Below are 288,358 nucleotides of genomic sequence, written 5' to 3'. Positions count from 1 at the left end.
TTCAAAACCAGGCGATTGCTTTATATCATCGCCCGTTACTTTATAGTGCACCAAGGCATCATAATACATCTACAGCTCGGGAATATCGCAATGCGAACAATTGACAAGTAGCAGGTGTGCATACAGTAAACGATGAGGAAAAATAACGTTAATCTCTTGTACAAGCTACACGAGAGCATCAAATGAGTGACAAAAATATCCCACAATTCGTGTTCCCCTGCATTAATATGCTAAACGACCTTTAAACAAAACTATAATAGGGAAAGAAACACAAATGTCATAAGAGGAAAAGGTTGTGCCAGTTAAAAAATGGAAATCTGCAGCATAACTTAGGTAGCCTACCACTCTTAATCTCTAAAAATAAGCAATCCGGTGGACACTGACAAAATGCAGACGGCAGAAAACAAACCCCTGTCATCCGTATGAGCATCATCTCTGCATTCGTATTGTGTAGACGGGTGTCATAGCCACTGATATGGCGCTCATACGATTAAAGACCGGGGTGTCTAATGACGTTGCTGATGTGCGGGGTTCATGGCGAGCCCTCGCGTGTTCCAAAGCGCGTGGGTCATACGAAGCCGTCCGCATCCCTCCCCCACAATACGCGTATGAGGAATTTCGCCGGTGTATTGACGGGAGAACGATACTTTGAAAAAAAAAATAGACACTTTAGGGTGTTTCTTTGGTATTCTCGCCTCCCACCGCTGTCATGTGGCACGGCGCTGTATCCAATCAGCGAGATGAGGAGAACGCCCCCACCCCAGAATATGAATGCGGATTATAAATGCCGCTTGTGATGCACCGGCAAGTCTTGGTCGTGAGGAAGCTCAGGGTTGCAGCAGCAAACCAGTCTTTTTCTTTCCATAACAAAGGAGACCATCATCCATTCTTTATTTCTTCCTCCCAATTCAAGTTCATTTCAGGCCAGTTGCATGCATTGTTCGTCTCCCAAAATGGTTTGCGAGACTAAAATTGTTGCCGACGAGCACGAGCCCATATCTGGGACCAAAAAAGATTCAATGATAATTTCCTCCTCGCAAATGTGGACGTCCGCGTCGCCTTCTCCCAGTGCGCACGAAAGAAAGGTTGAAAAACGGGACCGGGTTTTTATTCGCGATTTCCAACATTCGGACCACGAGGAAGTGCGCCGGATCTTCAACGAGGGAATCATGGAGCGGATACCAAATTCGGCATTTCGGGGTCTAAAACAGCAAACTCAAATCCAGTTTATCTATGCTCTCATCACAGGTAGGTGGCCAAACTAAGGGTGCACGATGAGCGTAAAGGTTTCTTTACTTTTCCATCTGCACCTCATATAAAGTCACTGCGCATTCAAGCTCAATCTGAACGGTTTGAGCAAACGTACAGCATTGAAAGTATCCATCAAATGAGCGTGCGGAAAACACCAATCCAACTGTTACATTTTACGCTCCACACCGATCATTTCATTTCTGCGTACGCTAACTGTTATCTTGAAACCCCTTGACGCATTTCGATGAAAAAAAAATCGCAGTATATATCATAAAAAGAAGGCACAAAGACAACCCAGCAGCAATTTAAAGCATGCAGCATGCGTGTTCATGCGCGCTGGCTGGCTGAATGAATGAATGAATCCCGCGCGCGAGCGCACCAATGGCACTGCGTTTCCCTTATACGCCTCATGTTAGTGCACGAAATCCTGTTTAATTCAGCTCGCATGTTGTGTTTGTTTGGACATATGTTTTAATATAACGATATCTATAAGATGTTTGTTTATTCTCATGTTTACTAATGGTGTTTTTAACTCCATGCAGTAGGCTATAACTGTTCTATGAACACCTTGGCGATCCTTCCAGACAGCAGCCCGTTAAAGTTACATTGAAAATGTATTTACTTAACAATTCACACGAATGAATGGTGTCACAGAGCACGCTGCATCACTGTTTACTACTAAGTACACAACGCTTGTTTGAAATCATATAGATGAGCCATACCACAAAGCATACTTTGACGTCTTTTGGCTCAAGTGTAGCGAAAAGTTTGGGAGCGCAGGTTTACTTATTGGAGTAAAGAAGAAGCACGCCTCTATGTTGACAGTAAGCAGTGGGCATCGTGGGGCAGGAGAATGGGTGGGCAATGCAAAGCGTGTGCATCAAGTAAGTGTGCTCACAAGGGCGCCCCCTAGTGACGATATTCACACTTAGATGTCACTGGGTTCAACTTCAACATCCAGGAGGTTTTAAATTGCATTATTTCTTTGTAAGTGTTATTTTACCGGATACACAGTTCAATGAATCAGTTTTCCATACTGCATCTCATTGCCCTGGTAGATCGGGGTCTTATTTCTCTGCACCCTGCTATTGTGAATACTTGTCTGTTTCTTTCTTCTCTGACAAAAATCAAACATTTGATTCTTTTTTCTGACAGGTGTCGTTTATTTTTCTTCCATTTCTCCATAGTAATGTGCTATGTTATGACCAAATCCTTCACACTTACCTTCTGCATGCCCTTTATTCTCATGGGCGCACGTTATTACTACAGCAGAAAAGTCATTCTCAACTACCTGGACTGCGCTCTGCACACTGACATGGCTGACATTGAGGAATATTACATGAAACCCACAGGTAAGGGGTTGGCAAAATTGCGCGCACACACACATGCTTTTAAGGGGTTAATCCGAAAAGTAAATTCTGTCATTTACTCGACATCATGTCATTCCAAACCTGTATGATTTTACAGAAAGAATTTAGGCAGAATGATAGGAACTGATGCTTTCGTTATTCACTTTCATTGCATCTTTATTATATAATACACTGAAAAAAATGATTTAAAATTTTTAAGGTTAGTGGTTGCAATCAATTTATTCAAGCTACATTTAAACAAAAAAGATTAGTAAAGTAAAATAAAGAACTTTTGTTTAAATGTACACTGTAAAAAAACTGTTAAATCAACTCAGATTTACAAGTCATGTCAGAGACGAGTTGTCACAACTTATAAAATTAAGTTGACTTTGCTCAACTATATTTTATAAGTTATAACAACTCACCTGTAGTTATAACAACTCATCTCTAGTCAAGATAAATAATAGTAAGTTGAAATGACTTGTAAATCCAAGTTGATTCAACAAAAAAATTTAAGGCAGCAAAGTATTTTTTTACAGTGTAGCTTAAATAAATTGATTGCAACCACTTACCTTAAACAATTGAGTAAATTGAATGAATAATTTTTTTTCAGTGTATAATAGTGACAGGTGACTGTTAGCTTCAGCCTAATATTTCCTTTTTTTCCCATATAAGAAAGTATTATGGGTAAGGAACAACATATGGGCAGGCGGGTGAGAATGGTCATTTTTGAGTGAACTGTCCTGTAAATGAAGAATTGGTGTTCAATGTTCAATAATATATGAAGAGTTTGGTTCCAAAACGCGATAAACGCCATTTTTGAAAAAAATGAGTTACTGCCAAAATCAGTATTATATCAGGTCAGTAGTTAAAAGTAAATAATAAATTTTACGCAAAATCCAATACCCGCCGTGATATTCTGTCATCTTTTCTCCCTTTTTTCCCAAAATGCGACAAACGCCACTCCTGCTTTTTTACAGAACGCAATAAATCCATTCCTGATATTACAGCCCACCAGTCACGCAATGTAAACAAACAATGGCGGCGCGCTGAGTACACGGAGTCCTAGTTTTCCTCATCTACTTTGTACTTTGTGATCAACAAACAAAACAAAATAATACTTTAATAGCATTGCCAAACCTGTGATGGTTTTCTGTGACGGGAAAGAAACGTAAGCCATCAACAGCCAATAATTTCCGCGAGAGGCACTCGGTTGCTTGTTCTCCCGAAAGCATCAAGCTTCTCATGCTAAAACATTGTGTTCTTACAAAGTAAGTGTTTTGGTTAATGCCATTAATGTTTATTTTTTAATCATTGCATACCACTAGTCAACTAAATAAATATAAAATGGTAAAGATGAATGCACATTTATACATTGATTTAATAGATTTATAGCATTTTGAAATAAAAAACTGTCATGGATCTATTGCATTTTGTGGAAAAAAGAATTAGTTTTTATAATAAATCTTTGAAAATCAAGTTATGGATTTGAATTTTTTATGTTTTTATAACCTAAAGATGCTATGTGAAAGTTTGTAACAGAAAATAGTGGTTTTCATCTCGTCACTTTCTTGGTATAGAAAACACGTTTTTACCGAAATTTGTCAAAATGGATTTATTGCGTTTTGGAACCAAACTCTTCATATATACTAAAGTATAGCATATAACATAAATATGTAGAAATACAAATATATATATAAATTTTGAATGAATTTGTCATCCAATGCCAAAAAACAGATTGAAGACGTGTATATAGAAACTATATGTAATCCTAAACATTTTTCGAGTCCAACAATACACTAGCCTCCATAGACATTATCCAACAAATGCAAGACTCCCAGGATCACTTAAATGCTGCACTTTCATAGTCCAGGATGAAGACTCATAAAATATGCAGAATGTCTTTCTCTAGGCTGCGCACGATAACTGTCCCAAGTCACATGGCCCTATTGATTTCATGCTATTAAAATGCTGACACAGCCTGTATTGCGGCAAACTCTGAATTACAACTATCATTTTTAACGCTTGTCACCTACACAACAATAAAAATAACTCTAAAAAAGAGCACATGCATTTCCAGTTTACTGATGACACAGCTTTGCTATTACACTGAGAAAAGTGAATTCAATCAAGTGCTTGCTAAAACAGGGTCTTTGATTGATTACTTTGGCCTGAGGCTCTTTGCCCCCTGATTAAAATATTTTATTGCCATCAAGACTTCCATTAGTCATGTCTGAATGGAAGACCATTAGAGCCACTTGATTGAAAGGATTTCAAGAAATGATTTCAGGCAGGTTAAACTAGTAAATAATGTTTGTATGCTTCTTTTAGTATATTTAAAAAAAAGTTATAATCACATGAGCATAGAGGAGCACAACAGAGCAATATGGGCATGTTTGCGCATTAGATATGGACACATAGCCACTGATATTACTGGAAAGTTATAGTGATATATACCAACACATACACACACAAATGTGTTTACCGTCTTGAACAGTCTAACTAATCAATACTTTAATCTACCCAGCTGTGTGTGTGTTTGATTGTGTGTCAGCATGTGTAAAAGAAATTCCCCCCTGTAATTACAGACCACTCGTGGTGCATCAAGCCTTTTATATATTACAATTTGTAAACCAAGTTATAGATCATAATGCAACCTGCAGAATCACAGTCACACACGCACACACACACACACACACACACGTTCGTGTGGCTGAAAATACAAATGAGGATGTCAGATTAATTGTATGATAAACTGATTAAAATCTGAACCAATGGTAACCCCGATTTACTTTTTTTTAAATAGACTTGGTTAAAAATATTCACAGCCTAAAATATGCGTGTTTATCAAAGGGTAATTTTAATCACAGCATTAGTCGTTCCTTTTAGTCATTAATAAACACTGGTTGTCAGAATCGCGCTGCACAGTTTCTGCATGTACAAGCTTCTTATTCAGTTAGGCTCCAAGTGAAAGAGAGGATTGAAGACTTGGGTAGGGGGAAATGGGGGAAGGTGTGAATCAAAGCCCTGCTGTGTGCATGTATGGTAGTTCTGTGTAGTGGCAGCATGCAGACAAAGGATTCCCCCAAGGGATTGCTATGCTAAAGCCTGAAGTATAGTTCAGTTTTAGGCACGGGGTGAGCATACAGTGCGCAAATTTTGTCATCAGAATAATTGCAATTTGTCGCATACGTAAAACGCCTGTGTCTGCATAAGAGTCAGATTAACTACGCATTGGAAGGCTGTGTGTTCGACTATGCACACTTTAAAAAAAATATAATCCAAGCTTAATGCAGCATCCAGCATCTCTAAGAAAAAAGTGGTAAATTAATGGGTTAGCGGTCAGGGTGAGTAGGATGCGTCTTTAAAGGATTTTATATATATATATATATATATATATATATATATATATATATATATATATATATATATATATATATATATATATATATATATATATATATATATATATATATATATACAGAGATCTGCCAAGCGAATAAATGTGAATTGAAATAAATTTGGGCATAAAGAAATTTATTTCAAATTTAAAACCATGTATAAGTAAAACAGCATTTGATTTTTTTTACAGTATAACATTTCTGAGTAATACCACATAGATTGAAAACAGCATGCCTGACACTTGGCTAATGTAGGGTTGAATTGAGATCAATCGGGAGCAGACTACAAAGAGAAAAATGTAAACAGTAACCCTTACTAATACAATATATGAACAGAAGTACTTATTAGACAGCAGAGGCTGGGGTTATGCAAATTTATGTGCACGCCTAATAGCAAATCTAATGGGTGTGAAGCGGAACATTCAGTCCAACAGTGATTTATAGTCCTCTTTAGCCAGTGAGGTCACGCAGTCATGACTTATTTTATTCACAAGTATAACAAAAATATTGTAACATTTAACAACAATATGTCTCTGTATATGTGAAATCAGCTAAAAATAAGTGCATTCATAGCATCTGATATAACAGTTTATGGCCTTATTTTATTTAATGTTTTTAATTTATATACACTTTACATTATAATAAATGCTATACATTTATAGTATTAAAATATATTTACAGAGATGTGAATTTGTACATTTTGCAAACAGGAAACCTTTGCCAAAGGTGGGAAAATGTGTCAGTTAAATTCAGGAAGTCATACCATATCACATAAATACATTTCAGTGCATCCATAATGGATTGAATAGGCTTTATGCCCAGCTGCACTACTTCCTGAACTTCAGCTAGCTCCTTGTTTCCTGTCTGCCATTATTGGACAAACTGATTAATCCAGGTGTGCCTGACCTCAGTAGTCACAACAATAATCAGACACACCTGGATTAATCAGTTTGTCCAAAAAAGGCAGACAGGAAACAAGGAGCAGGCTGAAGTTCAGGAAGTAGTGCAGCTGGGCATAAAGCCTATTGCTTAAAGTTCTAATGTTGAGAGGCTGAAATCTCTCCAGTTCATAATGTAACACTATACAAATTGCTAAATAAGCATCACATTGGAGAAAAGTTTTTTTTGCCCAATAGCCAAACTGAATCCTCTTTCTCTTTGATTCCTGCAGGTTCTTGTTTCTGGGTGGCAGTTCTGCAAGGCCAGGTGGTGGGCATCGTGGCAGCCCAAGGTCGAGAAGATGAGAACACCGTTGAACTGCGCCGCATGTCCGTGGACTCGCGCTTTCGTGGAAAAGGCATCGCCAAAGCTCTGGGTCGACGCGTTTTAGAATTTGCAATGTTAAACAACTACTCGGCCGTGGTTCTGGGAACGACCGCAGTCAAGATGGCCGCCCACAAGCTGTACGAGTCATTGGGTTTTCGTCGAGTGGGAGAAACAGATGACCACAAGCTGCCGGGGATGACCGGATCAACGCTGGAGAGGCTCTTCTTCCAGATTCGCTACAGCCGGTACCAATTACAGCTTCACGAAGAGTGAGGGACAGAAAGTAAACATAAACGTGAAAGAAAATAGAATACAGACAACGCCACCGGCAACAACCCTGAACCATCCACTGACCCGGTCCTCTTCTACCTATTTATTTATGTTTAGTTTTTTAAAGTCTGTTCCGACAATTCTCATTACATTCTTATTTTATGCTCATTTTTCGAGGTTTTAGAAGATGTTTATTTCGTTTCACTACACTAGAGATTTCCGCTTTTAGTTTTTCTTTGCAAGGTCATATTGACACCCTAAACCACCATAACCAAGTCATAAGCTCCAGTAATCTTGTTTGGATTGAAATTTAAATTTCTTCCCGTGAAAACCATAGAAGGTTATTTCTGCCTCTGACCCTTTTCCAAACCATCTTAGGAGCCGATCCATAAAGTAGCACAGACACTTCAAAACATTATAGTTAATAGAGTAGTAGATGATGTAGGGACTAAAGGGTTGGAGGTAGGAAAAATTTGATCTTTTTTATGATGTCACTGTCCTCTTTATGAAATACACAAGAACCTAAAAACAGCAGCAGTCTGGTGAAATCAAACAGTCCATCCAATTGTAACTTGTAGTCTGAAGCACAGCATTTCTAACCGTCTAACTGTGCTTTTATATTATTTGTGGAAAAGATTTTGTTCCTGTGTTGGTCGAGCACATTCGGGTGTTGAGCGACAGCATCAACATGAAAAAAATCAGAAACCACCAGAAAAATAAAACCTTCCAATAAAAAAAAATCTTCATTAGGTTGACGTTGAAGTTACATTTAGTGAAAGTTAAGTTTACAGATGCAAATGCGTTCGAAAATCGAAATTAATTCTTATAAATACGATTATAAGACCTATTTGTGAATTTAATGAAGCTTTAATAAGTACTTGACTAAACTTTGTTTCTTGTTTCAACATACAAATTACAATTTACGAAAAAATCTAATCTAAATTGTCGACATGCTTCCCAATTGATCTATCAACACAATATCTAAAATATGATCATCAAAAACTGAACACGGGTGGCATAATAGCAGCAATATGATGAAACATAAATTAAACTGAGCACAAATTTAAATTTGGATAAATATTAAATCGGTCTGTTTAAGAATACAATAATATAAAACTTTATATACTGCAACTATTTCATTATGTATATGTAAAATGTTTTAATACATAATCTCTCCATTCTCCCGTTATAGTACCAGCAGAGGGAGAGATACAAACAAAAACGAGCCTCATCTGTGACATACTGTTGTATAAAGTAAAAAAACGAAATGTGATAAAAAACACATAGAAGCAACATAGTAGTGCAAACCTCGCCAGTTTTCCTTGACTTGACTTTAACCCCACCTCCATTCAAAAATCTGACTGCAACCCTGGGCCTGACCCCCCTTACGTCCCCAAACCCCCATTTCTGCATGCCCCACTGAGCCTTTTTTCATTCTAGCTTGTCCTATCCCCTTACTTCCCTCGGTGATGTCACAGTAGCAGTGTGGAGATTATAGGGCGGGGTCAACCAAATAATAGGACTACCCACCAGCTTGCTGCTTCGATGACATCACAGCTGCCAATAAAGTAGAATGCAAGAGCAATGCAAGTGTGTGGCATGCCTTTGTACCTGGTTTGTGCGTACAGTGCCTGCCCTCAAAAAGAAGTAAACTATATTTAAAGACGTGTAAAACAAGCTTTTTTAACTGAACATATACCAAACGTGTGCGCTTAATCGTTCAAAGAAATTATAGTTGCATGAAATGTCTTTGAATGAAATATTTGCAAGAAACACCATTTTTACATGGCAAGTCTTAAAAGTGGAACCGTTTTGACTTTTATGTCATTTAAGTTCATTCTAAAATTTTTAGGGTGATCGTTATCTTATTTTACAATACTGTAAGATGTCATTTTTTATCGTAACTCCTTGGAAATGATCGAATGCACTGTTTTGATATCAGATTAGCTGAGGAAGGACATTCCTAATTTGAATAAGGCACCTAAACAGCAATTCTTATTTAAGACACAAATGTGCCAGCCAAATTAGACATAGCACTCACCAGTCTCCCTTAAAACAGACTATGTATTAAATGTCTAGTGAAACTGCATTGATAGCCTTGAGTGGAAAGGTTGGGATAATAAAATATGTAATGTGATAAAGCTGACGGGCTACAGATCCCACATATCTGGGATGTTTACTGAGTAAGGTGAAGGTTTTCTGAATCATTTGTGTGCTTATCTGTTCTAGATTTCCGATAAAACACTCTAAACTACATATATGGAGTATAGTATGAAAATATTAATACAGAAAATATTTTATACTGTATTGCCACTGCAGTGTCAGAAAAAAACAGTACACTTTAAAAATATTTGAATATGCATCTTAAAGGTACCAGTGTGCACGCTTTAGGTACAAAGGTGTGCTTTTCAAAAGGGTGACAACTTCTGTACATTTTTTCTGAGAGTGTTAAAGGGACACTTTTTTGAAAACAAGGCTCATTTTCCAGCTCCCCTGGAGTTGAACATTTGATTTTTGCCGTTTTGGAATCCATTCGGCTGATCTCTGGGTCTGGCGCTGGCACTTTTGGCATGGCTTGGCACGGTCCATTGAATCTGATTGGACCATTGGCATCGCACTCAGAAAATAACCAAAGAGTTTTAATATTTTTCTTGTTTAAAACTTGACTCTTCTGTGGTTACATCGTGTGCTAGGACCGATGGAGGATTGAAGGGTGTGATTTTCTGGGCAGATGTGGTTGGGAGCTGTGCTCTCATTCTGGCGTGGTGGTCGGGGACTTTGCTGCCGTGTCATGGCTGAGGGAGGCGCAGTGATGTTGCGCAGCAGCCGAAAATAGTCCCCTTAGTACCTTTCAATAGCAGGGGACTATTTTCGGGCACTGTGTGGTGTCTTTGCGCCTTCTGCAGCCATGTTGCGGCGGCGGGGTCCTTGATTGTTGCGCCGGAATGAGAGTATAGTTCCTGGCCATATCTGCTTGGAAAGTCACAGCTTTTATTTTTCTGTCGTCTTGGTGCACGATGTGGCTACAGAGGAGTCAAGTTTTAAATGGAAAAAATGTCTAACCTCTTTGGTTGTTTTTGGGCGCGATGCTGGTGGTCTAGTCGGATTCAATGGATTGTGCTAAGCTATGCTGGGAGTGGTAGCGCCGGACCCGGAGATCAGCTGGATGGATTGAGAGACGGTGAAGATGAAATGTTTGGCTCTGGGGGAGCTGGAAAATGAGCACATTTTCAAAAATAGTGGATTACAATATATTCTATCCGGCCTTTGGAATAAATTAATTCAAGATTCGTATTGACAGATAATCAACAGAAAAAACACACAAATGGTGTATCTCATTAATCTTAATGGTATAGATTACAGTCCTGGCAAATGTGAATGTACACGGCAATCAGTAATGTATTGCGTTTTTCCAGATTTGAACAGTGATGTATTTTTGGGGCCTTTTGCTATAAGTGTTATTCTTCTGTAGTGCAATCGCCTTGACTTTTAAGCGTATTACTCTGAATGCAGTTAGCATGGGATTGGGCATTTCAAGTATAAGGATGCATGTATTGTTGCCAGATGAAAAGAGCCTTACTGTAATGCTAAAAGTGCAAAGACACGAATCACAGCTCGTGTTAACGAATGCGTTAACCAGCCCCTGATCACGTCACTAGTTTTGCACATGCTAAAGGCTCGGTTAAATTGAAATACAGTATGTATACAGTTAGCATGATGTATGCTGGGTGAAGGGTTTACCCTACAGTCACATTAGCTACAAAAGTGAGCGACACGCACTCGTTTGATGGGCGTTCCTTGGCTAATATCTAAAAGCGGTATGAAAAGTCACTTCAGAGGTATTGTTAAGTTACAAAAACTATGTTTTTGGATTTTAAAGTATTTATTTCTCGATAAAAGTCACAAAATATATGAGATAAAATGCTTATTAGATATATACAGAAATATGCATTTTCCGCCATCTTGAATTATTTCTTCGACTCGGCCACAGATCTACGTCACGCTGCCTTTCACTCCGATTGGCAGTCGCTTTGTGGCATCGCTCAGCATTTGCATAAAATAGCCTTCTTGTCTACTTTGGCCCCACCTTGCTCGCGCAGCGGCGAGCTCGTCACTTGTCGATGGCAAACGGCCACTCCCATTGAAAATGAATGGTAGCCTGTCGCTCTGTCTCTTGTAGCTAATGTGACTGGGGGGGTTAGAGTTGTAACTCGGAAGCAGCTGAAACGGTCAAGGGTTACAATGGATAACAATTGGCTGATGAATGTTTCTGAAATAATTTTGGAAGTTATTAGGGAAGTATAATAATAAAACTGGGGTTTTACCCATGCAGAAATAAAGTGCATTTTTGTACATACATTTCAAGGGTTGAAAGTTATCGATGATGACATGGGGCATTCATTGACCTGGGACGGCTGCTACAAGAATGTTTCAATTTACAGAGGAGGGAGATGGAGAAAGGAATACACTTAACTATGTTTTGTTTTGTTATATCACAGTCCCTCTATATGTGATAAATGATATGTGTGTGTGGTGCATCTCTCTCCTCCCTCATGTTTTTGGTTGAAGGTGCCAAGGACATAAAGGCACTTACAAGCATATTTGTATGATTATTTTATTGGTTAATTTTGACTTAATCTATTTTCTTTTACTAAAATGTTTGTTTGTCATGCTTATGATCCACTATAATGTATTAATATTGTTTGAAAGGGTAAATTTGCCAAAGTTGAGATGTTTGCTGTATTTCATTCTTTTGCTGTTTGTCTTTGAAATGTACAGTTGTTGCAATGACTCCATATTTCTAAGATTGATTTTTTTTTAATCAAGCCCATGTGCCATTTAATTAAGCAATAATACAAAGTATCACAGTAAAAAACCTTAACATTATCCATGAGACACAGGACTTAGTGTTAAAATGCTGCAATGATGTTCAATCCCTCACACTTTACTGGTGACAGTCACTAAGATGTTATTAGTATTGGCACAGCAACATCAACACAGGCAAGCCAAGACCTGAACCTATGTGTGAATGTGAATTTCTTTTGTACTTTCCTATTATAATTTTTTTGTTTCTAATTACAACTAACATGTTTTCTTGTATCTTGAAGATGAATTTTTCAGTTTACTGTGACTTATTATTGTGTTGTACCCATAAAGTGAAACTTGAGCATGACCGAGTGAAAGTTCGGAAGCATGGGCCTCTGAAAGTTGCGTCAAGCTCAGACCCAATAAACGGTCAGTCCTGAATATCCACCAATTCACCGTCTCAAATAGTCTGCAACAGTGATCAAACCCAGAATCAACAACATCAATTTCACAAGTGACGAAACACGCACAGGTTCATATTAAGCAAAAACAGTTAACTTTTTTATTAACATTTTAATACGTGTAAAGTGTAATTTACTGTAAATAGCGTTTGACGACATTTTATGATCATTTTGTATCAGAAACTATATAAATATAATTATTTTAAGATGTTTACAAAAAACAAAAAAAACTACTTTTTGATTCCAATGTCAATAATCAGCTCACATTTGTGCCAATCGGAGCAAAAGCAACTTTCAGAGTCCCTGCAGTCCTTCTTTCAGCAATGAACTTGTAAAGGGGCTTTTCTTAAAAGCAAAACTATACCGGTAGTTATATCTTTGTTATGGGTAATCCCTGGGAAATGTATGGCACTTATGAGGTAATTTCACCAAAATGGCTCTTATACTTTTTTGTTTTAATACTCATGTTTACATTTTTTTGTGTAAGTTGGCATTATTTGTTCCAATCATGTCAGCATGCTGATATCAGTCATTGGCTGCCTGTAACTATTGAGTCAAGCTCACACAAAGCACAGCAGAGAAATGATATGCAGCCATACTAGGGGGCGGGGTCAGTTGTCACAAATGGGGAGTGCCCAACAAAGGGTCGGTGTGGTATTATAATAAGGGTTTAAGCCTGGTTGGTGGGAAGGAAGTATGGGGGAAAAGGGGTTTGAGGTTATGGCAAATCTGACCTTGCTTTACCTGTTTGGTTGCAGTGATCATCTGGTTCTTTGAGTTTGAAATCTTTGTACTACCTTGGTGTCTTAAATTTCAGTTTTTCTTTTTTTAAACTGCTGTTTACGCCGCCCCTTCTCTTTTATTTCTGTAATACACAGGAACTTTGTAAAGATGTAAAGAAAAGTTTTCCTGATTCATGGATGAAAAGGATGTTAATACTGTATCAATTAAAGCAACGATGCATAAAGCTTAGAAATATTTGTCTTGGTGGGTTTTGAGATACTACTGTAGATACAGACACATCACGTGTATAACTAAAAGTGGTTCACTGGCTTGTAATAAGGAAACCATTTTAAGTGCCATATAGCACCTGTGTAAAACCTTAAAGGAAAAAAAACTGTTTTTCAATATTTTATGTTCTTACCTCAACTGGGATGGGTTAGTGCATGCCTATCTTTTTTCGATGCGTGACTGTTGCTCTTTGTGCGGCGCTTCTTGAATGTGTTACCATTTGGCCTAGCCCCATTCATCCCTATGGATCCAAACAAAAGTTTTATTTTGTGCCATCACTTACTCGTGTAACTACTCATGTACTCATGTTCTTTAAATAGGGAAAACATGGAAGTGTTTGGTGGCTTCTAAATTCATCCCTGTTTGGAACCATAGGAATGAACGGGGCCAAGCCAAATGCCAACACACCCACGAGGCGCTACACAAAGATCAAAAGTGCACACATTGAAAAAAGATGGGTATGTGTTGGTTCATCTAAGTTGAGGTGGGAACATAGTAAAATATTGAAAAATGGTGGTGTATTCCATTAAGTTGTGCTACAGTGGTGCTATATCACAACTTCTGGTTCTTCATAGGTGCTATATAGCACTAAAATAGCTTTTTATATGATTACAAGCTTTTAGTGGTATTTAGCACCATTTTTTAGAGTATACATTAAAAAAACATTTACAAATTTTAGTTTGATGAGTGCAACATCATTTGCCTGCCATGATGTGATTCCCATTTATTACACGGCACACAGGAATACTTAAGTCTGATATAAACCGCCTAAACTGATAACCGCGCCTAATCTGGCTACTAAGTCATCGTGAAGGTAGAATTGATCATTTACAAATAAACAAAATATAAAGTTTACATCTACAAATGATTTAACCAAATTGCACACATCTCTTGTTTGAATTTCATGTCTTGGCTTAAATCTGTTATGAAACAGAAGGCAGAGGGTCTGCATTTCTTAGCAAATGTGACAAAGTCTGAAAACCCAGCTAAATCAGTTTTGTGATTTACTTGTTTTAACATAAAATCATCCTTCATAATGCAAAGAACATTCTGTAAAAATATTACAATGAGATCTCTGAAAATTGACTGAACAACCAAGTCAAAGTTTGAAATCAATGTAAATTCAATAAGTGAAATCAAACTTTGATGCTCCTAATATCATAATAATTACATTGAGACTTTAGTAGGGCTGCATAACAGCTAATCGCAACTTATCGTTTGCAGAATAAAAGTTTTTGTTTACATCATATATGTGTGTGTGTGAGTTTATTTTGTATAACAATTTTATATATGAAGAGATTTGTTGCAAAACAAGATAACTCCGTTTTTTGTAATTTTTCAGAAATCTCGTTTTTTAGTTGTGCATTACAATTAATATCAATTCAACTGCAGTCGGTTTTGTTTTGATTTAAACCTTCATAAGTTAAAAAATACAGCTCAGTAGCACCATAAAACAAAATAATAACATGATAACATAATAATAAACATGTTTTGACAAAAATGTTAAAAACGGAGTTATCTCGTTTTGCAACGAAACTCTTCATATATAAAATCGTTATACAAAATAAATAAATATATATATATATTTTTTTATTTTTTTTTTTAAGAAAAAAGTGTATATGAAGAGTTTGGTTCCAAAACGCAACAAACGCCATTTTTGAAAAAAATGAGTTACTGCCAAAATCAGTATTATATCAGGTCAGTAGTTAAAAGTAAATTCTTAATTTTACGCAAAATCCAATATCCGCCGTGTTATTCTGTCATCTTTTCTCCCTTTTTTCCCAAAATGCGACAAACGCCACTCCCACTTTTTTACAGAATGCAATAAATCCATTTCTGATATTACAGCCCACCGTTCACGCAATGTAAACAAACAATGGCGGACGCGCGTAGTACACGGAGTCCTGGTTTTCCTCATCTACTTTGTAGCCTACTACGTGATCAACAAACAAAACAAAATAATACTTTAATTGCAATGATAAACCTGTGATGGTTTTCTGTGATGGGAAAGAAACGTAAGCCATCAGCATCTAACAATTTCCCTGAGAGGCACTCGGGAGACGGGTGCTTGTTCTCCCGACAGCATCAAGCTTCTCATGCTAACACATTGACCCCAGAGGATCTTATGAAAAACTGTACATAATTTTACTCAAAGTCAACGAAAATCGAGCAGGACCAAAAACATTTTACAGTCGATCGCTGTGAAAGACGTTAAGCGAAGACGTCAAGTAACCGCAATGACAGTGATCTTAATATGACAAAGTAAGTGTTTTGATTAATAACATTAATGTTTATATTTTTAATTAGTGTGTACAACTAGTCAACTAAATGAATATAACATGGCAAAGATGAATGCACATTTATATAGGCTATTGATTCAATAGATTTATAGCATTTTGAATAAAAACTTGTCATGGATTTATTGCATTTTGTGGAAAAAATAATCCGTTTTTATAATAAATCTTTGAAAATCAACTTATGGATTTGAATTTTTTATGTTTTTATAACCTAAAGATGCTGTGTGAAAGTTTGTAACAGAAAATAGTTGTTTTCATCTTGTCACTTTCTTGGTATAGAAAACACGTTTTTACCAAAATTTGTCAAAATGGATTTATTGCGTTTTGGAACCAAACTCTTCATATATATTAAGTATTCATATTTATATATTAAATATAAAATTATGTGTGTGTGTGTGTGTGTGTATATATATATATATGTTAATATTTCTTTAATATACACATGCATGTTTTTTATTTATATATACACCTAATTATTATAGACAATATACACACACATTTGATGTAAACAAAAACTTTTATTCTGCAAACAATTAGTTGTTATGCAACCCTAGACTTTAGCCTAGATTTTACAGAGAGCCACATATATTAAATCAACGTTTTGTGTGCATATATTTGTTCATGTGGCAAGCAGCTGTGTAATAAGCGTGATAATGTAGATCCTGCCAGTTGTTACTGGAAATAACCCCTCCAGGGTGATACAAGTGATCACCCTGTCTGGGTTTATTCTGTGATAACAACCTGCTGGCTGTACATTATACCTTATGTAATATATAACAATTCTCTAATCATTCCCTCCGAACACATTCCAAATAATGCTCTTATAGGGATAGTTCATCCCTACTTCCATAGTAGGAAAAAAGAATACTATGGAAGTAAATGGGGCTCATGAACGATTTGTTACAAACATTTCTCAAAATATTTTCCTTTGTGTTCATCAAAACACATAAATTAATACAGGTTTGTAACAACATGAGAGTAATTAAATGATGAAAGAACTTTCATTTTTGGGTGAACGATTCTTTTAAACCAAATCTCAGTGATGGGATAATATCTCCACGCAAAGCATGAATTAATGAGTAAGTGAGAACAAACATCATAACCCAGCAGGGTACAATATGGCACGAGCCACATTTGTGCCAGACCTTTGAAAACAGCCTTGCAGGGTTATCATGACATTCAGAGGTGTTACAGCCACCCGTGGGGTAACAGCAAACAATATAATGTTTCTCAAGAGCGCCTGTATTGGTATTGATAATCGACATAATGAGTGGGCATAGATAACAAATCGTGTCTCTTTGTTTAGCACAGAGATGTGTGCTCGAAGGCAGTAAACTGCGGCTAAATGAGTAGTGGGTCTGCGAGGAATCAGAACAGATGAGATTAACGGTTTTAAAAATGCAGTGAGCGAGACTTACTAAATGAAGAGCGAGTTTATTAATATTCATCAAGACAAAGACGTTCCATCACAGTCCCTGAGAGACAGATAGCAGTGACACCGGCTCACAGTTCAGTAATACATCTGAAATTAAGCCCATCCCTTTAAAACACATCCCGAATCATAACTCATACTTATGGAAATAAATAGACATATAGACAAAATGTATATTGTATGGCAATATAAGGTCAATGAAGAGTGTAAAGAAAATCAATGTAGAGAAATTCTCAACAGAATCCAAAAACGCAACAGTAAAAGATAAAACGCAACAGTAAAAGATAAAAACAAATCAGTGAAAGATACAAAGCGCCCCCCATCCCAAAATGGAACTGGTACAAACCAGCCTGCTCCTACCGTTTCCCTCGGATACGTCATCGAGAAATAAGTAATAGGAGCTGCAGCTGCTCGGTTACCATAGTGATGGCGAGGAAAAATGAGAGACTCAGGGTGAAGACGCTGAGGTGGTGCATGAGGGGTTCATCTCACACATTGAGCCCCACGACTGTCCTGTAGACAGGGAGACTTTGAGGGGCACCTAAACGGAGAAAATAACTTGATCACCTACATCTATCATTCAGTCTTACAGTAACTTAAGGCAGGGCTACCAGGAAAGCCAATTAAGTTACCAGTAAAACATTGTGACAAATTGGCCTTTATGCACAATGGACAGTTTTGTTTGATAGCCTGTCTGATATGATTAGAGCTTGTATAAAGTGTGTATGAGGCAAGGCAGAATAGATACTGTATGCCAAGAAAGTAACTTGCTGAGATAAATGATCATGATTCAAATGAAGCTGTGTGGGTGCTCACTTACGGATAGACTCACTCCTAAACTTTCAATGTGCTGAAGAGATTCCATGGTCTTCTTCACCAATACTGTTCACAATATAATCTTACATAAGTGATATATATAGTAATTCAGTAGGTAACACTGAGAACATGTCTTTAATATTCACTCACCAGCAAACTCATGTACTTGTGAGCTCTCCACTTCAAATAGCAGTTCATCGTGGATTTGAGCCACCAGCCTGAAAACATAGACACCCAGGGGACTAGAACAGAACTATCAAATGCAGAAATAATAACCGGGTCATGACCGCCAATCCATGATGTGTTTAGTTTCTGTAGTGTGATGGCATTAGTGCATTAGATGTTTGACTAAAAAGCTCTCCATGCTTTACATCCCTGGAAGACAGATCTGGAAAACCATCAACTATAGAGATGTATCTCCTAATACTCACTGAAAGGAATAGAAGACGTGTAGCAAGGCCGAATGGGGAGGGGGCTTAGGGCTCTTAAGTAAGATGAATGAGTGTAATATAAACAGTTTAAGTGATTTACAGAGATGGGCTGAGGGAGATGAAGACAGAACAAAAGATGTCTGAACGCACCTGGCAGTGTGAGCAGTGAAAGACACTTGGGAGCAGATTTTGATCATGGCCATTTTGGCAAGGTCTGCAGCTGAGCCTTACGGTCACACAAATACAAAAACACAGGTTTATCATTATTATTACAGTCTATTTATGATTTTATTATAAATATTTAGCCCTCACAAATAAGTATTTGAACACCCTGGTATTTTGCAAGTTCTCCCACTTAGAAATCATGGAGGGGTCTGAAATTGTCATCATAGGTGCAGGTCCACTGTGAGAGACATAATAAAAAAAAATCCAGAAATGAATCACAATCCTCTCCTTAATACAGTGCAGTCGCCCTGTCCCATGTGCACAGAAACACCCCCAGAGCATGATGCTACCACCCCCATGCTTCACATTAGGGATGGTGTTCTTGGGATGGTACTCATCATTCTTCTTCCTCCAAACACGTTTAGTGGAATTATGACCAAAAGTTCTATTTTGGTCTCATCTGACCACATGTCTTTCTCCCATGACTCCTCTGGATCATCCAAATGGTCATTGACAAACTTAAGACAGGCCTGGACATGTGCTGGTTTAAGCAGGGGAACTTTCCGTGCCATGCATGATTTCAAACCATGACTTCTTAGTGTATTACCAGCAGTAACCTTGGAAACGGTGGTCCCAGCTCTTTTCAGGTCATTGACCAGTTCCTCCCGTGTAGTTCTGGGCTGATTTCTCACCTTTCTTGGGATCATTGAGACCCGACAAGGTGAGATCTTGCATGGAGCACCAGTCCAAGGGAGATTGACACTCATGTTTAGCTTTTTCCATTTTCTAATGATTGCTCCAACAGTGGACCTTTTTTCACCAAGGTACTTGGCAATTTCCCCGTAGCCCTTTCCAGCCTTGTGGAGGTGTACAATTTTGTCTCTAGTGTCTTTGGACAGCTCTTTGGTCTTGGCCATGTTAGTAGCTGAATTTTTACTGATTGTATGGGGTGGACAGGTGTCTTTATGCAGCTAACGACATCAAACAGGTGCATCTAATTTAGGATAATAAATGGAGTGGAGGTGGACATTTTAAAGGCAGATTAACAGGTCTTTAAGGGTCAAAATTTGAGCTGATAGACATGTGTTCAAATACTTATTTGCAGCTGTATCATAAAAATAAATAAATATATTGTGATTTCTGATTGTTTTTTAGATTATGTCTCTAACAGTGGACATGCACCTACGATGACAATTTCAGACCCCTCCATGATTTCTAAGTGGGAGAACTTGCAAAATAGCAGGATGTTCAAATACTTATTTTTCTCACTGTATATGCAGATCTTTCTTTTCTGTTATTCCCCTTATTGTGATGACTACAGATGCATCAAACATTACAAACAGAAGTAGACAGACACACAATACCCTGTAGCACAAAGTTGACAGCTTGTCTCTCTGCCTGATTTCGAAGGCTCCAGTCAGCAGAGCGAATGTGAGGGAGAGAACGCCGTCTTCCCATTATTGACTTCACAAAACCTAAGGCACCGACAAGAACAGATACACACTCAAATTACACTTAAAGACTTCATACTAATTTTGCTCAGTCACACATTTACACACAAACAAACGTATGAATCACCAATGCTAGTGCATTGCTGGGAAAGTCAGACAAAAGGATGAGCTTTGCACTTAAACCCCTTTTGCAAAAGAGTGAGGTCAGCTGTTGGTCACATCGAAAAATCTTTGTCCCAGAAGCACAGAGACACCAAGGCACAAAGAGAGACCACCGTTTGCACGTGTGTACCAGTGTTTAGGAATGTGTGTGGGCTTGTCATATGTGTGGATAATACTGATGGCATGCCATTGGAATGTGCTTCTGTGTGTTTTTCTGCTTTGTGACGGACCTGTGTGTGTTTATGTGCAGAAATGTGCTGTATCTGTATATTATCTTATGTAATCCTATGTGTTAGCAATAAAAATATCCCATAGTTATAACGTACCCTTACCAATTTCAATGCAAAACATAAAAAAGCTTGACCTTTTCTAGACCTGCTGTTTGTAATCAGTTTTGCTGGCCCCAAGGTGATTTTTAAAGGAATATTCCATTTTCTTAAAAGAAAAATTCAGATCATTTACTCACCACCATGTCATCCAAAATGTTGATGTCTTTCTTTGTTCAGTCGAGAAGAAATTATGTTTTTTTTTTTAGGAAAACATTGCAGGATTTTTCTCATTCAAATGGACTTTAATAGAGCCCAACATTTAATACATAACTCAACACTTAACAGTTTTTTTCAACGGAGTTTCAAAGGACTATAAACAATCCCAAACGAGGCATAAGGGTCTTATCTAGCAAAACGATTGTCATTTTTGACAAGAAAAATAACAAATATACACTTTCAAAGCACAACTTCTCGTCTTTTTTTCGCTGACGTCAGAGGTATTCAGGCCAATCAGGAAAATAATGTGTTTTTTGAACCATAAACCACACGAACACACTGTTGTTTTAGCAATGAAATAGCTGCCCTGTAATATCTGACTTTAAGTTGGCTTGGTGTATTAAAATGTTTGGAAGTACTGTAGTTGGTCACAGCATGGGCCAGCTGGAATGGTTGTTTTATCACCTCTGATAAAGATTTGATCAATATAACATTAGGCACAGCAAGTCTTGCTGAGAAAATCTCTCCACCATTGGGAAGGAGAAAATTGGACATTATCGAGGTACTGTTGGAACTCTCTGTTCTAGTACAATTACAGCTCAGCCTTACAGCTCTTCATTTCTTTTGCCTGAATTTCTGTCCTCTCTCAGATAACTTTCCCAGCAAAATGGCAGAAGACGTTTGTTGCTGGCAGCAATGGGGCCCTATCAATAGGTCCAGTATTGACTGAGTAATGAGCACACTGTCAGTAACTCTCCTGAATGGAACTTGTTTCAGATTCTGAGGCGCCTCTTTGATGAGCAACTCTCTGAACTTTTTTGCAAGTTTCACAGGATATGATTAGCTACTACTTTGTATAAACTATTTCTATTGCATCTAGTTGTGGATTCATCATTGGGCACCATTGCTATTTCTCACACAAATTTCACACATAATTTCAATCACACAAAGATAAATGTAGACAGAATATAGTGATTGACAGAAAGAGAAGTATATACAAATGAGTGTAAATAACTACTAAATTCACAGCCGGGTGTGAAAGACATGATGTCTTTGATGGTGGCCAAAACGTCACTGATTTTTAACCAATAAAGTTTAATTATTTTCTAGAAAGAGTGAGTGTTGCACCACTTCTCTGGTTACACATCCCCTATGGATGGTTAAGCATCTCTTTTAAAAACAAGACATGATTTGTGTAGTATCACTAAAAGTGCATATATATCAGTAGCTTAAAATGCACCTATTTCATTGCTAAATAACAACGTTATTTTGTGTATTTGGTATAATACAATGTGTTTGCGTGGTTTATGGTTAAAAAACAATATTTTTCACATAAAAATACGTTTTTGTAGCTCCAGATTTCCCTTTCTTCCTGAAATGCTCTGATTTTGTACAAAACTCATTGATTTGAAAAGCGCTGTGTTCCTGATTGGCCAGCTAATCTGTACTAGGAATGTTAACAATTAATCGATCTTCAATTAATTGTAAAATAAGAATTAAATCGATAAAACTAAACGATTGTTGAATAAGCAAGATTATGCACGTGTGTGCAGCGGCTGCGCAAAACACATACAGCCATGAAAAAAATGAAGCGAGCGCACAGAAGTTAAACTAGCCATGATCACGATGATGCCAAACACACACCTGGGCTTTTTAACGTCATGCGAGACAAGGCTGGCAGCCAGCGTAAAAAAAGGTATCCACAGTGGATCTGATGGGTTTCGATTACAGAATATGCAAATACGGTTAGGATACTGAAAGCAAAGACGCTCTCTAGGGAAGCCTGCAAGATTAGCATAGCAACGCTGCTAACGCTGCTATACACAAGGAAGGAGACCAGAAGCAGTTTTTAAGATAAAAATGTAATTTTACAGATTAAAATGTAATTTTAAGTTATGGCAAGAAACTGTAAAATGTAAACTGTAACTTGAGTGTTGGGTGTAACTAGTTACTAAGTAATTAGTTACTGTAATTTAATTACTTTTCCTTGAAGTAAAGTAAGGGATTACTCTTATTTTTATTGTAATCTAATTACAGTTACTTCTGATGTAACTAAATACTTTGTATGGAATGTGAAACAATTATGTATAATATATTGGATTTAACATGGTTTTAGTTTACAATTCTCACATGAACTGGTTGATTATTAGCATTAATATTAATGAGATGTTGGCTGTTTATTAATACTTATTCTACATCTTTAACCCTCCCTATTTCTACCAATACTTAAAATTAACAACTTCTTTAGTATTATTAAGCAGTAGTTGGAGTATATTAAGGAAAAAGTAGTTAAAAGTTAGAGAATTGGGGGCGTATTACAGAAACTTTCTATCTTAGGTCTTAACTTAAGATATGATGTGTTAAGTTAAGATTTTTCACAAATTCATATTACAGAAGCACATCTTAAATTGATTTAGGATTCTCATCTTATTTCACCAAATCTGATCTCATCTCTAGTTAGGAAATCCCAAATCGCTTAATCATGTTCGGCTATCAACTGTCATGCCTGTTACCAAGCAACCAGCAATGCGTGAGCTGCTGCTACAGTAAACAAAAGAATTGTCCTTTTAATTTCAATGGGCCAGAAAAATACATTTTATTAAAGTCATAGTAATCATAGTCTGTGTTTTTTGTATTAGTGTTTTAGCACATCAGCTATCAGTTACCATTCAATTTAAACATTTAGCAAATGTGACTTACAAAAATAAAAAAAAGTATTCTTCCTAAGTGCTAGGATTCTATTGTACATTTCAACATTTGATAGAGACATGACAAGAAATAGATGCTGAGTCAAGTGTGTACTGTATTCACTATAATCCCATCAAGTGTTCATGAATAAACTAACCTGTTTTTTAATAATGAGGGATGACAGAAATTGAAAGATTGCTCCAGTGAGAAACATTGTGATTATGTGAATGTGTGAAAGTAAAAAACATTCAAAGAGTAATCCAAAAACAAACATTGATGTTTTTCATCCTCCACTTTGTTAAAAATGTAATGTCATTCTCCCGCAGCTCTATCATAATGTGATTGTTTCAGCTGGCTATCATTAAAGTTTTAAGTTAGGACACCTGTGAGGTTACCCTAAAGTTAAGACCGTTTTTAGGATGTTTTGTCAAGTTAGGATGCTTCTGTAATTCCACTTTCCTATCTGCAGTTAAAGGATAATTCCGGTATTTAACACTTTGAGTCTCATTTCTGGTTTGTTTTGGATGAAGTACAGTGATGGACACAGAGATTTTGACAGTGGGTCGTGTCTTGACTTTTCGACTCGTTTGGAGGCGTCTCTTGACTGCTTCGGAGTGGAGGTCGATGGCCATGCACGGGCATGTCATTGGGACAGCACTTGACGTTCATTTTCGGAGCTGTGCTGCTCACCGAGTGGTTCATGGTGTTCGTTGATGATTAAAAACAAATATATTGGCGCAATGTATGATTTCAATACGTGTTATTTGCTATAGTGGAACTATTTTTTCAGATACCTCACAACCGCGTATATACTTCCGCTCTATATTTGAGTCTGAAGCATGAATGAACATAGTCCAACAAACTGTAATAAAACGGTAGCATACTTTCAAAATCAAGTTTATTTATAACACTTACACCATCCAATATGTTTTTTTCATCAGCAGAACAATAAAGAAGATATTTTGCAGAAACCCCAGTGCTCCGTCATGCAAGTCAACCGATCCGCACACTTTAAGAGCTAAAACATATATATCCAATACAACAGTAATCCCCTATAACTCCGTGTGACATATTGACGTCTTGTGAAGCAAATCAATCAGTTTTTGCAAGAAACTGAATGTTATTAACAACATTATTAGCGTGAATGTCAAAGCAGGAAGCGCGTTTTCCGTTTGAGGCGATCTCTTCCACTGGTGTGCGTTTGGTGGCTGTTGGCTATGGATGTTGGTCTCTCTGCGCCACCTATAGAGCGGGAGCGTGAAGGGCACTTCCTGCTTGGCAAAAGCTCTGCATTAACGCTGTAAAATATTTATATATATATATATATATTCGAATCCCAAAACTGAAATACGGAACGAATATTCGAATATTCTGGTCCAGCCCTACAAATATGGGAAAAATTTATTCTGAGAGAAACCGAGCGAAAAAACAACAACCACATGTAAACAGTCCCTTTTTCCTTTTCCGGCGGCGGAGTGATATATCAGCGAGCAATAGTCTTCCAGAGAAGTCAATGGAATTTTACAAAATGCCAAATAAAACACGACAGAAACTGTATTTCGCTACACAACTTGTTTTTAATCGTCAACGAACGCCACGGGCCACTCGGTGAGTGGCGCAGTTTTGGAGGTGAACGTTGAGTGTTGTTTTGATGACATGTTTGTGCATGGCCGTTGACTTCCATTCTGGAGCAGTCGGGAGACGCTTCTAAACGAGTCAAAGACTCGAGGCGCGGCCCATTGTCAGAATTTCTGTGTCCATCACTGTGGTTCGTCCAGGGCAGGCCAGAAATGAGACTCAAGGTGTTAAATACCGGAATTATCCTTTAAGATAAGATAATGCATTTAGGAACATCATTCTGTAATAGCTTTTGTCTTAAATGAGGTCCTAACTGAAATTACCATGGTTTCCAAATAGTTAAGATAAGATTTTAAAGTTAGGACTTTTCTGTAATACGCCCCCAGGATCCTAAAGTGGGATCAGAATAATTGATGTATTTTTATATATTTTTATTCGAGCCATTTCAAGCCTATCCTTGTATCATGTACTAAATAGGATTTAGAAAGTAATTAGTAACAAGTATTTGAAGAGTTTGGTTCCAAAACGCGATAAACGCCATTTTTGAAAAAAATTTACTGCCAAAATCAGTATTATATCAGCTCAGTAGTTAAAAGTAAATAATTAATTTTACGCAAATTCCAATACCCGCCGTGATATTCTGTCATCTTTTCTCCCTTTTTTCCCAAAATGCGACAAACGCCACTCCTGCTTTTTTACAGAACGCAATATATCCATTTCTGATATTACAGCGGACCATTCACGCAATGTAAACAAACATGGCGGCGCGCTGAGTACCCGGAGTCCTAGTTTTCCTCATCTACTTTGTACTTCGTGATCAACAAACAAAACAAAATAATACTTTAATAGCATTGCCAAACCTGTGATGGTTTTCTGTGACGGGAAAGAAACGTAAGCCATCAACAGCTAATAATTTCCGCGAGAGGCACTCGGTTGCTTGTTCTCCAGACAGCATCAAGCTTCTCATGCTAAAACATTGTGTTCTTACAAAGTAAGTGTTTTGGTTAATGCCATTAATGTTTATTTTTTAATCATTGTATACCACTAGTCAACTAAATAAATATAAAATGGTAAAGATGAATGCACATTTATACATTGATTTAATAGATTTATAGCATTTTGAAATAAAAAACTGTCATGGATTTATTGCATTTTGTGGAAAAAAGAATTAGTTTTTATAATAAATCTTTGAAAATCAAGTTATGGATTTGAATTTTTTATGTTTTTATAACCTAAAGATGCTGTGTGAAAGTTTGTAACAGAAAATAGTGGTTTTCATCTTGTCACTTTCTTGGTATAGAAAACACGTTTTTACCGAAATTTGTCAAAATGGATTTATTGCGTTTTGGAACCAAACTCTTCATTTAAAAACTTTTTGGAGAGAGTAATTTGTAAAGTAATCTAATTACATGATTGAAGATGTAATTACTAACTAGTAATTAATTACTTTTTTTGAGTAACTTACCCAACACTGGACTGTAACGACGAGAAAAGTGCCCTTTGTGTGCGTCTTAGATATAATTACTACAAACAGTCTATCAACAACTAGGAAAGCGAGGTGAACAACTAAAAAAATAACTTGATGATAATGAAACTTTTATTTTGACATGGCATGGACTTTCATGCAACTGTTGCAGAGTGCCCATGCGAGGCGGAGTTATACGCTGTGTCTATTAGTCATTATATTTTATCACCGGATAAGTTTAAATGGATGATTTTATCAAAACACCAACAACATGGACTCATTTTACAATCCCACTATCATGTTATTTAGACAAAATAAAATCTTTTAATTCGCATGAGGAAGCTGGCGTTTTTACGCACACTTTTATGTCATTGGCTATGCCACTGCAGTAAAGGCTTATTCCACTATTACAGTTAACGATTATTCGATTGGTTGATCATTAATTTAAACGATCATAAAATATGGGAAATTGTACAAATTGACATCCCTAATCTTTATGTTGTAATTGGCCTGAATACCTCTGACGTCAGCCGAAAATATGATGCTCCGAAAGATTCGCCCACAATGCAATGCCAACATGAGTTAACTTACAGGCTGAGAGTCAAAGTGGGAGGAATTATGATAATGTTGGTCTTGTCTACATCACCAATCCCAGGACGTAAACTGTTGCCTACAAACCGTGTGTTTGTTGTAGTCCCAGAAAAGAGATTTACGTTGGAAACGATAACGTGCCTCATTGTTTACCTTGGGTTTGTACCTTTTTGCATATCGTTAACATGCACTAATAGACCAAAGGAAATGTAAAATTGTGAAGCGGACCATAGGTGCTCTTAAATATAAGCCAATATATTTCACAAAGAGATGAGCTGCCATCTTGGGGTGACATGACCAGTTGAATACTAATCAGTAATCTTGGTAGCTTCAAAAATATTACAGCAGGTCTCTGTGCACCCACCGTTTTTGTGGCAGAACTGTATGGTGTGTTGGACGAAGGCCTGCACCTCTCTGTACGTCTGGATGAAAGTGTCCTGAAAACGACTGGCCTCTTCTGCGTTTACACCCAGAATACCAGACAGCCGTTCTTTTCCTATGCATGAGGGAGTAAACGAGAGAAAAAGAGAGTCAGTGGAAAACTGGGAGAAAAATTCCTAGCTCAAAAAAGTACAAGGTTAGATAAAAGAGCAAAATGGAGGTGATGACAACAACTACCACGATGACAAGTGGTCTGACATATAAACATGTTATTACTGGACAGCAGTCACTTTCATATCTATCAACTTTCAAAAAACTTGCTAAATGTAAGCAGCAAGAAAAAAACTATTTTTTAATTTGCTTAAGACAATGTCAGTGTTTCTCACTTATGCAAAACTTCATGACGCTAGGGTGGTTGTTTACCGATCTCTGAGTCTCTGTGACATTTACGTTTTTAGATATTCCTTTAGTATAAGTCTGTGTAAATGGTTTTTACCACACTTTATCATTCACTAGGCAACTGCAATTGTGCAAATATAATTAAAACTGTCTGAATAAGAAGAAAAGATAAAATCCATTTACAAATCAGAAGAAGGAAAAATAAGTAGAATAAAAAAATAAATATTTACCAATGATAAAATACATGTACAACCAACAGAAGAGGATAAGGCAGAGAAGTGGAGCAGACAGAGAATGTTTATGCGTTGTGCAGAAGATACCTTCAATGTTCTTTAGAAGATAACCAAACATTTTTATGTTCCCCAGAAGACAAAATAACTTACACCAATCATCCTGTTCAAAAGTATTCATCCCCTGGCTTAATGTATCTTGTTGCCTTCTTAAGCATCAGTAAATGTTTGTAACAGTAAAATGTATTTTTGTAACAGTTGTGTATGAGTTCAAATGTCCCCAGTGTGAAAAGATTCATTTCAACGTCAATGGTAAGGGGTCAAACATGCGGAAGATGACAGACATGCAAAGAATGTGCAGGACCTGAAGGATTTTCATACCTCAAAGGCATGTTAACTTTTGAATTTGGTTATTTTGGCAAATGTAGGTATATTTTATGCTGTGTTGTGATTTGTACCTGTATGTATCCGTTATGTGAAATAGCCATTTAATACGTCGGTCTAGAGCAGTGCTTCTCAAATAGTGGGGCGGGACCCCCAGGGGGGGCTCGAAGCGACACCAGGGGGGCGCGTGAGACCCCGGGGAAAATACTTTTTCAGGAAGTGATTTTTTTGCACCGTCACTTAAAGACATTACACCCCAAACACGCTGATAAGCCGCTTGAGTTCTTTATTATTATTTATTGATTATATTTAATTTAATTTTTCAGTATCAAATGGTCAAAAAATATACTGTATATAAGGATTGATTTTTTTATTTCAGGCAAATTGATGCATTTTAAGTCTTTTCTGTTACAGACTAAAAAACAATGTTAACAAAGTTATTCTTTGTTGTAAGTTGATTGATATTTCTTTTTGTGTTAATAAGGATACAATGCTTTGCAGATGTGTCATTTTATAGACAAATTATACTATTTACAGTCGCGGCGGAGAGTTGGGGGGGCGCGAAATGGTTACTTCTTCCTAGGGGGGGCGTGACAGAAAATAATTGAGAAGCACTGGGCTAGAGGTTTATTGAGCAATAATGAGCAACTCATGCATAAGAAATTGAGCAAAATTATACTTCAATGAAATTGTCTGTTGGATCACATTTATAAATTAAAGAGCTATTCGATTTGTGTGATAAAATGTAATAAAATAAGAAAAATCTATTCTGATTCAGATATGGGGGAAAATCTGTTTACATGTTTATCATAAATAAATAAATATATATTAAACAAAGCTTTCCATCACTATTGATGTTTAATTCTTTGAACTTAATTTGAAATTGAACACATTTGTGTGTCTACAAAGCATAAGCACCACTGAACAGATGCTGTTCATATCAGCCTACACAACACACAAGGAGCAGATTTTTACTGCAAGACGCATATGCATTTTTTGCACTTGATACATGTATGCTGTGCAGACCCAGGCTCATTTTCTCTGACCTTTTGTCTGTCTGTAATTGAGATTATTTCTAGACACAAAGTGAGAGTGAGTGAGAGAGAGAAAATATCAAGCATGTGAGTAAAGAGATGAAGATGGTAGCATGCAGGCAGAAGTGATGAAGATTCTGTGTCACCGTGCATTCTTATTGGCTGAGGTCATTTGCCCTATAGTGCTCCTAATTATCCCATGTCTGCTCTAAATCATCCCTCTCTCCAGGATACTCAATAGTTTGTCTTTTACATTCTGACCCAGTTGTGTGTCTGTGTGTGTGTGTGTGTGTGTGTGTGTGTGTGTGTCCACCCCTCCCCTTCCCATGTGTGTAAGTGTTTTTGATATTCTTCTATGTACCATTCCCTTTTAGCATTTGGTAACCATGGTAATCTGCCGCTTTCTACAAGATTATCAACATATGCTGACATTGTGACTCTCTCACCCACTTTCTAATTCTGCCAGTGCTCAAGCATTCATTATGTGCTCTCTCTCTCCCCCTCACTCATCTCAGAGATAATAATACGGTGGAAATTTAAATATTTATATAATATCATGCCTTATATTTAGACCACAATATATCTATTTTTCACTAACTTCATACTGACACACAATTTATTGGTTGGTGAAAATGGTGCTTGAGGTACCAGAAGAGAGTCCAGAAACATATAGATGAGAAAACACATTCCATGTTTCAAGCTGACCCATTTACAGCAAAGTAGAACAGTGATATCCACCTGCTGTCCCTTTATCTTCACTCCACACACCCAATAAAATCTTTTCTAGTGAAGTTGTATTCATGGAGGCTGCATTCTGTGAGATCTCTGTTATCTGCACTTGAGCCATACAGGCAAATCCCTCAGTTCGGGCCATAACTTACTTTTTCTTTATCCATTTTAATGTATTTCTCTTTCATTCTAAAGCTAAATTGATTTTTTTATCAAAGTAAATCAGAATAATGTTAAAGGTGCCAAAGAATGCATTGAAATAGTTTGTTTTATTGTTCTCTGATATATACATAGAAGTTATGTAGCTTTATTAAGGGGAAAAATTATCCAGACATGTTTTACATGTCCATTAACAACTCTAGGATTCTCCTTTATAATGAAATGGTCCATTATTATCTTAGTTAAAAGGGTCATGAATAATAATGTTGAGCTCTGCTCTGATTGGCTGTTTCACGAAGTAGCTCCTTCAGTAGCTCTGTATGTGTGTAAACCGAGGGGCAACATTCCAATCTCTTTGATGAAGCCAATACGGAAGTGATTTAAGTGATTTTTTTGTAACTCATCCCTTTAAATTATATTAAGGGCGTGGCCAGTTGAACAGCCACTGCTGTCACTAGAGTCAGGCTAGGGGGGCGTGGTTTCAACAACCAGCCACCTAAACTTCACCCAACTTTATCCAGGATGCAAGGTGATCCGCGGCAAAGATGGCGACAGCAGGCACCACCTACTTTAAGCTTCAAAAAAGATCTTCAGAAACCTATGGGTGACATCAGGTACTAGGGATGTCCCGATCAGGTTTTTTTGCCCTCTAGTCCGAGTCATTCGATTTTGAGTATCTGCCGATACCAAGTCCCGATCCGATACTTCTATAATACATAAAAAAAGAATAAAGAAGATCGAAAAAACTGATCCAGGATGTTCCTTATGTCATGCCGCACGCGTTGCTGTTACTGTGTGGAGTCAAAAGGGTCTAACTCTGTGCCAGCGCATTTAATACTGTGTTTCTAGACTTCTATTAAGTTTTTTCGATATGGGCACCATTCTTAACTCTCTCTCTCTCTCTCTCTCCGTCCGAAACTGCCTACTTCCATACTATATAGTAGGCCTAGTAGTGCTTTTCGCATACTATATAGTATAAAAAGTAGGCGGTTTCGGACGCAGCGTCTCTCTCTCATCTCTACAATGTGTAATGTCATGATCCTGCGCGAATGCGCGTTTTTGAGATTCTGAGTGAGACGCGGAGCTGTGTATCGATGTAGATTAACGAGCACATGGTGACAAAAATGATCGCCGTGTTGTTTAAATGTGTGGTAAAAAACGTTTTTGTCGTGGGTGCACCGCATGCACGAGTCTGAAGCCTATGAATGAAAACACGTCATTATTCGCTTCTCGTCAGTTCACACGCAGCAGAGCGAGATGGCCCTGGCCCAATTTAAACCCTGCATATGTATCCAATTCCTGATCGAGAGGTAACGTCCGATTCCGATCAAGTCTGAAACCACGTGATCAGAAATCAGACCCGATCACGTGGTTTCAGACTCGATCGGATCGGGACATCCCTATCACTGACACTACATACAGCCTATAATAGTAAAAATCCAAATCACTCCTTACAAAGCGACTTACATTGCATTAGATATACATTTATTTAGCATGCGTGTTCCCTGGGTTTGAATCCATGATCTTCTGCAGTGGTGACACATTGCTCTATCACTGAGTTATACAGGAGCACATATGTAACAATTGTGTAACAAAATATTGTTGCAATTTCTTTTAGTTTACCTTTTGTAATAGTATATTATGTTTCACTATCTCAATGAGTGTTTCTTTGCACGCTATGCTGTTTAATTTTTACATTTCCAAGAAAACTGGTGGCATTAAACAACAAAAAACTACAATATTTAATTGGAGAGCTCTTAAAAGCATAAAACTGACTGTGTCTTAAAAACGGATCTCTTTCTCTCTCTTAAGGCATTATAAACATCATTGGAATTTAAGATTTGTTAAGATGTATTTGTGGGGGGGGGGCTTTGAATTGAGAATGTCTATGTATTATGGATAACACAGTTCTCACCTGCTCCATATATCACAGAGTAGACAATACGCTTGGCCTGCTCCAGACTCACTCTGTCCTCACTCACACCCTTCCTAGAAAGACAAAAACAGAAAGATTTATCTAATAAAAGTGTCAGCTGTGCGGATAGGCTGCAGGCATCAGTGTTTATGAACTGTCAGGGAATCAAAAGCTGCCCTGCATTCTTTTTTTTTATACTCTTTCATTGATTTTGCAAACAATAGGGTTACAAAATGTTCAGTTTCCTTTACAGTACTCAGCACTTACACTGTATCATAACAAAATGTGAGATCATCCAGGTAAGCAAATTAATCATACAAGTATGAATATGTTACGAGAGCTGCTCAGGTCAGCAATCAAATCACACTTGGTTGGTCCTGACACCCCGTCAACCTGTGTTAATATAATCTTGGGGAAAAAATAAGCATCAGACTGATCTGCCCTCAACTCTTGCTCTCTTCTGTCTGGTTCACTGCAAACAGCCTCAGGCTGAAACACACAGACTGGTACTGCAGGTCACTTTGTCCTCCTGTCAGTCTGTTTGTAACTGTGGTTACCAAAGTATCTACATCCCATCAATGCCATTGGCTTACTGTGTGTACAGTAAATGCGAGTTTGTGATGGTGTATGTACCCACCACTGGGCTGCTAGCATGGTGAAGGCGTCTGCTTCAGGTTTCTGAAAGATGCTCAGTAGCTGAGGGTCAGATGACAGGTGAGCCAAGAGACGCAACTCCACCTGACAGAAATCTATAGACACATGTACACAATTAGTCATGATGACATCCTCGAAACTTCATCCACACCACATTTTTTTGTCCCTAATAGCGAGGTAAAGGTGTTGGCATCTCCCCCATCTGTGTCAGCAGGAACCATAATCCACCCAGGAGCTTCTCTGACACATAAAAGAGAATGTCTGAAAGAATAAACTCACATTGCAACACAGACTGTGTGTGTGTGTGTGTGTGTGTGTGTGTGTGTGTGTGTGTGTGTGTGTGTGTGTGTGTGTGTGTGTGTTGCTTTGACTGCCAGAATGCTGACTCACCCTAACACACACCACACATGCACGCCCACACACTCACAGTAATACTTACACATATACAAATATTGTTTGTGAATTATAATATAAAGACATGTTCTTGATATTTTAGTATATGAATTGATGTGTCAATTAATTTGTGTGTGTGCTTTAAACTGTATTTGTGTGTGACAGAGGCAGAGGAGGCAGCTGATGTGACTGGAGCACTAGCTGAAGTGTAAATGAATCTAATATAAAACACCAGCTTCGGCTGAGTGGTTGAACAGACAATTACGATGGCAATCTTGTTTGTATATATTGCATTTTCTAAATGGCAAATTGCTGAATTAATGTATACTGCTGAACACAACTTGTTATTCTGTGTAAAACACAAGGAAAGGAATTAAGATAAAGTGTGTAGATCTCAGTATGAGTGAGCAGCGTACTGGCAGTGGTGTCATTTAAAGAAAATCCTGTCAAGATTAAACGTGACAGCAAAATTAAAGAGCATTAAAATCAGCCGCATAACTAATACCACTGTCAGATCTTGGACACCTTGAGTATTTACTAATCTGGGTTGGGGCAGTGTGTATCAATCTCGTTTTAACATTTGCTTTGTGGTGCATAAACACTAAAGCACAGCGCTCAACAATAAAGATCAATAAATAACTACTCGTCTTAAATAGGAAAAACGTTGATGTGTTTGGTCACTTCTAACTTTATCTCTAAATGGTACCATTGAATGAATGGGGCTAAGCTAAATGCTATCGAAGCGTCGCAGCGCGCTCCAGCGCTTACGTGCACGCACACAGATGATAGAGGGATGTATCAACAATTCTTAGTTAAGGTAATAACATATTTTAATATTGAAAATGAGTAGACTATTCCTTTAAGTTTTGTGGTAACACAACAGAGATGTTGTGATTCTGCCAATTGACAAATGTTGCCATGATAAGACTATCTAGATGTCATGGATGAGTTTATTTATTACAAGAATAATTTGAGTGTCTTGGAAGCATCAGCTATAAAACAAAATACTATTGTTTTGCATCATATGTTAATCTGTTACAACAAACTAATGTTTTAATCCCTTTCTTCCAAGTAAAACGTAACATTGAGTAAAACTCTTAAGCCTCTATCTTACACCCGGCGCAATGCGCGACGCAAGTGTCTTTTGCTAGTTTTCACCCTGCGCAATTATCATTTTCACGTTTAGCGGCACGTTGTTTAAATAGCAAATGCATTTGCGCCCCCTTTTGCGCCCATGGGCGTTCTGGTCTGAAAACGAGGTGTATTCAGGCGCATTGTTGGCGCGTTGCTATTTTGAGGCTACTAAAATAGACTACGCCATTGACCAACAAAAACCTGGTCTAAAGTCTAAAGTCAATGGCGCATTATGTTTTTGTGATATATAAAGGAACAGTATGTAGGATTGTGGCTAAAACTGGTACTGCAATCACACAACTGGTGGCCAATACACAAAATGACAACATAAACATCAGTTGAGGGCTGCAACTTCACTTTTTAAATGACAATATCCTGGCCAGACCACTGTGGTCAGTGATATAAGTATTTGAAATGAACATGATTTCTTAATGTTTAGTGACATATCAGGGCCATTTTATGATTAATTTATATAAATTTCTTACATACTGTTCCTTTAAAGAGGGCATTAGTAATATGAGCCTATAAACGGGACGACAACGCGGGTTTGCTTATCACACACATGCGCAGCAGCACAAAAACGTTTTTAAATATGAAAGATTAAAGGATTGAATGTAAAAGATTATTATTGAGTCTGAGAAACATTTTTAAGTAATGCTTAAAGAAACTCGTGACGCTGTCCAAGTGCTGAAACGAGCGGAGAGCATTTTGTAAATTCTTTATCTCCTGTTTGTTACAAATAAAGTATTTTTAGAGTACAAACCTTTTCTTACATACTTATAAATTATTTTTTGATAATATTGGATAGCCATACATTTAAAGCAATTTAAAGCCTGCTTTTTTACTTCCATGACTAAAAGAAAATGGTTTTTAAAGGTTTTAATAAAAAATAACAATTTCAATACAAGTGAAAAACAACACAATTATTTAACATTAATCTTAAACTGGGGATCTTCTTCCTCCGCTTAGTTTTTCAGTTTACAAAGTCCGTCATCTAAATAGGGATTAGACATAGCGCCAGCGCAACCTGCTTTTAAAGGGGATGAGAGATGAGACTCTTATTGGTTTATTGCACATTACTCCCAAAATACTCCCATCACTCATTAAAAAAATAGGACCAACCCTTTTCGACCATGCGCTCGGCGCACAAACCATTTTTCCCATCGTTAAATTAGCAAAAGTGGATTCGGACACGCCCATTTAGACGTTGCACTGTGCGCCTTAGACAATGTGCTTAGATCATTAAAATAGTGCCCTTAATGTTATCTGACACACAAAAATATGACTGTAAAATTATACTTGATCATTTTTTGTGGTAGAGTCAAGTGTCATAATGGCCAATAACCCAATAAAACCAAATTAAGTAAACATTTCCAGCATATTGCTACCAGTTGCTAAAAGATTCTGGATGGTTAGTACCCAGCAAGCCAAAACCAAGACTTTAGAGCCAATATAGTCTGGCTATGAGTAACCCACTACTATCCTAAATAACCTTGAATTTGGTTACATGCCATTTTTGCCAAAATAGCTTGGAGATTCCATCATGTAAGCAAAGCCAACAGGTGTTCAAGGTGTTTGCTTTCATTTCTTTTACATGTTCTAAAACTATATGCATATTTACATAAAACACGGCCAAACCAGCTCCATATAAGGGTTTTCTCCAGCGCAGGTCCATTTTAGAACATTTTAGAGCAGTTTGTCACAAGAAAAAGAGCTTGAAAAGAAATCCATGATCATATTTACCATCTGTTCCGTTTTGCTTTGCATTTTTTATTTGGTAGGTTTTGCTGTTGCTGGAGGAAGCCAGTGCTCTCCACCGACCGGAGTAACATTAAAGAAGTATTGGATGCGTTAACAAATATGACATTTAATTAATATGATAGAGTCGCGCATCGGTATCTAAAATAAAACAGAAGATCAAGTGATTGACGTTTAGACTTCTCATTAAATTTACTGTACATGACGTTTACATTAGGCTTTAAACAGACACTTTCATATAGAAATTTAAAAAAATGAAGAAAGAAAGCGTGAAGATTTGTCATTACATGCATCTTCTTTATACGTGTAGAAAAAAAGTAGGCTATTAATGTATAATATAATGTATATAATAATAATAATCTAATAATAATAATAATAATAATAATATAGATCATGTATAATAATATATAATACAGAAAATATTATAATATCAAATATTATCACGTAAATGTTATTTATCAACATTATCATACACATTATAATTATTTCATTATAGTGTATGTGATTATTGCGTACAAGTGGTTTTAGGTTTTCTTGAATTTTTGCATATTTAGAAGACATTTTTGATACGAAAGTTTTTGTTAAATCAAGATTTGTTTGTGAAAACATCCGTACGCACATCTCACACACAAATTTGTGCGTACGCATGCTTAAGGGGGTCGCACATACTCATGCGTATACTCATCAAAAACAATGTGGTCGATTTTTTTAGAACTCTTAAAGGACAAGTTCGCTATTTTACACTTAAAGCCCTGTTTTCAGATTGTTTATGATGGAATAGAATGGTTTTGACTGAAATTTCGACATATGCGGCTGCCCCGAAATTTTCGGGTGTTTGTTGTTTCACCTCCCACCTCTACAATGGGTGTATAGGTGCACTTGAACAATCCTTCCTAAAATGCATTAAACTTTTGTTTACAAAGACGTGAAACTCACCGAGTGGTCAGGGGTGTTCACTGATGTGCTCACACAAAAATCGCGTTAAAAGATGCTTTCCAACAGGTGTTTTAGCATTCGTTGTTAACTTGTGGACCTATTTTTTCAAACGCCTCACACCCGTATATTCTTCCGTTGAGAGCTTGAATAATAGACACTCCAGCCCAGTTGGTGGCGATAATCCACCTTTGTCAATTGCAAGAATACAAAGTTCCCGGCCCGGAGTAATACTGTACCTCAATGGAGTTGGACAAAACTAAGATAAAACCTGTTGGAATGCGTCTTTTGCAGCGATTTTTGTGTGAGCATATCAGTGAACACCCCTGACCACTCGGTGAGTTTCAGGTCTTTGTAAATGAAAGTTTAATGCATTTTAGGAAGGATTGTTCCTATGCACCTATAGAGCCATTATAGAGGTGGAAGGTGATACAAGAAACACCCGAAAATTCTCGGGGCAGCATCATATGTCCAAATTTCAGTCAAAACCGTTCTAATTCATCATAAACAATCTGAAAACAGGGCTTTAAGTGTAAAATACCGAACTTGTCCTTCAAACCTGTATTTTGCAAAAAAAGGTCACGGTTTTAGTATTATAAATTATGTTTTGTATTAATATTATTTCTGCAGAACCGTGCATGTTGCATTTTATTTTTGTATATTTCTAAGGTTGGTTAATTTGATGACTAAGCACTGAATGGCAGTAGATCAATTAAATGTGTGTGATCTTTGTGCAAATATAGTCCCATATTGACTTATCATAAAAAAGAGGCTCTAAACATAGATGTACAAAATCAATATCTTATTCTCAGATACCAGAATGATTTGTTTCCCTTTTCACACACATGCACACAGGCTTCTAGCATGACTGATGACTACATATCCAATCCATATGTGACCAATACATTTTGAATTCATGACTAGATACCCATTTCATCAATTCACCATAATAAAGACACATAAAAGCCACAACCTGGTTTTATCTGACACAGACCCAAAAAAGGCACACTGAAAATCTCAGGGAGAAAATAAACTCATGCCTACTCAGAACCGTAGGCTAGCAGTTGTGGGTGATTTGAAGCCTGTGTTTTGTTGCCATTACCCTCTTCACCCCAGAATTGACTTTCTCTGCTCATTATAGCTTCCATAACAAAAGAAAGTGGCAAAAATATCTGCGTGCTTCTATCTAGTGCTCATGAAGAGGCAGAAGGGCTTCCAGGAAACTATATTTCCTCATAGCAGGTATTGACTGGTAGAGCTATTAAGAAAGAAGCTGCAAAGCCTTGTGGGAATGATGGTTTTAGTTACAAAACTGTTTCAGGCAGCAGTGTATAAACGCATGGATGGAGCGAAGCATTGTGAGGTTATGTGAGGAGAGATGAAAATAGGGGAACGTTTGCTTGTACTACAGAGGCCACTAGACAAGCAGTGAACGAACGATGACTTTGTCCTCATTCTAGCCTCTCTCTCTGTTCCCTTTCTGGAAACAGCAGGATGCAAGGCTTGATTGGATGTGACAAGGTCACCGCAGGGACGGGAACTCACACTGTTCCTCATATACACACAGACACCAAATGTGCATAAACCAGCAAACATAGAATGAAAAAGTACTCTAGAGGATTAACAAATATCAAATCAATTAAGTGAACGGTATTTACTCTCCACTAACTCATATACACACGTGCTGACTTTGCTGTCATGCCAGGGGATACGATTGTTGCCCAGGGTGCACCATCAATGCTGTGACACTATTATCTAACACACACATGTATATAAAAGGAGTGGTATGTATTTTAGAAACTCTCAAGCTGCTGACCCACCTGCAGATAGGAAAGTCCAGCCCTCTCGTGGAATGAACATGGCACGTGGGTGAACAGTCACTACTTCAGAGTCCTTTCCTATATACTCAAACAAATTACAATCAATATTCCCATACGTCTTACATATCACTTTTTTAATGTTTATATTATTAATCAATTAAAAGAAATGTAATGAGTCACTGATGAGTGTTGGGAGGGTCCGTATTATAAAAAACACCGAGAAACAGAGCGGATAAGAAAGATGACGGTGCCAAAAATTAGGATGGTGAAAGCAAAAAGATGAATAGGGTTCTTTTATAGAAGACGAAGAGCGTGCTAATTTTAACAAGCGGACTGAAAGACAGAAAATGAAGTAGGGGTAAATGAGGTGGTGTTAATGTGTTATGGGTTACAAGGATCATGTACAATACTCTGCTGTATTTAAAACATGAAAATTTTTGATGAATTTTCCAAATGTAGTTATGTATCTTACACATCTGAGCTTTATCACAATGTAAAATCCTTGAAGATGTACATTACCGTGGACATACTGCTTCTTCAAAATCTGCAGTGGCTGCTTGGGTAGAGCTTGAAAATTCTGCAGGAAGGGAAAACAGAGTTATTTTTATAACACCTGTAACCATCTGTTTCATTATCACTGAAAACCACGGTGTTTATTGTGTTTAAACACCAAGAGATTAACAAATATGCAGCCATAAAAAAACATTGATGATTGCCTAGAGCAGTAATTCTTAAAGTGTGGTCCGCCAAACTCCCCCAGTGGTCTGCCAAAAGATGATCTAACCTATGCAAGTGTTTATACAATCATCACTTATTTAAGTCGATTTTTAATGCACTTGCGAAACTGTGATATCAGTTCTTGCCATTCTGTTTTAATAATGTAAAAATGGATTGGTGGCTAAACCAAAGAGAACTCAAAAGAAAAGATCAAGCGTCAACTGAAAGCAGCTAAAATCCACAGATCTCTTAGTTTTGTAATGTACTAGTTTTTGTTTCATGTGTAAAATCCATGTAATTTCAGTGATTTTTTTTGTATTTTATTGTTACCATAGTTACAACCATAGACTTCATATACCCACCACCTCAGTTTTAAACTAGTGGCTCTTAAGTTGGACCTAGGCTGTTATAGTATGTTTAATTGCAGTTTTTTTCACATGTGCAGTTTGTTGTTCAAATTAAGCTGCAACTCATTTCACATTTACTTTTTCTAATGAAATAAAATTCATACTGTATAATAATTTCTGAACATAGCATTGCATTTGTGTTTAAAAAATTAGTTTTTTTCTTGAAACAGTTGCATATTAAACTTAAATTTAGCTTATCCTTCATATTTGGTTGTTTTTTGGGGGCGTGTTAGAGTGGGATTCTGTTAGGTGGTCCTCAGAAAAAAATTGGAAGATAAAGTGGTCCTTGGGCTGAAAAAGTTTAAGAAACACTGGCCTAGAGCAAAACGATCAACAGTCACATTTTTCTTCTGGGGGAAAAGCCTTTTCATATATCATATATGATCATATATAATTTTATCAGAAAAGTAAATGCAAAGTAAGAGTATCAAAATAAGAAGCATACAGTTACAAACATCTCTTCATGTACTATTTTGCACATGATTTCAAATGACATCATACAAACCAATTTTGTTGTTTTTTCCCCACATTTAAAGGAGCCATGGCACAAGACTTTTTTAAGATGTCAAATAAATCTTTGATGTCCCCAGAGAACATGTGTGAAGTTTTAGCTCAAAATACCCCACAGATAATTTATTATAGAATGTTAAAATTGCCACTTTGTAGGTGTGTGCCGTTTTGGGTGTGTCCTTTTAAATGCAAATGAGCAGTTTGTTGCAATTGAAACTCAATTGTGCTGTGAATTATTTTCTCTCTCTCCTTTTCTCTGCACTAAATGGCAGTGCTGTGATTGGATAGTGCAGATTAAGGGGCGGTATTATTATAATAAGAGCTCCTTATGACATCATAAGTAGAGCCAAATTTCAACAACCTATTTTCTCATGTGCTTGCAGAGAATGGTTCACCAAAACTAAGTTACTGGGTTGATCTTTTTCACATTTTCTAGGTTGATAGAAACACTGGGGAAGCACCCAATCATAGCACTTAAACATGGAAATAGTCAGATTTTCGTGCCATGGCCCCTTTTAAGGGGAACATTTTCATTACCGCAACGTGCCCATGACTGTATTTGGGTTCTTTGACATGGAAATATTTATAATTAAAAAATCTGAAAAATAAAAAGCTTCAGCGCATGTTATACTATATACATTTACAGTAAAGAAACATGTGGTATTATTTGGTGATCATTGGTAAATGTAGAAACAATAATAAGGAATATAAATGTGTCCAAGACCACTTTTCTCATCCTGCGCAAAAATTTTCAATCATCGTTTAAGCCCTCAAGGAACTAACATTTAAAATAATTGTTGGAAGGGACATAATTGACTTTGACACTCAAGATGGCTACCAGGTAAGCAGCTCTTATTTTTTCTCTCCAGATAAAAAAGTTGATATTTTGTTTGTCATAGTACCTAGACAACTTTTTAGTTATCATTACCGAAACATGAGTTTGTAAATGCATATATTTAATGTAATATCATGTTGCGGTAATGATAATTTTTGATAATCATAAACAAAACAATTTAAATAATTCTATAGGAAATATTTTTTAAATCCTCTAAAAATAATCGTTATAGTAAGTTCAGACCTTAATCTTATATGTGCAAAAAAATTGGCTTCAAGGGCTTTTTAAAAAGTCTAATGCTGGACACTTTCTCATATTTTGTGATATATATGTGTGTGGGTGTGTGTGTAAACATGTATGACTTCCTCTTAGTTTAAATGGGAAGTTATTTGTATTAGGAATTGAATGTATTTGCAGTGTTATGTGAAAAGGGAATGTTTAAAATGCTTCATCTATCATCTTGAAATATAATTGCTGGTTTTTACCTTTCAATGTTCTAACAACTGGTGCTACAGCGAGCGATCATAGGTCAGCTTTCTTACTCTCTGAGGATTAGTAAGCCCTTGTCTACATCTATATAAGTTAAAATTGTAACCTTTAAACTTTTTTAAGACCAGCATTATGTTGCCGTTTTACCATGCCTGTAGCTAATATCAACTGCTCTTAAGATTATTTTGTGTGGTAAATCAGTTGTCTGGATATGATAAGTGCTGCTATAGTCTGGGAGAGAGCAAGAGCTTTTAATAGCAACTGAGGCTCTCTGCTTTTGTTTAAGTAGCTCTATTGATTTTCAGCAATATAACACCAAGGGAGAGAGAGGAAAGAGAGTTACTGCAAAAGAAAGAGAGTCCTATATTATTATTATTACATGCCTCAGAATCTGTAGTGAAATAATTTTGTATAGCGCCAGCTAGTTTTATGTCTTTCTTCACAAATAATATTTTCACAAACTATTATTTCATGTATAATAGTGTAATGTAAAATAATTTAGATAATAAACACTCAGCCAATCATTATCGCAAAATAAACACCAGCAGATTCTATATTGCCCCTTACTTATAAAACATATTATTAGGGATGCACCGATATGGAAATTTGGGCCGATACCGATAACTCTTTATATTTGGGGGGCGATAACCGATATATATATATATAGGCCGATAAATATTCATATTATTTTCACAATGAAAAACTCCCAGACCGCGGACATATTGTCTTTGCGTTAGACTGGCATACTCTTCTTAAGCCCGCAACACGTGTCATCTTCGTGCTATGTCACAGAAAGCACCAATCAAAACTACACATGGCCAGCAATGAGCAAGTGAGGTGGTTCAATAAACCAAAATAATCCATAATTTATCGGCTTTCATTTATTGGCCTAATTTTGCTATCAGACCGATAATATTAAAAATAAGATGTTATCGGCTGATAACGATATGTCGGCTGATATATCGTGCATCCCTACATATTACTATATTTTTCTATTCTATATTTAACGCTTTTAGCTTCAGCCTAAATGTATTTTAGATAATTCAATTGAAGTAACTTACTTGCCCATAATGAAGCACATTGAACAATAATGAAATACTGAGGGGGCTGTATCAACTCAAAGTCAGGAGAAAAAGATTAAAGACAAGAAGAGAACAGAGACTGAGTAGAGGTGATAGAGATGGAAGAGAGCGAGAGATGGAGGAGTGGTGTAGTATTGATCGGAGAATCAGGGTGGACTCAGCGCTTCGCTCTGACACTAATCCAGCTTAATCTGGACAGAAAATACTGCTCACCACGCTTTTCTCACACAAACACACACAAGGGCACATTTACCCTTATACACACACACACAGCACTTTAATGTACGCACTTGTGAGAGCTGGGCTGGCCATGCACTCTCTACACACATTCTCATATCTGTGGCAGGTGATTTTACTAAACTAGTGGAATTCAGAGTAAAGCACACACCGCTGCCCATTCACGACTCAACAGATCAATAATTCAATATACAGAAAAACAGCCTAAAAAAAGAACACAGCAGGGAGAGGGGACACATAAAAAGTAAAAATGGAAAGGTCATAAATCAGCAACAATGTCTTGTGTATCTCAATATTTTCGAGCATTTTTATGTTTGCATCTCCTTCTTAGCTGGCTCATATGAAATCTGCAAAATACCCATTATTTTAAATAGCTTGGAATTGATTTACACATTGTATGATGTGTTGGACTGGAGGGAAAGTACTCTTACTGGTAGCCATAATCAAATTTAGCAAACCATTTAATTGAATAGTAGTTGAACACAAAGTTAAAATGAAAAAGCTGTCAATTACATGGGGAAGAGAAAAATGATGACGAAATTGACATTTTAGCAGATAAATTCTTGCATTAAAACAGGGTTATTATTACAGTTAACTAATGCTTTTAAAAACATGCCTGTTCATTGAAATTAGATAAAATATAGGCCAAAAAGTAGTTAAATAAATAAAACGACAACATTTTTACAGAAGCTCACAGCACAATTAAGAAAAATAGACTTAAATTAACATGATTAAAATTTAAAAATGAAAGTCCATAAAAAATATATAGGGCGGTCAAAAGATTAATCACGATTAATCGCATACAAAATAAAAGTTTGTGTTTGTATAATATGTGTGTGTACTGCGTGTAACTATTTTATATATATAAATACACACACATGGATGCATGTATTTTAGAAACATGTACATGTATATATATTTTGATATAATTGAGATGTATATGAATTGATATATATATGAATTTTCTTCTTAAATGTAAATAGGTGTGTGTGTGTGTGTGTGTGTGTGTGTGTGTGTGTGTGTGTGTGTGTGTGTATTCATATATACATAATAATTACACACACAAATATATTATGCAAACACAAACTTTTATTTTGTATGTGATTAATCGTGATTAATCTTTTGACAGTGCTAAAATTATAATAAAACTAAACTAACAACTATAATAATAACTCAAATGTACGTTTTTGATTATGTTAGCCTTAAACTAGTGCACTCCGTTAAATTGAGACAATTAGTATTTACACTGTAAAAAATACTTTGCTGCCTTAAACATTTTTGTTGAATCAACTCTGATCTACAAGTCATTTCAACTTACTTTTATTTATCTTGACTAGAGATGAGTTGTTATAACTACAGTTGACTTTTCTCAACTATATTTTATACGTTGTGACAACTCATCTCTGTTGACATGACTTCTAAATCTGAGTTGATTTAACAAAAAATTTTAAGGCAGCAAAGTATTTTTTACAGTGTAAGTATTTAAAGGAATATTCCATTTTCTTAAAAGAAAAATCCAGATAATTTACTCACCACCATGTCATCCAAAATGTTGATGTCTTTCTTTGTTCAGTCGAGAAGAAATTATGTTTTTTGAGAAAAACATTGCAGGATTTTTCTCATTTTAATGGACTTTAATAGAGCCCAACATTTAATACATAACTCAACACTTAACAGTTTTTTTCAATGGAGTTTCAAAGGACTATTAACAATCCCAAACGAGGCATAAGGGTCTTATCTAGCAAAACAATTGTCATTTTTGACAAGAAAAATAACAAATATACACTTTTAAAGCACAACTTCTCCTCTAGATCCGATCCAGCCCGACCCTATCTAAATGCGTAGTGACGTAGGGAGGTCACGTGTTACATATATAAAACACACATTTGTGGACCATTGTAAACAATAAACTGACACAAAAACATTAATTAGTATCAGTTGACATACAACAACGTAGGAACGGTCCTCTTTCAACACACTTGTAAACACTGGGGCGGAGTTTCGCGTTCGTCCTCTGTGACCTCTTGACGTCATGACGTATTGCGTGGGGTCACGCTGGTGCATCACGACCGGATCTACATGACGAGAAGTTGTGCTTTAAAAGTGTATATTTGTTATTTTTATTGTCAAAAATGACAATCATTTTGCTAGATAAGACCCTTATGCCTCGTTTGGGATTGTTTATAGGCCTTTGAAACTCCGTTGAAAAAAACTGTTAAGTGTTGAGTTAAGTATTAAATGTTGGGCTCTATTAAAGTCCATTAAAATTAGAAAAATGGTGCAATGTTTTCCTCAAAAAACATAATTTCTTCTCGACTGAACAAAGAAAGACATCAACATTTTGGATGACATGGTGGTGAGTAAATTATCTGGATTTTTCTTTTAAGAAAATTGACTATTTCTTTAATAAGTATTTAAAACAACAGTCTCTCACTTCCACCAATACGAACCAACGATTGCTATGACATCATTCTGCACTTAAGTTTCTCACCAGATTCCAGGCTGTAACATAAACTAAAGGTTATGGCTATTTTAAAAGATAAAGGGGCCACCCAATATGTCCTGGCCTAACTTCCTGATTCAAAAGAAATTGTGTTATTGCATCGAACAAAGCTGAGCATTTAAAGGTACTTCAGTGGATCTTTAATACACAAGAGATGTTTAGAAATTTGTGAATGACAGAGTTTTCTATTGCTTTGTTTATGGATGTGTGAATGTAGACTGGTTGATTCATGATGTCACATCTGCTTGCTTAGCTCTTCTAACAGGTATTACTAGGGGTGTGATGCTAAAAGTCGCAGCACCAGGGAGCAACATAACCAACATTAGATACAATACGCAATCTGAGCAACCAGCAGAGTATACCGCAATACACACAAAGCCTTAATAATGCAATAAACCCACCCACTGCTATTCCATGTTTGCATAGGACATCCCTTTATTTTTATTCTCAGTCTCTATCACATTATAAGTGTTGGCAATTCAGGAGAGTTGCCAGGGTGACAGAAGGCTGGTCTCCACCCTGCAGGCGTCTCCCCTCCCGAGCATATGCTGCACCAGTATCACACACACACATATATGGACACTTAGCAGGACATGTGCACTCTCTCTCTCTCTCTCTCTCGCCCGCATGCATACACACATTAAAAGTGGTAGTAAACGTCTATCACTCAACCCAAATGCTCAAAGCCACAACACCCAAACACGCATATACACCTAGGTGCGTGCATGCAAACACATTCTTATCTGGCATCTGTTTAGACAGTCTTCACATCCATCCTCAGTTTTTCATCTCTGTTGTTTTTCTGTGTCAATCATCTCTATAGCTTTGACATAGTACACTGCAACACACTGTGCAACAGTTCCAGTGTGGGCTTAGTAATGAAGTTGCTCATCTTGCCTATACAGATGACAGGGCAGAAAACCCAGCTTGGGTCAGATCCTTAGGTTACTGCTGACACACACACACACACACACACACACACACACACACACACACACGCACGTGCACACAATCAATACACATCACTCATGGACACTTCCCTTTAGTTTCCTGCAGCTGTTGACTCAGGTCCTTTTCAGGTAAGAGTAGGAAGTGTTTGTCCAAGTGTACTCTGCATAGGCAGCTCTACATTTTAATGCAAAGTGTTTAGTAACATTCTGTGAGTGTATTCTCACACAAACACATACTAATGCCCTGGTGACAATGATGCTTTTGTAAGTGTTTAAAAAGCTAAAAAGTTGACATATGTGATGGTTCCATTGTTCAAAGCTACTGCCATCTACTGAAACATTTGCATCACTACAGTTACTTCATCTTTACCGCAGTACACACCAACGCCCATACAGAAGATCATTATGACACACAGGGGTGTTGGACGTTCATTAACCGCTACAACAGGCGGTTTGCTGATAAAGAGAAATGTTATGTGCATGCATTTGCTTTATTGAAGTCTTGGGTGGGGTTTGGGCCAGCAAGGGTTGGAAAATCTGTTATATTGATTCAGAGGTTAAAGAGGTTTAGATGGATAATTAATTGAGAGAGATAAAGCCAGACCATCACCACCACTAGCACATTCAAGAAACTATATCCCTTACATCCTTTTACAAGGATACAAATGATTAAACTGCCTGTCTCATCACTTTAAAAGTGCTGTTTTTAACATTCAGATAATTATAATTATTGGAATCCAGCAATGTCTCCATTCGAGTAAACACAAGGGATTTGCTTTAAAGACAGATGCCGACAGAAAACACCGCTTTGATGTTTATGTCTAATCATAGTAGTGCTGTTTTCTGTCTATTACATTAAAATTACCCCTATTGTACACCTCTCCTGTGCAGTTGCCATAGCAACGCCCCCCCCCCCCAAATAAATCACCCAGGCGATGGGTAAGATCCATCGCCTTCCCACAGCGGCACCCTGTCGGCATGACAACACTGAAACATGCTGCCTCTGCTGTTTCTGAGGCTGAGTGAGGGATACAGTAGAGACCTCTGTTGATCAGCATATCATCACAAACACACACACAGATCCACAGTTTAAGATTCACACAGAAACTACTGCAAATATAACAGAATATAACTTTAAACTCCTAAAGCTTTGCAAAATACCATTTATTCTTTTACTGTATATGTATTTATTAATAATCTCCTGCTTATTATCATTTATGCTTTCCCTTATTTTATATCAGTCTTAATTTTTATCTAAAATGTATTTTCTGTAAAGCTGAAATGCAATAATGCTAAATAATATTACAAAACTAAATATAATAGCATCCAAAATTTAATTATTGAAAAGCAGACCCAGGAGGTGGTAATGTGGCCACAATACCATATTAAATTAAACGTAATACCAAACATTTATTCACAATTTGCTTGCCGTAGTCTTTAAATATGTGATCCAGTCTGCAAAAATCCAGTTAAATTCATTTTTTTGTGATTAAAGGGGCCATAGCACAAGACTTTTTTAAGATGTCAAATAAATCTTTAGTGTCCCCAGAGCACATATGTGAAATTTAAGCTCAAAATACCATATAAATAATTTATTATAGCATGTTAAAGGTGCAGTGTGTAAATTTTAGTGGCATCTAGTGGTGAGGTTGCAAGCTGCAACCAACAGCTCAGTTCACAGCTCACCCCTTGCTTTTGAAACGCTAAAGCCGAAAGTATACTAGGGACGTCCGCGTATGCGCGCCGTCCGCATGACGTCATTTTCGTCATCAAGAGGGTCCGCGGACGGCCGCGCAGACAGTGTGCGTACAGTCCGCGTACAACAGCGCATGCGCGTGAAAATATTTAGACAGGGCACTCCACTATAAACAATTATACAAAGGAAATAGACAGCATTTGCACACACACTATCGTTTTTCTTCTTTAACTTTTACTTCTTCCAAGAACAGAAAGCCCTGGAGCATGTTTGTTTGATTCCTGTTCTTTGTTGTCTTGTTGTTTGTTCTAAACTGTGTTTGCAATGGTGGATCAGTTGCTTTTCTTCACCTATCCCAATGTTTTAATGTACTGTAAATGTCGAGAAATCAGTGCTGCCCTGACAGCCTGTTAGACTAATAGTTTGAATAAGAGATAGGGCCCTATAAAATCCGTTTTATTTTTTCCCAAATTCCGTTTTATTTTTTCCCAAATTCCGTTTTCTCCGTTTTAATTTTTGCAAATTCCGTTTTATCCGTTTTAATTTTTGGCAATTGTATTTTTTACCCTTTACTTTTATTTTAGTCATAAAAAGACTGTGCCTTTTAATGTTAATGATTAAAATGTAAATGATTTGGGGGAAAAACTGGATAACAGAATTACTTAATGACTATAAAAGACGCATTTACACACGCACATACACACGCGCGCGCACGCGCACACACAACTCAATTCAATGCATTGGTTTTTTAGTGTTGTTGCAGGAGGCTACAACAAGGTGTCAACGCAGTGGTGCCTTCAGAAGTGCCTTAAACACATCAATCCAGCGGAACGCGATCCATATTTTATACACAATCGCTTGAAATGCATATAACTTTACAAACATACACAGGATAGTGATCTGACTTAGGACAGCATGAGCGCGCGGCTCTTTGCACGTGCGAGCGAAAGAGAGACAGAGAGCGGCGCCATGATGCAGATGATTATATTTTAAATGCGAGGGATAGTTAGTTTGCCTCAGCTCGCTTGAAATGCATAAAACTGAACAAATACATGAGGATTTGTGTTCGCACTTCGGACAGATGGGTGAGCGCGTGCATGTGAGAGAGGTACAGTGAGACAGACATGGATGAGAGAGTGCATGTATCTTTGCGCTCACCGTGAACAGAGTGTTGACTAAACTTCCAAACTAACAGTTCTCCGGTCACATAAAAGTCATGTGAGACCTGCTCGGAACTAAGTGCTTAGCGTCGAATTTCTTAATTTTTTCGCTGACGAAAGCTGAGTCGTGGAGAGCCGCTTCGCCATGGTTTCAGTGTTTTGGATGAGGTCTGAAACGTCGGGAGGGGGCGTGTCGCCCAGATTTACTTCCCCCGGTCTGCATTTCCCCCAGACATACGTTCGTCTCCCACACAAAAACATAATTTTATTCAAAATATGTAAAATTCCGCGAAATTCCGCGTTTATACTAGATTCCGTGTTAATTAGCCAATTCCGCGATTCCGTCCGCGATTCCGTGATCGCGGAAATTATAGGGCCCTAAAGAAATCATTTGTATTGTGTATAGTGTCGAACGCGGCCATCCGCGTGTAGCCGCTGGGAGTATACTCGAATAGCTGCGCGGACGCATGCGCACTCGAGCCGGACGCGGAAAAAAGGTATACCCCGGCCTTAAGAGAAGCTACAGTAGCCAACACAGGACAAACATGTCATTGTTGGAAACAACTTAATAAAAAAATTTGTCCGTTAAGGGCTTCTGTAGAAACATGGCGGCACAAAATGGCGACTTCCATGTAAGGGGACCCTCGGTGTATGTAGATAAAAACGTCTCATTCTAAGGTAATAAACACATAACGGTTCATTGTGAAAGGTATTTATACACCCCTGATAATATAGTTTTGTATATTATATTGAATTTCTGTTAAGAGATCCTTCTAAAAATTACACACTGCACCTTCAAAATTGCCACTTTGTAGGTGTGTACAAAAATGTGCCGTTTTGGGTGTCCTTTAAAATGCAAATGAGCAGATGAAATTCAAACACTGATCACAATGATGGTGGTTTGTTGCAATTAAAACTCAATTGTGCTTTTCTCTGCACTAAATGGCAATGCTGTGGTTGGATAGTGCAGATTAAGGGGTGGTATTATTATGATAAGAGCTCCTTATGACATCATAAGGAGAGCCAAATTTCAACGACCTATTTTTTCATGTGCTTGTAGAGAATGGTTTACCAAAACTAAGTTCCTGGATTGATCTTTTTTACATTTTCTAGGTTGATAGAAGCACTGGGGACCCAATCATAGCACTTAAACATGGAAAAAGTCAGATTTTCATGCCATGGCCCCTTTAAGCCTCACACAAACTCAGGTCATTGATGAGATGCTGATGATGCTTTCTAACATAAATGTTTATAAAGCTTGTGAATCAAAAGAAACCACTGTAACATTTCTCACTCTTTTTTATACTCTCTCTCTCTCTCTCTCTCTCTCTCTCTCTCTCTCTCTCTCTCTCTCTCTCTCTCTCTCTCTCTCTCTCCTCATTAGCACACTGTTGTCACATGCCCTGCTGCTGTTACTCATCTGCCATTGTTTTGTTGCACATTGCAGGAAAAAACGACAATGGTGGCTGTTGTTTGGAAGCTCATCAAACCAGCCGCTGTGCATGTATATTACCATAGATCCACATCTCATTGACTCTTAATGAGTTACTTTAGCTTGTAGAGTCTGTTTTGCTGTATGATGTCTTTGTTTCTGCTTGGTGGTCAGTGAATGTGCACTTGTATGTAGTGGATTAACACAATAACTGTTTTGTTTTGGTCGGGCACTCAGGCTTTGATGGGGATTAACTGTCGTGCACTCCCCGGAAAACATAATGGTAGATAAACAAACAAACAAACATTTGTCAAGCAGAACAGCATACAAACAGGCACTCATAAATTAACACTTATGATGTGTGACACATTTGTAAGCTGATTCATCATATATGGCTGCAGAGTGAGAATCAGTATCCACAGGGGACGCTCAGTTGGATCAAAGCCAAACAAAGCAAATGCTTTATAAGCAATAGATATTTAGTCATATAGCAATACTAATGAATGATTTATTATTTGGGAAGTTGGGAAACATTTTCATTCGTCCTTAGATCTCTACTTGATAAATCTTATGACTGTTAAAATGTTTTTTAGCAGAATCTAGAGTCGAGATTGCGAATTACAACCAACCTCAATTTCGAAACGTAAAGAGAAGCTACGGTAGCCGCCAATGGACAAACATGTGGTCGTCTGAGACAACGTAGGGACAAAACGTGCTCTGTAAAGCAGTTTGTCTGTTTATGGCTACCGTAGAAACATGACGATGGCTTCCATGTAAGGGGACCAGCGGTGTATGTAGGTAAAATGGCTTATTCTAAGGTAATAAAAACAATACAGTTCATTATGTAAGGTCTTAACACCACTGATAATACACTTATGTATATTAGATTGCATTTCTGTCAAGCAGGTGCAATTCGAGGATTTTAATTTTAGGCGGGCTAAGCCCCCCCCCCAATAAGGGTATAATAAAAAATATATAAGGTATAGACGGTTTCAGCATTAACAACATAAACAAGCGGCTGTCGTGGTCCGCACGTAACTTCCGGTAAACTCCGCTAATAATAAAAAACCACAAAGTACTTTAAACGTAGTTTATTTATATAACAAGCAAAAAAAGCACATAGATTACCTAGGAAACCAAAACATTTGTTATTTTCGACGAGGCATTTGCTCAAAAGATCAGTTTAGCAACTAGTCAGACCATTAAAAAAACAAAACCGGAAGTAAGGTTCAGATCCAGACGTGTATCACGTGCCGTCTATAAGGTTTGGTCTATATATGAACAGTGGCAGAGCTAGAATTAAACGGGGTGGCCAAGGCTACTTTAGAGGGTCCATAGTCCGTGAAAGAAAATTATGTGCAACCTGTATTAATAGTAAGTAGTATAGTGGGTAGGACAACAAGACCGAATGCCATAAAATGTTTACATTTGGTTAAGATAATCAATTGACCTATGGGTAAGCCACGCCCCCAAACGTGATGAGCCAATCACAGTGTGTATAGCAACCCAATACATTCTGACATTCTTTCCTTTCACGTCCATTGAAATGCATTGAAGTTAGTATGTTTTCATTTGTTTTTATATGTTTTTTGTATAGGTGTGCATGGGGTACATGCAACTCCGACACTAGGTATCCTGAGAGACTGGGCGACGTTGTGTATTTTTTACCCTTTCCCAAGCCACATCTCAACCGAGATAACGTTAAGCGTTAAGTTATGCGGTTGACCACGACACCAACTAAACTTGGATACATTAAACAAGGATGTCTACATCTGTTCCAAGCTAAGTCAACAACGTATTTGAACGTTATCTTTAACATCTCTAGCCTACCATTAGAAAACGTTAGCTTCTAGCTGCGTTGTACATCATGTCACATAGCTTCATTAACGTATCTGTAAATAACTGAGGAGATAAATGTTATTTGTAATAGCAATGTTGTGCTGAATGATTGATGTAAATACTGTATTAACAGAGAGGTAACTTGGTAAAGTCTTGGTAGTAGTTAAAAGGGTTGTCCTGGAAACGTATGCTGAAGCTTTTCATCGAACTTTTCACAATAAAATTATTAATATAACCCTCCAATGCATAGTTAAGGCTCTTTTGATGACTTTGAGATGATATATAGTCTTTCTGTATCCAAAAATCATTAATTGCCTTCTGTAAAATATCTCCTACTGTGACAGCTGCCATAGCGCCTGTCACCGAATGTTGATTGTTTGTCCGAGTGAGTGGAGGGGGCGTGGCTTAGCCATAGGTCAATTGTTTACTATGACAGCTATTTTGAAACATGTTTATGTGTATTTGTCCGTAAACCAAGAAGACTTGAACATGAATTATCTAGCTCTGTGCACACGTGCTGAAACCCAGCAAGCAATTTTGGCTAAAACAAGGCTAAATTTAGGCTGTCAGTGAAAGTCTAATAGACTTTCTAATAGACTAGAAGTCTAATAGACTCGAATAGACGTCTACCATAGCCCAAGAATAGACGATACGTATACGTTTAGAATAAATGAAAGCAAACACCTTGAACAGCTGTTGACTTTGCATACATATTGGAATATTATACATTTTCATGTTATTTTGGCAAAAATGGCATGTGACCAAATTCAAGGTTATTTAGTGTAGAAGTGGGTTACTCATAGCCGGACTATATTGGGTCTATAGTTAGCTGTCATTTCAACATCTCTGTTTTACTTGCTGGGAAGCACCGTGCCGTGAACATGATGCACACCGGGTTTTCAAGTTCAAAGCTGCAGTCGTGTCCAACACAGTTAATCGCAATCTCATCATCACACAGTAAAAAGATCACTTCAAAAATAAAAACATGGCATTAAGTTTTGTTGTAAAACATGCAATTAAATCATTGTGTAAAATCTGCAAAGTACGTTAATATTTTCTTAATATTTGTTTTTAACAATGTGTCAAAAAACATGTTGATTAACAGGAAATGGATTATTGGAGGGAGTGAAAGTAGCGCATTCAATTTTGACACAACGGATCATTGGAGCATTCCACTGTATTGCAAAGATCTGAACGCACTAAAAGCCTTAAAGAGGAAGAACAGCCAAAGTCTGCCCTGCTGCCATTTTCATATGAAATTTAAAGGGGACTAAAACAATCTCAAATTTGTGTACAGTTTATTGAGGGTTTTACCATAGCAACATTTTTAAGGAGGCTGAGAAGAATTTGGAGGGGTGGTCTATGGCCTAATGATGCCCCTGCTGTCAAGAAATCCTTCTAAAAGTCCCATATTGCACCTTTAAGTTAAACCTTATGCAAAGATTTTCATAAAAAAAAGTTACTTTGCCATGATTACATTTTTATAAATCTGGTTACCATTTTTTGAGCATGTTAAATCTCTGCAGCTGGATGCAGTCTCAACTGACTGTACACCCAATCCTGCACTTTCAGTGGTTTTGCAGTTTTTAATTGATATCATCGTTAGCAGCACACATTATTTGTTTTACTCTAAACCTGTTAATACTGTGAGGGATTTTGTGTTGGTGTTTTTTTTTTTATGTCTGTTTTTGTGCTTTTTATTATTCCTCATTCTTGTTTCTTATAATGATTGTTTACTTTTTGTTGTTGTGGAAAATTCAATAAATAATATAACATATAATTATTTTTTGTTACTGAAATTATGTTTATTTTGGGATTTATTAAGTTAAAGTATTTTTTTAAAATATTCTTAAATATTTAATATACACTGATGCATAAAAATGACAACAACAACCCCACATGATCACACATACAAACAAGTGCATTCTGGGTAAACTGCAGATGCAATTCACTGAAAAACTTACTAAACAATCTCAAACATGGACAGCTTGCATATTTTGACACAATCTCCCTTACAAACACAAAAAGAAATCCTTCCTACTCTCTGTGTCAGAGCAGAATCTAATCAGCTGGCAACAAAGTGAAACAATGACTCACACACCCTGCAGCAGTGTTATTATACAGGCAACTTCAAATGACAAAGGAAAAGCCATGCATCACTCGTCCAGCCCCCAGTAGGAAAATGACTCATCTGATGGAAGTGGAAAATTCATGACACATGAAAACAAAGTTTGTTTCATGTTTATTTGATTCTGTCTAATTGCACTATAAAAACTCCTACAGAAAGTGTTGAAGTGTCATTAATCAATGATTAATGCAAAGTTATACCGAACGCCGTGTGATCCTTGTGGCAATTCTTCCTAAAGATACACTATAGGAAGATAAGATCTTTGGTAGTATATAAAGCTACGGAATGTTATTGCTAAAGCCATCCAAAAAAAGAAGACTAAGACATCTGAGCTTATTCCCCTGTTCTTTGGTGCAATTGTCAAAAGTGTGTCTGTGCTGAAAGTCTCTGGATAGTTGAGAGATGTCTGGCCTTTTGCAAAAGAATACTTTGAATTCTGATCCAAAGACGCCTCGGTTTTTAAATTTCTAAAGGAAGCAAAAGGAAGCATTGCCTTAAATGTATTCAAAAGACAGAAAAGGAGAGAGATAAAAGAGAATGCAGAAGAGAAAGTCTGTTAGATATCAGCACAAGTCAGCTGAGAGATAAGTACAAACATGCAATATGGTTCAACCTATTCGAAAGTTCTACATTTCAGCCAACAATTGATCGGTGAGCTAACAAAAACCATGGAAACCTTTTCAGAAAGGTAAACACCTCCCCACCCCCAAAAATGTGAAAATGACCTATTCAATAGACTTACAATACATCTCATCTCTTAGAGCGTTGTATTTATTTGCATCAAATTAAATGTATGTAATCTAGCCTGCTAAGATCTATACTCAAACGCATGGCGATTAAAGCTGTCTTGGAAGTCAAATAAAATGTAAATATATATTTTTTCTATTTAAATAACATTTTGTGGTTAAAATTCTCACATAGAGCACGCCATAAAAACACACAAAAGACGCTAAATAATACAAATGTAAATGAATGCAGAAAAACCACAAACGTAATCCTACTTAAAGATGCAATGTCAAAAAGCATCTGGCTTTGGCTTGCTTAAAAAAGGATTTTGAACGAGAAAAAAAAGGATAATAACATGCAAAGCACAGTGGCATTCTTGCCGGAATGATGGTATAAAATAAAATTAAGCTCACCCACTGGAACAGAGGGAGACAGATGTATTAAAATGTTGAGCTGAACAGGGAATTTTAGGTGAATTTTAGCTTTTACTGTATATAAAAGTCATTCAGGGTGATTCAACATTAACAGGAGGCTTCTAGTCTCCCCCTAGACTGCAGTTCATGTACTGTGATCTTCCCAATTAGTTTATGTGCTACCTCATTAACACAAAAATGTTATGTGCACTGGTTACTGTCCAATAATCTCCACCAGTGACTTGACTAAATTTAGTGTGCAGGAGACACAGATCATTCATAAATATATGTGACCAGGGGGATATCAATGAGATTTGTTAAAAAACCAAAACAATAACAAACTTGACAGGAATGATGGATTGAAAGTTTGGCTAAAAGTAGCAGATATTATTAGAGCAGAAATTCTGTGTGTATAGTGTAAAGAATGCAGCCAGACCCTGACAAATATCATGAGATGAGCCATCAATCTCTTCCAATAATGTCACAAACACACCACACACATATAATATTAGATTGAAAATGAAGGAGAATATTTACAGTACCCAGTACTATCAGTTCATAAACAATCATCATTACATGGTATTATACTACAGGGTTAGAGACACCACAACATCATAGGGCATCAAAATAACTGAGCGTCGAGTGTTATTTGGGTGACAATATAATAGATTTGAATGAGCAAACAGTGGGCAAGTGTGTAAATACGTAAGAAAAGCAGAGCATGAGAAATACAAAAAAAGATGAGGAAAGAGAGTACTCACGGGATGTTTGGCAGACAGTCTGCCACTCACTGTACTGGTCTGATTCCATGTGGAAGAAATGAATGTCTAAGAAGCATACAGGCACAATGGATTACTATTAGCTGTGACTTTAACTTTCTTCATTTACAGTAGAAAAGCAATAAGCAGTATGAATTTAAGTTATTTAAAAACATCAGCATCACTAGCATACTTTCCATCAGCTCTTGAACTCTGTGACCTTATTGGAAAAGTAACATACTTGTACTGCCACCTAGTGTTTTTTCTTTTCATACATCACTTCTTGAAATGAGTTATTAACAAATAATGTTTTTTTAAGATTGTGTGATTGACTGGAATGTCTCACCTTGTTTGTACAAGACAAAATGCCATCCACAAATGCAGTCTTAATTTTATGGATCTGTCTGTATTCAAGTATGATCTTTGGCAGTGAATGCAGGTTTTGAAGTTGGAGCAGCTTTTAACAAAAAGAAAAAGAAGAAGAGAGAACTTTAAATTATGAGACAGCTCATTTGGATTCTGTATTTCTGGAAAATTAAGGGAATTTTGTGTCATAACAACGAGTAACATTAATTAAAGATGCACCAATATACAATTTTTCCACAGATACAGATTGTACAGAGTGATATCTGCCGATATCAATGCAGATACATATTCATTTATATAATGACCATTAATATTGAACATTAAACTAGACGTTTCTTTACAATTTTTATACACAGACTTTAAATTCATTGCATTTTCCTGTTCTTTTTTGATTAACAGAATATACACTCACTTATTAGGAACACCACTAACACTGTGTTTGATCCGCTTTCGCCTTAATTCTACATGGCATTGATTCAACAAGGTGCTGAAAGCATTCTTTAGAAATGTTGGCCCATATTGATAGGATAGCATCTTGCAGTTGATGGAGATTTGTGGGATGCACATCCAGGGCACGAAGCTCCCATTCCAAAAGATGCCCGATTGGGTTGAGATCTGGTGACTGTGGGGCCATTTTAGTACGATGAACAATTGTCATGTTCAAGAAACCAAATTTAAAATTATTTGAGCTTTGTGACATGGTGTTTTATCCTGCTGGAAGAAGCCATCAGAGGATGGGTACATGGTGGTCATAAAGGGATGGACATGGTCAGAAACAATGCTCAGGAAGGCCGTGGCATTTAAACGATGCCCAATTGGCACTAATGGGAGTAAAGTGTGCCAAGAAAACATCACCCACACCATTACACCACCAGCCTGCACAGTGGTAACAGGGCATGATGGATCCATGTTCTCATTCTGTTTACGCCAAATTCTGACTCTACCATCTGAATGTCTCAACAGAAATCGAGGCTCATCAGAGCAGGCAACATTTTTCCAGTTTTCAATTGTCCAATTTTGGTGAGCTCGTGCAAATTGTAGCCTCTTTTTCCTATTTGTAGTGGAGAATAGTGGTACCCGGCGGGGTCTTCTGCTGTTGTAGCCCATCCGCCTCAAGGTTGTGCGTGTTGTGGCTTCACAAATGCTTTGCTGCATACCTCGGTTGTAACGAGTGACTATTTCAGTCAAAGCTGCTCTTCTATTAGCTTGAATCAGTCGGCCCATTCTCCTCTGACCTCTAGCATCAACAAAGCATTTTCGCCCACAGGACTGATACATACTGGATGTTTTTCCCTTTTCACACCATTCTTTTTAAACCCTAGAAATGGTTGTGCGTGAAAATCCCAGTAACTGAGCAGATTGTAAAATACTCAGACTCAAAATTGCTTAAATCACCTTTCTTTCCCATTCTGACATTCAGTTTGGAGTTCAGGAGATTGTCTTGACCAAGACCACACCCCTAAATACATTGAAGCAACTGCCATGTGATTGGTGATTAGATAAATCCATTGAGAAATTGAACAGGTGTTCCTAATAATCCTTTAGGTGAGTGTATTGCCATGACTATCGGCTATTTTTAAACTATCGGTCAATAGCACCAACGATTTCTTTTATCGTCAGATACTGATTATTTGTCGATATATCGGTGCATCTCTAATGCATATCTGTAAATATGTATAAAACATTAAAGAGTGCTCACTGCTGTTTCAGATGTAGACTGCTGCTGTTTGACTGTTTTGGGAAGCTTCTTATTTTCACAACGTTCATGCAAACGCAGCTTCTCAAACAAGATCTGATGAGAGGAGAGGTTTTATACACAAACAAACACACAGTGGATGATGTCAATTTGAACATTTTCTGTGTGTCTAAATGCAACAATGACAAGTATTTCTACACTGCTTTTCACAATACACAATTTCAAAAAAGTTATTGTAAAAGTCTTCATGGTAATTTAAAGACAACTTCTAAATTATTTATTATAGAAATAAGAGAAGTTATAAATATATAAAAAAAATTATGTTTTGCAATGATTGTCTGAGATGCAATATTTTTATGCAATAATATGAAAATATAGATTTAAACTTGAAACCTTATAATTTTACTATTTACAGGTTTATAAACAAGGTTTTGAAAATAATACAAACTGACCAGTCTGAGCTGAGCACTGCTGGATACCAAAAACTGTTGACCTGCAGCCTGGTGAGCTTCCTGTTCTAACTGCTTTAGCTTAGACTGGGAGAGAAAATGAAATCACCTTTTATTCATTCTTACAGAAGAGATCTCATGCACATTCTCACAACTTTCAAACCCAGACGTACAGTGGCACAAACTGCAATAGCTAAATATCTAAATAGCTGTTTAATCCCTCTCTTCTTTTCATCTGAGTGCACTGAGGGAGGAAGATGCACCAAACAGAGGAATAATAAAAGATGAGGTAGGGTAAAGAGTGCAGAAGCTTATGAAATAAAGATAGAAAACCACTAGGGAATATATTGTAAAGTGATGAGAAACTTAATGTTATTTTATCAGCATGCCAGAAGTGCAGCAGAAGATCTAGCCATTAATATTAACTAGAGTTCCCCTTCAGCAGAACAGAGAGGCCTGAGAAAGTCATTATTTATAGAAATTTTAGTGCATATGTTTTCATGCATGCAAGCGATTTTCTCACTTGCCTGATTACTCATTTATTGAATCATACACACTTCTTACCCCTAGCATCTCTGAAGTCCTTTTCAGTGCTTCCTTGTCCACATGCATTTTATAACTTTCCATTGCTAAAATTAGAGGAAAGGGAATATTAAAATTGCAATAACATTCAAAAGGTCCACATTAATTTACTTTAATTGCATAAAGAAATCTAATTATTTTATCATGAAATGGATGGATTAAGCAATACCAATATTGTAAGAATCTGCATCTATGACATGGTTCTTAAATCATTCACTTGTTTATTTCAAACATCTATTTGCTTAGACCTGCCAGAACTGGAATCATCTTCTGTTCGATGCCAGAATATAGCTGCCACAGGCCCTGAGTCTGTAGAGAAATTGAGAAAGTGAAATGGGGAAGAGAAAGGACCAGTGTGCATCGTGTAATTTAGAAAGGTTTCTATAACTGTCACTGTCCCACAGGTGGGATGTTTGGCATTACATATTTAAAACAATAATTACATAGTCTAAACCTACACCAATCTTGACAAACTATATACCGTTGGAAAGCTCTAAGAATGTAGTTTTAATATATCAACACCATTTTGAAAAAAAAGTATGTAGTAAGAGTAATTTTCTAAAATGTCGCAGACCAACAGGTGGGCCCAAAATTTTATTACATATTTATTTGTAAATATCCCATTAACCTGAAATAACCTCGACAAACTATATATTGTTGGAAAGCTCAGAGAATGTAGTTTTCATATTTCAAAGCCATTTGATGATAGAATTTGTATAGGGACAGTTATTTTGTTAAATGTCACTCACCCCATAGGAATACATATAAATGATTATATATTTATAACACTAATACGCTATAAACTTGAAATAATCTTGACAAACTATATATTGTTGGAAAGCTCTAGGAATGTAGTTTTCATATTTCAAGGCCATTTGATGATGGAAATTTAGTAGCGACAGTCATTTTGTTATTTGTCACTGACCCTGTAGGAGTCCATATGAATTCCTATATATTCATAATTATAATATTCTTCAAAATGTGTCATGGGCTTGCCAGATCTTTTGTATTAGACTCAGGTCTGAGTGTATTTGGCAAGACCATGACAGTACTATGTTCTGTGTGGGGGACATGTGGAGTCATATTATATGTGTGGCTTCCACATGTTCCCAGTGTCTTGTCGCTACCAAGGTCTGGCAAGACCATGACAGCGACAAGACAAAAATCTTGACAAACTATATATCGTTGGAAAGCTCTAAGAATGTAGTTTTCATATTTCAAAACCTTTTTGCATTAAACACAATGCAGAGACAGTAATTTATTAACTTTTGACAAGATATTGCAACTAACCGTTGACACCTAGTGGCCTTGGTTGGTAAAACCACTAAAAGTGAGACAGAAACTTTTACCTAAAATTTGGTTCAGAACTAGTTGAGACTTGTGTCTTTATTGGTGTGGTGGTTTGAGAGTAAAACATTTTAATTTTTATATACATTTGATTAGAGAATATATACTTTATTGCATTATTTTTATTATTTAAAATAAATTTAAACAGGTATAACTTTTTTGTCATTTAATATTTACAACTTCAAACACCTCAGTGTAAAACTATAAATTGTCTTCTTAAAAAAAGAGACCAAGATTTTGCTTCTAAACCAAAGAATGCCAGAGTTATAGTAATTTTAACGTGCAGATCACCTTTTCACCCCCCCACTCAAAAGGGGCGGTGACAGTTATAGGGTTAAAGCAGAAAATACCTGAAGCTTGTTATGCAGTTCCAACATTAGATTATGTAGAAGAGACAAATTTGAGATCACTTGAGTCACCTAAATCAGCAGGGAATGTAAACATGATACATGTAAACTGGACACAAAACTGTAATATATAAAGCAGATATTAGTATTACAGTTTACTTCTTTTTTTAAGACTGTAAAGACAGTTGCACAGTTTAAAGGCACCCAAAACTATTTCCGAATCACCACACAGCTAAAAGTAAATAATTTTTCAGCCTGAAGTGGCATCAGTGAGTTTGCAGGTTGGTGTTTTAAATAGATGATGCAACAGCACACACCGAAAAATTAAAAAGAACAATGTTTATGCAATTTCTCTATACAGTAAGTAGCCTAGACTTTTTGTCAAACCACATATTAGAAACTCACTAGTAAGTATTTGTCTGTTCCCAATGCGTGTTCAAACCTAGGATGAAATTACTGCAATATGGTCTTTGATAACAATTTAGGACAACTATTTGAGTGGCACTGCAAAATTGTAAGCAGCCTCTCACGTTGAAGCCAAAGGTCAACCTTGCAGTCTCTCTCGTGAATCCAACACGCAAGTGACCTAAATGGCAATTCAGTGACTGGCCACTAGAGACATGCTCCAAAAGGGATTCAATCTGATAGACTCAGATGTTGAAATTTCAGATTTTACAAGAGAAAAAATATGTTTACAGCCTGGTACAAAAGGTGATTTTGGTGTATGTAGCTAATTTTGCCCCTCATGACTGTGCGTAGGGGGGTGTAATATTAAGCCTTATAGGGACAGTAAGTAGGGTTTTAAGTGTTTTATTAATCAAAATCAATGTCTTTATGTCCTCGTTGGTGTCAAATGACCTTTGCCAATGATCTGAATTTTCTTTGTAAGCTTAGAATTTCTTCTCTTTACTTACATTGAACCGGTAAGTCCAAGGAGGCTTTCATGTCGTTCCGCCGTATTGATAAACTATAATAGCAGAAAGGGACAAAAAACACTTGCCTACCAACACGTTTTCATTCAGAACACATGAACTACCTGAAACGGACAAGGAGATCAGTGATTATATAACGGCTACCATAGTTGCAACACACATTTGGAAAAGCTAGGCGGTAGAGAGCACTACTCGTTTGAATGCAAAATACAATTTCACCACTAGATGGGGTTAAATCCTACTTATTGTCCCTTTAATATTAAATGTTTAAATTATATTAAGAATTATATTAGGTTTTGCATTATTAAGCACGTGGCCACTTGAGTGACAGGTGGATTGCCGCTGCGGTCACCATCGTCGAGCTAGGCAGACGTGGTTTCAGCAGCCAGGCACATCAGCTCCACCCACGTTGCCCGTCTTTGCACATTTTTGGTTAACCACTTTTTTCAGTAACTTACGAGTGACCTCACGGACCCTACATTCATGTTTAATACAGGCCATGGTTGAAGCTGGTGTGTGATCCCTTACAAGTTTAAATCAAATAAATGTGTATCTGGATTCATGTGTATACCTTGGCATGTCCGAAAACAGGTTGCATTGATATGCGTGTAACTGGACATGTGTAGTGTTTGGAGAGCAGTGTCTGAAAGCATGATGCAGAGTCTGCAGGATCTAACAACCATGCAGCAATCTGAGGATCCATTACCTCACACACTAATACTGCACACAAAGATCACAAAAATATTACTTATTTTAAAACATTTATATAAGACATTTATAATCTTTTTAACAGTCAGGCATTTGTCATCTGCTTGTGCATGCGTCACCTTGCTCCCAGCTCAAGTCTCTGCTAAAATGTTTCAGCGCTGTGCGAAACAGGTCTTTGGCTTTAAAGCACACAAATGGCTTTGTGCCACATACCATCTGCAACACCATTTCTCTGTAAACACACATGCATAGACATACCCAAACAAGCACAGAACATCTGTAACAGCATCTCTTCATAGAAAAATAAAAGCCTCATACTGTGTCATGTGACAAGACAAAAGCAGTGACAAGATGGTTGTCAAAATAGAAATAGATAAACCACTAGATTAAGCACAAGATAAAGCGCGCACGCGCACACACACACCTGGTAAAGGCATCCTGCTTGTGTTTAAGGTCTTGTTGGGCCCAGGCTGGTTTCTGCTCTAGTCTGAGGTACAGCACTCTCTCTTGTGGTCTGTCCTCCAGCCCCTCAGAGTCCAAATCCATCTTAAGCAGAACCAGTAGGCCACACACGGCAGGACATGACCTCTTTATGAGAAGCGTATATGAGAGTACAAATTAAACTGCTTTACAATGTGTAATCTATTTACAATATTAAAATGTTTAAGTCTTGATCTGTATCTGAAATAGCATCATCACATATCACTTAAAGCAACACTATGTAGTTTTTTTAACCTTTAAATAATGTCTCTAAAATTATTTCAGTGATAGAACAACTTTTAACTGGACAAATTGTACTGTTGCTGCAACCTGAGCAGCCTCCTAGCTGCTACAAGCACACTCTGAAAGTGGCGGTGAAGGGTAAAGCACACAGCCCAGCCCCTCCACCTGCCTGCAGAAGAGTGTCTGATACCAGGCACTGTTGTGCTTTTCAACCACATGGGGGAGCTGTAAGTCATTTTTACATGGAAACTACATAGTGTTGCTTTAATATATTTGAAAAAATGTCATGCTCTGTAACTATGCTATGAAATGGAGGTACATTTTCTGTATGTATGTATGTGATACCTGAAGTGTCATTTATATACCAGAGTGTAATGGTTATAATGGTTACATTTGCCCATGTGCAATGCTATACTTCAATTTGAGCTCCTCCAGTATATTGGGACAGAAGATCAGAACAAAAACATATTGATAAGAAAAATCGAACTCTTTGAAACACACCTGCTCTGGGTCGAGTTGTATCGTGCCATCCTGGTACACCATAGTTACAACTAGTGCTTTAGCTCTTCCTGCCTCTTCTAACATCCATTTTTGCTCTTCCTGTGAGAGACGGCCTGTGTCACACACCCTGGGATCGGAGACGAAACTAAAGGTCCCTTTACAGGTTGATGTGGTCATCTCCTCTTTTTTGTCTGTTTTTGAAGGCAATGAAATGATGGATTCTGTGTGACTTGGTTCTGAAGGCTTGGAGGCTTCAGAATGGTTTGATTCATTCAATTCTTGACTTGATTCTATCTGGGGTCTGAAGGGATGTCTCGGTCTCTTGATGTCAAGTTGTGGAGCTTTTGGTTGTTTTAAGAGTCGCTTTGAGCCTTTTTTAACTGTAGCCTGCTGTACTTTAGAGCTAGTGGAGGTGGCAGTAAGAATCAAGTTCTCAGACGATGAAGTGATCTTAGGTGCTTCCTGTGAGGGTCTCCTGTGAGGAGGTTCGCATTTCAAAGAATGCTTTAAGCTTGGGTTCACCTTTCCAGACTGTATGTGTTAAGAAAACAAATGCAGACATTCCTTTAGCATATTCAGAAATGTGACATGTCTATTTTATTAGTCCCAACAACTTAAATCAGTGCTAATAACAGTTTAAGACATACTCAGTGTGACTGATGCATCAACATGAACTTTTAGTGCTGCAAGGACAAGTCTTCCTCTGCACTTCTCAAACTCTAAATGACCCCTGTGCTTCTTTATGTAAGACATCTCCAGCAAGTCATTTCAATTATTCATTAGTACTACCAGGTTTGCTAGCACTTTTGTAATTCAAAATACACCACAGACCAACCCTAGGTGGAGAAGTTCATTGTAGCTTGCAAACTTCACACATATATAGAGATCTACCATGCTTGACAATAAACATGACACAAAAGTATGGACCAAAGAGGTCAATGCTAAATCAAAATCAAAATGAGAATGAAAATTATCAACTCTCTGCTGACACAAAACAGTAAAATCTTCTTAGTTTCCCACTTAAGAGCCAGTGCATATACACTACCTGTAATAAGGATGGAGTGCAGTGCTGCATTCCTTCAGTGACAGTGGGCGATGCGGACTCCATCTCACTGATTCCATCTCCAACATTCATTTGGAATACACTCCCTTCAAGCTGGGGAAAATCTGCATATGCATAACATAAGCATGTGTGACAACAAATCTGACCAAGCCCGTTTGTTGTACTGAGACACAAAGTCTCATTTACTCAGGGCTTTGAACCAGATTTTTTCCCAATTGGTTCGTTCCGGTTTTCGGTTCAACCCTGAATTTGACGTTCCCGAACTGGTTAGAACAAAAAATAAAGTTCCCGAACCGGTTAATAACGTTACGTCAGCTGTGGGACATACAAATAAGTAGGCTGATCATTAGGACATTAAACTTAAATTATTAGTCTACATAGAGACTTAAGGAAAATTATCTTGTCATCAAACATTAAAAAAGGCTACATAAAGTAAGCGGCATAACTGTAATTCTGACATGCCTACATTTGTTGAGTGCACTTAAACACGCGCACACACACAGACGGAGGATGAATTCCAAACGGCGCTTCAGGAAGAAGATGCAGCATAAACAGTCGCTCCAAATAAAGTGAAAATTGTGTTGTTTTTCAGTGCTTTATTCGCCAAATGTATTTTAATGGACTACAGTATTAGACAGTAGCACAACTCTCTCTCAAGTTTATACATCAAGAGTTCTGATCTTTAAAGAGGAATAGGGATATTCACATTTGATTGGAGTTGGACCGGACACATTTAACGGCATGTGCGTCTGTGCGTACAGAAAATTGCTCACTTTAGCGCTTTTTGCAGTTAAATTGTTTAAAATCACTTAAGTGTTAACATTTGCAAGCCTTTGAAACACGTGCAAATTATCAACTTTTACCCTATTTAAATTTGCATATTAATCCGCGAAACGCAAGCGAGCCGAACTGTGGGACATGATCTGTAAGAATCACAGATCCGTTACACCACTAATTAGTATAAAAAAACAAACATCTTGACTTGGTAGCCTAAATATTTTTGAGCATTAGAGACTTGGGCTTGAGGAGGCTACTTGATGGTCGCAAGCTTCTCATTTCTCCGATGAGTCAACGACGACCAGAAGGGAACTTCACAGAGTATTGCACAGAAATCTTGTCGAAGATCGGAAAAAAATAACGGTATTAACCGGTTACCATTGTTTAAATAAACAATTCTGTTCTGTTTTTTTTTTAAGTTTCTGGTTTCTTTTCTGTTCCTTGCAAAACATCAAAAGTTTTGGTTTTCGTTCCGTGAACCAGTTCAATGCTTTGCATTTACTCCTATGATTATTTGATCAATAATGGATCCACAGAATGAGATATAAATGAAGTAGGAACACTACGTTTTGCACATTAAGCACTGCACTTACTAGTTGTACCCGTGGTAATCTCTCTCCTGTCAGATCCACAGTCTTCTTTCAGTCTCAATAAGTCAGAAACCGATTCATTCGACTTAACAAATGTGTCCTGGTCACATTCAAGGGCAGTGATGTTCCCACATCGTTGGACGTATGAAAAGCTTTCCAATGGAGCAGACAATTCACAGTTTGCATTATTTTGTAAGCAAAGGCTGGTCTCCAGACTGTGCAACTTGGATTTCTCTGCATTTGACAGAAGACTGGGCTGTGTTTGTACAAGCACAGCTTGGTGGTCACATTTGGCCTCTTTTGAGATGATCTCACAAAATGAATCAACGTTAGCCTTCTCAATCAAGCCCTCATTCACGAAATCATTCTCTTCTGAATATGACTGATTATTCCGAAAGAGCTCCCTCTTTTCATCCCTACCCTGCGTGTCTGCAGTTTTTACATTACATGTGCCCTTTTCTCTTGATGTTGTATTGATGTCGCAGATGTTTGTGGGTAATGTAGGCCATCCACAGCTAGACTTTTTTACAGGATGAGCTTCAAGTAGATTATAGCCTACTGGGATCTTTTCCGCCAGACTCTGTGGTTCAATCCATCCCTTACTGAAGGTCAGACTATTTGGTTCGGTCACAGGTGATTTAACCTGGGGGATTTCCTTACTAATCGATCCACATGCAGGTAAAATCTCTCCTTGTGCCACTGGCTCCACAGACTGGGTGCTGGGTTTAGTGATATCATCAGCAATCTTCTCATTACAGAGTACTCCTCTCAGCTCAATATGAGTGGATTTTCTCGGTGCCAATTCACTTAAATCTAATTCTCTAAATCCAAGACATGAAGACAACAAGAATGAGTCATCTCTGATGATTACAGAGGGACATTTTATCACACACCAAACAATGTGACCTAAAAACCAAAACTCACTTTGGCTCTTGGGAAGGGGTGCAAAAATCCTGGTTCTGTCTTTCAATTATAGGGTTAGGCTGAGAACTATCTGGTCTGTACGTTTGGGAGCAGGTATCGGTTGAACAAGACCTAGTTTAAAAAAAATGTTTAATAGAGAATAAACTCATAATTTTATTAAGCATTTGATAAAAATTGTGTACTTATCTAAAGAGTGTATTGTATATAGCAATCAGTTTTTAGTATTCATTTTATTGGTCTAATAGAAATGCAAATATTTGAAGAACTCAGGGTTCCCACACCTTAGTTAACTTCAAATTCAAGGACCTTTCAAGGACTTTCCAGGTCCAATACCCTCAAATTGAAAGACTAAATGTAGGGACACATTTCAAGTAGAGCAAGGTTACATTGTGTTACCTTTCAAGATACATTGTTACAACGAAGGAACTCGCTCTGCGTCACTGTGGTGACACTTTGGAGACACCTCCACGGGTAAGTGCGTCTGAATGTGTATATCAAAATCAACCAATGGTGAAGCTTAACGACAAAGACAGGGTGACGCAGGAGCCAGGAAGTATATTGCTATCTGAAATATTGCCAAAGATGGCGTTACAGGGACGCAGGACGTATGGCAAGGGAGATGCAGTGTCTCGTTCCCTTCTCAGGAAACAACAGTTACATACGTGTCCAGAAATGTTTTCATGTGTCAAACACATCTATGCAAAAAAGCATTTTGGTATAAATCAACATTCGCATACAGAAGATATAAGCATTTAAAGGGAACAGTTTAGCATGTGTGCTTAAAAAGTCTAGAATTTTTATGATATTATCCTACACTACACAGGGAATAATATGGATTGTTTTCCAGAAAACTTCTTGCATAAAATAGATTCAAGCACTTTTAAAGACCTGTATCTATGTATATTTTCAAAAACTTCCCATGGCCTTTAATTTTCCCCCCAGATTCACAAACTTTCAATGACTGGTGGGAACCCTGAGAACGGTGCATTCGAAAGTGATTCCAGATATTACTCACTTGTTTTCCCTTCTGAACAGCTCTTGATTCCTGTTATTTATGGCCTGAAACATTCTGAAGCCGATACCATATGCGACTGGAATTCAAAACAATACTCTCTTTCAGCTCTACAACAATCTACAACTACAAAAGCACATGCTAAATTAACATAATAAACAGTTATGTCAAACTGTCCTATTTACAGTCTCTTTTATCAATTCTACCTCAAAAGATGGAACCTCATATTTAAATTCCAAAATACATCTTGAACATTGTCCAAATCAAATTTCATCATAATGTCCTCTGTCTAACTCACTAGCTCTGCTTCTGTCACATCTTTGGGGATACTGGAGGTGAAGGGCTGCTAGGACGATCTGCCCAGCCGCAGAGAGAGGGGCTGCATTCAGACTGCTACGGAGGTAGCTATCCATCTAACCCTGTTCTCCTTGTCTGTCTTAAATCTGGGAACACATGCAAAGTAACAATATGATTTTAGAAGAGGCTCTGGATTAAACCAGCAAATGTGACTCGTTAATAAAAAAAAACCTATGAGCAAATAATGTGGAGATCAATCATTCCAGTCCTAAACCTATCAACACTATCAAGGAACAGCACATAAAAATCAGTCAGAGAACATCATAACAACTTGAGCAAAGAACCAAACAGCACTGAAACTTTACATTCAAAGTTACACAAAAATAAAAAACATGACATCAAAAAGAGATTAGAAATAATGTTTATTAACAATACAAGAACAAATTTATACACGATGTGACACTAATGCAAATAAATTGAAATTAGATGATGTTAAATATATTTAAACAGTATATTTAACACTTAAAATTACTTTAAGGTGACAGGAGAACCACAGCACAGAAGTAACATTAGGCCATATTTTAGTATGCAAAATATATTTTACATTATGCATATAATGTCAGCTTTTTTTACACCATGGACATGTAAACAGATAAATCCAGATCTGTTGAAGTTGCAATCCTACATAACTGCTGCTCGAGCTTCCATATCTTTTACTGCTTTGCTGAGCAGCTTAGGGTCCAAATGAAAGTAAACATACAGTTCCCTCTCTTTCCTTAAGGTGGCACTGCGATCCAGCTTAGCTCGTTTGGCCTTCAAGTCTCCAACTATTTCCTGAAGAAGTGTGTAAAGTGTCTTTTCTATATTGCATTTGTGCTCTAGTACCAGGCCTACCTTTCTGTGTCAAAATTTTCAGATTTATTCTGGATGCATTGATTTTATTTGATGAATAACAAGAAAAAAAATGATTTTTGCATTTCCCATTCATTTCAATTGGGGTCATTTTTACACCCCCAAAGGGCCTCTTTTGGTGAATTTTTTTACACCTCTTTAGAACGACCGAATCAAGCCCAGTTTTTTTTTATATGAATCTTGACAGATAATCTGGAAGTGTCACAAAATCTTATTCCACTGAGATGAAGCGAACCATAGTTTTTAACTAGATAAAAGTGGCTTGGGGGTAAGATTGACCCCAAGGGACTTATTAGGGTTAAAATACCCGGTTTCAGAAATTAAATGTAACCTTAGAAAACTTTACAAGAACCATCAAAAACCTGTGTCAGTGTAAGCAGTGAGGTTAACTTAGTTTCAAAAACGGCTCACTGACAAAATAACCCAGACAACTAACGTAAGAATTCGAGCCGTTAAAATAAAACGAATTTGATAAACGCTAAATTACCTTACTTGTGGGTTAGCTGAGACTGCTAATGTAATTTACAAGCTGCTTTTTTAATTCACAGATAATGTACTCATATTTTATTTGAGAAATATTCGTACCTTTAAAAACGATCGCTTTGATGTTATCAAATTCTTGTCACTTTCTTATCAGCGTTTACTCGCTCCTTCAGTCAATTTCGCTTTCCACAAATTCCACTTCCGAAATGCCCGCGCTTGACTACGTCACACGGCGGCGAGGCGTGGCTTCCTAAACGTGTTTTCAAAACATTTTTTTTGCAGATGTGGATGTGCATCGCAATATAACGTTTATTGTATACATCGTGAAAAATAAAATCCATGCGTTTTTTTTACTTTTGACGTGATTGAAAATGTATTCATCCAACCATTTTAAAGCAAATGTCACAAGACACATATGGGCAGAATCCCTCCGGTTAAGGCTAGAAGGTATACGGCCAAAATCTTGTGAAATCTCGCCGGATGAGCGCTGTTTTCATTTTAATCCTATCCCTAAAGCTAACCCCAACATTTCACGGGATTTAGGCCGTAGCTGTATTCTATCTAGACAGAACAGCTGTTTTCATCCTAATCCATCCTACGTACCCCCATAGATATCCCCTAAACGCAAAATATCGCGAGATTTGGCCGTAGCTGTATTCTCTCTAGCCAAAACCGATCCTCCCCGTACAGCGCGCATTTATTTTGCGCTGTGTGCAGCGGTAAGTTACAGCAGTAGCACAACAGCAGGTTTAACGAAAAGAAAATAAAACTAGGGCGCTTCGTGGACACAGCACTGACAGGTATATCTAGTCGTCTTATGTTAAAACTTTATAGTTGTCTTTATGGTTGCGTGTTAAACCGTTTGTTTTTGGATAGAGACGTAGAGAAAGTTGATCTGGTTGATTTTAGTTTCATGTTTCATTGATTACAGCATTATTTGTATTAACATATGCATGTGATGTTTAGGTTATTTTACAATTACTCCAAACAAATAAATAACAATGGTTCAAGCCAAAACATGGGTCCTGAAACAACACTTCGAGGGATTTCCAAAAGACACAGACTTTGAGCTGAAGATAGTGCAGCTCCCTGAGCTTAAAGACGGAGGTTTGTTCAGCTTTTTCTTCATTCCCGTTCTTTCCAGGACTTTAAAATAAAAGTATCATTTGCTGTTTTTCAGAGGTTCTTTTCGAGGCTGTGTTCCTAAGTGTGGACCCTTATATTCGGTGAGTGAAAAGGCTTAAATAAGAAATAATGAAATTATAATTTTTGTTTTATGCATAATTAGCCATTCTTTATAAGCTTTTTCACAAAATATGAAGAGCTTCGTTGCAAAACGAGATAACCACCATTTTTTTAATTGTTCAGAAATATCGTTTTTCGGTTGTGCATTCCAATTAATTTGAATGCAACTGCAGTTGGTTTGTTTTGCTTCATAACTTAAAAAATACAGCTAAGTAGCACCATAAACAAAATAATAACATGATAACATAATAATAAACATGTTTTGACAAAAATGTAAAAAAATGGATTTATCTCGTTTTGCAACGAAACTCTTCATATGCATTCTCTGCACTGTTGTCTTTTTCTCCCAGACCTTTTAGTCGTTTTCGAATGCAAGCTGGAGATGTGATGATTGGAACTCAAGTGGCTAAGTAAGAAAAGCCTCTTTTTTTTCCCAAAACATCATGAATGTCCAATTAGTGTGAAATGACAACCTGCCAACCAGACATGGGGACTTGGTGACTTGGACTCGAGTTGACTTGAGTCACTACTTTTGTGACTTGTGACCAGGGGCGCAATGAACAGTTTCAAGGGGGGTATGCAAGACAGAATTTTGGGCCCCTTCCCTTAGATGATTGTTTGATCTTCAAACCATAATGTGTAGCTATATAAAATTACTCAGTTGAGTGCGTTTATTTAATTTTACAGGTCGCATTTGCAACTAAAAGTAAATCCATGAAGCAAAAAATAAATACATTTATTAGAAAAACGAATAGCCTACCATTTTAATCTGGAAAGGCAGAAAACATCCACGTAACTGATTTTAAATAGATCACTAAAAAAATAATAGTGCATGGAAGATGCATTTCTGAACCTATGGAAATCTATGGAAGGCGCTTTGAAAGTCGCGGCAGTCGAGTTTTCTGCGCAGTTTTAGAAGCGGAATGTGTACAATTAGGTTTAGCCTAAAATAGTTCATTCTTCAGGGTTCATATTGATGATCTTATAGTCCATTTAAAAATTTTCTTAGGAAATGACTTTATTCGTCAGAAAAACACTATCTTTATGTCGCTGTTCTCTCTGTGTGTGGTATGTGTTCCGTCCTCCGCTCATGACAAAAAGGGCGGCCGGCAAAAGTATTAAAAAATTAATATTACGTTGATCTTTAGTGGGCGCTTCTCCCGCACACGCCCTTCACCCTTCACCAGTGACACAGAAATTGCAAAAAGCACAATCGGCTAAAGTTTTAAATATAACGTTGATTTTAAAAGTCAAAAGCATGCAGCAATCAAATGTGCTGCTGATGAACATGGACATGCAAATTTAATTTCTGTGCACTGAAGGCTGTTTTTTGAAAAGCGATTAAAGTGATATACTTCATAATATGATTTTGCACATCCAACAACAGCTATATCATTACAAAGATAATCCTGCATGTTTTGGCATTTGGTAGCATATTGCAGTAGTTTATATTTGTTAAGTAATGAGATGCACGGTGTTCTTTTTTAATGTTCTTTTTCTTTAATATTCACAACACTTATCAACAAAACATTGATTAAAATTAAGAGACAAATTATATTAAACGAAATTCATTTTAAGCAAACATTTGAAGCCAACAAAACTTAATTTAAACTCGAAAATTATGTCTTATGACTCACTCCATTTGTACCGTCATATTGTCATGACAGGGAAGGAGAGACTGGACGCAAACGCAGAGTTCAAACCAATAAATAACATTTAATAATAAAACTGGAAACAAAACACGAGGAGTAAAATAACAGGCAGGTAAGTGACACAGGAACATCCAACGTGAACAGGAACAGACATGGAAGTAATGACAATGACAATAATCCGGCAACCGGTGTGACAGAAACAAGGCATATAAATACAAAGACAATTAAACATAAGACAGGTGTGGTGTATTGGCTTAATGAGTCAATGAGAGTCCAGGTGAGACGGATTAGTGCAATACACAAAACATGACACGGACTAGCCGTGACATAACCCCTCCCTCTACGAGTGGCTACCAGACACTCACATGAAACACAACAAAAACAAAGTCTGGTAGCGAGAGTCCAAGGGAGGGGTGGAGGGCTTGGGGACCCTGGCGAAGCCGGCACCCGCCGGGATGAGACCAACAGGAACGGTTGGCCGGACTGCGCCAGGAGAACCGGAGCGATCGCTCCGAGAACCGAGGCAGACGAATTACCCCCCTCCTGGGAATCGTCGACGATCAGCTGCCCCCGGAAGTCATCTCCCATCCCCTCGCGGAAACGGAGACCCTCTCTCGGTAGCCACCCCGGGGAAATGATCGGGCGTGGTCCGTTCCGGATCCCCCTGCGAGCAGGATGGTGGTCCTCCGAGGGACCGTCGACGACGACTCAACCGTTGGGGGACCGCCTGGGCCGATCCTCCTCCCGCAGGAGCGAGCGATCGCTCACGGTGGTCCCCAAGAGACATCGGGGCTGATGGGGAATGAACCCCGATGTCACTACTCCCCCTCGATGAAACTCCTGGGGGAGCCGCCCTCCGTGAACTCGCTGCGTCCAATAATGGCCGGATTATTCTGTCATGACAGGGAAGGAGAGACTGGACGCAAACGCAGAGTTCAAACCAATAAATAACATTTAATAATAAAACTGGAAACAAAACACGAGGAGTAAAATAACAGGCAGGTAAGTGACACAGGAACATCCAACGTGAACAGGAACAGACATGGAAGTAATGACAATGACAATAATCCGGCAACCGGTGTGACAGAAACAAGGCATATAAATACAAAGACAATTAAACATAAGACAGGTGTGGTGTATTGGCTTAATGAGTCAATGAGAGTCCAGGTGAGACGGATTAGTGCAATACACAAAACATGACACGGACTAGCCGTGACACATATTAGCCTTCAATCCATTACAATATATGGCGTTTAAAATTACAGTCTAATCTAATTAAATTGAAACAATTAAGAACATTACAACAATATTTAAGCACAACAATACTCAAACATAAATATAAAACAGACATTCTCTATTAGGATACATGTTAAAAACAATCTGATATAGCGTTTATAATAGCTGCACTAAGTTTACTATTTTGAGCGAAACCTCCGTTGCAAACCTGAATAAAAATAAATCACTTTCACTTTGAAAATGATGCGCTGTCACATTAAATTCAGCTCTTACTGATTTAAAATTTAACGCAATGATGGCTTAGACAATTCTCCTATTTCATGTTTAGGGTTGTTTATTTAGAAAATAATATTTTTAACTACGCCTATTAAGTTATTGTCCGTCTTAGAAATGCAATAGTTGTTAGCGGTCGCTATGCTAATATTTCCTTAAATAAAGCCCTTGCTGTCCTTTTGTAATAACACAAATATTTTTCATTTTTCATAAAACATACAGTTTGAGGATCAGCATGAACGCTTTTTAGTGGCATGTGAGATCTTACCTTGAAATGGCAAACTGTAGGGCTGTCGATTATTTGTGGTAACTTTGCATAGCAAACCCACCAAACTGATCCCAAACAAAAATGTTGCCTACCCACCCAAATCCATACCCGCACAATCAAATTAAAAACCACCAGAACCGCCAAATATGTAATTGCATCTACTAGGTCATGTTTGCACGCTGTTTTTTAAAAGTGTCTCAATTGTACTTAACACAAAGTCATTTACAGTAGTTTTATATTAATTTACTTTACATTTTACTACAGTGTTAATAACTAAACATGTACAATTAAAAAAACGGAAAAGTGCTGACGGTGGGGCCCCCAGCGTACTCATGGGCCCATATGCCTGGCATACTCTGAACCCCCCCTAACGGCGCCCCTGCTTGTGACTTGACAAAAAATAAAATACTTGAGCCTTGACTCAGACTTGAAAGTTAAAGATTCGGGACTTGACATGACTTGAGACACGATGACTTGAATGACTTAATCACATCATGTTTTCAGTTTGAATGTCAAATATACAAAATATACATTTTAAAAAATAAAGTTGACCCAGCTGAAGTGCAGGCTGAGAATGGCGTTGTCATGACTGAATCACGACAATATCATCAGTCATGCCCTCTCGTACCTTACGCACACCACGCCCACTTAGAGCAGATATACGCACAACCGGGGCAACGTCATAGAATGTCTCTGAACAGGTTCACGCCCACTTTTGGGGGAATTCAGACTAGACCTTCCATTGACTTCCATTCAAAATAGCGGAACAAAGCAACGTTCTTACACAGCCGGCATGCGTAATTAACTTGTGAAATCACTCAGATTAAACATGTTGAGTAATTATCTGTCCATCCTGCCTGCCATAGAGCGCGAAAGATACATTAACATATTTAATTTGGTCATAATAAAAACATGTCCCTTTCATTCTCCCAGCGTCAAATTTGTGTAACAACGCTCCATATTGGCCAGAGGTGTCTTACCCGGACATTTACTCGTACCTCATCGAGTCAACAGGGAAGCAAGTGAATGATTTAATTTGAAAGTTACTTCGTATTCATATATTATGTCTTTATATTTAGAGTAATGAGTGCACTTTTCCGTCGAGTCATACAACTAACTGGCTTAGCGATATTTCCAGCAATCACTGGATGGCGTTGTTACACAAATTTGACGCTGTGAGAATGAAAGAGACATGTTTTTATATTGACCAAATTAAATGTGTTAATGTATCTTTCGGGCTCTATGGCAGGCAGGATGGACAGATAATTACTCAACGTGTTTAATCTGAGTGATTTCATAAGTTAATTATGCCTGCCGACTGTGCAAAAACGTTGCTTTGTTCCGCTATTTTGAATGGAAGTCAATGGAAGGTCTGTTTTTTTATCCCCCAAAAAGGGGCGGTGAAATTTACAGTCAAGTTCCCGGATGTGCCGGTAGTCCGTATCAACATGTCAGCCAGCCGGAGGGGTAGCGAGGGTCATCGCTTTCGACTTCAACAAGATGGCAAAAGACGAACGGTACGTTGCAAGACATGCAACATTAAAGAAGAGCCATTCAGTGCTTGTCAATTTGTTAATATTTGGTTAGTTGGTAGTTAGCTAATGTAATAATAGCTAAAGTAGCCATTAACCCTCGTCATTCTGTGTTGGGGACAAATGTGTGCAAAATAATTGTGATTTATTTTTAAAAAATACTTCCCTTGATCTGAGCGATATGATACTTGGCTACTTTTTCTAAGTTTGCCACCTGAACACACACACACACACAAAAAAATGACTGGATTCTATAGGGATTCTGTAGCGGCCGATCCTGTTCCCCTCAGAATGTCTGTTCCCTTTGTCACTTTTTGTACACCCAGCTGTTTTTTCTGAATATTTATTTTCTAGTTTTAATTGTTGTAAGCTTTATTATGTTGTAGAAACTCTGTAAATATGCTATACCATACTAAAACATTTAAATAAATAAAAAAACACACAGATATTTAGGTACCTGCGCCTGCGCTGTCGGCAGAAACGCTTTGTCGACTGGAAGGGGAACACAAATTCCGAGGGGAACAGGATCGGCTGCTACACCGGTTCACATACCGCGTCTTTTGCTCACTCAAGTTCGTTATTTCAAATGTAGGTGGGTGAACGGAAGAGATTACAATTTTGTTTGATTCGATGATGTATTTTACTGAACATGAGTATTTCTTTACATCTTTATATTCTATATATCTTTATTTAGATCAGATTCTGCAGGTAAAATTACAATAATAAGGTGACTTGACTTGGACTTGACCTACTACAGGACTTGACTTGACCTGACATAGCCTGTGACTCGACTTGACTTGCCCAAGAAAACAAATACTTGGGACTTACTTGAGACTTGAAGGTTCAGACTTGAGACTTACTTGAGACTTGCACATGTGTGACTTGGTCCCATCTCTGCTGCCAACAGTCTGGTTATGTTTAGAGAAACAAATCTGTGATCCATTGTACACTCACAGAACATTAGCTAAGTGTTTAGTAATTAACATCAAGGCAAAGATGTTCAAAGTAGTGTTTATATCATGCATACTTTAAAAGTACACAAGCCGGTTTTCAGTCATGTAATACAATGAGATTTTTTTTGTTTTGTGTTTCAGCTGCAGGATCATGTTTTTTTTAAAATAAAGATTGAGGTGTGTTATTTGATGTAGATTTCTTTACCTTACCAAAGTAATTAGGCTGTCAAAGCCTTTTTAACTTGTTGAAAAGATGGTGTGATTTACTTAATTCATTTGGTAAGTTGTTTACTTGGTAAATTTAAAATCTCCTTTTGTTTTGACTATAGGGTGATTCAGAGTAATAATCCTGCATTTCCTGTGGGCTGTCATGTGATTGGTCAATCCGGATGGAGAACACACAGTGTGTCAGATGGGAGTGATATCACTCAAATTTTGGCGGACTGGCCTAAGGACGTCTCCTTGTCACATGCCCTTGGAGCCATTGGCATGCCTGGGTATGAACCCAGTGCTGTGGGTGCTTCTTTCAAACCAGGCATGGATGTCTTAGAACAGAGCGGCTTTCCCCTTGTTTTTCTTTGCAAATGGCTTTAGAAGTTTAGGTCAAACATTTAAACACCATTCAGCAGCCTAATAAACGGCCATATCTGCCAACCCTCACGTTTTTCCCAGGATTCTCCCGTATTTTACCATTCTTTCCCGCTATCATCTTGTTTAAACAATTTCCCGTATTTCTCCCGTATTTTTAGTCTTTCTATAAAAAATCCCACTGGCCGTATTTAATGTTTGCTTTATTTACCTCCAGTAAAGCAGGCGGCAGTATATCTGTGTTACATATCACTCAAACGATACCTCTTAAAAATGTACTTTCTTAGTATTTAGGGATCAAGCCCAGAATGGGCGAAGACCCCTATTGTATCCGTTAGTTTTCATCTTCTTCCGATTCTTCTTCTTCTTCCGCCATTGCGGTCTATGGTAGCCCATAGCAGCGTACATAGGAAAGTTATGAAATTTGGCACGTTTATAAAGGAATGTCCAAAATGTCTCCACAGCAAACTTGGAGTCTCTATCTTTAACCCGCTAGCGCCACCAACAGTACAAAGTTGCACTTATGTTTTTGCATATAACTTTTGACCCATAAGTTTCCCTAACACGAAATTCTTGTTTCCTCTGATTCCTTGTCTCAAGACAATTCGATTGGACCCTATGACATCATTTTCCGTCATAAAAAAATTTCCGCCATTTTTAATTTTTTGTAAAACATACTTTTGCTAACTTGTCCTGAAGCTTTTGCCCGGTTGCCACGAAAATCGGTATGCAGCATCTAGAGACACTCAAGGCAAAAAGAATTTTAAAAAAAACCAATCCGTTGTCATATAGCACATCAACACATTTTACGTAGGGCGCGAAAAACAGGTTTTAGTCTGTATCTTCTGCAGTCTTATGCCTATTGACACGACACTTAGTAGTTGTGATGCCAGTCAGGAACTGAGTGTGCATGCACCGCTTCGTTGCAGCGCCACCTAGTGGTCAGACTTGTGCTTTACATGCCTATAACTTTGGCTCCAATCGACGTATTTTCACGGGACTTGTTTCCTTGGTGTTGTGACGATACCAAACATGCAATTTTTCGCCTTACAGTTAGCCCTGCGCAGCAAAATAGCATTTAAAAAACACATGCGAATATCTCCGCGAGCGTTATTCTGATCGACTCGAAAACACCATAGGAAGAAAAATGCATTACCTTCTGAACAAAAAACTCTATTGGCGTTATATAAAGATTTTGATCAGAAATGGCTGCAAATTGCAAAATAACGAAAAAGTACCTTTAAATTTTGTGTTTTTTTACACATAAATGGTTATAACTTCGCAACGAAAAGATATTTTTTCACCATATTTGATAACGCTGATGTACGACCACAGTCTGAGCATACACAAATAAAATTGTATGCTTGCAGCACTAGTTGGCGTTATTATTGAACAAAACCTGTGATATCAAGCCAGCCCTATGGTCATACAACTAAAATGTATAGTCATAAAACTAGCTCGATGTAAAGCAATCAGGACCTGAGGTTGCATGCACAATTGCACCACCTACTGGTTTTGAGAGAGAACATTTTTATTTTTGCCTAAAACTACTGCAACAACACATCTAAAACCTTGAGTCATCATGGATTATTCCTTTCATGGCTTGAAGTATAATCAATAGTGGATGTCAATTCACGCCCTAGCAACCAATGAGAATACCTTATCAACCGTTTTGTAAGAGCTTTTTATCTGCATCAGAACATCTTAGAGACATAGGGATGGTCTCTTTTGACTCGTTTAACTTGTTGTAACATGTTGTGACACATGTTTTGCCACTGCAAACATCACTCACATGTCCTTCAGTGCTCTTATGTTCCATGATTGTCAATAAGAGAAGGATAATTGCAGTAGACAAGAACATAGATTATCTTTGTTGATTACTTTTGCGTTTTTTGAAAAATTGAGAGGTGATAAGAAAACAAATGAAGGTAGGATGAAACTTTTTTTTTAAAGCGGAGCGTCTGTTCTTTCATTTGATATATTTTATGTTTATTTAAAGAAGATTATTTTCTGTAAGGCATTCAACTAAAACTGGATGGCAACTTAAAAAAAAAACGCTGACGGGGCATGCTTAGTTAAAGTTAAGCATGCTTCCACGCATATTTTATCATCACTTCAACAGTTGCACGACATAAATGTTAATGTATAAATTAGATGAATATTGATTTATAAAAATAAACCCCACAGTCTTAAATCATATTTCATTGTGTCTTTGCTGCGTCTTGGTTGGGAACTGCACTCTGTTGCAGCCACACTTAATTCTGAAGAACTACTTTGTTTGGCGGAAGAGTAATAATTGTACTAATATAATTAACACTTATTTGTGTTTTATTTTATGAAATCCTGCTAACGTTAGTAATGCATATAAAGTAACCGTTTTATAAAAGCAATAAACCCCGCAAAGCAGTGGGGTAACAGTGCATTTTATAACAGCTAAGGGGGTTTAACAACTAGATTAACTTTCTTATGTCATGTAAATCACAGATAAAAAGCCTAGGCCTATAATTTATTGTCTCCAGAAATAAAAAGGCAAAAAAAAGAATTTTACTAAACAGAATGTCAGACCTTTAAACAAACACAATTATGTATATGTGTACACATAGACACTCACCCTAATAATAATAATAATAAAAATATAGTGCACGAAGCTGGTTATTTTTGTACTTTGCTCTGTCTTCGCTATACTTTTATGGCAAGTTATATTCTTTCAATCATTTCAAAATGTTGATATATTAGTAACATTGCTTGTGCTCCACAGGCTGACTGCACTCTATGGTTTGGAGGAGGTCTGTGCCATTAAACCTGGAGAAACCTTACTGGTGAATGCAGCCGCAGGAGCAGTGGGCTCTGTCGCAGGTCAAATAGCCAAACTTAAAGGTTGCAAGGTTGTGGGTTCAGCAGGTAGTGATGACAAAGTGGCTTATCTAAAAGAGTTGGGCTTTGATGAGGTCTTTAACTATAAGACCGTCTCCTCACTGGAGGAAGCACTGAAGAACGCTTCACCTGAAGGATATGACTGCTTCTTTGAGAATGTAAGAATTGAAAGATAACCGTGTTTGCATTTTATTAAGTTAAACCTTAGATACTACTGTGGCTTCATGATCCTCATTGTTTGCTATATAAACTTGCTTTGTTTACAGGTGGGTGGTTATTTCTCCAGCGTTGCTATTCCGCAGATGAAGAAATTTGGCCGTATTGCTGTGTGTGGGGCAATATCCCTGTATAATGACACCAACCCTCAGACAGGTTTGCCTTTAATCTGTGTGATACCCCCAGTGCTGTTTTCTTTGATAATAAATTATCAAGAGATATGAATATTTATGTTGTTTTCCAGTTATAGCAGTGATTATGTGTTTATGTACTTGTAGGACCTTATCAACATCTAACCATGATTGTTAAGGAACTGAAGATGGAGGGTTTCGTGACAGGCAGGTGGGAGCATAAAAATGAGGAGTCACTGAGGCGAATGTTGACCTGGATGCAGGAGGCAAGTTACAGTTTTATTTTTTTGACCAATCTCGAGGCCTCTGTATACAACAGTGTTTCCCATACATTGATTTATTTGTGGTGGCCCACCACAGAATCAACATTGGCGCCCACAAATAGAATTTTCCTGATTCCCATTTACATTTTTATTTCACTATTTAAAACAGCTTAATTCGGCTTAAAATATAATTTGATATATAATACAGATCAAATACAGATAAAGATCAAAGAGTAGAATTGAAACATATTTCAGGTGCCAACACTAGATCAAACGCAAACACGACATGATGACGTCACATATATGCTAATTAGTAGGTGACGTCATCACCACCACATTCTCTCAAAATCCTGTGGAAAACACTGTACAATAAATGAATTCTAAATACAGATAACTTAAGTACCAAATAGGTTCACTTTTAAATTCTACCGGGTTATTTTTAACCCAATGCTGGGTAAATATTGGACCGAACACAAGTTATAAATAAACCTGCGGTCTTTGCACTTAACCACTTGAATATTACATGACGTATTTCCTGTATTTTGCCCAAGTGTTCTAGTGGGCGTGAAGATCCCAAGCGTGTATGTAAAAATTATTCACCTGATGGGACACACTTAGCAAGTGTTAAAATGTCAATCCAGGTAATGGTATTTTGCACCAAAACATATTCATTTTTTATTTAGGCTACTTAAAATATATATATATATATATATATATATATATATATATATATATATATATAAGGTTTTCTTTAAATAAAATGAAAACAAACAAATTAATAAATAAATGAACATTTTAAAAATATTATCTACACTTATCTGAAACTTTTTTTGCACCTGTAAGAAAACTCGTAATTTTGTGCATGTAGCTTTATTAAAGTTTATTGTTTATATAGTAGTCCCTCAATAAACAACACCATTAATGTTCTTTTATTGTTTTAAAAGTAGTTACATAACAATGTTTGCACAAATGAAATGTGGAACACTTTGCCAGTTTTAAGACATGGGCCAGTCTTGCCCACTTACTTCCTTTCACGTGCAGGCGCTCTCAAGTGCCCAAGACCGCAAGTGGGGGTATTTGGACGCAGCCTGTGTAATGTTTACCCAGCATTGGGTTAAAAATAACCCAGCAGAGTGTTTAATGTAAGTGATTTGGTTTCTTTTGTTTTGTTTATTTACAGGGAAAGTTGAAGTGTACGGAGTACGTCACTGCTGGGTTTGAAAATATGCCTGCTGCGTTTATGGGGATTCTGCGGGGAGAAAACATTGGGAAGGCTATTGTCAAAGTCTGATGGAAGGTCTCTCAGGTTTACTTGTCAACAATCAATGAGCGGATGAAGTGCAAAACACTGATCACAATGATGGTGGTTTGTTGCAATTGATACTCAGTTGTGCTGTGAATTATTTTCTCTCTCTCTTTCTCTTTGCACTAAAATGGCTGTGCTGTGGTTGGATAGTGCAGATTAATTATTATCCTATTCTGACATCACAATATGAGCCAAATTACAATGACCTATTTTTTACATGCTCGCAGAGAATGATTTACCAAAACTAAGTTACAGGGTTGATCTTTTTCACATTTTCTAGGTCGATAGAAGCACTGGGGACCCAACTATAGCACTTGGAAAAAGTCAGATTTTCATAATAGGTCCCCTTTAATGATTCTGGTGTTTGCAGTTTTGTCTAATGCTTTGTGGTATAATAAATAAACATTTCCTGTACACTTTTCAAGTTGCTGTCACATTAATCTTTCGGAGTCAGAGCTGCACACTGTAAATCAAGGATAAGGAGGATGCGTGTGTCGTAATGTAAAAACACAAATATTTATAAAATAAAATGCACATATTGGTTATTATAATAAAAGACTGTAGATGTCTGTAGGTACACAACATAAAAGAATGCGCTTTGGAATAACCATAAATGTCCAGACTTGTATTGTTTTGAGTACAGCAGCAGTGCTTCGACAAATTGACACCTTGTGGCTGATTTAAGCATTTTCGGTTTCTATGCATTCTGATTTTGTCTAAAGGAGATGTGCTTTAAATGTGTTGTGTGTAGATGTTTAGCGGCATCTAGCTGTAAGAGTGTGAACTGCAACCAGTTCAGAGTTTATTACTGTGGGCGAGAAGTGCAAAACAAAACAGCAAAGCCAAAGACAAATCCAGTGACAAAATAAGAATTAGAAAGCACAATGACAAATCTATGAATTTGACAAGCATCGCACTTAAAAATGACCAAAGAGTTTCATTATTTTTATATTTAAATTATTATTATTTAAAAAACTTGATGCTTCTGTAGTTCTGTAATGTTATTTTGCAGTGCCCGAAAATAGTCCCTTTGGTTACTTTCAATGGCAGGGGACTGTTTTCGGGCACTGCGTTATATCATCGCGCCCGCTGCAGCCATGTTACAGCAGCAAAGTCCTTGATAATTACCCAAGATGAGTGTATAGTTCCTAGTCATATCTACCTAGAAAATCACAAATTAAATAAAATTTTACGTCGGTCTTAGTACACAATGTAACTACAGAAGAGTCAAGTTTTAAATAAGAAAAATATCTCAACTCTTTGGTCGGTTTTGAGTGCAATGCTAATGGTCTAATCAGATTCAATGGATTATGCTAAGCTATGCTAAAAGTGGTACCGCCAGACCCGGAGATCGGCTGAATGGATTCCAAAACGGTAAAAATCAAATGTTTCACTCATTTTCAAAACTGTGTCTCTTTAAGGTTTACTTAAAATTTGTTAGATTTCTCTCAAATGTTGAAGAAAAAAAACTACTTCAATATCTGGGAGCTTTTGAAAAGTAATTTGTAGAGAGGTGCTATCATGCTGTCCCCGAAAAGTATAAGAATACAACTAATCTTGACATTTATATTGTAAGGTTTTGCAGTAGTCTTTGAGTTTGCACATTTAAAGCCAGGTACTTGTATTGCTGTCTGTGATGCAAAAGCGAATATAAAATGACACACCACCACAAATGTTTATTTAGTAAACACTAACATATTGTGGCTTTATTATTTAATTATTACATTTTTGTACGCATTCCAACTAAGTTATGATTACATCGTATTACACAAGTATTGTCAAATAAACTTATTCATATTAAAATATAGACCGTTTCATCGGGCGCACATGCGGTGACGCGACAAGTATCTGGTCCGAACTTTACTTCCGGTTTCTGTTTGTTTAATAGACTAGTTGCTGTAACTGAACTCTTAACAATACAAGAACAAATTTATACATGGTGTGACCCTAATGCAAATAAATTGAAATTAGTAGATGTTAAATTTATTTAAACAGTATATTAAACACTTGAAATGACTTTAAGGTGACATGAGAACCACAGCACAGATGCAACATAAGGCCATATACTACTCTACAAATATTTTGTTAATATATTGCATATAATGTCAACTTTTTTACACCATGGACATTTTAACAGATAAAGCAGTTCTGTTTAAGTTGCAATTCTACATAACTGCTGCTCGAGCTTCCATATCTTTTACTGCTTTGCTGAGCAGCTTAGGGTCCAAATGAAAGTAAACATACAGTTCCCTCTCTCTCCTTAAGGGGGCACTGCGATCCAGCTTAGCTCGTTTGGCCTTCAAGTCTCCAACTATTTCCTGAAGAAGTGTGTAAAGTGTCTTCTGCTTTACCTCCAACTCATCTAGAACTATTGTCAGCTCCTAAAACAAAGTGGGAGAGAGTAAAACAGTGAGGAGGTGACACAGATACAACGAGAAGTGTGACAGACATATAAGAGAGAGAGTGTGATTCATTGAGTGTGACAAGTATAAGCAATAATACAAATAAGGTGATAAAAAGCTTGACACAAAGAAATGTAGTATCCATCTGCTTGATAAAGTAACTGCTAAACTCTGCTAAATACATCTCAATCTGTATACTTTTAACTTTTGAAAAGAAGTTTGAGTGTTCTGTGTACATAATAATAGAGGTGTGAACAAAAATGAGGACAACTGATAAAATGAGACAGAAAAGATTTTTAATCAAACCAATTTGCATAAAATGAGGATAAAGCCAATATCAGAAACAGCAGATTAGTGAAGAACTAACTTCTGTATGCTTAATTTGAAACCTACCAAAAAAACAACAACAACATTTATACAGTACACAATAGAGTGCCGCAAGGATGATGTATTTTTGTAGGCAAAACCCGGAAGTTAGTTAACATTTTCGCACTTTCAGTTCTATCATCCTTAAGTCCATTTTTTTAATGGGTTTTTGTTTAAACTCCTTAAATAAGATCTTTTGTTAAACATAATATATATTTCACATTTTATTCTATGACATAAAACAAACTAGTAATACACTCGTGACTTTTTAAAGTGTCTTTAAGTATTGCTAACAAGTAAATGTAAAAAATAACGCATTTAAACTTCAAAATTCATGAATGTTGTATGAAAACATATCATAAACTTTTTGTTAAACACAAGAGCTTATTTTAGCAATATTCCAAAAGTGGGTTTTTTGGCGAGGGAACCAGTGTCCCGCTAACTTCCGGGTTGGCAAAAAATAATACCTCATCCCTGCGGCACTCTACTGTATAGCAGGACAAAAACACAGTGATTTTAAGGGAAAGCAGATAAAAAACAAAACACCTGTGAAGAAAACCACCTGTGGTTATTTGTGAAAAACCAATCAGTGCTCGGTTGCATGAAAGCTTACTGTGGGTTTACACCAAACGTTGCTCGCTCTAGATTACTCGCGGGATTTAACTTCGAGTCATGCGAATTTGTCGCTCAGGTTGAATATTTTCAACTTGGGCGTCAAAGACGCGTTTGAGGCGAATAGCGCGTTTTCACCGCTGCCCATATCGCGTCATTCGCATCACCCCACGTGAGGACGCCTCTAATTACTTGGTATGTAGTCTACTCGTGCAAATTGTTGCACTCGCATCTGGTGTAAACCCACAGATAGAAATCCCTAAAACAGTGGTTCTTAAACTTTTTTCGCGTGCGGCCCCCTTGTGTACGGTGCATTCCTTCGCGGCCCCCCAAAGAAAATTTATGACAAAAAAACTGTTCTAAAATCTAACATTTTAATTAAACAAAACATATTAACTTATACAAAGCAGTGCTGTTGGTTAGTAGCCTTATTTTTTTTAGGTTTCATTACACAGAATTCATGATAAATGAATGTATTTTATAAAATGTCATAAAACTGGGGCCCCCCTGGCACCATCTCGCGGCCCCCAGTTTAAGAACCACTGCCCTAAAATATAATGAAACATGAGCTGTGTCCCAATTTTAAGGCTGTTTAAATTCTAAGGACATATTCTAAGACTGACTGCTTCACAGCAGCGCGACAAGATCAGTTAGGTCGTCCCAATTTAATGGATGCTTAAAATTCATCCTTATTTCTCTGTGCTGTTAAGGATAGAACAAATGGATCCTTCACAGCTAGGCTATCCCAAGATTCATTGCGTGCATGTTACGTCTGAATACAACAGCTGGGTATTTTAAAACAAACAATTAAAACCTTCGTTAAAAAAGTGTAAAGAAAGTTTCTAGTCACTGTTTTCGCATTATAAAAGTTATGTTTCGTATTAATATTATTCTGTTTATGTTGTGTGTATTTCCAAGGTAGATTAATTTGATATACTGTTGGTTAGTTTAATCTACATCAACGTGTCATATTTTCTAAAATAAATTTATATTTTTCCGGTTCCATAATTATTGTAATAATTTAGAAACGTCTCTGCTGCTGTGTTTCATGCAACCAGGCACAGAGGTTTAAGAAAAACAAAGAAAAGTTTAATGACAATTTTGCTTACGTTTTTGGGATTCAAAGAGATGAAGAATACGGCGGTGAGGGTGAGAAAGAAAAAGACCAGACATACCTGTGCGTGAGGGCAGAGCTCCAGAGCAGGTGTGGCTATAGCACATACCTGCGGCCTTAGGAGAGGCTGCACAATGTCCGAGTATGCAACTTGGTCAAGCATATCTCGGTCACGTTCCAAACGAGCACCAGTGTAGGCCTGTTCACGTCTTGCACCATCCAAGGCCTCTTGTACAGTAGCAAGCTCTGCCTGTAGACTGGAGGCTGCGACTTCCAGTCTACCATAGGTTTGAAATGGATCCTCTTGCGTCATGGGTGCCTTTCCTAATTCAAGAATCTGCAGCAGCCTGAGGTTAAAAACAGGACATATGCTTATAAACTCTGATGTAAACCTTTTTTTTATGTTACAGCAACTTTCAGCCAAATTGATTGTCCTTAAAACATGCGTTACCTGCTAAAGGCTGTGTCCTTGGAGCTGATGACCTGTTGTTTGGCACTAGGACCAAGGTGTGGGGGCTGAGTCAAGTGGGGTTGTGTCAGAGCGTTTTCTCTCTGAGCCGCAGCTTCTGATGCATTTTCCAACCTCTTCACTATTTCTTCAAGCTGCTCCATCACTCCCTTCCCTCTAAGAAGCTCGGCATCCTGGGCCAGACGCACAAGTTCGAATGAGGCCCTCTGACAGAGAAGCTGGTCACGGACTTCAGTCTGTCTGGAGGTGTAGTAGTTTTGCCTGGCTAACTGAAGAGCGAGGTCACCACGCACCACAGGGATATTAAGGAGGCGGGCACAATCTCGTAATGCAAAGCGGACTGGGTCTGACATTAGAGACTGAATATCAGACTGAATTGAGAGGACTTCCGAGCGTAGATCAGTCTCAAGCCTACTCGCCTGTGAATAGGACAAAGGCTACAAAGAAGAAGAGAATAAATAATGTGAAACATTTTACAATACAGTTATAGGAATAATTAATCATCCAGGGGAGAGGATGTACCATTTCAATTTTCTTACTAAAAGCAGATTTATATACTTTCTTTAAAATTAATTAGGTTAATTTTGTATTGAACCAGATTGGTACCAGATCATTTAAACACAGATCTTGTGCTGATACTTAATGACTTTGCATTTTCTCTGTTATTTATTTTAATATTAAACAACTAAACAAAAGCACACATTTTAAATGGACAATAAAACAGTAACAAAATTGTATTTTATGGATTTCCTCTCTTTTACAAAGGCAGTCCATCTCGAAAACGCAGAGGTTTTTTCTGATTGTTGCGGGCATTTTTTCTTAAAAAATGCGATAGAATATGCAGGATTTGTATGCGATGAAATTGCTGGAACTTGCAAAAACTGTGTGCAGCTTTTCATTGATGTTCACATTGTGTAATTACGTCACTTCCTAACATTACCATGACAACAGGGGACATGGATACGCATGTGTGAAGTAAATGCAACATTTTTTAACTTTCTGCTAAGATATATATGACTTTTGCTACGAAATTGTGGGAATAAGGAAATCATGCAAGCCCTGCATATTAGCAGAAATCTGCAATTTATGCAGCGAAAATGCAGCACATTTAAAAAATGTGACCCCCGCATAAATATGCGGACTTTGGCTGATTATGCACACTGCAAAAATGGCTTTCTTACTTAGTATTTTTGTCTTGTTTTCAGTAGAAATATCAAAAAATTCTTAAATCAAGATTTATTTTCTTGATGAGCAAAAAAATAAGTCTAGTTTTTAGACAAAAAATAAACAATATAAAAGTAAATTTGTGCTTAAAACAAGCAAAAATATCTGCCAATGGGGTGAGAATTTTTTGCTTAAATTAAGTGTTTAAGAAAAATGAAAACTTGTTTTAAGATTTTTTTCCTCATCCCATTGGCAGATATTTTTTGCTTGTTTTAACCACAAATTCACTTAAATTGTATATTGTTTGTCTATAAACTAGACATATTTTCTTGGGTCATTTTGCTCATCAAGAAAAACATTAATTACATTTTTTTTTTTTGGATGTTTCTACTGAAAACAAGACGGGAATACTGTGTAGGAAAGTCATTTTTTTGCAATGCATTGAATCATGCGATCGCACAAACGCGTTGTTCTGGAGGGACTGACAAGGTATACGTTTCATCAGTCTGTACGTTCCTGGGATTGAATCTACAAGCTTTTGCACACAATGCTTGACCACAAACTGAAAATTTAAATAATCATCAAAACAAAGTGATTCACCTCTGTGATGTTGACCAGTTTCTGGGTGAGCCACTCTTTGGCTGTCTTGTCTCCATGCTCCTCTGCCCTCTCCTTCACCAGCTGGTACTGTGCCACTATGTATGCCCATTGCAGTTGTGCCATCTCCTTCTTCCTAAGCTCAATTAGCACAGCATCCTCTTCTTCCTCACTCTCACTGCAGCAGCTCAGATTGGTCAGCTGGCAGTGTTTTGATGTAGAAGTCTCCATCATGTCTGAGATTCCCTGAAAGAACTGTCGCTGGGTGTAGGAAGCCAACACTTTGGTGAACTGTTCCTGTTGATGAAGGAAGGGCTCTAAAGGCAACTGAGAGAGGAGCACTGGGGGCCCTTGCTGAGGGACTGAAACGGTGTGGAACAGGCCGGCCAGCTTAGTAGCTTCCTTTGAAAGGTTCTCTAAAGCTGAGTTTGTGCATGCGTTTTCGGCTGCCAAGGCAGAGCTGGCATCCTTTATCATATCCCCTCCTTCCTGCAGTAGTGTTTGGGATGCTGAGGAGTTTGCACCCCAGCTGGTAGCCAGCATCTGCAGCTTATTTAGTCTGCGTTGTTTTAGTTGCTTCTCCTTCTGGAGAGCCTGAAGTTCTGCCTCAAGATCTTCAACCAACACATCCTCCCCTCCACCCAACACAGAACCCGGTGATCCTAAATCTCCATCCGCAGATGAACAGGTCTTAAGCAATTCGGCCAGTGTCGCCTCATCAAAGATGGGTTTCCCGGACTCCTGGAGGGCCTTGTATGCCTGCAATTCTTCTGGAGTTAGAACATTGCTGCGGTTCAGTCGATTGCAGACGACGCGTAAAAGATGCAAGTTATCTGGTGCTGCATCAAATAGCCAGTCAAACTCTGAACCTTTCAATGTAACCGCCCGTGGGTAACCCAACCGAGACAACACCTCAACGAACTGAGCCCCATCCAGCATGGTTGATTACCAGGTCAGACTTTGGAGTTGTTCCTTTGTCTTAACGCGGATGGTCAAAGGACATGACAGCAAGCCCAATTTATTCTATGCATTCATAAAGAAGAAGGGTCAATCGAGGTGAGTAACAAATATGTTGTAGAAAGGTGAACACACACACGCGCACGCACACACACTTTGTCACTGTGAGCAGTAACATTAACTAGTTTCAAACACGGCTCACTGACAAAATAACACAGACTGTGTCACTGTGAGCAGTAACATTAACTAGTTTCAAACACGGCTCACTGACAAAATAACCCAGACAACTAACGTTAACGTAAGAATTCAAGAGCCGTTAAAATTGGCGAATTTGATAAACGCTAAATTAGCTTACTTGTGAGTTAGCTGAGACTGCTAATGCAATAAACACGCTGTTTTTTAACAGATAATGTACACATATTTTATTTGATAAATATTCGTACCTTTGAAAACGATCGCTTTGATGTTTTCGATGTTATCAAATTCTTGTCACTTTCTCACCAGCGTTTAGTCGCTCCTTCAGTCAGTTTCGCTTTCCACAAATTCCACTTCCGAAATGCCCGCGCTTGACTACGTCACACGGCGAGGCGTGGCTTCCTAAACGTGTTTTTAAAACGTTTAACATTTTTTTTTGCAGATGTGGATGTGCATCACAATATAACGTTTATTTGTGTATACATTGTGTACCGAAAAAAGAAAATCCATGCGGTTTTTTTTACTTTTGAACGTGATTGAAAAATGTATTCATCCAACTATTTTAAAGCAAAAGGTCACATGACACACATGGGCCGATCCCTCCGGTTGTGGCTAGAAGGGATACGGCCAAAATCTCGTGAAATCTCGCCGGATGAGCGCTGTTTTTATCCTAATTATATCCCTAAAGCTAACCCCAACATTTCACGGGATTTAGGCCGTAGCTGTAATCTATCTAGGCAGAACCTCTATTTTATATCCTAATAATCCATCATACCCATGCCTATCCCTAAACGCAACATCTCGCGAGATTTGGCGGTAGCTGTATCCCCTCTAGGATTTATTTTGCGCGGTGTGCTGTGCAGTAGTGTAAAGTTACAGCAGCACCGCAGGTTTAACGAAAAGAGGGCGCTTCGTGGATACAGCACCGACAGGTATATCTAGTCGTCTCCAGTTAAATAATTATGGTTGTGTTTATTTGCTTGCGTGTTAAACCGTTTGTTTTTGGATAAAGACGTGGAGAAAGTTGATCTGGTTGATTTTAGTGCCGCAAATGTTTGATTGATTTCAACATTCTTTGTATTAACACATGCATGTGATGTTTAGGTTATTTTACAATTACTCCAAACAAATAAATAACAATGGTTCAAGCCAAAACATGGGTCCTGAAACAACACTTCGAGGGATTTCCAAAAGACACAGACTTTGAGCTGAAGATAGTGCAGCTCCCTGAGCTTAAAGACGGAGGTTTGTTCAGGTTTTTCTTCATTCCCGTTCTTTCCAGCACTTTAAAATAAAAGTATCATTTGCTGGTTTTCAGAGGTTCTTTTCGAGGCTGTGTTCCTAAGTGTGGACCCTTATATGCGGTGAGTGAAAAGGCTTTAAAAAGAAATTATGAGATTAAAATTTTAGTTTTATGCATAATTAGCCATTCTTTATAAGCGTTTTCACATGGATTCTCTGGACTGTTGTCTTTTTCTCCCAGACCTTTTAGCCGTTTTCGAATGCAAGCTGGAGATGTGATGATTGGAACTCAAGTGGCTAAGTAAGAAAAGCCTCTTTTTTCCCAAAACAAATGACAACCTGCCAACAGTCTGGTTATGTTCAGAGAAACAAAGCATCTGTGATCCATTGTACAGTCACGGAACATTAGCGAAGTATTTAGTAATAAACATCAAGGCAAAGCTGTTCAAAGAAGTGTTTATATCAGACAAACTTTAAAAGTACACAAGCCGGTTTTCAGTCATGTAATACAATGCGATTTTTTTTTTCTCGTAAGGGAACTTTTATTTTGTGTTTCTGCTACAGGATCATGCTTTTTGAAAATAAAGAATGAGGGGTGATAATTGATGCAGATTTTTTTTATCTTACCAAAGTAATTAGGCTGTCAAAGCCTTTTTAACCTGTTGAAAAGATGGTGTGATTTACCTAATTCATTTGGTAAGTTGTTCACTTGGTAAATTCAAAATCTCATTTTGTTTTGACTATAGGGTGATTCAGAGTAAAAATCCTGCATTTCCTGTGGGCTGTCATGTGATTGGTCGATCCGGATGGAGAACACACAGTGTGTCAGATGGGAGTGATATCACTCGAATTTTGGCTGACTGGCCTGAGGACGTCTCCTTGTCACATGCTCTTGGAGCCATTGGCATGCCAGGGTATGAACCCAGTGCTGTGGGTGCTTCTTTCAAACCAGGCATGGATGTCTTAAAACCGAACGGCTTTCTTCTTTTCTTTGCAAAGGTCGTTTAAGTCAAACATTTAAACCCTATTCACACAGCTCTTTGATCCCAGAACATTTCCATAAATTTGGTAGAGAGCTTTCAGTGTGAACATAAACACTTCCTGTAAATGTTCTGGGATAGCTCCCGTAAAGGGTAACATTTACTGAACGTGTCACGTGTGAACAAAAAGCATAAACCATGCCGTAAGGGACGTGATGTATTAAGGACATGGGTGTCATCGAAACAAGAATATATCGTTCCGCTCTTTGACACGGGTTATTTAAATGCAGATTAATATTCACAACGAAAAATATCTGCAAACTAGACTGCAGCACAGATCAGGGAGTTCGTCACTATCTGCACTGAAGCTGATATCATTCAGCAGCCTAATAAACAACCACACCTGTCAACCCTCCCGTTTTTCCCAGGATTCTCACGTATTTTAGCATAATCCAGTTTAAACAATTTCCTGTATTTCTCCCGTATTTTTAGTCTTTCTATAAAAAAATCCCACTGGCTGTATTTGATGTTTGCTTTATTCACCTAAAGTAAAGCAGGCGGCAGTATATCGGTTACATATCACTCAAACGACACCCGCCAACAATAAAATGAAAAGATAAAACCTTTCAGAGGATGACGAGCCATGCGCAAAGCTACAACCGTCACGCGCATTAGCGTGCATGTCCTCACGCTAGCGTGCACATTTGGATGTGTGGACTGATGCGCGTGCCGGGGTGTGCATTTTTTGTAACTGCGTGTAGGGAAACACTGCTGTTTGTGCTTTACTGCTTAACTCGGAAGGTGTTAAGCAATGCAACATCTGCAACCTATGTGTTCAAGTCAGTGGTTTTCAAACTGGGGTCTGCAAGATGGTGCCAGGGGGGCCCCAGTGTTATGACATTTTATAAAATACATTAATTTATCATGAATTCTGTGTAATTAAACAAATAAGCCAAGTAACCAAAAGCACTACTAGGTATAATTTTATATGTTTTGTTTAATTAAAATATTACATTTTAAAACTGTTTTTGTCATAAATTTTCTTACGGGGGGCCGCAAAAAATGCACTGTACACAAGGGGGGCGGCATGCTGAAAAAGTTTGGGAACCACTGGTATAAGTCACTTGCAGATGCCAGGGAGCCATACAAACCATGATTAAAGGTATACACTGCAAAAAAGGATTTTTTTTTTTAGTACAAATATCTACAAATTCTTAAAATCAAGATGCATTTTCTTGATGAGCAAAATTACCCAAGAAAATAAGTTTAGCGTTTAGACAAAAATATCAAAGTTAAGTGAATTCTTGATTAAGACAAGCTTAAAAAAATCTGCCAATGGGTTATGAAAATGTTACATTTGTTTTTCTTAAATTAAGTGTTTAAGGAAAAAGTAAAAAATTGTTATTTTGTGTATTTGGTATAATACAGTGTGTTCACATGGTTTATGGTTAAAAACACATTATTTTTCACATACCGTACCTTTTTTATAGCTCCAGATTTCACTCTTTTCCTGAAATGCATGGATTTGAAAAGCTCTGTGTCCCTGATTGACCAGATAATCTGTACGTTTTTATTGGCCTGAATACCTCTGACTTCAGCGGAAATGTGACGCTCCTTACCCTGTTTGAAAGATTCGGTCACAATGCAATGCTAACAGGAGTGAATTTACAGGCTGAAAGTCCGAAGCAGAAGGAATTATGATAATGTTGGTCTTGTCTAGATCACCAATTCCAGGAAGTAAACTGTTGCCTACAATCCATGTGTTTGTTGTAGTCCAAGAAAAGAGATTTATGTTGAAAACGATAACTCGCGTCAACGTTTACTTTGGGTTTTTTTGTTCATTTTGCATATCGTTAAAATGTACTTATACACACTTACACACCAAAGGAAATGTGTAAATGTGAATCGGACAGTATTTGATTATTTTTTTTTTGTCTAAAAACTAGATTTATTTTCTTAGGTCATTTGCTCATCAGGAAAATACATATTGATTTAAAATTGCAATCTTATTAACAAAAATGCACACGTGTGGTTTTCCGTCAAGAAGCACAGCTGATGAGTAGATTTCTATAATCTATTGTATGTCTCCATATAAAAGGCAAACAAAAAGAATTCAACTAAACAGAATGTCAGACCTTTAAACAAACACAATTATGTATATGTGTACACAGACACCCTATTTTTGTGCTTTGTCTTCGCTATACTTTTTTGGACAAGTTATATTCTTTCAATCATTTTAAAATGTTGATATATTAGTAACATTGCTTGTGCTCCACAGGCTGACTGCACTTTATGGTTTGGAGGAAGTCTGTGCCATTAAACCTGGAGAAACCTTACTGGTGAATGCAGCCGCAGGAGCAGTGGGCTCTGTCGCAGGTCAAATAGCCAAACTTAAAGGTTGCAAGGTTGTGGGTTCAGCAGGTAGTGATGACAAAGTGGCTTATCTAAAAGAGTTGGGCTTTGATGAGGTCTTTAACTATAAGACAGTCTCCTCACTGGAGGAAGCACTGAAGAACGCTTCACCTGAAGGATATGACTGCTTCTTTGAGAATGTAAGAATCGACTGAAACTCGATTAAATCGAGTAAATCTAAAGATAACAGTGCTTGCATTTTATTAAGTTAAACCTTAGATACAAATGTGGCTTCATAATCCTCATTATTTCATTGTTTGCTATATAAACTTGCTTTGTTTACAGGTGGGTGGTTATTTCTCCAGCGTTGCTATTCCGCAGATGAAGAAATTTGGCCGTATTGCTGTGTGTGGGGCAATATCCCTGTATAATGACACCAACCCTCAGACAGGTTTGTCTTAATCTGTTTGATACCCACACACAGATTAATAAATTATCAAGAGATATGAATATTTATGTTGTTTTCCAGTTATAGCAGTGATTATGTGTTTATGTACTTGTAGGACCTTATCAACACCTAACCATGATTGTTAATGAACTGAAGATGGAGGGTTTCATGATGGGCAGGTGGGAGCATAAAAATGATGAGTCACTGAGGCGAATGTTGACCTGGATGCAGGAGGCAAGTTCCAGTTTTATTTTATTTTTTTGACTGATCCTGAGGCCTCTGTATGCAATAAATTAATTCTAAATACAGATAACTTATTAAGTACCAAGTAGGTTCACTCTAAATTTTGCTGGGTTATTCTTAACCCAATGCTGGGCAAATACTAGACAAAACACATGTTGGGTTACAAATAAACCCATGCTGGGTTGTTGTTAACCCAACCATGAGTTGGGTTAACAACCCAGCATAGGTTTATAGATTAACCCAACATGTGTTCTGTGTAATGTTTATCCAGCATTGGGTTAAAATAACCCAGGAGAGTGTTTTTTTTTGTTTTGTTTATTTACAGGGAAAGTTGAAGTGTACGGAGCACGTCACTGCTGGGTTTGAAAATATGCCTGCTGCGTTCATGGGATTGCTGCGGGGAGAAAACATTGGGAAGGCTATTGTCAAAGTCTGATGGAAGGTCTCTCATGTTTACTTGTTAAACAACAATCTAACAATCTTTTTTTATTATTGCTACTGCATTAGTAACTGCATTTCCATGTTGTGTTTTAATGATTCTGGTGTTTGCAGTTTTGTCTAATGCTTTGTGGTATAATAAATAAACATTTCCTGTACACTTTCAAGTTACTGTCACATTTGTCTTAAAGGAATAGTCTACTCATTTTCAATATTAAAATATGTTATTACCTTAACTAAGAATTGTTGATACATCCCTCTATCATCTGTGTGCGTGCACGTAAGCGCTGGAGCGCGCTGCGACGCTTCGATAGCATTTAGCTTAGCCCCATTCATTCAATGGTACCATTTAGAGATAAAGTTAGAAGTGACCAAACACATCAACGTTTTTCCTATTTAAGACGAGTAGTTATACGAGCAAGTTTGGTGGTACAAAATAAAACGTAGCGCTTTTCTAAGCGGATTTAAATATTGTATGGCGTAATAGCACTTTTGGGAGTACTTCGACTCGGCGCAACACCCTCCCTCTCCCATTATGAGAGTGAGAAGGGGAGCGGACTTTTCAGGCGAGTCGAAGTACTCCCAAAAGTGCTATTACGCCATAAAATATAGTTCCTCTTTTTAATACACAAATTTATATTTTTAAAATAAAACACACAGAACACATATTGGTTATTATATTAAAAGACTTTAGATGTCTGTAGGTACACAACATAAAAGAATACGCTTTTGAATAACCAGAAATGTCCAGACTTGTATTGTTTTGAGTACAGCAGCAGTGCTTGGATAAATTGACATCTTGTGGCTGATTTAAGCATTTTCGGTTTCTATGCATTCTGATTTTGTCTAAAGGAGATGTGTTTTAATGGTATTGTGTGTAGATGTTTAGCGGCATCTAGCGGTAAGACTGTGAACTGCAACCAGTTCACAGTTTATTACTGTGACTAAGTGCAAATCCAAAGACAAATCCAGTGACAAAATAAGAATCAGAAAACAACGACAAATCTATGAATTGGACAAGGGGGTACATTGCATAAACGGAATTGTTACTGCTGACTGGACAACACCAGAATGGACTAGTTGAGCTGAAAACAGATTGGATGGGTACATGTCATTCAAAATAATCAATCAGAAGCAGATTCATGAGGGCTTAATAATGTGCCATTGAAGGCATGGGGACACATATATGCTGATATAGATAAAAGAAGCTAATTACCATAAAGTACCTCATGAAAGTGTCTGAGTGGTATATAGATTTCAAACTGGTTTGAAATGGCATGTGTCTAAATGTGTATATGAGGTAGTACAACCGCAATCACATCATCCAGTGACTCCAGGTTACCTTTAAAGAGACACTTTTTGAAAATATGCTTGTTTTTCAACTCCCCTAAGGTGAAACATTAGATTTTTTTACTGTTTGGAATCCATTCAGCTGATCTCCGGGTCTGGCGGTACCACTTTTAGCATAGCTTAACATAATACATTGAATCTGATTAGACCATTAGCATCGCACTCAAAAGTGACCAAAGAGTTTTATTTTTACATTTATTATTTAAAAAACTTGATGCTTCTGTAGTTCTGTAATGTTATTTTGCAGCGCCTGAAAATTGTCCCCTTGGTAACTTTCAATAGCAGGGGACTACTTTCGGGCACTGCGTTATATCATCGCGCCTGCTGCAGCCATGTTACGGCAGCAAAGTCCTTGATTATTACGGTCTTAGTATATGATGTAACTACAGAAGAGTCAATAAGAAAAATATCAAAACTCTTTGGTCAGTTTTGAGTGCAATGCTAACGGTCTAATTAGATTCAATGTATTATGGACTATGCTGAAAGTGGTACTGCCAGACCCGGAGATCGGCTGAATGGATTCCAAAACAGAAAAAAAACTTTTCAAAAAAGTATCCCTTTAAGGTTTACTTAAAATTTGTTAGATTTCTCTCAAATATTGAAAAAAGTAACTACTTTAATATCTGGGAGCTTTTGAAAAGTAATTTGTAGAGAGTTGCTATCATTCTGTCCCCGAAAAGTATAAGAATACAACTAATCTTGACATTTATATTGTAAGGTTTTGCAGTAGTCTTTGAGTTTGCACATTTAAAGCCAGGTACTTGTATTGCTGTCTGTGATGCAATAGCAAATATACAACGACACACCACCACAAATGTTTATTTACTAAACACTAACATATTGTGGCTTTATTATTTAATTTATTTATTGCTTTTTTGTACGCATTCCAACTAATTTATGATTACATTGTATTACACAAGTATTGTCAAATAAACTTTCATATTAAAATATAGACCGTTTCATTGGGCGCACATGCGGTGACACGATAAGTGTCTGGTCTGAACTTTACTTCCGGTTTCTGTTTGTTTAATGGTGTGACTAGTTGCTGAAACTGAACTCTTAAACAAATACCTCATCGAAAATAACAAATGTTTTGGGTTCCTATGCAATCTACGTGTTTACACCAAAACCCTAAAGCCCTTATTGCAGAGGTCTCCAAAAAGGTCCACAGTCCTGCAGATTCAAGCGCCATCTCTAATCACACGCAGCTAATCAATAGGTTTGGGACTGCTGTCCCAACAGCGCCCGGGGAGCAATTGGGGGTTAAGGTGCCTTGCTTAAGGGCACCACAGTCACAACCTGACAGCCATGAGACAAACCAGCAACTCCCAGGTTACAAGGTCGACTTTCTAACCACTACGACTGCCTGATCGGAAAATCTACTCTATTGTGACCATGCGTGCCATTCTTCCTTGATGCTTCCTGGCCTGGATTTCGGGTGCGTCTTATCATATTAGTGGACCACATATGTCATCAAGGTTCTCACATTTCATACAGTTATAAACATAAGACATACAATCGTAGTTTAATTCTTACCTTTAAATGTAACAGTTGCTTTTCTGAAATAGAACCTGAAATAATAAACCAAAATCCTGGCCAGGACGCGTCCGGGAAGAATGGCACGTATGGTCACCCTACTGTTGAGTAACACCTTAGTTCAAGTCATTTATTTTATTAATGTATGCAATGTTGACTACAGACCCTTAAATTCTTGCCTGGTTGTCGGGTCCGCGGGGCGGTGATCCATGCTCACTGTCTCCCCTCGTCTTTAGGAGGCAGTGAGCGTGGACCGCCGCTGTGTGGATTTGACATCCAGGCAAGAATGTAGCTAACATTTGTGATGGAAATATTGTATGTACTGGTTTTAAAATGGGTCAAAAGGGTATACTTCAACATAAAAATGTACAGAAGATGCCTACTAAGGGTGATCAGGTCAAAGATCATGTAAATGTACTTAAAACAGTTGAACTAACAGTCACTTGATTAGCTCAGATCATTATAAACCAATCACCAGAACAAAGCACATTGAAAAGACTTTATGGACATAGATTTTTTACTCAACTGAAAGAGTTTACATGTGAATGTGTGTTTTGTTCAATGAGTCATTCGGTTGTCATAACCACGGATCTCCCGGTTGTAAAAAGTCATATGGTTGTTGTGACCGAAAAATCTTCCGGCTGTGTTTTCCCCGAAATGTAAAATAAACTTAATTACAAAGAGCAACTCGGAAGTCATGTCAGGTATATGCGCAGTTAAAAAATAGAAGATCATATGCTCAAAAGAAAACTAAAGCAACAACTAAGTGCTATTGTTTTAGTGATAGTAGCTTCTTGATGGAATGTCGTCAGTCGTCACCATACTTCAAGGAAGTATTGGATTGTTTTTTTAAGTATTTAGAAATGTGGGGGATTACCTCGAGATATTATATTAAGAACTAGAACTTCACCTGGTAAAATAAAGGGTAAATAAAAAAAATTGAGAATTTCTACGACACATTGTATACATTCATTTTACACAGTAATGTTAGCTCAATGGTTGATGCGCTTCAGCTATATGTAGGTAATTTACTGTTTATGTTTTGCTTGATATCTACTCTAGAGGGACTTTGTGGTTATCGATTCTATACGGAAGTCTACTGGAAGTTAAGTTTGGGCCACAGAAGCCATTTGTTTATGTTGTTACCGCTGAAACCATCTATAGAAGGCGTCCTCAAACTTTTATCATTTCAAGGCTCATTTATTATCCACAATATTTAAAGCACCCCCCCCCCACACACACACACACAATTTCCACCAAATAAAACATTCTAGAGCTTGGTATCACTAGAAAGATGCATATTTATTACAGAAATAACTGAACACTAAGACATATCTTGATTTTTACTTGCTTTATCTTATTTTAATGCTATTATTGTATATTATTCAAGTCATCTTGAGGCCCCATTGGAAGTTTTCTGAAGCCCTTTATGTTTGTAAATATATATATATATATATATATATAGGACACCACCACCACCAGACTTGTTGTTTTAGAAGTTTTAATGTGTAAAACAAATCTATTTATTCTTTTTTATTAAGACACAAACAGAAAATACAGGAAATATGTAAAAAAATAAGTAATAATAAATTTCAGGAGTAAATGTAGGCATCATCGGTTTTTAGTGTGACCTCTCTTGCACTAAGCACATCTTGAGCGTTTTTGAGCAGAATGAAGTAAACAGACTAATTTCTTTAATATTAGAAATTAGGATTTAATTTAATTTAGGTTCAAGAGATCCTGCAGTTTCTTGCTATTGCTCAAGTGGAAGGGGAGTTTACTTTAAAAACTTGACACATCAGTTTACATTTTTATACAGTTTTTAATACTACATACACATTTCCTGTATTTTCTGGACGTATTCTATTAAAGAGACTGAGAAATAATTATATATGATCACTATAACATTGCAAAAACAACAAATGTAATTGTGGCATGGTGGCTTAAGACTTGCACAGTATATTAATTTATATATTTTATATTATATATTTAGGGCTGTCGAAAGATTAATCGCGATTAATCGCATCCAAAATAAAAGTTTGTGTTTACATAACATATGTGTGTGTACTGTGTATAATTATTATTTATATATAAAAACACACCCAATCATGTATATATTTAAGAAAAAAATGTTATATTTATATATAAAATATTTATATTTATATATAATATGAATTATAGAAATGTATATACAGTATTTAAATGCAAATATTTCTTAAATATATACATGAATGTGTGTGTATTTATATATACATAATATTTATACACATAAATATTACATATGCTATGTAAACACAAACTTTTATGTTGGATGCGATTGATCGCGATTGATCTTTTGACAGCCCTATTATATATACATAGAAAGATATATAAATAACATTTCTCTTAAATGTATCAATGTATGTGTGTGTTTTATATTTATACATAATTACACATAGGGGACACACATATATATTATCCAAAAACAAACTTTTATTATGTATGCGATTAATCACGATTAATCATTTGCCAGCACTAAATTCAAAGCAAAGGAGTTTCCTCCACAGCTTCAGCTAAATTCTTTATTAAAAAAACAACAACTCGGGAAATAAACTGTGTACTGGCAAAATTTATTTTTAATATATTTAAAACATATTCAGTTGTAAAAATTAATGAGCTGCAAAACAAAAGTTATTTTTTCGCTTTTTTTAATTTGTTTATGTGTATGTTCTTCAACAACATTACAGACAAGTTTTGCAGAGTTTGACAGTAACAGACATAACAATTTTAAGCTTTTTTTTAGTCACAACTCCACTTGCTAGCATAAATGCTATGTGCATATTAATGAAAACATGGTTAAAATAGTTTGAAATCAATGATCAGTTCTGTTTTACTATAAAAAAAGGGTAACAATTTTAGTAAACAAATTTAACAATTAGTAAAAAAAACATGGTGTGTTTTAGAGTAAAAATTTTCCATAAAGAAAAGGCACATGACTTATCATGCTTCAGATCTTGTCCGTTAGAGAAAGTGAAATCATGTCAAGTAGTTGTGGGAATATGGTAAGGTCACGGACATTTATGGACACATCTTTTTAAGAGATAAACATTTTTGTTAATATCCTGCTGAAGAATTAGGAAAATTACTAAACCAACTCTCATGATGTGCTTTCATTATCTCATTTATTTGTTCATGGGTTAGGTCTGTGGTTGTTTTGGAATATCATGCAAGCTGCACTGATTTTGTGTGTGTCTGTATTAATGCTTTGACAAAAGTATACAAGCACAAACAATCAAAAAATAATATTGTCTATGAATATTTGTGTGCGTATTAAACAGTACCTTTAGAATTGTAGCACTGACTGGGCTGGTCGTTGTGTGACGTCACTGCACTTACAGTAATACAGGAATCTGTCGAGTCATTCTGACCTGGCCAAAGTTCTTTCCTTTTAGTTTCAATGTCTTGCAAGAAACATGAACAGTGTTCAGTCACTTTATGGTGATATATAGATATATTTCTCTGAAGCTGCGGAAAGTACGGAGAAAATACAGCGCCTGTGTTTAATGATTTCGGCTGATTAAACACGAGTTGTTTGTTGAGTAGGTGTGTCGCGTCTAGGCGGGGTTCTCGTATAAAGGCGGGTCTAAAGCAGCCTTTATATTCGGACACGGTGCTGGTGACGCGGCGGATCTGTGGTTGTAAACTTGTAGCTTGAACAGCAGTAATCCTTTTGAAGACGTCAAAATGATTATCGAAATCAAAGACAAGGTAAGAAAATAATATCTGTATATTGTAACGCCTCATAGAATGTGTATTAGTCATACTATTATATATCAAATATGGCTTTTTGTAATTTTCTTTAGCATTAGTTACTCAAAAGAGATATTTGATGCAACGTTATAGTGTATTAGCTACCTGTATTTGACAAATTAAAAGTGCGTTTGCGCCATAACAGTGAATGGCTTAATTTGAAACTTTTCAAGCATCGATTTTCCGGCAATTTTTTCATAAGTACACTTGAATTATCCAGTCGTTAGCAGTCATAAATTCATGTGCAAACACCTACTGCACGCGAGCGCGTTCTGTGCTGTTGACTCCTTTTGTTTTCAGACTTGCGAAATCTGGGTGTCAAACATTAATAGAAATCCTATTCAAACTTGATATACGTTAAATTGTTCTATAATGCTCCTTACAGATTTATAAACTACAGTAGTTATATATACAAATGGAGCTAATAAATTCGTATAACATGTTGCACCTCTATTATATTCAATATCTCTCAGCTTCGGATCCATATGGGAATATAAAGAAAATTATCTAGAATCTAAAATCATCTCCACTGTATTTAGAAAGAGTAAGTCATTGCAAAATAAATGTTTAATGTACTATTTGTAATCATTGGGGTATTTATTTTCTCCAAAAGCTTTACAGCCCATTGTCTTGCTTTAGTGGAGTTACAATGAAATATTGCGTAATAACCATTTCATCTATTCATAAATAATATACAAACTTCTTAAATGCTTAGTCATTCCTACTCTGTCTGCTTCCTAAAACCCCATAGGCCATGGATCATTGGTGAAAATACCACAGAAACATGACTCATTTTCTGTTCAAATGACACTTTCTTCATTTCACAGGCTGGCTTTGACCAAGCCCTGGAAAATGCTGGAAATAAGTTGGTGGTAGTGGACTTCACAGCCACATGGTGCGGGCCCTGCCAGATGATCAAACCAATTTTCGCAGTAAGTTTCCAGAGTGACATGTAAAGGTGTTAGATTGTATTGAAAGTTGGAAAACATTGGGAGGGTCTTTGTTGTTATGCTGTGTTGTCACGGCAAACTTTAAGGAAGCTTTCTTAAGAATTAAAGGGACACTGCACTTTAAAAAAAAATGCTCATTTTCCAGCTAGAGTTAAACATTTGATTTTTACCGTTTTGGAATCCATTCAGCTGATCTCCGGGTCTGGCGGTACCACTTTTAGCATAGCTTAGCACAATCCATTGCATCTGATTAGACCATTAGCATCACGCTAAAAAATAACCAAAGAGTTTCGATAATTTTCCTCTTCTGTAATTAAATCGTGTACTAAGACCGACAGAAAATTTATAGTCCCTAGCCATATCTGCCTAGAAAATCGCAACTTTTATTTTTCCGTCGGTCTTAGTAAACAATGTCACCATAGAAGTCAAGTTTTAAATAGAAAAAATATCGAAACGCTTTGATTATTTTTTAGCATGATGCTAATGGTCCAATCAGATTTAATTTATTATGCTAAGCTATGCTAAAAGTGGTACCGCCAGACCCGGAGATCGGCTGAATGGATTCGAAAACTTTAAAAATTAAATGTTTAACTCTATGGTAGCTGAAAAATGAGCATATTTCAAAAAAAAGTGTAGTGTCCCTTTAAGCCTAATACAACAATTCACAAGTGTACTCTGGGATGCATTATAAATAAAACCGAAGTATGTTAAATATTTAGCTAAGCAGGAAGTGCTTGTGGTCTGCTTTTTCTTACCGCCCTTCTTTTTCCCACAGGCGATGTCTGATGAGTATACATCTGTGGTGTTTTTAAAGGTGGATGTGGATGAGGCACAGGTTAGTGTCTTTAAACAATGACTGGACTGGCTATTAAAACAAATGAGCAAGAAGTCTCTTACTGTTTTACTTTATTTAAACTTAGCACAGAGACATAAGATGTACCTGTAAGTTATTCTTGTGGAGCAACCCAGATACACATTGCATACTTGTAGACCGATTTAGTATTTGTATCGACTCTTGCATGTTAGAACAGCGGACCCATTAGCTGGTTGCCGTTCTCCAGACTGTTTTGCTGATAGTGTGTTATTTGATACACAGGATAGCGCTCGGAAAGGATATTGGCCGCCTTTCAGTTTTATCAGAGTTAGATTGAGACGGTGCCAGAATTGTACTCTTCTGATTCTTGGCCATGTTGATATGGTTACAGACACTGGCTGTTATTACAACACCGTTGCAAATGAAAGATAAGGACGTGAGTGTGTGTGCGTTTGAAAACTGAATGGTATATATAAATAGCGAAAATGTCATGGATTTGCTTGCCATTTATATCGCATGGATGCAGAATGGATTTGTGGCGTATGAAGAATGACGAAGATCACGGTTTTGTGCAAAAAAAACTATTAAAGTGAACTGAAAGTGAAACATAAACATTTATAAGTCGTTGAATGTAGAGCCATCCAGTAGGGTGCACAGTGGTCCCCAGTTCCAGCCTCGGCTGTTTTGGGAGACATTTTTGGATATTCTCCATGTTAGTGTGGGGGTACTCTGGTTTCCTCCGGCAGTCCAAAGACATGCAGGTTAGGTGAATTTAAAATGCTAAACTGTACTTCCTCATGCTTGTGTGTAGATTAACCGGTTCTCGCCATTAGCTGTAGGAGATGGCATTTGAAAAAAACAAGCCATCAAGTAAATCTGTTGTTTTAGATCTCTTATCAAAATGTTTAGAGTGGCAAAACAAAATGAATAGAAAATGTTAATGATTTTTTATCATCAAACCCCAGACTGGATAATTTATTCAGACCACCTCCGCTCTTTCTCTCTTTCTAGGAAGTGGCCTCTAGCTGTGACATCAAATGTATGCCAACATTCCAGTTTTATAAAAATGGGAAAAAGGTAAATAATCTTTCTTAGATATTTAGAATTTTCTTTATTGCTCTTTAAATTTTTTTTTACATTTTGCTGGAAGAAAGTCCCCTGTACAATGTATAAGAATATTCAAAGATGAACAGTGTATCGTATTTGAGGAGGCAGTTCTTATGATTAATTGTGTGATTTTCCAACTGTTTTGCAGATTCATGAATTTTCTGGTGCAAACAAAGATACACTGCAGAACAAGATCTTACAGCTTCAATAAAAACGCAATAAAAGCAAACAAGCCCAAAAATCCATATATACAGTATCAGCCAATAGCTAAACATCAAGTACTTTATCCACATACTTTAAAGAATTCATCTCTTTAAAAGCTACATTTCTCTGTTGTTTTAGTTAATAAAAACAAAGACAATACATTCCTCCAAAACTTTAAATATGTTGGCCAAATTTATTTTATGTTGGCTTTATGTAAAGTTAAAATAAATCAAATGGTGACTTTTACAATCGTCTCTGCTTTGTGTTGTGCTGAGTATATTAAAACAATAGCCATTTCTCAATGTCAAGGAAGGATCCTCGGAAGCCAGAATTTCGAGGATGCTACGTCATCGACGTCCGTCGAAGGACTGTTCCAATGTCGAGGATCCTCGAAATATCAGCCAAGGACTGAGTCCTTCATTCGAGAAATATCCCATATACAGGAAAGGATGCATATTTGTATTCTTCGCGCTCTTCACGCGCTGAAATCACCCACAATCCTATGCGCGCAGCACCGAAAGCACACCTTTCAATCACGCAATGACGTAATGACGTGCACTTGCTAGCCTGTTCCATTTAATGTGTTCTCGAATGCTTAAAAGGAGCCTCGCCTAGCATCTGAAGGAAGTGACTTGTAAGGACTAGTCCTGCCAAGGAAGTATCCTTGACATTGAGAAACGGCTTCTTTCTTGGTACAAAAAATAACATTTGACTAAGTTATGAAAGAGGCAGGTTTAACAAACAAAGTTTAATTAATAATTTGTCATAATTAACTGAATGTGAGAATTACAGTTAGTTTCCATATAATTGTATTTTCTGTTTTTAATAAAAACATATAGAATAGTTTATATACACGTACATTAGAGAATCACATCAACATTTTTACACATCGTACAAGTTCATGTATATAGCAGCAGCATATATTTAATACTGTTTCATTTTCTACATGAAAAATACAGCTTTAATTTACAAAACCACTTTAGATGGAGTAAGAAAATGTTAAACAGTTCTCTGAAATGAAGCCTTCTCGTTCCATCGTGGTCAGACTCAAGCTCACGTACTGTGGCACGTTAAAAATTTAAGTATACAGATTTTCTTTTCCTGAAAGATTAAAAAACAGACAATTTTTTTTTTTAATATCATCGTTGAGCATGGTGGTCTGCAAAAATAGCATTTCAGTCTTTCATACTTCAGACAGATGTTTTTAAAAATGACTAAAATGCTCATTTTATTCTTAAGTTAACCAAACCTCCAGTACATCTTAAAAAGAGTCTTGAAACCAGTAATGATGACTGCAGTATCTAATTGGCTGAGTGGATTTGCGAGTAGCCAGCTGACTGACTGGAAACACTATAATACAGCAAAGCCAGCAAATCAATAACACTCAAGCAAGAGGTTCATGGTCAATTAAATCTGAATGTTGGCATGGAGTCAGACAAGCAAAGATACAGAAAGGTTGAGATCGAAATACAAAATGAATGAATTAAGTTATATTATTAACAATGAATCAGTTTTACTCAAATCGACTATATTTCTCTGAAAATGCATTGTTTAATACATGAGATCTTTGATTATTAATGCTTGTCAAAGACACAACTGGCACACAGAACCAGTTTTTTTTTTTTTTTTGGTGCTTTACAACTAACAGGAATTTCCAGTTACAGGCGTATGCTAAGCATATACATTATTTCTATGCACAAAGAGCATGCATGTTAAATGAGCTGTAAAGATGGATACATAATTTGGTAAGGGCTTACCTCGAGCAGTCAGATCCTGCCCAGCCTTGACGGCAATGGCACCTGTTAGGTCGGACACACCTGCCGTCATTCAAACAGGGCTTGGAACATACAGCTGGGAAAAAACCCCCCAAATACTTTCACTATTAACCATAAAATCATCACTAATCCAGTGTATTTATTTTATAAAAGTCAAATGCTAAAATATTTAAGTTATACACTTAATTTTTTTACGGACCTCAGTGTTGAGTCAATGTTATAATGTTAAAGGAACAGTATGTAAGAAATGTATATCAATTAATCATAAAATGGCCCTGATATGTCACTAGACATTAAGAAATCATTTTCATTTCAAATACTTATATCACTGACAACAGTGGTCTGGCCAGGATATTGTCATTTAAAAAGTGGAGTTGCAGCCCTCAACTGATGTTTATGTTGTCTTTTTGTGTATTGGCCACCAGTTGTGTGATTGCAGTACCAGTTTTAGCCACAAGTTGTGTGATTGCAATACCAGTTTTGGCCACAATCCTACATACTGTTCCTTTAATATTTACTATAACAACATTATACATCGTTTTAAAGAGGATAAGCCTTATTTTAAATACTGTATGAGCCTTTTCTGTATGAGTAGATTTGTTGCTCTAGAAATAGTTATCGTAATAGTTTAAAATGCCGAATACTGTATATAATGTAGAACACAAAAACCTGTACAATGACCAGGAGTGTCATGCACCAATTTTTTTAAGGGGGCACAGTTCACAGAAATTTGTGCATACACAGACATCAAACGAAATATTATAGAGCTTTCAGTCTTTTCCATGGCACCTACATTTCTAACAATCTGAGCGCCTTCATGCAAAAACCTCCAAAATAAAAGTGTAGACTAACTTTTATATCAAATACCATCCAATCGGAATAATGACATATTGGCATCATATTTAAACGGCATGTTTTGTTTATTTACGTTTTGTTTAATGACTTGTTTAAAGGAATAGTCTACTCATTTTCAATATTAAAATATGTTATTACCTTAACTAAGAATTGTTGATACATCCCTCTATCATCTGTGTGCGTGCACGTAAGCGCTGGAGCGCGCTGCGACGCTTCGATAGCATTTAGCTTAGCCCCATTCATTCTATACTACCATTTAGAGATAAAGTTAGAAGTGACCAAACACATCAACGTTTTTCCTATTTAAGACGAGTAGTTATACGAGCAAGTTTGGTGGTACAAAATAAAACGTAGCGCTTTTCTAAGCGGATTTAAAAGAGGAACTACATCCTATGGCGCAACAGCACCCTTGGGAGCACTTCGACTCGCCTGAAAAGTCCGCTTCCCTTCTCACTCTCATAATGGGAGAGGGAGGGTGTTACTGTGCCGAGTCGAAGTACTCCCAAAAGTGCTATTACGCCATAAAATATAATTCCTCTTTTAAATGCTTGCTTGCTTGTATAACTACTCGTCTTAAATAGGAAAAACGTTGATGTGTTTGGTCACTTCTAACTTTATCTCTGAATGGTACCATTGAATGAATGGGGCTAAGCTAAATGCTATCGAAGCGTCGCAGCGCGCTCCAGCGCTTACGTGCATGCACACAGATGATAGAGGGATGTATCAACAATTCTTAGTTAAGGTAATAACATATTTTAATATTGAAAATGAGTAGACTATTCCTTTAATTGTGTCGTTAATGCATTTTGCACTGACCTCTGTAATATTAGTATAAGGTAAGAAACTCAACCTTATTTTGTTCAACTCCAGAATGATAATATTAATTAATAATGATACATAAAATATGTATTTTAAGCCTAAATGCATACATTTAAGCATGATTTAACATTTTCAAGGTCCCGTTCTTTCTGTGTTTTTGAAGCTATGATTGTGTTTACAGTGCGCAAAATAACATGTGTTCATGTTTCCTGTGTGACAAAAACAAATTATTTTTGATACAATTTTCTTATCTGTATAGCCCTGTTTTCACTGTCCTAAAAACGGGCTGATGTCTTCCTTGTCCTATGAAGTCCCTCCTTCAGAAATACCTAACGAGTTCTGATTGTGTAGTTTGTTTAGTGTGTTGTGATTCGACAGCAGTTTAGCTTAGCAGAGCCATTTTAGCCAGAGTTTAGTCAAAAACCTTTTCTTGACGTCATTCAATCGGGAAGTAGAGGGCTGTAGTCCAAACCGGCCATTCGCTGTAGGCTTTGAAAGGGGACTTCTATTAAAGAAAATATATTGCCTGAACTTTGAGCTTTATCATTTTACAGGTATTATTTATGCTCTAACAGCAACATTATACACTAACTAAGGTTTAAAAATGGGATCAAGAAGAACGTGACCTTTAGTTTTGTTAATCCTGCAGTGTGATCAATTAAAAAAATGAAATTGCTAAAAAAAATTATGTATCCCTTTAAAAGTAATAAGGTAATAAAAAATGACAAAAATACAAGAAAAGCATTGACATGTCAAAGCATTTTATGTCACCACTACTAAAAGCATATTTTCCCCTTTAATTTACTTTAATATAGTTTTTTTTTTTTGGTTGGGGTAAAAAAATTAATGATTCTCCTGTATATTTTTGTAAAAGTTCAATAAACAGATAAAAAAAGCATATTCACTAATTGTGAACCCCTGGGACTTTTATCACTAATAGTGGACTGCTGTTGCTTGGCAACAACACCAACATGACATAATATGAGCTCAGGAGAATAAGCACCCCCCTCCCATCCCACCATGAGGTCCTTGTCTTTGTAATCACTTTACTCTCACCACCCTACTCTTTAACTCCTAGGGGCGGTTTTCCGGACAGGGATTAGAGTAGTCCTAGACTAAAAAAAATGTAAGAGCTGTCCAAACTTAAAACTACTTGGACTGACATGTCTTAAAATACATCAGTCACATTTCTTTTGCCTTAAACGGGAAACCGCCTCTTAAAGTTGAATTATTTCAACAGAATGTCTTTAGATGATAATAAGAGTTGTTTCCCTGACTAGCAATGTTAAACTAAGCTTTATGCAAAGATTGAGGGCACAGATGGCTTATGACAGACGATTAAATAATTCATAATCTAATAGTAATTAAATCCTGTGAGGTTATGGCTAATTATGATTTATAGGTCTCAGATTGTCAGACAAAGGAGGTGACGTTCACAGAAACACACTAAAGCCTTTTAATTTTATTTGCTGTTATCAATTATTATTACTTTATATGAACTCAATCAGATTTTAAAATTTTGTAACATTATAATAATGTAAGTACACTTGAAAAAACAAACAAACTGGCAGCTGTGGTTGCCAGAAGACTTCTATGAAAAATACAGGAAACATATAAACAACTTGGCAGTTAAAGGGTGTGAAAATGCGGGGGAATTTTTTCCATTACAGCAAAGTTTTGTATATTTCACAACTCTTAACTGTGTATTTCATTAACTGATATATAATTTATATATATATATATATATATATATATATTCACATTTAACTTCTGGACAAAATGCATACGTATACACACACTCTTACCAATATGGCAGCGTATGCCTGTCCATCCTGCCGGGCATTCACATTGGTATGGCGCTACACAGCGTCCTCCATTGAGACATGGGAGGATGCAGATCGCTGCAGTCCAAAAAAAAAAAAAAAATTGGTTAAATGTTTAGTTTGAATAGACACTGAAAAAGATAATGTTTTTTTTGCAGTATATCAATCTTTCATACACGTTACACACTTTGGCATGGGCTTGGGCTTTCTGTGGAAGAGTGAAGCCACAAAAATGTTTTGGTTCTCCAAAAAAAAACATGTGTCATTTTAGGGTGTGTATGAGCAGAACTCTGCTGTTCTGAAAACTGTAACTTGGTTTCCAAGAAAGCTTTACAAATCCCGCCCCCCATGTTTTCAATAAATAAATACTTTGGTTAATTAAGTTACTGTATTATTTTAAATGATGTAAATAACAGATTTTGCTTCAAAATGCACACTACATTTGGGCCTACAATGTGCAAATTGTTTTAGGAAAAAGCTGTTGTTGATAATTAAAGTCACCATGAAATAAAAATATATATTTTTATATATATATTTATATATGCTGTTCATAATCTTTAATAAAAAATGTTCTCGTCCTCTCCTCCGCAAAACAATAAACAGGGTTCCCACGGGTCCTTGAAATCCTTCAAACTTTGTGAATCTGGGGAAAAAAACTTCAAGGACCTGGGAAGTTTTTGAAAATATACATACATAGATACAGGTCATTGAAAGTGCTTGAATCTATTTTATGCAAGAAGTTTTCTGGGGAAAAAAATCCATATTATTCCCTGTGTAGTGTAGGATAATATCATAAAAATTCTAAACTTTTTAAGCACACGTGCTAAACTGTTTGCTTTCAATGCTTATATCTTCTGTATGCGGATGTTGATTCATACCAAAATGCTTTTTTGCATACTTGTGTTTGACACATGAAAACGTCTCGGGTTACGTATGTAACTGTTGTTTTCTGAGAAGGGAACGAGACGCTGCGTCTTCCTTGCCATACTTTCGGCAATATTTCAGATAGCGTTATACATCTTGGCTCCTGCGCCACACTGTCTTTGTCGTTAAGCCTCACTATTGGTTGAATTTGTTATACGAATTCTGACCCACTTACCCCTGGAGGCGTCCCCAAAGTGTCACTACAGTGACGCAGCGCGAGTTCCCTCGAAAGGGAACTGTAACAATGTATCTTAAAAGGTAACATGATGTAACCTTGCTCTCACTTGAAATGTGTCCCCAAATTTAGTCCTTGAATTTGAGGGTATTGGACCTGGAAAGTCCTTGAAAGCTCCTTGAATTTGAAGTTAACTAATGTGTGGGAACCCTGAATACAGTATCCTTTTCTCATTGATGAAGCCATGCACTCGGGTATACGTCATAAAAGGGAAGAAAACACAATCACTTTTTGCCGTTTCATAGTGACTTTAAACTTTGCCATAAGGAATGACTGTTATAGAAATCTGTAACACTTTAGGTATGTGCTGTTTCATTGATGTCCTTACAGTTTTTGCTACAGCGTGTACTTCTAGTCGAAAGTAAGCCATACTAGGTACTTAAAATGAGAACTCTGAAGGGTGCCAGGATTCAGTTGCTCATTTTCATATGGAACGACTCTTTACAGTAAGCGATGTCCCCAAAGGCACCCTTAGTGACTGTGTGTACAGTTAAAGGACTTACGCTCCTCGCAAAATCGACCCATCCATCCTTCTTGACAGTGGCACATGTTTGGTCTCAAGCACACACCTCCGTTTTGACATTGGGTCCAACATAAAGCTATAGAAACACAAACACACAACAGGATAAGAGATCAAACTGGAGCCATTTAAAAAACAGCATTAACCCTTAAAGTGACAGCATTAACCTTCTGTATTAAATCCCCAAACTGACATGCAGCATTCAAAGAAATCAAATGTTAGATAAATGTTTAAACCGTTGTTAATTTTACAATGTTCAAAGTTAGTTTCTGTAAGCGCACAACTAAAAAATCTTGTTCAGAACGAAAGAGAAGCAAAGATTTTTCTTACATGATGTAAAAGCATCAACATGCCAAAAAGTAATGCTAGTATGGTTTCATTCATTCATTGTATAGTATCATTCATGCCTTGCTAAAAAGATTGACATCAATACTGTGAGACAACCCTGTTATTCAATGGCTATTGTAAAAATGAACAATTGAGTCTTAAATGCTGATTGGTCAGTGCAGCAACCCAGCTGGGTAAACAATACACAATATAGCTATGGTGCTTTTGCATCATAAATTGCATCATAAACATGTGCCCAAAATGTAATGAAGTGAATATATGGGGTAACAGCACCCACCCTATGTTATACATGTATGGCCTCCTTAAAGGAACAGTATGTAGGATTGTGGCCAAAACTGGTATTGCAATAACAAAACTTGTGGCCAAAACTGGTATTGCAATCACACAACTGGTGGCCAATACACAAAATGACAACATAAACATCAGTTGAGGGCTGCAACTCCACTTTTTAAATGACAATATCCTGGCCAGACCACTGTTGTCAGTGATATAAGTATTTGAAATGAAAATGATTTCTTAATGTCTAGTGACATATCAGGGCCATTTTATGATTCATTGATATAAATTTCTTACATACTGTTCCTTTAAGTAATGATATAGGGCACGTCCTAAATGTTATATATTTGCAGTATTGTACAGTAATGGCATGGGACAAAAATAGGGCATGTAAATCTTAAGCCATTGACTAGCAGTGTTGCCTTATAGTCATTAGCTGTTAAAAAAAAAGTGATTGCTTAAAGTGCCCAGATTGCCAGTGTTTGTGGTTATACATGTACACGTGCCAGCCCAGTATAAAAGATTAAGATAAAAGATGAGGGAAAGGTCTTCAAAAGCAGAGCTTAATTTGGCACTGGCACCCAGTTTCTTGCGCTACCTTTGCAGGTAGGGGATAGGGTCCACGTGCCATTCTCCAAGCACACACTTCTGCTAGAACCCTCCATGGTGTAGCCTGGGTAACATGAGTACACCACCACATCTCCAAACTGGAACATCACCCCATGGACCACCCCATTTGCCACGTACAGAGGTGGACCGCAGGACACCCCTGTGTGTGATCAAAATCGACCGTACCAGTTGGTTAGCAAAGCAGATTCTCAGCGAGGCTGAGCAGTCCATTGACGAACTACTAGGGAGAGGTTTTAAAAAAACTGATATTCTGGCTCCCTTTCTGTTTTTTTATGTACAGTATCAGACGTGGAACAGTGCATGAGAGATATAACACTGATGTAAAAGAGACTGAGACATAAGGGGTGTTTGGTGTGAAATTCAACAGGTGTCTCACCAAGACAAAAGTGAAACTATCAATATAATGTGAAGACCACAGTTTAAAAGTTTGTATCAGAAGGAAAAACATAAACATGCGAGCAGTGATACATGCGCTAAGGAGGAGCACACATTTCCAGCATGCAAACCAGCCAAAAGGTAAAAAAAACAGAAATAATGCAACAAAGAAAAGAAACACAATAACCAACTGTGAGTAACCGCAGGCTTAAAATATAACTGATACATTTTAGGAAATAATAATGAAAGAGGAAACTATTGTTGTCCAACAAAACACAGTGCTCTGAAGATGCAATGCAATAGAAAGTCCACAATCCAACGTGACACAGTCAACAAACACAAAGTGTTATTTTTTGGTGGATTTTGCACCCATATACCTGCCTAAACAAATCTTTTGCAAGTAAAACATGGCAAATAAATCTGCACTGTGCGTCACCGAGCACTAAAAGAGGAACTAATGATATTGGTCAATTTATTTCATCATACAGCTGTGATTGCCTGTAAATGTTACTATGAAAAACACAGGCCAAAGCATCCAACTTCCCAAATCTTTTTGTGCTGCCCTGACCTGATCTTGCACTGACATATCTTATATATCAGAGCCATTGAGTCTCATTCACTAATAATTGCATACCTTTTTCGCCTAATTCACAGCACGTGCGTACGCACATGAATTTATTCTTATATTTGTTCTTACGTTAGTGAATTTGGATTGTTCTACATGAGCGGCCGCGTGCACAAGGTTGGTAATTCGCATAAAACAAGCCTAATCTAGTTCCATATAAGGGTTTTCCGGAGCGCTGGTCCACAGAAAATTTTAGAGCAGTTTTTCAAAGAACCAAAAGAGCTCGAAAAGAAATCCATGATCATATTTATTATCGGTAAAGTTACGTTTTGCTTTGCATTTTTTATTTGCGAGGTTTTGCTATTGCTGGATGAAGCCAGTGCTGTCCGCTGAGGATAGGCAGGAATTAACTAAAAAACTTTTTTACAAATTTGTTTAAACTGTCTTTATATACCAATACATAAGTAAAATGTAAGTACTCTGAAAAAGAGAGTATGATAATCGAGTGTCTGTAGACCTCTCAGCTCATTTTTCCATTCACTCCACCCCCTCCCTTCTGGGTTTCTTTTAAAGCCACGCCCCCAAAACACATGAACGTGCGACGCTGACCGGCTCTGCTGGGAGAAGCATTTACCTCAGACGAGCGGAGAGGAAGGAGCGCGGTGCTTGTAGTAACATCATGTTACAAACACATGTAATACTACACCTAACTTTATCACTATGAATATAAACAAATAGGATGGCTGTTAGTACTCACTATTAAGCTAGCATATCGATACAGGTAAAGTTTAAAATATATTTTGTTTAATTTGGTAACAAACAAGCTAGTTATATTTATAAGACAAAGCTAAAAACAGATTGCATTGATACAAGTTTTTTTATCACCATCAGTTACACTGTGATGAAGGTGAATTTTGTGGAAGATTCATAACATATAAGGTGTTTTGCATATAAGAGTTTCCGTGATGAAAGCATTGTTGACTCTGATGAGGACTACACTCCGGAGACAATACCGCTACCATCGTCGACTCGAGGAAAAGCCACGTGATATTTACTCTCGTTTGATTTCTTCGTTTATTCTTTTTTTGCCTCGTTTGCCTTCGCTGACTGGATATGCAGGTACTGTGAGTTCTGAATGCTCTTTCTCTGCCATACTTTTGCTCTTCCTAGAGTGCCTCGTGCACGTTCAAATCAATCGGGTGTGCGCATGTGTGGGCAGATCCCGTAGCAACAGGGGTGGTGCCATGGTCGCGAGAGAGAGTGATAATCGCGCAAGCTATTCATTTGTTTAGTCCCGAATGGAAATAATGAGCTGTCGTGAGAGATCTACAGACACTCGAGTTTTATACTCTCTTTTTCAGAGTACTTGCATTTTACTTGTGTATTGGTATATAGGGACAGTTTAAACAAATTTGTAAAAATGTTTTTTAGATAATTCCTGCCTATCCTGCCTTTAACCAATATGACATTTAATTAATATCACAGAGACGCACATCTGTATCTAAAACAAAATAGACAGGAGATCAAGTGATTAACGTTTGAACTTCTCATTACATTTAAATGACGTTTACATTGGGCATTAAGCAAACAATTTCATATAGAGATTTAGAAAGTGAGGAAGAAAAGCCTGAAGATTTGTCATTACGTGTATCTTCTTTATATGTGTGGAAAAAAATAAGTAGGCTATAATGACGTATAATATAATGTATATAATAATAATAATATAAATAATGTATAATTATATAATTATATATATATATATATATATATATATATATATATATATATATATATATATATATATATATATATATATATATATATATATATATATATATATATATATATATATATATATATAATCAAATACTAGGCTATAATTATAATGTTTATATTAATGTTGATATATAAAATGTACATGATTATATTAGAATATTTTCTGTATTATATATATATATATATATATATATAATACAGAAAATATTCTAATATAATCATGTACATTTTATATATCAACATTAATATAAACATTATAATTATAGCCTAGTATTTGATTATAGTGTACGTGATTATTGCGTACGAGTGGTTTTAGGTTTTCTTGAATTTTTTCGTTCATTTAGAAGACATTTTGATATGAAAGTTTTTGTTGAATCACGATTTGTTTGTGACAACATCTGTACGCACATCTTATGCACAAATTTGTGGGTACACATGCTTAATGAATGAGACCCATTGTTTTGTCTGAAGATGCAGTATTGTTTTTTGTAAAATGTATGTTTGTAAAATCTACCTAATATAACTAAAGCCTAGTCCTGGATTAATCTAAACCCTGTCCAGGAAACTGCCCTTATGTGATTTATTACAGAACTTATTGAGGCCTTTTGTTAAAATTTGATATATCATGAGAAACGAACAGGTGGACTAGAAAACAGTTACAGTACGAGGCATTAAAAATATTCCCAGAGGATCCTAGAAAAATAATTAATAGAGATGGCTCCATTGAAAAAGGTTCTGATAAAACTTAAATCTTTTTATTTTTGGAAAACTTAGAAACATAGAAACAATGAAGGTTTGTACTCACTCTCACACACTGCACTGATGGGAGTCCAGGTCTGATCGGTTCTGCAAGTTAAGGTGGTGGTAACTTTTCCTGGGTTACCTTTAACCCGCTGACCTTTAGGACAATTGATTTGAACCGAGTGGCCGACTGGGAAAGCCATGCGTGTAGTGTTGCTATTGACCCCAATCCAACCAGGAGGAGGGGGGCATGATTTGGCTGTGTTGGGAAGATAAGATTTAAGTGTATATCAAAAAGCTATATTAGCATATTATCTCATATTGTGAATTGCTTTGTTGGGTTAGGGTTAGGTTTACAGACCTATTATCCAGTGATATATTAACTCTTATAAATACATAATTATGTTAGATGTGTAATATGAAATGCAATATTTTCAGTGATAGAGGGCTTTTACTGGCTTTTGTCAAAGGACTGTACAAAAAAACATAAAATGAATAAAGTAATGAACAAAGAAATATGTCGGTGATAGTATTCGAGTGCTTGACATACGTATACAGACAGGGAAATGTGAACTCCACGAGCCGTTTCCCATACACATGACCAGAGACTCTCCCTGTAGTGTGTAGCCTTTCTCGCAGTGAAACTCAAGTGCACGCCCGCTGGTCAGATTGTGTTCCTGCACCTTTCCATTTGAAAAGTCTGTTACCTTTCCACAGCCCCATGGGACTGTTTGTGTATTTGTAAAAAGGAAAGAAAGTCAAAATAGTAAAAAAAAGAGAAGCAGAGTGTTCTTGAGTAAATAATTTCCCATTCTTACCTTCACATGCTGGTGTTGGTAAACTCCAAGTTCCATTGGCCTGACAAGTAATGTTTTGTGATCCCACCAAAACCCGCCCTGGGAGACACATATAGCTGACAGTGCTCTGGTATGTCTCACCACTGGACATAGAAATGGCATTGTCCACCACTGGGGGAGGACCACACGACACAGCTATAAACAAAAGATTTGTTTGATTAGATGCGCATGAGAGGAAGATTTCCACACACATCAAATTAAAATTAAAGCTTGATATATTCAGGCAACCATGGATAATGTCAATGGTGATAGAAAACAATTAATAGGTGATAATGTATTTTAAGTTTAATGTTTGTATAGTGTTTTGTATGGTTTGGTTTGGTCAGGTCAAAGCTTCTCTATTTTTCCCAACAGGTGTGTGAAGTTTGTTATACTGCACTTACCAACACACAATGGCTGAATTCCACTCCATGTCCCATCACCTGTACAGGTTTGAACAGAATCGCCCTAGGTGATGAGAAAAAAGAATACAGATTTCTTCAAAATGGCATTTATTAACAAACACTTATGTGCCTTCTCTGTGATAAAAATCATACATTCTGATGGCAACTAATTATTTACTTTTAATTAAATAGGCAACAATTTGTACCCAAAGCAGCTAAATACAATTGTCATTCCTTTTTCTAAGTGCTTCTTCTTGTTGGCCTGTTTAAAGGATATAATTTTTTTTATTATTTTCTACCCAAACGCAAGGTTAAAACACAGGGTAATTTAAGTGGGTTATTTTTTCAGTTTTTTGGGAAGTTTTGAATAACCCAACCCTGATGCCAGTATGCCAGTTAATCCCAGTATTTGTTAGAGCAGTGGTTCTCAAACTGGGTGCCGGGGCCCCCAGGGGGGCCACAAGATGGTGCCAGGGGGGCCCCAGTTTTATGACATTTTACAACCCCAAAACAGAAAAAGTTGGGACACAGTAGAAATTGTGAGTAAAAAAGGAATGGACTAATTTACAAATCTCATAAACTTATATTTTATTCACAGTAGAATATAGATAACATATCAAATGTTGAAAGTAAGATATTTTGAAATGTCATGCCAAATATTGGCTCATTTTGGATTTCATGAGAACTACACATTCCAAAAAAAGTTGGGACAGGTAGCAATAAGAGCCCAGAAAATTTAAATGTACATATAAGGAACAGTTGAAAGACCAATTTGCAACTTATCAGGTCAATTGGCAACATGATTGGGTATAAAAAGAGCCTCTCAGAGTGGCAGTGTCTCTCAGAGGTCAAGATGGGCAGAGAATCACCAATTCCCCCAATGCTGCAGTGAAAAATAGTTTTCTGAGTTTCTCCGAGAAAAATTGCAATGAGATTGAAGTTATCATCATCTGCAGTGCATAATATCATTCAAAGATTCAGAGAATCTGGAACAATCTCTGTGCGTAAGGGTCAAGACCGGAAAACCATACCGGATGCCCGTGATCTTCGGGCTCTTAGACGGCACTGCATCACATACAAGAATGCTACTGTAATGGAAATCACAACATGGACTCAGGAATACTTCCAGAAAACATTGTCAGTGAACACAATCCACCGTGTCATTCGCTGTTGCCAGCTAAAACTCTATAGGTCAAAAAAGAAGCCATATCTAAACATTACCCAGAAGCACAGGCGTTTTCTCTGGGCAAGGCTCATTTAAAATGGACTTTGGCAAAGTGGAAAACTGTTCTGTGGTCCAACGAATTAAAATTTGAAGTTCTTTTTGAAAAACTGGGATGCCATTTCATACGGACTAAAGAGGACAAGGACAACCCAAGTTGTTATTAGCGCTCAGTTCAGAAGCCTGCATCTCTGATGGTTTGGGGTTGCATGAGTACGTGTGTCATGGGCAGCTTACACATCTGGAAAGGCACCATCAATGCTGAAAGGTTTATCCAAGTTCTAGATACATATGATCCCATTCAGATGTCGTCTCTTTCAGGGAAGACCTTGCATTTTCCATCAAGACAATGCCAGACCACGTACTGCATCAATTACAACATCAAGACTGCGTAGAAGAAGGATCTGAGTACTGAAATGGCCAGCCTGCAGTCCAGATCTTTCACCCACAGAAAACATTTGGTGCATCATAAAGAGGAAGATGCGACAAAGAAGACCTAAGACAGTTGAGCAACTAGAAGCCTGTTTTAGACACGAATGGGACAACATTCCTATTCCTAAACATTGGTCCTCTTCCAGCTGGTCCTTGTATGTACATTTAACTTTTATGGCTTCTTATTGCTACCTGTCCCAACTTTTTTTGGAATGTGTAGCTCTCATCAAATCATAAATGAGCCAATATTTGGCATGACATTCCAAAATATCTCACTTTCAACATTTGATATGTTATCTATATACTACTGTGAATAAAATATAAGTTTATGAGATTTGTAAATTATTCCATTCATTTTTTACTCACAATTTCTACTGTGTCCCAACTTTTTCTGTTTTGGGGTTGTATAAAATAAATTAATTTATCATGAATTCTGTGCAATTAAACCTAAAAAAATACTACTAATCAACAGCACTACTTTGTATCATTTAATATGTTTTGTTTAATTAAAAGTTGAGTTTTAAAACAGTTTCTTGTCATACATTTTCTTTGGGGGGGCCGCGAAGGAATGCGCAGTACACAAGGGGGGCCGCACGCTGAAAAAGTTTGAGAACCACTGTGTTAGAGTGTGGATCCAAAAACAAAATGCACAGTAAAAATATTATATAAATGATATAAAAAATCATGAAAAATTTCATAAAAGTTTTTAACAAAATGACTTCCAGGAAAATATTCTTCTAAAAATGTATAAACATACAAATATATCAAATGAAAGAACAGACCCTCTGCTTTCAAACTAACAACAAACAAAGAAACAAACAAAATGGGAAAAACCGTTTCATCCTTTCTATTTTTTTTTCTCTGCTTATAAACTAAATATAGTTTTTTTCTTCAAAAATACATTTTTTTTGCAAAAAGCTAAAATAATTGCTTTTGTGAAGGAATTTTGTTAGAGATCATATTCAGAATGATTATCAAAACATACACAGAGTTTAAAAAATAGTAAATAATTTTTTGCTCCAGTTTTTTAATAAATTGGGTAAGTCACGGTATTACAGATTCACATTAAACCTCATCAGGAACATGTTTTTTAAGCGAATGTTTTCTCTTAATTGCCGAGATAACTCGTCAATGGCGGGGAAAGAGTTAAAAACCAAAAAGATGACTATTTGGATAGAAATCGTTAGGTCCCTAAAGTTTGTCAAAAAAGTACTTAAACTGACACAGTCGTTTCTTTGGTGGTAAAAGAAAAACAGACATGTCCATTTGGGCAGCAATAAAATCAGTGACATCATCTTTAAATGATAAAATGAAATCATGTCCCCATGTATAACAAATACAGCCAAACAGAGCTTTACAAGCACATTTACACTTTATTTTAAAGCATTAATTCATATGGAGGCATTTCTGTTCCTTTCCTGTTCCTTTGCTACAAACATCTAGCAAGCAATGTAAAACATATATAGTAGACCAGTGTTTTTCAACCCTGGTCCTCGAGTACCCCCTTCCAGAATGTTTTAGATGTCTCCTCAATTAACACACCTGATTTAACTCATTAGCTTGTTAGGGAAACAATCTGAAATAAGGCTGATGAGTTGGTTAAGGTGTTTTGAATACTTTCTGAGAGGGGGTCCTCGAGGACCAGGATTGAAAAACACTGCAGTAGACCTCTCAACACTGAACACTAGGCATGTTAATAGAGTAATGTACCTGCAGTTCAAATCCTTTCAGGCAAGTGTAACTTATAATATCTCCATAATCGTAGCTCTTGCCCTCAAGCAAGCCATTAAGAATGGGAAGAGGCTTTTCGCAAATTACAGGCACACAAGACTTCGAAGAGAAAGGTGGTGACCATTTGCCAGAGACCTGGATCAAAATAAAGGGACTATCATCACTATTTCATTAAAAAAGTATGGTGAAAATAATTATTTATAAACAATACACACAACATAATTTCAGCATAGTACATTACTCACCGCACATTCAGACAGTGCAGGTCCCTCAAGATGGTACCCCGGTTTGCAGGAGATTGTTACTGTGCCCCCTACAGGTGTGAGCTGGTTTCCTTTGACAACTACATGGGAGAGGTTGGCAGGCAGGCTGCAGGGTGAGGGTCGACACCTGACACCGTGTTTGGACCAGGTGCCATCACTTTGACAGATAACAAAATCTGTTTTTGTTGCTAACTCAAAGCCCTCTTTACACCTGCATTAAACAGAATCAATATCAGCCACACATCTCAAAAATTGTATATGTTGTTAAATTAAGCTTTAGATGAACCCTTGCATAATGGTACTTATAAAATATAATACCAAATCACCTGTACTGAGCTTTGCTTCCATATGTTAACACCACTCCAGCAGTCTCTGCATTTGGGATCAGTGGAGGCACGCCACATGAAACAGGTTCACAGTTCAGATTGGGCTCTCCCCAGCTGCCCAACCTTCCACAGGAGATATTGGGAGAACCTTTCAAATTATAGCCCGGCCTACAGCGGTAAGTGACTGTGTCAATGGGCTGGGCAGTACTACCTTGAATGACAGCATTAGGAACAGCTGGGGGAGGGCTGGAACATCTCCCACGGGTACAGATAGGTACTCCTGGACTCCATAAGCCACCCTTGTCGCATATGGCCTCTGTAGGGCCTACAGTTTTGTAACCTTCTTCACATCGGAACCAGACACTTGCTCCACAGGTGTGGTCTCGACCAAGAACAGCACCATTCCTCAGCACTGGGGGACTGCACACACATGACCGGCATTCTGGAACTTCCCCTAGCCACATTCCATCTGCAGAACACCGTAAAACTGGACTGCCAACAACCTCATAGCCTGGGAAGCAGATATATTCCACAACATCATCGAAATTAAAACTTGATCCATTCAGGTAACCATGGCTAATGTCCTCAGGTGGGTCACATGTGATTATGTCACATCGTGGAGGAGGATCATCCCATAGTCCATCGCCTCTGCATATTAGAGAAGGATTTCCTGTCAAGATGTAACCAGTATCACACTGATACCTAATCATACTGTTGTAACCATAATCCGTGCCAGTTACTCTGCCATTTTCAATTACTGGTGGTTGACCACAGTCGGCTTGAAGGCACTTCGGAGGAGTTTCACTCCAACTGCCATTGGCCAAACAAACACTTGTTGGTGCTCCCTGCAGGATGAAACCGAGGTTGCAGCTGAACAATAACCTCTTACCAAATGTGTAGTCATCTCCTCTCACTAGAACATCCTTTGACACAACAGGCCGCCCACAGGAAACTGCTTTACACCATGGAGCTTTGTTGTCCCATTTCCCGTCAACTTGGCAAGTCCTAGTTTCAACACCCTGTAGGGAAAAACCATCATGGCACTCATAGCGAATAATTGCCTTGAAGTGAAAAGAATTTCCAATCACTTCACCATTTGATATGCCTCCAGGATCACCACATGAGATCGGCATACAACGAGGAGCTTCATCACTCCACTGTTGCCCAGAAAGGCATTGTCGGACAGTCTGTCCATTGAGTTCGTATCCCTCCTCACAGCTATACTCTACAAGGCTGCCAAGGTCACTATGTGTTACCAAGACTGATCCATGTTCAGGGCTTGGTGGTGTTTCACATTGTGCAGGAGCACATATAGGGGCTGTTCCATTCCAAGTGCCATCCTCTTGGCACATCAAAACAATGTCACCACTTACTTCATAACCGGAATGGCAATGATATTGAGCCATGGATCCATGTAAAAAGCTATTGTCTGCTGGTAATTGTTGGCCTGTAAGTGTGCCGTCTTCTATTGGTAGATGTTGCACCTTTAGGTAGTCACCAAAATCAATATGTGGAGGTAGGCCACAGTCAGCAGGAGCACATAGGGGCTCAGAACTTGACCAGCCATGTTCTTCACAAGTGAGGTGAGTATTACCAACTATCAGGAAACCTGGAAAGCAGCTATAAAAGATGGTGACCCCAAACTTACTGTCCTGTCCTTCAACAAACCCATTGTCGATAGGTTTGGGGGGAGAACAGTATATCTGCACACAGGAAGGAGGATTCTGGTCCCACTGTCCATTCTCCAGACAGGTAAGTGTTTCTGGGCCTTGTAAACGATATCCTCTTTGGCAGGAATATATAACCGACTGGCTAAACTGGAGCCTTGAGTACCTAACAGAGCCATTGGGAATCTCTATTGGTGCAGCACACTTAACAGGGTGACATACAGGTAAACCTCCTATCCAAAATCCACTTTGACCACAAAGTACAGTGCTGTTGCCTACTAAGTCATATCCTGCCTTACAGCTATAAATGGCAGTACTAAGATACATAAGACCTTGAACATCCACAATGCCATTTGGTATCTCCTCAGGGTGTGGGCATTCAACAGGAATGCATTGAGGATAAGGTGTGCTCCAATTTCCATCTGCCTGGCAGCGAACAGAAGCTTCCTTCCATAAAGTAAATCCATTCATGCAGGAGTAAGTCACCACACTGCCAAAGTTGGACAATGTATTAGATGGGTCACCAAAGGAAACCTCAGGGGGAGGTCCACAGAACACTTCTTTGCAGATAGGGAAAGAGTCATTCCACTCCTGAGAAGGGGTACAACGAAGGGTTCGTGCACCATGAAGAATATACCCTTCCTCACAAGAAAGCTCCACAGTGCCTGAGTCAGAATCTAGTCCACGCAATACAAGATGGTTCTCCTCCAAAGGTGGTTCAGGACACTTAACTGGGGAACAACGTGGGATTATGCTCTTGTCCCACTTTCCAAACTTTAAACAAGTCCATGTAGAATCTCCAATAAGTTCATATCCCTCACTGCAGACAAATTCCACCTTACTGCCCACTTCAAAGGTAGAGCCAATATAGCGACCATTTCCGATATCAGGCGGGGTTGGACAGGTGAGGAGGACACAAACAGGAGGGTTGCTGTTTGACCACTGCTTGTTTGCCATGCAAATACGTTCAGGCTTTCCGGTAAGACGATAGCCATCATTGCAAGCATAAGTCACCCTACTGCTGTACACATAGTTGATCCTTCTTATTTGGCCCTATGGAGAAAAAGAACCAATCATACAATTTTCAAAATGTATCTTATTAAATTTAAATCACAAAAATGTGCTAAAATATGCAATAAACATGCATACCATTGTTCATTACACCATGAATACATAAGGAAAATAATACATTGCAATGTATTTACCTGGATAAAACCATTTGCCAAGCGAGGTGGGCTAGAGCAGGAAATAGGCTGGCATGTGGGCAAGACACCACCCCACTCACCGCTGGCTTTACAAATCCTCCTCTTCTCTCCTCGAATGAAATAGCCTTTATCACAACTGTATGCAATTACAGCCCCGAAACTATAATTGGTTCCGCTTACATAGCCCCTCTCAATACTCTCTGGCTTTGAGCATCTTACAGGCATACAGCCAATGTCCGAAGGTGATGGTGTCCACTCTCCTCCTATCAAGCACTTCAGTATTCCTGTTGTGTTGAGAACAAAACCCTCCTCACACTTGTAGTTAACCTCTGTGTTGCTTGCATACTTTGGCTTGTTGATTGAGTCCAGAATAGCATGTGGTAAATTAGGAGGACGCTGGCAGAAATTGGCAATACAGTGAGGAATACCAAAGCCATCTGGTGGTGCCCACACACCTTGTGCATTGCAGAACAGTTTTGTATTGTTGCCAGCGGTGTACCCATCATCGCAGAAGTAGATAGCCGTGTCACCAAATAGCTGATGTCCAGTATCAGGTAAAGCATGGTCAACTGGTGGTGGTGGTCCACAAGACCGAGGTACACACTGGGCAGAATTATGAGTCCAGTTGCCACTTGCGAGGCATTCCTGAGTTTCTTCTCCAAGCAGGGTGTAACTACAATAAGATATATTCAATAAGCACTACACAAATTTTGTCTACTGTTATAGAAATTACAGACAGGTCTAATCTCGATACATATATGAAGTAAGTTACCCCTCTTTGCAAATATAGTAGATCCGACTACCCATTGTAAAGTTGTCTCCCTTTATTACAGCGTCCCTCAAAGGAGGAGGGTTACCACAGTCCACTCTGGCACAGATAGGGGGAGGAGACGTCCACTCTCCTGATGCCTCACACTGCAACTCCACAGAACCCTGCAATCTTTACAAATACTTACATTTGCATTTATTCATTTAACAAGTAGGACTAGAGTTGAAGCTAGGAAAGCACAACATAGAACATGTTGACCAATCAAAATTCATAGATAGGTTTAGGGTAATGGTTTTGGTTAAGGCCATGGTTAGGGGTTTACATCATTTTCATCATTACCTTTTACTTTTAGGCGCAGGTTATGGCTAGGATTACAGTTAGGCAGTGGTTCCCAACCTTTTTTACTTCAAGGCCCCCTAGTTGACCACGACAATATTTGAAGGCCCCCCACTCACTCAATTTTCCCACATAAAATTAAACAGAACTTGGAATGACAAGACAGATGTATATTCGCTATACTAAAATGGGCAATAAAATAAGAAACATCTTGATTTTTGCTTGTTTTAGCTTATTTTAATGCTTGTTTTGTACATTTTTATAATAATTTTAAGTCATCTTGAGGTCCCCTTGGAAATCTGCTGAGGCCCCCCTGTGGGCCCCGATCCCCTGGTTGGGAAAGACTGCAGTAAGGGATAGGATTAGGACTGCTTATCTGACAGGAGTGTTGTTCCATGACCAATATCAAATTAAGCAACAAGGTTTACTTTGCAAAATTGCAGTGACTTAAACATTACCTGTATCCCTCGATGCAAGTGTAGGTTAGAGTGGTTAGGTAGACATTTCCGTTGAGGGTATACTCGGCATAATCCACCACTGGGGGCTCACCACAGGTTACAGGCTGACATATAGGGGCCTCTATGCTCCATTTCAAATTCGCCTGACATTGGCTTTCTGTCGGCTCCTGGGGGACATAACCCTTCTCACAACTGCAGCAGATCAGAAAATTATTCAGTTTTAAACAAATGCAGCATTTGTCATATTTAAACAGACGTCTTAAAGTGAGTTATGATACTTCTTGAAAGCAACTCTACATCTAACACTGACAGTGATACCTGAAAGTCACCTTGCTTCCGTATGTGAAGTTTGTCCCATGCAGAATTCCATACTTCGGGAGATTTGGATGAGCACAGGAAAGAGCTGTGGACGTGTATTGGAAAGTCATTATAACATGCTAGTAGATTATATACAGCATTTCCAGTAAACCACATCAACTAATCTTTCAAATCCAGACACACATTTTAACAATAAATTTTATGTAAAAAAAAGACATGTTAAAGGTATTGCGGAAAATTGTCTTTTTCCGGGTTCATTCTGGTGATATGTTGACGTAAGGCCGTCGTACGTGCTCGTCCCTAGGTTTGCTTTCTGCACATGCCCACTTTCTGGTGTATATGTGTGGTGGTCTACGGTTTCAGCCATTCATTGAAGGTCGCGTTCTCACCGTGTTTTTTTCAAAATGTCTGAGGGTTGCAAGAGAGAAAGTGTCAACAAATTGTATGACAAGAAGAGAAAGGCCTCTGGAGAAAGAAACAAGACCAGAGTGTTTTTGGGAGAATATTTCACATGCTGGCGTGCACTAAAAGCACAGGTTGGGCTTCCCGCGTGACAGGTAAAGATTGGCATGCTATTTGGAGAAATTCATTTCAAATTACTGCTAGTAAAAGCTGATGTAAGCTATGATTAGCGATGCTAGCCCTGGCACAAGTCACGAACCACGCAGACACAGTAAACATCTCAATGTATGAGCCATGCCGACAGCAACTTGTAAACAAAGCGAATAGAAGAACTAGGCTTGTGCATGCTCTCTCTCGTGCACACGTTTAATAGGCGTTCCCTCTCTGGAACAGGTAAAGTGTTGAACATGTGCATTTGTTTTTTTAAAGTGGAGGGGTTCTTTTCAAAAATTCGGGAAAATCTTCTTCTATACCTTTAACACATGATGTGTAATAATGTGGCACATGCTTAAAAGGTTGTTTAGAATAATGTTTACTGACTAAGCATAAATATTAAAGTGTTCCAGCAACAAGGACTTTACAAAGTTAAACAACTGTATAGGCTATTTATTTATCAGGTCAGATTTGTATGTGCTTATTATGTAGTCAAACATCAAATAGAGAGTAAGTTGACAATAATGATCTGCTGATACTACTGATATGAACAAGTATTTAACAAAAAAGCCTATTGAAAATATGACTGCAGCTGACATCATGACAACATCACTATCTTTAATGCTGTGTGAAAACTACGCTTACCTTGGCAGTATGGGACAGCTCCCTCCCAAATTCCTTCCTCAGAGCAGGAAAGATGGGACGAGCCAATCAGCTCATAGCCATCTATACAGGAAAAGACCACCTCACTGCCCATGATGAAGTTAACACCTTCACGGTGCCCAAACTCAGGAACACCTGGATCTTCACATTTTAATGGCTCTAGTAAGAAAATGGAAAATGTATTGTAGTTTAATAAACTGAAAAACCTGTTGAATAAAAAGTCCAAAATTCATCTATTTAAATGAGAAACAAGTTCTTATAGAATGTGGGTTTACAGTTTGGTTATCAAGAGGCTGGTAAAGTGTACCTGCCCTGGTGACCAATAAAGGTTAAATTACCTGTGCAGTTCCTTCCGTCTCCACTGTAAGGGGGAATGCAGGTGCATATATGAGATCCATCTGTGTTCTGACAGCTAGCATGTTCATCACATTCAGACCCAAGAGCACATTCATCCACATCTGTAATATGAGTGTAAACCAACACAAACACATCCGCCACATGCAAACACAAACAAAGGCAAGTAATGTGTGAATGAAAAAGATGTAGAGAACAAACAAAACAATGTAAAATTTCAATGTTTAAACTCGTGCTTAACTTTTGATTTACAGAAGGGTCCACAAGGGTGAGATTATGTTTATAATCTGAGATTCTGAACTTTAATCAAATAAGCCTATCAACTCTACTCTATATCTATTCAATGCCATCCTCAGGTCAATGTTTGTTGTATAACTCTTACCCAAACATGCAGGTGGGTTGCCAGTCCATTTGCCATTGCTGGCACACAACATCTTACTCTCCCCGAGCAGATAGAAACCTGGTTTACATTGATAAAGCACCGAACCTCCAGCATAGAAATCCTCTCCATAATACTGCCCGTGCTCCAGGTCAGGTGGAGGACCACACTCCACACCTACAAATTTAAATTATTAAACGAGGTTTGTTGATTGAATGATTTTAGAAGAAAGACGTCCTGTAGCTCTATTGGTAAAGCACTGCATTGGCAGTGCAAAGGTCATGGGTTTAACTACCAGGGAACCTACATACCGTATTTTCCGGACTACAAGTCACTTTTACATAGTTTGGCAGGTCTGGCAACTTATAGTCAGGTGCGACTTATATGTCAAAATTAATTCATATGAACCAAGAGAAACTATTACCGTCTACTATTACATGTTGCTCCTGTATTTATGTAATTCAATGGATTCAGTGATGTGGAATGACTTTGGGACCTTTTTGAACTTGATTTGGCTTGTTGTGTTATTTTAGCCTATTCAGCCTCCCAGGTATGTTCTGTATGATTTCTGTATCATGTAATTAACTGTTTATGTTACGTTAATATGTACGGACACCTATTCAGCCTGCTGTTCTGTGCTATTGTTTAGTTGAATAACTTGCCTTTCCAGATTAAATGTCTGTTCTTGAGCATTAAAAACAACAAACCTTAATTTTTTTATTATTTCGCTTAAATTGTCACTATGTAAACTTATGACCACAACTGTAAATGTAGCCTTATTGGATGTGTGCACCTGATGAACTGTACTAGTCGGTGCCATTTCTTATATTATTTTTTTATGCATGTCTTGTTGTGTATTGTCTTCTGTCTTCTGTCTTGCACAGCCTTTTGTCTGGCACTGTTTGCACAAATGCACTTTATGTGGCTAGGCTAAAATGTTATTTTTTAAAGTTTAGTGACTGTATGTAGCACCACGGTCCTGGAGAATCGGGGTCTCGTTTCACTCTGTACTGCACGGCTGTACATGTGTTTAAAATGACAAAAAAGCTTCTTAACTTGGTGTGCTTCATTTTAAAGAAGCCGTTTTAGAAAACGTTAACCATTTCAGTTAGCAAATAATATTTTTGTCTGTCCTCTCATATTTTAAGTATTTCTCCTATGTCATTTGGACCATTTTCATTATTAACCTTTATAGACAGTTTCAGCTGTAACAACATAAACAAGCGGCTTTTGTGGTCTTCACATAACTTCAGGTAAACTCCGCGAAGAATAAATAACAACAAAGTCCTTTTAAAGTAGTATATTTATATAACAAGCAAAGTAAACAACACATATATTACATAGGAACCCAAAACATTTGTTATTTTCTACGAGGTATTTGTTTAATAGTTCAGTTTCAGCATTGTTAACCCAGAAATTGTCTTTACTTAAACAATCAAGTAAACATCACTTAATATTTTCTGCTTTGAAGCCAAAGCATAAAAAGTTTAGTTGATTTAACTTTTAAACTTACAAAATCCATTAAAGTAAAACATTCAAGTAAAATGAACTTAAAATTATTGGTACATGTTGTGAGGAATACCCATAATCCTTTGCGGCTGAATATTTTGATTATTTTCTGCTTTTTCACAGAATAAAAACTGATAAGAACTTTCTCTACTCAAATATTTGTTAATAAAGTGTCATATAGGTTCAAATGTAGCGCTTTTCTAAGCGGATTTAAAAGAGGAACTATATTTTATGGCGTAATAGCACTTTTGGGAGTACTTCGACTCGGCGCAGTAACACCCTCCCTCTCCCATTATGAGAGTGAGAAGGGGAGCGGACTTTTCAGGCGAGTCGAACCACTCCCAAAAGCGCCACCACGCCACAAAACATAGTTCCTCCTTCAAATCCGCCCAGAAAAGCGCCACGCTTTATCTTGTACCACCAAACCTGCTCATATAACTACTCGTCTTAAATAGGAAAAACGTTGATGTGTTTGGTCACTTCTAACTTTATCTCTAAATGGTAGCATTGAATGAATGGGACTAAGCTAAATGCTATCGAAGCGTCGCAGCGCGCTCCAGCGCTTACGTGCACGCACACAGATGATAGAGGGATGTATCAACAATTCTTAGTTAAGGTAATAACATATTTTAATATTGAAAATGAGTAGACTATTCCTTTAATACCCTGCTAAAATAAAAAACAACAAAACAATTATAAGAGGTGTTCATCTGTTATCTAGTTTTTGCAGTGTGTTGTCTTTTTAATTTTACTAGTTGAAAAAAGCAAAACCGTTATATTGTGTTTTCCCAAAAAGGTGGTGCTTTAAATAAGTTACCTCAACAACAACAAATTTGACCTGCCTTAAAATGTTTAACACATTTGGTTTTGCATCATTTCTAATCAAATTTTAACATAAATGTAAGCAATTTGTTAACTTGATAAAACTTGAGAAAATAATGGAGAAAACATGTTTAATAACTGTAGTGCTTAAATGATTTCTAACAAGGTAGAAAAAAACACAGTTTTGTGTGTGTTTCTGTGGAGAATCACGTTTATTCAATGATTGACTTGAAGTCGGTCATTATTTTGTGTTATAATACCATTTATAACATCAAAAGTAATATAAAGTGATAAAAACTAAAGTTATATGCAAATTTAATGTCAACTAATCCGGGGTTAAGAGTGCAGAAATATTGGAAAAAATTAAAACATTAAGTACATTAAACTTAAAATTAATTGTTATTTCAACCAGGCAATATTAACTTTTATACGGAAGTAAAGTTCGGACCAGACGCTTATATCATCACCGCACGTGCGCCCGATGAAACGGTCTATAAATCTATATTTGTAACACTACTGTAATATGCACTATTTTGCACTTTTAGACATTGTGGAATGCCAATCAATGTGTGACACTTTGGCACCACCTGGCCAATCAAAGTGTGTATGCAGTAATATGTGTGTGCATGAATGTATCTCTGTGTTTTGGTGTGTTTTGATCCGTTTCTGAATAAAAGTTATGTAGGTGTGCAGTGCACGTGATTCACTTACGTTCACATGATGGCTCTGCGTGGCTCCACTGGCCTCTGTTTAAACATTGCTGTACAGGCTCCCCAACCAGATAGTAACCGGGACTGCAAGAGAACTGCACCTTTGAGCCTGGACTCACAGCAGCACTGGATGAGCGCAATTTCGGTACAAATGTCTCCAGTAGGGGGCAGTCTAACAAAGACCAAAACAGTGGGAAACACTACAGCGTTACTAAAACCATATTCATAAACTAACATACAAATGTTTTTGCTTGTGATGTTAATAATATCATACTCGTTTATAGTTTATGCAAAATGTTTTTTGTAATTATTTCTAATCTATATCTCTGATTAGGTGTTTAACCAAAAGATGAGAGTGTTCAAAAATCTGAATTTGTTTGGCACTGTCCCGTGAGCAGGACATCTGCATTTACTTCAATATTTTTCATGTAAATGTAAATCCATAACGACAAACTATATATATTGTTGGAAAGGTCTAAGAATGTAGATTTCATATTTAAAAACTTTTAAGCAGTAATAATAATGCAGTGACTCTAATAAATAAATTAATTAATTTGTGAACATCAATGTTTTTATAATTTTATGTATAAAAGAATACTATATATGCCTTATTTTTATTCATTACAATACATTTAAACTGCTTCTTATTTAATATTTTCACATCCAGACACTTTTGTAAAATACTTTCAAGTGTCTTCTTTAAAACAAGACCAAAATTAGACTTCTAGACCAAATCAATGCCAAAGTCATATTAATTTGAAGGGGTACCTAAAGGGCTGTGCCAGGTAAAGGGTTAAACAAATTCAGATTTTTTCCTATCAAAAACTTTAAACTGTTTATGTTTGTAATTTGTAATGATGATTACGCAAATTCCTAATGTTTCATATTGTTGCTCTACAGTGTTTAGTTGTTGAATCCTTTTATTATTATTTTCTTTTCTAAATGTATTTAGAAATGTATAAATTATTTCTGGAGACAGACTTTGTTTGCACACTTTAAAGTAAGTAAACAATTTCAATTCAGCCATCAACAGCCATTTTTATTTCATAATGTTATTTTAATGATTTACCAACCTATTATTTTCCATATTTCTATTATTATTTTTTATAAAATTCAAAACCATCTACAAATGCTTTTTAAATAACGCAAGCAAGGTGATCTCACCGGCACAGAAAATGCTTTTACTGCTGGTCTTTACCCTGCCTGTGACACCTCCCAAGAAGTCAGGCCAGGCAAAAATGTTCCCTTTCTGCAAATCATGTGGACAGCTGCTGGCGAGAGACCTGATCTGAGAACAGTGAAAATGGATTACCTATTACAAACATCACTTTTTAAATAAATAAATAAATAATAGAACTCAGATTATGTATAATGTAAGTGTACCTGTTGTGGTGTTAAAACATCGTTCCAAATATTGAGCTGGCTAAGAGTGCCCACAAAAGACTCCACTGGGTTAAATCCATCGCCCCTCTGGTCCTGATCCTGTCCCAGTACCAGAGCTCCCCCTCCTGTTCAATGTGTGTAGAGTTAACATGTCATCTGCTTTTGACATACATTATTACCACACTAAAGCAACACGAGTGTCCCTCTAAACATGAACGGGAAATAAAAACGAATCATGTGTATCTGACCTGGTATACTAGAGCCAGTAGATAGTCCTTTTCCTCCATCTGAAGGGCTTCCGTCAATATAAACTCTCCAGTCTCCATCCATGCTCCGCCATGATACACCAATATGGTGCCAGAGGCCATCATTTACTGCGGGGCAATCAGTGATCCGTTCTTTTCCATTCACATATAACACCCATCTTAAAGATAGATAGAAACAAGGCATACGTAAGTCAAAGAAATTTGTTAAACACGAGGAAGATATTTTTTTCCACTATCAAAGTCTATAGGGCTCATGATCGAAATCAAAATATCTTCCTTTGTGTTCATCAAAAGAAAGAAATTTATACAGGTTTGTTACAACATAAAAGTGAGTAAATGATGACAGAATTTTCATTTTTGGGTGAACTATCCCTTTAAGATCACAAATCTCTTACCCATTATAGTCTATGAGAAGAAAGGCGTTGTCACTTCCCTCAACGGCATAAGAGATGGGAGTTCCATAGTTAATAGTGTCGGATGACCTCATCCAAAACGTACACGTGATCTGTGTAAGTGATGGCATCTGACCGTCCATCATCACGTAACCATGGATACCAGACACTTCAAACTCCAGATCAAAAGAGGAGGGCATCTCTGTGAAAATTAATGTAAGAGAACAAAAAACCATAATGAGTGAGTTTTATAAGCTTTTTGCTCCCTCAAAAAAAGATCAGATTTGTGTTTTTCCTTTTCCTTGATCAATGCTTTCTAAGCATTTTCAATGCAAATGCTAGTACAGCCGAGGATTTTACAATCGTTTCTTACAAACGGCTTAGCGATGCTGATGATTTTCCAGGATGAAAAACCTTTCTCTCTGACTTTGCTGATATGCCATCTATACCTGTCTCACACCTGGTTCCGTTGAACCCAGGAGGGCATCTGCAGGTAAAAGTGGCCACCCCGTCCACGCAGGTCGCACCATTCAAACACAAATTGGGTTCGCAGTCATCTATGTCCAACTGGCACAGTCTGCCTCTGTATCCATTCACACACTCACACCTGATGGCATATGTGAGAGACTTTTATCTACATGTCTGTTCCCTATAACATCATATAAAAAAATACCTTTAAATACAATTAATGTTATTTCCCCACACTTACCTGAAATTATTGACGGCATCCACACATGTTCCTCCGTTCAGACAGGGGGCGCTGTAGCACTCATCCTCATCGACCTCACAACTATCACCTGTAAAGCCTTGAGCGCAGGAGCAGATGTACCCACCCTCCAGATCTGTACAGATACCATCGTTCTGACATGGGTTGGACGCACACTCATTTATTTCCAACTCGCAACGTGGACCTATTTATAAAATACAAACATTACGGTATGATCAAAAGCTCTCATGTACTCATGCAGTCCAGACATTTTTCCTGGATTTTTGATAAAACACTCAACTTACTCCAATCCCTATTTATTGGAATTGCATATAAGAAAGGCCAACATTAAAAGTTTTTGTTTAAAGGCGGGGTGCATGATCTCTGAAAGACAATGTTGACATTACCTAAACACTCGGCCCGAGTCCCTTTTCCAAAGTGTTTTTCAAAAATCATGCACCCCGCAGATATCTCTCAGATATTAATTTTGTTACATCATCTGAATAGAAGATCAGCATGTTTAGTGTATTACAAGGCATAATATAAGAAAGATGCGGTGCTGACCTGTGAATCCGTCTGCACAGCTACATGTAAAGTGATTGACTTTATCCACACAGACGCCTTCATTCAGACACGGAGATGAGCTGCACTCATTAACTTCAACCTCACACATCAAACCTTCCAGAGACAAACACATGAACATGCAGAGTCGGAAATGCAAAAACACTCCCAATATTTAGGGCAGCCACATGCTTCATCATGTCCACATTTCATTCAGGAAATACGATAGCATGAAGTGTTGTGAGGTTCTAAGGACGCAAGATTATAATTCAATTGTGGTTCGACATTGTCATTAGTTGACCTGAGATTATGTGAGTGGTCTTTCCCATACCTAAAAACCCAGGCTGACACTGACACTGGAAATCTCCCATGCCATCTCTGCACAAGCCACCATTTTGACAGGGAGTGGAATCACATTCATCAATGTCACTTTCACATTTGGCTCCTGTAAGGCAATGAATAAAGACCCCAATAAGTAAAGATTTATATAAACCACAGAAAACTCTTGTTTATGCAGTTGAAAGCCAGATATTAATACAAATTTTAGTTTTCTCAGCTGAGATGTCATAATACAGTCTGAAAACACAATAGATAGGATTAGAAAAAAATAAGCTGGCGAACGAATTGTTGGAGTTGTCTTTGCATAAATTGATTAAAAAAAATTATGCCATATTAGACGTATGCCCATTTTTTCCATTTAACACAAATGTGTTTTTATATTGAAATGCCATCATGTTATCTTCTTATATGGAACTTAAAATGACAAAGCTCCAAAAAGCAAATCCATCCATCATTAAAGCAATCCAAATCACTCTCCATTGGGTTAATGTCTTCTGTAGCTAGAAGACTAGCTTATTTAGCCAAAATGTAAAGGTAACAGACTGAGCCAAATGAAATACATGCCATACTTGAATGATAGCAGGCCCAGGGTGCCACAGGGGGCATTTCACATGACTGGTGCAAGACGAGAAGTTGTGGTTTAAAAGTGCACATTTTTTATTTTTCTTGCCAAAAATGACAATCATTTCCCTAGATAAGACCCTTATGCCTAATTTGGAATCATTTAGAGCCCTTTCAAACTGCATTGAAACTGTAATCTGTTGGTGTCCAAAAAAGTCTATTAAATTGAAAAAAATCTTGGAATGTTTTCCTCAAAAAAAAAATAATTTCTTCTAGACTGAACAAAGAAAGACATCAACATTTTGGATAACATAGGGGTTAGTAAATTATCTGGATTTTTATGGTTGGACCCCCTTTTGCCTTCAGAACTGCCTTAATCCTTCGTGGCATTGATTCAACAAGGTACTGGAAACATTCCCTTAGAGATTTTGGTCCATATTCACATGATAGCATCAAGCAGTTCCTGTAGATATGTCGACTCCACATCCATGAAGCGAATCTCCGGTTCCACCACATCCCAAAGATGCTCTATTGGGTTGAGATCTGGTGACTGTGAAGGCCATTTGAGTATAGTGAACTCACTGCCATGTTCAAGAAACCAGTCTGAGATGATTTGCGCTTTATGACATGGCGCGTTATCCTGCTGGAAGTAGCCATCAGAGGATGGGTACATGGTGGTCATAAAGGGGTGAACATGGTGAGAAACAATGCTTAGGTAGGCTGTGGTGTTGACACGATGCTCAATTGGTACTAATGGGCCCAAAGTGTGCCAAGAAAACATCACACCATTACAACACCACCAGCAGCTTGAACCATTGATACAAGGCAGGATGGATCCATGCTTTCATGTTGTGGACGCCAAATTCTGACCCTACCATCCGAATGTCGCAGCAGAAATCGAGACTCATCAGACAAGGCAACGTTTTTCCAATTCGTCTGTTGTCCAATTTTGGTGAGCCTGTGTGAATTGTAGCCTCAGTTTCATGTTCTTTGCTGTCAGGAGTGACACCCAGTGTGGTCTTCTGCTGTTGTAGCCCATCTGCCTCAAGGTTCGATGTGTTGTGCGTTCAGAGATGCTCTTCTGCGTACCTTGGTTGTAACGAGTGGTTATTTGAGTTACTGTAGCCTTTCTATCAGCTCGAACCAGTCTGGCCATTCTGCTCTGACCTCTGGCATCAACAAGGCACTTGCCCCCACAGAACTGCTGCTCACTGGATATTTTATCTTTTTTTGGACCATTCTCTGTGAACCCTAGAGATGGTTGTGCGTGAAAATTCCACTAGATCAGCAGTTTCTGAAATACTCAGACCAGCCCGAACGGCACCAACAACCCTGCCACGCTCAAAGTCACTTAAATCACCTTTCTTCCCCATTCTGATGCTCAGTATGAACTGCAACAGATCGTCTTGACCATGTCTACATGCCTAAAATTTGCGTTAACAAGCAGTTGGTGTACCTAATAAAGATGAGTGTATAAAGTGAGTGTAGGTATGCCTTTTTTTGTTCTTGTATATAGTAAGATTGTTCAGAGCTCTGTTCGTTGCTCGCTATAGCTGGAGTTTTTGTGGATGTACTACTGAGATGTTTGTTTATAATGCGTTAAAACTTAAGGAACGTACCAAAGCTATATTTTTTTTCTAGCTGGAAGAATTATATGCAATCATGTGATCGCCCCCCTCAGTATTTCAGACGCCCCCTCATCAGCGCTCAGCTGGCGCCGGCACTGAATTATAGATTTAGATTTGTTTTGTTTAAATTCTTTATATTTTTATTTTGCTAAAAAGGCAGATGGCATTTTAATAACTCAGGATACATTAAAAAATATTTGTTTGTCTGGGATGGCATGAGAGTAAACTTGAGAATGAAAGTTAGTTCAAAAGAAGAAAAAGCTTAACCTGTGAATCCTGGATGACAGGTGCATACATATCCAACCCCAACTTCCTCACAAGTGCCTTGATTTTGACATGGATTCAGGAGGCATTCGTGGAACTTCTGCAACAGAAACAAAACTTATTTAACCAAAACTATTGTGTATGGTAACAAAGTTTTATTTATCGACAAATGTCTATTTAAGGAGGAATTATGGTCCATTTTTTACGAGTACGCATGGATCCGTGTACAGTGCACGTGACGCAATTATCATCATAAGAAAAGTGTGTGCGTATTGTACGCGCAATGGTGGATTTTTGACCATACAGGAGAATGTAGTATGTAGCCCAGGAGATGCATTGCATTTTGTCGCAATGTGCATGCATCTGTGTACACGTACGAGTCAAATGAACGATGCAAGTACGTTCTCGTACACGTAAAAACAGACTATATTGTGCGCTTTAACAGGGCCCTTGCTCATGAGACTCCCATTCATTTTGACCAAATTATTGTACTGACTATTGGCAAGTGACCCGGCTAGTGTGCTGACATAGAGGATAAAACATAATGATCAGTTTTACAGAGACTAAAATATACAGAGGCCACAAAAAATCATTCAAGCCACTTTAATCCTAGACATGAAGGGACAGTTTCTTAGACAGGGCTTAACTTAGTCCCAGATTATAATGCATGCTTGAGCTGCCTTCATTTAAAAAACACCTTGTACTGACATATCTTAACATTTAGACCTTTTGCGAGTCGACGACACATGTGGTGGTAGAAAAACAGTAGAAGTGAATGAGACACGAGTGAAACGAACAATATAACTCACTAGAAAATGTCTTGTTGTGCTGTTGAGTGTCAGAATAGAAATGCCAAAATAGATGACATTCATTTTTATAGTATTCCGTCGTCGAAGACACCATTTGTAGATAAACGTAGCTGTTTATGATTGCAATAAGCCCTCAACCGGACAGACTGGAGTGATTAAATCATTTGGAAATCTTTTAATAATTTGAATAGAAAATAATTAGAGAAGATATTCGGTGTTCTGTCGAAGTCTGATCCCTCTGTGTGTTTCTTATAACGTTTTCATCATGTTACGTTTATAATTTATTTAGAAAGATTAAAGATTTGAATTAGTTCATAATATCAATAATATTACAATTTATTAAAGTTTTCATTTTTTTTTTGTTTTCTATTACTTCTTTTTACCTTCTATCTTAGCCTATGTCTTCTTCCTGTTTGTCCTAAATTATGATGTTTACTAATAAATATATAAACATAGCACACACGATGTAAAGTGTTAATAATATATAAACAGGCCTATACAAATTCATTATATGTAAACATAATCGTTTTAGAACAAACACGTAGGCTAAAAATATAAGGAAGAAATTGAAAACAGGAAAATGATGAAATATTTAATAAATGATATTATACAGAATACATGATAGTATTGCTCTTATAAGTACTTCAGCGATTCATACTGTAAAAATAATTAATCTATTAATAAAGAACAATACATATACATTACATACATGCACACATATCAGTAGCCAAGCCATTTAAACTTTTAATTTATTTAAAAAAAAAAACTTGGTGAAAACGTTATAAGAAACATAACACTTAAGAGAAACATAGGGGAAACAGACTTCTACACAACACTGAATCCATAAAAATCACAGTTTAACGCTAAAACACTTCACATCCCTCATGTGGAGGTGTCATTTTCTGCCACAAAAAACGTTATCTCTTTTTGCAAACACGCAAAAGGTCTATAGTACATATAGTACATCGGCTTTCATGGTTAACACGTAATTTCCGGTAAACTCTGATAAGAATAAATAACAACAAAGTACTTTAAAGTAGTTTTTTTATATAACAAGCAAAATAAACAACACCTAGATTACATAGGAAACCAAAACATTTGTTATTTTCGACTAGGTATTTGTTCAAGAGTTCAGTTTGGCAACTAGTCACACTTGCGTCCGATAAAACCGTCTATATCAGTGCCATTGCTTTCTCTGAAGATGCACAACAGTAATGTTTTTTGTAAGGTATGTTTGTAAAAACTACTTTAATGTCCTAATATAACTGAGGCCTAGTCCTGGATTAATCTAAATCCTGTTTGGGAAACTGCCCCTAACAGTATACTGTCATTTTTGCCTTTTTGCTTGAAGCGTGATATATATATATATTTTTTTAGGCGAATGATGGCCAATCTGCCAAATAGATTCTGTTGCCACTATATGAGCGCACTTCAACGATTCAAACCAGTGAAAAAAAGACTCACCTGGCTACTAGCTTGATATTCAATTTTCTCAAACTCTTCTGGCGCCGGTGTTGCACTTTCCTCTTTAGGCAAGAAACTAGAGCCAAAGGCTGAGTCAGACAGAAAAAGAAAGAGAGAGAGAGAGAGAGAGAGACAAAAATGAAAAAACGAAACAGACAGAATCAGCACAACACATAAAACACACACAAGCATTTAAAAAAAATGCGAAAGAGGAGAATTTCTGCTGTCAAAACTGGAAAACATTATCCAAAGGCATTCATCATCCTCATCTTTTCCAGACTGAGACACTTTTTTCCTGTGTGTACGGAGAATCGAATTCCATTATGTGAACTGCATTCTGACTGCAAAACATTCACACACCTACTGTAACCCCGAAGCACAAACCTGGGAATGACCCATACAGTATATTCCACCCAAAAAGGGTCAATGAATAAAATGTGTAACATTTATCACAATAAATAAATGAATGTCTGTCTAAAAATGTAAACACTGTGGTTTGTGGCGCTTTCAAATTGTCAACATGGCAACTTCTAACTCAGCCGATGGTTTGTATTTGTGGCTGTTATAAGCTATGCAGCAGCGAACTGATCAGATGCAGTGTTTCAGACTTCACACCAGATGGAAATAATAGAAAATAGGCAATATCAAAGAGAAATCAAATAACATCTATAAAAGAAAAGAACCGTACTGGAGCACTGTTGGATAGCCTTGGCTCCAGTTATCGTCGTGGTGCCGTAAAATGGGCAGGAGAGGCAATAGGATCGACCCTCCTCAGGCTGATAGTAATCTCTGGGGCATGGATAACACGAAGCCAAACCCGTACGAGAGAAGTGACCCGCAGAACATGGTACTGGGAGAGAAAGACACAGAGATGAGGACACATATAAAACAAGAGAACTATTTGTTTTTATAATTCAGTTGATTTTTCCATCTCACCACCGCACTCATTGACGTCCACAGCCCCTCTGTTGACAGTAGTGGTTGTAGGTGGGCAGGACAGACAGGCCCGAGACCCAAAACCTGGCTGGTACTCCCCCAACTGACAGGACTCACAGGTCTCCAGTCCACTTAATGATGAGCTGCCAGGCTGGCACTGCGCTGGAAACATGCACACACAAGCAAGTACACGCACACATGGACACAAACACACATTTAGAGATCTCATCTATTGGGAGGTTTCAACTGGAACTTACAAATTGATAATAAACGTATCGTGGTTTTGTACTTGGACCGAGGCGATTATTGACTGCTACATTGGTTCCCAAACTGGGGGGTGTGAGATGGTGCCAGGGGGACCAAGTTTGAAGACATTATATTTTGTTTTGTTTACTAACCAACAGCACTACATTGTATCATTTAATATGTTTTGATTAATTCAAATTTTAAGTTTAAGATTGTTTTCTGTCATGTATTTTCTTTGGGGGGGCACAAAGGGATGCACCTTACACAAATGGGGGGCACACTTCAAAAAGTGTGAGAACCACTGGACTACTGGTTGTATTGGACAAATTATCATTGAATCAAACTGATTACCTTTGCATTCCTCCAGGCTTCGTGAATGGAGGTATGGGGTGGAGAACCCATCCGGGCATGATTTACATTCCATCTGCCCTTCCTCATCCTGATATGAACCTCTCCAGCAACTCTCACACTCTGCATACTCCAGCGAGAAATACGTCCCTACTGGGCACTGAACTATGGGGGGAAATAGCAAAAAGGTAAAAAATTCTGTCTATTGACCTTCCACCTGGCTGGCACGATTGACTTCTGAATCTACACTACAATTCAAACGTTTAGAAACAGCAATGAAAAGTACAATATTGTGCATCGTGAATTAAAAGTAAAACACTTTGATAAAGTACAGATGCTTGAGTACTTTACACCTCTGCAGCCTACAGACCGTTTCATCGGAAACACGTGCGGCGACGTGATTACGCGTCTTGTCTGAACGTTACTTCCGGTTTCTGTTTGTTGGTCTGACTAGTTGCTGAAACTGAACTCTTAAACAAATACCTCATCGAAAATAACAAATGTTTTGGCTACCTAGGTCTAATCTGTGTGTTGTTTATTTTGCTTGTTATATAAATAAACTACTTTAAAACTACTTTTTGTTTTATTTATTCTTAGCAGAGTTTACTGGAAGTTACGTGTTGTCCACGAATGCCTCATGTTTATGTTGTTAGTGCTAAACCGTCTATATAGGACAGACGGCATGTGACCAATTCGGTTTACGCCACCATACTGGCAGCCAAGAACAGCCGGGAGCGAATATGAAATAAATGGCGCCAGCAGGAATTTCATGGGAACATAGTTCATTCAATGCGCACTTTAATTCAAAAGATATAGATAGGTATATTCAAAACTTAATAGATGAAATATAAAAAAAATCCCTATAATGCCTTTTAATGTGTATCAGCTCAGTTATTTTCCACATGTTAAACTCTTTCATGTCACTTCAGGGTTACTAGTAAACATAAAACCCTTATACAACTGTCTGGTTTACAATTATTGTTCAACCACTATCGATACCAATGCTACAGTGCTCAACGATTGCCTACCAAAGAGCAAATGCATGACATCAATTGCAAGAGCTCCATTGAAGGAATTCCCATCTATTCTGTGCTCTCATTGGTTGTGTTTTCTTCAAAAAAATTTCTACAAAATTGTAGCTTTCTAACGAACAAAAGAAATTAAAGCAACACTATGTAGTTTCCATGTAAAAATGACTTACAGCTCCCCCATGTGGTTGAAAAGCGCAACAGTGCCTGGTATCAGACACACTTCTGCAGGCAGGGGGAGGGGCGGGGCTGTGTGCTCTACCCTCCACCGCCACTTTCAGAGTGTGCTTGTAGCAGCTAGGAGGCTGCTCAGGTTGCAGCAACAGTACAATTTGTCCAGTTAAAAGTTGTTCTATCACTGAAATAATTTTAGAGACATTATTTAAAGGTAAAAAAACTACATAGTGTTGCTTTAATATGTTAGAACAATTATATTTTTGTCTACAAAAGTAATTTCAACATACACATTCAGAAAAAAGATCATTAAGATCATGAGAAACATTTCAGTCAAGAGTTTCCAAACTTTTAAAAGTGCAATGTGGGACTTTTAGCGGCATCTAGCCGTGAGATTGCAACCAACGGCTCAGTGCACAACTCACCCCTCCTTTTCGAAAAGCATAGTGAAGCTACGGTAGTCGCCGCAGGACAAACATTTCATCGTCTAAAGCCCGGAACACACTGCAGGATTTTGGAACCCCTATAAGATCATTACCTTATTACACTGTGCAACATGGATCGTTTAAACTTTGGTACGATGACACAGAGGCTTCAATGGTTACGTCACACGTTCGCAAAACGTCATCAGCACGCGCTAGTGGTAAACAAATACCAGTAAGCACACACTGAGCATTGATCATGCTGAATTTCTGACACTGTCAAAAATACTCTCGTAGGCTATCTTTGGATGCAAGACCAGGAAAACGGCCCTCTTTGAACCTCTCTCATTGTACAACATAGGACCACCAATTTTTCATCTGGGACAGCCAAAAATCGTGCAGTGATTCCCGGGCTTAAGACAATGTAGTGACAAAATGCGCTCTATGGAGCAGTTTGTCTGTTTAGGGCTACTGTAGAAACATGGAGGCAACTTCCATGTAAGGGGAACCACAGTGTATGTAGATAAAAATATCTCATTCTAAGGCAATAAAAACAATACAGTTCAGTATGTAAGGTCTTTATACACCACTGATAATATAGTTAGTGGTGCTTGCATTTATGCAAGGCATCACTATTATTATTGCTCATACTTATTATGTTGGCTTGAAAAAGCCAACATACTGTTATTCATCTTAATCTTATTATTATTCTTCTTCTGATCCCCACTTTTTCTGACTGTAACTCCTCCTAGAGCTTTCAAGCTACACCCACAAAACTTTACAAAACTTTTAAGACTGGTATGTAGATTTATGCTATGACTTTTCTAACTGATGGGACCTACCGAATTCCTAAACGGGGCGCTCAAACACCCCAAAATTTCCATTGACTTAACATTACGACCAACTTTGACGGGTCATAGCTGCGAACGAGAAATTTGTAGAAACTTGTGGCTTATCACAGTTGAAGAGGCTGGCAGGCTCTGTAAGAACATACATCACATTGGGGTGTAAGCTGTACCCCTGGGGTGTAAGAGGCCCCCAAAATTTCCCATTGACTTATAATGGGGCAGGAAGCACGCCCATATAAGGGAATAAAAACGTCCCAGAAGGAATATCTTCATTCTAGAGTGGCGTAGAGACATGGGGGTGGGCTCATTTTACTCAGGCATCCAATCAGTCTTCCAGTATCTCTCCAAAGCTATTAAGCCACGCCCCTAGCAACAATTTTGGGTACCCTAGCAACATCTCCCATAGACTGCCATTATAAAATGCACAGATGGATATCTTTGCATCACACTGTCATAGAGACATGGGGGTGGGATCATATTACTCAGGCATCCAATCAGACTCTCAGGATCCTTACAGTTATTAAGCCACGCCCCTAGCAACCAAATATGAGCACCCTAGCAACACAACAAACAAAGCCTTATATCTCGGCATCAGAACATCGTAGAGACACGGGGGTTGGACTGTTTTACTTGTGGCTTGAAGTGTTATCATTATGGGATGCCAATTTTCTGCCTAGCAACCAAACTTAGTACCCTAGCAACGGAATAAACAAAGCCTTATATCTCGGCATCAGAACATCGTAGAGACACGGGGGTTGGACCGTTTTACTTGTGGCTTGAAGTGTTATCATTATGGGATGCAAATTTTCTGCCTAGCAACCAAACTTAGTACCCTAGCAACGGAATAAACAAAGCCTCATATCTCTGTATCAGAACATCGTAGAGACACGGGGGTTGGACCGTTTTACTTGTGGCTTGAAGTGTTATCATTATGGGATGCCAATTTTCTCCCTAGCAACCAAAGTTAGTACCCTAGCAACGGAATAAACAAAGCCTTATATCTCCGCATCAGAACATCATAGAGACACTGGGGTTGGACCGTTTTACTTGTGGCTTGAAGTGTGATCATTATGGGATGCCAATTTTCTCCCTAGCAACCAAACTTAGTACACTAGCAACTGAACAAACAAAGCCTTAAATCTCCACAACAGAACATCATAGAGACACGGGGGTTGGACCGTTTTACTTGTGGCTTGAAGTGTGATCATTATAGGATGCCAATTTTCTCCCTAGCAACCAAACTTAGTACCCTAGCAACGGAATAAACAAAGCCTTATATCTTCGCTTCAGAACATCTTAGAGACACGGGGGTTGGACCGTTTTACTTGTGGCTTGAAGTGTGATCATTATGGGATGCCAATTTTCTCCCTAGCAACCAAACTTAGTACCCTAGCAACTGAACAAACAAAGCCTTATCTCCACAACAGAACATCATAGAGACACGGGGGTTGGACCGTTTTACTTGTGGCTTGAAGTGTGATCATTATGGGATGCCGATTCTCTCCCTAGCAACCAAACTTAATACCCTAGCAACGGAACAAACAAAGCCTTGTATCTCCGCATCAGAACATCATAGAGACACGGGGGTTGGACCGTTTTACTTGTGGCCTGAAGTGTAATCATTATGGGATGCCGATTTTCTCCCTAGCAACCAAACTTAGTACCCTAGCAACGGAATAAACAAAGCCTTATATCTTCGGTTCAGAACATCTTAGAAACACGGAGGTTGGACCGTTTTACTTATAGCTTGAAGTGTGATCATTATGGGATGCCAATTTTCTCCCTAGCAACCAAACTTAGTACCCTAGCAACTGAACAAACAAAGCCTTATATCTCCACAACAGAACATCATAGAGACACGGGGGTTGGACCGTTTTACTTGTGGCTTGAAGTGTGATCATTATGGGATGCCAATTTTCTCCCTAGCAACCAAACTTAGTACCCTAGCAACGGAACAAACAAAGCCTTGTATCTCCGCATCAGAACATCATAGAAACATGGGGGTTGGACCGTTTTACTTGTGGCTTGAAGTGTAATCATTATGGGATGCCGATTTTCTCCCTAGCAACCAAACTTAGTACCCTAGCAACAGAACAAACAAAGCCTTACATCTCCGCATCAGAACATCATAGAGACATGGGGGTTGGACCGTTTTACTTGTGGCTTGAAGTGTAATCATTATGGGATGCCAATTTTCTCCCTAGCAACCAAACTTAATACCCTAGCAACGGAACAAACAAAGCCTTGTATCTCCGCAACAGAACATCATAGAGACACGGGGGTTGGACCGTTTTACTTGTGGCCTGAAGTGTAATCATTATGGGATGCCGATTTTCTCCCTAGCAACCAAACTTAGTACCCTAGCAACGGAATAAACAAAGCCTTATATCTTCGGTTCAGAACATCTTAGAAACACGGAGGTTGGACCGTTTTACTTATAGCTTGAAGTGTGATCATTATGGGATGCCAATTTTCTCCCTAGCAACCAAACTTAGTACCCTAGCAACTGAACAAACAAAGCCTTATATCTCCACAACAGAACATCATAGAGACACGGGGGTTGGACCGTTTTACTTGTGGCTTGAAGTGTGATCATTATGGGATGCCAATTTTCTCCCTAGCAACCAAACTTAGTACCCTAGCAACGGAACAAACAAAGCCTTGTATCTCCGCATCAGAACATCATAGAAACATGGGGGTTGGACCGTTTTACTTGTGGCTTGAAGTGTAATCATTATGGGATGCCGATTTTCTCCCTAGCAACCAAACTTAGTACCCTAGCAACAGAACAAACAAAGCCTTACATCTCCGCATCAGAACATCATAGAGACATGGGGGTTGGACCGTTTTACTTGTGGCTTGAAGTGTAATCATTATGGGATGCCAATTTTCTGCCTAGCAACCAAACTTAGTACCCTAGCAACGGAATAAACAAAGCCTTATATCTCCGCATCAGAACATCATAGAGACATGGTGGTTGGGTCTTTAAACATGTTAGCTTTATGCTAACTTTATGTTAAATCATGTTAGCTTCATGCTAAATCAGGCTAGCTTTATGCTAAATTATGTTAGCTTTATTTTAAAAAGCTTCATACTTAAGCATACTAACAACTAGATAGCCTACTAAACCAAACTTCTGTCAAACTTCTGTCAAACTGTCTTAAACGTTCAGACCAGGTTTTGTCAAGCCAACATAAAGTTTGTCCTCAAACTTTAATATCTAGTTATTATTATATCTTATTCTTATGTCTGCACACTTTTTCGGCGCGTAACTCGTCCCGCACGCTTTGCCGTAGTCCCATGAAAGCGGGCTCAAATCGACCGGTTTATTGAGGAGAGGTGTGCTATGACTTTTATAAGCGATCGGGTGCAGGATTTCCGATAGGGGGGCGAAAAACCACCCGAAAAATCCCATTGACTTAACATTGCGCCCAACTTTGACGAGTCATAGCTCCGCTCGAGGATTTTGTAGAAACATGTGGGTTACAACATTTGAAGAGGGTGGTAGGCTCTGTAAGAACATCAGACATGGGGACTTGTGACTTGGTGACTTGGACTCGAGTCGACTCGAGTCGCTATTTTTGTGACTTGTGACTTGACTTGACAAAAAATAAAATACTTGAGACTTGACTCGGACTTGGAAGTTAAAGACTCGGGACTTGACTTGACTTGAGACACGATGACTTGAATGACTTGAGTGTTAATCACATCATGTTTTCAGTTTGAATATAAAATATATAAATAATTTTAAAAAATAAAGTTGACGCAGCTAGAGCGCAGGCTAAGAATGGCGTTGTCATGACTGAATCACGACACTATCAGCTCTCGTACCTTACGCACGCCACGCCCACTTAGATCAGATATCAACATGTCAGCCGGAGGGGTACCGAGGGTCATCGCTTTCGGCTTCAACAAGATGTCAAAAGATGAACAGTGCATTGCAAGACATGCAACATTAAAATCACGGGCAGCCACGTGACAACCTCCAATTTTGTCCGTCATTTGAAGAGCCATAGTAAGTGCTTGTCATTTTTTTAAATGTCTGGTTAGTTGGTAGATAGCTAATGTAATAATCGCTAAAGTAGCCATTAACCCTCATCAATGATGAGTCATTTTACCGTGTTGGGGACAAATGTGGGCAAAATAATTTAGATTTTTTTTTTTAAATACTTCCCTTGATCTGAGCGGTATGAGACTTGGCTACGTTTTCTAAGTTTGTAAGCGTCTTTTGCGCGCTCAATATCGTTATTTCAAATGTAGGCGCACGAACGGAAGAGACGCGCACGCGGTGCGACGCGCTCGTTTTTCTGGGCGCAGGCTTGAGCATTCAGAGCATTACACAAGTGTGTGTGTGTGTGTGTGTGTGTGTGTGTGTGTGTGTGTGTGTGTGTGTGTGTGTGTGTGTGAGAGAGAGAGAGAGAGAGAGAGAGAGAGAGAGTGTGTGTAAACTATGTTTGAGAGAGAGAGAGAGAGAGAGAGAGAGAGAGAGAGAGGGAGGTGTTCAGAGAGGAGTCTGTTGGATGTTAAGCTGTTATTTGTTTTATGGACTCAATGTTGAAAATTTCAAACATTTCAAACAAGGTTGGCAGAAGTGAAACATAAATAATTTATGAAGTTACAATTTTGTTTGATTCCATGATGTATTTTACTGAACATGAGTATTTACAATGCAAATCCAAATTATTGTAATTTACTGTTAGTTACTTACTGTATATCTTGTCTTTTCACTTTATTAAGATCAGATTCTGCAGGTAAAATTACAATAATAAGGTGACTTGACTTGGACTTGACTTGACCTACTACAGGACTTGACTTGACTTGACTTGATATAGCCTGTGACTTGACTTGACTTGACTTGCCCAAGACAAAAAATACTTGGGACTTACTTGAGACTTGAAGGTTCAGACTTGAGACTTACTTGAGACTTGCACATGTATGACTTGGTCCCATCTCTGAAGAACATACATCACATTGGGGTGTAAGTTGTACCCCTGGGGTGTAAGAGGCACCCAAAAGTGCCCCATTGACTTATAATGGGGCAGGAAACATGCCCATATAAGGAAATAAAAAAGTTCCAGCTGGGATATCTTCGCTTTACAATGTCCTACAGACAAGTGGGTGGGCTCATTTCACTCGGGCATCCAATCAGTCTCTCAGGATAATCTCAGAGCTATTAAGCCACGCCCCTAGCAACAATTTTGGGCACCCTAGCAACATCTCCCATAGACTGCCATTATAAAATGCCCAGATGGATATCTTTGCACCAGAGTGTCATAGAGACATGGGGGTGGGCTCATTTTACTCAGGCATCCAATCAGTTTCTCAGGATCCTAAAAGACTTACTAAGCCACGCCCCTAGCAACCACTTTTCAGCACCCTAGCAACATAAAATTCAAACAGTTATATCTCAGCATCCGAACATCGTAGAGACACGGGGGTTGGACCGTTTGACTCGTGACTCAGAGTGTAATCATTATGGGATGCCAATTTTTTCCCTAGCAACCAAATACAGTACCCTAGCAACAGAGTAAACAAAGCCTTATATCTCTGCATCAGAACATCGTAGAGACACGGGGGTTGGACCGTTTGACTCGTGACTCAGAGTGTAATCATTATGGGATGCCCATTTTTTCCCTAGCAACCAAATACAGTACCCTAGCAACAGAGTAAACAAAGCCTTATATCTCCGCATCAGAACATCGTAGAGACATGGGGGTTGGACCGTTTGACTCGTGACTCGGAGTGTAATCATTATGGGATGCCAATTTTTTCCCTAGCAACCAAATACAGTACCCTAGCAACAGAGTAAACAAAGCCTTATATCTCCGCATCAGAACATCGTAGAGACACGGGGGTTGGACCATTTGACTCGTGACTCAGAGTGTAATCATTATGGGATGCAAATTTTTTCCCTAGCAACCAAATACAGTACCCTAGCAACAGAGTAAACAAAGCCTTATATCTCAGCATCAGAACATCGTAAAGACACGGGGGTTGGACCGTTTGACTCGTGACTCAGAGTGTAATCATTATGGGATGCCAATTTTTTCCCTAGCAACCAAATACAGTACCCTAGCAACAGAGTAAACAAAGCCTTATATCTCCGCATCAGAACATCGTAGAGACACGGGGGTTGGACCGTTTGACTCGTGACTCGGCATGTAATCACTAGTGGATGCCATTTTTTTCCCTAGCAACCAAATACAGTACCCTAGCAACAGAGTAAACAAAGCCTTATATCTCAGCATCAGAACATCGTAGAGACACAGGGGTTGGACCCTTTGACTCGTGACTCAGTGTGTAATCACTATGGGATGCCAATTTTTTCCCTAGCAACCAAATACAGTACCCTAGCAACAGAGTAAACAAAGCCTTATATCTCAGCATCAGAACATCGTAGAGACACGGGAGTTGGATCGTTTTACTTTTGGCTTGGAGTATGATCATATATGTTCCCCAGAATTTTGCCACGGCAAGCACCACTCACATTTTCTTCAGGAAATGTACCTATCTAGTTATGTTTATTATATTGCATTTCTGTCAAGAGATCCTTCTAAAACTCCCACGTTGCACTTTTAAATGGTATTGTATATCACATGTACCCTGTAAAATGTGTAAAATAAAGTTAAACTCACCACACACCCTGCCTTTCAGAACAGACCCTGGTCGGCAGTACAGTGTTGCCTTTTTGCTTTCCAGAGATCTGGGCTCAGCTACAATCATCTCCGATGACACATGAAAGGTTGAGAACGGCTGCTTGCTCAGCGTCCGCTTAAGCCGATTGGTCATTTGCTCCAGGGCCCTTAGCAAGCGTTTCTGATTGACTGTCTCAGCCGAGTCGTTCCTCGACAGGGGCAGTGGGATGCTTGCTGGGAAAAACGAATGGTGTTGGGAGAACTTGCAAACCAGCTTGGGATGTTAAACTAGTTAGTGGATTGCCTTTCAAGTGTTACAGGTAGCTAACTGGTGTAATAACACAGCAGGCATATAGGGCTAAATAGTAAATATTTTTCTACCTGTGATGTTGAAATAGATTTGTATCTTCTGCTCTTTTGTTGCATCGATGTTTTTGCGATGACGTTTGCTCCTCATGGGGTAGCTATGCTGTGATGAACCATCTTGTTGTAAGTGGGGCTCTGGAGCAAAACCAGTGTCAAAATAGGCATAGTCCTGACCATTCCACCCGCCAACACCTGAGGAGAAGACAAATCTACATTTATGTGTGAAAAAATGATGAAATGCCTACTATTGAAAATGCACTATAATTCACTTTAGCTCAACTGCTCTTGAGAAATTACAAAAAGATCAGTAAGCGAAGCCAGTTTGAGAGGATAAAATCTGTCATAAGCATGCCATTGTTTACCAATAGCAAATCCATTTGGATAATCATAATTGTACTCCAGACACTGTCCAGGTGACATCATTTCCAATTTACAGGTGACATCATCTCCGCCACAGATGTTGGGAACCTGTGAGATTATGAGAAGAAAGGTTAATAAGAAATGATTTCCGTCATGTGGCCATTTACCGTATGTGCAGATTTGTAGTACGTACTTAACGTGCGCATGTCAGATCTTACCGTTTCTTTAAGAACAGTGGTGAACTCCCCAGTGAAGGACTTTAGCAGGTTGAGATCATCACAGCGGGACGCTTTGAACAACATCTCAAAGGGCTTAAAGCCATTGTTTGCAATCCTGTTCACTAAACACAGAAGACACATACAGCAATAATACTTAACCATACACTCACTGACAACATAAGGTATTAGATCTGTATTGGATGCATGAGTAATGAACGGAAATGAAAGACAAATGTTGAGTTACAGTAAATCAATACTCACAGGAGCAATCAGGTCTGTCTGGTGAGCGGGGCGGCTCCCAAATTCCATTATTGGCACAAAAGTAGCTCTGCACAGCATGCTGGGCAAGACTGTAACCCTGTCTGCAGGTCAGACTGCAGTTCACACCCTCCTTCGTCTTGACACAAGAGAAATCTGCATTCACTGGGACAAACGGCTTTGCACAGGTTGAACCTGAAGTTATAAACATCGGTTGTAAGCATTTGTGCAATATGAAAATTGTGTCTCTTCTGTCTGTAGTTGGATCAGTGACAAAAACGGTTTGGCAAGATGAGAAATTCAAAAATCTTTTTAAAAAGCATGCATCAGCTATATTTTAATGCATATACAGCATTTGGTTGATATTATTACATACTAACCATTTTTATGAAAGTTAAGACTGAATGGACCTGAAAATGCAAATGGTGTAACCGCCAATTGCGCCAAAGAATGAGAAATATTAAATATTTTATCAACCTTGATGGCATGTAAGCTTAATCTTAAGAAAACATTTTAAAATATCACACGAAAATACATTTTATTAGTTAATAGTTAATGTACATTTTTTGCGTTTTTTGTAATATTTGTTTGGACATATGCTGAAAACAGCTCTGTTTTCTAAATAATCTTCGACAAATTATGTAAAAAAAAATCATATTACACTAAACTAGATGATTATATTTTATTCCATTTTTTATGAATATATTTATATTTTCATTAAAAAAAAAATACTAGTTACACCAATTGACAAAGACCGGTTACACCACATTGACATTTTTACAATTTTCCCCCAAATATTCGTTCAAAATTAAATAAAACCAGAAATTTTAGACTTGGTCCAAAAAAGAAAATGTATGCAGATAATCAGCAAATTTATTTTGAAATTTTAACCCTTTTACATTTAATTGAACCATACGGACACAAAATAATTGACGTCACGTCAGTTACATGAAACGTGGGAACAATGAACTTAGGTATGTTTAATGGAAAAGGCACTTCTTACGCTTTAGGAATAGTCCACTATCATTACAAAATATCCTACCCCCATGTCATCCAAGATATTTATGTATTTCTTTGTTCAGTCGAGACGAAATTAAGTTTTTTGAGGAAAACATATTTTTCAGAAAAAGATTTTTCTCATTTTAATAGACTTTATTGGACAGTTCACAGCAAGCGTGCAGCACAAGCCCTGAAAAGTGAAGCCAAAACGTCTCGAACGCCCCCCTAGTGACTGGTCCCAGTATATGTCATAAACCCCACCTCCCCATGTTATTCAATGGGACTTGAGACCAACTAAACAATTTAATTACACTTCAATTATCTTTTTTCCCGAAGCTGTTTTTTGTCATTTACTGTAGCTGATGTAAATTCAAATGTTTGTTTTTAAAATAAGTTTGTGTTTAGTTAGTTATTTAATGCTATAAAAACTGTGGTGTCACGTCATGATTGACAGCTGTGATATGCGCATTCTGTGAGAGCGAGGGCGGGGCTTGATTTCGCGGCTTTACTTCCTGCTCACTACTGTGCGAACGGGCGTCGTCCATCTTTTTTTACAGTCTATGGTTCACAGTTTTAATGCAGCTTAAAATTGCAGTTTTAACGCAGCTTCAAAGGGCTCTAAACAATCCCAAACGAGGCATAAGGGTCTTATCTAGCGAAACAATCAGCATTCTCTCAGAGAAAAAAAAGTACTTTTAAACCACAACTTCTCATCTTGCACTAGCCGTGTGACGCGCCAGTGTGACTTTACATGTTATGTAATCACGTCGAAAGGTCACGTATGACATATGCGAAACTCCCGCTCTAGTGTGGAAAAAGAGGACCGTTTCCAAATGTTGTTGTTGCATGTGGAATGGTACTAATTAATGCCTTTGTGTCAGTTTATTGTTTAAAATGTGCCGCAAGTGTGCATTTCACATACAGTACTGTGCAAAAGTCTTGATTTGTTGTTTTTCAATGGTATAGTGATCATATATAATTATTTCTCAGTCTCTTTAATAGATCCTTAAAATAAAGGAAAATGTGTTTATAGTATAAAAACTCTATAAAAATGTAAACAAATGTGTCAAGTTTTTAGGGTAAACTCCCCTTCCACTTGAGCAATAGCAAGAAACTGCAGGATCTCTCAAACCTAAATAAAATTAAATCCTAATTTCAAATTTTAAAGAAATTAGTCTTTACTTCATTCTGCTCAAAAACGCTCAAGATGTGTTTAGTGCCAAGAGAGGTCACACTAAACACAGACGATGCCTTAAGAACACATTTAGTCCTGAAAATGTATTTATTTATTTATTTTTAACATATTTTCTGTATTTTCTGTTTGTATCGTAATAAAATAAAATCTGGTGGTGATGGCCTAATGCTGCATTTACACCAACCGCGTTTGAGGCGTCACAATCGAGTGTACCGCTCCTAGTTTGCCACTAGAACAGTTTGAATGCATTCGTGCGCCTAGAGCGAAGTAGACACGCGGAAAAAGCGAGCATTTGACGAGCGTCAGAGGCGAAATCTGCGTCTTGTGGGAGGGGCAAGTGCTATGCGGTTGTCTGTTTGCAAGATGGCTGATGTTGATGGTGCATTTATCGAGACGGGAGTTACCAGTTTGTATTTGGTCTATAGGGGGAAAATAAACAGCGCGGGTCGATAAACGTCACGTGACTCAAAAGTGAAACTTACAACTTACCAGGATGTCCTCACTGACACTCTTCCAAGCGAGATCCTTTTTATTCCTGTCTCTTTAGAAATAAGATCTAAGATCTGATTGGTTAACGCAGTGCAAAAATTCGCCAAAGTTGTAATTTTTCAACTCGGGCATCAGCCGCAAATTTGCGTCAAACGCAAAATGCACATAAAGCACCATTCGCGCGTACCGCGCCAGACGCTCGATTCGCTGCTTTTGCGCATACTAGATGCGCGAATGAAGCGGAATTGTGTCTACCACGCCACGCTACACGCCTCATTTGCGCCGCGAGACCTCCAGACACGCGTCAGCGGGTCTTCACATTGACTTAAAATTTATATCACTCGCGCTTTACGCCTCTACCGCTGCTGGTGTAAACACAGCATAAGACTTTTGCACAGTACTACATATAACGCGTGACTTATGCGTTGATGTGCTTACGTTGGTCACGATGGTTTAAAAGTGTTTTTTATTGCCAAAAATGACTTGACAATTGTTATTGCAAATAAATCGTTTCGCTAGAGAAGACAATTATGCCTTGGTTGGGATCGTTTAGAGCCCTTTGACGCTGCGTTGAAACTGCAATTTTAAACTGCATTGAAACTGTGAACTGTTGAGGTCCAATAAAGTCTATTAAATTGAGAAAAATCCTGGGAATCCTTTCTTCTCGACTGAACAAAGAAAGACATAAACGTCTTGGATTAAATTGTGGTGAGTAAATTATCAAGATTTTTTTAACAAAAGTGGCGCATTCCTTTAACAATGACACTGGTTGACTGCTCTTTCATTACCTTGTACAGTAATGATGAGCTCGCATGTACGATTGTTGCCAGAAGGGTCTGTGGCTGTGTAGTACACTGAAGTTTCTCCAACAGGAAAAGCATCACCAGACGAGTGAGTACTTGAGATATTCAGATAAGCTCCTAAAAAGACAAAAATAATGTAAGGGGCACACAAGGTACCTGCACAACATTAAAAGCACTGCATAGGGGGACATCTCAATACAGTTTTGTTAAAACAAGGATGCTGTGAATTTCTCCCATTTAAACAAAATAGCAACAGTCAGTCAGCCACTGATTTTGGGCTCAGACAGCATTTTTATTTACATTTATTCATGTAGCAGACATTTTTATCCAAAGCGACTTACAAATGCGAAAGCACTAAAGAGCAAACAATAAGCCTAGTCTACAAAGGTAATGCGGGACATATTAAAGAGATTTCATCTGTGACTTTTCATAACCACAGCCAGATCTGTCTTCATTGAAATTGCCGGAATAGCTGTTTATTGAAAGGGAGCATCCACATAATACTAGTCACGTAGCATATGTGCCTGCATCTGTTTGCAATATTGTGTTTGCATCATTGCAGTCGTGCAATCTGGCATTATCCAATGATATAGCAGGTACTTTCACAGACATTACCACAGGGAGCAATGTGGAGCTCCACAAGGACTCACTCTGGTCAACCACAAAGCCATCTGAAAGGGTGATACACTACTGTACTACTCTTCATAAAGCCTGGGAATAATAGGTCTTGGTGCCAGAGGAAAGTAATTGGTAGATTGTTAAGGGTGCTACACTGCGGTCAGACAAAAGTCGTCTTTCAAGCATCTTACATACTGCACATTCATTCAAACACCCACACATGCATGCACTCTTGCACATGCGTTCAGAACCCACAACGGTTATAAAACCCTCATGCATATATCCACCAAAATAACATTTTGTGACCACGCTAAGGTTGCTTGTCGACGTCATACCACGCCGCCTCAACGTAAGCATGTTTTGATTTTTCCATGCCCACACCCATGCAGTTATATTTAGTGCAGACACAACTCCCTCCAAAAGACGCCAGACTCAGACATTTGTCAGACAGTTTGGAATAGCCCTGGAACTTCTTTCTGGAAAATTATCTTGTGTGTGTACGTGTGTTTTGTACTGGTTAAAAACTAAATGGACTATCTTGCAATGCATCATTTGCAGAAATGCATTTCTGTTTATTCTTGTATTTTGCTCAATGAATTAGGTCCAAAATTATCAATCATCTCCGACCATATCAATGCTATTCCAACCCATAGCGTAATTTATGAAGAAATATTCTTTGTCGGAAAACATCTTAATTTCCTGGTGGCTACAATGTCTATAAATCAAATTCTTTTTGTAAAAGTTTTACCATATGTCAATCTCTACAGATTCATTTTGTCATGCACACACACACACATTAAGAAACTAGGTCTTTCCCAAAAGGACTAAACTTTTTCCTGGACCTGTTTAAAGTTTCCTGAACACTAAAGGAAAGTATAAACATGACACTTCACATTGTTCCTCTTTTTTCTATCTGTCTACACACAATGTCTCGATCCTTTAGTTTATTACTATTATGTCTCCACTCACTCCATCTTTATTTCTCATTTATAAACTTTGTTTACTGTTGAATAATCTACATTTTTGTATTTACCCGAGTTGTCTGAAAACTGAGGCTCGTCCCAGTACACGGCAGTCTTTCTCCCTGTGGCCTTAACGGTAGGCGGAGACCGACACCTGTCAATCAAAGGGGGTTCCGTATCTAAGGAAACAGAGAGAAATTAGGCTAAAAAAATAAAATAAAGAATTTAAATTGTTGCTTTGACATTATTTTAATGTTTAAGAATCTGTAATATATATATTTTATAGTGCTTGACATGGAGTTGTCACTTTTGTCCTTAAAAGAAAGACAAGGAGATATAAATAAGTACAGAGCTATAAAATGCAAAAAGATGAGAAATGCTTCAGATCATTTAAATGTCAATTGCCGTATATGATTTCAACTGCTTTATCCGCTTGACGTCAACCTCTGGGTCCAAATGCTCCATCAGATGCATAAAGCACACAACAAACTTTACTAATAAACACTTACAGTACAGTGCAGTGTAAAACTAACAAAAATGGCAATCCTAACCTTTGTCTCCATACTAAAATGAAAGTAATTTTTTATGATTGTTATGTATTGTTGGCTGGGACGTTCTGAGCTTGGAGAATGTAGTGTATACTGCAAGTTTATAAAATATAGCTAAAATGTGTGATATAGTATGAATAAATACTGCTCGTAGAGATTGTAGTCTCATATGAAGCAAATGGAGGCTTGGACCCATAAATGTTATTTCTACATCACGACCTAACAAGTGAAATGGCAAATCGGAGACAAATTTTGTGGCAAAAGGTTCTCAGGCAGCAGGAGGCAAACATTTCAACTTGAACTCAGTGTCTTAAACAATGAGATATTTTTTGTACAGTACGTAGAAATAAAGATGTATTACAACATTACATTCCAACATGTTAGATAATGTAAAGGTCCAACTGGTAATGTTTAATAATAATAATAATAATAATGTGTATAGACTGACAAAACACCTTTATAATCATGACATGACACGTGTCATGAACATGAAATAGATTTTATGCACATTTATGTGTCATTTGGTGTCATTTGTTCAATTATGTCATTTTTGATGCAGGGATGACATTGTTTGAGATGTCTTTGTTATGACAACATGACATACACCAATACATCATAACTTGTCATAAACATGACATAACTTAAGAAACTACCTAGCTTTATGGGTTAACATTACAATTATATTAAGTGTTAATACTCTGTCATATAGTTTTATAACAGCATCATGAATATTTTTCTTGACCTCAACTAAAGTGGTACAAATTTGTCATTAAAATGTCAATAAGTGTTAACACTATGTTAAATAATTTTCAAATACCATAAAAAAATGCAACAGACACGTCAAAAATTATACTTTACTTTTTGTATGTGCACAATGCATAAAAAAACTGACAACTTGAACTTATTCTTCCTCACACAGAGGGTTCTGAAATTTTCTGATATAAAAAACGAAGAAAATTTTTAATTAATAAAATTAATGTAATTAACTGTTTTTGCAGTGATATGGACCCAGCGCTACATGGCTTAACTCACTATTGTACCGTTTATAAAATAAAAATAATACAAATATAATTTTATACATTTTAATTATTATTGTTATTATTATTATTATTATTGGATGACTAATTTTATTTATATTACCTTAAAACTTAAAAAAGCATTATAAACTGAAGAATAATTATGAGGCTGTTATAAAATTATTTGACATTGAGTACACTGTAAAAAAATTCTGTAGAAATTGCAGCTGGGTTGCCGGTAATTTACCGTAGATTTACATTTATGTTTTTTACTGGCAACATTTTGCTCAAAGTCAAACGAGCATCAAACACCTACAAGTCTTTATCCTTACAGAGAAACAGCATCAAGCAAAACATTCTGGGAAACTGTTACGGGTAAATCCAGGTAAGACAGGATGCGGATCCAAATGCAGTGAGTTTTATTAAAAATAACAACAAACAAACAAAACATATCAGGAAGTCCAACAAGGACCCAAGAACACGGAACACGAAAACACCATAACATCAAATAACGATCGACCTCAGACACTGGAAACACTAGGCTTAAATACACAGAGTAATCAGGGAAAACAAGACACACCTGGGGAACAATCATCACACAGACCAATGAACAAAAGAACTACAAAGAACTACAGACATGGATGACACAGACATGACTTCAAAATAATAGTACAAGACAGGGTACACAGACAGAGTTCATAACATAGCCCCCCCTCAAAGGGCGGCTTCCAGACGCCCCCCAGAAAACCCCAAAGTACAACAGTCTAGGAGGGCGGTGGCATGGAGGTGGACCCGGGGGAGGGATGGTGGGCCAAGGCCACAACAGTCCAAGGGCCAGGGCGGAGCCACGGGCGGAGGCTGGAGCCAGGGCGGAGCCGCGGGCGGAGGCTGGAGCCAGGGCGGAGCCGCGGGCGGAGGCTGGAGCCAGGGCGGAGCCGCGGGCGGAGGCTGGAGCCAGGGCGGAGCCGCGGGCGGAGGCTGGAGCCAGGGCGGAGCCGCGGGCGGAGGCTGGAGCCAGGGCGGAGCCGCGGGCGGAGGCTGGAGCCAGGGCGGAGCCGCGGGCGGAGGCTGGAGCCAGGGCGGCGCCGCGGGCGGGGACAGGGACCAAGGCGGAGCAGCGGGCGGCGACAGGGACCAAGGCGGAGCCGCAGGCGGAGACAGGGACCAAGGAGGAGCCGCAGGCGGAGACAGGGACCAAGGAGGAGCCGCAGGCGGAGACAGGGACCAAGGAGGAGCCGCAGGCGGAGACAGGGACCAAGGAGGAGCCGCAGGCGGAGACAGCCACCAAGGAGGAGCCGCAGGCGGAGACAGGGACCAAGGAGGAGCCGGCAGAACTGGCAACCACGGCGGAGCCGGCAGAACTGGCAACCCGGGCGGAGCCGGCAGGGCGGGAAGCCAGGGCGGAGCCGGCAGGGCGGGAAGCCAGGGCGGAGCCGGCAGGGCGGGAAGCCAGGGCGGAGCCGGCAGGGCGGGAAGCCAGGGCGGAGCCGGAGACCAGAGAGGGACTGGATACCAGGGTGGTGCTGGTGGTATTATGAACCTGGGTACAGGAGAACAGAGAGAGGCCCTCTGGGCCTGATTAGACAGGGCAGTAAGTTCAAATATAGACATCTCAGACCTGACAGTGAGGGCAAAGAGCTTGGGGACAGTCATCTTGGGACATGCAGAGAGTTCAGCACTGGCCATAGTCTTGGTGACGACAAAGAGTCTCTGGGGCATCGCGGTGACCACACTAGCTGACCAATGGGGCTCAGATGACTCACTCGGCTCAGATGACTCACCCGGCTCAGATGACTCACCCGGCTCAGATGACTCACCCGGCTCAGCTGACTCACTCGGCTCAGGGGAATCAGAAGACTCACTCGGCTCAGGGGAATCAGAAGACTCACTCGGCTCAGGGGAATCAGAAGACTCACTCGGCTCAGGGGAATCAGAAGACTCACTCGGCTCAGGGGAATCAGAAGACTCACTCGGCTCAGGGGAATCGGGAGATTCACTCGGCTCAGAGGACTCAATGGGCTCAGATGACTCAATGGATACCTGGAAAGCATCATAGGAGACAGAAGAGCAGTACGCGGACCACACACTCCACAAAGCCATGCCAAATATGGAAATTACTGAGTGCAGAGAACATACCTCAGACTTATTATGCACCACGGAGCTGGAAACCACAGGACGGGGCACCCCGGCCACCCGTACGGATACCAATGGTACATCCATCAGACTGGTGATTAACTGTCGGATTTTTGGCAGTGCTGGAGAGTTCATCAAAGCAGTTTGGTGAAGTGGAGTGGGTGTTGCAGTCATTCTATGAGTTGGTTCGGGTATGGGAGCCATCTCGAGAATGGGTGCGGGTGTTCCTACTGCACCTTTAACTACTGGAACGGTGATGATGGTGGCTTTCTGACAAGTCGGGGCTGGTATAGTTGTGGCAAACTCGAATACTGGGGCAGGATGAACATCAGCGAACTGAGGCATGGAGTGGGATGACGTGGCGGCCATCTTCAGCACGGGCGGTGACACAGGGGAAACAGGACTCGGGAAACTAGCGTCCGTGCTAACAGTAGCTCGCTCAGCCTTGGGTCTCTTCCTCCGCCGCCGATGACGTGAGCAATGCGTTGGTTTCATGATGACTGGCTCGAGTGATGTTACAGTCTCTGCGGGTCTTTCGGCGGGGAACTCCCACAAATTCCATCGGCCACGGTTGTGCATGTAACCGACGAAGCCCCAGAAATCGAGTGTTTGCAACCCGTCCACCTCTTGCTGCGGCACGGGTTCATCGAGACATTCATTGAAATAATTTTTAAGTTCCGAGTCACAGAGGTCCAGGCCCAGCGAAAAAGACCAGAAAGTCTGGGCAAAACAGCGCACAGGTCTCCCCTGTTGCCGGAGGGAAGTCAGGTCGGCGAGTGCGTTCCACCATTCTTCATCCGTGGTGGGGGGTGAAACTTGCACTCGGATATCGCCGACACGGAGCATGAGGACACAGGGAACACACCAGGAAACTTGGAAAAACACGGGAACGAGGACTTGCTGCTGGATCCTGAGTGGTCGATCGTTCTGTTACGGGTAAATCCAGGTAAGACAGGATGCGGATCCAAATGCAGTGAGTTTTATTAAAAATAACAACAAACAAACAAAACATATCAGGAAGTCCAACAAGGACCCAAGAACACGGAACACGAAAACACCATAACATCAAATAACGATCGACATCAGACACTGGAAACACTAGGCTTAAATACACAGAGTAATCAGGGAAAACAAGACACACCTGGGGAACAATCATCACACAGACCAATGAACAAAAGAACTACAAAGAACTACAGACATGGATGACACAGACATGACTTCAAAATAAGAGTACAAGACAGGGTACACAGACAGAGTTCATAACAGAAACAAAATCTGGAGCAAAAAACAGAAAAATGTTGATGATGATTTCTGGTTCCCAGAATGCTTTGCATGAGGCTGTTATTGTATAGTTTTATTCTGTAAAGACAAAGACCCGCCAATATTCAAAATTTATTCAACTTCGAACAAACTCTTGCCAGCAAACAACACAAATTGAAATCCACGGCAAATTACCGGCAACCCAGCTGCAATAACATTGTAATTTCTACGGAATCTTTTTATAGTGTATTAACACTTAATGACATTTTAATGACAAATTATATTTGTACCACTGTAGTTGAGGTCAAGAAAAATATTCATGATGCTGTTATAAAACTATATGAGTATTAATGACATCTTAAAGGAATAGTCTACCCTTCTGCCACATCAAACTATGTTATTACCTCAACTTGGACGAATTAGTACATATCTATCCCTTCTCAACGCGTGCACTGCACAGCGCATCGTGAATGTGCCAGCATCCAGCCCAGACCCATTCATTCCTATGGTACCAAACAGGGAAGCCACCAAACACTTCCGTGTTTTCCCTATTTAAAGACTGTTACATGAGGAGTTATACCAGTAAGTATGGTGCCATTTTTGGTACCATAGGAATGAATGGGGCTAGGCTAAATGCTAACACACTCACAACGCGCCGCACAGCGCACGCATTAAAAAAAGATAGGTATGTATTAATTCGTCCAGGCCGAGGCAACAACATAGCTTAACATGGCAAAAGGGTAGACTGTTCCTTTAATGACAAATTCAATTTGTATCACTGGTAAAAAGTGGTCAGTTATGTTGTCTTGGTGATGTCAAGTTGTCATGACATTAACCAATACATCATAACTTGTCAAGTTGTCATATCAAGGAAATCAAAAAAACAAATTTAATATTTGCATTAGAAATAACATAATTGAACAAAGTGTCATAAACGTGCATAAAATCTCTTTTATGTTCTTGACACTTGTGTCTCATGTAATGATTACGAAGGTGTCATGTCAGTCTTATCAACTCCCCTTAGTAAAGTGTTACCAATAATACTACATGTAATTATGACCATAGTTTACAAATGTTGTACATTTACAAGTAATACAACCTCACCAACTACAGTAACAGTGAAGGAGCAGTTTGCCTTGTTCCCAGTGCGATCAGTCGCTGTGTATGTGATGAACTCAGTCCCTATTGGGAAAGGCTGCATAGGGTTCAGGACAGGCGTTACCTGCACAACAACCTGAGAAACAAAGAAGATGTAACAATAAAATCAGCGCACGATTCGATACAATACACGATACTGAGTGCAAAAAAGAATAGTTTTACTTTATTTAAACTTAAAACTGAAATATAAATAACACTATTTCCAAAACAAAAACTTTTATTGTGCATACAATTTCTTATTAAACTGACAACATTCAAGGCTTATTTTAGATCAACTTTTTGCAAACAATGAAGCACTTTTAGGAGTGAAGTCAGTGGAGTCACGTCATCCATCTCTTGTCAGCTACTGTAGTGGGTGGAAGATTAAGTTACTTATTTGATTTGAGTAATTTCCTGTCACTGATTATGTACAGAGATGATATAATAAATGATGCATGGAAAAACCAATGAACCCGAATCCCCTTTTTTTGTTCTAGGCTAAGATATATGCATGCAAAAACACGCATTGATACTCATTTATACAGTATTTGATATGGCACTAGTGTTATTTATATAAAACATTTTAAGTGCATTAAAAATGATACAGTTTTAACATATGAACACAAGAAACGACATTCACCAGCAATGATGTTCATAACTGTTACTTTCACTACAAGAATCAGGAATACCTCCTAATAACAACAGAAAGTAGCTGGCATTGTCAACGCTGCTTTAGAGCCATTCACTATAACTATAAAAATATAGTAAAAAAAAATTATATTAAAGAGAATTGTGGAGTTTACACCACAACTATAACGATAAAGATCCAATAAACTATATCGTTGGGATCACTTTCTGGGCAATTTTTCCCCACCTGATGAATGATAAACCATTGACAGCCAATCAAATCTATTTGAACTTCAAGTGCACGCACGCTTAAAATGACAGTGGAGAAGCTCATTGCTGAGATCCATAACACAAAATGACCTCAGGTATCCAGTGCTGATGCAGTTGCTGTGAAATTCACTACGTAATCCTTTTTTCCAACCACATTAACTACGCCAAAAGGTAAGATAGTAGATTAAACAAACTACTAGATTCACTGTTTAGAGTTAATGCAGCAAGTTGAGGACATCTGTTGGTTATACCCGCTGTGTAAATGCAACATTAACAGCATATTTACATATTCAGCGACATGTAAACTATTGCAAAAGTTTTTATTACAAGAAATATTCAACATTAGTTAAAGGCAAGTGATTTGCGCGAGTGCTGCACGTGTGAGCAAATAGCCATAAAGTATCGTTATCAGTGATGTGGACGCTAATATAGTTATCCTTATAGTTCACGACGTTATCGTTATAATGTGAACGGCCCTTAAGAGAGAACTTATCATGCTACAATATACCATTACACCCCTAAAGAGGACATGTTAGGGTGTTTTCACACATGTTGGTGCGCATCGTCGTGCAGGCTTGTATAATTTTTCCGTTGTTTTTACAGTACTTAAAACGCCGCACGGGTACACCATGTGACAATTGTCAGCGCTGTTATTGGTCTCTGACAGCTCTGACACCCATGACCACCCCCCCACATGTTTCCATGACAACCAGCCTGTCACGGAGAGCGAAGCTAGCAAGATATGGAGATAAACGATGCACGTCTTTGCGAAGTTTTTTGCTTTAACACGAAATTGCGCAACTGTTCTATTAAAGGGACACTCCACTTTTTTTGAAAATGTGCTCATTTTCCAGCCCCCCTTTAAGTTAAACATGTGATTTTTACCGTTTTGGAATCCATTCAGCCGATCTTCGGGTCTGGCGGTACCACTTTTAGCATAGCTTAGCATAATCCATCGAATCTGATTAGACCATTAGCATCACGCTCAAAAATAACCAGAGTTTCAATATTTTTCCTGTTTAAAACTTGGCTTTTCTGTAGTTGCATCGTGTACTAAGACCAATGGAAAATGAAAATTGTAGTGTCCCTTTAAAGCCCTTCTCACAGAGCCTTTTGGTAAAAATCCCGTAAATGTCACTATTTTTGTGTGTGGATGACAGCTGTGCATTTATGAAATCATCAGCTCATACGTCCAGAAGACAGCAAATCTCTGCAACGGACCAAGATTGCCCTGTTTTTTGTTTACCCACAATATAATACCCAGCTCACGTCATGACCGAATCCCAGGGGCTCAAACATGTGGCAACTTCCTGTAATTGATTCGGCCTGAGGCCGAGCAGCTTTCACACCACAGATGGACCGCACCAGAGTTCGGCGACAGCCGCTCCCGGAGCGGCAGTTTAGTGCGCACCAGAGTGAGGCTGTTGTGTTCACACTGACCCAAACGAACTGTACTCAGTCCAAAAGCTCATTTGGGCTGACCTAAACAGTATCAGTGTGAAAACACCCTTAGTGACCTCTCATTAAAAATGCAATAAATAAAGAAAAAAAGTACCTCATCTCCAGAGTTGTCCCCCAGCATGGGTGCACTCAGACTGATGTTAGCTGACCTCTGATGTTTATCTGTCTCTGTGATGATATCAACAGGGCACTGAATCCATGGGGGCTCCATATCTACAAGAATAAAATGAGCAAATCCTTAAAACAAATGAACAGAATGACAATTGAACCCTGTTTCCAATTACTGACAAAACCTCTGGCTATCACTGGTTGTTTTATCTTATATAAAAACCGAATGTGCAGTACACTGCATTCATTGTTTTTCTGTTAATGTAGTGTATTAATGTAGAGTTTAAATGGTCTAACCACTCCAGGCTTAATTGATCAATACAACAAAGTTATAAAATCAAATCTGTCCTTATTTGCTCACACTTTTACCCTAACATAGTCTTTACGTCCATTAAACACAGCACCAGTGACTATTAAGCTCTTAAACGGATCATAAAGCATCTCTAACAGCAAGATAGCTACATTTGAAGCGATCCAATGATCTTTCATGTACCACATCACTCAAATTTTCATGGTGCATTTTCAAAAGTTAAAGAGATGTTTTAGTAGGTGCTTTAGAAGGCTGCATGGGTTTTTATAGTGCTGGAGTATGGAGGTTTTTTTTGTATGGTAAATATAAACAATGCAGTCCTATTTAAAAACCAAACAGCATTAATTTTTCCCCAATGATCTCAATTTTTTGTCTTTGATCATTCATATTAAACACAACATACCCTGAATGACCAAATATGACATAATGTAGTTTTTTGAGCAAACTGATTCTTTTTAATACGACTCTAGATTCACGTTGAGAAGTTGTTGATGTTCCTTTGTTACAAGCTATTTACCGAGCTGTCCATCATAATCAAATCCAGCTCCGAGGTGAACAGCCTGTGCCCGGTCTCTCCAAGCCAAACAAATACTTTATAGTTAGAGTAACAGCCCCCCCCCCAAAAAAAAAACATGGATCAGATGAAAGTACTTTGCCTTTTTTTCTCTAGTAGCTCACCCAAAAATGAAAATCCTGTGATCGTTTACTCACTCTAATGTTGTTCCAAGCCTGTACGACTGACTTAAAACAAAAAGGAAATGTCACGCAAAATCACCATCTTGTCACCATTCATGGAAATAAAAAGCAGCACCAAATTACTTAAACACTTCTCATCTTGTACGTAAGAAAGTCAAACAGATTTGGCATGACATGAAGGAGAGTAAATCATGACAACGAATCACTTAAAGAGAAGTAAATCACTTCTCTCTTAAGTAAATCATAGACATAAATGGGCAAAAGGCAAACTCACTTTATCTTTGTTCAGTTCAAGCCTGGAGGTGCAGCTTTGTAAAAAAAAAATTACGAGTTTGGCATCCATTAGTTCTACACACGGTTTGATGATCTTCCACTCAATCTGTTTTCATTTCACTGCAATAAATCTAAAGCACCTGTTGTACTGGCAGAACATCTGTCCCACTACAGCGCACAATTTTATAAAATCAAAATAGCCACAAATATACACATATGGACATGCAAAATCACCTGCGCAAGTTGCTTTATGTGAATTTTCACTCCAGTTTCCCGAGGGTAGGCATCTGACTTCGGGGTCTCCGAGGAGGCGGTAACCATTGGGGCAGTTTAACTGACATGACACACCGGTCCTGACCTCATCTTCCCCGCAGCCAGGAGGCGACAGATGGATGTGCTTCAGAGTAACAAGTGGAGGACAGCGCACCTCTTAGATAGAGAGTGGAAAAAGAATAAAAGAACAACACATCTTCCATGAACATATATAAATCAAAAGAACGAGAGAGAGAGAGACAAGAGTACAAAATTATCCCCCGAAAAGGAAAACTACAACAGTTGTTGACCATGCAAGCTCTAAATTCTTGGAAACAGCCTTAAAGCACAAGTATACACACAAGTTAATGATTTTCCCTGTACTGCCAAAGCTCTTGTAGAGACAGAAAGATATGCGATGAGTGAAAGAACTGTAGTTAAAACACAAGACAAAGTTAAGACAAATCACAGAACTCACACGGGCTAAACCATCACTTAAAATCTGTCCAAAGGATCCTCACACAGAAGATAAAGCAAATAGAGCAACACAATGCTGCCTAATGGTCCTTAGAGGGACAGACAGACAGAAATTCAAACACAATGTCTATTTGATAGTGAGCTCACAGATGCTCACAGTGACATGGAGACACAGTTACGTTCAGCAGATGACTGTCTTTCTGTTACTTTCTCACACGCAAATGTGATTTAACATGGTGGAGACACACAGTAGGGCAGACTGGGGGCGAAAGTACAATTTTTTAGAAAAAATTTTATTTTAATTTTTTGCTGTGGACAATAATTCACATGCGTGGTGTATCTATACCACACTGTAAAAAAACTTTGCTGCCTTAACATTTTTTGTTAAATCAACTCAGATTTATAAGTCATGTCAACAGATATGAGTTGTCACAACTTATAAAATACTTAGTCAACTTAATTTTATAAGTTATAACAACTCACCTGTAGTTATAACTCATCTCTAGTCAAGATAAATAATAGGAAGTTGAAATGACTTGTAAATCCAAGTAGATTCAACAAAACTTTTAAGGCAGCAAAGTATTTTTTACATTGCAGGTGGTATTTTGTACAAATGTAGAACGACTTTAGTATAATTTCACTTTGAAAATTAGTTGAACACCGACCCACTTTCAACCCCAAAAATAATTAATTGCTGTTTTTTTGGCAAAAAATTATTAAATTACATTTTACATTTTAGTTTCATAAAAGCAGTTCCAAAAGCAACCTTGCGGACCCAACCGTGGTAGATGATGGCCAAATCACAAGATATTTTGCAGCCATATCAAGGGTCTGGCGATGAACATGTTGTCATAGCTTTGAATGCAAATGTAAATTTCATCCCACGTTACTTTCAATCCAGATCCAGGGGGCGGGGCTGGATCCAGTTCCACTCCAGAGATCTCTTTCCACTGCAATTTGATTGGTTGGCAGTTTTACCATAAGACACGTCATACACTTGTTGTTGCGTTACCATTTCCGCATTGAATCGTATCTAAATTAAGTTATTCTTTTGACGGAAAAACTAAATTTACTTATGACTACAATAAAAGTAGTGCCTTTAAGGAGAAATGTAAGGTTTTTGCTATAATGTTTTGGAGTAAAACATTTTGGGTACTACGAGTAATCTTATCACATGCAGTTTAATACATATGAATTTATACAGTATAAATATGCATAATTATTAAAGGAATATTCAATTTTCTTAAAAGAAAAATCCAGATATTTACTCACCACCATGTCATCCAAAATGTTGATGTCTTTCTTTGTTCAGTTGAGAAGAAATTATGTTTTTTGAGGAAAACATTGCAGGATTTTTCTCATTTTAATGTACTTTAATAGACACCAACAATTAACACTTAACTCAACACGTAACAGTTTTTTTCAACTGAGTTACAAAGGACTATAACCAATCCCAAACGAGGCACAAGGGTCTGATTTAGCGAAATGATTGTCATTTTTGACAAGAAAAATAAAAAATATGCACTTTTAAACCACAACTTTTCGTCTAGGTCCGGTCCAGCGCGTCCTAACGTAAATGCGTAGTGACGTAGGGAGGTCACGTGTTACATATATAAAACTCAAATTTGTGGACCATTGTAAACAATAAACTGACACAAAGACATTAATTAGTATCAGTTGACATACAACAACGTCGGAACGGTCCTCTTTCAAGACACTTGTAAACACTGGGGCGGAGTTTCGCGTTCGTCTTCTGTGACCTCTTGACGTCATGACGTATTGTGTGGGGTCCGCTGGCGCATCACGACCAGATCTAGACGAGAAGTTGTGCTTTAAAAGTGTATATTTGTTATTTTTCTTGTCAAAAATGACACTCGTTTTGCTAGATAAGACACTTATGCCTCGTTTGGGATTGTTTATAGTCCTTTGTAACTCAGTTGAAAAAAACTGTTACGTGTTGAGTTAAGTGTTAATTGTTGGTGTCTATTAAAGTCCATTAAAATGAGAAAAATCCTGCAATGTTTTCCTCAAAAAACATAATTTCTTCTCAACTGAACAAAGAAAGACATCAACATTTTGGATGACATGGTGGTGAGTAAATTATCTGGATTTTTCTTTTAAGAAAATTGACAATTCCTTTAACATACATATGGCAAGTTATTTAGACATTAATAAATTGAATGTTTATCTTGTATGGACTTTGAACTTTTTTAACGCACTTTGCTTACAGCCATTAGGAAGCAGATTTCCCTCGCAGAAGGTTTACTTTTCTTACAAATGTGCTAATAAAAGATATCAAATAAAATTGTGTTTTTATATTTACTCGTATAGTAATAGCCATGTAATAAGTGGGATAATGTACAGCCAACCGAGTCGCAAATAAATCCCTTCAGTGATATCACCCTGTCGGGAATGTCGCCCTTACCTCCCTTAAACCTAAGTGAGATCATTACTTACTAAATTATGAATCTTTCTCGACTATAGACCCCTTCAAGGTTTGTAAACATTGAATGACTATCGGGTGCGCGTGCAGCATGGGGTCAAACTGTTCATACAATCGAGGCTTAAAAATTAATCTAACAGGGCTGAAAAATTATGACTTACCTCAAATGAAGTGAGCACTACAAACACATCTTTGATATTTGCATTGTCTCAGTCTGCACGTTAATTGCTTGCAGCCGCAGATGTTGTATTTTTTTGTTTTTGAGATTCTGCATGAATCACGAAAACTTAACGGAAGACCTGGTGAGATTTTCAGAGCCCACGACGTAAGTAGGCATTTTTTACGATACCGAATAACACGCAACTCAATCTGCTGTAATGACTTTTCTGACCCTGACATGCGCAGTGGGAACCGACTGTGACGTGAACGGTGAAGGGGTCTATATTATTAATCAAATGTACACTTAAATTAATAAGAGCAAACATTGGCGACCACAGGTTGCAACTAATTGCAGGCTGCAAAGTCGTGTTCTGCAGTGAGGACCATCTCCAGCTCTGCCCTACCTTTGACTTTTTCCTTAATTAAGTTAATTTATTAACTCTTTAATTGATAAAGTGAAGCAGGGATGACATATTTTTAAGGCCAACCCAGGAAGTAAGTGGGACACTGGTTCCCTTGTTAAAAAGCCCATTAACTCTTTCCCTGCCATTGACGAGTTATCTCGTCAATTAAGACAAGAATTTCCGGCTTTCCGCAACCCGGAAGTAAAGCCTCACGTGAAAGAGAAAGAACTCTGTATGTTTTAAAGATCGCTCTGCATCTTATCTCTATCAAAAGTCCATCACAAAAATGAAATTATCTCAGCGTTTTGCTCAAAATGTGGTGTTTTTGAAGAAACCTACCCATATTTGAGAGGTGATAAAAAGAGAACTCATGAAGGTAGGATGAAATGTTCTTTCATTTGATATATTGTATGTTTATATATTTAAAGAAGAACATTTTCTGGAAGGCATTAAACTTTTGTGAAATTCATGAAAAATGCTGGCGCTGGCTGGCAAATTTTAAAAAAATGCTGGCGGGAAAATAATTAATTTTTCCTAAAGACTTTTGGATTGTCGGAAAAAATAAGTTCTGTGTTTAACAAAAGTTTATGACACTTGCACGTTTTATCCAACAAGTTTATCTTCACAGATGAACACAACTTTTATGAATGTTAGGGGCGTTTTTCTGGACAGGGCTTATCCCCAGACCAAGATGCATGTTTGAGCTGCTTTAATTAAACACCTTGTCCTGTTTAATTTGAACATATTTCGTTGACATTGTTTTGTCTTATGATGCACACCTGTAGTGTTTTTTGTAAGGTATGTTTGTAAAAACTTGTGACCTAATATTAATAAGTCCTGGATTAACCCAAACCCTATTCGGGAAAATGGCTCTTAAAATCTAAATGCGTTTACAAGAAATAAAAAAACAAACACATTTAAACTTTAAAATTCATAAAGGTTGTGTTCAAAACGTGTGTCATAAACTTTTGTTAAACAAAGAGCTTATTTTTTGGGATAATCCAAAAGTCTATGGGATAAATGAATGGGCTTTTGAGCGAGGGAACCAGTATCCCGCTAACTTCTGGGGTTGGCCTCCAAAAATACTTCATCCCTGCGGCATTCAATTCCGCCATACGTCCTATATAGGCTACCTCGCAGAATTAAACTTATAATGTCATGGGGGCCCAAAATCAGCATAGTCCAACCTTTTTTGTCTCATTTGTCCTGCAAGAAAATCCTGTTTCAATTCCAAAACTACAGCAAGGTTAACAAAACAAAACTAAAATCATTCTCTGTACTCTCTAAGTAACCTGCTTAAGTACCCACTGGGGCACACCTAACCTTGATTGAGAATCATTGCCCTAAATGGTAATTTGTCCCTACTCCCAACGTTCTGCCTTAAACCTATAACTTTTTGGCAGTAGACAATGTATGGGTTGAAACACTACAAATCCAATCACACACACTTTCTAGAATTTTATAAGTACAAAAAAACTATACTAAATTGTTATATTGTTTTTACAAATGAGGAAGTTCCAAGAAGGAGGTTATTTATGTACACATATACACATACGAACAACAGTTATATTACCGACACATCTGGGTTGTGGTCCACTCCAGTTGGAGCTGGCCAGGCAGGTAAGTTTGGCTCTTCCCTGCAGTCTGTATCCCTGCTCACAGCGCACTGAACACTCCGGCCTGTAGGGGGCGCCCGGTTCGCTGCAGTTCATCTCCCCATGATGTGGAGGAGAGAGAGCTGGACAAGAGCGAACTACGGGAAAATACCACACACAACAGACAGAGGTTAGGACACTGCAGAAAACTACAGTTCTGTGTTATTACTTTGCTGTATAGGACAAACTTTGAAAGACTCAATGGAACAAAACCGAGCTAAAAAGAAAAGCCAGGGAGAAACACAAATGGAAAAGATGGAGAGACTAGAGTAAACGAGAAATTTCAAGAGCAAATGAGGAAAAAGCATGAGAGAGAAGAGGGTGGCTGGTAGCAAACTCTGCGGTTAAGACTTTGAGACCTGTAATTTATTTCCAAACAAAAAAAATCTAAATATTGTTATTTCAGGGCTGAGAGGGAACACATAACAGGTCAGCTTTTACGCATGCATTTGTACATGTGAGTGTTACATGTGATACAAGTAAAAAAATCATAGGGGAACCATTTCAAGTACCATTATGGTTCTTCATAGGTGTGTTATAGCACTTAAAATGGTTCTCCTTACCCTATAGTTTGTGTGCTTGAGTATAAACATATTCATCTTGTATATAACTTAAATGCACTCTTAATTCGCATTAGATTAGAGCATTTGCAAAACAAAAAAATGTATGTAAATGTTTGTAAGACTGTGAAAATGTTTACTTCACTATCTAAACACAAATGAACTCAGTGTGTGTTTCAGCAGGGCTGTCGACTGACAAGCAGAGAAATGGCATCATGAGCACTGAATAACACACATACACACTCACAGGCTGCAGTATATTAGCATTTCTGAGGGTGATGAAACATATGGGGTGACTAAAGGCTGTTTGAGCTACCAATTGTGTAACATAAACTGAAAATAAAACCAATATGTTTTCTGCTTAGATGGAATTAGAAGAAAAAAATCTAGAAAGAAATAAAGAAAAATAGACAAGAAAGATTATGGCACAACTTTCTGTAATATTTAAATCTGTTCATCTGCAGTACAAATATTTTTACAAAACAGTTTTCCATGGTTAAATGCTGGCGCTACTTTTGAATTTGTGCCATTTTATGATTCTACTGTAGTAAAAAGTGCTATTTTAACGTAATTTTTTTGAAGAGCATAACACATTTATACTAAGGAAACTAACATGCTTACATGATGCTGAGCTACCGAATCATCTCACACTAATGTGACCCACCCATAATAGTTCAACCTCTTATCTCTCTTTCTTACCTCTGCAGCTTGGCTCAATTCCTGACCAGGTCCCGTCTGGCTGACAAAGTCTGATTTTATCTCCGTGCAGGTCAAAGCCTGGCAGACAGCGAACCCCACAAGCAGAATTAAACTGATTATTACACACATTCTGGATGAAGAAACCATTCTCTGGGGGAGTGAGAACAGGACAAACCACCACTACAAAGAGAGCGAGTGAGAGAGAAACACAAAATTTGAAGAGTTAATTTATCATATTCAGTATTTGGAAAATGCACATATACACCCATAAACATGAGCAGACATATGTTTATAGATTTTAAACAGACAGATCAGTACCTTGGCATGTGTTGTTGTGTGGTCTGTAGCCCTGTGTGCACACACAGTCTGATACGTCTGTACTTCCAGGTCTGGATGTGTGATGAAGGTCTGGGCATGGCAGGCAGGTACCCATTCCTCCAGAAACTGCTTCGGGTTTAAATGTACCAGATGGACAAGCTAAGAAAAGCAGGATGGGGAAAGAGATTTAGGTGGTGCCGTTTTTATTACTTTCTTTATTAACTGTAGTTGTTTTTAGACTGCCTAGTGAATTTTATTATTGGGCTCTAGGATAAATGAGAGAAAGGAAATGTCATATCATTCTCTAGTAGTAAATGTACAGTGGTGTGAAAAAGTGTTGCCACCCTTCCTGATTTCTTGCATATTTGTTACACTTTAATATTTCAGATCATCATACAAATTTAAAAATTAATCAAAGATAACACAAGTAGAACATAACTTAAAGGTATAGCGGAGGATTTTCTCGAATTTTAGAAAAGAACCGCCTTCTCCACTTTTCAAAAAATGCAATTGCACAACACTCGTGATTGACAACTAGGAGGACCAATAGTCTTGATGATCCACCCGGAAAAAGAAAATCCTCCGCAATACCTTTAACTGTGGTTTATCACACCTGAGTTGAGTTTCCCTAGCCACACCTAGCCTGACCCAGGCCATACTTGTTCGGAATCAAGAAATCACTTAAATAGGACCTGCCTGATAAAGTGAAGTAGACCAAAAGATCCTCAAAAGCTACACGTCATGTTTAGATCCAAAGAAATTCAGGAACAAATGAGAAAGAAAGTAATTGAGATCTATCAGTCTGGAAAAGGCTATGAAGCCATTTCTAAAGTGAACCACAGTGAAAGCCATTAACCACAAATGGCAAAAACATGGAACAGTGGTTAACCTTCCCAGGAGTGGCCGGCTGACCAAAATTCCCCCAAGAGCGCAGCGACGCTCCAAGAGGTCACAAAAGACCCTCACAACAACATTCTAAGAACTGCAAGCCTCACTTGCCTCAGTTAAGGTCAGTGTTCATGACTCCACATAAGACAGAGACTGGGCAAAAATGGCCTGCATGGCGGAGTTCAAGACGAAAAACGTTGCTGAGCAAAAAGAACATAAAGGCTCGTCTCAGTTTTGCCTTGACGATCCCCAAGATTTTGGGTAAATACTCTGTGGACTGACGAGACAAAAGTGAAACTTTTTGGAAGGCGTGTGTCAACCGAAAAATCCTGAAGGACAATGTTCGGCCATCTGTTTGTGACTTCAAGCTGAAGCCAACTTGGGTTCTGCAGCAGGACAATGATCCAAAACACACCAGCAAGTTCACCTCTCAATGGCTAAAGAAAAACAAAATGAAAACTTTGGAGTGGCCTAGTCAAATTCCTGACCTCAATCCTGTGGCATGACCTTAAAACCCTCCAATGTGGCTGAATTACAACAATTCTGCAAAGATGAGTTGACCAAAATTCCTCCACAGCGCTGTCTGTTCATTGCAAGTTATCGCAAACCCTGCTAAAGTAATGCTGCGTTTACACCAACCGCGGTAGAGGCGTGAAACACGAGTGATTTCAATGTTAAGTCAAAGTGAAGACATGTTGACGCGCATCTGGAGGTCTCGCGGCACAGATGAGGCATTTCCGCCCTATTCGCGTGTCTAGTTCGTGCAAATTGAGGGCCTGGCGCGGTATGCGCGAATGGTGCTTTTTGTGCATTTTGTGTTTGACGCGAATTGGCAACTGACGCCCGAGTTGAAAAATTTGAACTTTAACAGAATTTCGCGCCGCGTTATTGTCCGTGAGCACTCACCCGGAGCTATACGACACACGTTCTTATTTCTATAGAGACAGGAATAAAAAGGACCTGGCTTGGAAGAGTGTCAGTGAGGACATTGGGCAACCTGGTAAGTTGTAAATACACATTTCACTTTTGAGTCACGTGACGTTTATCGGCCCGTACCATTTATTTTCCCCCTATAGCAGAGGTTCTCAACTCTGGCCCTCGAGATCCACTTTCCTGCAGAGTTTAGCTCCAGCCCTGATCAAACACACCTGAGCGAGGTAATCAAGTTCTTCAGAAATACCAGAAAATTGCAAGCAGGTGAGTTTGATCAGGGTTAGAGCTAAACTCTGCAGGAAAGTGGATCTCGAGGGCCAGAGTTGAGAACCTCTGCCCTATAGACCCTTTTACAGTTGGTAAACATTGTGACGTATTTGTGTGGGCGGGGCTTAGCTGGAGGCAAAAAGAGCCGCAGAGGCAATGTTGACAAGCTTAAGATAGCACGTTTTAGGAGGGATTTATTAAACATGGATGCAGAAGCAGTTTTGGAAGTGTCCGAATATGTACAGTCACTGATTCTGCGGGACCGTGACAGGTATTTTTGTAAATTAACTTCTGCGATTTTAACCACGTTTTAGATATTTCCTAGACAACATATGAATTACTTTCAGGTGGTTTGGGTAATTTTGTCTAGGCTTACTGTCTTATGTAACCTATCTCTGGGATAACTATGATTAGCAATGTGGATTATTTTAAGAGACTATTCAAACGATGGCATACACATCTATCGCTGTGTGTTTGTTTAACATTTAAGCTAAACAATAGCGCTCAAGGTTGACCACTTTTCACCTATAAAACAGAAACTTGATGATTTGTACTAGATAAAACCAACACACCAGTACATATGCATAGATTATTTTACCTGATATGAAGTGTGCACCGCAAACACGAGCATTATTTATGATCGTCTCCGTCTAGTCTGTACGCCGTATTGCATTCAACCACAATTGTCGTCTTGATTTCTGTGAAGGAATGTCTGCCGGGATGCGGTAAAACTTTAGTTTTGAACCAAAAGTGTTGTTCCTTCTTTTCTGGCAGCCAAAAACACAACAAGATGACATTTTAAAGTCAAAAACTCAAACTTTTAGCGCGCCGGCTATGAGTTCCTACTTATTTTTTGCCTCCAGCTAGAGCGGTGACGTAACAGTGACGTGAGCGATTAAGGGGTCTATAGTAAGGTTACCAAATACAAACTGGTAACTCTCTTGATAAATGCACAATCAACATCAGTCATCATGCTAACAGACAATCGCTCTGAGGGGCGTCAAATGCTTGCTTTTTCCGCGCGTCTACTTCGCTCTACACGCGCGAATGCAGACGCGAAACTGAAACGCGTCAAAATTTTAAAAAATTGTATTCCTCAAATCCTGTTTGAGGTACCAACTGTAATAATTAATAATTTCAAGTGTTTGTTCAATAGATGTGTTGTTTATGCATGTGATACGACAGTAAACACCCTTTGTAAATGTAATTCCTTGGTAAAGGGAGTTAGCCCAATGGACATGACAAACACTAGACAGAAACACTTGCGATAAGATTCTGCATCAGATAACACTGCTAACTCTCCATTGCACACAGTACATTTTGGAGGTTTACACACAATTCATAACATTCCAAAAGTATTTATCAGGCTTATTTAAGGTTTATTTAGAAGACTTGACTGCTGTGTTTTTACTGGCTAAAATACAGAGAACCTCCCTACATAAGCTCATGTAAAATATCAAAGACATTCACTTGGGGAGGGAGAACCTTTATCAATGTTTACTTTATCAACAGCTTCTCCAGACAGTCAGCAAGACGTCTTAATTTAGTCAAAGTGGAGGGAAACTTTGTTTGGACCATAATGTCTCAGAATACAAGGGCAGTTTGAGATTGAATTAAGATAACATAATTCCTATGGGGCCTGCAATATGTTTGAAAGTCCAAAGTGTTACTACTTACATCATTTCAAAACCAGCCACACTCTATTCATCTCTTACTTACTCAACTTGACCAAGTCCCACCACGTTACAGTTACCTGCCCTTAACAGAAGATGTTAGAGGATTGGCTTCTGTCCTTCATTAGGCTGATGAGCTCAAGTCAGACAACCACTGTTTTGTACACAGCTTACGTAAAGTTTAATACGTGAGAGTACTGTGAATTATGTTTCATTGTACAGTAGCCTTTCATGCTGATTCCTTGGCGTCATTTGTAATATTTAATTTTGGTTGTCAACAGGAAGGCCAGTCTTTATGTAAATAACACCCAGCTGCTTCTGAAACAGTGACAGCACTGTTCTGATGGGATTTCAAATCTGCTACTGATGGGTGACCACTGTTTCTGAAACACTGGGCCAAAAGACGGGCAGAGAGCAAAAATACAGACTGAAAGAGAAGCGAACAAACATGCATGTGAAAAGAACACCCAAAGAAAGCCTGACAGCGAAACTGAGACAGGAAGAGAGACGTAAACAGACAGATGGAGGAAAAGAATGCAAGACAGGAAGACAACCAAAGAGACAGACAATTTAAAAAAAATGTGCATCTGTGCTCAAGTGAGAGAAACAGACGTACAGATGGAGGGATGGAATAAGTTAGTAAGAGGGAGGACCTGGCGAACGGGAGGGATGATTGGTTTCCTTTCACAAAATACAGTAATAAAAAAAAAAACGCTGGGAAAAATGTCAAACAACTGGTTATTAAATTTCCGTACCTTAACACAAATGTACTGATGTTTTTACTGTGTCTACTGAAGACGTTTTGCTATTCGTCCAATTTGTCTGATGGCTGGAATTCCCCGGCATCCAATAGCTGATGAAGTCATTGAGATGGGTGGCTTCAATGGAAAGTTGAATTGCTTGCAAATAAATTCTTTCAGACGTTGCTGATTATAAATTAATATTATGCAAAATAAATTGGTTGAATGAAAACCAATAGATAGTAAGGGTGTCACGATTTCGATTTTCAATCGAAATCGATCGAAATTAAATCACAACCTCGAACTTCGAATTAAAAAATGGGATCGTCGATGCTGCCACGCCCCCATTTCACGTCCGGTCGGCTTGCCAAGCGGGGGAAAATAAACTCTCAGAAGTGCCTTTAAAAACATCCATCCAGCGGAACGCGATTAATATTTTAAACACCAGGGATGTATTGCTATTCCTTGAAATGCATATCATAAACAGGATTACTACGTAGTGATCTGCCTTCGGAGTTCGGACAGAGCGCAGCTCTCTGCACGTGCACGAGAGAGAGCCGCCAAGATGCAGCGGGTTATATTTTAAACAAAAGGTATAGTTTGCCTCAGCTCGCATGAAACGCATGAAACTGCACAAATACGTAAGGATTATTACTTTAGTTTATGTTTAGACTTTGGACAGATGCGAGAGCGCGTGCACCTGAGACAGAGAGAAGCGCAGCTGCTTATGACGCACCGGTTTTATTTCAGATAATAGGAGTCCAAGACGCGCGCACTAAGTCTATCTGCGTGCAAGAAGGAATTCTCTCTCTACAAGCTCTCTCGCGTAGAGTAAAGCCCACAAACCCCCATGCGAGGAAAAGCACGCAATGTGCATGTTAATGTGAAACTATAATAATTATAATAATAATAATAAAGGCATATAATTTTTTGTCTTAAAAATCGAGAATCGAATTGAATCGTGACATCAGAATCGAAAATGTAACCGAATCGAGGATTTGGAGAATCGTGACACCCCTAATAGATAGATAACTTATGTTGCCAAATTCAACATAATTGCATTATTTGTTAAATAGGCAAGGCAAGGCAAATAGAAGTTACAAAGTTACAAAAAAAAGGAAAATTACGTTTAGTTACTTTACTTTATTAGTTACTTATTATGTCATTTCAAACCTGTATGTCTTTAGGGCTGTATGGCTGGTGGCAAGTGACTGTATAGAAAAAATCAGAATCTACAATTCTTCTAAACTTTTACTCGCATTCTATGGAAGAAAGTAATTTTGGTTCGGAATAACAAGAAGCATTAAGTTACCAGTCCATTTTATAACAGCTATGGGGCGTTGTTAGGCACGACGCGAAGTGCCTAAAACCCCCTTAGTTGTTATAAAATGCACTGTAACACCACTGCTTTGCGGGGCTTATTGCTTTTATAAGACGGTTACTTCATATGCATAACGTTAGCAGGATTTCATCAAATAAAACACAAATAAGTTGTAATTATATTAGTACAAATATTACTCTTCCGCCAAACAAAGTAGTTCCTCAGAATCAAGTGCAACAAAGCGCAACTGTTGAAGTGATGATCAAATATGCTTGGAAGCATGCTTAACTCTTTCCCAGTCAGAGTTTGCCACCCAATTTTAGTTTAATGCCTTCAAGAAAAATTTTCTTCTTTAAATAAACATAAAATATATCAAATGAAAGAACAGACCCTCTGCTTTCAAACAACAACAAAAAAAACTGTTTCATCCTACCTTCATTTGTTCTCTTATCACCTCTCAAATTTTTTGCCAAATGCTAAGATAATTGAATTTTTGTGAAGAACTTTTGTAAGAGATCAGATTCAGAGCCATGATCAAAACTTGACGGTGTTTTTAGTGTTAAGTGAATGCGTCAGTGTTTAAGTTGGGTGAAATCGCCATCTAGTGGATAATAGCGGAAATACGGATGTGATGTTACGGTACATTCACACGGGCATAAGCGTTAACGCTCACGGTGAATTCACACGGGGCGTAAGCGTTAAAGCTTATCATTCACTTTTAATGGGTGACGTCAGTGCCGTGAAGTTGAACATTTCTCAACTTTTCAAGGGGCAATGCGTCCGTCAGCCAATCAGATCGCCTTACGCAAATAACCTAGGCAGAGCCAGCCAATTACATTTATGGAAGACCGGAGCATGTGTAGTGGCCACTGTGATTGGCTGTTGGCCACGTAATGCGGTCAGAACCATGGGGTTACTGGGGTATTTGATCACGGCTTAGAAAGCGTTTCAACCAATCAGAATGAAGAACCGGAACGGGCCGTTTTATAAAATTATTTTTGAATGACCTGTCACTTAAAACTACACTAATCAAAGCAAATTACATAACACTTAAAACTATCGAAGGCTTTGTGTGAAAGTGTCTTGTAGCAAAGCAACTTTTCTCACACAGAAGTTAAAGCTGTAACAAGCCCATGCAACTATACAATTACCCAGACAAGCAATGATAAACCAGTTTAGTGCTTCATATCAGTGTGTGAAATATGAGAATGTTATTCTGTAATGACTATGACAGACTCTTCTTTAAATATTCCAAAGTCAACAGTCAATATGAGAACATTACTGCAGTTGTGATTAATGGTAAATGTTTTGCTGGTGAGTTCTGTTAAATATCAGGTTATACACGTGTCAGGATAAGCAAGCCTTTCATGAGCTGTCTTTCGTTGCTGTTAGCCTGATGCATGTCTTAAAACCCTGAGGTAATAAGTTAAAAAGCTCCTTCTTGACAGAAAGCCACAATAAAAGAAGAGAAAGAGAGATGAAGTAGCTGCACAAGACAAAACATGTGACACATTATAGTCCACAGTAAAAGACACATGGAAGCCAAAAGACAGCGTGTACTAAGAAGGGTTTTATAGGGGTGTGTATTTAGCATGTCAGACAGTTGAGTGTCCATGTGAAATGATGAGCTTATTTTGAGTGTCTAGTATAGTTGTATAAGCCAAACCCAACTGAAGCAACGTGCATTTCCCGACAGTTGCAACCTTTTGTAGCAAGTGTCTCCTTCACAGCAGCCTTACCCAAATTTGTCTGTCTCTTCCAGGAAAACTTGATTACCCATGACATGGATATACAAGCTTTTTGTCCTACACTGTAAAAATCTTTTGTTGCTGCTTTAAATTGGTAAGTATAATCAACCTGGTTTTACAAGTCAGTGATGAGTAACTCTAAAGCTTAAGGCCAAGTTCATAATACTTTAATATATTAAAGGGAGTGTATAAATGACAGTGTATAAAACGCTTACTAGAATGAAAATGTCCCCCTAAACTTGCAATTGGGTTTGACAGTGGCTTGTTAAAAAAAGTGTCAACTCTTTTTTATATACTGTAAAGAAAAGATTTGTTGTTTCAACTTAAAAATTTTAGTGTTGGTGCTGCCTTAAAATTTGTGTACATTGTTTTTATTAATTAACTTAAAAATATTAGTTAACAATATTAGTTAACTCAAAAAATTACTTGGTTATACAAGTCAATTCAACCTACTATTTAAGTTTTGACTTGTGTCAGGGATTTGCAGGAGAGAACCCAAATGCAGACAATGTCAGAGGTGAACTGAAAACACTTTATTAACAGACACAAAACAAAGGCCCACGTGGGGGCAAACAGTATAGACACACACAAAACACTAGACTTTAAAAACTCTACTAGATACTTGACTGGAATACATACAACTAGATCACACGGACAATACAAAATGAACCTGCACAGAACTAAGGACACGGTCACGTTAAGGGGCTGTCCACACGGAGACGCGTATCACTGTATATGCATAAATTTGTTATCGTATTGGCGTTTCATCCACACAGATCCGGCGTTTTGGGAGACTGAATCCGCTATTTTTTGAAACCGGGTCCTAAAGTGGATAAATCTGAAACCGACACCCTTGCGGTTTCGTCTGTACAGCCAATCCGTATATTTTGTGAAGCGAAAACGTCATCACATCACATGTTGGAAGCGTCACACGTAACAGCAACAACAATAACGGCGGACTACGTGCGGCCTACTAGCTTTATTACAGCAAAATCTATTGCTTCGATGCAATTGTGGTGACCAACAAGCGATAATGGAAAACACCATACGTTGGTTATGCGCATGCTCAAAGTCTTCTTCTCCGTGTATAGTGTATATCTGTGGCAGAAGTACAGCACCCCATACTGGTCCGGCATATATACTACACTGCTTTCAGTCGGTTTCAGTGGTTTCGTGTTTGTGTGGACATAGCCTAAATAATTAATCCAAACAAGATACAGAGGAGGGAACAGCTGATGGGAATAAGTAATAATTAACAATTAGCAGGAACACGAGGGGGCGGGGACAAGAGACAAGACACCGGAGGCACATGACACAATAAACAAGACATGAGCCTCCACATAAAGCCTGGGACTGCCAGAACCCTGCCACCACGATCAAATACAACACAAGACTCCTAGGCAGGACCCTGACAACTTGTGATAAGTTTAAATAACTTAACTCTGTCACCGCCATTGACGAGTTAACATGTCAATTAAGAGAAAACGCTATTTCCGGCATTCCGCAATACCGCTATTTTCCACCAGGTCTGCAACTTCTAAAACCTGGAAGTATCGCCCTAGAGCAAACAGCTATATGTCCGTGTAAGTATTGAGGATTGCTTTGAATCTGATCTCTATTAAAAGTCCTTCACAAAAATGCAAATATTTCAGCTTTTTGCTCAAAATTTTGTGTTTTTAAAAGAAACCTACCCATATTTGAGAGGTGATAAAAAGAGAAGTTAGGATGAAACTTTTTTTTGTTTGAAAGCAGAGGGTCTGTTTTTTTATTTGATATATTGTATGTTTATAACTTTTGTGAAAATCATGAAAAATGCAGGTGCTGGCTGGCAACTTTTTAAAAAACGCTGGCGGGAAATTAATAAAAACAAGTTAAGTAACATAAAGATATATGTTATATACGTTATTTGATATCCTTTTACAGTGCACATTTTTACGTTTTTAAAGAGCAACTATGGTGCGATTCGCGATTTTACAACGTTTTTGTTTTGTTTGGTGTGTAAGTGTGTATCAGTACATGTTAATGATATGCAAAATTACAAACCCCAAATTAAACAATGCGATCATACGTGAATCGTTTCCAACATAAATCTCTTTTCTGGGACAACAACAAACACACGGATTGTAGGCAACAGTTTACTTCCTGGGCCTGTTGACGAAGACAAGACCGACATTATCGTAATTTCTCCCGCTTTGACTCACAGCCTGTAAGTTAACTCCTGTTAGCATTGCATTGTGACCGAATCTTTCAAACGTGGTAAGGAGCGTTACATTTCCACATCAGAGATGTTCAGGCCAATCACAACGTACAGTTTAGTTGGCCAATCAGGGACACAGTGCTTTTCAAATCATTGAGTTTTGTACAAAATCAGTGCATTTCAGGAAAAGAGGGAAATCTGGAGCTAAAAAGATTTACGTTATTTGCAAAATAATGTGTTTTTGAACCATAAACCACACAAACACATTGCATTATACCAAATACACAAAATAATGTTGTTTATTAGCAAAGAAATAGGTGCACTTTAACAATTAATCTTTTGTTACAATGTACAAAATGCCCATTTTAATAGGAAACAGGAAATAAATCTGTGCTTGTAAATAATTGTATAACATTAATTGATAACTAGGCTAAGTTTTTCCAGAATGAAAGTGAATGAGGACACAACTTGAATAATACAGAACGATTTCAATCCTCAAGTCTTGTTTTAGTTGCACAGAGAACAAAAATTTCATCACGCAATGTTGAGATTTGTGTAAAAGAATCTTCAGAACATTGCAAAAGAGGAATTGCATGTCAGAAAATGGAATGTAGATACGATTCAGATGTTAAGAAAAACACAAACAAACGCTTGCAATCAGAAACACAATAAAACTTTTGTACAGTACACTACAGTACAGTACAGATATCGACTGTGCCTTTACCTACAGTAATTGTGTTGTATTAAGATTATGGCAAGAAGGCATAATTCAAATCAAGCTGGAAACCACAGCGTCTAACAGATGAGCCTTATAAACTATTTTCTAAATGACACCACTGTCCTGAAATGAGAGCATCCATTTATGCTACCATCAGTTTACCACAATCTCCTGTTTTTTGCCACAAAAATGTTCTCTGGATGTTTATATGGATGTCAACCTTTTCCTGTTGTTCTGAATTTGAAAATGTGGTCAACTTAAATGCATTGTGAAAAGGAAAACCTCTTCAAATATGATGTCGTGCAGTTGGTAAGCTTTGTAGCATTGTGGCAAAAGATTGCCTGCGAAGCTGAAACCCACTAAAAGTTACACAGTTAAAGAAAGCCCTCTTCCTCCGTGAGACAAACATCAAATGACCCACCAAATTCAAAAACACCAAATGAGTGTCTGTCTTAAGTTTGGAGTCATCGGATGTTTAGGTCAGAGCTAGGGATTCTGCCAAGAAACAATCTTTATAATGCACTTGCTGACATACAGTAAATCAAGTCTAGACCGCTGTGATTGAAAAGAACTATTTCATTTGTCACATCCTGGTACTAGATGTTGTAAATGATCCCTTAAAAACCCAAACCCACTATACTGTCTAGCCAAATCCTAAAGGAAGAATTTACCCAAACACCAAATTTTTTTCATTTACACTAACAGAAAAAATGGTTCTTATCTGTCACAGGGGTGATACCCACGTTTGCACCTAAAGGCCCTCATTATTTCTGCGTAGGACCTAAGGCGTAGCCTCGATGCCGTCAGTTTTCATTCATACTTCTGCGTCATTGCTCGCGTCAAGGTGCACTTACACATGCGAATCGCTAGTAGGCAATGTCTACACCGGGCATGTCATGGTGTTTACACCGTATCAAGGCAAAGCCAAAGAAGCATCAGCAGTGATGGAGAGAAATACACTCACCTAAAGGATTATTAGGAACACCATACTAATACTGTGTTTGACCCCCTTTTGCCTTCAGAACTGCCTTAATTCTACGTGGCATTGATTCAACAAGGTGCTGAAAGCATTCTTTAGAAATGTTGGCCCATACTGATAGGATAGCATCTTGAAGTTGATGGAGATTTGTGGGATGCACATCCAGGACACGAAGCTCCTGTTCCACCACATCCCAAAGATGCTCTATTGGGTTGAGATCTGGTGACTGTGGGAGCCATTTTAGTACAGTGAACTCATTGTCATGTTCAAGAAACCAATTTGAAATGATTCAAGCTTTGTGACATGGTGCATTATCCTGCTGGAAGTAGCCATCAGAGGATGAATACATGGTGGCCATAAAGGGATGGACATGGTCAGAAACAATGCTCAGGTAGGCCGTGGCATTTAAACGTGTGCTAAAAGGCATGAAGTGTGCTAAGAAAACATCTCCCACACTAATACACCACCACCACCAGCCTGCACAGTGGTAACAAGGCATGATGAATCCATGTTACCATTCTGTTTACGCCAAATTCTGCCTCTACTATCTGAATGTCTCAACAGAAATCGAGACTCATCAGACCAGGCAACATTTTTCCAGTCTTCAAATGTTTTGGTGAGCTTGTGCAAATTGTAGCCTCTTTTTCCTATTTGTAGTGGAGATGAGTGGTGCCCGGTGGGGTCTTTTGCTGTTGTAGCCCATCCGCCTCAAGGTTGTGCGTGTTGTGGCTTCACAAATGCTTTGCTGCATATCTCGGTTGTAACGAGTGGTTATTTCAGTGAAAGTTGCTCGTCTATCAGCTTGAATCAGTCGGCCCATTCTCCTCTGACCTCTAGCATCAACAAGGCATTTTCGCCCACAGGACTGCCGTATACTGTATGTTTTTCTTCTTTCTTTCACACCATTCTTTGTAAACTCTAGAAATGGTTGTTCGTGAAAATCCCAGTAACTGAGCAGCTTGTGAAATACTCAGACCGGCCCGTCTGGCATCAACAACCATGCCACGCTCAAAATTGCTTAAATCACCTTTCTTTCCCATTCTGACATTCTGTTTGGAGTTCAGGAGATTGTCTTGACCAGGACCACACCCCTAAACGCATTGAAGATACTGCCATGTGATTGATTGATTAGATAATTGCATTAATGAGAAATTGAACAGGTGTTCCCAATAATCCTTTAGGTGGGTGTAGACTTTTGTTGCAGCTTGGGTTAAATATCACTCATCAACTTAGCTCATCTTTGTTTTTACTGTCGCAAGCGGAAATGCCTTTGAAGAAATGAGCCAAAGATGTTTTTGACCTGACACGAGGGGTTTAAGCGACCAATCAAAAGTTTACATGCAGCCCTTGTTCATATCCAGCATTAGGGAGGAACAATATATGTCTATATCAAGATGTAGATAATATCCAAAGATTCACACAGACTTTAAAACTGGCTATCTTTCTCTCTCTCTCTCTCTCTCACACACACACACACACACACGGCAAAGGCAATAAGTTCACACTTAAAGACACAGGCAGGGAAAATGAACTGCTGTTAGAGGTGACAGAAAAAGAACCATAAAGCAGTTCTTATGAGATTTTTAAGTGTAGAAGTCGACTTTCATGTGTGAAAGAAATAAAAATGAGGGGGAAATAGAGGACAGAATAACCACTGCAATCCTCTGATCCAGTGTGACTCTCATAGGTCATTCACTAGACGGGAATCAGAATGAAAGAGGGCTGTTCAGCATGCGGTAACCATTTTACACAGCACACTTACTATAAATCTGCATTTATAACCAGGTACGTCGTCAACATAGTGAGATGTAATATAATTGGCAGGGGATTGGGTAAAAAGAGAAGTATAAAAGCAGAGAGATGGGAAAAGTTCATGGAGTTCATGTACAGACTTCCATCTGTCAACCCCACCTGCTGGTGGCAGCCAGTTTACAGTCAACACACGCAAACACGATTCCTAACAAGCCGACTTATGGTCACGCACACGCCAATTGAATGCACGAGTGTCTATTTATGACAGTTACTTTACCAGATCACACAATTTCTACCACTTATAAACTTGCCTTCTTTCTTCAGGCATGAATTAACACAATTTACCAGCGAGGAATTCTTAATACATGCATCATTAGAGCTCTCCATTCTTCGCACTGATCTCAAACCCAATACCTTGACATGTCATCACTGTACTTACTTTCCACATAAAGTGCAAAACCAATGTGAGGTCAGTGTAAAAATGCAAAGTTTAAAAAAACATTTAGGAAACTTCACATTGGCTCTCCTCCTATTAAAACAACACAGGAAAAACACAAATCTTCACTTTAAGGCAATCTAGTTTCAAAATAAGGTTAACCCCTGTTGACCCTGAACATTTTTGTCCCTTGAGATCCAGAGGCATCTGCTTTTTTGGCCGAGACGTCCTGGAGCAGAAAGCTCCAGCAGTTAAGTACCTATTTTCCATTATCTTGAAAAGGAAACCTAAAGAAAGTGACTGGCTTCAAATGACTCTTCAAGAAGGATCTGGTATTTATGCAAGGGCAGACTCATCATTGGACATTTTTGCAAAGCATTTAACAAATGTAATGTGAAACGTGCTATCTTCATAAACACTAGTAGACCTCTAATTAGTGTTGCCTGCCAAAGCTGTGCGTGAACCCAAAACCTCGAAGCATTAAAATGAACTCGTCCCACACCATTCGTACTTTTAACGTAATGATGTATGATTTGATTTTACTTTTCTCAGTCAAAAGAAATATGGGTTTGCAATGAAATGTTAGGTAAATGATAACCAATTTTTTATATATTGAGTGAACTGCTCTTTTAGGATGAATTAAAGCAACACCAAAGAGTTTTTTTTACCTTAAAATAACGTTTCCAAAAAAGTTTCAGTGGTTCATCTACACAAAACAGGGTGAATGGCACTTTCACATTAGCTTTGCAGCCCTCTATCGGCCAAAACCGCACTAAAGAAGTTTCCAAACGTCGGGTAACGGTCCTGTAGTTCGAGTGAAAACTACAAAAACTTTTACGGCAGACCTACAATCCAATCAGAGCCAGCTATGCTGCAGTATTTACGACAGTGGTAATGAACAATTACGCTTCTAACCTGTAGGGGGAGCAAAGAGCCAGAGTTCTTTAGTGTTGCTTTAAACTAGCAAAAATAGATATGGCTGACCAACATACCTTACTTAATAAGCCCAAAGAATAAACACCCAAGAGTATTTAATTGTTTAAGGTTTAATAGTCTACATTGTCATTACTTTCGCATTTAGTGCATTTCACACTGTATTGAACATTGACTACTTGGAATGATAAAACTACATTAAAGCTTTTTTCCAAATTGTTTTGAAGTCCAGGTTGGCTCTACATTGCAGCAGAAACAAAAAAGGTCCCTGTAGCCAAACACACATTACAGTATCTCTGACTTCATTCCTGGCTTTCAAGGTAGGTAAGAAACCACCACAGGGAGTTTAATTGTTAAAGAAAGGTGGAAAATATAAAGAAAAACGGCCAGGGGTAAAGAGATAAGATGAAATAGAGCAAAAATAAGAGAAGGAGCCATGTGGCATGAAGATCTGGAAATGAAAGACTGAGGCATGAAAAATGAGCAAAAAAAAAAAGATATAACCGAGGCCTGGGAAAGCGTTGAAACTTTCACCCTGGTCTCGTATGAGTGGATGTTCAGCATTTATCTGATGTGTGTGTGTGTTCACAAGTACAACGTCGACCAATTAATAATTTTTAAAAGACATCTAGGATAGATTAGACCTTGTTGTGTCCGTATAAACAATAAGGACAGTTTTATGAGGTTGGATTTTTAGGATAATTCTCACGTCTAGGACAACTCGGAGGTATTGTAAACCGGAAGTGCACATTAAATAGCGCAAGCTTACTCAGATAGCGTCTACTTCAAAATGCAAAATATACGTTAGCCGCCAATGTTAATCGTTAATGATTTGGAAGAAATATGATGTTATTTAATGTTAAACTATTTGAGTGGCGCTCGGTGGCGCAACAGGGATTTGAGCAACTTCCTGAGTCGTACCTGGGCGCCGCGGACAGGCGCCACCTGTCGGCGCCGGTGTGCGTATACTCATAGAAAACAATGTGTACGATTTTTTTAGAACGGCGCAGCTGGTGTGCGACCCCCTTAAGGGATACAGCCCGATATTAATAAAAATAAAAACGGATAATGTAAAGAGATTAACAGCAGTTTCACACTGCGCTTGTGAGCAACGCATGTTTTTTCGGCACCCATGTTAAGAATGCACACCGCACATGTCACCAGTGTGAGAGTGCATTGTTTATGGTTTAAATGCTCATGGATTGATGCGAAAATGTGTTATTTTACCATAAAATCATAAATGTACTTTTCAAAAACAACACTTTTGTACCTCAAAGATACACATTGGTACCTTAAAGGCACATACTGGTACCTCAAAGGTACATTTTTGTACCTAAATGGTACAAATTACACTGTAAAAAGTGAAAGCTGCTCTACTTAAAAAAAAAAACTTACTTCAATTGGTAAAACCTGAAAAATTAAGTTTTATAAACTTTTTTTTCTTGCTTTTAAGTGAAACAATTTACAGTGTAGGACCTTTTTTAAAAGGTACCTTCCCAGTGACAACTTTTTCCTTATTTTCGAGACTGTGTCTTAAACCTTCATACAAGAAATAATTTAGAAACAGGTATTGTATTGTTAAACTCTACAATATAAGTCTGGATGTCACCAAATCTTAAAATGTATTTTCAGTAAATGTCTTTTAATTTAATATATGACAGATCTATTAAAGTTGACATATCATGAAAATCTGACTTTTTCCATGTTTAAGTGCTATAATTGGGTCCCCAATGCTACTATCAACATAGACTATGTGAAAAATCTAGTAACTTAGTTTTGGTAAACCATTCCTGCAACCATGTGAAAAAATAGGTCATTGAAATTTGGCTCCTCTTGTGATGTCAGAAGGGGATAATACAACCCCTTAATCTGCACTATCCAACAACAGCACTGCCATTTAGTGCAGAGATCAGCTCATTTGCATTTTTGCTCACACCTACAAAGTGGCAATTTTAACATGTTATAATAAATTATTTATATGATATTTTGAGCTAAAATTTCACTTATGCACTCTGTGGACACCAACGTTTTATTTGACATATTACAGTCTTGTGAAATGTCCCCTTTAATGAATGTTCATTTAGCATCAAGTGCTTGTTATTGCATGCAAAAACTCAGCCATCATACGTTCACAAACCCATACACAATTATGCAAGTGTATGTACATTCTGAAACTAAATGTACCGTGAGGACATTTCCTATTGAGGTTAGAGAACATACTGTATAGGGGTTGTTTTTGGTTAGGCTAAGGGTTTTAGGGGAGGTGAAAAGGAGGGAGAGAGAGACAGATACAGGGAGCAAATGGAGGTCAAACACATAAAAACACGATTGCAACACTTCCTTACACGATCCTTTGCCAACATTTCACAGATTTTTACTTTACTATTTTCTGGATTTTTTCCTTTATAGATTTACACTTGTCTAGGGGCCTGCGTTTGGATTCTGTGGCGTTGGGCTGAAGGCAAATATTTACGATTCGTGATTTAAGGAAATCTTATCCTCAGTTATCCCTGACCTCTGACAACCAGACCCTGTCACACACGAGCAGAGATGCATTACGGCATTCAAATTTGAAGTGTTCTGTCACTTTAGCTAGTTTGGGGGGGTAAGATATTTCATGCATTTTGACTAACACTGCTTAAAGGGACAGTAAGTAGGGTTTTAAGTGTTTTATTAATCAAAATCAATGTCTTTATTCATAAATATGTCCTCGTTGGTGTCAAATGACCTCTGCCAGTGATCTGACTTTTCTTTGTAAGCTTAGAATTTCTTCTCTTTACTTACATTGAACGGGTAAGTCCAAGGAGGCTTCCATGTCGTTCCGCCGTATTGATAAACTATAATAGCAGAGAGGGACAAAAAGCACTAGCCTACCAACGCGTTTCCACAACGCGTTTTTATTCAGAACACGTGAACCAGCTGAAACGGACAAGGAGATCAGTGAGTACATAACGGCTACCGTAGTTGCAATACGCATTTGGAAAAGCGAGGCACTAGAGAGCACTATTCGTTTGAATGCAAAATACAATTTCACCACTAGATGGGGGTAAATCCTACTAATTGTCCCTTTAAGGATTCTTCATGCTAAACATAAGCAAAGTGTATGAAAAGCTGTAGGACGTATGACTGTGCATAAAGCACTTTGCCAGGGTTCTCACAAGTTTCGGAAAGTTTTTTTTCGAACATGAAAGATGTGTGCGTAACAATCTTGCTTTATTTCTCTTTTGGGAAATTTCAGTGCAAGAAGTAGAGTAGAAGTCCTCAAATTGGCATTTTAACTGGAATAGCGCATCAACCAAGAGCTGACACGAAATCAAGTGTCACCAAAAAGCATGTTTGTTAAACTGGTGCTGTCCCAACCAAGTCATGAGTCACTTGCGGTAAGTAAAACTGCATCAAATGTCTGTGTTTTGTTCAGTGTTGTTTTCGTCAACGATGACGATAACGAAATGATATCGTTGACACACCTTTTTTTAATGACGCTAACGCGACAATGACTAGCTAAAAATGCCTCTAAGTTGACGAAAACATGACGAGACGCTTTCAAGTTTTCGTTGACGAGACGAGACGGAACGAAAATTATTATAAGTCTGACGTTCACAATGCATGTCATTTCTGCCTATTTTGCATGAAATCTGTCTGTTTTTAGCTAAAAAGTATCAGCAATGCTGCCCCTTCCTATCCTTGTTTTGGGTCAACACAGTCTCATTTATGCTCACGCCCACCACCCGGCTGCCGCCATGCCGCGCACGCGCACCAGATTTCAAACAACAACAACACACCTGCAGCTGTGGCGAGTTCGAAGGGCCGTAGCGGTGACGCCAATAAACGGAACCGACAAGATGATTTATGGACATACTTTCAGTATAATCCATCAGACAGAAAAACGGAATGCATATTGGAAGACAACGGCAAATGTGGCCACAAACTAGGTGGGAAGAATACCACCAACCTCAAGCGGCACCTGAATCCTCATCACGCTAATATTTTTTAAAGGTAACTAACAAGTCACGCTGTTAACATATCATATACATTTAATTTTACTCGACATTCGGCTTCTGACACATTTCATGGTAAGCTTAAGGTTTTACATGTATCTACTTGTCAAACCTAAGCCCATTTCCAATACTTTTTGTGGTGTATTTAAATAAGGTAAGGCACGCGTTTCTCAACTTTATAAGCGAGGTCTCAGCGTAACACACAAACTTAACATGAGGGTATATCAGGCTCAACTTTTTTCTTCATAACTTTTTGTTATGACATGCGCAGAAGGCACACCGACTAAAACAACGACAAGCCCTCAGGGACAACCTTAATGCACATTTTAATTGTATTAAATACACCACACTTTTTAACCTAAATTCATTGGTTAAAAAATACTTTTTTTACTAAAATTGACTTAAACTTGACTAAAACCTTTTTGCGTTTTCGTCGACTAAAACTTGACTAAAACCTTTTTGTGTTTTCGTCGACTAAAACTTGACTAAAACTATAAATTTTATAAGTGACTAAAATGTGACTAAAACTAAAAGCATTTTCGTCCAAAAGACTAAGACTAAAACTAAAACTAAAAGGGCTGCCAAAAACAACACTGGTTTTGTTGGCAATTGGCGTATAACAAACACAAACATGTAGTGAATCATAAGTTATCTAGAGATCATGACTCGCTCCGCCTGGGGTACACTTCCAGGAGCTTGGGCTTCTTCTGAATTAGTACAGCTGATCTGTCTTTTATAAATCTAAAGACTAAAGACTCTTTGGATATATGAAGGATGTAATACTACTCTATAGGTACTCAAGATTAACATGAGATAAGCCGAAAACAGCGCGTGCTATGTGAGCTTTAACCCAGAATGTCACAATGAATGATTATGTTAGGTCATTACAGTTCCTCCGGAATGCTGAAGTCAAACAAAACACAACACACAACTTTGCACATGGAGTCATTCATCCTTTCTCTGTTTCTGTTCATTTGAATCATCAATGTTTTTCTTTGAAGAAATAGTTAGAAAAGGTCAGTTCAGATGTCCTTGTTAGGTTTGTCACTGTTTAGACATTCGGACATTGCACGCTTTCAGGCTTTCCTTTAAGTTTTAACGACATTAAGGTAGCTTTAGTTTATAAAATCCCTAGAAAGATTTAAACTTGACTTGTGGGAGCAAACTTGATCCTGGCTATCCTCTGCACAGAAGCAAAACAGCTTGTCCGGATATTATTACAAATACCTGCGACTCAAAACCAATATCAGCTCCCGGAAGATCCTGACCAGGACTATCTTTTCCCTATCGGCTTGGCATTCATTATTAAAACTGCGCCCAGATGAGACAAAAGGAACCCTGGCCTTTATTTCGTTTTTTCGGCAACTTCCATTCAGTAAGCCAATCTCCCTCTGGCCTGCTACGTGTCTGTACTCTGTCATTAATTAAAGCATTCTGCTCCTCATTTACAGTTAAGCCAAAATAAACTGTGGGGATTGATGCTGCTCTATCAACATCTGATTGTCATTTCCAATTGTTTATCGCCTTTCTTATCTCATCCAATATCTGCCGGACAAACAAGAAACAATTAAAAGGCAGAGAAAATAACAAAATCTACTAAATCTTTGAACTTTTAATCCTGAACAACTAACAACAAATCAAACATTGATCTCTAAATTATAACCATTATGCATCACCATGGCGACTATGCCAATCATTGATCTAATCAAGTCTAGTCAACTCAGATTAAAGGCTTATCAGCATTAAAGTAACACTTTGTAGTTTTTCAACCTTCATAATATATTTTCAAGACCCTTGTGATGGTACATCGACTTAAAATAGGTTAAATGACATGTCTACCATAGCCTGACGGGGTCTGTATCACTTTTACTCGTACTTTTAAACATGGTGTTTCGGGTAGTAACCCGAGCACAAAACAAAAAACTACAATAATCTGCTTTACGGCATACGTCACTTCCTCAAATTCGGACGTGAGAGCGCAACTATTTCTTTTCCTGATGTTTTTGTCATGGTGGAAGCAGCAACTAATAAAAAGAAACCCAAAGTTTTGTCGGAGGAGACCAGAAAGAGAAAGTGGGAGAGTGACAGAATAAAAAGAAGGACGAGGATCAATTATATTGGGCCAGCGTTCGCTCGCTGGCGTGAACTAAAGAAGGAGGCGGGGTTTCTGACCGATGCTGACTTGGCCCTCATGCTTTTGTACTAGTAAGTAATGTTATATTGCTTGCATATATAAGTCCTGTCTGGTGCCCAAACACTATTTTTTACGTGAATTTTACTGGAGGCTACTTGGAGAGTTTAGAGAGAGACTTATATCATGTGACATTGTGGCACCGTGGTGGCGTCATGGACCTAGGACACAGGCGATCCGGGTTCGATTCCCCTTTAGGGCAATATTTTTTTATATAAACTTTAACCAAACGACCACCGTTACAACTGGCTTGAAAACGTGAGCTACGCGATCTTTTGGCGTTTGAAATAAAATAAAACCCATGAAATTATATTCATATGACATGCTGGAAGGCACACTTTGTGACCTAAAGAGTTGTCTTCTTTTCCTTTGCGACAGTACTGCGGCGCTTGTGGCCTCTAGGGGCGCTAGACGTGAAAAATACATGTCTAGCACTAGCCTGGTCCAACCAGACTCTCGTACATTCATTTCATTTGTACAGAGAGTCTGGCCACGCTCCATTGCAAAGCGTTACTTCCGTTAAGGAGGGTCCTCTGTTGAAATTTAAAACTATTGGATCTGCCCAGAGTCACTCAGGATCTGCCATAGGCGATCGCAAACGTGTGGTCGTGACGTATATCATGCACCGAAACCGGCTGGAAACAACAAGTACGAATAATCAGACCAACAAAACCTGGTTCTTGCTCCGGCTTTAACTTCTGTATATTCGACAGTTTTGCAACAACGGACCGAATAGATTTTCTAACGTCTTTCTCTGCTGCCATTACTACTAAACTACAACTCAAACTGACACACGACCTCAACGTCATCGTTCTTAGCCACCCCCCTCTGTTCGCTGATTGGACCCGCAGATTTTTGCAGAAGAAAACGAAACTCTACAAAGCAGTCCCAGATGTAGTACTGAAGCGAAATGAAAATTAAGCGGAAGCACATAGGAGGGCGGAGCCAGGCTAGTCTAGCACCCCCTAGTGGCCAAAAAGTTCCATGGTGTGCCTTTAAACCCCACAATCAGGCAAGCTATTATTCTTGTTCTTTTTTGTCATAAATATATGCCATTAAAGTAGAGAGAAACACTTTAAGTAAAAAACATTTAGCATTCTAGCTAAATGAGACTTATAATCGACTTCATAGTGTTAAAAATGAAGTGTCATGTGTGTTTGTGCTAAAAAAGAGAAACAAATCCACTTCAAAGCGAGAAAGTGTAAAAGCCAGTGAGAAAAAATAACATCTGTCTGAAGGTTGGCTCTCCATCTCTAAATCCAAAAGAAGAACTCTGCTATGTGCATCTACAGTTCACCCAGTTTCTTCATATAACACTTTCCCACCACATCATTACTCAGTTTAATAAGACAGTCTGATTATTTTAGTACTGTCTCAATATGAGCCAGCATGAAAGATATCTTTAATGGTACTGGACCTCACAAATGTAAACGTAAATATATCTTAATTCAAATAAAACATTGCTCTTTCTCATCAAGGAGTGTCATGGATTAGGATCAAGTTAAGTAAACTGCAAAAACTTTTCATATAGCATATTATGTGGTATAGTACACAAACAGATGATGATAAAAAAGTTACTGTTTTAAATCATGATTATTATAAGGGTTCGTTACGAGAGATTATGCACCACTCTGACATTATTAATCATTATTCCATCTATTTATATGATGTGCTCACTATAGATATTTGGTGGAAGTGTTCCTTCGACTTAATAAAAAAAAAAAATCTGGCGCTCAGTGCACATCTCAGCTTTTCACATCATGAGCCACTACTGACCTATGAACTCCATCCATCTTTTTAAATGTTTTGACCTTAAAAATGAAAAGGCCCAAGGGTCATCTAGAGGGTTCTGCTTAAGACCGTGGTGTTGCTATCCTTACCTGTGCACTCATGTCGAAGGCCTTTTCCATAGTATCCTTTCTCACAAACACAGTCATACTGCCCCGTGTGTGTACCACATTTACAGCTGGCCATTATGTCACAACAGTCCTTTCCCTCTTCACACAGTAATGAACACTGGGACTGATCCTCCTGAATATAACTTCCAGTAGGCAGATCTGTAAGATGAGAGAGAGAGAGAGAGAGAGAGAGAGAGAGAGAGAGAGAGAGAGAGAGAGAAAGAGAGAGAGAGAGAGAGAGAGAGAGAGAGAGAGAGAGAGAGAGAGAGAGAGAGAGAGAGCAAGGTAATTTAACAAGGTGTTGGCAGTGTGTGAACATAACCCTACAATAATTTTTAGACATGCTGTTTTGATTCACTTGTTATTGTGACATCACAAAAACAAAGCCCGGCCCAATACTGACTGACTGGTTAATTTTACCCAAAAAGTAGCTAACATGTTGTAGCGCACCTGCAGCTAAAGATACTATTGTCTGAGATTGTATTCACAGGAATCAGATCTATTTTTTACCCAAAACTGCTGTTGTGTAAGGGAGGCCAGTAGCTCATTTGCATTTACAGATCCACACATGAAAACCGCACTTTTCCACCCAAATAGGGACATTTTGGACATACTATTATAATAAATGATCTGTGGGGTATTTGCTGAAACTTCTCAGACACATTCTAGGCACATCTGAGACTTACATTACATCTGCATAAAACTGTGCATAATAGTTCCCCTTTAAAAATATTACATTTTGCATTTTCCTTGTTGCACTTATTAGCATAAAACAGCTTTTGGACCGCTTAAATCCATCCACTTCTGTTAGTTCAGTTACATAGGGAAAGTGTGTGTGTGTTTTAGTTCTGGCATCTATTACATTACTAACTATAAAGGCTTTCACTTTGGCAGAAGTTTATTTTGTATCCCTAAATAAAAAGTGCATTGCTCCAGATGCAAACACAAGCCAAACAGCTGGAGGTGCCTGCGACAAAGCTTGATCAAAACCACATGATACCCCAACAGGAGGTGAGAACAAATCATGCCACAGATTTAGGGCTCCCTCATACAAAGCTGAGTGATCTGGTTGAATCTGTAGAGATACTGGTATTGTAGCCTACTTCTGGGTTTGATGTAGTTGAAGTCATTTGAGTTCACAAGGTTGACCGAGTTGACGGCTCTGATAAGAACAATCTGTTACAAACAGACAGCCAAAGGAAATCGTAACACTGATTTATTTTTGTACTAGTTTTATTTTACGGTCATATTTTATGGTCAAAATAATATTAAAATCTACTTTGCGTTATCTATAAATAAAAAAATGGGGACAAAACATTTTCTGCAAAAATGACTTTCTTACTTAGTATTTTTGTCTTGTTTTCAGTACAAATATAAAAAAAATTCTTAAATCAAGATGCATTTTCTTCATAAGCAAAATCCCCTAAGAAAAAAAATCTAGCTTTAAGACAAAAAAATTAAACTGAAGTGAATTTGTGCTAGTTTGCTTGTTTTTGCGAATTTAATATTTTTTGGTCTAAAACTAGACTTATTTTCTTAGATCATTTTGCTTATCAAGGAAATGAATCCTGTTTAAAGAATTTTTTAATATTTGTTCTAAAAACAAGAGAAAAATAAGTAAGAAAGTAAGTGTTTCTAATTCAATTAATTGAAAAATTTCTGTAGCCTAAATCTATTTTTATTCAGTGCACAGATATGACATATGTCATCAAAAATTACTTCTAAGGCACTACTTAATTAATAGCATTGTAAACGTTAAAACAGAAGAAATATTTAGCCTACACAAAACAAATGCTGATCAGTTCACTTCATTGGTTTATTTTTAATTAAACATGAGTAGTTAGTACCTTAACCCCCGATAACTTTGACTGAATTCATATCTTATGATAACTTGACTGATGATAACTTGATGACGCTTTCTCATGTGTCTCGTAGTAAATTCTTCTTCGTTAAATCAGTGGCGCGCAACTAAGACATCAGTGTAGCTCGCGACCCCCTCTGCTGGTGAAAATAATCATTACATGATTGCTCCGGTCTGGTACTACAAAGTCATGCTGATCGGGTTTTTTAGTGTATTTGCTGGTTGTTTTGGACGTGCTGTAAAACGGGGACAGCTCCAGTCGGGGACAGCTCCAGTCGGGGACAAAACACCGGAAAACGGGGACGTCTGGTCATCTTATATCCTGACATCAACTGTACCGTGTATTATGCTCAACTGGTCTTTTTACAGCTACTGCGCATGCGCAAAACCTCTACCCGTTTTAATACAGTATTACAAGTGTGTGCGACATCTTTTTCATATTTGCAGTCTTTAATATCATGTCAACCTCTGAACGTTGAACAAACATACAGCATGGCAATTCCCACATTATATCATACTTTAAGGCAAATGTTATTGATACGCACCTTCATGGAGGGCACGTCGAGCCAGCGCTTCAAACTCAGCAAAGTTGTGCACAAAGTAACAGTGCTGGTCTTTGGGGTGTGATGCCATGTCGTGCAGCTCGCGGATGTTCCCCTGCCAGATGCCCAGCGTGAAGATCTCCACTCCTCTCTCGCGCAGCGCAGCCGCCACCGGCCGCGGGTCTCCGCCATTCGAGTAGCCGTCCGTGATGAGGAAGATCACCTTTGTTGCGTTCTCCCGTGAGTACCGCAAGATTTGCTGTCAGATATCAACAGAAAATAACACATTAACTGATTTGCAACGCAAAATGAGGATTCAAGTTAAAAAAACTTGCATTTTTTTGTGTCGTTTGTTCTGACTGGACACCTAGCTGCCACATTTTTTTCGCGCGCCTCGCGTTAATGCTCAGAACGAGTCGCGTGCAATGCAGTGCATAACTTCTAATAAAACATCATCAAAGCCGCCAATGAACAATAAAAACTTTAATGCTTAAATGAGCAAGTTAGCTACCATAAATGGTCACTCTAACACGGGTAAACACGTGTGCACACATTTACCTTCACAAAACCACAACCAAAATACCAGAACATGACTGTCACTTTGGCAAGCACAGCTATGTTTTACACTCACACACAGTTTGTTTACAAGACTTTTTAGGACTAAATACATGTAATTAGGAGGCTTGTTTGAAGAATAGAGGGCATTTTTCTTTTTTTCTCCAAGGGTGCTCTTAGAGGAATACAATTTGTTTATTACTTTGAGAGAGAGAGAGAGAGAGAGAAAGTAAATGGACATGGCCAAGTAAAGGATTGGATTGGAAAAGAAAGCAGCTTTAGTCTTTATTGTCTAATTGGCTGCAATTCAAGCATCTCAGAGAGGAACAATAACTACAAAGCCAGGAGCCTGACCTACACACATCCAAAAACATGCACGGATAGGGACGCCAGCACCTCAGTTTAATTCCCCGAGCCACCATCAATGCTGTTCGCTGTCTAACACAGACCCAGACACAAATATACAGATACTGCTGGTTGTCACCACAGTGATGTCACTGTGGTTGGGCCCCATGGGAGTTGGCTTATGGTCTAAAAAAGGGGTGTGATTGTGGGCATTTATTGGGCAGCAGCTTAAAGACACTGAGGGCGAAAGGGAGTTTAGATATGAGTCAGAGGTGGTAATGGGGTTGAAATATGTCTGCACATCATTAGAGGAGGCGGGTAGACACAACTCTTGGAGATTACAGAAATAGTTAAAAGAAAACAGCTACTGACGCACCATGTGTAATATAACACACTTATTAACAACCACAGATGTTGTGTTTGTAGCCACAGAATTGCACACCACTTCAGTCACTCCTTTTATCCACAAACACGCACACATCTAAACAACAGTGGTTAATCTATCGCATTAGTGGCCTATCTAATTAGTTAAGTTGAAATGAAGTTTATGTCGACAAATTTTCCAGTCTCCTCAATCCTTATAAATCACACCCTTTATCAGGAGAGACGCCATATCTAATTTGAAGAGAAGAAAAAACAAGGCTGTAAGTCAGTGTGTACAATCTATCACTCACAGCTATGTTTTCATTTATTGGTCAATACCATATGCCGTCTATAACACTAGTGAAACATTATCAACCGTAAATCCTTTTTAGCTATGTATGTCTGTGTGGTTGTTTTTATGAAAGTATGATTACAATCCAGTATTCAATTCCTGTTTATCCAGCAGGCGTCTTTGGACATGCCACACTGTAAAATGTATCACCTGTGTGTTTATGCTGAGACAGAGGCTTGAAACAGACAGAAAATTGACCGGCTTTTGCCTCTCTATGGAGAAACTGCTGCTTTCTTGCTCTCCTCCACCAGGTAGGTCACCTGACTGAACACTATCAATACAACCATTGACTCTATTAGAAGTAATATACAGTCTTTAAATACTATATCATAATTTTATAATCAATTTTGAGAGAGGACACTGGGCAACATACACTGTCACTTATGAATGCACACAACCATTTGATCCAAAACAAGTTGTTACAGCCGCTATGGATCTTGTACTACTGTCGCGTTGTGTTTTGAATTGATGATTGTCAATCATCATCATCATCTCACCTCAGGAACCAGCTCACAGCTCACATTGTCGGTATAAAGACTCAGAAATCGCATGAGGACGACAGCGAATGCTCGGAGTGCATGCTCCTAAAACATTTAAAGGGGACATTCCACAAGACGTTTTTAAGATATTAAAATAAATCTTTGATGTCCCCAGAGTACATATGTGAAGTTTTAACTAAAAATACCATATAGGTAATTTATTGTGGCATGTTAAAATAGGCACTTTATGGGTCCAAGCAAAAATCATTTTTGTGTGCATCCCTTTAAATCCAAATGAGCTGCTCATGTGGGCGGAGTCTCAAGCGCTCGCGCTGTAGACAAGACAGAGCATCAAGAGGGAGATTCTCTCACGAAAGAAGTTAGTAAGCAATGTTCAGCATTATATATTTGAAAAAGTTTAAAAAGTCAATCATCTGTTTTATGCATACTAAATACATGTTTATCAGCAGATGGGGAACATTGTGGAATAAAAATAAAGACTTTTAGGTCTCATGCTGCCAGTGTTTTAAACATGCACAATGATTTTCAGCATGTTACAATAAAATACACTTTCACAAACACTCAGAAGTTTACTTTTTGTCCAAACCACACGAGCACATTTAAATTATCTGTAATAAAACAACATGTTTAATGCTTAAACTTTACAGAAACAGATCAAATGACATGCTTAAGTTTATTGTGTATGATTGAACACATTCGTGTTTCTGTCAGTCTTTCACTCTCTATCTTGTAACTCCTCGTATTCATTTGAAACTTCAGAGAAACATTAAACAACATATTTATGCTTATTGTGTATGATAGTGAATACGCGTTGTTCTCTCACTCTGTCTCGTGCAGTGCATTAATCCTCGTGTTCATTCATATAAACTTCAGAGAAACATATTAAACAACATACTTGTATTGATGAAAGTGAACCGTCGTGTTGCTCTCTCTCCTTGTTCACACTGTCAGTCCAAATCTGATTTTGGTGCATATTCGATTTGACAGACTCACTGTCCACATTGTGTATCACAACTGTTCAGATCCGATCTGTGCGTCCTGTAGCGTTCTGACGTTTTACGGATTATCTACACTTTTTCTATGGAAATGACGTCGCGCTGGCACGACAATCTGCCTCGACGTCTGACGTGTTTACGTTTTTCGTGACGCGACAGCATGACGTAAACGAAAAGCTACACAAATGCGTTTAGAGCGGTCTGAGTGACATGTTTTCCGAAAAAGCGATTTGAAACGGATTAGAAAAAAAACAGATTTCATGTGGTTTGTGGCCGTTTACACGTTCTAAAATTTTATTTGATTCCAATCAAATATGCACCAAAATCGGATTTGAAATAAGAGTGTGAACAAGGTATAAATAGCTTCAGTTAATGATTTAAGGAGTGTTTGCACACATGCATCCATGTACAAACAAAGGTACAAGCACACATATCCAGACTAAATCCAGCAAGCAAGCAAAATCCCTGACAAGAGTAAATGTAGGAGATTTGTCAACGAGTATATCAAAGCAGTATATTTAGTTTTAGCAACAGGGCCTCATTCATCTTTACATGGTAGACACATGCTTATGCAACACTGTGCCAACACTTTGTCACTGTCAGCAGAGCTATAAATCACAAGCAACATCAGTGTCTGCTCAACATCTCGCTTTCTTTGATCACTGAAGCCTTCACAGCAGTTATTGTAGACATAATCCTCTATTCGCCTACCTGCTACGTGTATGGGGTCACTGGCCATGCTCGGTGAACCCTGGCCTGATCATCACACCAGGGTATTCTGTTTCACCACCATCTCAGACACCCCTTCATTAACAGTGTTGTCCACCCAAATAGTCGGTTAAACTGTCAAAAAATATCATAAAGCTCAACTGACTTCTGACTTGCCCACAGTAGACCTACTCTTGACTAAAGATTTTATGTTTCTCTCAGCTGTGAGATGTATTACAAATTGCTGAGGTCAGTGGAATGCATCATAGGGAACAGTCTTCATATTTCTCTCATAAATTCAATTTAGTTTCCAATGGAATTGGTATACCACCTCTTGAAGCATTCTGGGACTAAGTAAGTATGTGACCTAAGCACATTCATTTGCTTGGTTGGAGGTCTGTGCTGTTTTGACATGTTATGGTTCCAAAGGCAAAGAACAGCAATCTTACACAGCATGTTAGCTGGACCAGACTGTTTTATGCCATTTTCCTTAGCAGTGGTTTACTTTTTATTCAACATCGTCCCCAATGAATTTTAAATAGGAAAATGTTCATTCTGCAAGCTTGAGCTGTTGATCTGGCACATGGGAGTCACCCCCTTGAACGCAGATTTATACGACTGTACACTTCTATGTTTTTCTTGAGTGACTACAATTTGTTTAATTTTCCCAACATGCCAGACACACTTGGCCAGCTACACCTCATTTAGACAGAGACGCGAAGACTGATAGATTGTGCATCTATCGACCAATGAAAGTCCCAAGATCTTTATTATTGTACTTCTTTTCTGTAAAATGAATTGAAGAGCACATTTGTGTGGATGGATGGAGTTTGTATAAAAAGGGTGTAATTGGTCTGGATAAAACATCGGTGCAGAAGGTTTGCGGAGCATGGTTAGTTAGTTCTTGTCAAAACACCATTTATCAGACTGAGAGGAGAGTGATACATTTTTAAAAAAGGGAAACGGCCCTAACTTTTCATGTACACAAGGGCGATTTTGGTCTTTCAGGTCCTCTGGTGTTGCCGGCTTTTCACTAGGATCTCAGAAAAGAAGTTATGTAAGAATAAAATCTGGATTTGCTCTGTTAAATTATATCTCTGTCATTCTGGATACACATGCCAAAGCAGAAAGTAAAAAATCCTGGAATGCTTTTTATGAAATGTATTGTGACACTCCCTGTAATTGAAAGCAAATATGAATGATAGCAGTAGAAACAAGTTAAACCAAACAAGCCTCATCAATGTAACCAGATTCTTGGCCTGTTGCAAAAGAAAAACTCAATCTACCAAAAATATGTTTTTTAAGGAGAGCAAAGAGAAGGCAAAATCAATCAAGAATTGTTTTTGCAACATAGGAGCTGTGGACTAAATAATGTGGTCAAGTTGACCTAAACAATTTGTTTAGCCTTGTTTACTTTTATTAAGTAAATTCATAATCAGACCACAGTGTGATAAAATGGATTGTAAGTACTGAAATTATACGAATGAAAAACAAGCCATGACTTAATTGACATCGTTAGGCCTCTATTATAATGCATTGGGAATTTGTGTTACTTTATCATGCAGAGCCATCTGGATTCGGTTTTAAATATCTGGTTATGAACCTTAAGATTGACAGTCACAAACATTCACACTAGCACTCAACTCCCAAAAACTTCACATTTCAAAAACCATAGGAGATTTATGAGGAAGATGAGATTCAGACCCACATGTGCAAATCACAGTGAATTAAGAGTCTGTCTACTGGAACCACTTGTCACAGTTCTAGCCTCAGAGGTTTCTTGGTAAAAAAACCCACCAGATCTTCCCTCAAATCACACTTTCCACCAGCAAGAAGCAGCTGCTAGTGCTTTTGCTAGTTCGGGGTTGGTTTAACTAGCGTGCCTTCTAATGCTGAGTTTACACCAAACGCGTTTTGGGCGTCAAAATCGCGTCTACCGCGCCTAGTTTGCCGCTTGAACACTTTGAATGCATTCGCGCGTGTAGAGCGGAGTAGACGCGCGTCCGAGGCAAAATCCGCTTCTTGTGGGAGGGGCAACTGCTGTGCGAGTGTCTGTTTGCAAGATGACTGATGTTGATTGTGCATTTATCAAGAGAGTTACCAGTTTGTATTGGGTAACCTTACTATAGGGGAAAAACAAACGGCGCGGGTCGATAAACGTCGTGTGTATTACAACTTACCAGGTTGCCCAAAGTCCTTACTGACACTCTTCCAAGCGAGGTCCTTTTTATTCCTGTCTCCTCTATAGAAATAACAACTTGTGTCATATAGCTCCGAGTGACTGCTTGAGTGAGTGACTCCGGGCGGGGCTGCCACCACAGCAGCAGGCAGGCTCCTGATTGGTTAACGCGGCGCGAAATTCCGCCAAAGTTCAAATAGTTTGGTTCGGTTTGGCTTACTTCTGGGGGCTTTACCATTGTGTACAGTACGTAGTAGCCAATACTTTTTTTAGTACCATCTCGATTGGGGTTCCAAGCGAGCTGAGCTGATACCAAATAGTGACGTGAAAACACTGTAGATCACTGATTGGCCTGAGAGAATCGTGACGAGCGTTATGCTAAACGCACGATTAGCGGGAGAATCAGGAAATCCATACCAGTGTTTTCCAGACTTGCGGTTTGTGGCTGCACATTCGCGAAGCTAACGTCCGCATGTACAGCATTTTGCAATGTAAATGAGGCTCAGCGGAGCGTGTTGACTGACGCCATGGGTGTTTGTACAAAAAGTGTCATGTGAGACAGAGGTTGTGATAAACGCGATGTGCAACCATTTATTTGTGGTGGTCAATTTTGATTTGTGTCAGACTGAGAAATAAATGTAAGGGAACGTTATTTGTCGCAAATATAACAACATGCCTATAATCCCTTCCACTCTGAAGTGTTACTAAACTCGATGGAAAAGCTAACCAAGCCAAAGTGAACTGAGCTGACATGACCTGACCTGTGGGGTACCATGCAATTGAAAAAGGCCATAAGTCTTTAAGACTTAACATTGTATATATCTCATCTTTCCCAGCAACGTTAGCGTAGCAGCGACAAACAAACACACTATCAACAATGTTGGATGTTGCATTATTATTTATGGTCATGGCTTTGCGTACCTACATTGGCATCCAAAGACTGCAAATCCAATGTGTACATGCAGCTCGATGTAATTTATATAAACACTATTAATGGTCATGGCTTTGCGTACCTACATTGGCATCCAACTACTGCAAATTCAACGTGTACGTGCAGATCGGCATAATTTATATAAACCAAGGTTGGAATTGAGAATAACGGTAAGTACATAACACATTTTATCATTTACACAGAACAATATTAGCCTTAGCATGTAGCTACACTCCTGTGCCAGCCCCAGACGCAATCAGTTCTTAATGCTAGAGCAGCAATGTTTTGGTGCTACATCAGAGCCACTTTTTCTGGTTCAGAGCTGGTGCTTAGGGTGTCGAAAAAGAAAACGGATTTGAAATTAGGTTCTGGCTCTGAACCAGCACTCAAACGGCCTTGGGGCATAGAACCTAGTTCTGATTCTCTCTTTACTGCGGCAGGTCTTGCCCCATCCCTCTTCCTAACAGAGCTGTGGTTTGGACCACACCAATACTCTGATCAAATGTCTTCTCTGACAGTTAACCTTTCATCTGTCAGTCCAATTATAGTGATCATGTCTCTGTTCTGGGCTTCCCTCACCTTTGGTTTAGATAAAAGAATGAGCCTCCAGGGTTTAAAGCAGGATAGTGCCAGCGTACCTCAGTCCACCCTAGCTAGAGCTGATTAAAAACACCTGGTTGAGTAGAAGTAATGTAGACGTTTTCATCGGATACACGTGTTGCCGCGGTTATGCGTCTGACCCGAAGTTAACTTCCAGTCTGTACTTGTTTATTGGTTTGGCTAGTGATTAACTGACCTCTGAAACAAATACCTTGTGGAAAATTTAAATGTTTTGGTTTCCAAAAGACGAGGAGAGACAATGAGTATGGATCACCGTTGTGTGGGTTTGGCAGCCTGGCAAGAATTTAAGGTTTTGTAGATAACATTGTATGCATTAAGATACATTAGATCGCGAGCCGCACAATGAGTAACACTAACTTAGCTTAGTGCAGTGTTACTCATTGCACGGCTCGCTTTAATTTGTGGCTTGCATGGCAGTAAATAATACGGTGATATGATAATGCAGGGATGCGCTTTTTCTGTCTTTTATGCTTCGGACGCTAACTTTGTTAGAACCATACCCATAATATCAAGACACACGTCGATAAGCGTGCTAAATAATATTCAGCGCTTGCATAGAGGAATTGTCATAAGACATCAAAGTACCGTGAGATCAGACTGCTTGTTATGTTGTCGAATTGCTCTCGGCACAGTAATGTCACTCGCCAATCGATCTGTGCAGCACCGCATAAAATTAAGAGAAAGGTGGCCCCCTAGTGGTTTGGGGGGCACTGCATACGCACATTATAAGAATGCTTAGTAATAAAATCCTGTTTTTGTCATTAAAGATGCAATTTTTAAAATCCGCGCCGCTAGAGGGTGCCAGATCAAAACAATAACAATTACGTAGATTAATGATGCTCTGAGCGTGGAATTATGGGATTTGTTGTTTTTAACTCAGCCGCTGATGGCCATCAATCAGACGGGAACGAGAAATCATGTTACCGGATGAGATGAAGTAATCAAGTTTTATAAATGTTGTATTTGATGACATTGTATTATTTCATTATGTAAGGTTTCATGTAATGTTCAAAACGCAATTGTTAGTCATAGATGTTACAATATTAGTCCAATAAGATGGTGTGTTAACACAGCACAGAATTAAGTGTTCAGATTAACAAACTTACAATAAACAAGCGAGGGGCCCGACAGACGCTATTACATCCGCATTTGTCCACGACACTGTTGTCATGTGTTTTTTACGTCAGTAAAGCCAGTAACATATTAACGTCATTTACAGGCGACTGCACTGCCCCGTGTCACTGTTTAGAATGGCAATTTTCTCATAATTTACAAGTAGTTGAAAACATTAAAGATATTGTTAGTATTCAGCTGGGCAAAATATATAACACTGGGCTCGTGGGTTTTGGATATTTTACTGCAAATATCTTACAAATTGCACCTTTAAAGCCCGGAATACACTGCACGATTTTTGTCATCTTATAAGATCATTACCTTATCACACTGTGCGACATGTATCGTTTAAACTCGGGTACGAGAGGCATGTAGACTGTGCGATGATGACACGGAAGCTTCGGCGGCTGCATCACACGTTGCGCAACGTCACCAGCATGCGCTCGTGGTAAACAAATACCGGCGCGCAGGTCGTAGCAGCAAACACACTGTGCGGTGATCATGCCAAATTTCTGACACTGCCAGAAAACTATCGTAGGCTATCTTTGGACGCAAGACCGGGAAAACGGCCGTCTTTGAACCTCTCTCACTGTACGACATAGGACCACCGATGGAGAGCCACGATCACAGAAATCGCGACAATAGTTTCACGATGCCAATCTTTCGTCTGGGACAGCCAATTATCGTGCAGTGTATCCCGGGCTTAAGGGACATTAGCGTGTCTCAGACAGTTACAAATTTGACTGGTAAATGATAAAGAATGATTCACCCTCATATTTATTGCATTGCAACAGATTGATAAGCAGACATGACTGGATGTAACTTTTGATACTTTGTGGTAAAGGCGGCTCCCCTACTGACTCAGTGTGTCTCTCTTGAAAAAAAAAATAGTGAAGACCCACTGGCTTAGTGTAATGGTTGTTACGCTTTAGCTATGATTTGAACTAAGTTAATTTACTGGTTAGTTATTTTGCATGTTATCATAAATAATCTAGGGGCGGAGTGGGACCAAAAAATCTACCGGGAAATTTCGTATACCACCGGCCCTCCGTGGTAAAAAAAATGTCTCGTAGCCTATTTGTAGTAAAACTAGGGTAATACAAATCGTAATCAATTTGCCCCAAAAAAAACATTTTCATAATAATAATAAAATCATTAAATCATGGCTAATTTTCCTAAATGAGTAACTATACAAAATGATACCTGGTTGAAAGACGGAGATGCGCACCTCAATCCGCTATTACATAACAGAGCGAGACCAGAGATGAATGTGCTCATAAACGGAGTAATATGGAATAATTTGTGCATCTTTAAATAGCTGTAAGAATATTTCCTTTTGTCATATAAAGTTTTGAGAGATAATAATGTTTTTTCCACGGTTATTGCTTATTTGTTTTAACGTGTTTGTCGCATTACCTCAGAGTTTATTTCAGTAATATTGCTTATTTTCCCGCTAATAATAATACAATTTACATGCCAATCCTGCTTCCTTGTCTTTTTATTAATTTCATTATGCTGTAATGTTAATTTATATGTGGATATTTATTGGCATATGAGACGTTCATTGCCGTTATATTATCTCGTCTAATATTCAAATCATATCCGGACCGGAATAATGTGTGCATCTTTGAATAACTGTAAGAATACAGTTCATTTGAAAATAATTTTTGTCAAAGTTTTGAGAAATAATAATGTTGTGAGGATATTTATATAAAGTTGAATACTCTCGTCTATTAATATGGAAATCTAATAGAAATCTAATAGTAGGAAATATAAAATGTGATACTGCAAAGTTACCCTTCTAAATTTTATTTATGATATGTAGCCATATGGAGATAAACCTTTGCAAATGTGCTGATTTTATCCATTCAAGTACTGATCACCAGGCTAGAGATTTTAAACATCCGTAATCCACACTTTCTATCAAATTGATGGATCAATCCGACCGCATATGTACTGAAATAGCAGGTATTCGGCGACGCGGCTTTTCACATCAAAGGCCGACAGGCTATGCAATTTGGAGAGGGGCCGTTCAATAATCCCCCTATATTTTTTTAAAATCCTAACATGGTTGGGCCTGCCGTTGAGCAAAGAGGCTGCACAGTTTGACCAGCGGGAAGCGGCCGCACATCAGGCCGCCAGACGGGGTTGCTATATAACTTGCCAACCCTTGCAATGTATAACTATTATCAGACTGGCCCTCGCAGCCTCAAAACACTACCGGCCCACCGGGAAATGTCCCGACTCTCCCGATGGCCACTCCGCTACTCTAGAAGGACTCTGTGGTTACTGATTCTTTGCGTAATTCTACCAAAAGTTAAGTTTGGTCCACAAAAGCCGTTTGTTTTTTGTTGTTACCGCTGAAATCACCTATATCTAAGCTAAATAGATGATGTACACTGGCATATGAAACAATTTAGTTAATTTATTTTATGTAATTTACTTATTTAAATACTAGGCTTTAAGGCCCATAACATTGAGCCTGTGTGTAATTGATGGCTGAGGAAACCAAACAACAGTGAAACTCATCCATCAATTACAATTCTGTAAGGTCTTGCTAGAGAGTGCAGGTTAAAAATGCCCAAATTATAATTTAGGACATCCAAAACTACATGGCGGGCTGTAAATAACAACAGTACTTTTGACATTATATAACTCCACTGTCTGTAATTGTGAAACATATGTTTTTCTTTATAAAAATAGTTTTTCCTTTATGATGATTGATTATTGCACTTGACGAAGATCATTCTGAACCTACAATTTCACAGAGAGCTTACTTTATAGTTTCATTTATTTTACGGTAATTGTTTTCATTTTTTTATTTAATGCATTTTAGCTATTGAGAGCAAACCAGGAAAGTGTCAAACATATTGCGCTTCTGAGACTTCAGAGTGAATGAATTAAAACGCAATATTAAAAAAACATACATAAAACACTTCTGAGCCAAATCTAATTGCACATAGTCATAACAAATGCCAAATACAACACAAGTCAGTATAAGTAATGTATTCTAAGACATTAGCTCTGGATCTTATCTTCAGATGAGAGCAGTCACTGAAATATCTGAAATATCTAGAAACTCACAGCTGCATCTAGGTAAGAAAACAATGACTCATATATGAGCTTAGATCTTTTCCAAACTGCTGTCTATGAAGCACACAGGTTTCTCGACCTGTGTAATATCACAGTAATAGCACAGAGATGACAGTGAGGAAGCTATTTTCAGTAAGTTGCTGTTGACAGTCACTTACGGGGCTTCTCCTCCTGTGGTATGCTTTACCCTTCCCCCTTAACACACATGAACACATCAGTCACACACAACATGTGCATATTCAGAACATACAGCACCTCGAAACACACACAAATACATATCATTTAATACAAGTATCACTTAAAATATTGTGGGTAAAACTGGCCAGTTTTTTCTTTGAATGGTAAATTGTGGATTTGTGGCCTCAACTGTGAGGTATTTTAAGTAAGACTCTTGGGAAGCTTGTACAGGGCTGCCAATTTCTAGCCTTATTATCATAGTTCACAGGCACATATTAGGCATCTTTACATAACATTTATACAGACGTTCATTCTCTTGTACTTAACAATGCTTTCAAATAAACAGAACTTACAGCCTGATCTCACAAGAAATCTTACATATTTTACAAGTTGGCTAATTCGTATCTATTCATACGAATAAGTGAGATAGCGAACAAGTCATGAAGAAGAACAACAACGAAACCTAACCCCGCACCAAACCCCAACATCACAGGGGTCAAGGCAAAACATACCAGAATGTACAAATGTGGTCGTATGAATTAATACGAATTAGCCAACTCGTAAAACATAGATAGCGTAGGAACTTTACAGTCTTTTAGAAATGTGTAAATACATAATTTGATTTCTTTATTGTCTGAAACTGCAATACAAGCATCGATGCAATTGCCTGGCTTCGGCCAATTTAGATTTTTACAAAAAAAAAATTGTCAGTATTTTTGTTCTTTTTAAAGTAAGGACCAAATCAATTATAGCCTTGGAATGTGGTGATTTTCCTGAGAGGATTTAAAGGTGCAATGTGGGACTTTTATTATCTAGCGGTGAGACAGTGAATTGCAACCAACTGTTCAGCCAACCCTATATCACGAAATTACGTACCTATAGGCACGTATGGACCAAAGTGAAAATGTCAAGTTTTGCCGCGTTTGAGCGTGAGCATATCACGCTTCTCTGTTTGTGTCACTGTCACGTTTGGTTACTCAACTTTTTTGTCCTATTTTCAAACCACTGTCGCTTCGGTTTAGGGTTAGATTTGGTGCTTGCGTTATATGTCACTTTAAGTATTGGTTTATAATAAAAAAAAGATACAAGACTTATTCTTTTATATTTTCTAAACTTTAACCAATTGTCGCCTTACATTGGGGTTAGAGTTGGGTTTGGGTAGGGATGTCATTTTATGTAAATCTAACCCTAAACCGAAGCGACAATGGTAAGAAATTAGGACAAAAAAGTTGAATAACCAATACGTGAAAGTGACACTAAACAGAAAAGCGTAACATGCTCACGCACAAACGCGGCAAAACGTGACATTTTCACGTTGGTCCATACGTGCCTATAGGTACGTAATTTCGTGATATTGGGTTGGTTCAGCTCACGCCTCCTTTTTCGAAACACATAGCAAAGCTATGGTAGCCAACACAGGACAAACAGGTAATCGTCTGAGACACGGTAGTGACAAAGCGTGATCTATAAAGCAGTTTGTTCATTTAGGGATACTGTAGAAACATGACAGTGCGAAAAAGTGACTTCCATGCAAGGGGACCCGCTGCTTATTCTAAGGTAATAAAAACAATACAGTTCATTTTGTAAGGTCTTTATACACCACTGATAATATGTTTATGTATATTAGGAGCCGTTTACATATCACATCTTTTGCGCGCTTAAGTCTTTATTTCAAATGTAGCCACGCGGTATGCATGCTCATAACGGAGTGGTTGCAACACGCTCGTATTCCAGGCGTTTTTCCAGGCGCGCACCACATCAAGTTAAAAACATTTCAACTTTTTAGAATGCCCCAAGCGCAACGCAGGTCATGTGACAAGAACCAACCAACTGTCGCGTTTTCCGTGCCAAATGTGAACCGCCCCTTATATTGCATTTCTGTAAAGAGATCCTTATAAAAGTGCCCCATTTTACATTTAATGGACACAGATTCAATAATAATATATGAAGAGTTTGGTTCCAAAACAAGATTTAACATTTTAGTCAAAACATGTTTATTATTATGTTATCATGTTTTTATTGTGTTTTATTGTTCTGCTTAGCTGTATTTTTTAGTTATGAAGGCTCAAATCAAAACAAACCAACTGCAGTTTAATTAATATTTATTGTAATCACTGATCTATATAAATGACTGGATTGCGCCTAGACTGCACAGTGTTCGGGTGGCCATCTTGGTACAGTATTCCCGACCGGCGTCATTGACTTACATTCAAAATCATGATCTAAATTCACCTGGTTTACAGCGTATCAGTCACACAAGGTTAATTTTTAGGATATGTGTACGTAAATTAATTGTTAATTCTGGTATTATTTGCAATGTTTGTCTTAATCGGGCAGCATTCTGCTGCATTCTGTTGCATTCTGTTAATGGCAAGGGTATAAATAAAGTTTTTTTGACATTCAGCTGCACGGCCAGCATTATTTCTCTGAACGAGTTTAGGTAACTTGTTGTAAGTTTAGATAACATAATTACAAAACCAGCAAATTATTGCATGCACATACGGTACAAAGCATGAATATTTATAGATTTCAGAATGAGCACGTTTGTCATTAATACTAAATATGCTGCTGTCTGTCTGCTGATCTGATACTGTAATGAAGTATATGTATAATTTGAATGCATAATAACTGTTTAAAAAGCAAATTGTACAACTTTCAGTAAATAACTATGTACATGCTTAGGACGTTTGCTTTGTAATAATGGGAGACTTTAGATATAAAAATGGAGACTAGTAAAGTGATGTTTTATCATTGAAATCTGATAACGTCCATTGATTTGATAGAATGTTTGTGCATACGAACAGGGCAGCGCGGTGGCTTCACAATTGTGACGTCATGCGCAATCCAGTCATTTATATAGATCAATCAAAAAAATTTGTTTTGGAATCAAAGTCTTCACATACTGTAGAGACTTCAGTGCTTATTTTATAGTCTATTTTAACCATTCTGTGCACTATCATATGAACTCTCTTTTTTATAGAGAATAAAAGCAAAATTCCTAAAACCACACCCTTAATTTGAAACATCGCCTGTTGCCATTTATGAATCCCACAGCAGGCATATGGTTTCTCAAAACAAAAATAACATCTGTGAGTTCCAGGTAATTCTTAGGATGATAAATTGGGCCTCCACATATGTTATGCTCCCTCAGTGGCACATGTATGAAGCATGCATATATGTGGTGGTAAAAAAAGCATTGCTTTTCATTTCACATACTTGAGGTGAGAAACATGTATGGCCACGACTTTGCATTGTTGCAGAAGTAAACTTAAGTTATTAGTGCTGAAATAAACGGCAACTTTTTTAAAATGTACTCTTTCTCTTCTTAAATATTATTGTAGATTTGTTGGCAGTACAGAACATTGAACTGGTGTTGCTGGTGGTGCAGTCGAGATGAGAACACCCCCACTGCTCTAAATTTGACTCATACTCTATGCGCCGTCCATTTACCACTAATCACTGTGTTGAAACATTCTGCTGTGTATAAATGTCCAAAGTGAGTAATTTTCTGTGCGTAGATTTTAGAGGGTGTGTGACAGGGCTCTCCTGGAGATGAATGTTGCAGTATACCAGGAAAAATCTCTAAGGTTTGTTTTTAGGTAAAAACTAGAAGACAACAGGGGAGACAGAACATTTTGTAGTAATGCAACCTATATGTGACCCTGAACCACAAAACCAGTCATAAGTCGCACATATATTTGTACCAATAGCCTACAATACATTGTAGGGGTCAAAGTTATCAAATTTCTATGCCAAAAATCATCAGGATATTAAGTAAAGATCAAGTTCCATAAAAATATTTTGTTAATTTTCTACCGCAGATATATAAATATGTATATCATGTATATGTGTTGCTAAGGACTTCATTTGGACAACTTTAAAGGCAATTTTCTCAATATTTAGATTTGGATCTCGGCCAAATATTGTCCTATCCTAACAAACATACATCAATGGAAGCTTATTCATTCAACTTTCATATGATGTATGTATTAATCTTTATTTTTAAAAATTCACCCTTAATAGTTTTGTGCATAGCAACGATGTTCATTGATTACATTTATGCATTTGGCAGTCATTATCATTATGTGCATTCTTTGTAAATCAAACCCATGGCCCTTGTGTTGCTAACACAATGATCTACCAATAGAGCAAACAGAAACGCTGTCTCTGTACACAACATTTTTTTCAGTGGATACTGTTAGAGTCGCTTTATTGATGACATGGTTTATGTCACTTTAGCAACTGTAGAATAGGAAGCAATAAAACCATCAGATGGCTTTTAACATAACTATATTGTACTGGTGTTCCTGATAAGAAATCCTAAAAGTTGGATCAAAAACAGATGATTTTCCTTACCATCATGTCACATTTATTGTATTTTGCCCTGCACATGTGTGTCCCAGTTCACCAAAAGGAAATCTTGAGAAAAATTTTAATGAACTTGAATGACCTTAAATGTTCCACTGAAGATGCAACAGATGTTTTCTTCAGTAGATGGTTTGTATGTCTTTGATTTGAATCACTTACATAACTTTCTGGGTCGACTATGTAATAATGTCAAAGACGTATTATTTAATCTGTGAATTATTGTTGCCTTAAGGGTCAACTAATAAAGCTATTGGCCATTTACTTAAGCCAGATTTTGCTTGCATTTGGCGCTGACGTAGTGTTAAAGAGCACCTATTACGTTGATAAAAACAGTGTGTTCGCATGGTTTATGGTGCAAAAAACACATTGTTGCTCCTCTAAGCTCTGCCTCCCTGAAACGCATGGATTTTGTAAAAAGCTCATCGTTTTGAAAAGCACTGTGCCTCCGATTGGCCAGCTAACCAGTACGTTGTGATTGGCCTGAATACCTCTGACATCAGCCGGAAATGTGACGCTCCTTGGTATTTGGAAGATCAGCTCACAATGCAATACTAACAGGACTTAAAGAGCACCTACTGGCATATTCACGATTTCAAAATTTCCTTTGGTGTGTAATTTTGTATTGGTACATGTTAACGATATGCAAAAGGTACAAACCCAAAAGTAAACGTTAACGCGTTAAATCTTTTTTTGGTCCTACAACAAACACACGAGCCTAATCTGATAAACAAAATGCAGATGTCGTTGATCGATCAACTTTGTTAGCAAGGGTTAAGCAGGACGTAACGAATTGGGTAAAAATTACTAAAACATTAAAACCATATCTTCATATCTGATCGTAGAAACGACAAACAACAAACGCTAATCTGCGCTTTTCAAAACTTGCGTTTGAATCATGGTTTAGTCAGTCGTAAATCTTTAACTCTTTCCCCGCCATTGACGAGATATCTCGTCAATTAAGAGAAAACGCTTCCCCGCCAATGACGAGATTTTCCGTCTTTCCGCAATACCGCTATTATCCACCAAGTTCCGCAACTTTTTAAACCCGGAAGTATTGCCCTATGGCAAGCTGCTGCATGTCCGTTTCAGTTTAAAGATCGCTCTGAATGGGATCTCTATGAAAAGTCCGTCACAAAAATGGAATTATCTTTTGCAGAAACCTACTCATATTCAAAAGCTGATTACAAAAGAACTACTCAAGGTAGGATAAAACGGTTTTTTTTGTTTGAAAGCAGAGGGTCTGTTCTTTCATTTGGTATATCGTATGTTTATATATCTGAAGAAGAACATTTTCTGGAGGGCATTAAACTTTGGTGAAAATCATGAAAAACGCTGGCGCTGGCTGGCAACTTTTTAAAAAAATGCTGGCGGTGAAAGAGTTAAAAATGAAAACATATACTACTTACAGGAGTAAGTGGGCGAAATTATAATAATGACCATCGTGTCTATGTCAACCGGCCCAGGAAGTAAACTGTTGCCTACAACCTGTGTGTTTGTTGTAGTCCAAGAAAAGACTTTATTTTGGGATTTGTACCTTTTCATATTGTTAAGATGTACTAACACACACTTACACACCAAAGGAAATGTAAAATGGTGAATCGGATAATCTGTGATTTTTAAAGCAACACCAAAGAGTTTTTTTTGTACCTTTAAATAACGTTTCCAAAAAAGTTTCATTCATTCATCCACTTGAAACAGGGTGAACGGCACTTTCACATTTGCTTTGCAGCCCTCTATCGGCCAAAACCGCACTAGAGAAGTTTCCAACCGTTGGGTCGTGGTCCTGTAGTTCGAGTGAAAACTACAAAAACTTGCTTTACGGCAGACCTACAATCCAATCAGAGCCATATGCTGCAGTAGGCTAAATTATTTACGACAGTGGTAATGGACAATTCCGCTTCTAACCTGTAGGGGGAGCAAAGAGCAAAAACTATCTAGTGTTGCTTTAATTTGGACCTTGGTTTTATCTCTTTTCTCCAGGCATACTGTGCCTCTACCACTTTACTGCTCTTCTGTCCCTTGTGTAGCCGATGGTTTGATTTAATCAGTATTATAAACTAATTTCTGGTTAGCTGTAAGACAACACAACACTATTACAAGCAATCTTTTCCTCCAACACAACTTATTGTTATGCAACAGGCATGTCATAAATGCCATTAAGTCTTTAAGCAGAATTGGTTGGTTTATTATAAATCATGTTGCCTCTTCAGACCAACCGGCTCTTATCTGCCTGTCTGCAGACATATCTGTGGCTTCCAGGCTGGTTTAAAGGCATTCCTGGCTGTCTTATCATGGTTTGTGCAGTACAGTCTGTCTCTAATAAGGATCTCCCTCATCATTCTTAATTAATAACACAAATGCAGCCTTAGGAAGAGCCAGAGTTACAGTGTAGAAACTGAATTTTTCTTTTTGAGTCCAGACAAGACCAAAGAAATGTAGCCCCGTAATGCCATTTCTATCACAGACAAGGTAACAGTTCAAGCGTATAAATACAAGCATATTTGTGTAAAAAATCATCTGTGTTACATCTGTCTCAGGTTTTTATGTATTTGTCTCAGGTTTGTGTTTATTTCTCAGCTTTAATGTGTCGTTGTTTTTGCACAGCACATTTTAAGGGGGGCCTGCATGCAGACAGATGTTTTTTAAAGAGACACTATGAAATATTTGGACACATTGATCTGTCTAGACTCGACGACGGTCAGGTTCCTGCAGTCTGTGGTTCAAAAGCCCTGTTGAGTGGTCATGTAGGAGGAAGTGGGGGTCGTGTGGAGAAATAAAACAGGAGGGAGAGAGAGAATGTGAGCAATTAAAAATCTCTTTTCTTTCCCATTTAATAATACCCACATAAGACAAATAGTCTGCTTTCAAATGTATGAGAAGCCCAGCTGGGAAACTAAATCCTACTTGCGACAAGCTTTCACTGGAAATAGGAAATTTCTAATCCATATCACATTCATTTGGTCAAGGCCTTAGATGCAATGACTCCCTATGGAGGTTAATCAGAAACGCAGAAGCAGAGAAAGAGAAGAATATTTTATGGAGAGCAAGCTGTTCTCTGGTTTGGCAAATAGACAGAAAGCAGGGTGAGGGATCTGGCAACACAGGATACCCACTTAGTCTTACCAAACACTGAGGTTGGAGGGAGAAGAACCTGACTGTTTTAGAGATATTACATGACAACAGAAAGGCTGCACAAACAATTCCACGTGTCCAACGAAGGGAATAAAGAACCACTGGTGTTTATTAAAATCATAGGTTTGTTGGAATTGGAAAAACAACATATTTTAGGTAAAGGAAAGCAGATTGCAGTTAAAGCCATAAAATACATGAAAAAGAGAGAGTCTCAGATATATTGGATTTGGATTGGATTCGGCGTAACTGAAGTCTGTTTCTCAATCGGTGCACTTTGTGGATGTGCTTTTGACCACTGTAGTTTTGAAAGACTGAAAATGTGTCTACTAAAAGCTTCCAGACCTGAATGTCACGAAATATTACAGTTTGACTGGGATGCCAATTAATTGCATATGAACAAAAGGAATTTCCTACTGTGCTTCCATAACAACTTAATACATTTGCAGATCCTGGTTAGTGAAGCCATTTGTCAAACCACAGCTGTCATTCAAGACAAGAAAATGTCAGAAAAAGAACCTTCATAAATATTTGAAACGAAAAGGGACCTGATGATGCAAGAGGGAATAAATAATTTTTCACTAACACCTTGCGTTGATTATGAGACTGTAAAAAGTCTGTAAACACAGCGGCGTCTCAAGAAATATGTGCTTTCACACGAAACCAATTTAAATCAATGTAGTATACATGCCAGACCAGTATGTGGTGCTGTCGTTTTGCCACAGAGATACTAAAAATGTGTTTGAGTAGACAACTTGGAGCTTTTGCTTTAGTAAAGCTGATAGGCTCAGTACATAAACACAAGCATTGTTGCTTTTACGCTACGTGGGTCGAGACGCGTAGTGATGACATCATCGTAACACAAAATATACAGTTTGTATGTACACACAAAATCGCAAGGGTGGCGTGTTCAAATTCATCCAGTAACAGACCTGATTTAAAAAAATAGCAGCACCCAAAATGCCAGATCCCTCTGGACGAAGTGGCAATCCTATACAAAATTTTTATGTATACCGCTCATAGATATGTACACTAGCTACCAGTCCTTCCAGAAAAACGCAGAGGTTTTTTTGTGATTGTTGCGGGCAAAAATCCTCGATTTTGCAGCACGTTTTCTTAAAAAATGCGATGGAATATGCAGGATATTTATGCAATTTATGTGATGGAATTGCAGGAATTTGCGAAAATTGCAAAAACTGTGGAAACTTGCAAAAGCTGCAGTGATGTTCACTTCACATAATCACGTCACTTCATAACGTTCCCATGGCAACAGAGGACACGGCTGCGCTTGTGTGAAGTAAATGCAACATTTTTCAACTTTCTACTAATATATATGTGACTTTTTGCAATGAAAATGCGGGGATTATGAAATCATGCAAGCCCCGCATATTTTGTGCGCGGAAATCTGTAATTAATACGGCAAAAGTGCGTCGTATTTGAAAAAAATGCAGCCCCGCATAAATATGCGGACTTTGGCTGATTATGCAATAAATCGTGCGATCGCACAATCGTGCTTTTCTGGAGGGACTGAGCTACGGCAGTTCATTGGACGAATGCGTCAAATAGAGCCGCCATCTTGAAACAGGGGAACCCCGCATCAGCGTCATTATAGGCAATGGTGTAACGGAAATAAAATCACCATAAATCGTCATGAATGCGATTTTCTTGGTTTTCTTTTGCTTTGTTTCAACAGTCAGACATGTATTTAGCATTGAGTATGAGTATTGAATAAAAGTTTTGATATTTTAAAAATCTACTTTTTCTTACTATAATGCATAGTGCTAGTTGCCCTAACATCCATATGCAGCACAAAAGTCCGGCATCGTCCATGAATTCGAAGTACAGGCATAAAAACATAAGACATACAATCGTAGTTTCATTCTTACCTTAAAATGTAACGGTTGCTTTTCTGTAATAATAATAATAATAATCCTCTATGACGTATACGGTCGACAAATACGACTTCTGGAAGATGCACCGAAATCCTGGACAGGACGCCTCCAGGAAGAATGGCACGTAGGGTCACCCTAGCTAAACACTTCTCTGTGTGGACAGGCTCTGAGTCGAAAAAAGTTAATTTGCGAGATATGACTCTAATACAGGGGTGTCCACTCCTGCTCCTGGAGGGCCGGTGTGTCTGCAGAGTTTTATTCCAACCCTAATCAAACACACCTGATCCAGCTAATCAATGTCTTATAGGCAGACTAGATACTTTGAGGCAGGTGTGTTGAGGGAAGTTTTAGCTAAACTCTGCAGGACACAGGCCCTCCAGGACCGACTTTGGACACCCCTGCTCTAATATCTATTCCTTTTGTCTGGATCCTAAAGTTCTCAAACCTACCAGCATCAAACCTATCCCTATCTAAAATATCAAGGAAAAGTTTTCATCTTAGCGGAAAGTTTACAGCTCCTTACATCAATGCACATTATAACTACAGTAAATGGTTGTAGGTGCATTTGTATATTTGTATATGCATCCCTCTTAAAAAGTTTAGCCTACCTTTCTATCTTGCTGAAAATACCAGCACTGCTGGTCACCACTATACAGTACAGACTGGTGTCCTCATCAAGCTTCTTAATTAACGTACCCCAAACATTTTTTTCGTCAAGCAGTTTTTCTATTACATTTACGCTTTTGCCAGATACTTTTATCCAAAACCACTCACAAGTGCATTTAAGGTATAGATTTTATCAGTATGCATGTTTCCTGGGCTCGAACCAACAATCTTTTGTGTTGCTAATGCAGTGCTCTACAAACTAAGCCACAGTTTGTGCCAAGCTTGTTAGTGCAAGCTTGGACCAACAAAAGAATTTATGCTGTCCTTGTCATCAGGGTAGCCCCACATCCTTTATACCTTATGCATCCATCATCATTTTGACTTTCCGGTTCCGTTTAGTCCTGTCTCAGCAGCTGATAATTTGCACAGGATATAAACAAGCAGTGAAGAAAATGTAATACATTGAGCATTAATCAAAGTCTAAATATTCATTAACTGACACTAGATGGTAGTTAGGACTGTTAATATCAGTCAACACAGGAGAGTCACTATTCTTCTCCTGCTCAGTTATCTCCTTGTATCTCCATCCATCATCTTTCCCATTTCCTAAGTCCTCATTCCTAAGTCCTCAAATTCTTTCTCGCACGCTCGCACTTGAACACACAAACATGATTACACAGCTGCCCTTACCGCTGCACGCTGAAAGGCCCCCCTGGTGTAGGTGCCACCTCCTCTGTAGGTGATGGCGGGGATCTCTTTGTTGAAAAGAGAGCACTTGTGCTGGTGGGCTTTGGGTGCGGACACGTAGTCCACTCTCGTGACCACATGGTTCCTGGAACTAAATGTCACAAGCGCCACACGTGTTGCCTCTGGAGCCACCGGAAAATCTGACAGCATCTTCCGTACGAAGCGCAGCTCGCTCCCAAAGTTAGAAGCTCCTACGCTCGAAGACTCGTCCACCAGAAAGACCAGATCCAGGCGACCACCCCGCTCCCGAAGAAGACGCACGCTACGTCTGAAGACCTGGCCCAGGCGTGCCACTTTGCTCTCTGCGCTCTCAGACAGGTTTCCCCGGGTTTGGGCTGTTTGACGCAGTGCCTGGAGGGATAGCTGCTGAGCCCGGGCTGACCGGCTGGTACAACCAGACCAGAACAGGAGCCAGAATGTAAAAGTCAGTTTTAGTAGCACCATTATTACACCACTGACAAATAAGTCCAATAAGTTTGATGCAATATCAGTAGAAGTTTGATGCAGAAGTCCTCCTGTTTCTCTTCTCCGTTACTTTTCCAGACGTGGTGAGGATTTTATCTTTCCGCTGGCTCATCTGGGAAGCTCCTGCATCTCAACCGCTCTCCAAATGCGTCTCCCCTTGCTCTCAAAATCATTTAAAGCCAAGACTGAGACTGAGTGACGAAAAGTTCATGAGAGCGAGAGACAGAGAGGTTGTGCGTGCTGGTGCGAGACTAAGAGAGGGAATGAGAAGGAAGAGCGAGCGAGAGCAGCGGCGGAGGAAAAAGGGGGTAGTCAGAGGCGTGAGTGTCTCTCTCTTTTCCCTTTTCTTCTCATCATGCTCTCTTCGTTTTCCCCATGTGTTCTCGACCCCCACTCTTACTTTTCCTCTGGAGTCCTCGAGTAAAATTGTGTGTCATTGAAACGCTCTAGACTGCATGTCGGCCAATGCCTTTGTGAGAAAGCGAGTCTGTGTGTGTGAGAGAGAGACGTTTGTCTCTCAGCCTGTCAACATGCCCAAAGAAAACATCAGCACGGGCCTGTTGATCAAGTCCATATGTCTGGCACTCGTCAGCTCTCGGACGAGCACTCTCATCACACCACCGAGCAGATACAGAGAGAGCCATCTGCTATTCGGGGGTTATAGGTGTAGACAAAACAAGCATGAAATGGACACCAAAAATGGAGCTCACTGGACAAGCGGAGTTGTTAACAAGTTTAAATGAGCTTAGCTGTTATATTAAGGGGAGACTTATCACAGAAGTGTTTTGTAAGATCAGCGTTGTCTGCAGGCTTTATTACTTCCTCTTGTTTTCTCTCGGGGGTCTTGTGGAAAGAGAAATCTGATGGAGGATCTGACCCCCCTCTACATTTCTACTCTCTCTCTTTAATTCTTTCCCCACTTTCTTTAGTGATTTTATCAGTAACCAAAACAAGGTCTCGATGCTTTTAAGAAGTTTTTGGTGGTCTTGCAGAGAGTATTTTTGACTCAGACTAGAGCAATTATTATTATTATTATTATTGAGATGATTATTATTTCTAATATTGTGAGATTAAAGTACAGGCAGCTACTGACTCCTAACTGAAATAGCACAGCCTATAAATCTAACTTTAAAGTTTACAATGTGGGAAATATTGCATTTGAGAGCAGTGTTAAGTTCTCCAGTGCTTGGCCTTCTATTCATTTTAAAGAGACCCACATTGTTTTATATTATTTTATTCTTTTTAAATCACTTATTCATATGCATTCGAACAGTTAGAAATGTTGCAGTATTTTCCATTTTTATTATTACTTTTTTACACTGACTCCCTTCTTGAAATAAGCATTAAATGAGCCTGCTCTTGTCATTTAGGAGTTTGGGAAATTTTAACTTCTTGCACAGATACACACCATTGAACATTGCATGCAATATATTTACCCTCTGATCTGTAAACAATGTCATGTATGTCTATTAATATGCATGACCGAACAAACGGATAAGCAATATAATAATTAATATGCATTATTATAATATAATGTTCTGATTATTATTATATTTATTATTATATGATGTCTTAAAGGGACACTCCACTCTTATATAGAAATATAAAAAATACACATTTTCCAGCTCCCCGTGAGTTAAACATTTGATTTTTAACGTTTTGGAATCCATTCAGCTGATTTCCGGGTCTGGCGCTGGCACTTTTGGCATGGCTTGGCACAGTCCATTGAGTCTGATTGGACCATTGGCATCGCGCTACAGGATAGCCAGGGAGTTTTGATGTTTTTCCTATTTGAGGCTTGACTCTTCTGTAGTTACATTGTGTACTAAGACTGACAGAAAATTAAGACTGACAAAAAGGTTGCATTTTTCTAGGCAGATATGGCTGGGAAGGAACTGTACTCCCATTCTGGCGTAATAATCAAGGACTTTGCTGCCGTAACATGACTGGAAAAATATCAAAACTCTTTGGTTATTTTTAAGCGATGCTAATGGTCTAATCAGATTCAATGGATTATGCTAAGCTATGCTAAAAGTGGTACAGCCAGACCCCGAGATCGACTGAATGGATTTCAAAACTTTCAAAACATTTAAAAATCTACTGTTTAACTCTAGGGGAGCTGGAAAAAGAGCATATTTTCAAAAAAGTTCTTTTATTTGGGATAGCAATGTAAAAAAACCTTTATCTCTTTATATCCTATTTTGCATTTATCTTATGTGTCTTATGTAAAATGTAAAAACTGTACAACAGTGCCCTCAACAGGAAGGTTTCTCTCATTTAAGTGTTTACCTGATAGATGTACTTGTAGATGGGCATGTGTTCATCCTAACCTCTACCCCTGCAGAAACACTGAACAGGGCAAATCATCACAAGTGAATTGCTTGATAATTATTACATATCAATTATAAGGGAAAATTATCTGTTAAAAACAGAGGAAAGCAGGTTGTGGTCTTTAAAAACCTCAATACTTTGTGCAAATAAAACATAGCACCTTCTGTGTGATGCTGGTGAAATATTGTCAACATTTGAAGTGGATTAAAATAGTTCATCAAAGTTTTCCTAAGACATGAACAGGTATTGGGTATTGGTTTTAGGAAAAGTTAGCAAAGTTTTGATCCACTTTAAATGCTGACTACTGTATTTTGCTGTCCATTCTGTGTTAAACATGAGAGATTCAAAGTTTATCTTTTATTTTGTTGCAGTCATTATTTTTCACTCATTCTAGTCAGTGAAGCACCAGTCAATATGTATATGCGCTCTTTGGCGCCCTCTGCAGCTGGTGGCGCCCTAGACAACCATCTAGTTCACCTATGCCTAGAAACGGCCCTGGCTTGAGTAATGAGAGGTCCCAACTATTACACTTTATAAGCTTTTTCTAATGTATCTCTGAACAAACAGATAAGCAAATGTGTGTATATTTTTTATGCTTAATTGTTAAAAACATAGTATTTTTGCAGCACCTGTCAGGGCTGAACTGGGACAAAATATTGGCCCTGGCCCAGACCAGTCCACTACATAGGATCACAAATACCACCCATCTCTGTGCAACCTTGAGTATGTATACCAACTCAAAGCCATATTGAATGATTAAGTATAAAAGTATAAGAGCTGACACGTGACATTAGAATAATATAATGCAAACACTGTAAAAGGATTTGCGTTTTTTTTTTTAATTCTGCTTGTTTTAACCAATCTACACAATGTGTAAGCTAACCATTCTGACCACCTTATGATAACACTGAGACCTGATAAATGTTACAATGTAACAGAGCCACGAGGGTTTTCAATTCCAAACCACAGCAATCTTAATAACTACCATTATTTTGGTTTATATCTTTTCCTTTCATCCTATTTTTTGAGACCCTGCTGCCCCAATCAGGATTTCTTGCCTGGTCACACCTCAATTTTGCAATTTCTGTAGCATGACGTCTTTCTCATGGACATTTAATAAAGACATTTATATCCTTTGTGTGTATTGGAACAACACCAAAAAAAACCCTGAGGAATAAAGCAAATTTGACATAATTTGACACAAAACTCCAAAAATGGGCCGGACAAAATTATTGGCACCCTTTTGAATTATGGGTGGGATGCTCCGTTAAACTCACCTGGGGCAATATAAAAATCACACCTGAAAGCAGATCAAAAGTAGAGAAGTTGACTCAGTCCTTGCATTGCCACACTAAGCATTGAGAACAAAAAGAGGAGAAGATAACAGTCTGAGGACTTGAGAACCAAAATTGTGGAAAAATATCATCAATCTCAAGGTTACAAGTCCATCTCCAGAGATATAGATGTTCCTTTGTCCACAGTGTGCGACATGGCTCGAACTGATTTTGGCAAGTGTTTGATGTCCTCAGGGCAACATATTGTGTTGACCCAAGGACAACATTTTTCTAAATAAAACCTAAACCCACCCCAACCCTAACCATAACCAAACCCTAAAATCAGAGGGACATGATAACTGAAAAACAATGGTCTAGAAACAGCTAATCCTGATTGTAAGCTTAAACTTAAAACAAACTGTAAACTTATTTCTTAAATCTGATTGGTTGATTGAAATGTTGTCCCAGGGTCAACACAATGTTGCCCTGAGGACATCAACCACTTGGCAAAATCAGGAGAGCCGTGCAGCATGATCAAGAAGTTTGCAAACCATGGCACCGTAGGTAATCTCCCTGGACTTGGACACAGAAATTTTGCTGATATGTTATGCAGTTAGCTGACACTTAGCTGAATTATGTTGTGATTTAGACATTGGTTCATTGATTTGGAGAGGCGGATGAGTGGTGAACTTTAATAGGAACACATTATTAATTTACATTACAGAAGTCTATTTATGTTTGTATGATGACCTATAATCGTTTAGTTAATAAAGCTTAAATATATTGATGTGGAAAAGATTCCTTAGTACTTAAAGGTGCAGTGTGTAAATTTTAGTGGCATCTAGTGGTGAGGTTACGAATTGCAACCAATGCTTCAGTTAACTGCTCACCCATCGCTTTTAAAACGGATAGAGAAGCTACGGTAGCCACCACCAGACAAACATGTCATCTTCGGAGACAGCTTTGTAAAAAAAGTTTGTCTGTTAAGGGCTTCTGTAGAAATATGGCGGAACAAAATGGCGGCTTCCATGTAAGGGGACCCTCGGTATGTAGATAAAAACGTCTCATTCTAAGGTAATAAAAACCTAAAGGTTCAGTATGAAAGGTCTTTATAATACACCCCTGATTATATAGTTTTGTATATTATTTTGCATTTCTGTCAAAAGATCCTTCTAAAAATTACAAACTGCACCTTTAAATGTTATAGTTTTAAGTGTCCATAATGGCTTTGGCTATATAATGTTAAAGCAAGATATAGATAGTTTAACATGCCTCTTATCTTAAAGGGATAGTTCACCCAAAAATCGTCTACTTATCCTCATGTTGTTCTAAACAAGTATAAATGTCTTTTTTATGATGAACACGAATGAAGATATTTTAATAAATGATCAGCACACAACTGAATGTAACCATTGACTTCTATAGTAGGATAGAAAAATGTGATGGAATTCAATGGGTATCGTCAACTGTGTGCTCACCATCATTTATCAAAATATCTTCTTGATCATTTATCACAATACTTCAATTGTATTTATTTTTCTACTATGGAAGTCAATGGTTACCATTAACTGTGTGCTTACCATCATATATCAAAATATCTTCTTTTGTGTTCATTGGAAAAAAGAAACTCATACAGATTTAGAACAACGTGAAGATGAGTAATGATGACAGAATTTTCATTTTTGGGTGAAATATCCCTTTAAAATTATTTTTGGGGCAGTTACCAAATCTAACATTTAAAAAAGACACGCTTATTTAAAGTGTCCTAAAATTAAAATAATACAAGCAAAAATAATTAATGTAAGAGACAGCGCAATTTTTACTTCCTCACCAAATTTTTACACGGGCGTAGGGGAGCAGAAGTGTAAGTGCTGAATAAGCTATTTTGTAGGTGGAAAACAAATAGTAACTCATCAGTATTGAAAACCAAATATAAAATGACTTAAAATTCAGCATGTCCTAAAACTTGTACTGGATCTAGCATATTAAATAAATCCTATCCTGTTTGCCATGACCTATAAAGTAACAAGATGTCATAGATCTTTATGAAACAGTTCACATTTAGCATATTGGCGCCATCTGCTGCTGAAAATGTTCATTGGCATTATTTGTTGAGTCCTGATAGGTTTTAGTTAATTGCAATTTGCAAGTGTTTTAGTGAGGGTTCAAGGGTTAAAGTGGACATTTTACAATACTTTAAGATGTAAAATAAATCTTTGGTGTCTCCAGAGTACGTATGTAAAGTTTTAGCTCAAAATACTATACAGATAATTTATTACAACATGTTAAAATTGACACTTTGTAGGTGTAATAAAAAATGTGCCATTTTGGGTGTGTCCTTTAAAATGCAAATGAGCTAATCTCTGCACTAAATGGCAGTGTCTTGGTTGGATAGTGCAGATTAAGGGGCAGTATTAAACCCCTTCTGACATCACAGGGGGAGACACATTTCAAAGACCTATCTTTTTCCAACCCATTCTCACCAAAAAGCATACAAATGACATGCAGTGTGATTATCGTGCAATAGATATATAAAATTCCTATTTTGCGTGCATATGATACGCCAGTCCTTCCCATTCACTTATATGGCGAATCGTTTCGTGTCATTTTATTTATTGTTTTCTCATTTGTTTTCTGTTTTTTTACCATTGTCGCTTGGGTTTAAGGTTAGAACAACTTTTTGTTATATAAAAATGACATCCTAACCCAAACCCCATCTCTAACCCCAACTCCAAGCGACCATGGCTTAAATATAGACAAAAACATAGAGAAACTTTTATATTAAATAACCTGCTTGAACAAATCTAAAATCTAACCCTAAACCCAAGCGAAAATGGTTTAAAAAACAGAAAATTGAGAAAACAATAAATAAAACGACACGAAACGATTCGCCATATAAGTGAATGGGAAGGACTGGCGTATCATATGCACGCAAAATCGGAATTTGGCGTATGTATTGCACGATAATCACACTGCATGTCATTTTCATGATATGTTCCCTTTAAGAACAACTGCATAAGCCCACACTGTTGTCAGTAGTTCATTGTTGCGGTAAAACAAAAATTGTATCTACTATCTTGTGTATAGACGGTTTCATCGGACGCACGTGATACACGTCTGGATCCGAACCTTACTTCTGGTTTCGTTTTTTTAATGGTCTGACTAGTTGCTAAACTGATCTCTTGAACAAATGCCTCGTCAAAAATAACAAATGTTTTGGTTTCCTTGGTAATCTATGTGTTGTTTTTTTGCTTGTTATATAAATAAACTACGTTTAAAGAACTTTGTTGTTATTTATTCTTAGCGGAGTTTACCGGAAGTTACGTGCGGAACTCCACAGCCGCTTGTTTATGTTGTTACTGCTGAAACGGTCTATACACCACAGATATCTGGATTAAATATGCCCTAACCATACATTTAAAAACACATCACCATACGCGGGTGATTCTCACGAAAACTTGGTTTTAAAAATGTCAAGCATGAAAATGTAAAAATTGCTTAAATTTACTTTTTTCCCACCAGACATTGAAAAACAAAGCCTGGAGTAAATGGGAACATTAATTTAAAAACTTTTACTTAGCATTTAACACTTTTTGTAACATAATTAAAAAAATTTGTCCTAAAAAATCTCATTACCGCAACAGTCAGAAAACATCAACTCTGACATATTTTCAAAATTACATGACAAACCTGAAAGAACATAATTTGGAGATTCTGCACATGCATTTAAAATCAAAGTATTATGCTTCTATTAATTAAATTAACATTTAATAAGCATCTGTTGCGGTAATGATAATCAAAATGTCGTGTAAGCATTCTGACAAGACAATATTTCAAATTAACTGTAAAAAAATGATCTTACCTGGTAGCCATCTTGAAGTAACTGGTCCATGTGCTTGGTCACTCAAAATCAAACTTTATTAAAATTCTGTATGTGTGCTTAAACTGCTCTCAAAAAGTGTTGCGGAGGATGAGAACATCAGGCATGGACACATCATTTTCCTAATTTTTCTTCATTATTATTATACATGAATATTCAGTAAATATTTTTTTCTGTCATCTAAAGTAGTCTAGCAAAACATCCATTTATTTTTTTTCTTAATATTTTTGTGTTAATTTGATCAAATTACAACATAACGCATGTTCAAACACAGCCGGACACATTGCGGTAATGAGAATTTCAGCAGAAAATGAGATAAAATTTCCAATTATAAATTCTTATGTTGAAATCACACATTGTGCAAGGTAGAACACAGTATTGTGTAAATTCTGATGCTTTTTAATGTTATTATATTACACATTTTAAAGCTAAAATCATTAGTGCCTTGGTGTTTCAATGGTTTCGTGAGAATCACCCACGTACAATATACAATAGTTATGTATTGTAACACAGTGTTTACACATCTGGTTTAAAGCCGGTACTGCTCCTAGTATCATTGCAGTAGTATTTTTAGCACAATCGATGCCGTGTGCATACATAATCATAAGAACCGTGACTGGTTACTGCTGTGACATCATAATTTACGTCAACTGAGATGACGTCAGTTGCTCTCTCTCTCTACCTCTACCTCTCTCTCTCTCTCTCTCTCTCTCTCTCTCTCTCTTTCTCTCTCTCTCTCTCTATATATATATATATATATATATGTGTGTGTGTGTGTGTGTGTGTGTGTGTGTGTGTGTGTGTGTGTGTGTGTGTGTGTGTGTGTGTGTTATTTATATATATATATATATATATATATATATATATATATATATATATATATATATATATATATATATAAACTGCAAACAGTGGTTGCCTCAGGACAACAGAGCTTGAGGGAATGAAAAGAGCAAAATGTATAGATACAGGAGGGGAGTAGAATAAGAGGGAAGAATAAACAGGGGTTATAAACACATGATCCCGATGAGCTAAGCATGATGAGATGAGTGAAAACAGAAAACACAGAGGGGGAGAGAGAGAGAAGTATTTCAGTACAGCAAACAATCCCATGATTTAGGCTAAACTATGTTTCTGCCTAAATTTAATGTTACCCAAATGAAACCATGTGGAGCAAAGTACAGTTGTATTCAAATGTGAGAGGCGATATTTCATGAAGCTTTGTTATTATCACGTGATGAAAGAGGATGATCAGTTTGCTCCTGATGATTATAAGTAATTAACACTTTGCTATTGTGTTAATGATGAAAACAATTATCCTCAAAACACTTCGATTGATCACTGAAATTACCACCTTTGATTAGAAAACAAAAGAAAGCCTATCACTCCATGATATATGTAAATACACTGTTATAATGTTATCACATAGAATATACGAACGTAAGCAAAGCCACACATACATACATGTATATAACACAAATTTAAGATGCTTTGTTTATGCACAAACATAAGTACACATACTTGTGTGCTCATACAACACAATAGCATCAACTGACAGCAGTCTGTGAACTGAATAACACAAACACATTTGTGACTCTGTCTGCGATCCATGCAGGCTAAAGGTTCAGAATCTAATTATGAGATCAGGAGCTTTAACGTTTGATTTCAGTCTCTCATTTCAATCTTTGACACGGCCTCACTCTGTCAATGTTAAAGAAATCAAGGTTATATTTTCACAGAATGTTCTTTATGCAGGAAAAAACAGTAAATAAATGGCTTTAGCTGGGTTTTCTCACGCTGAGTCACATAAAAATTTTTCAGTTTTTGGGTAAATACAGTATCAACGTTCTCGGGCTTATTATGCTTTGGAGCACATGTGTTCTCTGTCTATGGTAAACAGACAGATCAAATTGCACTTCCTAGAAACACACGCACGCCCCCTGTATGCCTCTTTTCACCCTTTCGTTGTACCTCTCTTTCTCTCACTCGCACACTTTCTTGTAATTTCTCTCCTAATAAAAAACAGCATTCTTTGTTTTTAGCATAAATTAGACTATAAATATGTAAGTTGTTAATTCTTATCAGCACACAAACATGTTAGATGTGCACATGCATACACATAAATGTAGGGTACACATGTGGGTGTAAACATGTTAAAGTAGAATATCCGTCCTGTTTTTCATTTCCTCTGTTCATTTACTCCATCCCTCGTTCCCTCCCCACACCTCCTGTAGGAACTTCATCCACATTGTGCAATACTCTTGAGACGTTATCCCTTTCAGTCAGTGGTAAATACGGTGCCTGGGCACCCTTACCAAATCTGGTGATATGTGTGGCAGTGCACAACACAACAACATGGCATATATACTGCTCATGAGGTAAACAACAACATGTTCTGTCCCTGCAGTCCCTGCAGTGCCATCTGTTAAGGGTCAAACAAAAACTGGTATGGCCAGTCATTGCTGTCAATATAATTTCTACACTTTATTAAAAAGGCAATGCCAGTTTAATTCTTGTGATGATTTACCACACTGATATAGACGGTTTTAGCAGTAACAACATAAACAAACGGCTTTCGTGGAACACACGTAACTTCCGGTAAACTCTGCCAAAAATAAATAACAACAAAGTCCTTTTAAAGTAGTTTATTTATATAACAAGCAAAATAAACAACACGTAGATTACCTAGAAAACCAAAACATTTGTTATGTTCGATGAGGAATTTGTTCAAGAGTTCAGTTTCAGCAACTAGTCAGACCATTTAAACACACAAAACCCGGAAGTAATGTTCGGACCAGACGCGTAATTGCATCACTGCACGGGCGTCTGATGAAACGGTCTATAGACGGTTTCATCGGACACACCTGCGCTGATGCGATACACGTCTGGATCCGAACTTTACTCATGGTTCTGTTTTTTTAATGGTCTGACTAGTTGCTAAACTGATCTCTTGAACAAATACCTCATCGAACATAACAAATGTTTTGGTTTCCTAGGTAATCTATGTGTTGTTTTTTTGCTGTTTATATAAATAAACTACGTTTAAAGAACTTCGTTGTTATTTATTCTTAGCTGAGTTTACCGGAAGTTACGTGCGGACCACGAAAGCCACTTTGTTTATGTTGTTACTGCTAAAACCGTCTATAAAGAGAGATGTCATGAGCAAAAACATGTAAAATGTTACATATGGCATCTCTACTGGTCCTGATTAATAATCTCTAAATCAGAGGTGCCCAAGGCAAAGTTGGCCCGCAATGACCTTTAATTTGGCTCTTTATGCCATGTGCAGGGTTCCCACGGGTCCTTAAAATCCTTGAAAGTTTGTGAATCTGGGGGAAAATTGCAAGGACCTGGGAAGTTTTTGAAAATATACCTACATAGATACAGGTCATTGAAAGTGCTTGAATCTATTTTTTGCAAGAAGTTTTCTGAAAAAAAATCCATCTAATTCCCTGTGTAGGTTCGGATAATATTATAAAAAACTATGCTTTTTTGCATAGTTGTGTTTGACACATGAAAACGTCAGTGTATGTAACTGTTGTTTCTTGAGAAGGGAACGAGACGCTGCATCTCCCTTGCCATACTTCCTGCGTCCCTGTAATGCCGTCTTTAGCAATATTTCAGATAGCGATATACTCCTGGCTCCTGCGTAACCCTGTCTTTGTCGTTAAGCCTCACCATTGATTGAATTTGATATACACATTCAGACGCACTTACCCCTGGAGCCGTCCCCAAAGTGTCACCGCAATGACGCAGTGCGAGTTCCCTCGAAAGGGAACTGTAAAAGTATCTTATACCATGGTCTGTTTAAATACTCGATTCTGATTGGCTTAAAGGTGTGCATTAAAAACGTTTAATGCACAGGTAGTTCCAGTCAGTTTGATTACAGTTAGAAATTAATCCGCTACTATAAACATTCATTTAAATAAAAGCAATACAATGGCATTACTTTACTTAAAGCGGACGTAGTGCGAGCCTTAACTTAACAAAATTACCTACGTTTTTACACATCTGTTAAAAAAATTACACTGTAAACATTAATTACAGCTTTAACTTGTTTTTAATTTGACAAATAACCAAGGTATAAGCGGGATAATCCACGGCTAGCCATGCATTAAAGGATTTTAATGCACTTCGCAGAGGCAACTCTACGCGTCGGGTGGTTCTTCACCTCTACGTTGACTCGTGCATTAAAATCCTTTAATGCATGGCTAGCCGTAGATTATCCCTTACTTAAAAGGTAACACGATGAAACCTTGCTCTCACTTGAAATGTGTCCCCACATTTAGTCCTTGAATTTGAGGGTATTGGACCTGGAAAGTCCTCAAAAGGTCCTTGAATTTGAAGTTAACTAACGTGTGGGAACCTTGCATGTGAGATAAGGAAAACGGAAGACCGTCATTGACCCAGATGTTCATATTTCTAAACATTTTCTAAAATTATTTTTAGTTTTGTTTTATTTGTACATTACAAAAATGTAAATTGAAAGTGAATACATTTTTTGAATGTACATGCATACTTAAAGGTGTACAGCATGTGTCACGAAACTCAACAAATTCGGGTACTACAGGCTAATAATGGAGAGGTCAAGGCAGTGGTACCTTTGAAAAAAAAACTGCATTAGCATAGACAGAGTAATGTTTCCTTATTTATTTTAAATATTAGAAAATTAGAAATTAGGAGAATCTGGGCAATTTAAATTTTAATATAACACAGCAACATTTAATTTTGGTGCACGGCCCCAAGCTGTACAGTTTAGTATCCTCTGATTTTAAAGGGATAGTTCACCCAAAAATAAAAATTCTGTCATCATCATTTACCCCCCGAGTTGTTTTCAACCTGTTTATATTTCTTTGTTCTGCTGAACACAAAGGAAGATATTTTGAGCAATGTTTGAACCAAACAGTTTTGGAATACCATTGATTTCCATACTATTTATTTTCTTACTATAGAAGTCAAAGGTGCTCCTGCTTCCTGCTTGATTACAAATATCTTCTTTTGTGTTCAGCAGAACAAAGACATTTTTACAGGTTTGGAACAACATGAGGGTGAGAAAATGCTCAATTTTCATTTTTGGGTAAACTATTCCTCTAAGACGAGCCATATTTGTCTTACAGACAAGTGTTTTTTGAGTTAATATTGTATTGCAAAGATTTTTTCCAGCCACTGGGCAGTAAGCGCAGCTAAAAGCTCTTCTGGGTATTAATTAACCTCATATCTCTCCAATCTCTACGCTTTCTACCGCACTCTTATCAGCAAGAAAGAACAGCGCTTTTGTACAATGTACGAGAATAGACGGCGGGAGACAAAGGGTTATATGGCCATATCAATGTAAGCAATTTCTTTATCAGTGTCTTGAAGGCTGAAGTATTGCTGACTTTTTACAATCTACTGGAGTTTAAACTCATGGCTCTGTCCTCCTTACTCCAGCCCTGATCTCCATTTTCCCTCTTTGCATAACCTGATCTCCCCTCTGGGTTCACTTGTTCTAAGAATAGGTCTGATCCAGTTGTAGTTGGGTTTTTTCCTTGTTCTTTTTCAATAAAACTTTAAAATCATTCTGTAATGAAATGAGTAATAACACACAAGCTGTTCTACTGTATTTTATTGACCATATCATTCGCATTATCTCTATTTGCACATTATTAATGGCATATAGCTTTAAAATTCAGCATGTTACACTATATCCTCTATAATAGTAATATATCACGCATACATCAGAGGAACTCAGCTGTCTGCTTCCTGTGTACTTCCTCAGGCCCAATGTTAAAGAGCCCACTTACTCACAGAGGATTTGACATCTTTATCTCCCCACTGTCTCGATGATTAAAAGGAGATGATGTTGTCAATCCAGATGAGATTGCCTCCCGATGTTCAAGTTGTGGTAGGAATTCAAATGTATTAACAAATCTGATTTTGTCATTTGGTTTACTGTGCAGACATGGGAGATACATGATTCATTTAAGCAGAACTGATAGTAAACTACATTTTGATGGTACTGTAGGTTCAGGTAGGTAAAAATCTGTTGCGTGCTGTTCAACAGTCTGTCTTGGGTTACTGGAGGGAGGTTTGTAGACTGTGACGTGTAAGGGGAGGAGCCACAACTGTACTTATGGATGCTGGTGATGGGGGGTGAACATATGGACTGGTGCTCCACAACGCGAGGGATTGGATCACAGTTGCGCTTTGGATATCGCTTGGAGACGCGACTGTTTGTGGCGGTGCGCGCACTCATCTGCCCAAGGCGTTTGGCGAAAGACTGCACGCGCTTTGAGAACAAGGAAGCAAAAGCGGATTAATCGTTGTTTTGTCAGTACAGGAAGGAGAAGAAGAAACATAGTAAACTGATTTTGTGTTCCTCTCCTTTCGTGTTTTGGTTCAGCCAGCAGATTAAAACCTGGATAATCTTTATCCCGGGGTTTAAAAAACGGACACACTGAAGTTAGAAACTGGAATATTTGTGTGCAGCACGTACAGTAGATGTCAATGCTCAGAAAAGAAATCCAATAATTCAGTGACATTGACAGCGCCTTGTTTTGAATTTTAAAGCAGGCAAGGCAATCGCCCATCTTGCGTTATTAGCCACTATACGCAATATATTATATAGAACTGACATGTTAATAAGCAACTTCACGTAAAAAGTAAAGGCTATCCTGAGAGACGCTATTTATGTATACATTTAAATTCTTATCAGAGATCTGACTAACGGGCGCTTCTCCAGGCCAGCACACCTTCGAGCATCACCGTTTAATATTTGCTCGCCGTTACGGGGACATAACATCTCAATTAGCAACATGACGGATGGACCGAGACAAAGAGGCAGCGCGGCGGCGAGCACCAGCAGCGTGGATGGAGCGGCGGACACTGGGGCAGCTGCAGGAGAGTCGGTGGGATTGAAGAAGGAGATTGGTCTCGTCAGTGCCTGTGGTATTATTGTTGGTGAGTGCTAAACTGTTTTGTTTTAAATTATTAGATTTGTTGTAGCGTGTAATTTATGGGGATTTTATAAGGATGCGTGGTCAACGACGCACACAGAAAATGCCCTCTAACGTTACCTCCATCGATCTCCATTCACAGTCACGGTTATCAGTCGTAATAAATCTAGTGAAAGGTGTGATTTATGTATTACGAAAAAACTATATTTAAAAATACAATATTACAACACGTATCTTCATCCATGTGATTTAATCGACTGTGCAAAAAAACTAAGCCAAATGTCCTGCACTGCCCTTGAAACCGACTGGGTGTCACCTGCTGGAAGGGGTCACGTGTTGTGCTCTCTACAAACCTCATTGCAAGACAATTTGTGCTGAATGTTATATGATATCAAAAAGACGTAGATACATGTATTTAGAAATACTGAAAAAGGTTAGCTGGTTTAAAATGGTCCTCCCAGCCTGTCAAAGCTGGTGGGTCAGTTGGTCTTCCAACCTGACCAGCTAAGTCCAGCTAGACCATCTGAAAAAGTGACCAAAACACAGCTAGACCAGCTTGCTACACCAGCTACAACCAAACTAGGAGACCAGCTAAAACCAGCTTATGCTGGTCTTAGCTGGATTTTTCAGCGCACACACACACATATTATATAGCCTGTATATTTATACAGGGACATGTAGTTCATATTGTCTGACAATGAATGGGTTTGGATTGGTTTTATTGAGATAGATCCACGAGTAGTCCTTTAACGCTACATAAAACATAATGGTCTCATAAAAATAGGAATGCAAATGTGGATAAATCATGACTGAACCCCTGTCAAGTACACAAACACAGACTGTAGCATTGAACTCTCATCAAGTACAATTTTATTTATTGCTCAAGCTATAAACGTTTTTTATTGATGATAAGATTTCATCAAAAATAACGCCAGATAACACCAACCCACCCAAGATAATCTCAACCCATATTTATAATCCCCTTCAGCAACCTTGATCTGGTCACACATTCACATGCACTCAGTCGGCACCACGTGAGCATCATTATCAAGTGATTGTTGCTCAAAACTTTCTTTGGGCCTTTGTTCTTGGTGTGCTTCATTACATTTCTCAGAATACTTTATAACTACTGCTATTCATGTTCTTACTAACCTTTGCACTTGAATACTGAACCCTTAGTGAATAGAAATTATTATATGGACCTAAACCTTACCAGCTTACTCCCATCTTTGATATTGGCTTTGCTGAATTCCTTAAATGAAAGGAAAATGCCAGTAAGAGTAACTGAAAGGCGTCTGTAGGTGGGTTATTATTTTGTGTCCGTATGGTTCAATTAAATGTTAAGGTTTAAATTTCAAAATAAATTTGCAGACTACTTGCATACATTTTCTTTTTTGAGGACCAAGTCTAAAATTTCTGGTTATATTTAATTTTGGAAGAATATTTGGGGGATAATTGCAAAAATGTCAATGTGGTGTGACCGGTCTGTGTCAATTAAGCTAGTACTTTTATATAAATATATTCATTAAAAAAAGTGGAATAAAATATAATCATCTAGTTTAGTGTAATATGGTTTTTACATACATTTTTACATAATTTGTCAAAGATTATTTAGAAAACAGCTGTTTTCAGCATATGTCCGGATAAATATTACAAAAACGCATTAAAATTTACATTAGTAATAACTAATAAAATTCATTTTCATGTGATATTTTAAAATGTTTTTTTTCCTGATGATTAGACTTGCATGGCATTAAGGTGGACAAAAAAATTAAATATTATATATTTCTCATTCTTTGGTGCAGTTGGCGGTTACACCATTTGACCTTTTCAGGTCTATTCAATCTTAAAGGGACACTCCACTTTTTTGAAAATATTTTTCAAAATTCATTTTCCAGCTCCCCTAGAGTTAAACATTAGATTTTACCGTTTTGGAATCCATTCAGCCGATCTCCGGGTCTAGCGGTACAATTTTAGCATAGCTTAGCATAATTCATTGAATCTGATTAGACCATTAGCATTGCGCTCAAACAAACGAAAGAGTTTCGATATTTTTCCTATTTAAAACTTGACTCTTCTGAAGTTACATTGTGTACTAAGGCCGACAGAAAATTAAAAGTTGCGATTTTCTAGGCCAGTATGTCTAGGAACTATACTCTCATTCTGGCGTAATAATCAAGCACTTTGCTGCCGTTCCATGGCTGCAGGAGGCGCAATGATATTATGCAGTGCCCGAAAATAGTCCCCAGCTATTGAAAAGTTACAAGAGGACTACTTTCAGGCGCTGTGTAATATATATATATATTGATATTCTATTCTAAAATATCGAAACTCGTTGGTTTTCTTTGAGCGCAATGCTAATGGTCTAATCAGATTCAATTGATTATGCTAAGCTATGCTAAAAGTGGTACTGTCAGCTGAATGAATTCCAAAATGGTAAAAATCTAATATTATCTGTAGTGGAGATGAAAAAGGGATATTTAAAAAAATGTGTCCATTTAACTTTGGTGCAAATGTAATTTTTTCATTGCATCAAATTAACATAAAAACACTATGTGCGTTGGAATATACCTGATGCATGCTTTAAAAACAAGTTTTTTGAAAAGATTTTTGAATTTCTCATCTTGCCAAACCGTTTTTGTCACTGACGCAGGTGCTCTATCACTGGTACATTGAGTAACAGAACAAACCGGCCTATTACAGGTTACTGATGGATTGACTGGAGAATGTCCAAACATGTGTGGTGGTGGTGGAAAGCTTGCAAAACTTAAGCTAGACCAAACTAGCTATAACCAGCCAGCAACTGAAAATATATTTTATGGCATGCACTTTTCAATTCTTATACTCACATGAGATCTTAATCTACAGTCATGAATCAAAGGTTGATGATGATTCAGACCGCGGGTCATTAGTTTGGCTTCTTGCAAGCATATTAAAATGAGAATGCAAGATTAAATTTAACATGATTAAAAATAAATTTTTGGCTTTGTTTCTTTCTCGGTTTTAGATGTATGTGTAACTAAAGCCTGCACATCTAGTTGCTATTGATTTTACAGGGAATGTGTGAGCCACAGGGCTGGGCATTGTATGACAATGTACACTTGATCTTGTCTTGTTAGGGGAAGCTTTAAGAAGCAATTTATCGGGTTACTCGACTAACTTTCTGGAAGTGAGAATATGTAAAAGGGAAGCATTTTTCTATCTACAGTATATTGCAGCATATCTGGTTTGACTGGAAAAGTCAGATTAATGGAGGTGTGAAAAAAATCAATTAAATGGTTAAGAAGGATTCGCCTCAGCAAGCATGTTAGTACGAGTATTAAAACTGAAGCACTAGAGAGTGTAAAATCACTGCACAATAAATGACCCATGTTTCTGCACAATATCCTATAACTGATGCGTTAGTTAGTTCACACATCGCCCGAATTCTTGGCAATGGCCCAGGTTATAGTATAGACATACAAGAACAGCTCATATCTATTTCTGTCTATATGCAGTTTTCAATGTGCAATGTGTGGCTGGCTCTGCTGCTGACACTCTGCTTACATCAGCATAATGTTAGGACATTACTACAGACTTAAAATCCAGTGGGGTCCAAAATATTAATGTGTGAGTTATTAAACACAGCCCAATCATTGATTAGATGCATTTAATGGTGATTTTGACAATCTGATTAGATCTGTGCTGGGAACAGATTGAATAACTGAAATTAGAGGGTTGACATCAGTGCAACAAACAGACACACAAGGGAAGCAAGAGGATGCTGTAGAATAGGAAATTCATCTGCATTTTTTTTCCAGTCGAGTCAGCAATAACCCTCCGCATAAGTTTGCACAATGATCCATCTCACTCCTTAAATGTCCCTTTACCAAACCTGTTGATGTCAGTTTTTCCTGCTGATTTCGCTTTAGTCTGATAATACCACATAACACCCTAGCCTGCTGAAACCAGAACAATCTCCTGCTGCTTGAATTATGCTTCGACAACATTAAGAAACGGCTTAGAATGTATAAAGTTTTGAAACTTGTAATGTGGGCAAAGTTTGAGATAATCATATTTTGGACTGGCTGACCTATTTGAAAGCATAACCAAAGACAGAAGCTAAATGATCCGTGATGGTCATAATGGTTTCTGGATATTATGTGGATACTGCACATGCATAATGTGGGCAGCAGCATTTGCAGAGAAAACATCCAAAAGAGAATTAATATCAGTGACAAGGTAGGAGAAACCTGTAGTAGAGAAAAAGCAATCTTGAATTTCCAGTTCAGACTCAAAGATGAAAACAAATGTTTAAAAAACTTCGATTTATCACTGTTAAAGGAAAACAACACCGTTTTTCAATATTTTACTATGTTCTTACCTCAACTTAGGTGAATTAATACATCCCTGTCTTTTTTCAATGCGTGCACGTCATCTTTGTACAGCGTGTACTGAATGTGTTAGCATTTAGCCTAGCCCCATTCATTCCTTAGGATCCAAACAGGAATGAATTTAGAAGCCACCAAACACTTCCATGTTTTCCCTTTTTAAAGACTGTTACATGAGTAGTTACACGAGTAAGTGTGGTGGCACAGGATAAAACGTGGCCAGTTTTTGGGCGGAATAAAAACGAGAACTATATGCATGGCGGAAGAGGACTTAGTTTGCAGCACTTTGACCTTGAACGCAGTAATATTGACGGAAGTTTAAGCGAGAAGGGGAGTAGTCAGGAGTGATGATGTTACTGCGCGCCGAGTTCGAAGTGCTGCAAACTGAGTGCTCATCCACCACACAATATAGTTCTCATTTTTCAATTGCTTAAAAAATCGCCACATTTTGTTTTGTGCCACCTACTTGTGTAACTACTCATGTAACAGTCTTTAAATAGAGAAAACATGGAAGTGTTTGGTGGCTTCTAAATTCTTCCCTGTTTGGATCCTAAGGAATGAATGGGGCTAGACTAAATGCTAACACATTCATGTTGCGTTGTACAAAGATGACGTGCACGCATTGAAAAAAGAGAGGGATGTATTCATTCGTCTAAGTTGAGGTAAGAACATAGAAAAATATTGAAAAACGGTGTTGTTCTCCTTTAAAGGAATAGTCAATTTTATTAAAAGAAAAATCCAGATAATTTACTCACCACCATGTCGTCCAAAATGTTGATGTCTTTCTTTGTTCAGTCGAGAAGAAATTATGTTTATTGAGGAAAACATTCCAGGATTTTTCTCATTTTAATGGACTTTAATGGACACCAACACTTAACACTTAACTCAACACGTAACAGTTTTTTTCAACGTAGTTTCAAAGGACTATAAACAATCCCAAATGAGGCATAAGGGTCTTATCTAGCGAAACGATTGTCATTTTTGACAAGAAAAATAAAAAATATGCACTTTTAACCACAATTTTTCGTCTAGGTCCGGTCCAGCACGACCTAACGTAAATGCGTAGTGACGTAGGGAGGTCACGTGTTACATATATAAAACGCACATTTGCGGACCATTTTAAACAATAAACTGACACAAACACATTAATTAGTATCAGTTGACATACAACAACGTCGGAACGGTCCTCTTTCAACACACTTGTAAACACTGGGGCGGAGTTTCGCGTTCGTCTTCTGTGACCTCTTGACGTCATGACGTATTGAGTAAAAATTGCGAGAAATTGTGGTTTAAAAGTGTATTTTTGTTATTTTTATTGTCAAAAATGACAATCGTTTCGCTAGATAAGACCCTTATGCCTCATTTGGGATTGTTTATAGTCCTTTGAAACTCCGTTGAAAAAAACTGTTACGTGTTGAGTCAAGTGCCAATTGTTGGTGTCCACCAAAGTCCATCAAAATGAGAAAAATCCTGCAATGTCTTCCTCAAAAAACATAATTTCTTCTCGACTGAACAAAGAAAGACACCAACATTCTGGATGACATGGTGGTGAGTGGATTATCTGGATTTTTCTTTTAAGAAAATTGACTATTCCTTTAAGTGCAGAACCAGTCCACAAACTAACTCTACTTTCAGTGACATCACATACTAGATCAGCAGTTTCTGCTTCAAAAGTGTTTGATCTTTGTCCTGTTTACCCAAGTCTTAATTCAGCTTGGCCTGATTTGACGTTTTTGACCTTTGCCATCTGGGTTTGTGAGCTCTTCGCAAGGCTTCGGTAGAATCTTCATTTTACATTGACATGTGACCAGTTTGCCCATTCCATTGCCATTGTTAAATGTTATCAAGGCACCTTGTTCCTAACCAATGCTTCTAGTTCAGAAGCTGTGATAAGTGTCTTGGAGATCCATAAGTCTTTCTGTAACAGGACGTAAATGAAGGTCTACATGCTTAAATGTGCTTACCCCCCTTGTATTTGCTGTGTGTACTTCATTACTCAACCTGAAAACCAAGTCGATAAATGGCAGTCTGCTGTCTCTGACTCTCACTCACCATCTGTTTCTCTCCCTTCCCATTGGTTGCCTGCGTCCTCATCTCTCTCTGCTCAGTCACATCTTTATTTCATTTCGCCCTGCTTCCCTTCAGTGGTTGAGTAATATCAGCCCATTTTTCATTGTCACCGTGTGGTCTCACTGATGTCTACATCTAGCGAGTGGGGTTTACTACTGTCTGCTTTAAATTCAACATGTTTTCCTGTGCATCCCTGATAAATCTAAAATCTCTTTAAATCCTTTACTCTTGATAATGTTTTTGATTCAAATGGCTGTTAAATTACAGCATTACAGTGATGGAGGTCACAGTGAGAGATTCAAGGATTATAAAGATGCTTTTTATATATTACACTTTCATTCATGCTCTTTTATCTTCTGACATGCATTATAAATATGGATCATGACGCTACAGAGCACCAGGGAAACGAATAAAGTTGAACTGAACTAATGTCCCAAAATCAGGAAATTCGTTAATTTGAGTTGCATAAACAAAACTACAATAAGGTGTTTACTATAGAAAAGGGGCCAAGAACTGAAAAAAAGTCATGTTTTACATCTGCAGTGGCTTTTTTTTTACAAATTCTGGGCCACTGCTCTTAAGGGGGTCGCACACAGGACGCGCAGCGCCGCGTCGTTCTAAAAATCTCGAACACATTGCTTTCTATTAGTATACGCACACTGGCGCCGACAGGTGGCACTTGTCCTCGCCGCCCAGATACGACTCAGGGAGTTGCTCAAATCCCTGTCGCGCCACAGAGCGCCAATCACATAGTTAAATAACATCATATTTGTCCCAAATCATTAAGGATTAACATTGGCTGCTAACGTATATTTTGCATTTTGAATTAGACGCTATCTGACGAAGCTTGCGCTATTTAATGTGCACTTCTGGTTTACCATACGTCCGAGTTATCCTAGACACGACGCTGAGCTGTGCGGCCGGTGTGCGACCCTCTTTAGCCAGAGGATCCCAGGCCCTGGACCCCATTAACCCTGTTTGTAATTATACTTTAATGCTTATCCTCTGCATCCCTTCTTTTCCAGGTAACATCATCGGATCTGGAATCTTTGTCAGTCCAAAGGGAGTGTTGGAAAATGCCAGTTCAGTGGGCCTGGCTCTCATCGTATGGATCGTTACAGGGGTTATCACAGCAATCGGAGCGCTCTGCTACGCTGAGCTGGGTGTCACTATTCCCAAATCCGGAGGGGACTATTCTTATGTCAAGGATATCTTCGGAGGGCTGGCAGGGTGAGTTTCTAAGTGCATATTGTATGTTTTTTTGGCACCTGAGAAATATTTATAGAAGATGGACTCTGGAAAGCCAGAGTCACTGCTAATCAGGTGTCATAGTCCATTAATGTTATTGCTTGGAGCCATAACCCTACTTTTAATTTTTAAGCGGGTGACTTGAGTAATAATAAGTATGTAAGGTCATTTTGACATGGTAGTTCCTCAGTGAACTTTTACTTTAGACTCAACAAACTATAAAAAAAACAAGACGTTGTCCAGATAAGAAATTGTTTTGAGTAATGTACTGTAGCAACAGCCTCATTAGATTAAAGTATATAAGCTGCCAGTGAACGACATATAGTGGAAAGCTTTTCGTCTTTGTGCACACTGTAAAAAAAAGATTTGTTCATTCAACTTAAAAAAATTAGTTGACTCAAAAAGGTAGTGTAACATTAATGTGTCAACTAATATTTTTAAGTTGAATTAACTTAATTTCAACGCAACCAGGTAAATAACTTTTATTTACAGTGTATGAAGAATGAATGGGAGAAAATGATTTCCCTTCCTTCCTTCTCTCCCCTCAATTCCATTCCTGGATGCCATTTTTTATAGCTATATGTAAATGGCTGTAATTAGTTTTTATAAATGAATAAGCAACATTATCTTGGATGGTAAATGGCACGTTAACAATGTTAAATCCAGATTGCACTCTGGTCAGTTAACTGTAATTGCGCAAACCCTTTAGCTGTGTGCACACCGCCAGCCACTAGCAACGGTAGATTGATGCGAAATCATTCATGTTCAGATAGTGACAATTAACGACAGGAAGTGGGTGTGTACAGCATCCCAATAAAGCTTAAATTCAAATGATGAGAAACTTTTAGGAGCGACTACCAACAGGAGTGAAGCAGTGGAGCTGACACCACAACTATAATAAAGATAAATCTGAACATTGTTTTGTGTTGCATTTCTGCCGATCTGTATTACGGACATAAAGCTGTTATATAAATGCGCCTCTGAAGGGAACAGCCTTGAGGAAAGTCTCAATGGCATGTTTTTATCGTCAGTATAATGCCTGATAAAGCATTGTTTATAAGCGCACAGTGATGCTGGTAACCACCACAGACTCTCTCTCTCTCTCTCTCTCTCTCTCTCTCTCTTTTGCTCGCATTCTCTCATCATCATGCACGTGGACCGGGTCCTGCATAAATGCAATAGGTTACTCGATTACAAAAATAACCGATAGTGACAGCCCCTTTTTTTAAAAAAAGACCACTCTGTTTTATCTTTAAATCCATTTTGAAACAAAAACATCTTCTGATGCCACAAGTATGTCGCATCTTTGACCACTGTGCTTAAGATGCAGGTGTTGCCTCTAATTTCAAATAGCTCCAAATGGTTTTAAGGCCATTAAAGCCTGTCATCAAGCAAATAAGCATTTTCTTCATGTACTCTTTTAGTTTTTGTTGTCTGTTGCTTAAAAAAAAATTGCTTGTAAAAAATCAGAATCGGCCTTGAAAAATCATGATCGTTGCATCAATACAATAAATGTTATCGCTGGATATTTGGATATTTTGGTTTTTGGAAAAAATTTTTTTTCATCTGATGAACAATAAACCATTGACAGTCAATCAATTCTATTCTAATTCAAAGTGCTTGCATGAAATGACAGACGACACTGTGGCAAAGCTTTTTGCTGATGTCTATAACATCAAATTAGTTCAGGTATCCAGCGTTGTAATTAACTACATAGTGTTTTTGTTCTACTACATTGACTACGCCAATAGATATGATGATAGATTACACAAACTACTTGATTCAATGTGTAGAGGTACGCATGTAAACAATTGCAGTAGTTTTTATTAAAGGAAATCTACAACATTATGTAATGCCATTAGAGGTAAATGATTTGCACGAATACTGCAAATTAACCTAAAGGGATAGTTCACCCAAAAATTAAAATTCTTTCATCATTTACTCACTCTCATGTTGTTACAAACCTGTATAAAATTCTTTTTTCTGATGAACACAAAGGAAAATATTTTGAGAAATGTTTGTAACCAAACCGATTTACTTCCATAGTATTCTTTTTTCCTACTATGGAAGTAAATGGGGTCCACGAACGGTTTGGTTACAAATATTTCTCCAAATATCTTACTTTGTGTTCATCAGAACAAAGACATTTATGTGGATTTGTAACAACATGAGAGTTAGTAAATGATGACACAATTTTCATTTTTGGGTGAAGTTAGTGTAATCCTCCGGTTGTGTGACAGCTAATGTAGTTTATGTAGTTATAATGTAGTTATAGTAATCATTAAAGTGTAAACGAATCTTTACTCATTTGTTTAGAACTGTAACCCTAACAACCTTATTCATAGAAAAGGGCAACATAGCAACAGTCTCTTGCAGTCTGAAGGGTGCTTATGACATTGTTTACATGCTAACAAACCTAAAGCGATACTCCAGCCAAATATCAAAATGACCCCATGATTTAATCAACCTCAAGCAATCTGAAATGCATATGTCAATCATTTTTCAGACGAACACATTTGGAGTCATTTTAGTAAATGTCCTTGCTCTTCCAAGCTTTAAAATAGTAAAAAAAAAACAGGGATCAGGGAACAACTTTTGACTTTAAACCCCCAAAAAGTGCATTTATTCTTCACAGAAGTAATTAACGTGTCTCCAAGGGGTTAATACAAGTCTTTTGTAAGTAATCAATGCGAATTTGTACTAAAAATATCCATATTTTAAACTTTATGAGCCATAATAGCGAGCTTCCGGTAACAACAACATCTCTGACTCGCACGATTATTTTATACTTTATTATATATTATTATTTTATATAATTTTACAATTATAAAGCTTGGAAAGCAAGGTCATTTACTAAAATAACTCCAAATGTGTTAGTCTGAAAGATGATGGACATCTGTATCTCAGATTGCTTAAGGGGGAGTAAATCATGGGGTCATTTTGATATTTGGCTGGAGTATCCATTTAACATTAATATTGCCTGTGGACAGTCATTAGCTGGTCATACAGTAACAAATGATGAGTTAATAGCTCTTATACACTTGTGATGTAAGAATAAGGTCATTGTTGTATATATGTTATGTATACATCTTCTAAAATAATGTTTTTTGCAGGGTTTTTGCGGTTGTGGATTGCTCTGTTGGTGATTTACCCGACTAACCAGGCTGTCATCGCTCTCACCTTCTCCAACTATGTTCTTCAGCCTCTGTTTCCCACCTGCTTCCCACCTGAAAACGGACTGCGGCTGCTCGCCGCCGTCTGCCTATGTGAGTACCAAAAAGAGAAATGAAACTGAGATTTGTGCTTATTGTTTTCGGCTCATGTTTAGATTACCATTGCATGGTGAAGGCCTCTGTTTCACCAACTAATAGCAGATGGAGGAAGTGTTCGAAAATAGAAAAACGATTTTTCACAATTTTGTTTGATGGCTATGTTTTTTAGTGCAGAAATCGCACACTTCACTTCAAATACGGAAAAAGTAAAGACAGAAAGAGCAGTTACCCGTATTCTAAATCATTCTGAATGTGCTAATCCGCATGTTAAACAGGATGTGGTTTGGATATGAAGCTTTCTTACGTTTGTTTACATGTTTTGTGGTCGCCTTTGATTTTGTAGGTCACACTAAAAAAATTGCACTGAAGATTTGTTTTGAAAGCATTGGTATGTCATATTTCTGTCAATCACTGCATTATCCAGTGGCCATTTTGGGGTATTACATCATTTATATTATTCGTACAGATGGCCCAAAAAGTTTGGGGTAAAGATTGTGTTTTTGATCATGTGCTTACTAAAAACTAGCTATACCAAATGGTTACGTAGACCTTCAGAGGGTTAGTGGCGGAAATCATTTGTTGAAATTCTGAATAAAAATCCCATTCTCTACCAGATGAAAATCTTTACCATATAACTGAGAGTTATCATGTTAACTGTTAACGTTAATCTTTTATCTCCGCGACAACAACTTACACAATCACTGTTTCCACATCTGGATGTTATTTGCTTCTTGTCAACACTTGCATATTCTAGCCGTTTTTCTGCACACGCTATTGTCGGGAAGATGCGCTTTCTTGCTGCATTACATTGTCGAAAAAGTTTATAAAAGGACATGGGATCAAATCACATTGGAATGAGAGAATAAATAAAGGTTGAGGACAGGATTAGTTGGACTGGTGTGTGAATAAAGGCACACATGAGAAGAGTTGTGGGAAAGTGTTTGGAGAAGAGAGGGATGAAAGAGAAAGAAAAGAAATGTGTAATGATAAATAAAGTGATGGTTCTTCATGGCGTCAAGCATCCTGGTGTGTGACCTTTTTACAAACTTCGCACTGGGGTTACAAATACTGCAAGTTGTGTGTAGACAACAAACAGATAAATGGGTAGAAAGATAGATGTCAAGTAAAGGGGATAGTAGAATCACTCTAGTGCTTTTCCTCAAGTCGGATAAAAGCATCTACTAAATGTAAATGTAAATATATGAGTATCTAAATTAACCAAAACTAACAGCCATTCAAGATTTTTAATTGTTTTAGCATACTGTTAGCTATAGATCAGACGCAGGTGCGTTGTCGTGGTTACGTGGCTGGCCCGAAGTTAACTTCTTGTTTGTGCTTGTTTATCACTTTGGCTAGTGACTAAACTGACCTATGGAACGAATACTATGTGGAAAATAAAAATGTTTAGTTTCTAAAAGACGAGGGAAGACAGTGAGCATGGATCAAATCTGTGTGGAGTAACGTTAACGTTAGCTCAAGCGTTACGCTTAAGCTATTATTTAAACTAAGGTAATTTACTATTTATTTATTTTACTTGTTATCATAAATAATCTACTATAGAAGTACTCCGTTGTTATTGATTCTTTGCGGAAGTCTCCCGGAAGTTAAGTTATGGCCCACAAAAGCCGTTTGTTTATGTTGTTACCGCTAAAACCGTTTGTATTGTTTGGGTTGTAAAACAGTGTCTATTTTGAAGGGTAACAGGAGATGGACTAGACTGTACTAAAACATTACATCTGTAGGTTACCCAGCATTCAATAGCGCTTCTCAACTTTGTCCCTTAAGGATGTTGGACTTTGTCGACATCAAAGCATTCTGCCAGAGAAGAAAGTACTTGTAGTGCTACAATGTAAACTTGCCAGATGTTTTTTTTCTTCTTCATTAGCTTTTGTTTTGTATCGAAGAACAGCAGGAAGTTAAATGAAAGAGCAAAAGTGGACACTATAGCAGAGTTTTACAGGATGTTCTTGGCTCCTTTGTATCTGCAGTTCTAGACCAAGTACCACAATTCTGAGAAAAGTGTTTGGAGTTAGATGTTTATGGCTGTGTTTCAAAACCCAGTTGGCTGCCTGTAGGGGAAACATTTTTATACTCCTGACCCCTTTCTACCCTCCTAAAAACAATAGAAGCAATCACAGAAATTCTAATGCGTTTAAACAAATTCTATTATCTTTTATTACAATACCATTATGCACCATCGCTGTTTACTATTTAAAAACATAACAAATTTCCTTTCTGTAGTGTGTTGTGGGTCATATTCCTGTAGGATTTAATGGTGTTCTATTGGTTCCCATCAATTAGAAAGCATCCTACCAACAGAACCCAACATATTACCAATAGACCAAAAAAGATCATCAGAGATCATTACACGTCCCTTTATAACCTTAAATCCAATTTATTTAATGGTTTCTATTTTTTGGTAGGGTAAAGATAGGCAGCATTATTATGCTGTTTAATTGTGTCGCTAAAACATTATTTTGGATCAATTCGAACAGCATTGCCTCGAGGAAAAGGCATTTCAGTGCCTTTAATTCATTCATAGTGCTTAAAATGTTTAGGTATAGATACTAAGGCAGGGGTTCTCAAACTGGGGGCCCGTTTTATGACATTTAAAAAAATACATTAATTTGTCATAAATTCTGTGTAATTAAACCTAAGAAAAATAAGGATACTAACCAACAGCACTACATTGTATAGTTTAAAGTGCACCTATTTCATTGCTAAAAAACAATGTTTTATTGTGTATTTGGTATAATACCATGTGTTCACGTGGTTTATGGTTAAAAACACTAGAGATAGACCGATATATCGGCCGGCCGATATTTGCGAGTTTTATGTGTATCGGCATCGGCCGATATGTGGCTGCCGTGTTCGCCGATTTTTTTTCCGGCATTATTTACAGACAAGAGTTCTGGAAGCCGAAAGCGATTGCAGGTCATGTGACTAAAAACAACCAACCTTCCCATTACAACATTGAAAGCTCGGCCTAACAGCTGATCATAGCTGAACAACAGGTTTTTATTTCTCATCTCTATGGGGCGGTTTCCCGGACAGGGATTAGACTAGTCCTAGACTAAAATATAAATAGAACTGTCCAAACTAATAACATCTCTTTTTAACATATCTTAAAATACATCAGTGCCCTGTGTTTTGCCTCAAAATGGACACAAGTAAAGTTTGTAGTAAGGCATGTGTGTTAAAACTATTTATATTTCCTAATTAAGAAATCAATATCCTTTGCTGATAGTTCATCGTCATTGTGGAGAGTGCAGTTCATGGTTCCATAGCACCCTCACCTGTTTTTACTATTTGTTAAATATAGTTTTTTAATAGTTCAATAAATGTAACTTTTTTAAAATTTAAACTTGTAACATTTGGCATCATTGTGTGATTTTTATGATGTAAACAAAATATCGGCTCAAGAAAATCGGCAGCCTGTATCGGTCATCGGCTAAGGGTGATGAAACAAAAATCGGTATCGGCACTGAAAAAAATACATATCGGTCGATCCCTAAAAAACACATTATCTTCCACATACCGTAAATGTTTGTAGCTCCAGGTATACTGCTTTCCTCAAACGCTCTGATTTTGTACAAAACTCATCGATTTGAAAAGCACTGTGTCCCTGATTGGCCAGCCTACCAATACGTTGTGATTGGCCTAAATACCTCCGACGTCATCGGAAATGTGACGCTCTTTACCATGTTTGAAAGATTCGCTCACAATGCAATGCTGACAGGAGTTAACTCACAGGCTGTGAGTCCGAAGCGGGAGGAATTATGATAATGTCGGTCTTTACTACATCACCAATCACAGGAAGTAAACTGTTGCCTACAATCCATGTGTTTGTTGTAGTCCAAGAAAATAAATTTACATTGGAGACGATAACTCACGTCATTGTTTACTTTTGGGTTTGTACCTTTTGCATATCGTTAACATGTACTTATACACACTTACACACCAAAGGAAATGTAAAATCGTGAATCGGACCATAGTTGCTCTTTAATATGTTTTGTTTATAAGTTTTATGTCATAAATTTTCTTTATGGGAGCTACGAAGGGATGCAATGTACCCTAAGTGGGGCTGCACACAGAAAAAGTTGTGAACCACTGTACTAAGGTATAGAATTGAAGAAAAGTTGTGTGCTTCTCATTTGTTTAAGGCAAATCAACTTCAGTTAGACTCTTTTGTGGCTGGTTTAGGGCTATGAGATGTTCAAGCAGTCATTGCATTTGATCCAATTGTAGTAATGGGATGTCCTACCTGCCTGTCCACCTATGCATTTGAAAATAAACAGTATCGTAAAGGAGGTGCACGTTTGGTATTATTGTAAAACATATTATGTGTTTGTACTATAAAGTTACCTCGCCGCTGAATGAGACATGAGATTGACATGAGGAGGCGTGGCTTTGGAGTGAGCTCTGAAAGGGGGGTGGGAATTTTCCCCGTCATATGCTAGCATGCTATTGCTAGTTTCAACGAAACTGCACACGCTTAATGTTAAAAAATATCCACCACATGATTCTGCTTTTAATTTAATCTACGAATTCTTAGAAAAGCTGGAGGATAAACATGGATTGTTAAATAACCGTGACGTGTGTGTGTGTGTGGGGCCTTTAATGTAAGCAGCTTAATTAAAGCAAGATTTCTGTTGCTTCCTTGTGCTTGTGTTAGTGGACTGCACCTCAGATAATGCAAAATGTATCGCCTGAAATTTTTGAAGGACAGACTGTAACAGTTAAGGTGAGGTTTAATCTTTCTCTCATTCTTTCCTTTTTTAAAGAGTCTGACAAACAAGTTTTGGCTCCCCCCTCAAATACGTCCCCTCCAGCCTTTTTCCCAGAATGCATTGCCCTTATCTCGAAACACACTTAGACGCTTAGACAGAGACATGTCATGACTGTACAGGGAGACAATGTTCTTTTCACACAAACATAAAGCGTTAAGATCATACTGTACTCCTCACGCAAAGCTGTGTTGTGTTACTTTAAATTATAAATAGTGTCAGTTTGCAGTGACTCCTATTAGTCATGATCTCTAGTGATATTATGTAATAAAATTCACCATTTCAGCTCATTCATCCAACTCTCATTGTAATATGTGTAGACGTGACTCCTGCTGTTTGCAGGTGTAAGCGGCTTCGCCCTGACTGAGAGCAAAGGACCCTCGCTGTGTTTGGCCGACATTCCCTCTTCAATCTCAAAATAGCTTTGTATAGTGAATTGTTCTGTTGATAGGATTGTCAAAAATTCCAAACAATGTCTGTCTGTCTAGATGTTTGCTTACATGAGATGATTTAATTAGCTGCCTGTCGACAAGAAAGTACATGAGACGAGAGTTCAAACATAGCTGAATCTTAGGCAAGGGCAATTCATGAAACATCAGTTTTGCATATCCAGCAGGTTCTTGAGTCAAAGTTTACGCTAATGATGCTTTGAATTTGCAGTTTTAATGTGTGTGTACTTTATGTGTTCGTGTATATGTTATTTTTATATACTGGTAGTTGACCATAAACATAGGATTTTAGGTTAAATTTAGCATTTAAGGGAAACTGTATTCCAGGTGCTACAACTGTCACCATTTATTCTGCTCAAAATGTATAAGCTTAATAATTTCTCTGGTAACAATTTATTAAAAAATTTTTAGTCACACTGAAAAAAAAAAAATTCATTCAATTTACTCAATTTTTTAAGGTAAGTGGTTGCAATCAATTTGTTTAAGCTACACTTAAACAAAAGTTTTTATAAGTTTTTTTTGTTTAAATGTAGCTTAAATCGGTTGATTGCAGCCACTTACCTTTAAAAGAAATTGTAAATTGAATGAATAATTTTTTTCAGTGAGACTGAACCTTTTTTAGCAGAGAGCATACATACATTGTAAAACAACTTGGTTTGGGAAGTCAATTCAACCTACTATTTAAAGTTTTGAAATGTGATAAGTTGACATAACTTTTAAAAACAAGTTGGAATTGTTTTACTTAATTTATTAAGTTAAAGTAACATAAAAATATATGTTGATTTAACAAAAATGCTGATTAAAGTATCTCTTAAAGGGGACAGAGAATGAAAAACCATTTTTACCTTGTCTTTGTTGAATAATGGTAGTCTACCCACATTCACAAACATACAAAAAGTGCTAAACATGCTAAACATCTGTCTCATAGAAATTCCTCTTTTAGAAATGTCAGCCAGAAAACAGCCCAATCTGAAAAACTGATGCTTATGACATCACAGGCATCTAACTGCCCTTCCACTTTAAAATAATTGGCTACATTTTTTGAGTGGCAGCAAAGTCAGCCAATCAGTAATGAGATTGCAAGTTAAGCCAGTAGGGGGAGCCAAATAGGTGCAAAACCACTTGTTTAAAATCCCCCACCCTAATAGAGCTATCTGAGAGAGGTTTTTAGGAAGCTTCTAAGGCATTACAGACCCAAACTAAAAAAAATTTGTCTACATGTCACATCACAGAATAAGGATAAATACTCTGTTTAATCATTCTATGTCACCTTTAAATACATAATAATTATCTACTGTGCCCCCTGTGAGCTAAAATAGCATGCATTTGAATTTTTTTTTGGGGGGGGTATTTAAAGGGGTCATATTATGAGATTTTTTAAAGATGTAAAATAAGTCTGTGGTGTCCCCAGCGTGCTTATGTGAAGTTTTAGCTCAAAATAACCCACAGATAATTTATTACAGCATGTTAAAATTGCCATTTTGTAGGACCTAGCAAAAATGTGCCGTTTTAGGTGTGTCCTTTTAAATGCAAATGAGAAGATGAAATGCAAACACTGATGCAAAAACGTTTGAAACTTAATTGTGATATCAATTATTTTTTCTCTCTCGCTTTCTTTCTGCACTAAATGTCAGTGCCATGGTTGGATAGTGCAGATTAAGAGGCGGTATTATTGTAAATGGCCTTGCTACCTACCTCACAAAACAGGCGAAATCTGAACAGCCTAATTTTTAACATGCTTGCGAAGAATGGCTTACCCAAACAAAGTTACGGGGTTTTTCTTTTTTCACATTTTCTAGGTTGATAGATGCACTGGTGACCCAATTATAGCACCTAAACATGGAAAAAGTCATGCTATGACGCCTTTAAAGGTTCAGTTAGGCTCAGGACCTGAAGGCCATGTGTGACCCTGCCTGTGAAAGACCCTCCCAGCTAAAGTCATTTTTGTTTTTTCAAAGATTTTTTACACAAAATCATACTTCATAATGTAAAGAACATTCTGTGAAAATATAACCTTGAAATCTTTAACATGTCAAAGATTGAAGTTAAAGTAAATCCAATGAGTGAAATCAAACTTGATGCTCCAAATCTCTTTAGCATGGATTTTACAGGCAGTGTCACAAATATGATCTTGTGATGTGCTTAGTCCGGTATTACAGTGCTTTGAAATACTAAGAATTTTTTCCTAATACTTGAAAGTATTTTTTTGTTAAACCCTTGGCATACCAGGCTGCTCAAACTTCAGGAGTTCTTTAATCTCTCCAATAGCCCATAGTATGTGGTGTGTGCACCTGGCAATCCCTATGGTGTTGGGCCAAATGTCCCCACAAAGAGACATTTTTGGTCCCCACGAGGAACAAAGCTTATAAATCAAAATAGCAGGAAGTTTTCTATGAGGGTTACTTTAGGGGTAGTGTTAGGGAAAGGGGATAAAATATACAGTTTGTACCGTATAAAAGTAATTTCATTACGTCTATGGTATGTTTCTATAAAAATGGAAATGTTCAGCTTAGGGCTGCACAATTCATCAAAAAACTAATCGGGATTACATTTATGGGTAAGAAAATTACATAATCGCCAAAAGCTTCAATTACAGCTGTCCATTTGTGCTCATTTCTGTGTTTCGGCAGTATGTTTGGGCACTATATATAGTGGTGAATTTTAAAATTGATAAGATAACAATTCCAACGTTGGCCATTCGTTTAAATTTTTTACTAACAACATATCTCCCATAATTGTTTGTTGTATTTACATTATATTATTTAGTTTTAGATGTTTAGAATTGACCATGCAGCTGCTTCACAGAAAGTTATAAAACATTTTGAACATCGATCTAATATCTATTAATCAACAATAATAACCGCAATTACAATATCAAGTTATTAATCGTCAATTATGATTTATGCAGCTGTAATTCAGCATTGTAACTTCTACTGTGAATGTGTTTGTGTGTGTGTGTTGCAGTGCTCCTGACATGGGTGAATTGCTCTAGCGTGCGCTGGGCAACACGGGTGCAGGACATCTTCACTGCAGGGAAACTCCTGGCCCTCATTCTCATCATCATCATGGGCATCGTACAGATCTGCAAGGGTAAGCGCCATCTGTCTATGTCGTGTTAGACAAGAAATACATGTGCACGTGTCATGAATATATTGTCTCAAAAATGCCTCTAGATAAAGGGAAGCATGAGTAAGTCTTGTGATTGTGATGGTGTGCACTGCTTGTGTGTACGTGTAGACTTGTGCACAACACATTGCTTCATCCTTAGAAGCTTAGTTAGAAGTCCAAAAAATCTGAAAGCACAGCACTTTTCCTCTCTGCTTCGTTGTCTCAGCAGATGTCATGGGGTTCAGATCCTCTAATAAAGAATAACACTGATAATGCAGCTTTTACAGCTGGTGCGCCAGAGAGGATTCAGTAATGTTCACACCACTCACGGCCTGTTAGCGTAGACACTGACCTGATAATATTGGAGTGACAGGTGTTATTCCATGTAGAAAACTGGATTTGGGTTAGTTGGTATTGGCTTTTCTCTTTTTGGGTCATGTACGAGGAACAGAATGGGTCGGAGAGTGCACGTGACACAAAATCTGACCCCAGAAATGTGGTATTAATCCACAAGCTTAGAAAAGAAAAGAAATGCAGGCTCAGTTTGATGTAAGGAGCAACCCTGCTGGAAAATCTTGTTAAAACCAGTTTAACGTAGGCCAGTGGGAGCCTGGCTTTACTGGTAGACCTTCTTGGTCAAAGACTCCCTGTCAGTAAGATGTTTTGTATTTGGTCCGGGAGCTTGTTGACCATTCATTTAAAATCTACATACGGTATACTCTCCATGTCCAGAAAGGTAATAAAAACATCATCAAAGTAGTCCACGTGACATCAGTGAGTCAGTTAGAATGTGTTCGAAAATACATTTTGGTCCAAAAATAACAAAAATTACAACTTTATTCAGCATTGTCTTGAGCGAAACTGAAGTCACGTGACTGCAGTGACGCGGATGACGTGTTATCTGGTGCGCCCCAGCTGTTTTTTTGTGTGCTTTGTTTACAGTTTGAGGGAGACGCTTGCTGTAAGTTTGAAAAAAATGTCTGAGGATAACACTTTATTCACGTCACTTCAGTCACGTGACTTTAGAACCGGAAGAGAAGACAATGCTAAATAAAGTCGTTATTTTTCGAGCAAAATTTTTTTTTCGATGCTTTAACACATTCTAACTGACCCATGGACTACTTTGATGATGTTTTTATTACCTTTCTGGACATGGACAGTATACCGTATGTAGATTTTCAACGAAGGGTCAACAATCTCTCTGACTAAATATAAAACATCTTAAACTGTTTTCTGAAGATGAACGGAGGTCTTACGAGTTTGGAACGACATGAGGGAGTCATTAATGACATTATTTTCATTTTTGTGTGAACTATACCTTTAAGCCATCCTCTTATTAGAGAAGAAAAATATAAAACAAATAATAAGAAAAAATATTTATATTTTTTAATGAATAAATGAATATTATTTTTATTAATATTAAAAAATATCAATACTTTATTTAAAAAATCGCATCAATTTCCCTCAGAAGGACTTTATTAAACGCCTGGAGCCGTGTGGATTACTTCTGTAAAGGATGGATGGACTTTTTTGTGCTTCAAATCAGAAGCACCATTTACTATCATTATTAAGCTTGGAACAGCCAGGACATTTTCTAATATAATTTCGATTGTGTTCATCTGAATAAAGATAATCATATACAACGATGATGGCTTGAGGATGAGTAAATCATGGGTTAATTTTCATTTTTTGGTGAACTATCCCTTTAAAACTTTTGTTAAACATGGTAGCAGGGTTGTTGTTGGTCCAGGATTATCTACACTACCTAAATCCAGCTTGGAACCAGCTACAACATTTTATTTAATTTTATCTGGGTTTAAGATGGACTGCATTACTTGACTAGAGAACTTGATCCAATTTGCTCAATGGGCACTGTGCCTGCAATTGCAGTACCGTTAGCTGAAATGACCTTCTAGCTTGACTATATGATTTTTTTTTTTGATCAGTTGATAAATGTTGCTTCTCTCCTTTCTCCATCTCCAGGCGAGTATTACTGGTTGGAACCGGCCAATGCATTTGAGCCATTTCAAGACTATGATGTTGGTCTGATTGCTCTGGCATTTCTACAGGGCTCGTTTGCCTACGGTGGCTGGAACTTTCTCAATTATGTCACAGAGGAACTGGTTGACCCATATGTGTAAGCCAATACTAGTCTACTGCTCACAGTAATACAATACCGCATTGTCAATATTTAATAAGCGTTAACAAGACAGAGCTAGTAACATATTCTTTAGTAAACCATGTAAAGGATTTATGCCATCTAATAGTTGGCCGTTTACTTAACTAAATGATTAATATGATAATAATACATTTTTCCATACAGAAACCTTCCTCGTGCAATCTTCATCTCTATTCCCCTTGTGACCTTCGTGTACGTTTTTGCCAACATTGCTTACGTCACTGCCATGAGTCCTCAAGAGCTGTTGGCATCTAATGCAGTTGCTGTGGTAAGTAAACCATTTTTACCATAACAAGGCAAAATACCGTGCAGATGCTGCCAAACTAAACTGAAAGAAATGCAATGTTTAATACAAATGTATGCTTTTCAACATCAATGGCTAATATTAGCTTGCAAGTTATTATTTTGCTTTATGCGGGAGATTCTTTGACATATCTACCCAAGTATCAATATTTAAAGGTTTTCGATTGATACTTGGATGATGCCAGCCAATATCCATTCAAATAGATATATCAGACTCCAGAATCTTCTGCATTGTGTTCCAATGACCTTCATGGATCCTTGATGAAACGATTACAGATGATAATGCATGACTATTCCTCTGCTTGTCTCTCTTTTCTTCACAACTATATCGCTCTCTCCCAGACGTTTGGTGAGAAGTTGTTAGGAGTGATGTCATGGATCATGCCCATCTCTGTGGCCTTGTCCACATTTGGGGGGGTCAACGGCTCCCTTTTCACCTCCTCTCGGTCAGTCCCTCCCTCATTCCATTCATTTATCCAGCCATTATTTACTCATACATGAAACTCAGTGCTTTCCTTAATCTTTAGTCTGTATTCATCCAACAGTGTCTTGGTCTTTATCATATGTCTGTCTAATTTATCATATGTCTGTCTATTTGTCTGTCTGTCTCGTTCTGTCTTTATATGGTTCCCTCACTGAAAGTAATGATACCCAGAATAACAGTATGTCTGGATTTTGCTCATATTGCTCAGGCTGTTCTTCGCGGGTGCTCGTGAAGGCCATCTCCCCAGCCTACTTGCTATGATTCATGTGAAGCGCTGCACTCCTATCCCAGCCCTGCTCTTTACGTGTAATTATAATACCTCCTAAACTCTTGTCCTGCATTATTTCATTCAGAATGACTGAATTGAGACACGAGTCGCTTGATCTAAATCCAGTTGTCCTCTACCTCTCTCGCAGTGTATCTCCACACTTCTGATGTTGTGCACTAGTGACATGTACACACTCATCAACTATGTGGGCTTCATCAACTACCTCTTCTACGGTGTCACTGTTGCCGGCCAGATTGTGCTACGGATCAAAGAACCAGACATGCACCGACCAATTAAAGTAAGTAATTGGGTGGAAACAGTGAATTTGAATCATCAAAACTATATTTAACAGACCATGTGGTGAATATCAGTATCTTTAATGTTGGAACAGTTTTAAATGGATAGTTCACCCAAAAATGAATATTTTGTCTCATGTTATTACAAACCTGTATAAATTTCTTTGTTCTGATAAACACGAAGGAAGATATTTTGAGAAATGTTTGTAACCAAACCGTTTGTGAACCCCATTCACTTCCATAGTAGTAATCAGGCTTGTGCACAATTCAGAATTGAATGGAGAAAGACTCCTAAATTCCAGTTCAATTCTTGAATTTGAATTAGAATTGAATTTGAATTGATGTCAAAAACAGGATCTAGAATTACAATTGGAATTTGAATTAAAGGAAGCAGAATTGCAATTCAATAGAATGTCAAAGAAATTCATATACACATTATACAGTAAGTGAAGTGTTAAAAATGAAGCTTTCATTATATGTCAGATATGATTGCATTACATATTCTATAAATTATATTAGTTTGAACTACTTGTACAGGTTACATTAACAGGAAAGGTTTTCCCCCAGCAATTAAAGGTGCAGTGTGTAAATTTTAGCGGCAATTTTAGTGGTGAGGTTGCGAATTGCAACCAACGGCTTATTCCACTGCTCACCCCTCGCTTTTGAAACGCATAGAGAAGCTACGGTAGCCACCACCGGACAAACATGTCAACTTAGTAAAAAATTTGTCTGTTAAGGGCTTCTGTAGAAAAATGGTGGCACAAAATGGCGACTTCCATGTAAGGGGACCCTCACTGTATGTAGATAAAAAAGGTCTCGTTCTAAGGTAATAAACACATAACAGTTCATTATGAAAGGTCTTTATACACCCCTGATAATATAGTTTTGTATATTATTTTGCATTTCTGTCAAGAGATCCTTCTAAAAATTACACACTGCACCTTTAAGTTAAAAACTCTAGTCACATGACAAATAATTAAGTTTTTTTTACTTTTATAGTTGATTTTTTTGTAATTTTATGGAACACGATGGAACATGTCTTCATTTCCCAGAATTTCTTTGAATTGCCATGAATTTAATTCCACTTCCTGTCATTCCAATTCAAATTCAAATTCCTGTAGTCAATTCAATTCAAATTCATCAATAATTCTGAATTGTGCACAAGCCTGGTAGGAAAAACCTTTAACTTAGTATCCTAGGTAGATGCAGTATTAACTTGTTACCATGTAGAATCCAGTATTTTTTAGCTCACGCTGGGGAGAGAATTGACCAAAGCCGCCTTGAGAGCATTGAGAATGACTATAGAAAGACGAGTAAAGTACAGTTCTGATCGCGCAGATAATAGATAAATACATACATACATACATAGATAGATAGATAGATAGATAGATAGATAGATAGATAGATAGATAGATAGATAGATAGATAGATAGATAGATAGATAGATAGATAGATAGATAGATAGATAGATAGATAGATAGATAGACAGATAGACAGATAGACAGACAGATGGATAGGCTAGTATAGAGAGATAGGCAGACAGCCAGATAGCATAAGGTTAGCATATCTTCGTGTAGAAAGTAAACAAACAATTAACATACTCGTGCATGCTGGCTTGAGGGGGTCCATGATCCTGCCTGAAATGGGTGTAACTTTATGCGATCTTCAGCACAAACGGTTTTGGCAGCATGTCTCTAATCCTGGAAGGTGAGGGAAGCACGTCACGTCTGTTCGCGGGGACCAGCGACCCAAACGCACTCACTTTCTTACAGCCAGTAGCGGAATGGCAATCGAGAGAGTCGGGACTTTCCCGGGCCGATCTGATAATAGTTATACATTTCGAGTTATATTAGCAACACCGTCTGGTTCCCGCAGCCCGCTGGTCAAACTGTGCAGGCAGCCTCTCTGCTCAATAAAGTATATAAAAGTGCTCAACCTGTTCGGCAGGTCCAAACATGTACAGGATTTATAAAAATACGGTGATCAATGAGCGGTTCCTCCATGGCTTAGCCTGTCGTGATGTAAAAAGCCGCCGAACGCCTGTTTATTACAGTATGTATGCGGTCGGATCCGAGTGTGCTGCAGCTGCTGACTGCTGCTGCGTATAAAATGATCGTGTGATTCGTTATAATCGCATAAACAATATAACAAAGCATCCTTTTATTTCACAAAACAATATATTTGAGATATTATTTGATAGACTAGTAAGTGTGGATTAAGGATGTTTAAAAATCTCTAGCCTGGTGGTCAGGACATGAATGGATCAAATCAGCAGATTTGCGAAGTTTTATTTATCTCCACATATATCATAAATAATAATTAGCAAGGTAACTTTGCAGTATAACACATTATATATTTCCTACGATGTATATATGATTTTCAAATTCTATACGTAAGTATTAAACAGCAATAAATGTCTCATCTATCTCTATGGCTCTGGCTGAGTCTTTCTCCACTTCTCCCCAACGTGACGTCATCGCAGAATTGCGTTAAAAAAAACCGTTAATACCAAAAACGTAAAAAAAAGTGGTCTTTAAGACCATTTTTGAGACATTTTAAAAATTATACACATATCTTGAGTGATTTATGTACCCATTAATCTACAGTGGTGGTTAACCTGCAACATACACTTTAAAGGAATAGTCTACTCATTTTCAATGTTAAACTATGTTGTTGCCTTGACTGGGAACTGTTGAGTCATCCCTCTGTCGTCTGTGTGCGTGCACGTGGGCGCTGGAGCGCGCTGCGACACTTCGATGGCATTTAGCTTAGCCCCATTCAATGGTACCATTTAGAGATAAAGTTAGAAGTGACCAAACACATCAACGTTTTTCCTATTTAAGACGAGTAGTTATACGAGCAAGTTTGGTGGTACAAAATAAAACTTAGCGCTTTTCTAAGCGGATTTAAAAGAGGAACTATATTTTATGGCGTAATAGCACTTTTGGGAGTACTTCGACTCGGCCCAGTAACACCCTCCCTCTCCCATTATGAGAGTGAGAAGGGGAGCGGACTTTTCTCCCAAAACGTTGATGTGTTTGGTCACTTCTAACTTTATCTCTAAATGGTACCATTGAATGAATGGGGCTAAGCTAAATGCTATCAAAGCGTCGCAGCGCGCTCCAGCGCTTACGTGCATGCACACAGATGATAGAGGGATGTATCAACAATTCTTAGTTAAGGTAATAACATAGTTTAATATTGAAAATGAGTAGACTATTCCTTTAATATGATGTTGGCCGAATGCTAACCTGGACTCTACCTGCTCCCCACAGATCAGTCTGGTATGGCCGGTCATCTATCTGCTGTTTTGGGCCTTCCTGCTGATTTTCTCCCTGTACTCTGAGCCTTTGGTGTGTGGCATTGGCTTGGCCATCATGCTCACTGGTGTCCCTGTTTATTACTTGGGCGTTTACTGGGAAAACAAGCCTCAGTGTTTCGATAAATTTGTCGATAAGTGAAATACAACCACCTTGTTTTAGATTTCAAATTTGTAAAACAAAAAACAGTTCTGCTTTACCAGCTTTTTATTAGTCTACGCGCTGGACTAGCACCAAACCATCAAAATCCAGCCTGGACCAGCTTATCTATTTAGCATGAATTGAAGTTTGATTTCAAATCAGTTTTGTTTGGACTCTGACATTGAATATTGGTCTGTTTTGTGTTCCTCAGATAAGATAACATACATAGGTCAGAAGTTCTGTGTAGTGGTTTACCCAGCAGAAGACAAAAAGAAAGACGAGGCGTGCGAAGAAGAGATCGAGCTAAAGGAACAGTCGACAGGAGACGACAGCGTGACACCGAAATCAGCTGCCGAGTGCTGAACAGACAAATTCATTCACTTACGTACTTCTTATTGAACACTGGAAATCAAAGTCAGATTTTTCACATACCTCCAATAAGTTTTTTTGTTTGTTTGTTAAGGCCTTTCCAGTTTTGCCTTTTTTGTTATAAAGAGGGGGTTGCACGGGAGTGCAGTGGCTTGATGCAGGAGAGAGTAATGAACAGACACTAACAGCTGCTGGTCTTGTTGCTCCAATCTTAGCAACTGCTTCTCCTTCACTGGCTGTGCAACAGAATTAAAACATTACAATGCCTGATAACATAAAGCTCTAAAGTTATATATGTAATGTATATAAACACTGTTTGGAAAGGTCTAAAATGGAAAGTTTAATTCCTGCTTTGTTAAAATACCAAACTGAAATGAAATGGCAGGGTTTGTTTGTTTTATTTATTTATTTATTATTCGGCGCATTCTAATGTTATAATTCGTACCCCTCTCATCCCCCTCTTTATTTTTCGTTTCATTTAAAGACTCAACATTTTTATATATGAACTATTTGATTTTATTTACACTTTTCATTACACTTCTTGTTGGAGTATAATTTTGATATTTTTGATCGTCTAATCATATTTTTTTTGTCACTGTAATATTGCTTTTCCTTTTCAAGTGTGATAGCTCTGGGATGTCTTTGAATCATTTTGTAGACATACAAGAACCAGTTGTTGTGGTTCAGGGTCGTTTTCAGCCAGGTTTCTCTGGTACTAATACAATTCAAAGTATTTTTTTGCCTTATTACTTTACGTACACCTTTATGACGTTATTGTCAATGTTATTATTGATGTCAAAACTATTTTGTTTTCTGATATTTTTGAAGATAAAGTGTTAAAAACCCGAAGAGGATATTGTGAATGTGTGTTGTAATAGTACATTCAATTTTTGTGGACAGAACTGAGGGCATAATAGTGCAGACTGCTAACATGTGGACAACAAAAAAATGTATAGCCAGTGTCTGTAGTATCGATGTATTAAATGTAAGAATGTAATTTTTGGTCCTACCATTAATTTTAAGGCAATACTAGTGATGAATATAAAAAAATTCAATTGTTAAGTCAGATACATAATACATATTATATATATATAAATGTGTCTTAATTGTGTTGGACTGTATGTTAATATAGATGCAAAACAAGGGACCTTTAAAACTAGAAAATCTGGAATTTTAATCATATTCTGGATGATTACAGTACATTGATATACTTAACAATAAAACATTTTAATTTTAATTAATTTTAAAAATTAACACAAATATACATGATATTGATATACTTAACCATTTTTTTATTCTAAAATAGACAAAAATAAACATAATATATATTTAGTTGTGGATATATTGTCATGCAGTTCAAGAATACATGACTTAGGTAAATTTAAATCACTGTATCCTGTTCAACACTTCTTGGTGATCACAGGGTGTGTTTTTTTGTTTTTTTTAAGTCACCTTTATCTATTTAATATAAACTGTGTAAAAATGCCAATGGTTTTGCTTTGTTTTTGTGCTGTATAAAAGCAATAGAATGCTAATCTCCGTATCCCAGTGTAATTCATGGCACATTCATTTTGCATGAGATTTCCCCCTCGACATTCCCAAGACACTATATCAAACAAAATCTATAATCTGATTTTATTTCTTCTGTTTAGTTAACGAAAAGCTGCACACACTTTACTCACTGTACATAATATCAAAGGTGCCGAGCATCTTTGGTTTTATTAATGCTGCTCCTGAGCTATGCCTCAGTATCCAGCACTGCCAGCTCGGTTGTCAACACAATATTTTATACAAAAAAAAAAGACTGAAAATGCTGCAATTAAAGGTTTAAACTATCTATGCCCAAACACTATTTAGCAGGGGATACAGAAGTCCATGCAAAATGAAATCTCTGTACAATTTTGCACACGATTAGTACTATCAAATGATTATGTTAGTATTTTGAATGTCCTTGTCACAATCTATAAGTGAATGATTTTATAGATGTATTCAAATATGTACAGTCTGAAAGTATACAGATATCATAAAGCTCAAAATACCACTTACACTTAACTGTTGGGTGAACGGTTTTTACCAGAGTTTTTATGTTTCTTATCAGTTTTGTATTTGTTTCAACTGTATATACTAAATAACAAATAAATCTATATGCTGAACCAAAATAGACCTCTGCAGTCATTCCATAAAAACTGTACTGCATCGCCCCCTGGTGTGAAATGATACTAATACATAATAATACATATTCTACAAAAAAGGTGGAAATGCTTGTCCCTTGCTTTTGCAGACCCCTTAATCAGTTAATTTGACCCAATAATACCATAATGATATATTTAATATATATAGACTGCCCTTAAAATGATGGGAGTTTATTTAATTTTCTTTTTTTTTTACTTTTTTTTTTAAAATGTCTGGTCCTGAAAATTGCCCTGTCCCTTTGATCATACATGGAACTTGAACTGTAAACTTATTATTTAAAACAATTTTTATAAAACAATTTTATTTACATGTACCTTTAACCCTGTATGGATTTACTACAACACTGAAATGGTAAAAATACACTATTAATATGAATAATATCAAATCAATATTTGTCCCCCAAATTTATGTAATTGGTGTTACCCTACCCAAAGCACTTTTATTTTGAAACAATGCATCAGCTCTTTGAAGTTTTTCATGGGTCAAGAGGTCAGCAAAAGAAGTGCAGTGGAGGAAGGCAAAAGGTTTGTGAGATGTCTTACCTTTTTTGTCTAAATATGATATATCTAAGAATTTTGAGATAAGATTTTTTGGATGTCAGTGTTACTTTTTTATTATAGCTGGGAGTGTTAAGATCTTTACATAAAAATACATTATACTGAATAAGTATGTGATTGTTACATCTCTAATGAAATAGCACAAGGCTAATGGCAGCCATTTTGTTAAAATATTAATTTTCTGTAAATTGTCATTGGTGTTACCATCATTGGTGTTATCGTCATTAGTGTTACTTCTCTAATGAGTACTTCCTAAGCACTATTCCTTTAACTGACCAACATAAAAACATAAAAACAAAACGGAAAATTTTATGAAAGTTTTATCATATTCATTATTATATTCTAATTTTGTCATTGGTGTTACATTGTGTCAAGTTTTGGTGTTGTGAATGTATTTTCTTGTACTTTCTAGTAATATTTTGTTGTTTATATGGGATGTAAGACATTGTTGATATTTCAGTCTTTGCATCAAAGCCTTTTTGGTTGAATATTTTTGTTGGTTTTAAAGAAAAAAGTCAAACTGAGAATCAAAAAATTTTATACAATGCTGGGTAAAGATGAAGAATTTAATTAAACAAATATTAATAATCAATAACTTTTCTTGCCGTTATCATTCCTCTACTCAACCTTTAACTAAATAAACAAGCTGTAATGAGAAAAAATATTTAGTATCAACATTAACTTGTTTAAATCACAGGTAACACCAATGACACATAAATGACTAATGGATTCTTTATTAAAATGTATTTAAAAGTTAAAAATAGATTAAGCTCCCCGTTTTGCGGATTCATAGATTTGACAAGTTAATTAATGCTATTAAAGTAGTTTTGGGTATGTTGAAAGAAGTTCATTTGTACAATGACCCATATACACATGACAAAGTAATTCTGAATGATTAGAGAATAAACTACAACATGCTTGAATGTCAGCATCACTTTTTATTGACAAACACATACATGAGTTTTAAATCTGGTCTATGAGTTTTGAAACCTAACCAAACCAGCACATCCATCCTCTCAACAAGTATAGAGGAGTGCCATTAACAGGAAAACGCTGAACAATCCAAACTGAAAATGAATAGTGGCTATTTTTTATCAAACCACCATACAGTTCACATGTTTTTGTGACATGTGTGAACACTGACTAGATACTTCAGGTGGCCAATCCAGGTTTAGCGATTAGATTGTTGAGAGGAGATTGTTGGGATGCTGGTGGATCTTCCCGCCTCTTAATGCAAGAACTAAATGCAACACCGAGCCACCCTGGATCTTGTAGTCTGCTGCTGTTTTTTCATCATTCCTGGAAAGCATTGAGAAAGCAGTGTGTTAGTAATCATTTTTATTTTGTAATAATAATCATTTTGCATGGTGCCGTACATCTGTTTTCCACTGTAGATGAGTCTCTGTTGCTGAGGTGGTATTCCCTCTTTCTCCTCCACCCTCTCTTTAATTCTTTCCACCTGATTAACACATCAATGCACACTACTAGTCAACATGTCTACTGTACAACGTGTAAAGCACGACTTGACTGTGACTGTTAACTCAAATTTTGTTTATTTGTTGTGTGAATCAATATGAATATTGTACCTTGTCTGTGGGCTCGATGTCTATCTCGATTTCTTTGCCAGTGAGTGTCTATAAAAACAAGAAGTGCATACGAAGATCAGTCATGTAGATATAAATCTTCTGATGGGTACATCATCATTTATACATTAACGTTATAGCCGTCTGATTAGGCTCATGATATAACATATGAGCAACATATTAAGGAAAAACATCAGTTTTTCTGGTTTGCAATGTTGTGATCTATTTAATGCGGTGAGAAAGTATTCAAATAGCGAGCTGAAGAAATGTGCATAATCTGAATGAATAGGCGAAATAAAATAACTTCTTACCTTCACTTTAATGAGCATCGTGGCTTCCTTTGTTCTACAAACACATTAAATTAAATTAACTGCAAATATATTAAACTGATGATTGAAGTTCAGGCAGCTAAAATCATTTATTCCCACAATTTCGCACTCTCGTACTTCCTTCGTCACAAAAAAATAATTCCTACCCTTCCAGTGTCTACATGAAAGGTTCCGAGGAGGTTTGTGCAAAATAAAAATTCGTAAGATAAATGGATTATTAAAACATATAAGTAATGTGTTTTTATTTTATTATTTAACTATGGCTAATTTACAAAATAACGTACACATTTTAAATAAAATATATGAAAAACCGCGACATTTTTTACGACAGTGGATGCCGGTGAGTTTTTGTAGTTTTTTATGTGACGTTTAAACTTGCTATTACCAGCGACAGGACTACAAACGTGACAGTCGTGAAGAACCGCCCCTCAAAAAATGCCGCTTCAACCCCGGAAACCTGCTTCATTCTCTGACATACAACCCGGTGCGCAGCTCCAGTTTAAGGTAGGAATATTGCATTTAATATATATATATAAGGACATATATGTGTATATCTATTTAAATTCGTAATGGACAACAAAGCATTTTATTTCAACGTGACCAAAAAATATATTACCTATATTAATTGACATCCAAGACATGTGTATAACAGTTAATGTTATCCAGATGTGACACATGTAAGTAACAGGTCATTTTGGTTTTTTTTATTTATATTTACGATACATTTGTCACTTTTTTATTCTTAACTTTATATATAAAATGTACTTAAAGTTGGGAAAAGAAACAAAAAATGTAGAATGAATTCAGGTTGATTGGGAATTTTGACAATCATCTCAAGGTTAAAATAAGCCATTATATACTTCAATTTACCCAACTTTCACATTCGATCCCTAGCACCCATGACTGTATCAGTGGGAATGTTTATCTCTATTGTTTTGTGTTTTGCCAGACAGTGAGGAACCTCAAGGCCATCTTCTTAAGCAGCCATGCCACGCATTGAAAATGACATTAAACTTGACTTCAAGGATGTGCTGCTTCGTCCCAAACGAAGCACCCTTAAAACCCGCAGTGAGGTTTGTCTTCCCTAATCTTAACGTAGTATTATTAGCCTCATTAAAATTATATTAACTGCATGTGATGATGTAAGTGCAATGTCAACCACATTTGGGGTTCTAATTGATTATTTTTCACACTTTCTTTCGTTTCAGGTGGATCTCATGCGCAGTTTCACATTCAGAAATTCAAAGAGCAGTTATCGTGGGATTCCCATCATAGCTGCAAACATGGACACTGTGGGGACTTTTGAAATGGCCCTAGCTTTACATCAGGTGACACGACTCATTATAACAATCTTTTATTAACTTAAAATAAACAAAGAAAAAAACATCAGTAAATTCCTCCACACTGATATTATGGCCTACAGGCTTTTCATTTTGTAAGTATGTGCGTTTCCTGTGAATCATTGCTGGTGACGTCCTCTACCAGCTAGAGATTTGGATGTGCAAGCTTTTCCAACTTTCCATAATTAAAAAAATAGTTCACCCAAAAATGAAAATTGCCCCATGATTTACTCACCCTTAAGCCATCCTTGATGTATATGATTATCTTTATTTCCAGACAAACACACTAGGCTTTATGCCCAGCTGCACTACTTTCTGAACTTCAGCCAGCTCCTTGTTTCCTGTCTGCCATTATTGGACAAACTGATTAATCCAGATGTGCCTGACCTCAGTAGTCACAACAACAATAATCAGACACACCTGGATCAATCAGTTTGGCCAATAATGGCAGACAGGAAACAAGGAGCTGGCTGAAGTTAAGGAAGTAGTGCAGCTGGGCATAAAGCCTATTGGAGGTATATTAGAAAATGTCCGGCTGTTTCAAGCTTTATAATGGTAGTAAATGGTGCTTCCGATTTGAAGCCCAAAAAAGTACATCAATCTTAAATTAAAGTAATCCACACACAGATCCAGGGAGTTAATAAGGGCCTTTTGAGGGCAATCGATGCAATTTCATAAGAAAAATATTTATATTTAAAGGGACACTTGACTTTTTTAGAATATATGCTTATTTTCCAGTTACACAATTGAGTTTTACTGTTTTTAAATACATTTAGCCGGGTCTGGCGGTACCACTTTTAGCATAGCTTAGCGTAATTCATTGAATCGGATTAGACCATTAGCATCGCACTTAAAAATCAAACCAAAGAATATTTTTCTTATTTAAAACTTGACTCTTCTGTAGTTACATCGTGTACTAAGAGCGAAGAAAAATAGTCCCCTTGGTTACTTTCAATAGCTGGGGACTAATTTCAGGCACTGCGTAATATTATTGCACCTCCTGCAGGAATGTTATGACAGCAAAGTCCTTGATTATTATGCCAGAATGAGAGTATAGTTCCTAGCCATATCTGCCTAGAAAATCACAACTTTTAATTTTTCATTGATCTTAGTACACAATGTAACTACAGAAGAGTCAAGTGCTAAAATGTTATGCTAAAAAGTGGTACCGCCAGACCCAGAGATCGGTAAAAAATAAAATGTTTAACTCTAGGGGTGCTGGAAAATTAGCATGTTTTCAAAAAAGTGGAGTGTCCCTTTAAAGGGGCTGTCACAATGATGAATATGTTGTTTTTATTGTTTTATACTGTTGCCTAAGGTCTACAAAAGACGTTTGCTTGGTTTTTACTTTCAAAAACATCAAAATCAATAAGTAATAATAGGCTATTTTGTACCCTGATTTAGAGGCTGGCTCGAAAAATGCTCTGTTTTGATGGGCAGGCCGCTTTGAAGACCTGGACTGATTGTATAGGTTTATTCCCCTTCATTACATGTTTTGACCTTAATGTGTAAAATAGCAGCCGAACACACATATGTTTGAGCCACAAAAGGTTCTGGGTGCTACAGAGGATACACATAAATGACAATACATATGGTGAAGTAGCAACAAAACTTCAAACCCGACCTGACTAAATTACCGTACACAACACAGTAGTGTCCTACTTTGGGAACGCACTTGTGAACGCGCGTCGGTCATTACCAGGAGCGATTAGTTTAAGTTTGTAAAGTTTTTAATATTTATATTTTTAAGATCACATTAATTGATATCAAGATCACATTAATTGTCCTTAAAGAAGGCTTTTATTAACCCCATGGATTAGTGTGAATTAGTTCTGTGAATGATTGATGGACTTTTTTGGGCTTCAAATCAGAAGCACCATTTACTATAATAATAAAGCTTGAAACAGCCAGGACATTTTCTGATTTAACTCTGATCGTGTTCACCTGAAAAATATAATAATATACATCGAGAATGACTTCAGGGTGAATAAATCATGATATAATTTTTATTAAACTATTCCTGAGGGTATGTAGAAAAGATCACAGCATACATTTGATACTAACTATTGTCTTTTATTCTTTTTTAGTTTAGTCTCTTTACAGCCATCCATAAGCATTACAGTGTGGATGACTGGAAAGAGTTTGCGGCAAAACACCCAGAATGCATACAGGTAAGCAAATCTTTTGCTGGATTATAAAAACATTGTTGCTATATAAATGATCTAACTTAGTATAAGTATTTTTATTATTATTATTATTATTATTATTATTTAATCTTTTTAGAGCTTGGCAGTCAGCACAGGGACGAGTGAAGGGGATTTCGAAAAACTGGGGGCCATTGTAGCCGCTGTACCTCCAATTCAGTACATTTGTGTTGATGTAGCCAATGGTTACTCTGAACACTTTGTCAACTTTGTGAAGGACGTGAGGCAGAAGTTCCCTACACACACCATCATGGGCTGGAAATGTGGTAACTGGAGAGATGGTAGAAGAATTGCTTCTTGCTGGTGCTGACATCATCAAAGTGGGCATTGGACCAGGTGACATCATCAGTTTCACAGTTGTTGTTAAATGCATGTTATATCATTTATTCAAACATATTTGTCTTTTCCTCGCTGTGTGTAGGTTCTGTATGCACCACTCGTAAGAAGACCGGCGTGGGTTATCCTCAGTTAAGCGCTGTCATTGAGTGTGCTGATGCTGCACATGGTTTGGGTGGACACATCATATCTGTGAGACTTTTTCTGTTTGCTTTACTCACACATGAGCATTTAAAAATGGCAATACAATCATTATGCAACTGGACAAAGAATCTTTGATCATGTTATTTTTGGTCCCATCTGTTTTATAGGATGGAGGATGTACCTGCCCGGGTGATGTTTCCAAGGCTTTTGGTGAGTTTTGAAAACGCTGCTTTATAATCGTACTATTAAACAAGAAGTTCTCCGTGAAATCTAGGCTAAAGTCGAATAATGTAAAGTTTGATTTCAATCATTGATTTTACTTTAATTTCAATATTAAATATATCAAGGTTATATTTTCACAGAATGTTCTTTACATTACTTAGACTGGATCACATTTGATTGGCAAATCTGTGTGATTGACAGGTGCGGGGGCTGACTTTGTGATGCTGGGAGGAATGCTTGCAGGTCATTCTGAGAGCGGCGGTGACACCGTAGAGAAGAACGGCAAGAAGTACAAACTGTTTTATGGCATGAGCTCAGATACGGCCATGAAGAAGCACGCAGGAGGCGTGGCAGAGTACAGGTGAGCACAGAAGAGAGCGTTGATTATTTATCCAGTGATTTATAATAAAATAAATGCTTTACATTGTAAAAAGTGCTATAGAATTAAAATTCAAGTTAATAATGACATTTTGTGTGATCAGGGCGTCTGAGGGTAAGACAGTTGAAGTGCCTTACAAAGGGCCTGTGGAGATGACTATAAAAGATGTGCTGGGTGGTGTTCGCTCCACCTGTACATACGTGGGTGCTGGTAAGCTGAAGGAGTTAAGTCGGCGTACCACCTTTATTAGAGTGACCCAACAACTCAACACTGTGTTTGGAAATGATAATTAGACCAGGTCAGACTAACTGGGTCCATATTGGGCCACATAAAGGTCATTTTGTTCTGTCTGTAATCTAAAGACAAATGCATGTATATGCATATTCACACATCTGCACAGACACATAGACACACATTAAATATATACAGTAATATATATTTTTGGGGATCCTATAGCTATGAGCTGTTTAATTCAAATTATTTTTTTCCAAATGCTTTATTAAGATCTTTGTGATTACTTGCTCTTTGGAAACTTTTCGATAATTTAAGAATCGACTGCTGAAGTGCAAACTTCAAACCTTTAAAAGAAAATGTTTGGTTGCATTTATTTCATTGTCCCAAAGTGTCATGTGCCGTTTTTGTTTTGGATTTATCATCAGCCTTCACACTGAAGTTTGGCTTCTGATCATCTGTTTAAACTTTTTAAGCACTCTATTAGAGCCTTATATTTTATCCATATATTGTGGTACTGTTTTAGTATCTGCTGTGAGTTTAACTCAATGTCTTATATTTCTGTACTTTAAAAAAAAAATTCAGTCTGTTCACATTTACTGGACCAACACATTTAAAGGATCATTACAGTGTTATTAAACAGTACTGTATGTTATAGACTTCCGTTACCTTATACTACCATACTGTTCTATAGCATATATTTAAAGACCAAGCCATTTTTATTTCTTATGTTTAGTAATAAATTAGTAATATTTCATGTTATTAATTGTTTATGTGGATTAAATATTGAGTAAGACACACATCTTTTGAAGACTTAATCGCTTTTTTGCGTAATATTAGGATAATATTGGAATAGTTTTATCTGTTTTATCTGACTCTTCACTTCACACAGTTAATGATTTTGTTTTTGATTGTGATTGAAGTGGCAAAAAAAATAAAATAAGATTATTAGAAACGAAACACTTAAATTATTTGATGGGAGACAGTTTGACTCTGTTGACTGATTATTGATAGATTGAACTTGATCAATATTGTTTTGTAAATTTTACATGTTTGAAAACTTGAGTATTGTTCAATATATTTCACCTTGACTGATTTCACTTCACAGTATTTTGGATGTTAATTAAGTTCCTGTTTTGTGCAAATAAATAATTTTACAAACATTGTCTGACTTGTGTCTCTTGGATTGCAGGTACACAATAATTAGTATTATTTAAAAATTCCTTGCTGCACATAAATGTTTAAGTTTAAACAACTCATTCAACAGTCATTTCAACTTTTTTAACTAGTTAGAAGTTGTTATAAATTATAATAATAAAGTTAAAAACTTAAGCCCATTTGAACCTTAATCAGTGTTCAAAAAGGATACATTTTTTGGTGTTTTGGGTCTGATTGACTTTTAAAGAGCAATTGCATAAGGAAAAATACATTTTTTTTATATGGAAAACTATGTATTATTTATTTTATTTACTTCTCAACTATACATTTATGCTGTGTTTTTCTGGACATTGGAAGTTTTTAACCAATTTACTGCACAATTACTTAACTAGGCCAAAAATTGGCTCATGAAAAAAATTAATTAAATCTAAATTGTTTTTGGACATTGCTTTATGTGTTAGGGATAGAATACTGACATCTGCTGGTTTGTGGAAAAACTTTAGAAATTATAATCAAAGAAAGAAAGAAAGTGCAATGACCACATATATCCAATATAGATCCATAGGGACTCATTTCATTTTCACTTAATTTTTCTTGATGCTTCAACTTTGCCAGATACTTGCATATTCTCATGCGTAAACAGAGTTTAGTGATAAGTGTCTTGCGTGTATTTTGTGAACGTGAGTGTCTCTTTTATCATTAACGGTTTTGACGCATGTGCAGCAGGCACTTATTTTGACAAAACAAGTGATGCACATGGTTCACATGACGCAACAAAAACATATTTTGAAAACACGAGCAACACACATGACACTCTGAACACATATTTTGAATTAGCGCCCCTTGGATGAGCAGTCACGAGCATATATATATAAAGTAAGTAACTAAATCAATATAATACAAAACAACAGCACCAATAAACTGTAATGAAGAGGAGTAAAGGGTACACAGAACAACTTTTTTTATATAAATCAATCACATGGCTAATAAACAAGTGAAAGAATAAGCAGCGTGCAAAACACTTATAATGGTACTTCATATCATGAACTAAAGTCCATGCACATCTGGCAGATGTTGACAGTATGAGCAATGCAGACGTTCTTTGTGCAGTTTGAGCAAGTTTGTTCCACTTTTTATTTATGCTCCAGGACCAGACCTTGGTTTATATGTAGACAATTTCAGATTTATAATGGATTTACTTAATTTTTTTGTGCATGTTTAGATAAATTACTTAGGAAAAGTCACACTGTCGCAACCCCATTCTCTGTGCCCTCTTGTTTTTCCCCTGTATTCACCTTCTGGACTTCATTACCCATGATCCCTCACTCTCCCTCACCTAATCGTCATCATCATCAGCACACCTGCCAGCTATTGTAATCAGTCACCTATATATACACTCTTGTTTGTCCTCCTCACTGCGTTGGTCATTATTTGCTGTTGTGTTTATGTTAAACCCCATTCACACAGACCTTTGGTCCCAGAAAATTCCCGTAAAATTGCCAGACAAGCGTCTGTGTGAACAAAAACTCGTTCAGTTAATCTTCTGGGATCGTTGCCGGAAAGAGGACCTAGTCAGATACCCGGATAACCCTCTGTGTGAACAAAAAGCCGAAAGAATGCCGTAATGGGCGTGTCGTAGTGAGGACGCGCGCGTCATCATCACAACAAAAGTTATGGTTCAGCTCCTTAAAACGAGAGATAACATGCATATGAACATTCACCACGAGAAATGTTGCAAACTACACTAGTCAACGTTTGAAGTGGATCAAAACCTTTCATAAAAGTTGTCTTAAAACTAATACCCAATACACATTCTTGTCTTAGGACAACTTTGATTAACTTTTCTGATCCACATCAAACGCTGACTACTATAGATTGACGCAGTAATCAGGAAATGATAAATGAGACGCATAAACAATGACGCACGTGCCGTAGTGTGGACGCGCGTGTCATGGCAACATGAAGTTGGTTCAACTCTTTAAAATGAGGGATTTACAACATTCACAACGAGAAATGTCAGCAAACGGGACTGAAGCAGATATCAGGTAAGTTAGATCATTACTTACTGTGTTGAAATGGAGATCATTCAGCAGCATAAAAAAATATCGCGTCACGTGCTCATTTGAGCTATAATAAACAAAAATACCCGCGCGTCATCCCAACAAGTCGTTCAGCTCCTCAAAATGCGGGTTTTAAATGCGTATAAACAATCACCATGAGAAATGTCTGAAAACTGTATTAAAGCAGAGCTCAGGGAGCTTGTCAAATATCCACTCAGAAGCTGAGATCATTCACCAGCATTAGAACGGTGCGTCACGCGCTCCTTTATAATCTTATCATAAACAAAAATGCACGCGAGTGGTTCTTGGAGGGAGAAATAATATATAATATGCAAACTTCAGACGCTGCGTAGAAGAGAGGGCGGGACTTTCAATAGGTCACGTGTCTTTCCTGGACCATCACATGCCGGGTAAACTTGGCAGTGTGAATGAAAAAAAAATCTAGCTATTCCGAAAAAATCCAGGATGCTTATCCCGTGTATTTTATGGATTTTCTGTGTGAAAAGGGCTTTAGAGTTATGTTGCTATATGTTCCTGTTTAAGTTCCAGTCTGCACTGATTAGGGGTTAACTTTATTTTTAAAGTTATACCAACTTCTCACTAGTCAAAAAAGTTGGAATGACTTGTTAATTCAGGTTGTTAAACGTTAAAAATTTAAGTGCAACAAGGATTGCATGCACACAGATGTAGGTTACTTGACAATTTATCATACACATACAAATGTTCACAAAAAACTGCAAGCTTTTGCACATGTGCATATCTAATTGTGTACATAAAGAATTGCTCAGTGTGTCAGTGACGAAAGTTACAGGAATTGGTGAGTTTGGCATTATGCGCTTTAAAGGCAGGATAGGCAGGAATTATCTAAAAAAAGAATTTAGAAATTATAATCAAAGAAAGAAAGAAAGTGCAATGACCACATATATCCAATATAGATCCATACTTGACAATTTATCATACACATACAAATGTTCACAAAAAACTGCAAGCTTTTGCACATGTGCATATCTAATTGTGTACATAAAATCTTATCATAGTAACATCATTCCAGTAAACCTTTAATTACACTCATTTTGTTACCATTATTCCATTGGCCATTTACAAACGAGTTGCTTTAAAATCTGGTGTACTGCTGAATGATTTGATCAGATTGTTCAGAATATTATTTTCAGTTCTTTTTTCTCCAGTATTATCTGAAATTGTAAAACAATACTGTAAGTTAAATTAAAAGTAAAAATAATAATGCAAAAATCACAAACAAAACTTAACTATTGCCATTAGAATCATGTATTAACATGATGAACAGTATTATTGCACAATTGATATAAAGAAAAACAGGTTGAATATAATTGCATGGTCATGTGACATCTTGTAAATCAGGGAGAATCTGATGATGACGTGTACAATGAGGAGCGGGTGGTAATAAACAATATGCTAACCTTTATCCAAACAATAAGGACACACACAACAGGCCACATGTACATGAACCCACAAGTGATGGAAAACAGCTAATTTGTTAGTAAAATTACTGATGGTTAGATCATCCATTCAATCGTGCTCGAGTCGTGTGTTCCTGTGGGGAGTATTTTCTGCCACTGAACGAATGATCAGAGGTTGTATATAATTAGCATCTTTTAATTTGTTTTTATTAGAAACCATTTGGTGTACTCTTAACTAAACAATACTGCTGACATACAAAACCAATCAGGTTTGGCAGGTTGAGTTTGGAAAAGTGGGTGGGACAGAGATCTATTTCATATTGTGTTCGTACGGTACAGTTGTTTCTATCTTTTATCAGTAATGGCTTCGTCGAGCAGTTTCCTGTGTGCAGATCATTTGGTTTGTTCAATCTGTCAGGATGTCTTCAACAACCCAACGACGATTCCCTGCGGACACAACTTCTGCATTACCTGCATCACAGCGCATTGGAACAGCAGCTTGGGGAGTCTATGTCCCCTATGTAAGAAATCCTTTCATTTAAGACCAGACCTTGCTATCAATAGAGAGTTCAGAGACATCATTGATCAACTGAAGCGGGGGGAAAGTCCTATTCAACCTGGAGAAACTCCATGTGACGCCTGTGTAAAGATAAAGCGAGGCGCTGTAAAGTCTTGCGTGGATTGCGGTGTAACTTTTTGCAAGATGCATCTAGAGCCTCATAACACTGTAGCAAAACTCAAGAAACACAAACTGATCGAACCTCATGAGATTTTGAAGGATTATATATGCCAGAAGCACGACAGACCTCTGGAGCTGTTCTGTAGAGATGATGAGATGTGTTTGTGCCTTTTTTGTATAAAGGAAGACCACAAAACTCACAACACTGTTACTTTAGAGGAGGAAAGTGCAGAAAGGAAGGTAAAGTATATGTGTATTTCTCAGTAAGGTTGACTTTATATTGCATCTTTAAAATCAAAGAGAGTTTAATTTTCCTTCACAGACTCATTTTGGAAAGAGCAAGGCAGAGGTTCAAGAGATGATTCAGTACAGAATTATGAGAAGTGAAGAGATCAATAAACCGGTACAACTCAGCAGGGTCAGTCTTTAGTCACTTTATGCTTTACAATTTCATTATATGTGGCTCTATTGTGTTTAAAAGCAATAACAAACATCATCGTATAATTTAGCAAAAAATAAACAAAGAGAAAGCAGACTGTGTTGAGATCTTCACTCTTTTGATGCGCTCCATTGAGAGATGTCAGTCTGAGCTGTTTAATCAAATGGAGATGAAGCAGAAAGCAGCAGAGACTCATGCTGAAGATCTCATTAAAGAGCTGAAGGAGGAAATCGCTAAACTTAAAATGAGAGACAATGAGCTGGAGAAGCTCTCACATACTGAAGATTACATCCACCTCCTACAGATCAGTTTATAGTCTCTCTCTCGTCTCATATTATCTCAATGCAACATTCATCATACCGATAGATGTCTCCTTTATTCTGCTGTAGAGTTATCCATCCCTGTGCAGTCCTTTAAACAGTAGGGACTGGTCTGAGATCAGTATTACCACTCCTTGTTTGAGCTTGGATACCGTGAGGAAAGCGCTGACAAAGCATCAAGAATTGCTCAGTGTGTCGGTGACGAAAGTTACAGGAATTGGTGAGTTTGGCATTATGCGCTTTAAAGGCAGGATAGGCAGGAATTATCTAAAAAAAAACTTTTTTACAAATTTGTTTAAACTGTCTTTATATACCAATACATAAGTAAAATGTAAGTACTCTGAAAAAGAGAGTAGAAAAATCGAGTGTCTGTAGACCTCTCACGACTGTTTTAAACACAGCTCATTTTTCCATTCACTCCACACCCTCCCTTCTGGGTTTCTTCTAAAGCCACGCCCCCAAAACATGAATGCGTGACGCTGACCGGCTCTGCTGGGAGAAGCATTTACCTCAGACGAGCGGAGAGGAAGGAGCGCGGTGCATGTAGTAACATCATGTCACAATCACATGTAATCACTATGAATATAAACAAATAGGATGGCTTTTACTCACTATTAAAGGTGCAATTTGTAAGATATTTGCAGTAAAATCTCCAAAAACCACTAGGCCAGTGTTATATATTTTGTCCAGCTGATTACTATCAATATCTGTAATGTTTTCAACTTCTTGTAAATCGTGAGAAAATTTCCATTCAAAACATTGACATGGGGCAGTGCAGTCTCCTGTCAATGACGTTAATATCCATGTGACCCTTTGTCACCGCCTTTACTGACGTAACCCACATGACAACACTGGTCGAGCTCGAAAAAATAAAATGGCGGCCAAGGAAGCGGCTAGAGCACAAATTTAGTGAAAATAAACGTATATTTTCACTTTTTAAGCATTTTAATTTCATTTCTAGCGAGAAATTAGTATTGTAGTTTTCAAATATGTGATTAGTTATCACAAAGGCGCTCTCTGTTTATATTTCAAACACGCTGCCTTTGAAGTGCGTCGGAAAGCCTTTCTCTGAGCGGCCTTCAGGCCTCCGAGTCCGAAGTCATGTCCTCATGAGGCAGCGAGGCCATAAGTCCTCACTGCCTTGAGTTTTCGGACGCAGCCAGTGTCGTTGACAAATGCGGAACTTTGCGCTTGCTTATGGACTTATGGATAACTCTGTACCGTCTGCCGCTGGTTGTGTCAGCTCCTGTAAGCGTACGGGCCAACCAAACGACCCAAGAAGAGTTTGGAACAAAACGAGGGGGGATCAATTTGGTGTTGCATTATCTGGATAGAGAGAGCTTCACGACAACATTTAACTAGACCGAGATTCTGATCCTGCTTGTGTTTTACGCGATGGGTGAGTTGTTTTGATTCGTAACCCTTCAAAAAACTTATGCTATTATATTGATCACAACATTAGTGTGTAGACTGTAATCAGCGCGTCTTCCCGCGGACGATATGCACATCAAAAGGTATTGTACAGCAATATAAATGGTCATTTTAAGACACTTCACAATAAGATTTGTACTGTCAATAATACATTATGTGAAAAATCATTGTAGATTGTAAGTTGAAAACTTAATTCTGAGCTGTGTTTACCATCGAATTTGGACTAATACTGTAATATCAATATGACTAACAATTTCGTTTTGAACATCACATATCAAATCATCAAACGCAACATTTATAAGACTTGATTACCTTATCCATCAACGTGATTTCTCGTTCTCGTCTGATTGATGGCTAAAGTTAAAGACTACAAATCCCATAATTCCACGCTGCTTCAGAGCGTCAGTAAACAACATCATTGTTTTTGTTTGATCTGGCGCCATCTTTCGGCGCATAAATACAAATTGTATCTTTAAGCTAGCATATCGATACTGGTAAAGTTTCAAATATATTTTGTTTGATTCGGTAACAAACGAGCTAATTATATTTATAAGACAAAGCTAAAACAGGTTGCATTGATACAAGTTTTTTTTGTTACCATCAGTTACACTGTGATGAAGGTGAATTTTGTGGAAAAGATTCATTAAATATAAGGTGTTTTGCATGTAAGGAGGAAAGGCCACGCGATATTTACTCTCATTTGATTTCTTTGTTTATTTCTTTTTTGCCTTGTTTGCCTTCGCTGACTGGATATGCAGGTACTGTGAGTTCTGAATGCTCTTTCTCTGCCGTACTTTTGCTCTTCCTAGATTTCGTGCCTCGTGCACGTTGGGTGTGCACATATGTGTGCAGATCCCGTAGCAACAGGGGTGGTGCCATGGTCGCGAGAGAGAGAGAGTGATAGTCGCGCAAGCCAATCATTTGTTTCGGCCCGAATGGAAATAATGAGCTGTGTTTAAAAGAGAGGTCTACAGACACTCGAGTTTTATACTCTCCTTTTCAGAGTACTTACATTTTAATAATGTATTGGTATATAAAGACAGTTTAAACAAATTTGTAAAAAAAGTTTTTTTAGATAATTCCTGCCTATCCTGCCTTTAATCACATTCAATTAAAAAATCTTATTTTTTGTAAATAAACGTTTTGTTTCCACAGAGCTAAGCAAAATAAAGTTGTTTGCAGGTACAAGTCTGCGATATATCTCCATTTACATTTATATAAACTTTTTTTTTTGTTTGTTTACCCCAGACTATATTTTAAAACCCAAATTTCTCTTTTAGTGAACGTGACTATGGATCCTCAAACAGCTCATCCTAAACTGCTCTTATCTCTGGATGAGAAACAGGCCAAATATGAAGAAATACGACAGGATGTTCCAGACGGCCCGATGAGGTTTGACACTTGCCCCAGTGTCCTGGGAAAAGAGGGATTCTCTTCTGGGAAATTTTATTTTGAGGTTCAAGTGAAAGAGAAAACTGAGTGGGATTTGGGGGTGGCCACAGAGTCTGTTAACAGGAAGGGGACACTTACTTTAAGTCCGAGGAACGGATTCTGGGCTCTGTGGTTGAGGAATGGAAGTGAATATAAGGCCTGTAACTTCCCGTCTGTCTCTCTCTGTCTGAGGGTAAAACCGCAGAAGGTGGGTGTGTTTGTGGATTATGAGGAGGGTCTGGTCTCATTTTATGATGTAGAGTCCAGGTCTCATATATACTCTTTTACCGGTCAGTCTTTTAACGAAAAACTGTACCCGTATTTCTGCACAGGCTTTATTAATGGAGATCAAAATTTAGCTCCACTGATCATTCTACCTGTACTAGAAAATTAGTCATTATACTTTTATACATAAGGATAATTGCAGGGGAAGTTTTCTGTGTACCTGTGACACATGCAGTACATAAGAGCTCATTTCCAGCTCCCCTAGAGTTAAACATTTGATTCTTACCGTTTTGGAATCCATTCAGCTGATCTCCGGGTAGCACTTGTAGCATAGCTTAGCACAATTCATGGAGTCTGATTAGATCATTAGCATCACGCTAAAAAATAACCAAAGGGTTTTGATTTTTTCCTAGAAAATCGCAACTTTTAGTACACGATGTAACTACGAGTCAAGTTTTAAATACCACTCAAAAAAATGATTCAAGCCCTTCTTAGAAATGACACATTAAAATTGTGTTCAATTAATTTAAAATACCTCATTAAGGGCAATACGTATATATAGTTAATTAGTCTAACACAAAATGAATATGTACTATAATTTATTGATTTATTTTTAATTGCGTTAACACAATTAGTTTGAGTTCGTGTTCTGGAAAAAGAATTTCCCAGCATGCTTTGCATGCAACTGCTTTTGGAGAGTAATTTTTTAAATTAAGTGTTATTTTATACATTTTTAGGTAAAGAGAAAGGCTTAATAGTGTTTAATGTCCGTTCATCTTATTGATTTAGAAGCGTTTGTGTTATATTTTTTTCAAATTGTTTGGTTACCATCGTGCAGAAGAGTGGCCCTTGTGGTTAAGTTGTGGATGTGATGTATTTCTCTTAATGAGCACTAACTGTGTTAATGCATGTTTCGAGATCAGTCTCTTCTCACATGCTCATCCAAAGTATCATATGTTGTTATTATTAGCATCCTAACATGTGCTTATGCTAATTAGTATGATATAAAAACATTTTATATAAAATAACAGAATTGAGTTAATCAGACATACGTTATTCAAACTACGCTAAATCGAGTTATTCAGACTACACTAAATTGAGTTGAGGCAACTAATTGAGTATTGCTATTTACTTTAAATTGAGTTGGACAAACTCAATATATTTTTTATGAGTTAGGGGTACACATTTATATTGGATGGAAATCCTGCCCACAATTTTATTGAGTTAATCCAATGAATCATTTTTTTGAGGAAAAATATTGAAACTCTTTGATTATTTTTAGCACGATGCTAATGGCTTCCATCGGATTCAATGGATTGTGCTGGGCTATGCTAAAAGTGCTAGCGCCAGACTCGGAGATCAGCTGAATGGATTTCAAAACGGTAAGAATCAAATGTTTAACTCTAGGGGAGCTGGAAAATGAGCATATTATCAAAAGAGGTGGAATGTCCCTTTAAGCACTTGAATTTTTTATGTTTTTTTCCTTGCATTATATTACTGCATTTGGCAGATATATTTATCCAAAGCAATTTAAAGTGCCTTTAAAACATATATATTATCAGTATGTGTGTTCTCTTTTTAAATTTTGAAAGTAACTTTGTGTAGTACTTTTTTTATCGTACACCCTTAAAAATAAAGGTGCATTCACGATGCCATATATGAACCATTTTTGGCTGAATGGTTCCATAAAGAACCTTTAACATCTGAAGAACCTTTCTGTTTCACAAAAGGACCTTTATAGTCAAAAATGTTCTTTAGGTTATAAAAAGGTCAGAAAGTGGCATTGCTGTTTTAAAGCACTTTTTTAGTAGTGAAAATAAGAGAAGATAAATTGCTGTCAATTTGCTCACTTTTCTAAGTGGTTTTGAATAAAATACACTGTCAAACGTTTGTCCACAAGTTGTCACTGTGGCTTTACCTTTTCAAAAAGTGCAGCTTTGCACCTGAAGAGTTCATATTAGCACCTCAGGGATACATATTGGTACCAAATGTATACATATCTTTACCTAATGGTACATATTAGGATCTTTTTAAAGTGACAGCTCAGGGACATATTTTGACAATTTTTTATCAGTGGTCTGCTAAATGCATGCATGTATAATGTAAATGTTTTCTGCAAATCAAACCCATCACCGTTGTGCTACTAACACCAGTGCTGCTGCAACTGCATTTAAAGGAAAATTTAATATTGTAAATACTTAATATTGTAATAAAAACTGAATTTTACAATTTTTTAATCTAAAAAAAATATAATGCAAGTGTCATTGCTCTTTTTAAAAAAAGATATCACATAATCTGAGACAAACTGAGTGAAAAATGTTCATGGTTAATGTGATACTGGCATTTTCAGTCACTCTGTAATGACATATTTGGGAACTTGAGGGCAGCTGGTTAAATCAGTATGATCCACTGACAGATGCCATTTAGTTTCATTATAAATACTTTATAATACTTATAAACACAATAAAATAACATGAAAGAAAATTAAAGCTTGATGATTTTATACCATTTGTAAAAACGGTCAAAGGTTGATTCTTTATCGTTTGTTCAAAGTTCTTCATTAGACAGTGTTTGTGTTCGAGACGTCTGAAATGGTGAGTAAAAATCTACTCAATTCAACAAGTTGAAAAACTTAAACCATTTTAAGATTTTTAAATTTGGCACGGATTAGTTCCTGTTTAATAGACATTTACATTGGTTAAACACTGTTTTTCTCTTCATTGCAGTACTGTACTGCGAATGTGTATACTGCTTTATTGTCTATTAAGGCAACATCTTAATTTAAGAGTAATTCGTTATTAAAGATTGTGAAAGGAATGGCAGAATTCGCACAGCCACCAAGAAAAGTTGTCAAAATGGGCAGCATGACAGAACCTGTTGAGTGTAAGTACACAGCATTATAATATTGAATCAGATGTGCTTGTTTGGTCGTCTACTGTACAATAAAATGTGTTGTTATTTGAGGTTAGTCTCCACAGATCTTAAGAAGATACAGACGTATGCAGGTACATTGTGTCATTTATATAATTTTAATTTACATACTTTGGAAATCTATACTTACTAAATACTTAAATTTATTTAAAAAATCTGAATGTATTGTTACATTTTTAATTGAATCTATTTTTAATTTTTTCTCTCTTTCAGTGGAAGTGACTCTGGATCCTGATACAGCTCATGCATGTCTCGTGCTATCTGAAGATAGGAAAGAAGTGAGAATGCAAGTCAGTGAAAATATTAAGCCTGACCTTCCAAACAACCCAGAAAGGTTTGACTTATGCCCCAGTGTTTTAGGAAAAGAGGGATTCAGCTCAGGAAGGATTTACTTTGAGGTTCAGGTAAACGGTAAAACAGACTGGGATTTAGGAGTGGCCACAGAATCTATTAACAGGAAAGGAAACATTATTCTGAGTCCTAAGAATGGATACTGGACTATAGGTCTGTGGAGAGGCAATGATTATCAGGCAAGTGCATGTCCCTCTGTCCCTCTCTCTCCAAGAATAAAACCGCAGACGGTGGGTGTGTTTGTGGATTATGAGGAGGGTCTGGTCTCATTTTATGATGTAGAGTCCTGGTCTGAAATATATTCTTATACTGGTCAGTGTTTTGCGGAGAAACTCTATCCATATTTCTATCCTGGTAAAAACAAAGAAGATAAAATGCCATTAATAATATCAACTGTCAGTCAAAGTGAATAAAGGCATAACATGTTAACTAGAATATATTAGTTTTTCCTGTACAGATTATAAACAATGATAGTTGTCTATGTTAAAGTTAATGTTAAATTTCTGTCATTTACAGTTTCATGTTGTTACAAACCTGTTTAAATTTCTTTGTTCTGATATACACAAAAGAAAAAAATAGATAAATGATGGTAAGCACACAGTTGATGGTACCCATTGACTTCCATAGTAAAAACAAATACTATCAACTGTGTGTGCTTACCATCATTTATCAAAATACATTTGTTTGTGTTCAACAGATTTAAAATCATACATAAAAATAAAAGATTTTGGGCTAGCTATTTCTTTTAATCTGTTGTCTGCACTGTGTTATGTTTTTAAGTCTGATTAGGCATAGACATGTATGAAGTTTTGTTCTTGAAATTCAAGTTAAATCGTGACTTACAAGGCCATGTTTAAAGTTGGTAGGGTTGTTTGGAAATGTATTTTCTGTTTATTTTTTGTTAACTAACAATATTTTAATTATTTACTAATAAATTACACAAAAATGTGTTAACAATTCAACGTGTACAAAACACTTACACTATAACATCAAAATTCAACAATACTTTATGTATTATAATAAAGGTTGTATGATAAAATACCTCATAAAGTGTGTACTGCATGTATACACTACACTTTCATAAAATCCTTCATGCCAAATTATGTGTTAGTGAGCAGAACATAATTAATCAAAAATTTGTATGTGAATTGTGCTGTGCATTTCTAAATAATATTTGTATAAATTGTTTTGTAAAAGTTGTCTTTTTTGTCTAGTTTTATAAATGCATTAATTTTTAGATAATTCTCGCTCCATATACAGTAACAGTACACTAATGATTTTGGTACCCTATTGTTAATTATAAAAACTACTTAAATGTCCTAATATAACTAGGCCTAGGCTAGTCCTGCATTAATCTAAACACTGCCCGGGAAACCTCCCAAATGGGGACAGAAATGGCACAGATTCAGTGGAATGGCCCAAATGTTTTAGTGATAAAGGTAGAGTCCATACTTGCTCCACAGATTTATTTGTCTATCAGTTTGTCAAAACTGTATTTGAACTGAGCTTGAAATAATAACTAAATGAACTAGTGTTTATCTTAGTGTTATCTTATCTGCTGATGGACCATTATCAGAAAGCTCCAGTGCTCCATCTGTCTGGATTATTGATGCACGG

At 37.8% G+C, this 288,358-nt stretch overlaps 12 protein-coding genes and 1 long non-coding RNA gene across 20 annotated transcripts; 9 read left to right on the top strand and 4 right to left on the bottom strand.

Moving 5' to 3' along the window:
- Positions 1-822: 822 nt before the first annotated feature.
- nat8l (N-acetyltransferase 8-like) lies at positions 823-10,155 on the top strand. Its single transcript, XM_055199861.2, has 3 exons — positions 823-1,248; positions 2,439-2,603; positions 7,173-10,155. Exons 1-3 carry the CDS (start codon positions 933-935, stop codon positions 7,538-7,540), a joined length of 849 nt encoding a protein of 282 aa, XP_055055836.1. The 5' UTR covers positions 823-932; the 3' UTR covers positions 7,541-10,155.
- Positions 10,156-17,526: 7,371 nt separating this feature from the next.
- Positions 17,527-71,368, bottom strand: poln (polymerase (DNA directed) nu). Of its 3 annotated transcripts, XM_073859926.1 has the most exons (27): positions 70,993-71,368; positions 69,497-69,641; positions 69,202-69,277; positions 68,187-68,297; positions 67,266-68,083; positions 65,878-65,999; positions 64,833-65,363; positions 64,033-64,196; positions 63,728-63,840; positions 63,472-63,620; positions 61,972-62,040; positions 60,523-60,583; positions 60,257-60,321; positions 59,696-59,779; positions 59,247-59,339; positions 57,528-57,638; positions 57,185-57,250; positions 39,819-39,876; positions 39,300-39,377; positions 33,245-33,356; positions 32,608-32,681; positions 27,741-27,872; positions 20,321-20,431; positions 18,942-19,017; positions 18,511-18,578; positions 18,365-18,426; positions 17,527-18,085 (listed from the first exon to the last, which is right to left on the bottom strand). In XM_073859926.1, exons 2-27 carry the CDS (start codon positions 69,609-69,611, stop codon positions 17,993-17,995), a joined length of 3,612 nt encoding a protein of 1,203 aa, XP_073716027.1. In that variant the 5' UTR covers positions 69,612-69,641; positions 70,993-71,368; the 3' UTR covers positions 17,527-17,992. The 3 variants fall into 3 exon arrangements, with proteins under 3 accessions (XP_073716027.1, XP_073716028.1, XP_073716029.1); XM_073859927.1 differs by lacking the exon at positions 70,993-71,368 and having other exon boundaries at positions 69,202-69,324; positions 69,497-69,635; XM_073859928.1 differs by lacking the exons at positions 67,266-68,083; positions 68,187-68,297; positions 69,202-69,277 and having other exon boundaries at positions 70,993-71,363.
- Positions 71,369-71,537: 169 nt separating this feature from the next.
- LOC129440467 (prostaglandin reductase 1) lies at positions 71,538-83,851 on the top strand. 2 transcript variants are annotated; one of them, XM_073859935.1, is made up of 10 exons: positions 71,538-71,690; positions 71,857-71,997; positions 72,071-72,116; positions 72,486-72,545; positions 78,379-78,546; positions 81,396-81,669; positions 81,778-81,883; positions 82,006-82,124; positions 83,302-83,418; positions 83,708-83,851. In XM_073859935.1, the coding sequence occupies exons 2-9, from the start codon at positions 71,892-71,894 to the stop codon at positions 83,410-83,412; spliced, it is 990 nt and encodes a 329-aa protein (XP_073716036.1). In that variant the 5' UTR covers positions 71,538-71,690; positions 71,857-71,891; the 3' UTR covers positions 83,413-83,418; positions 83,708-83,851. The 2 variants fall into 2 exon arrangements, with proteins under 2 accessions (XP_073716036.1, XP_055055823.2); XM_055199848.2 differs by having other exon boundaries at positions 83,302-83,851.
- A 1,251-nt stretch (positions 83,852-85,102) lies between these two features.
- On the bottom strand, positions 85,103-91,739 carry haus3 (HAUS augmin-like complex, subunit 3). 3 transcript variants are annotated; one of them, XM_073859930.1, is made up of 5 exons: positions 91,610-91,739; positions 90,155-91,174; positions 88,373-88,827; positions 87,983-88,268; positions 85,103-85,808 (listed from the first exon to the last, which is right to left on the bottom strand). In XM_073859930.1, the coding sequence occupies exons 2-5, from the start codon at positions 91,088-91,090 to the stop codon at positions 85,593-85,595; spliced, it is 1,893 nt and encodes a 630-aa protein (XP_073716031.1). In that variant the 5' UTR covers positions 91,091-91,174; positions 91,610-91,739; the 3' UTR covers positions 85,103-85,592. The 3 variants fall into 3 exon arrangements, with proteins under 3 accessions (XP_073716031.1, XP_055055792.2, XP_055055801.2); XM_055199817.2 differs by having other exon boundaries at positions 91,552-91,710; XM_055199826.2 differs by having other exon boundaries at positions 88,031-88,268; positions 91,552-91,710.
- A 335-nt stretch (positions 91,740-92,074) lies between these two features.
- On the top strand, positions 92,075-97,173 carry LOC129440462 (prostaglandin reductase 1). The gene is made up of 9 exons (XM_055199840.2): positions 92,075-92,235; positions 92,408-92,548; positions 92,622-92,667; positions 92,787-92,846; positions 93,292-93,459; positions 95,804-96,077; positions 96,223-96,328; positions 96,441-96,559; positions 96,894-97,173. Exons 2-9 carry the CDS (start codon positions 92,443-92,445, stop codon positions 97,002-97,004), a joined length of 990 nt encoding a protein of 329 aa, XP_055055815.2. The 5' UTR covers positions 92,075-92,235; positions 92,408-92,442; the 3' UTR covers positions 97,005-97,173.
- A 6,307-nt stretch (positions 97,174-103,480) lies between these two features.
- On the top strand, positions 103,481-107,005 carry txnb (thioredoxin b). The gene is made up of 5 exons (XM_055199797.2): positions 103,481-103,639; positions 104,509-104,613; positions 105,407-105,466; positions 106,457-106,522; positions 106,701-107,005. The coding sequence occupies exons 1-5, from the start codon at positions 103,616-103,618 to the stop codon at positions 106,761-106,763; spliced, it is 318 nt and encodes a 105-aa protein (XP_055055772.2). The 5' UTR covers positions 103,481-103,615; the 3' UTR covers positions 106,764-107,005.
- Positions 107,006-107,489: 484 nt separating this feature from the next.
- On the bottom strand, positions 107,490-224,655 carry svep1 (sushi, von Willebrand factor type A, EGF and pentraxin domain containing 1). 2 transcript variants are annotated; one of them, XM_055199785.2, is made up of 49 exons: positions 223,154-224,655; positions 200,540-200,795; positions 198,116-198,292; positions 175,462-175,620; positions 175,144-175,323; positions 173,803-173,982; positions 168,729-168,923; positions 167,202-167,320; positions 164,717-164,846; positions 158,727-158,834; positions 157,061-157,192; positions 153,593-153,784; positions 153,332-153,453; positions 153,116-153,221; positions 152,769-152,945; positions 152,388-152,621; positions 143,284-143,445; positions 142,687-142,848; positions 142,439-142,600; positions 141,751-141,839; positions 139,481-139,577; positions 137,017-137,130; positions 136,689-136,802; positions 136,128-136,329; positions 135,868-136,025; positions 135,422-135,620; positions 135,009-135,184; positions 134,761-134,885; positions 134,542-134,665; positions 133,379-133,549; positions 130,340-130,513; positions 129,942-130,061; positions 129,586-129,762; positions 128,386-128,470; positions 128,068-128,259; positions 127,277-127,444; positions 126,505-127,177; positions 123,633-126,352; positions 123,289-123,517; positions 123,023-123,178; positions 119,659-119,722; positions 119,237-119,410; positions 118,969-119,145; positions 118,483-118,677; positions 114,930-115,100; positions 113,691-113,786; positions 112,011-112,106; positions 108,514-108,607; positions 107,490-107,857 (listed from the first exon to the last, which is right to left on the bottom strand). In XM_055199785.2, exons 1-49 carry the CDS (start codon positions 223,652-223,654, stop codon positions 107,827-107,829), a joined length of 10,815 nt encoding a protein of 3,604 aa, XP_055055760.2. In that variant the 5' UTR covers positions 223,655-224,655; the 3' UTR covers positions 107,490-107,826. The 2 variants fall into 2 exon arrangements, with proteins under 2 accessions (XP_055055760.2, XP_073716026.1); XM_073859925.1 differs by lacking the exon at positions 114,930-115,100.
- On the top strand, positions 175,204-180,124 carry LOC129440438 (uncharacterized). The gene is made up of 3 exons (XR_008643105.2): positions 175,204-175,338; positions 175,531-175,652; positions 179,504-180,124. It is a non-coding gene; the product is annotated as an uncharacterized lncRNA (long non-coding RNA).
- Positions 224,656-237,265: 12,610 nt separating the features above from the next.
- slc7a8a (solute carrier family 7 member 8a) lies at positions 237,266-266,918 on the top strand. The gene is made up of 11 exons (XM_073859933.1): positions 237,266-238,099; positions 245,561-245,767; positions 248,900-249,049; positions 257,256-257,381; positions 259,383-259,536; positions 259,723-259,846; positions 260,224-260,327; positions 260,574-260,674; positions 260,786-260,931; positions 264,205-264,387; positions 264,607-266,918. The coding sequence occupies exons 1-11, from the start codon at positions 237,955-237,957 to the stop codon at positions 264,751-264,753; spliced, it is 1,587 nt and encodes a 528-aa protein (XP_073716034.1). The 5' UTR covers positions 237,266-237,954; the 3' UTR covers positions 264,754-266,918.
- Positions 266,919-268,427: 1,509 nt separating this feature from the next.
- Positions 268,428-269,565, bottom strand: nedd8 (NEDD8 ubiquitin like modifier). The gene is made up of 4 exons (XM_055199759.2): positions 269,404-269,565; positions 269,096-269,143; positions 268,886-268,968; positions 268,428-268,808 (listed from the first exon to the last, which is right to left on the bottom strand). Exons 1-4 carry the CDS (start codon positions 269,419-269,421, stop codon positions 268,688-268,690), a joined length of 270 nt encoding a protein of 89 aa, XP_055055734.1. The 5' UTR covers positions 269,422-269,565; the 3' UTR covers positions 268,428-268,687.
- A 244-nt stretch (positions 269,566-269,809) lies between these two features.
- On the top strand, positions 269,810-275,006 carry gmpr2 (guanosine monophosphate reductase 2). Its single transcript, XM_073859934.1, is given in 10 exon segments — positions 269,810-269,925; positions 270,375-270,494; positions 270,630-270,749; positions 272,849-272,932; positions 273,045-273,218; positions 273,220-273,301; positions 273,387-273,493; positions 273,613-273,655; positions 273,869-274,028; positions 274,150-275,006. Coding segments are annotated over 9 exon segments (1,047 nt in total). The 5' UTR covers positions 269,810-269,925; positions 270,375-270,407; the 3' UTR covers positions 274,340-275,006.
- Positions 275,007-278,942: 3,936 nt separating this feature from the next.
- LOC129440341 (E3 ubiquitin-protein ligase TRIM39) lies at positions 278,943-283,781 on the top strand. The gene is made up of 6 exons (XM_073859932.1): positions 278,943-279,853; positions 279,936-280,031; positions 280,123-280,357; positions 280,443-280,592; positions 282,959-282,985; positions 283,084-283,781. Exons 1-6 carry the CDS (start codon positions 279,296-279,298, stop codon positions 283,626-283,628), a joined length of 1,611 nt encoding a protein of 536 aa, XP_073716033.1. The 5' UTR covers positions 278,943-279,295; the 3' UTR covers positions 283,629-283,781.
- Positions 283,782-284,902: 1,121 nt separating this feature from the next.
- On the top strand, positions 284,903-288,061 carry btr09 (bloodthirsty-related gene family, member 9). Of its 2 annotated transcripts, XM_055199639.2 has the most exons (4): positions 284,903-286,053; positions 286,186-286,342; positions 286,429-286,464; positions 286,604-288,061. In XM_055199639.2, the coding sequence occupies exons 2-4, from the start codon at positions 286,276-286,278 to the stop codon at positions 287,152-287,154; spliced, it is 654 nt and encodes a 217-aa protein (XP_055055614.2). In that variant the 5' UTR covers positions 284,903-286,053; positions 286,186-286,275; the 3' UTR covers positions 287,155-288,061. The 2 variants fall into 2 exon arrangements, with proteins under 2 accessions (XP_055055614.2, XP_055055625.2); XM_055199650.2 differs by having other exon boundaries at positions 284,903-286,342.
- Positions 288,062-288,358: the final 297 nt, after the last annotated feature.

Source organism: Misgurnus anguillicaudatus, chromosome 21 (assembly GCF_027580225.2).
Source record: "Misgurnus anguillicaudatus chromosome 21, ASM2758022v2, whole genome shotgun sequence".
Classification (NCBI taxonomy): Eukaryota; Metazoa; Chordata; class Actinopteri; order Cypriniformes; family Cobitidae; genus Misgurnus; species Misgurnus anguillicaudatus.
The sequence above is the reverse complement of the archived record's forward strand: the minus strand, read 5'-3'. Positions and strand labels throughout refer to the sequence as shown.

Bases quoted from the DNA above. Each gene is read 5' to 3' on its own strand.
- nat8l (XM_055199861.2), top strand. From the start codon at position 933: ATGCATTGTTCGTCTCCCAAAATGGTTTGCGAGACTAAAATTGTTGCC. The intron at 1,249-2,438 runs GTAGGTGGCCAA...ATTTCTCCATAG, and splicing joins TATCTATGCTCTCATCACAG to TAATGTGCTATGTTATGACC. The intron at 2,604-7,172 runs GTAAGGGGTTGG...TGATTCCTGCAG, and splicing joins ATATTACATGAAACCCACAG to GTTCTTGTTTCTGGGTGGCA.
- poln (XM_073859926.1), bottom strand. From the start codon at position 69,611: ATGGATAGCTACCTCCGTAGCAGTCTGAATGCAGCCCCTCTCTCTGCG. The intron at 64,197-64,832 runs GTGTGTTTCAAA...CTTCTCATAAAG, and splicing joins TACAACTCGACCCAGAGCAG to AGGTCATGTCCTGCCGTGTG. The intron at 59,780-60,256 runs GTAAGAAGTGTG...TTTCTCTCCCAG, and splicing joins GGACTTCAGAGATGCTAGGG to TCTAAGCTAAAGCAGTTAGA.
- LOC129440467 (XM_073859935.1), top strand. From the start codon at position 71,892: ATGGTTCAAGCCAAAACATGGGTCCTGAAACAACACTTCGAGGGATTT. The intron at 81,670-81,777 runs GTAAGAATTGAA...CTTTGTTTACAG, and splicing joins ATGACTGCTTCTTTGAGAAT to GTGGGTGGTTATTTCTCCAG. The intron at 82,125-83,301 runs GCAAGTTACAGT...GTTTATTTACAG, and splicing joins TGTTGACCTGGATGCAGGAG to GGAAAGTTGAAGTGTACGGA.
- haus3 (XM_073859930.1), bottom strand. From the start codon at position 91,090: ATGCTGGATGGGGCTCAGTTCGTTGAGGTGTTGTCTCGGTTGGGTTAC. The intron at 88,828-90,154 runs GTGAATCACTTT...TCTTCTTTGTAG, and splicing joins AACTGGTCAACATCACAGAG to CCTTTGTCCTATTCACAGGC. The intron at 85,809-87,982 runs GTATGTCTGGTC...ACTTTGTTTTAG, and splicing joins AGCTCTGCCCTCACGCACAG to GAGCTGACAATAGTTCTAGA.
- LOC129440462 (XM_055199840.2), top strand. From the start codon at position 92,443: ATGGTTCAAGCCAAAACATGGGTCCTGAAACAACACTTCGAGGGATTT. The intron at 92,549-92,621 runs GTTTGTTCAGGT...GCTGGTTTTCAG, and splicing joins CCCTGAGCTTAAAGACGGAG to AGGTTCTTTTCGAGGCTGTG. The intron at 96,329-96,440 runs GTTTGTCTTAAT...ATGTACTTGTAG, and splicing joins TGACACCAACCCTCAGACAG to GACCTTATCAACACCTAACC.
- txnb (XM_055199797.2), top strand. From the start codon at position 103,616: ATGATTATCGAAATCAAAGACAAG. The intron at 105,467-106,456 runs GTTAGTGTCTTT...CTCTCTTTCTAG, and splicing joins TGGATGTGGATGAGGCACAG to GAAGTGGCCTCTAGCTGTGA. The intron at 106,523-106,700 runs GTAAATAATCTT...ACTGTTTTGCAG, and splicing joins TTTATAAAAATGGGAAAAAG to ATTCATGAATTTTCTGGTGC.
- svep1 (XM_055199785.2), bottom strand. From the start codon at position 223,654: ATGGTGCTACTAAAACTGACTTTTACATTCTGGCTCCTGTTCTGGTCT. The intron at 153,785-157,060 runs GTAATGAAAGAG...TTATAACTTCAG, and splicing joins GCTCATCATTACTGTACAAG to GTTCAACCTGTGCAAAGCCG. The intron at 152,946-153,115 runs GTAAACAATGGC...TCTTCTCCTCAG, and splicing joins TCCAAATGGATTTGCTATTG to GTGTTGGCGGGTGGAATGGT.
- slc7a8a (XM_073859933.1), top strand. From the start codon at position 237,955: ATGACGGATGGACCGAGACAAAGAGGCAGCGCGGCGGCGAGCACCAGC. The intron at 259,537-259,722 runs GTAAGCCAATAC...TTTTCCATACAG, and splicing joins GAACTGGTTGACCCATATGT to AAACCTTCCTCGTGCAATCT. The intron at 260,675-260,785 runs ATTATAATACCT...TCTCGCAGTGTA, and splicing joins AGCCCTGCTCTTTACGTGTA to TCTCCACACTTCTGATGTTG.
- nedd8 (XM_055199759.2), bottom strand. The intron at 268,969-269,095 runs GTACAATATTCA...TGTGTTAATCAG, and splicing joins ACATCGAGCCCACAGACAAG to GTGGAAAGAATTAAAGAGAG. The intron at 268,809-268,885 runs GTACGGCACCAT...AATGCTTTCCAG, and splicing joins ATCTACAGTGGAAAACAGAT to GAATGATGAAAAAACAGCAG.
- LOC129440341 (XM_073859932.1), top strand. From the start codon at position 279,296: ATGGCTTCGTCGAGCAGTTTCCTGTGTGCAGATCATTTGGTTTGTTCA. The intron at 279,854-279,935 runs GTAAAGTATATG...TTTCCTTCACAG, and splicing joins AGGAAAGTGCAGAAAGGAAG to ACTCATTTTGGAAAGAGCAA. The intron at 282,986-283,083 runs GTACAAGTCTGC...TTTCTCTTTTAG, and splicing joins CAAAATAAAGTTGTTTGCAG to TGAACGTGACTATGGATCCT.
- btr09 (XM_055199639.2), top strand. From the start codon at position 286,276: ATGGCAGAATTCGCACAGCCACCAAGAAAAGTTGTCAAAATGGGCAGC. The intron at 286,343-286,428 runs GTAAGTACACAG...ATTTGAGGTTAG, and splicing joins CATGACAGAACCTGTTGAGT to TCTCCACAGATCTTAAGAAG. The intron at 286,465-286,603 runs GTACATTGTGTC...TCTCTCTTTCAG, and splicing joins GAAGATACAGACGTATGCAG to TGGAAGTGACTCTGGATCCT.